General features: G+C 47.0%; 11 protein-coding genes across 16 annotated transcripts in view; 5 read left to right on the top strand and 6 right to left on the bottom strand.

Moving 5' to 3' along the window:
• The first annotated feature begins 376 nt into the window (after window positions 1-376).
• On the top strand, window positions 377-12,634 carry LSM14B (LSM family member 14B). Its single transcript, XM_080354388.1, has 10 exons — window positions 377-695; window positions 5,105-5,268; window positions 5,622-5,757; window positions 6,215-6,331; window positions 8,142-8,312; window positions 8,426-8,506; window positions 9,540-9,701; window positions 9,879-10,032; window positions 10,837-11,016; window positions 11,363-12,634. Exons 1-9 carry the CDS (start codon window positions 575-577, stop codon window positions 11,006-11,008), a joined length of 1,278 nt encoding a protein of 425 aa, XP_080210514.1. The 5' UTR covers window positions 377-574; the 3' UTR covers window positions 11,009-11,016; window positions 11,363-12,634.
• Window positions 12,635-13,912: 1,278 nt separating this feature from the next.
• On the bottom strand, window positions 13,913-19,614 carry PSMA7 (proteasome 20S subunit alpha 7). Of its 2 annotated transcripts, none has more exons than XM_080354621.1 (7): window positions 19,432-19,614; window positions 17,906-18,032; window positions 16,364-16,488; window positions 15,468-15,590; window positions 14,975-15,094; window positions 14,384-14,446; window positions 13,913-14,135 (listed from the first exon to the last, which is right to left on the bottom strand). In XM_080354621.1, the coding sequence occupies exons 1-7, from the start codon at window positions 19,525-19,527 to the stop codon at window positions 14,043-14,045; spliced, it is 747 nt and encodes a 248-aa protein (XP_080210747.1). In that variant the 5' UTR covers window positions 19,528-19,614; the 3' UTR covers window positions 13,913-14,042. The 2 variants fall into 2 exon arrangements, with proteins under 2 accessions (XP_080210747.1, XP_080210748.1); XM_080354622.1 differs by lacking the exon at window positions 19,432-19,614 and adding an exon at window positions 18,479-19,264.
• A 570-nt stretch (window positions 19,615-20,184) lies between these two features.
• Window positions 20,185-31,951, top strand: SS18L1 (SS18L1 subunit of BAF chromatin remodeling complex; the record flags this gene model as incomplete). Its single annotated transcript, XM_080354645.1, has 11 exons — window positions 20,185-20,253; window positions 23,447-23,523; window positions 24,809-24,893; window positions 25,676-25,820; window positions 27,001-27,198; window positions 28,186-28,350; window positions 29,248-29,349; window positions 29,744-29,836; window positions 30,354-30,473; window positions 31,594-31,721; window positions 31,925-31,951. 11 exons carry the CDS (start codon window positions 20,185-20,187, stop codon window positions 31,949-31,951), a joined length of 1,209 nt encoding a protein of 402 aa, XP_080210771.1.
• A 3,683-nt stretch (window positions 31,952-35,634) lies between these two features.
• MTG2 (mitochondrial ribosome associated GTPase 2) lies at window positions 35,635-42,117 on the top strand. Its single transcript, XM_080354732.1, has 6 exons — window positions 35,635-35,868; window positions 36,703-36,850; window positions 37,406-37,521; window positions 38,175-38,393; window positions 39,503-39,641; window positions 40,053-42,117. The coding sequence occupies exons 1-6, from the start codon at window positions 35,641-35,643 to the stop codon at window positions 40,445-40,447; spliced, it is 1,245 nt and encodes a 414-aa protein (XP_080210858.1). The 5' UTR covers window positions 35,635-35,640; the 3' UTR covers window positions 40,448-42,117.
• A 10,147-nt stretch (window positions 42,118-52,264) lies between these two features.
• Window positions 52,265-54,810, bottom strand: HRH3 (histamine receptor H3; the record flags this gene model as incomplete). The annotated part of the gene is made up of 3 exons (XM_080354866.1): window positions 54,530-54,810; window positions 54,065-54,231; window positions 52,265-53,143 (listed from the first exon to the last, which is right to left on the bottom strand). The coding sequence occupies exons 1-3, from the start codon at window positions 54,738-54,740 to the stop codon at window positions 52,265-52,267; spliced, it is 1,257 nt and encodes a 418-aa protein (XP_080210992.1). The 5' UTR covers window positions 54,741-54,810.
• Window positions 54,811-79,379: 24,569 nt separating this feature from the next.
• Window positions 79,380-108,345, top strand: OSBPL2 (oxysterol binding protein like 2). Of its 3 annotated transcripts, none has more exons than XM_080354646.1 (15): window positions 79,380-79,436; window positions 80,178-80,274; window positions 89,769-89,933; window positions 94,642-94,789; window positions 94,979-95,054; window positions 96,369-96,503; window positions 96,930-97,027; window positions 97,735-97,917; window positions 98,953-99,060; window positions 100,362-100,451; window positions 101,093-101,216; window positions 103,050-103,178; window positions 103,564-103,687; window positions 104,342-104,432; window positions 105,600-108,345. In XM_080354646.1, the coding sequence occupies exons 3-15, from the start codon at window positions 89,897-89,899 to the stop codon at window positions 105,700-105,702; spliced, it is 1,446 nt and encodes a 481-aa protein (XP_080210772.1). In that variant the 5' UTR covers window positions 79,380-79,436; window positions 80,178-80,274; window positions 89,769-89,896; the 3' UTR covers window positions 105,703-108,345. The 3 variants fall into 3 exon arrangements, with proteins under 3 accessions (XP_080210772.1, XP_080210774.1, XP_080210773.1); XM_080354648.1 differs by lacking the exon at window positions 105,600-108,345 and adding an exon at window positions 104,896-104,946; XM_080354647.1 differs by lacking the exon at window positions 80,178-80,274 and having other exon boundaries at window positions 79,396-79,436.
• Window positions 108,346-109,327: 982 nt separating this feature from the next.
• Window positions 109,328-116,251, top strand: ADRM1 (ADRM1 26S proteasome ubiquitin receptor). Of its 3 annotated transcripts, none has more exons than XM_080354828.1 (10): window positions 109,328-109,387; window positions 110,111-110,321; window positions 110,587-110,703; window positions 110,783-110,906; window positions 111,333-111,419; window positions 113,508-113,589; window positions 113,821-114,050; window positions 114,359-114,516; window positions 115,265-115,367; window positions 116,028-116,251. In XM_080354828.1, the coding sequence occupies exons 2-10, from the start codon at window positions 110,112-110,114 to the stop codon at window positions 116,132-116,134; spliced, it is 1,218 nt and encodes a 405-aa protein (XP_080210954.1). In that variant the 5' UTR covers window positions 109,328-109,387; window position 110,111; the 3' UTR covers window positions 116,135-116,251. The 3 variants fall into 3 exon arrangements, with proteins under 3 accessions (XP_080210954.1, XP_080210956.1, XP_080210955.1); XM_080354829.1 differs by lacking the exon at window positions 109,328-109,387 and adding an exon at window positions 109,397-109,863 and having other exon boundaries at window positions 110,107-110,321; XM_080354830.1 differs by lacking the exon at window positions 111,333-111,419.
• Window positions 116,252-117,621: 1,370 nt separating this feature from the next.
• LAMA5 (laminin subunit alpha 5) lies at window positions 117,622-205,909 on the bottom strand (the record flags this gene model as incomplete). The annotated part of the gene is made up of 80 exons (XM_080354674.1): window positions 117,622-117,776; window positions 117,917-118,036; window positions 118,908-118,998; window positions 119,092-119,222; window positions 119,326-119,485; window positions 119,601-119,753; window positions 119,955-120,141; window positions 120,237-120,394; window positions 120,506-120,638; window positions 120,734-120,901; window positions 120,975-121,105; window positions 121,294-121,434; window positions 121,661-121,793; window positions 122,175-122,326; window positions 122,507-122,638; window positions 123,109-123,271; window positions 123,387-123,520; window positions 123,641-123,794; window positions 124,468-124,604; window positions 124,864-125,049; window positions 125,281-125,423; window positions 125,813-125,992; window positions 126,106-126,219; window positions 126,304-126,406; window positions 126,675-126,816; window positions 127,025-127,179; window positions 127,257-127,373; window positions 127,846-128,042; window positions 128,678-128,848; window positions 129,370-129,481; window positions 130,306-130,416; window positions 130,494-130,645; window positions 130,729-130,872; window positions 131,131-131,311; window positions 131,786-131,886; window positions 132,875-133,089; window positions 133,527-133,607; window positions 133,822-133,949; window positions 134,216-134,329; window positions 134,873-135,103; window positions 135,419-135,502; window positions 135,587-135,688; window positions 135,869-136,030; window positions 136,435-136,575; window positions 137,067-137,211; window positions 137,424-137,628; window positions 137,846-138,057; window positions 138,309-138,424; window positions 139,243-139,382; window positions 139,569-139,695; window positions 140,093-140,294; window positions 140,622-140,719; window positions 141,208-141,316; window positions 141,884-142,044; window positions 142,387-142,540; window positions 143,228-143,334; window positions 143,423-143,565; window positions 146,375-146,513; window positions 148,202-148,358; window positions 148,558-148,657; window positions 149,372-149,477; window positions 149,890-149,942; window positions 150,435-150,534; window positions 150,725-150,777; window positions 150,958-151,095; window positions 153,010-153,144; window positions 153,693-153,827; window positions 154,062-154,199; window positions 154,569-154,709; window positions 155,566-155,628; window positions 156,081-156,215; window positions 156,945-157,035; window positions 157,851-157,969; window positions 158,842-158,957; window positions 163,609-163,706; window positions 164,180-164,350; window positions 164,602-164,720; window positions 168,355-168,472; window positions 199,570-199,722; window positions 205,628-205,909. 80 exons carry the CDS (start codon window positions 205,907-205,909, stop codon window positions 117,622-117,624), a joined length of 11,079 nt encoding a protein of 3,692 aa, XP_080210800.1.
• A 33,731-nt stretch (window positions 205,910-239,640) lies between these two features.
• RPS21 (ribosomal protein S21) lies at window positions 239,641-243,909 on the bottom strand. Its single transcript, XM_080354519.1, has 6 exons — window positions 243,879-243,909; window positions 243,556-243,640; window positions 242,236-242,299; window positions 240,578-240,649; window positions 239,878-239,933; window positions 239,641-239,703 (listed from the first exon to the last, which is right to left on the bottom strand). Exons 2-6 carry the CDS (start codon window positions 243,603-243,605, stop codon window positions 239,694-239,696), a joined length of 252 nt encoding a protein of 83 aa, XP_080210645.1. The 5' UTR covers window positions 243,606-243,640; window positions 243,879-243,909; the 3' UTR covers window positions 239,641-239,693.
• A 3,206-nt stretch (window positions 243,910-247,115) lies between these two features.
• Window positions 247,116-266,888, bottom strand: CABLES2 (Cdk5 and Abl enzyme substrate 2; the record flags this gene model as incomplete). Its single annotated transcript, XM_080354888.1, has 10 exons — window positions 247,116-247,904; window positions 248,408-248,612; window positions 249,927-250,033; window positions 250,423-250,526; window positions 251,245-251,410; window positions 252,031-252,139; window positions 253,611-253,688; window positions 254,386-254,478; window positions 254,661-254,732; window positions 266,383-266,888. The coding sequence occupies 10 exons, from the start codon at window positions 266,886-266,888 to the stop codon at window positions 247,764-247,766; spliced, it is 1,581 nt and encodes a 526-aa protein (XP_080211014.1). The 3' UTR covers window positions 247,116-247,763.
• Window positions 266,889-273,803: 6,915 nt separating this feature from the next.
• RBBP8NL (RBBP8 N-terminal like) overlaps window positions 273,804-284,155 on the bottom strand; it is a gene marked incomplete at both ends in the record, with an annotated part of 12,777 nt that continues 2,425 nt past the window's right edge. The window contains 10 exons of the mRNA XM_080354675.1: window positions 273,804-273,922; window positions 274,516-274,642; window positions 274,929-274,993; window positions 276,942-277,050; window positions 277,523-278,345; window positions 279,368-279,531; window positions 280,961-281,043; window positions 281,546-281,712; window positions 282,977-283,049; window positions 284,142-284,155. The exon at window positions 284,142-284,155 is cut by the window's right edge and continues 99 nt beyond it. Coding sequence (XP_080210801.1) covers window positions 273,804-273,922; window positions 274,516-274,642; window positions 274,929-274,993; window positions 276,942-277,050; window positions 277,523-278,345; window positions 279,368-279,531; window positions 280,961-281,043; window positions 281,546-281,712; window positions 282,977-283,049; window positions 284,142-284,155 — 1,744 coding nt within the window. The remainder of the gene's footprint in view (window positions 273,923-274,515; window positions 274,643-274,928; window positions 274,994-276,941; window positions 277,051-277,522; window positions 278,346-279,367; window positions 279,532-280,960; window positions 281,044-281,545; window positions 281,713-282,976; window positions 283,050-284,141) is intronic.

The raw sequence follows: 284,155 nt of genomic DNA on the forward strand, positions 1-284,155 counted from the left end.
ACCGGCGCGGCGGGGCTGGCGCGGGGGAGGCGATCACCCTCCATCCCCGCGTTATGTGACAAAATCTCTGCCACACGGGTGAGCGCGCACCGACGCGCAGCTGCTCTGTGCCGGTACCGAGCTCAGCGCCGCCGCTCGCCGTTTCCCGCCCCCCCCTCTCCCTTCAGCCGGCGCAGCGCGGGAAGCGCGGGAGCTCTCGCCCCGCCCCGCCTCGCCTCGCTCCGCCCCGCCCCGCCCCGCCCGCCGCGCACGTGGCACCCCCGCCTAGGCCGGTCACGTGACACGGGCTCCGGGCTTCCCCCCCCGCCCTCACCCCCTCCCTCCCCTCCGCGTCTGACCCCGTCTCCCGTCTGGTCAATCGCAGGCGGCCCGGGCGCATGCGCGGCGGGGCCGCATCACGCCCCCTCCCACCCTGCGCCCCCTCCCACCCCGTCTCCCTCCGCGCTATATAAGGCGGGCGCGGCGGGGCTCCCGGCTCCGCAGTGTGCGTGGGCGGGCGCGGCGGCTCCGCGCAGCGGTGCGGCCACCCGCACGGCCTCCTCCGTCTGCTCAGCACGGGCCCAGCGGCAGCGCCATGAGTTCGGGGACCCCCTACATCGGCAGCAAGATCAGCCTGATCTCCAAGGCGCAGATCCGCTATGAGGGCATCCTCTACACCATCGACACCGAGAACTCCACCGTAGCGCTGGCCAAGGGTGAGGCGGCGCGGCGGGGCCCTCCCGGGGCGGTCTGGGGGGGGTGTCGGGCCTACGCTCGCTTTGGCTCCGCCGCCGCGGCCCGGCGCTGGCGGAGGGGACGCGGGGTGCCAGCCCGCCTCGCCCGCCGCCTCCGTCCCTTAAACAATGAGCCCGGCCTGGAGCGCCCGCCGGAGCCCGCCTGCCCCGAGGGGCTGCGGCCGGGCCCGCGGGGAGCTGGGGGCGGCGGGTCCGGAGCCCCGAGCCCTCGGCGCCGCTGCCTTTCCATGAGTCAGCACTCGGGAGGCCGCTCCGCTCGGCGGGGCCGGGCATGGGCCGTGGCGGGGGCTCCTTGTGGCGCTGGGGCGGGAAGGGCGCGGGGTGCCGGGGAGCCCCTGGCTTCCACGGGGCGTTCTGAGTCCCTTGGAGAGCGACAGAAGAGCTTCCAGCGGGGCTGGCTCCTCGTACCATTGTCAGAGCCAGGAGGGTGATGTTCTGCATGTCCGTCCGTGGTGGGGTTCCCCGCTGCTGTCTGTACGGAGATGCCCGGCGGAATCTCTGTCTGGCTTGAGCGGGGCCCTGGGCCGGTGCTGGACAAAACGAAGTTGCTGTTGAAGTGTCTTTGTTCCTTTCATGATCGATAGCTGGGCTCTCTTCAGGTGTGTATCTGCACACAGGTCTGGCTCTTCCTACCTTGCAGGCAGCTCATCAAGGCCTTGCATTTGTTCCCCTGTAGAAATAATGATCTGCTTAAGTGGTGTCATTTGGATTCAGTTGTCACCTGCACTGGGAACTCCTGTATTGGCTCTTAAAAAAATAAACAAACCTGTCCCGTCATGTTTAATCTCTCAAACGAGGTCTTGTTTCTGTATTGCCTTTAATGTTCAGCTTGGCTACTGCAGCTAATGTGCATCAGCTTGTTCTTTCCCTGAGGTTTGTCCATCTCCCATTCTGAGAAGTTCACACCTTCTTCATTGCCTTCAGCAACCCATGGGGATTGTCAACAAACCAAATATCTATTGTGTTTTTTTAAAAGACTATCTGCTGGCACTGACTAGCCCACTTCTCAACTATCCTCAAGGCAGTCTGTGCCACAGTATTTATTCAGTATAATGATGTTTGTGATGCTGGACAGAAGTGTTTGACACCTGTAAGTGTTATTCTGAAGTTAAAAAGGTGAGTTTTCACAAATTCACCTTTTTTTCTAGCGATGTAGCTATTTATTTAAATGTACAGATGGAGCTATTTATGTTAGTGTTTCACTCAAAGTAATTGAGAGGTTGCAGGAAGGTTGCAGTTCCTTTAGTGTATGTGCAGGAAGGTCTTCACCTTCACTCAGCAGCAGGTAGAAATGGTTTCTTACATAGTTCTGGCTTCCACAAAGCGCTCGCTACTTCAGAGCTCAAGTGGTGTGTTGCAGAGTCCTATGTGATTAAAGTGCTTTATGGTATGAGAAAGTATGTGCTCTGTATAAGATTTCTGGCACTTCTTGTATTTATTGGTCTCTCAGTGTTCAGTTTTGTTGAACTGGAATGCCTAAGTAGTTGTTACAATAAATGGAGATTACATTTTTCCCCACTTAAAGTGCTGCTCTATAAACTTTACAGTGCAATCTCTGCTTTTTTTTTTTTTTTTAGCTCCGAGGGTTTTTTACATTTAGAGACTTTATATCAAAGTTAGTGTCAGAATTATGAACACAGCAACATTGTTGGAGTCAGTGACAGCAATATCAACCCTGTGTGTTGGGAGGAACAGCTATTTAAAACACTTGATCTTTGACAGGTTAGAAGAACCATGAATTACTGACATGCAGTTCAAGTTGTCCAGGTGGATGGTAAATTATTAAGTTCTAGATGCCACTGATTAAGGCTCATACAACTTCAGTATGTAATGTAAGTGCTATTCTCCTGACTTTTACCATCCAAGTGATATAAAAAAGAATTTAGGTTGAAAGAGACCTCAGGAAGGAATCTGGTTAGCAGGGCTAACTTCAATTGATTCGTATTTTGTTGCTTTTAAATCTGGACACATGCATAATATGTTAGAGATTACATGTACTTAATTAAACACTGCAAAAACTTCTCTGTCTTGTTTGATGCTAAACTTAAATTGCAAACACAGGAAGTTTAAGACCATTACTGTCCTGTCAGAAGTGAACACCAGGAACTTACTCTTCTTTCTGTAGAAGTCTGAAGAAACTAGAGTTTTTGAGCAAGAAACATCCACATAAGCTTTGCTTTCCAGACATCCAGTCACTTTTATAGTGCTTCCTGACCCTTCGGAGCTCTGGCTCAGCAGAGCCCTGCAATTGAGTGCGAACTGTATGGTAAAACATGGGCTGCAGCGCAGTGGAGCTTGTTTCCCGTTCATCTGTAAAGAATAGTCATGTAACTCTTCATGGGCAACAGCCCTTTGGATCCAGCTGTATTTTGTGATGTGCCAGAAACAGTGACAACACTTCAGGTGCAGGGTCAGGCATGCTCAGCTCCTAGAGCCCTCTCAAATGTCCTCAATGCTCTTTTGACTACAGCAAGGACACAGTTTTACACCTCTTTCTGTTATAAACCTTGGGAGCAGCCAGCAGAGTGGCTGCCTGGCCAGCTTTGGCCTTTGCAGGTCGTGTGTTTCTCCATGGGGAAGCCGATGGGCTGATGCGGTGCTTGCCAAGCTGGCCATGGGCCTCTGCAGTAGCCCTTGGGTAGCTTTGGTGTGTCTTGCCATAAGCTATGTGCTGCAATAATTGGATCTTCAGCAAGGTTCATATCTCAAAGGCCACAAGCACTGCCTTCAGTTGATAATCTGTTTCTAGTTGACTAAGTTACAGCTGTAATATGATCAAACAGCGGCTGGAGAGCTAAAATAACTTGGAGGTTATATACCCTAGTGACTGATGGGACACAGTCATTCAAAGGAAGCGGCTTAGAGCTTGTCCTCGCACCAGTTACAATTCCCTTCCAGTTAGGTGTGAGCTGAGGTGCTAAGCAGGATCAGTGCTACGGGGACAACGTTTGGCCTTGGCCTGCTGTACCCGGAGCTTACTGCTCTGTGTGAGCTGACATGGTGTTGAAACAAGGTGAAGACGGCTCGCAGCCCTCACAGCTGCGTGGTGGGGGCAGCCACTTGGACGCTGCTTTTTGTCTCCAAAAACAGGCCTCCGGATGAGTCACCCTGTCCACAACCATCAACACCCTTAGTAAGTTACTAACAGTAGAGTATACCAGTATACTGGGGTTGAGTGGATCCCCTTTGTGCTGCCCTTTTTGTGGGTAAGCTGCGGTGCCCTCTATCCCCATCATCCCTGTGACAGGGCTGTCTGTGCTTAGATCTTTCCAGCTGTGCAAGGGAGTGGCAGCTGGCTCACATGTCACCATGGAGAGTGACATGGCAGGTGCTGGGGAATGGTCTGTTATGGATGGAATTTGTGAAGTTACTGCAGGAGTTGTGGTGTCCTGGGTGCTTCTACAGTAACCTGCTAGAAGCAGTTGATGTGATTCGGATGTATTGGCAGAAAGCACACATCAAAACAGTATGTGCTGGGGCTTATCTGAACTGGAAAAGCTTCACGAAGACAGAAGAGAACTAGACTAGTAAACTCGATGAGCTGCTGTAATGTGTGACTGAAAAGAAATCTCTATACCCGTAGACCATGCCCATTCTCTAGCCCATTTCTAGCTTTCATGGAACAGTGTCTGATATAGCTATGCTACATGTTTCTTTCTTTCTTTCCAACCCAGTAAGTCCCAGTCTGACCTATTCATGTTTAATGACTCAAAGGTGGCTGCCATACACAGTCAGCTGCAGCCTTTTTTGCACTATAATGTGTAATATCACTGGTTGGTACCTTCTCGATAGCTGGAACTCAGTAAAGCTTTGGCAGGCTTGGCTGTGTGGTCGGTAGGTATTAGTCAGAATACCAGTGGTGTTGGGTAGAGATAATTTTAATAGGAGGTTCTTGTCATGGATAAAAATTTACCTCTATCTGTATAATAAATATATGAAACTGAAGGTGCAAATTTGACCTCTAAAGCCTTCCAAGATTTTTTTTTCCCTTGCTGCCTTGGGGCCTCTCTTGTTCTCCATTGCAGTGGCAATTGTCTCAGGCAGAATGCTGATGCAGGACAGGGGCTGGGGAGGGCGGGGATGTGGCAGTACAGCGCGGTGGGGGTGTCCTCGCATTTGGAGTAAGAGTCTTCGCTCCAGCTGGTCTGTGGTCTTTACCTTCACAGCTTGATGTAAATAAAACCGTTTACGCAGGCGGCTGAAAAAGTTGGCATTTGAGGGAACAGATGTGTGTGATAAGGAGATTCAGCAGTAACCTTTGTTTTGTTATCTTTGGCAAGTATTACAGGAGTAGATTTTAATTGCATAAATAACTTGCACAATGCTGCAATGGTAATACTGGACTAATAATAATCTTTCTCATGCTAAAGTGCGATCCTTTGGTACTGAAGACCGGCCTACAGACAGACCTGCTCCTCCGAGAGAAGAAATCTATGAATACATTATTTTTCGAGGGAGTGACATCAAAGACATCACTGTCTGTGAACCTCCAAAAGCTCAACATACTCTGCCACAAGATCCTGCCATTGTTCAAGTAAGTTGGCCTGAAGTGTTGCTAGAAAGTTATGATAAAACATTGGTGATGAAAGACTTGACTTTTGGTATAAGCTTAAAACAAAGGCCAGTAAGTGTCTCCAGGAATCTTCAGATTGAAGTATCCTGAATTCCATTGTAATGTTTAAAATAGCAGCCGCATTAAAGACTCCAGTCAACAAAAGCCAGAGCTAGTTACCTAGCTGAGGATGCAGAAAAACCATAAAGAGGTAAACTAACCCTCCTCAGTATTTACTTAAGCTTCAGTAACACTGTACGTGAAGTAGAGAATCACTGCCAAAACGAGCTGACTTGTGGATGCTGTAAATGGAAATGTACTTTGTCTTGTTACAGTCTTCACTGGGTTCTGCCTCTACATCATCCTTTCAGCCACATGTGCCTTACAGCCCGTTTAGAGGTATGCCACCTTACAGCCAGCTCGCTGCCAGCTCTTTACTTAGCCATCAGTACGCAGCTTCGTTAGGTTTAGGTAAGTAAAAACTTTACTTGCTAGAATAAAGGTACAGTCCTTTTATGCAGCTCCCGTGAAACCAGAGTAACTAATTCTGAATTCCTTGCCAAGCCTTAGGCTGCAACAAGCAGTGAAAATAAGTAGTTAACAATTTTATTGCAAAGAGGCCCGCATTTCTCTTACACACAGACACACATAGAAAAATGCAAAAGAAGGAAACAAACTAAGTAGCTAAAGTTTATTTCTGAAAGTAATGTGAATAACAAACAGTTGAGGCCAGTTCATTTCTAACCTGACATCCCTCACATATCCATCACATGTAAAAAGAGCTTGTATTCACAGAGAGGACTGTAAATAAGCTGCTCTAATGCTGTTCTAGAGATTCTTGTATCTCTTTCCAAGTCCTTCAGATGTTTCACTACCTTGTATCTTATCCATATATCTTTGCTTTCTCTTCTTCCCTCTATCTCTTTAGAGAAATTGGTAAGCCCTCCAGCATCAGCAGCTGCTTCCAGCCCTAGTTCTTCTCCGTCTCCACAACCTGTTTCAGAGCCTGACATGTCTTCAGAGCCCCATCAGCTTTCTTCCAAGGGTAACAGCAGTTTGAGGACTCCAAATATTTGGAAGAACTGCATGGCACTTGCAAACACTCTGTTCTTGTTAACCCCTCCTAGAATGGTAGTACTTATGTGGATAATGCAAGTAGAACTAGTTTGTTCTCAGCTGGTTTTGCCTTTCATTATGTGAAGCTATACCTCCTGTCCTAGAAGTATCAATTAGAGAGACAGGAGAAACAGAAAGTACAGGACAGCGGATCCTCTGGTGTAAGTATCAGGAGAGGGCTGAGGTTTAGCGATGCCGATGTGCTGCATCCTGTTCAGGAACATGTGTCACCTTAGAGACTGGGCGAGAAATTAATTAGTCTTTCTTGGAAAGAGAAGCTCACTGTTTACATTGTTTACATTGTGGGTGGCCTTGCTGCTAGAGACAGAGGTTAATAGAAAATTCAGGAGTATTGCTGTAATTGAGGAGATATCAGCATAGATTTCCTGCATGATGGGGCACAGTACCTTGTCAAGACTCCTGACTAGTAAAGCATGACTAACAGTAGCAATTTCTGAGTTGTGGTAAGCTGAGATAACATAGTTCTGGGTGCTTGCTATGTGTACAAACTCTTAAAGGTGGTTGAATAGAGATACTAGACTGACCATCCTCAGAGCAGAGAGACCAGGTGCAGCCTGCATTTAAACATGGTAATTAGTTTCATCTGTTTATAACTTAAGCATGTCTGCTTGTGTTGGCATGAAACTGTTTTTACTTACTCTCTGGTTTTGGCCATCTATCTGTATGGACTTTCTCCATATTCTGGCTAAGCTTTGAAACTTTGTCATGTTAAACATGCACAGCAGCTTTGTCCTACTGATTAATCCTTAGGATATGTCTGTCTTCCTTGCAAGTTTTCCAGGTGTACATTAACTGGGAACCTGCATGATGGTACCTACTGGGTATATCTCATGTGGACGTGGGTGACCCAGAAGTGTCAGTGGCTTGGTTTGTGTGTACTCTTCAGCTTTTCACTTTTCTTGCTCTTAAAGTATATTCAGTTAAAGTTTGCTTCCAAGCAGTTCTTACGCATAACTACATAAGCCTGTAGTACTCCAAAACTTCTAATTAAATCTAGAATGCAGTGTTTCTTCTGAGTACTGAAGACTGTCGCTTTTTAATATAATTGGTGTAAGGTATACCAAACCATGAAAAGTATTTACATGTTTTGTAGTGTGAATAAATAAGCCTGGATGGAAGAGCAACAGAAGTCTTGGTAACACTTTGGCCTTGACCAAGAAGGAATTTAAAAGGGTAACTTTGAGATCCTGGTCTGGTTTCAGGTTTTCTTTGTCTGAAAGCTAACAATAAGCAATAGGGTTGAAGGACTTCTAAAAGCGGCTTACGAAATGGGGTATAGTTGAGGTGGTTAAACTTTTGCTACAAAACTTTCTTGACGAAGTGGGGAAGCTTGCTTGAGCAGTTCAAAATGGTGGATTTTTGCTTCAGATGTAAAGTATGTAAAATCAAATCCCATATAGCCAAGGATAAAACTAGAAATTAGATTTTGGTATAAACTGTCTTAAGAGACTGACCTGGCTTGCTTACCCTAATGTGTGTCTAACTTGGTTTAAGAAATAAATGGGTAGATTTCCTGATTTTAAAGCTCTGGATTTGAGAGCCGTGACTTGCGTGGCAGTAGCGCCTTATCTACTCTATATGCCACTTAAACATAGCGTGTAGTGATAAACACTCAAGGCTTTGAGTAATTCTTGACAAAACGGATTCTCCATAGAAGTGGGCAGGGTTTGAACAGTGGCAGGTTTTGAGAGGCGCTTAGTCACTGGGATTTTTTCCAGGTGCTGGCTTTCCTTCTGTTCACCCAGTGCGCAAAAGCCCCATGGTGGAGCAGGCTGTGCAGACCGGCCCAGTCGACAACGTGAATTCACAAAAGCCTCCCCCAGTGAAAGTAACTCCAGGGGCTCAGCGCAATGGGCGGCAGGTTCCACAGAGCAACAGTAAGACAAATGGTTTGTATCTGCCACTTTGAAGTGGTGTTTTCAAGCACCAAAGGTGTGTAGCGAGTCTAAACTGTTTGGTTTTGTTCTCGTGCTACTTTATCAAGTTTATCCTTCTCGTTCAGTAGACGCGGTTCAGGCAGCACCTGTGCCGACCCAGGGACAGGTGAATGATGAAAACAGAAGACCTCAAAGGAGAAGATCAGGTAGGTGAACCTGACTCTAAATAGTTGTGATAGCCTGTGAAGGCTGATATTGATAATTTCAATGATGGATTATCAGACAGGAGAGTGAAATAAAGCTTGATAAGGCTTTGGGTATCCAGAGATGCTCCCTGACAGAATAGGTTCTGGAGTCATAGAAAATCAGAACACTTCGGGGACAGAATTCTGGTGTCTTTTCTAGACACTTGAAGGTATGTTATACAAATTGATGCTATGAGTTGGCAGTAGAAACTAGATTTCTCTGCAACCTGAAGTATTTTTTTACTGGAAAGCGTGGCCTGTTTGAGGATTTCCAGAGCTCTTGTAACTGAGAGCAGCTATGGAGCCCTCACTTCCATAGAGCAGGGGTCTTATCTCAAGACTGAAGTTTAGTGATTCTGTGGTTAAGCACAGGTCAGAAGAAAGTGAAATTAAATTCGAATAGATATTTCTACCCAAGCAAAATGAGAAAAGGCAGGAAACTTCACACTCTCAGGTCTTCAAATTAATTTGCCTGAGGGGCAGCACTGTAGAAGGGGTTATAGCTTTTCCAGAAAGGAGTCGATAGCTTCTCAGTTGGAAACCAGAAGCTGTGCAAAGTACAAGCCCCTTTTGTGAGCCGGTAAGTCTCGAGTGGGTTTTCTGAACCCGGTGGCCTGTTTGTCTTTGCCATCACGACAGCTTTGTAGCCTGTTTGTGCCCTGCTTGCAGATGAATAGCAGACAGAAAAGGTAGTTTTCCCTGCTTGCCTCAGCTTTTCTTGGTATAAACCTGTTCTGATTCTCTCTCTTCTCACACTGGAAGGAAAGTCATGTATACTCTGTCTTAATGGTAAGGCTGACATCCAGGGATGCTTTTCAGAGTGTTAAAGTATTGCTGTAAAATGTCTTCTGCAGTTCAGAAATTACTTGCAGAGACGTGTGGCCTTAACCACAGGACTAGAAACTCCTGAGCTCTAACCCTGGTTCTCTCTAGTCTTGTGCAAGTCATTTAACCTCATGTGCGTTACCAAGAGTTTAAACTCTCCTGCTTTCAGGAAACAGGAGAACCAGAAACCGCTCTAGAGGACAAAACAGACCAACTACTGTGAAGGAAAATACAATAAAGTTTGAAAGTGACTTTGACTTTGAAAGTGCAAATGCACAATTCAACAGAGAGGAACTTGATAAAGAATTCAAGAAGAAACTAAACTTTAAAGGTTTGTAACTTCGTTAAATATGAATTGCTGAGCTGGTAGTAAACACTGTGTAGACAAACTTGTTTTGAGAAACTGCACGATTAATGTGGCAGCATCTCAAACCTTGTTTGAGGGAGCAGGAGAACACATGGCTCTTCAATAAGTATCAAAGAATGTAATAGCTTTTGTTATCTTCAGATGACAAAGCAGAGACGGGGGAAGAAAAAGGGGACCCTGGAGTGGCAACTCAAAACAACGATGGTAACGTAGAGGAGGACCTTCTGGGACCCAACTGCTACTATGATAAATCCAAGTCTTTCTTTGACAACATTTCTTCAGAACTCAAATCGAGGTGAGTGTTTTGCAAAAGCTTGCTTTTTAAATGCCATTTTTAGGTTTAGAATTCTGGACATAATCTGTATTACGTGGTTTAATTCATTAAAAGTCTTAGAATGCAAGAAAGTTGGCAAAACAGTCCTTAGAAGGGAGTGTTGGCTCCTAAGTGATATTAACCGAGCTTTGTGCAGTGGGATCGAACAAAAAGCGCAGATTTCAGCTGAAACTGATACACTTGCCCAAACTATGATAGAGGAATTTCCAGTTCTGTTTCCCAGTGCTTTGAGCCCATTGATTTTAAACAAATTCCTTATCTCCTTTGTGGGAGGAGGCATCAGGGTCATGCTGTGCTGAAGGTGCTACAGCTTGAAGGCAGGAGCCTGGGCAGAGCACTCAGGTCTGTCTTTGGAAATGCATTAAATTAAATGTTGGGAATATTAAAATAAAGCTTGATCTTTTGCTGCTGACAGTGATGTTATCAACTACCTGGCAAAGTCAGACATCCCTTGAGTGTTGGTGTGAAATTCCCTTTAATGTTTCTCCTTCCCTCCAAGCTTTCTTCCAAGCGCTGTGTGGTGCTCAGGGCCAGGTGGGCTTGTATTTTTCAAGAGAACAAGACAAGGTCTGAAATTGTAGACCATGGTCAACCCTTTTCTAGGCCTGTCTTTAGTTTTCCATGTAAAAGTAGCTCACACAAGCCAACAGCTGGCACTGCCAAATCCCCGCTCAGTTGTGCTTTAGTTCAACACAGGGTGCTTGAAGCTTCCTGACTTGCTGGCCGTCAGATGTTCATATTGCATCTGAATGCAGTCGTGCTCAGTTCTAGGCGCACCACGTGGGCTGAAGAAAGGAAGCTCAACACGGAGACGTTTGGAGTGTCCGGACGGTTCCTTCGTGGCCGCAGCTTTCGTGGGGGATTTCGAGGTGGAAGGGGAAGCGGAGCAGCGCGGCGAACCCAAACCACTCACAGAGCTGGTACTGGCAGAGTGTAACTCCAGAGGCAAGTTTTTTAGCAAGAATAAATTCTGTCTCTGAGCCAGGTTTGTCTCTGGTTCCTTGTCTGAGCTGTATGTGCAACCTCTCATGCTCTCCAGTCTCATGGATATGTCAAGATTTGTTCATTGTTGTGTCTGATACATCCTTTGAAGTGGTAGAAGGAAATATGAGGAGTTTTAATGTGTTGGTTTCTTGGGCCAGCCTTCTGTCTGAGGAAGCAAGAGCTGCTTGTTGGGGCTGAGGCTCTTGCAAAACCTTTCACTTGATACCTGGGTGTGAACTTTGCTGCTTTTCTTGGGAGAGAATATCCCCATTATACCAAATCTAATTCTGCTTCTTTTTCTGAATAGGTTCTAACATCTGTCCTGAGAGGATGAAATTGTAAATAGAAAGAAAACAACCAACTGCTGCACTAATGTGCGAAAATCGTTCGTATTGTTTACTGTCTCAGCTCAAGTGACAGAACTTCATGTACTACTGCTTATATTCTGGACTTATTTTGGACCAGCAACTGTCAGCTGGAATATCCTTTGGAAGAGGGAATGTGTTCAGGGGTACCTTCTTCAGGGTGTCTTTTTATTTGTGTTTGGTTTGGTTTTTTTAAGTGCAGACTAACATGGTTCTTCTTTCTGGGTCTCTCAAAGGCTGCTATAGTTTAAAGTCAGATTCCTTTTCTGAACCCTGAAGAAGACAAATCATGCTATTTTAACACAGAACCAAAGCTCACCTGAAATAAACCAGCTCTAATTTGTTTGTTCTGAGTAACCAAACGGATTCTTTGGTGCTGCTGGTCTCACAGTTCTCAGCAGCAGGTGTGAAGTAGCACTTGGTATCTGGAAGAACGGATTCCTGGTGCTGAGGAGTTGTGTATATTGTCACTTGGGAATACTGGATTGTTGATCATGTAGTAGTGTAAACGACTGTACAACTGTTTGCCAGCCGGTGCTAGTGTGGTGGTACTACAGGTTTACACAGTGCTGGGCGCTCCCCGGAGGTTTGGGGGCCGGTGCTGTGTCCTCGGCAGGATGGGAGCGAATGGCTGTGCCCCTGTGCGCAGGTCACAGTTTTTGGCAGCAGTTGCTGTCTGGGAAGGGGATCAGAGCTCCCGGTTCTGCCTCCGTTCGTACCTCACCCACAGGTAGCGCTGGGCGCGAACAGTTCTCTGTACACTAGTAGGCTGTGGTGGAACACTATGGAATGTTTTCATTAAACTAGGGATGGGATCCATGTAATGAAGCTTAGCAGATGGGCATGTTTAATTTGTTTCCTCTGTACCCCCCATACTGTAAATAGTTTAGTTTTTCTTTTGTTTTTTAAAAAAATCTGTATGTGGGGAGAGGGGCTGGGAGGGGGGTTACATTTCTTTGCATGAATATGTGGGTTAAATTGCTATAGGCATGTGTCCCTTTTTTGGTTGGTAGGGAGTTTTGTTGAAAAAGCACCTTGATGACCGAACCCCTTACATAGCTAGAATTTTTTAGTTACGCGTTGACCTAGGTTACTGTAAAAGCTTGGATTTATTTTTGTAGGACTTTATTGCTGAGAATTAGAACATAGCAGTGGGGCTGCTCTTTGGAGTAATGTAAATTGTAATTATAATAAACATGTAAATGTTTAATGTTTCCCTCCTGATTTGTTCTGGATGTAGCTCAGTGACATCAGTCCGTGCAGCTTGGCAGATGTCTGTCCAAGTGGGACTCGGATCCAGGTTGGAGAAAACCACGCTGCAGTTCTGCCAGGCCTGGGAGGAGTTGAGTGTTTGGAAATGGCTTAAAAACCCCAATCCAGGCTCTGACCCTGTCTCATTTGTGTTTTGAATCAGCCCATTGAGGGTTCCTGTTGCCTGAACTGTCCTGAGTTTGACCCTGTCCCTGTGCTGCTGGGGTGTCACTGGAGTGTGTTTTGGGGGTCAGGGCTGCTGGGGCAGTAACCACAACCACCCTCAAGTCCCCAGGCTCACACCAACAGAACAGGGTGTGTGCTGGAACAGCTTCCTTGGAACCTGCTGCAGCCTCTAATTTCTCTGCTGGCAAAACAGCTGTGTCACATTGTCAACGGGCTTGTCAAAGGTGGCTGTGGCAAAATGAGGAATCATTACATGCTGCGTCATAACCCCTTTTTGTTTATTTTTAAGGCAGTGATTCCCCTTGTTTCTACAGTAAAGCCTCAGATCTAATACATACGAGTTATAACACCCAGTTGGTGATGCTGCTGCAGGTACGGTGCTGTGGGAGCAGTGTGAGGGGCTGCTGAACCCTAAGTCCTTCTCCACCAGGAATGTTTATTCTCTGGGGTGTGGGGCTGGCAGCTCAAGACAGCAAGTCCCAACATCAGCAAATGACACTGGTCCCTTGGGCCATCACAATTTCAGCCTGAGGGCTGACAGATGAAATGCCAGTTCCAGACACTCACTCTCTCTCCCTGCTGTGGTCCAACACCTGTTTGAGCAGGAGGAAGCAGCTGCAGCTCTCCTGGCCTTGATTCCTGTGGGATGCTTTGCCCACACTTGGCTTGGCAGCACTGAGCTGTAAACAGCTTCCTTGTGGTGTGGGGAGGTTCTGGGGCTGTTCCAGTTCCACCCCCTTGGTGGACAGAAATAGGGAACTTGTAATAAAGGGACAACTGTGACTAGTGCAGGTGGGTGCTGAGCCTGGTGCGTAAGAGGTCAGGAGGGGACTGAGGTGGCTCTGAAGTGCAAAAAGCCAATACAAGGCTCTACAGCACAAACTTAAACAAAAAGGGGGGGGAAACGGACAACTCAGCACAAACAAGAATCATTAAACAAACTGAAGTGTCCGGGGGGAAAAAAGTCTTTGTCCTTTAACAGGTCACAACTGCTGTTTTGTATCCAACCAAATAATCCCAGTGAACTGCATGCAAGGAACAGACAGACCTTTTTAAAATAAAAAAATCAGTAGGTTTATTGTAGGTCTCAGGAGGGCACAGTATGAGTGGAATGCCTACGTGTCTATACAGAACAACCCCCCACTTGAATTAAAAAGAAGCAGCTAAGCAGTTGAATTTCATTCATCATGATGTTTTCTTCTGCTTTTTCTTTTCATTTTCTTCCTTTTCTTTTTCAATTTCAGCAACATATTTCTCAATTTCTTCAGGGTTTAGGATCTACAACAGAAACAGAGGCGACCCTCAGGATACTAATGCAACCCAGAGGCTTTTATTTAAGCACCTCCAGTTCTGACAGGGAGAGTTCACTGGTATTTATGCAGACACAACAACATTCTTTGGCCACTACTAATAAACAAAAGTATTTGCCAAGGCAGAACGTGAGATTAAGGGCTGGAAGTTCATAAAAATCAACAACAACAGTATCAGAGAAACCGGCGGCAAAAAAGACAAAACTAAGACTTTACCTTCAGCGGCTGCTCTCGCCTCATAACCGCCAGCTCGATGTTCTTCCCACCAGACTGCACCACCTTAACAAGAGTCAGATTTAATATTAGGAGTGTGTCCATCAGTTAATTCTAACCACCCCCTTTTAGGTCTTCTTAGAAGGAGAGTGGACACGGATCAGGAGCATTTTGCTTGTGAGCTCTAAGCTCTCACTGCAGTAGCTGTGGGACTCAAAGAATCAGGGTTGTTCTGCAGGCAGCAGTGAGCTCAGCGCTGGGGAACAACCCCTCGTTTGTGCTGTTTTCTGGGTCTTCAATAAAGGAGCAAAACATCCCGCACACGGTTTAGCACACCTTTGGTGCGTTTAACACCCAGAGCTGAAGTCTGTTTTCCTCCCCAGACAGAAACTGTTACCTGAAATACAGGGTGTAGAATACACCCGCTGTTCTGACCCTGTAATTTAATCCCACATGTATGGCTCAAAACAAACAGTTTTCGCAGATCCTTTTATAGAAAATCCTCGTGCGTGTCACGGGAAAGCACACACACACATTTCAGCAGCTAATCCAGACACAGTGAAAAGCCCCAGGAGGGATTTGAAACAGACTCACCTCCAGAAGAGCCTTGATGACAAGCTTGATAGTGAGATCGTCTGTTTCAATGGCTTCATCAGTGTAGTTCTTCTCCAGAAACTCTCGCACAGATTTGGCTCCTCTGCCAATGGCATTAGCCTGGAAACATGGAGGGGAAAAAAGATGATGAGTGGAAGTTTAGAAAAGACTTCATTTACAGAATAAGCAAGAAATACAAGTTGTGCAATTATAAAATCTAAAACTGTTTAGTGATCATCATGTATTTTTCAAAAGACTGAACACGTTACTGCCCACATGTCACACAAGACAGCTGCCCAGCACAGGTGGGATTTTGGAAAACAGGGCAAGATTTCCCAAGGAAAGCTGGACCGCAGACTGCTGCTCAGTAAATTTGATCAGGAAGGATTTTTGCAGCTGCGAACCAGCACCATCTGGTCAGTTAGATCTCCTTTCTAGACCAGCCCCTCACAAATATTTCATTACTTCTCCACAAAAGACAGAATCAACTCACCTTCCAAGCGTGGTACGTGCCAGAGGGGTCGGTCTGGTACAGCCGGGGGGTCCCATCGAAGTCAAATCCCACGATAAGGGCAGAGATACCAAAAGGTCTGCGGCCATTGCTCTGCGTGTACCTCTGAGCAGAGAGGAGAGAGATTTGTTTCATCTGGGCGAGATTCACGGTTTGTAACAGTTTAAGAGAAACCAGGAATGTGCCAGAAAGAAAGACACAAAATGTGAGACCACAGTAAAGGGACAAAGTGAAACTTCCGAAAGTGGCGCTCTGCTCTGGCAGATGATTACAGGAATTACACTATTATGATCATCACTACACTAATACATGGCTGTGCATAAGTAGATTAGGCTTTTTCTAATCCCCACTAGTTGCTGAAAATCAGTTTAATACCCTGGCAAATGAATAATTTTATCACAGAATGCAGTTGGACATATTTTTACACTGCTAATTCATTTTAAATTCATGAATATCAAATGTAAGAAACATTAAGTCCTGCAGGGATTTGCTCCTCTCTTACCCTTCCCTGCAATGGCTCAGTGGGAAGAAAAACAAACAGGAGCTGTGAGGTTTTGACAACAACCCGGCACCGTTGTTATGAGAGTGAGCGAGAGCAGGAGATTAGCGGCGTGTTCCTGATGATATCACCAGCGGAGTTACGCAGTCCTCACCAGCACTAATTAATTTCTTCATCTTGGGAAAAAGCCCAAGCAGTAACCAACACTCCTTTTCTATTGCTCCATCCCTATTTCCAATAAAAACCCGCAACGTTTTGTTGTGCTGATTTTTACCCATCAGCCGAGTAGAACACAGCCCGGACAGACATTTTCCATATTTAATCTGAAGCACTGTTGGTCAGGATGTATTTTTAAGCACCTCTGTGTGGTACAACATACCTGTTTCAGACTCGCGATGTAGCGTGTGATGTACTCCACGGTGACAGGATCCTCCACAGTCAGCCTGTGGCTCTGACACTCCACACGGGCTCTGTTTATAACTATTCTGGCATCAGCCGTCAGCCCTGAAACGACAGGGTGTTCTCAGATTCACGCTTCATACCATACACGCAAATAAAACACCTGTTCTTGCCCCAAAAGGCTCGCGAGATCAGTGACAACAGCGATGAAAAAAGCAAACGAGAGACCGCGCTTCCTCAGGTTTGCTGGGCGAGAATGGGGTTTGGGAGGCAACAGAAAGAACCCAATGTACTAAAATAAGCAGAGGATTTAGTTTACAGCTTTCATGTTTAAGTTAGATAACGTAATTCTGAACCAGGTAATAGAAATATTACTGACAGACAGACAGCACTACATCTGGCAGCAAATTATCAATCTCAATTCCCACGCACATTGGGTTTATTTCCTATGCAGTCGCCCCAATTATAAACCAGCTTTATCTGCACAGCAGATCTTGTCCAATCGATAAGGCTACAGCAGCGTGATGTTAGTTGACAAAAATTAGTATGACACTTTGAAAAAAAATTAAAAATAAATTTATTTCTTATTTTAATTTTTAGCTAATGGTGCCATTTTCAATTTACACCCTTATTTCTACCAGACAACTTGTCTCCAAGCTTGTGAACTCCCATGTGTATCACAACCCTCAGCTGAGGAAACCAGGCGGCAGAAGGAGCTGAGCCTGTCACTCCTGATGCTACAAACCCCAGGGCATGTGCAGGTTAAATCAGATCTGTCCTTAAAGCATTAGTGACACCAGCACAAAGATTCTGAACTACTTGAAGAGAAAGCTCTGAAATAGATTTTAGCCCCATTTATGTTGTCTTTTTTAACTGTCATGCCTCATGTTTAAGCTTTGAGCAATGGAAATTAAGGCATTTGGAACAGGAAGAATGTGGAACTGCAATATTTGTGCTTCAAATCCAGAGCTGTTCATTCAGGAGGAGCCTTCTGAAGTAGAACAGAGGCGATTTTTCTTTGTTTTATGCAAGACTGCAAAATTTAGCTTTTTTGGCTTGATGCATGTGGGAAAAGATACCCAGAATTGACAAATGTCTCTTACAGCTCTGGTGGTATGTGTTAATAATAGGTATTGTAAATACAATATATAAAACTTTAACTATCTAATTTTTAATACATATCTAAACCAAATGCATACATATACATTTAAATATATATATTTAAATGGGATATACCTGGATCTGTACCAACAACACATCAGTTCTCAGTCTTCATCCTCACAGTAAACCTAGAGGACCTTAGCAGCTTTAACACATATTTCCTGTCATTAGATCACTGTCTCGCTCTATGTATTTACCCTTACAGCAGGCTACTCTTATTTTAAAAAGAATAAGCAACCGTGGAAATATACTCTTTCCCACAGTCCTCAGCCACTTATGCTATGTGTTGTATGTTCTCAGAATCCATTAATGTACCCAAAGGTGCTGCGGTAACTGATAAAGCCCTGAAGGGACCACATACCTGCAAAGGCCATGCAGACGTTGTCATCCAGAGCACAGATCTTCCGTACAGTTCTTTCATCCTGAAGTTTTGCCACAGACTTCTTTTCCACACCAAGAACAACAATATCCTTCCCTCTTACTCCAACCTTCAACATATTAAAAGAAGAAGAAAAATGTTAAGCTAGGCTCGAAATACTTAAGTCTTCGCAGACTTTACTGAAACGAGCAGGAAAAGACAATAAACACAAGACCCTCACATTGTAAACATTATTTCCACTTTGAGTCAATATTTTAGTTCCTATTGCCACAACCTGGATAAAGAACCGATGGAATAAAAATTGCATTCAATTCCAGGGTGCAGTTTCATAATCAGCTTATACCAATTAATATCCATGTGGCTCCCCAGGGAGATGTTCCCGCTCCTCTGATCAGCGGTGTTTTCCCCAACTCTGCCCACTCCAGACGGGTCTTTCTGCAGCCACAAAGGCAGGATGAGCAATAAAACTACAACTAGTCCAGTGCTACCGCTCAAGTCAGAACCCAAAACACCAGAGATTAGACCAAATAAAACCTACAAGCAGCCTGTCCGCACCTTGATGTCCCAATTCAGACTCTGAATACAGCTTTTCCAACACCAGGGAGAAAAAAAGAGTTGAGCTTTTACACTCATTCCCACTGCGTCTCACAGGGTGATGGGAGTAATTTTGTCTTACAAGGTGGCCCTGCTGTTACAGATGTGTTACAGATGTTTCCAAAAACATTAAACACAACCTATCAATCAACAGGAGACAAGACAGAGCATATTATATTAGATGTTAGCTCAATTTTTACAATATTTTTAATTTCTTGGAAAAAAAAAAAAGGATATTCTAAAGTAACTCTTGTTACATTTATTCCCACCCCAAAGGCAGTACATTCTCTTCCAGGAATTTTGTTGTTTGAGAATGAATATTAATACATCTTTTCCCTCTCAGATGAAATAAAAAAATATTTTTAAAAATTAAAAACAAACAAAAAACCACCACCACAACAACAACAAAAAACAACTTAATTGATCAAAAGCTTAGGACATCTGGAAACTAAGAGCCAGAAAGTTGCTCCCACATGCCTTCACTGACACGCTGCCCAACCCACCGGGAATCTGCATCTTGCAGGAGAAGAAAATCAGAAACCGCTGCCGTTCCCAGCACACGCAGGGAATGAACCAGAAGGTCCCGGTTCGGTTTTGCCGGGGGTCGAACGGCAGCGCCTGGGCCGGGCCTGACAGCCCGGGACCGCACTTGTCCCGGGCCTCACGCTCAATGCGCAAAAATCCCCAACGTTCCCCCCAAAAAGCCACAGGAATGGCCTGAAACAGAGCGGGAGCCTTACAGCCATCCCCTCTGAGGAAAACGGTGATGGTCCGGGCGGTTCCAGGCCCAGCACCCGCCCGGCCTCGGGGCAGCTCCGGCGGCCGCTCTCAGCCCGCGATGGTGACAGAACCCCTGGGCCAGGCCCCAGCCCGGGCCTCCCCTCAGCGGCCACCGCCGCCCCGGCCTCACTCACCGCCGTGGAGCCCTTCTTCACCGCCTCCTGCGCGTACTCCACTTGGAAGAGGTGCCCGTCCGGGGAGAAGACGGTAATGGCCCGGTCGTAGCTCATGGCTGCCGCCCGTGCGTCCCCGCGGGCCGGAACCAGTCGCCTCCCTCAAAACAGCACACTCATCCCCCGCCCCCCGCTTCCGGAGCCGCCCGCCATCCCGCCGCCGCGCCGACGGCGCCCCCTGCGCCAACTGCGTACGCTGCACCCCGCGGAGGGGCGGGGCCCCGCCTGCGCTCTCGGCGTACGGAGCGCCGCGTTACGCATCTAGCGTAGGCTGGCCGGCGGCTCCCTGCTTTCCCCGCGCTGGCGCGCTTGGCGTACGCGCCGGCCGCCTTACGCAGTTGGCGCAGCGCCGGCAGGGAGCCGGCGCTCGGCTGCGACAGGAAGCCCCGGCTGCAGGGACGCACCATGTGCGGCCGGCGGGGAGGAGGCGGCGGCGGGGGCGGCGGCGGCGGCCGCTTCCCGCCCCCTTTCCCGAATCCCCGCCGCCGCCTTCCCGCCCCGAGCCGGCGGTTTGGGCGGCGGGGCGAGGGCGGTGCGTGCCGGCCGGCGGTGCGGTGCCCATGTCTCATTGCTGGGCGCAGATCGTACCATCTGCGCCGGCTCCCCTCCCCATGCACTGCGGAGAATCTGTGCACGGCAATAGCAGCCAGATAATAACAATATTATTAGAGCCTGGAACCAATATATTATAGACACATAAAAAAAGCCCCCACCATGTCGGTTGCCTTTGCTTCTGCTCGCCCAAGAGGCAAAGGGGAGGTCACCCAGCAAACTATCCAGAAGGTAAAAAAGCATGCTTTTCTACAGACAATTTTAGACATTTATTCCGTCCACGCTCCTGTGGTTGAGGCAGGAGGTTTATTTCTAGGGCGATGAGGAGAACTCGTGAATTTGCGAGGGCTGCAGAGATGGACAGCTGGAGAGAGAGGTGGGGGAAGGAGGAGGAGGAGGAGGTGGAACAAAGCAAAGGTGTTCAGAGCACTGCAAAGGGAGAGCCGGAGAAGGACTTAGGGAATAAAATTGGGATGGCACGTTCTGCTGCTCGCCAAGGGGAAAAAGGCTGCCAATAATACCTTGGGAAATTGCAATAAAATTTGCAAATATATTATTAATTTATGATGGTATGTTAGCTTCTGGCCCCTGAAAAATCTAACCTCAAAAATTAATTAAAATAAAATACTGAATTTGCAAAGCTTTTCTTTTGTATTTGGGTGCAGAATTTTAACCTCGCAGAAGACAGAGGGAGCACCGATCACTGGTCTTTTTCATATACTATTATTATGGTTTGTGGTATGTTTCGTGATACTTGATGAGCAACAAAGGTTTTATAAGGTTTTCTCCAGAGAGGAGCTCTCAGAGGGGTCTCCTGAGGACGCCAGAGCAGAGGGGTCCTATTTGGGAAGTTGTTGTTTCCTATTTCACAGGGTTGGCAGCAGGACTGTGCACACATCCTGACACCCCTTCCTCCTGCAGAAGGAAACGGTCTGGAAGGAAGGGGCTGGAAATGTCAATAAAGAACATGCACGTTTTTCCTTTTCCCACTAATTCTCATTTGTACTTGTACCGTATTTGTCGCGTGCTCCGCGCTGCAGAGGTGCATCATGGTGCGGTGGCACTGAGGTGTGTGGTCCACTCAGAAATGGTGACCAGTGGAGCAATGTCACCGGTAGTACAGCAATGACCTGGTCATCAGTGGGTTTTCCAGCCAAACCATCATCTGGTGCCAATTTGTGACTTCTAGGGAAAAAAAACCCTCAGTGGAAGACTGTGATGGAACAGAGGTTAAGGCAGAACAAAGTGCCACAAGGGAGACCAAAGAGGTCACTTGGATCTCAGGAGACTTACGGGGAAACGAATCCCATTTAATGTAGCTCTTGCAGCATGTGTGGTATTGTGAACCCAGTAATTTTAAATACTAAAATATTTCAGACTCAGTGGATAAGATTTTCTTTAACCTCCAGATTGGCTGGGGTTAGGACAGAATTCCACAGTTCAGATAGTTTGTACTTAAAACCATGGGAGTATCCACAGGCAAAGGGCAGCCAATGTATCTTTGGTTGGATTTTCAACCCCTTTTTGCGTATTCATAAACTCTGTGGAAGCTTCAAAATGTTATTTCTTTACAAACAATGTGTACAAACATTTCCCATCCCATGTACATTTGCTGGTGTGTCACCTGAGGACTGTTTGTCAGCGCTGGACTGTTAGCTGAGATTTTCTGTTGGACGAGTGGTGGTGCTGAGGAAGAGACTCGCGGGTACCGTTAATGGGATGTTTCATCATCAGGGACAGAAACGGGGCCATGAGTGAAGGAGCAGGTGCTGGGAACTCAAAAATCCTCATTACAGTGAGCTTTCTCCAACATATACCGCTGTGACAGAAAAACAAGATTACTCTTAGTTCCATTCATAATATATAAGCAGCTTATTTATTAATTCAATTTTGATAGTCTTTCAAAGCTGTTACTATCCCAGTACCAACTGTTCCTGAAATGGATTTCCCATAGGAAGTTAGAGCTTTGCGGTGCTTTAAAATTGTTCACCCAATAGCATTTGTGGGGCAGTAAACTTCAGTTTTTCTGTGCAGTGGAGATCAGAAATTGGTTCTTTTTTCCCAGTAAGTTAGGAAAAGACCTGTTCCTGACGCCTTTTTCAGTAAGCAAAATGTTTTCCAGCTAAATCTTGAAGCATAGCCCTTTTCCGATGAAGGTATCTGTCATATTGCTTGGCCTCTTGCTGTTGAATACACATCTTAACTGAAAGTGAAAATACTGTCAGTGATACCTGCTGTGGAAACTGAAAAGGATGGGTTGATATTCTTTGCTAATACTATATACAGAATTTCCACTGATACAAGTGAAAATTCTGTACGATGAGGACAGAGCACAAAATAAAGAGCTGCACTGTACCGCAGGCAGGAGTATTTTCCCTTAAAATGACCCCAGGTTGCCATGAGAGCCCAGGCGGGCGTGCAGGAAAGTTAAGACCAGCTTGGAAATGATGAGCAAGAAGCCGGATGAGCTGAGCTCCCTGAGGGAGTGAATTCCATGGCCACCGAGCCCTTTGCATCCGAATGGGTCAAGAATTTGTTCTGAGCAGAACACAGACCTACACAGATTAATTCACATTTAACTCATTAAAAAATGTTATTTTTTTCCTCAAGAGTTCTTCTATCATAATGACACAATGGTTCAAAGGCCCAGTCTTTTAAGCTCTTAATAGTAGTGGTACCTACAAGCTGTATTATGTAGTAAGTTTTTGCTTGATGCAAATCTAAATTTGTAAATATTGTTGTTATTTTTCCACTCGTTCACCTGTATTCACAAGAAAGCTGAGGGAAAGAGACAAACTATTGTATTTGAAATTTTAAAACAAATCAAAGGATATTTTAAGCTTTTCGTTGTAGTATCAGTTAATTAAATAAAGGTCAGTGGCTCAGTTGTCCATCAGCCCTGATTTTCTTGGCACAAGTCAGTCACTAAAATGTACTGAATGAAGCTAAGCAAGCAGCCACTGAGACACATAAATTACTTGACATATAATGACTCTGTTTTCATTTTAAGCCCTTCCTGTGTTAGAACTGAACTACCCCAAAGAACATATTGGGACATAATTCTCTTAAATGTGCTTCCAGTAGATCCAGTAATGCAAATTTTCTACTTCATCAAGTTCAGTACATCAAGTCTGCACACATGAGTCCTATGCAGGAAAACCAGTAGGTTTAAATTGCTTGAAAGTATATTTCCTATTTGAAAGTAGGTGTGTTTGTAATGTCTGAAGTTTTGGAAAGGGCTGGATGATATTTTAGAATGAGGCAGAGGTATTCCTTAGTGAAAGTGTGTTCCTTCTTCAGCACAGAAGTCTATTTGCCATTTTGTAATATCCCAAGGCAAGGGTGAGTGTGGAGTATCACAAGAACACAGGACTTTGATAGGATTCTCATAGTAACGTGTTTTGATCATATTTCTTTTATGCAGATGCTAGATGAAAATCACCACCTAATACAATGTATTATGGATTATCAGAGCAAGGGGAAAACTGCAGAATGTACTCAGTGAGTATTATGAGGTTTGGGATGTCAGAAATTTTTGGTGCACTTAAGAACAGTATTATGAACAGTTCTGTTCACTCATCACTGAGAAAACACTTGGACTGTTTTTTTAGATTCAGTTGTATTGAGAAATGTATATGCTTCTTGGAACAGAGTTGGTTTTTTTTCTGAAGCATTTAATATTTACAATATTTTAACAGGTAATTTATTAAAATAATTATAAACAGTTATGGTTCTTGGACCACTTGCTCTATGCAGATTCATTAAATACAAGCGGAATCGGGTACAAAATAAATAACACATTTTCATCAGGAGGTAGTTAAATGTTAAGGATCAGCCCTGTGGTTATCTATGGCTAAAATGGTGTGCATGTGGACATACCAGCTTGTGTCACTGCTTACTACTCCTAATCTTGAAAGCAAAATACTTCTATAAACTTTAGGAGTTAAATCTCAGTCAAGAAGAATAGCTGGTCTGCCCCATGAAAGGTAAAGTTATGGGATCAAGCCCAGAAAGCTGTACATCCAAAAAAATTGTCTAAAAATGATACCTTTGCTAAAGAAGTCATGTCACCATTCTGGCTTCATTTTTATGCTACTTTTCCCACTTCGCGACCTTTCTCCCCCATATCAGAAGAAAACTCAGGCTAAAGAATAAATTATTATTTTCCCCTTATTTTTGCCCTGTTTCCCAAAGTGTGACTCTTCACTTTGCTCGGTGGCACAGCTGTTGGTTTTCTTTTGTTAGTTTTTCACCTCCTGTTCTTCATGAGGAGCTTTCCCAGTTCACTGAGAGCTGTTGGTTCTGATGGGGTTTGCTTGGATCAACACCCCAGGTGGAGCACTCTTGTAAAAAACCTTGTTGCTCTCAGCTTGCTGGCAGGGCAAACAGGTTTGGGGTTTGGGAGTTCTGGAATTTCGTTACTACTAGGATCCTCGTTAAACAGAGGAAGAAAAAGTGGGTAATTGTTAGAGCAGCTGAGCGGGTGTCAATACCCAAAACCAGAGGTCTCAGCTTCACAGTGGCTCCAAGTGCTTTCAGAGGACAGTGTATTTTACCTCTCCCTTCCCCCAGGTTTACCCATTGGTAAAAGGAGTGTTGAACTCACTAATCCTTGATGAAAAGTACGACAGCACAGATATAGGTCATTACTATTTATTATGACAGATGAAAAGTGGGCCAATTTAATTTAACTAATCATTTCTAAATAGCAAAAAAAAGATATAAAGTTTTGGAATTTTCTGTCTTGTTAACCCTTTCTAAATAAGCTTTACTCCTTATTCTGTAGATACCAACAAATCTTGCACAGAAACCTAGTTTATCTGGCAACAATAGCAGATTCTAACCAGAATATGCAGTCCTTGCTTCCTGCTGTAAGTACCAGTGCTACCATCAGGTATTTTTACTATGCCGGAGGGAAATGTTGTTTAATTCTGTTCCTGATCACTGTCAATAAAACATTTTTTAGTATTTTTCCAGCTGAAGTCTTGAAGTGGTCCAGTAGACCACTAAACAAACCAAAAGCTACTTTTACTGTGTTTAAAACGTATCTTTTGAGATATTTGTGTTAATCTGTGTGTCTGTACCTCAAGGTCTATATACTACAAGTGGTCCAGGGGCACAGATCTGAACAGGCTCCATTTGTTCCAGATTCATTATTCTTCACCTATTCTTCCTGTATTCTTTACTCAGGAAAAACATTCCACTGTTGTATATCAAAAATCTAATGCGGCGTTTTGGCATTGGTTTGTGTTATTCTTGCTGAATGGGTGGATTTCGGAGGCATCACACATAACACAAAACACAGCGTAGCTTTATGCCTGTCAAAGGTCAATTTGTCAACACACTTCTGTATTGTCTTTGCTAATGCAACCTCCCCCAGCAGTTATGTTCTAACCCACGCAAAATGAAATTCATACGAGTAATAAAGAATGGGCACAGATCTTCACGGTGCTGCCTGCCAGCTTTTCTGTATCGTGCTGAACGTCATTCACACACAGTCGAATTAAAGGTTTGTGCAAGCAAGCCCAAAACGTGCAGAAAGCACATACTTAGTTGAGGCAGTTTTTACTCATAGTCAGACTAATTTGGGGGTTATTATTTTTCTAATTAAAACCTAACCAAAATTTCGCTTCTCCTCCTTGTTTGTTTGCAGCCACCGACACAAAACATGAACTTGGGCCCGGGAGGAATGACTCAAAGCGCGTCCAACCAGTCTCTCCATTCCCAGAGCAATCTCAGCGATGCCATCGGGACGGGTCTTCCTCCGTCCTCCCTCATGCAGAGCCAGATCAGCAATGGTGAGCTGCCGGCCCCTTTGTGCTGCTTCGCTGTTGCTCGGCAACAAAATCATTAATGCAGAATATACTTACCGAGCTGTAAAAGACCTTTTCTAACTCACCTTTCAGGCATATGGGGATTTCAGGCACATGCGGAAATCATCACAAAATGGCTACAGTCAGTAATGATGTTGGCTTCTGCGAGGGCTCCGGGCTGCTTAGTGTTTCTATAGGGGAAATAAAACCCTTCTTTTTTAGAAATGTGTAATAAAAATCATCAAGTAAAGATGCATCCAAGTTTTTAGTAAGAAAAATTATATATTGTGTTATTTTTCTCTTGAAGGTAGTGGGGTTGGCCAGGGCAAAGTGGAATTGCTTGCATGACTAACCGCACAACCAAACCTTTAGATTGCAAACACCTTCCAGAATACGTCTTCTTAAAAATAAGCTGGTGTTGCCTCAGTCTTTGTCCTCTACAGAAGCTTGCAGGGATTGTTCTATGTAGCCAAAGAGTTTGCACAGGCATTCATATGAATAAGACAGTCTATTTGTTTCTTTTGTTTGTGCAACTAAAAAGAAACTAATTGAAAGACAATTTTTTTTAAACTCTCTGTATTTTATAGTATGAACGATCTGTTGATTTATTTTGTAGTTCATAGTTATTTAGTCAGGTCTTGCTTCTGTGGGTCTTTCCCAGAGTGACAGAAAGATAAAACAGCTTCTCCAAATAGAAATATCTGATTGTAAAATCACAGACTCTGGCAGGGGGACTCGAGTCATGACATTACTTCTGACATTTTTAAATATCTATTTGTGGTCAAGCTGATAGTACCTTTTAAACTAATGGATGAGGTACCTACTTTAAACAGTTACAGCTTGTAAAGTGAACTTATTAAATTTATCTAGGCCTTCTTTTGGAAAGATTTATTACCTAGTATAAGTCTTATAACAAGTCAGTCAAAACATTGTTTTGTGTTGCTAAGAATCTACATTTTCAGTGTCACTGTTGCTGGTTTTATTTGTTTGTGCCCCCCGCCCCACCCGAGTTTTTTAGTGTAATTCAGTGCTGGTGGAAAGAACCAGGCTGGCAGTCCTGGGGACTCGAGTCACCCGCGGAACAGAAGCAGCCATGGCTTTAATGCTCACTGCACGTTGCAAATAATAGGCCAGATTTTCTTGTTGCTCTCTTTAATTTTTCCAGGTCCTAATCACGTGTCTATGCAGCAGTCAGGCCAGAGCACAATGCCCACAACCTCCCTGAGCATGAGTGTCAGCAGCCACGGGACTGGGCCCGGCTACAGCCACACGGTGCCTGCGTCTCAGAACGTGCCAATGCAAGGCCAGGGGTCAATAGGCAATTACGTCTCTCGAACAAATATCAACATGCAGTCTAACCCAGGTAAACTCCCTCTTCCTCCTTCTGGGCCAACTTGACTTTTCAGTGACCTCGGAAGCTCACCACACATTAATTTGTTCTGTAAATATTTGCTGTAGACAGCGATAAACATCCGAGAGGAAAACACAGCTTTAAGACATCTCTGAATTTCAAGGTGTGGGGCAGCGGTGCAAGTCAGAACAGTTTCAGACTGGCTTTAACTTACACCGACTTGCTGTGGTTTGCAGTGAGCTGAGGAAAAGACTCTTAACTGAAAACGCAACAGCTCTGATAGCCCTGGGCAGCAAATCCCACAGTTATGGGCAGGATCTGAGAAGCACCTTTATCCGAGCTGAAAGAACCTGCCAAAGAGTACTACCCATTTACTGTTTGTACATTGCTACCCCAGTTTTGTTATGTTATTGATACTTCGCACTGCTTGCAGGGCATAGAGAGACTAGGAGACAACTCAGAATTAATCTCTTAATTTATAAAAATGTTTGCTGCTGAGTATTGAATGAGATGTCCAATGCATAAGAGTTCTTTCTGACAATATGAAATTTAGGGATTGAATAAATCTTAGAATGTGAATTTATTTAAACTGTGTAATCATCAGGTATAGAATCAGGTGGAAGTAGAAGAGTTGATTAGAAAAGAAATGCAGCAATGAATTAGTCAGGAGGTGGAAAGGAACAAGCATCAGTTCTTATTTCTTTAATTCTACTGTAATAATGATTACGTTCTTTTAAATAAACCACAAATAATCAAGGCTAGATGTATTTTTACATGTCTGACTGATGCAAATGGAAAGAGCTGACTGTGTAATAACATCCTTTCTGGATTACAGTGCAGCAGAGTTAAATATGTGTAGTAGGAATATATCCCCCCTGTGGAAAACTCACAGAATTATCAGGATACATGTTAGTCGAAGGTTCTAACTTGCTTCCAAAGAAACTAGGGTGAGAACTGTCACAGCCTTTTAGAAACCAGACTTTTCCCTGTACACCATAGTGTCCATGATGCACCAGCAAGCAGCAACGTCACATTACAACTCGGCGCAGGGGGGGAGCCAGCACTACCAGGGCCAGTCCTCCATCGCCATGATGAGCCAGAGCAACCAGGGCAACAGCATGATGGGCCAGCGGCCCATGGGCCCCTACAGAGCTTCACAGCAAGGTAACGGCTTGGGCTGCTTACTGATAGAGTTATCATTGCATTGATGATATTCGGTCCGTCCTGTGGGGGTAAGCAAGTTGACAGAATTTCAAAGTCACCGTAATGAACAGGGAATCCCATCCGGGAACAGAGGAAATCTTCGATGGTGGAAGGACCACGACAATCAGATTTATCTATTTAATTATTTCAGGTGTTTAGAAAAACAAGTCTATCTAAGAACAATCAGATATCTCTAAAGAAAAGATGAACAATTTGATATACAGCTCACTCAAGCCTCTGGGAATCTTTTCAGTTCTTTCAAATGGTATTGGATCCGCCATAACATGGTACAGTTACCAAGGAACACATTTCTGCAGAGAAGATATATTTTTCCAGCAATTAGTATGAAAAATTAGGCCAAGGAAAGGAAAACACCAGAGGATAGCTACCATGCTCTAAGACCTCTCTGGAAAAAGTTCTTAAGAGGTAATAAAGCTGCTAGACTGATTTTAACACAAACTGGATTTTGCTAAGAAACAGATTAATATATTAAATAAAATATATTGAATTCTGACTGTGTTTTAGAGCAGGAAATACGTTCCTGAGCTTTCTAACAACTCGGAGCAGTAGATGAAATGTAGCCATTAGTTTCAGTATTGCCACAGAAGTGAGTGGTTTTAGGACATGTTACTGACTTGCGTCATTTCGGTTTCAATCAGTTTTTCCTGAGAATAGAAATTTATTTCCTTTTTCTAGTGAGCAAAACATCTTTGAAACTTCTCTCAATGTACACAGTTTGTTTACTTATCCAGATGTAAACATCATTTTCTAAAATATACATATATATATATATGTAAGAAAAAGCCATCCCTTAGGAGTCTACAGGCTCAGTTTGCTCTCTCCTGTCGTTGCCTGCAGGTTCCTCGCAGCAGTACATGGGGCAGGAGGAGTATTACAGTGAACAGTACAGTCACGGCCAGGGCTCGTCGGAGCCCATGAATCAGCAATATTATCCCGATGGTAAATCCTCCGAGCTGTCGTCACTGGAATGCTGCTGTAGACCCGCATGACCGCCACGTCCAAGGACATGGCAAAGCCATTATGGTTCATTTCCAGTTGAAATGCTAGAAAATTCTAATCCCGGGACGTGGGAGCCCAGTACACAAACATTCACATCATTGCATCCCGCAATCCAAACTGCTTCAAAAAGAGCACAAAGCCAAGTTTGGATTAGTAAATACAAGAGATTTATCCATAGGTGTGACTCCCCTTGCCGTGTATTTGACCTTCTAAGTGGTCTGTATTTCATTTTTGCCTCATCTTTGTACAAAAGCAGCTTCATAATACATCATTCAACAATACATCTGTAGTTATATCAACAACGTATCTGATAAATCTTTGCGATTCCTTGCAGGACATGGTGATTATGCCTATCAGCAGTCATCCTACACTGAGCAGAGCTATGACAGGTCGTTTGACGACTCTACACAGCACTATTATGAAGGAGGTAGGAAAATACATTGGCAATCTTTGTAAAACAGAGCTCTAATCCCCTAAAACACTAGTGAAATGCTTATGAAAATGTAAAATATGACTTGAAATCTCTGCATCAGTAAGTGCTACTTACCTATTACTTAAGGAGCGTCCAGGAAGCAGAGTTTAGCTGTTTTATATGGAGACTCTATCAGACAGGATCCACAGCATCATGTCAGTGATATCTTTGTGACTCTTTTTCTTCAGAAACACTTGTGGGATTAAAAATTCCTTTGGGGAACAGGTTCCTTGTTTGTTTGTTTAGTGATGTGTATAAATAAACAGCTCTCTCCTGTTCAAAAAAACCCTAAAAATCACTGAAGACACAAACATCCCGATTGGCAAAATGCAATCATCTGTTATTGAACAGAGCACTTGTCTATGAGTTCCAGACCAAGGCTCTTTATGTCGTTGTTTTCCTTATGATTCACATGTACAGTGAAGTACCTGCCTCATCTATAACCAAATTGTTTCAATTCTTCCCTGGTTAGGAAATTCTCAGTACAGCCAGCAGCAGGCAGGATACCAACAGGGAGCTGCACAACAGCAAACATATTCCCAGCAGCAATACCCAAATCAACAGAGTTACCCAGGACAACAGCAAGGATATGGTAAGAAAACCATCACAGACCAGTCAAGCGTTTGCAATTCTTCATCCTGATGCCTCCGTTCCTAAGCTAAAATGTGCTGTAGACAATTTCCTCGATTAACCTTGGACATCTATGTACCAAAACTAGCTGAAGAGCATAGCGTGAAAAGGGATTGTGGGCAGTAACATACATTAGTACAGCACTGCATTCCATACTGTCATGTTAGCATCCTGAATCTCTCTCTCTGCAAGATAGAAAGTTCACTTTGCCTTTGAGGTAGCTTGTATATATCCTCAGTCTTTGGGAGAATTAGAACATTTCAGGTTATTTAGTATGAAAACAGGGTCTGGAGAGATTGGAATAAAGACCAGCTTCAAGGCAAGGGATTGCTGGTGCGGATCCCAAATGGGATGGTACTTTGAACTGGTCATGTTGACCCAACTTAATAAATTGATGTTGATATAAACAGCAAAGCCATTTTAGAAATGTAAAATCTCATTAAATTGATTGACACCTGACTGTGGTGCTAGTAGATAGTTCAGACTACTAAAACCAGACATATTCTGTTAAATTAAACCCCAGTTCAGTTTATGATGTTAAAATCTGGCCTCCTCTTTTTAAAGGTTATTCTTCATAAAAATCCAGCAAAAAAAGTGCACATAGCCATCTATATACAGAATATACAGTCTCAAATAAAAGGAAATCAATATCCCTGTGCAGTTGTGTGTCTGATTTCCATGTTTTTGCAAGAGATTTCTTAGGTTCTGCCTGGTCAGCAGGCCTTAGGGTGGATAAATAGGAAGTTAAATGTGCAATTGTTACTAAAGTAAAGGCCAGGTAGCTGCAGATAGGTAATAACTGAGCTGTGCCAATAGAAATTTCAGAGAGGCAAGTAACTTAAAAGTATATCATATTTTCTGAGCAAAGTTTGAAACTTGGACTGAAGTTTACACCGCTTCAACTAGAACATTATTAGTATTAACTCTTTGTAGCGTGAAGCTAGAGGGGAGGTCTGGGCAAATTCACTTAGAGTTCACACTTGCAGGGTGTACTTTGTTACCATCGTGCTTTACACTGTATTAACCATCAGAACTCTCCCTAGCAAATGGAGCTGTAGTAATAGATTCTGGTGTCTTCTCAGGTCCTGCGCAAGGAGCCTCCTCACAGTATTCGAGCTACCAACAGGGACAGGGGCAGCAATATGGAAGTTACAGAGCTTCTCAGACAGGCCCATCCGCTCAGCAACAGAGGCCTTACGGCTATGAGCAGGTAAATCGTCTAAATCTCTACTAGGAAAAAGCAGATTGAGCTGTTAGCTTTGCAGAGAAAGCTATCTGATCATTTGATGCAGGCATATTGGTGATACTTCAGTGGGTTTTTCAAAATTCATAGACCAAAAGCAATTGTCTAACTCACTGTTTGTAAACCTCTGGTATATTCTTCTCCAACGCTTTTATTTCTCTTTTTTATAGGGACAATATGGAAATTACCAGCAATAAAAGAATACGATCCTGTATCGGATTAATTTCAATCGTATATCCATCTTTTGAACTGGATGTACAGGCAGTTTTGATTAATTGTAATATGTTGGTTACCCCTTAGCACAAAGCAGCGTCTGTATGTGAACAGTGTTCATTTCATGCTGGATATGAAGCAGTGCACTACTGGTAACAAGACAATGCTTTAATGGTTTGATATTTGGTGCTGTGTATAGTATTGTATGTTGATACAATGCAGAAGTTTTTTTTTTCATTTAATTCCCTCCCACAACCCCATTCTTGATGTTTCTAAATAGCTTTAGGATCATTTGATCACAGTTGTGCCCCGCTCTGGAAAAGAGCCAGGTTATTCTGCAGTCTGGCTCGATACAAAGCCATTCAGTCCAGGGAGGGATCCTGCGGTAGGTTATTGATCTTTTTTAACTGAATACATGGAGGATTACCTGCCAGCCTCCGAAATCCATGGCTCTGAACTTTATTTCTTAAGAACAAAGGGATGGACGCATTCCTTATGTGAAGACAGTTCTATGCTAGATGATAAAAAGAAAATTAACTGCAACTTCTGTAATACCTACCTACCCAAGTCTAATCATTCAGTAATCTGCCTAAGTCCACATTTCTGTTTTACAAGTTACGGAAAGAGGTTCAACACCTGTATTCAAGGAAGTGTTAATCAGTAGAGGCACTTTTTATAGATCCGTATAAATCAAGGTATTTCTGTCATGGAAAGAAATACAGAAGGGAGCTCTGAGCTCTGCAGTGTCAGCCTACTAGGCGACAATATTGCTTCAAATTGTGCTTAGCTGAGAAGAACATCTGCCAAAACTCCAGGCTTAAATATGCTACTCCAAATTTTATAACTCGCATATACATTTTCATGCCACGTTTCAGAAGCAGGTGGCTGGCATCCCTTCTTTATTTCCCGTTCTTCCATTGCCCTTGCTCAGATTTTCCAGCAAGCGCTATAACCATAAATATTGTCAAATTTTTGGTTGATTGTTCGTGTAGCTCATCATCACTTTTATTTTTCTCTTGTAGCTTGACAGAAATAGTTCAGAAGTAAAATAAAAAAAAAATCCATCTTTACTGGAGATAAGCAAGTAAATTCAGCTTTAATTGTGAACCAATATCATGCATATAGAGAGGGGAACTCTTAATGGGGTCAACCAGTGAGAGAATACCTAGAGAGAGAGAATTTAGAAATAAAAACTAGTGGTATGTGAAAGCCAGTATGAACAACGTTAAAGTCACTTCTATTTAGTTTTATATGTTCTTTAAAAGTGTTTTAAAAAAGCACTTATAAAGTGCTTATATAAAGTGCTGAACAAAACACCATGTCCAGATTTCTCTGAGGCAAAAGGCTGGGCTGACGATAATCCATGAGCATTTTTTAATATGGGATTAATTTCAAATTTACAATAGAAATACACCCTCTGTAGGATTTTCTCCTTTTATTTGCCTGAGCTGGTGTATTTATGGGATTTTGAGTTCTAGTACTTCATATTTTGAAAAAGCAACACCGCAGGGAAGGAAAATAACAGATCTCTCAATTTGTTACTTTTTTTTCCTGTAGAGGAGAGTCATTAACTGGACTGCTCAAGAGTTGACTGTTAAATGTTGTCCAAGCACTGCCCTTGCTACATTACTGATTTTAATTACTGATAATAGAAGACTTTTTTCAGTCAATCCTCATTTCTCTCATCTATCCTGCTGGTGTTTTCATAGGAATAAGTACTCTCAAATAGCAAGGAATGGAAAAGAAGTAAGATTGTTTTCTTTATAATATATTAATATTACAGGTAGCCAGAAGAATGCAGTATTGCTCTTTGCCAGCTTGGAAATATGCCTTTTATGTGGTTTTTGAGAGAATAGGAACAACAATTGAAACAAAACAGCAACATTACACCAATCTGAAATGTCTTACATTAAGAACTTCTTGAATGTTGTGTATATAATGTATTTGAAAGAGCACTTTGGAAATAGTTTGTACATTTATTTCCTAATTTATACATGATTTTTGGTGTTAATATTTCTAATTGTTAATAACAAGATGTTTATTTAATGTGTTGTCCATTTTTATGTATTAATGTGGAAACAAAGTGATGCCAGCATTTTGACTTCTTCCATTAATTGTATCATTTTCTGTTTTGTAATACAGAATGCTTGAAAATTGTTTAGGTTAAATATTATCTGAAAACGAAGTTGGTGGTACTTTTCTTATGACACAGACTTTTGAATGGAAACAACAGATAAAAGGAGATTCTTGTGAGTTGCACCTTCTCCAATACACTTAATAGATAATTGTCCCAGAATCACAGAATGTCCTGAGCTGGAAGGACCCACAGGATCATTGGTTCCAACTCCCGTCCCTGCACAGGACACCCCACAGTTCACACCGTGTGTCTGCAGACGTTGTCCAGTCTCTTCTTGAACACTGTTAGGCTTGGGGCTGTGACACCTCCCTGGGGACCCTGTTCCAGTGTCCTGTACCCTCTGCATGAAGAACCTTTTCCTCATGTCCAACCTGACCCTCCCCTGGCACATCTTCCTGCCATTCCCTCAGGTCCTGTCATGTGTGGATGACAAAAGCTTGTTCCATCTTTCAAATTATGTGATAGAATTATAGAATCGTTTCAGTTGGAAGAGACCATCAAGATCATTGAGTCCAAACACTAACCTGACTTTAGCACTAACCCACATCCCTGAGAACCTCATCTACGTGTCTTTTAAACCCTTCCAGGGATGGTGACTCCAGCACTGCCCTGGGCAGCCTGTTCCAATGCCCCACAGCCCTTTCCAGGAAGAAATTGTTCCCAAGATCCAACCTCAACCTCCCCTGGTGCAACTTGAGGTCATTTCCTCTCATTGTGTCCCTTGTTCCTGGGGAGCAGAGCCCGACCCCCCTGGCTCCAAGCTCCTTTCAGGCAGTTCAGAGACCAGAAGGTCTCCCCTCAGCTCCTGTTCTCCAGCTGAACCCCCCAGGTCCCTCAGCCGCTCCCATCACACCTGAGCTTGGAGGAGACTGAGGGGGGACTCATTCATGAGGATCAATATGTAGAGGGTGAGTGTCAGGAGGATGGAGCCAGGCTCTTCTCGGTGACAACCAATGATAGGACAAGGGGCAATGGGTGCAAACTGGAACACAGGAGGTCCCACCTAAATATGAGAAGAAACTTTTTCGTAGTGAGGGTGTCAGAGCCTGGCCCAGGCTGCCCAGGGGGTTGTGGAGTCTCCTTCTGTGCAGACATTCCAACCCGCCTGGACACCTTCCTGTGTAACCTCATCTGGGGGTTCCTGCTCCATGGGGGGATTGCACTGGATGAGCTTCCCAGGGCCCTTCAACCCCTGACATTCTGTGGTTCTGTCTGTGAATCTGTTCCTGCCCTGCTCAGCCCCGGGATGCGCAGGGTCGCTCTCTCACAGGCTAATTTAACCCTTACGGGAGCGAGCTGCGTGCGGGAGGTTCTAGGCTGGGACACGAGTGCCTTTGTGCGCACCCCGGTGCCCAGAGTCTCTTGGCGGCGGCTGGTGTACGAGCGGGCTGAGGGGAGACGGGCAGAAACCGCCGGGAGCCGACGAGCGCACCTTCCCGCGCTTTCGCCGCAGGGGGCGGGGCAGGGGGCGGGGCTGGCGTGCGGGCGGCCGTTGGGCGGGGCGGGGCGGCGGGGGTGGCGCGCCGGTCGGGCGCCATGTTCGCGCTGTGCGGGGCTGGGCCGGGCGGCCGGGCGGTCCCGGCGGCTGTCAGCGGCTTGGTGCGGCGGTGCGGGGCCGGGCGGTTCCACTGGCGGTCAGCCCTCCTCCTCAACCCGGTGCCGCTGCCGGCGGGGGGCCGGCAGGCGCCTTTCTCCACAACCTGCGTGAGGTGCTCGAAGAACAGGCGGCTGAGGCAAAAAAGAGTGATTTCGGAAAGGAAACTGGTAAGTCCTGGAGTGAACCAGCTGTCGGTTTGTAATGCAGTTGCCTCTCGGATACGTCTCAGCAAACAGAGCTTATCGCCGTTCTCTACTCACAGTGATCGAATAGATGCTTTTCATGCGAGGAAATATCTTTCTAAAATCTGATAAACTTACTGAATAGTGGGGAAATAACTCTGCCGTGTGATACTGTGGGTGTTCAGAGGGGTTGTGAAGCACTAAGTGTGACTTTAGCTCCAGCACCCCTTGAGCCGACAGCGAGCATAGGTCCATAAAGCAGGAAGTCTTATGTAACTTTAAGGCTAAAATATTGTTTAATTTCTCACTGCTTTTATAGTGTTACATAGTCATCGGATGCCAGACAGACAGCATTTTATGTTAAAGAAACTGCAGGGTCCTAGAACTTCTTTTTTTTTTCTAATTATGTGCCTATGGAACATCTTATTTTCCAATGATCACTAAATCACTTCCAACTTAAAGCAATCGTTTCATATCTCGCCATGTGGTGGTGCCAAATACTTCTCTAAAAGAAGCTTTTAAAGAGATCACTGCTCATAGCATAACGTAAATTTTCAGGAGTTGAGGATTTTTTTAGTTACTTGTCTTGGTATCAGTACTAATACAACTTTTCCTCCCTCACATACTGTTGGGGCTGTTTAATTGAAGTGACCCTTATTGCTCATTCTCATCATAAAGTCCCTTAGTAATTGACAGAATTTGAATGTTACCACAATCAAGGTTGTGTGCTCTCTTTTCATCTGGATATGTGAACAATCCACATGTTGGAAGAAGACTGATAAACTGTACTTAAAGGATACAAACCCATCCTTGTTACAGACACGCTACTTCGTGGATCACCGCAAAGTGCGTGTGGTTGGAGGCCAAGGAGGAGCAGGAGGTCACTCTTTTCACAGTGAACCCCGAAAAGTATTTGGAGGTCCTGATGGTGGAAATGGGGGTGATGGGGGTCATGTCATCTTGAAAGGTAACACTCACTAGTTCTCTTTTGTTTCACGTTGTCTTATCACTTAAATGTCAAAAATGTTAAAATGGTTATTTCTGTATAAGATGTCTTTGCTTTTGAAGCTTTGCCCTGAGCTGTTGTAACAGGGACATAAATGACACTGGCAGTGTTAGAAAGCGTTTTTTGAAAATCAAGATATTTTGCAAAAATTTTAGTGGCTGGTGCCACTTATAATAAGGCTGGGATCTGATCAACTTTTACTCTTAAGATGAATAAAACTGCTTCTGCCACCACCCTGCTGCAAAATCTGCTAATTTAAAACAATGAGTAATGGTTGATTTTGGAATGTCCGCTTAATAAAGTGCGTGGTTAATAAACCTAAAAAGATATGTAAAGGCAGTTAAACTTTATCATAACTTACATTAATATTAATCTTCCCTGATGTTATTGTTGAGACAGTAAATAGGATATGCATTCATGCAGTATTCAAAAAGAGAAAGAACAATCAAGAAGTTTCTCTTCTGTGCCTGTTCTGCTAAAACAATGTGTTTAAAATATGCATATATTTTTTTACAGCTGATCAGCAAATGAAATCACTTTCTTCAGTCCTCCCCTTCTATCAAGGTTTTAATGGAGAGAGAGGAGGACGCAAAAACTGTTACGGAGCTAATGGTGCATACGTGTATGTTAAAGTAAGTAAATTAAGGTTGTATGCTACTGTGTTAGCTTTCTGTTAACACTGCTGATCCAAGAGCTGGATGACCTTATTGTGAGAGAATCTCATGTTTGTTATTTTCATGGAGCCTTGTGTTCTGTCTCTGCTGAGACAGGGCTGGCTGGCACATTGACAGATCAAGCGGCTTGAAATTGTTTATAAAAATTAAAGTTCTTTGGAAGGTACACTTGACCCAAACAAATACGGTTCTGATTTGCTTTACTTGCAGGCATCATATGCCTAGAGCAGTCACAGCACAGAACTTCTTAAATGGGAGCAGAAGCAGACTTTTCTCTTTTGTACTTTTTTTTCATCAACATGCCTGTTTTGGTGCACACATACAATATGTTTCTTAGGTCACTACTGTGCTTAGGCTTCTTTGGATAAAATGAGAGAAAGAGGCTTATAGTACTGTTAACATTTTAATGAAGTGTAAATGTCTGACGGTGCTGTTTGGGTCCAGAAAGCGAGCCTCAGGAAGTACACTTCTGTTCTTGGATTCCCCAGCTTGAGAATGTGAAGGAATAATTTTCAACCAGTCTGAACTCAGCTGGTCAAATATCTGCTGAACCCAGCTCCGCTGTAGGCTTTTAGCATCAGCGTAATGCTTGGATCTCTCTTCACTCTTAGGTCCCTGTAGGTACGTTGGTTAAGGAAGATGGGGAAGTTGTCGCTGACCTCACTAGACATGGTGAAGAGTATGTTGCAGCTTACGGAGGAGCTGGAGGGAAAGGTAATCGCTTTTTTCTTTCCAATGAAAACCGAGCTCCAACGTTATTCACTCCGGGAGAGCCAGGGCAGGAAAGGGTCCTCCATTTGGAACTCAAGACAACAGCTCATGCAGGACTGGTGAGTGTCCAGTGGTTCTTCAACTCCCTTATCGCTGTAGGATGACATTTGACTGACTGAAGAAATAATGTTTGATAACATTTTTGTTAGCCTTTTGGTTTGCTTGTTTAGAGATGCAACTTGATGCTTTCTTGTTAGTAGTTGGTAGAAGGATATCCGAAATGATTTGCAGAGCTGTCACTCTCTTGCTATTTGACGTCATCCTACTTTCACTAAAATCAACACTATATATAGAAAAGCAATGTGCAAGATTCATGGGTGATTAACAGATTTGCTGATGATGTACGGCAGGCTTGGTCTGCTGATTCTGCAGGAGACCAGTACAGTATGGAGGGTTATTGTAAATTAGTTTCTGTTTTCTTTGTTTTAAAAAAATAAAAATGTATAAAGTTCAAATCATCTTCTATTTCATCCCTATATTTCTCTTTTTACAGGTGTTAACATTTGACTTCATTAGTTCCAGGTTTAGCATCCTCTGAAATTACTATTTAGACATGAATGCTAAGTCAATTTAGGATATCCCAGAGTATCTTCATTTCTAGAATGGGTTTGTTTAAATTCTTGCCTTGCCCCAGAAGGCCAAGCTTCAATTTAATTCTTTGATATCAAGATTATGAGAGAGCTGTAAAATCCCAAGCTTGTAGGCATTCTGGTTACTTCTAGGCCAATGTATGTTACTAAATCAGGGACAAAGTTAATTGTGAATTCTTTCAGAAAATAATAAATAACATAGTTAAAAAAAACCAGATAAAATGGGAAGTGTAGGACTAAGTGTCATATCATTTCAGGGTAAAAGTGTTCTTATGTTATGTACATTTTTGGTTCTGAACAAGGGAAGTACTTAGGATGGCACTAAGAAATTTTAGGGGACCCTTCTAGATTTGATCTATTTAATGTTTATGATAAAATACACATATAAGTAAAATAGGGTTTAGGAGAAACAAAAAAGGGAAAGCAGGATGTTTTTCAAACCTAAGTACACAAAATTAATGTTGTTATATTCGTGCTTGAAGAACTTTGCCACATCTGTAAAAGCTTACTTTTTTATTATTATTATTTAAATCGAGTTTAACCTAGAACTGTGGCTTTAATAAGTGTTTGTATTCCAGGTGGGCTTTCCCAATGCTGGCAAATCATCACTTTTGAGAGCAATCTCCAATGCAAGGCCAGCTGTGGCTGCCTACCCATTCACAACCCTAAATCCCCACGTCGGCGTCGTCTGCTATCAAGACTATGAACAAGTAGCAGGTAAGAACTGTAGGATGTTTTGTGTACCTTGATGGCAAGTTGTGTCACCTGGGTTATTCTTTGAAATGCTCCAGAAATAAGTTTAGCAGTTCTGTAGAATTCTTGTGAGTTCTAAATAACTTCAAACAAAACAACACAGAAAGCCCATTTCACGTTCACTTTTATGTGCCCTTGATATCAAACTAGCAATTTGTGTTCTGTCTTCACTGGAATACTCCAAATGTAGGGGTTTTAAAAGATAATAGCAGCCAAACTTAATGTGAGGTATGCTTTAATATTGATGCATTGAGATGTAATTGTAACAGTGCTTTCACTGGCCAGTAAAAGACTGGTTTGGTTTTGTTGTGTTGTGGGGGTTTTTGGGGTTTTTTGGGATCAGTTGGATTCACTGTCAAATTTCTCCCATCACAGTTGCTGACATTCCTGGCCTAATAAAAGGTGCTCATCAAAACAGGGGCCTCGGGATGGCCTTCCTCAGGCATATTGAACGCTGCCGCTTCCTCCTGTATGTGGTGGATCTCTCTGTGTCTCAGCCTTGGATTCAGGTGCAGGACTTAAAATATGAACTAGAACAATATAAAAAAGGATTGTCTGAGAGGCCTTCTGTTGTCATCGCGAATAAGATCGACCTCACTGAGTCCAGGCTCAATCTGCCGCTCCTTAGGGAACAGATAGATGAGCGGGTCATCGCAGTGTCGGCGCTGACAGGGGACAACCTGGAGGAACTGTTCTTGCATTTGAGAGAACTGTACAACGCTTACGTGAAGACAGAACAATCACAAGGGCAAAGCCCAGTCAAGTGGTAGGAACCAGACCTGCTGTGAACTGTACTGGAAGGAGGAAAAAAAAATCATAATTTGATTAGATTACATCTGTGTGGTTTTTGGTTTATTTATGGGGGGTTTTTTGTTTGTTTTTTAAATGCAAGGGTCACAGCATTTGGACTTGTTCTGGACTGCTGCATTGGAAAGGTTCTTTTGTTTGCTCACCTTTGAGGTGTCTCAGGTGTTGTACAACAAAATCTGAAAATTGTAATCACGATGAGTGTTGAACTGGAAACCTGGATCTTGTTTGGTATTAGATAATTAATTATGGAACGAAGTGAATGCTATCTAGTAGAAATGACTGAATCCTTAAAAGTCTGGCTTTCCTGGGGTCCATGAATGATGGACTTTTTTCCCTGAGTGCCCATGACTGGATGGGGCAGTCTTGTTCAGTCTCTAAATTAAAGCTCAGCTTACACCCTCCTGCTGGACCAGTGTTGGGATCAGCTCTGTGATGGTAATTGTGAATTAGAACTAAGTTTGCTTGTATAAGGAAGAAGGTGCATACCCCTTCTTAAGATCACAGGTTTTTATTCTGAATAAATGCAATGTTGACTCAAATGCCTGGATTATTAAATAAAAATATAAGCAAACCAGGTAATTACCTGTTCTAAATTCACATTCTGAGTATTTCTATCTGTGATCAGATGTGGAAAGTAATCTCTGCATTATAAGCAGTGATATTGGTATAAATATGATTGGGGAAAAACAAAAACAAATATTAAATCCCAAAGTGGCTCTCATATTTTGTTTCACACTTGCTTCATCCCTGGGATTTACCCAACTGAATTATGTAGAAATTAATATTCAGTTCAGTCTTTTTGTTTCACTTTGTGCAGTGTCTTTAGGCTTCACTGTTGTTTTTCTTTCTGTTGCTACATGTTTTTCAGCCACATTTAATAAAACCAGGAGAAGATTGCCTGAACACAAAAGCTGGTGACGGTACTTTGCAGAGCATTTGATACCTGCAAATACTCTGCGCTCTCTGTATTGTGCGTTTGGCCGTCTTTGAGAACGAGAGAGGCTGCTTTCAAAGACTCTGTCCTCACAGGAGCTTTCACGCTTACTTCCTAGTGTTTGTGCAACCTCTGTTCTTAGAGTGGAGATTATTTTGTGTACTGACGTGCAGAAAGCACAGCAGGTCGCTGGGTAGCTTAACAGAATCTCCAATTGATCATATAATTGGTTTCTTTCTTAACATTTCAGCCACCTGTTCTGAGATGACAGTACCAAGTCCCTAACCACATGCTTGTGGGGTTCAAAGAGGCTTCGTGGTGCTTCTACTCCTTCGTCTGTCAATGAAAAGTGCCAAATTGCTCCTTTTTAGTGTTGGAACAACTGTTTTTAGGAGCTTGAACTTACTGTAGTCAGTGTACATCTGTACCAAGTGAGGTAACCCTGTGCTGGAGGTCCCTGGGGTGATGCCGGACAAGCGGCCGTGTGCTGCTCCGCGTGACACAGACGTGGTGGCTTGGGTCACATTTCTCTGTACTGTTCCTTCAGTTTTAGCGTGAAGATCTCTTGCATCCCACTCTAATTGTCAGGTACAGAACTGCAGAGTCACCTCTGGTTCTGCTGAAAATAAGGTATTTACAAAGGAAACTTGGAACAGAGAAGAAAAAGTAATCAGGTTAAGAGAGAGAATGAGGAGTTGTGCCAGGGAAGAATGATGTGCTATCAAATTTCTTCCCACTTCTTTTTTTGCTGGGGTTGGGGTGGGCAGGCTTAGGTTTTGCTTTAGATTTTGGAGGGGTTTGGGGGAATTTCTTCTGCATGCCTTTCCTTAACTAGCTTTTGCTTTCCTCTGCTGAACCTTTTGATGTTGTCCTTGCTTTTCAAGTTGACAAGAGGAAAGAGATGAGGGATTTTATTTCTCATTCTGACAATGAGCCTTATTTTAGTGGGAATGGAAGCCCAGTCTGTTTTATGTTTCCTAGAGAAGCTTGAGCCATAATTTTGTTTGGCACTTTACAGTTCTAGTACTAATCTTTTTAGTACATGATTACACATATATTTCAGTGCTAATTGTGTTGTTTATATTTATTTGCAATCCTCTCCTCCTTTGTAGATTATTGTGAAGTGTATGTGGTATCAATTGAATAGAAAAAAAGAATGTTAATAAAAAACAAGCGTTAAAAAGGACCACACTTCTTAAACATATGGATATTGAGGACTCATTGCAGTACATCAAATAAAACATTGAATCAGTGTGTTTAAGCATGGTATATTTTGCAATCTGCTTATACAGTTTTGTTAAGCACTTTTTTTTTTTTAATTACTTAATGCTTTTTGAGGTGAATCAGAATGTGTTTGCACTGAATTGAACAGACAGCAAGAAAAATGAGCCCCTCGCCGAAGTCACACCGAGCAGTTCCGCTCTGCTGCGGCGCCGCGCTGGGAGGAGAGCGAGTCCCGTCACCCCAGTGCTGGGCGGACCGAACTTCTGTGTAAATTTGTGGTGGGTTAATAGATACTCAGACTTGAACGTGTTTAAAAACTTCTAGCCTGTTGTTTTTAAATGTTTATTCCAATTACAGAATTACAGGAATGGCTATGAAGCAGAGACACTACTGCTAGTAGAACAAGACCTTATATAGTTTGCATGTTTGTCCAAATTATGGGATCCAGAACACCAGCTGAACTCCTCTGTGGTCCCATCTACCCCAGGATGTTGCAAACTGGGCTCCTGGGCCGGCACTCCTACCACAAGGTTAATGTTGGGAGCAGAGATCAGGTGTGCTGCAGGTGTGCAACTTAATGAGGTGTTAATTGAGTGACAGGTGAAACATAAGGAGGGAGTGGACAGGCTGTTGGGTTGCTAATGTGTTGTTTGAACTTCAACTCTGCAATGGAAATCAAAGGACAATATATACTTTGGCTTAATCTGTCTACAAATATCATTGTTGTGTAAAAATTGGTTTTTACTAGCAGCAAGATTACTTTGGGAGCTCTCATTTTTGGAAACACCATTATCGGGAGATTGTTGTCTTGCATAAAAGCTGTGAGAGATGGGGCTTTTTGGGAGCAGTAGCACATTGTGCCGTGTGTAGGGAAACGTTAACGTTGATGAGCTTCCGTTAACGATGAAGCTCATCACCATTGTGAAAATGGCTTTGATATAAATTAAAACTTTGTCCTGATATTGCTGAGCTTCATCCCAATATTGATGTGTGCCTGGCCTTTAAAGAACAGCTTTATTTTCTTCTGCTTATCTTCCATGCTGCGGTTTCCAGAGCTGTTCCCCATTAACAACTTTCCCCATCTTGTTAAATAGGGATTAATTGTGCCTGCACTATGGAGGTCTGGAAAGACTGAAGTTATTAATATTTGGAGAGGAGCTTATATATGTGTGCTAATAATGATAAGGGGTGATTTTGCACCTCTTGATAATAGAACAAAGCTACCTTCAGGCTGCCCTCTCAATTTTTCTCTATGCAGTTCTGCAATTTATTATGCGGTATGTGCCCATTTTTCTGAGACATGAAACATAGCTGGTAGGACAAAGGCAAAGAGATTTTTATCAACCTTGTTTTAATATTGAGATTGTGTTTGTCCTTCGTTTTCCCACTGAGAGTAATTTTTCATCTCCTCTTTCCAGATTGAAATAGAATTGTCCAAGGTGGCCTTAACAGCGGCTGATTTCTTATCCGCAGGGTTGGCTTTTTTTTCCTCTGCCGCTGTTTATATGAAATATCGCTTTGACTCTTTGGCGTGTGCACTCCTTGATTAGGCTGTATTATTTGCTTATTGCTATACCATTGTGTCACCAGAGTGGAAGTGCTTGTGTATTATATACGTATGATGAGTGAAGACGGAAGGCTGGCCATACTATTAAACCCTGTAGTTCTGCTTTAATAACTAACTCCTGTCTGCATGTTCAGTTTCAGTAAGCGGTAATGGATATGGCTGTTTAACTTTGTTATGATCCATTTTATTCTGGTAACATTCCATTAATTTTAATTGCAGTCACTCTGGCATAATGCAGTGGTGACCCAGGCCCAGGTTATGGGGGTTTTTTTGTTGTTTTGGGGTTTTTTTTCCAGCCTGAATGTAGCATTGCAGCGTACTCAGATGCTGTTATTTTATGCCATGGTTATTAGGTAAAATAAGACACAAAGCATGAAGAGCCTTTTGCTTTTTCAGATATGCTGAAAATGTTTTATATAGACAAAATCACCTTTTAAAATGCGTGCTTTAGAAATGCACTTAGATCCAGACTTATTAGCACTGATAAAAAAGCAAGACTAAAAACTAACTGCAGAACAGATCACCTTTTGTTATTAAAATCCCCAGTGGGTGCCTTGTTTTCTTTGAAACTGAAGAAATCGATAGTCAATTAATGTGTAGGTAAGAGCTAATATTTTAGAGAACATCTATGGTTTGGGATCAGCTTTAGCATATGGAAAAGCTTAGTCATAGTTTTAAAGATTTGAAGCTTGACATTTGGTTCTTTAGTGCTTAATTACCATTGAGACTGGAACGTCAGTTTCCCAAAGCCTTGTGAATCCCCCCCCAGCACATTCTTTGTACACACACTAATCAACCATTGATAGAAGTTATCTGTTCATTGTCTAAATCCAGAGAAATTCATCTTCCACTCAAAGTGGAAAATGCTTATGAAGAAAAATACTTGTATAAGGCAATGTAATTGCTAAAACACTGGTTGTCGAGAAGACATCTGTGATATTATGGATGAAATATCCATATTTTGATTATCTTATTCATGAAATCATACTAGTTTGTGGCTATTCATTTCCTGTTGTTTTCCTCTCTTACAAATCAGGAAGATGAGGTTGGGCAGCTAGTTTGTTTTGTCCAGAAAGGACACACATTTATCACATTTAAAAAATAACTTGGTAAAAGGTCACTCTATTAAATCAACATTCTTTTTTTACTGCGTTATTTTAGCAAATGTTGATTTTCTCCATTTGCCCACCCCCACACCAGACACGTAATGGAAGTTTTAAACAGTAGCTCAAATTAACAATTAAGTGGGACAGTGAGCTCTGCCTAGAAAAACAGAAACTGGTAACGTTTAATAACTTCAGTGCCAGAAGTTGTGTTGTTGAAGTGGCCCATCCGTGTGATGGGTCAAGTCCCATGTGAGCTCTGCAAGGTCCTTATGGGCCCTGTAACCATAGATGGAAAAAGATCATTTTATTTCAGTGTGCTAACTCATCTCTGCTTCTATATCAACTGAAATTTTCTAGCTTCATTAACTAATTTATCACCATTAGGAAATTGGTTTTGAGGGATGAACATTTCATGTGTTTTACATCATATCTTCTTTTATATATATGTGTGTATATATATATATTACAATACCTTATGTTTGAGAGTGATTTATTAACCTTTGACTGGTAGAAACAAAATCACAGAAGGCTTGGGATGGGTTTTTAAGGTATTTTCGATTACTGTCACAGTAAATAAATCTTGATTTGTAGATGGATAGATGGACAGCAAATTGCCAGGTGAAACATATGCAGTCTATTAACTGGTGCTACTAATTCATGTAAATTATCACTAATTAAATGTTCTAAAGATAGTGTGGGGGTTTTTTTAATGCTTGTTAAATGTATTGAAGTGACTTATGAAACTGATGAGCACAGAACAGCTCTAGAATTGTACATTAAGACTAAATTAAGTTAGTGGTACAGAAGTTAATGTCCTAATGTATTTAGTCTGGAACAAAACCGATAATTTAACTAACCAGGGCGCTTGATGAATGAGTGCATAGTTGGAAATTTGCATTTAGTGAATACTCAAGCTAAAAAATAGCTATGTTACCACTTCCATGCTAATAAAGCCTGAGTGCTTATATATTAATGGTGAAAATAATTGCAGAAGGTCACAAATGTAATTGAATAAAGGGGGGACTTGTTCAGATTTTCTCAGAAAATATCTTACGCTTGTTCTTGTCTTTGATAGTTCATATGTCTGCTTTTCTAAGGCAGTTGGGTAAATCCCGTCAGCACACAAATGCTGCTTCAGAGACTCTTGTATGAGTGGCATTTAGGGTAACTAAATGTGGTTTGTGTTGCTTTGGTGTGGAGGAGGCAATTCTCTTGTATTACCTGCTGATTTGATAGCTTGTCATGCCACAGTTCTGATTAATATTGATTAGAAATCTTTCCTACTTACAAATTGTGATTGAAAGGCACTCAAGTGGTGCACAGTGATGGTACTCGGTGAGTTAATTGCTGAGGTGAAAACATGGTTATTAAGATGAGTTGCCCATAATGACCTTAAATAGTTGGTTTCCCAGTCGTTAGTCTTCTGTTCAGTACTTTGGCTGGGCAGCCTCTCAAGAGGTAAATGAAGGAAGGTTATATTCTAGTTTTTTCACAGGAAATTAGTATAAACCCCATGTTTTCAGGAATGATTTTTGATACGGTCACTTTGTACCCAAGGTCAAGAGCATGTGAAACTCCAGAGAAAGGATTCCTAGGGGATTTCAGCTCTATCTTCCTGAAATAGGTGGACTGTTCTGCATACTTCAGCCCACATGAGTTCTTCTCCCTGACAGCTTCATCAAGGATATATTGGGCTTTTTGGTCCCCTGCTGAGGGTTTGATTTCCCTTGTTGCTGTACACTGGCAATGACCGTCATCCCTGCGTGTTTGATTTCAGTCTTCCCCTCACTCTAGAACCAGCTGTATGGCAGCATTCTGCTGTCTGTGTCATTCTGGGAAGTACTTTGCAACCTCCATTTCGATTAAAAGTACGAATGGCAGCAACAAAGGATTTTCTTACTTGTTACTTTCACGAATTTCTTGAATAACAGCTTAATTCCTGTTTCTCAGAGTGCTTGACAAAGGCTTCCTGCAGGTATTGTACATATTATTTTATCCCTGTATATTTTGCATACAAGCTGTATCAGAGATATTAAACAGTGCTTATCTATAATGGCCTGTTAAATTTTTGCTTCTTAGAGTGTGAATTATTCTCATAATGGAGGGTAATTGCTTTGCTTTCTCAATCCATCATCAATTCATGCACACTGCAGGGTGTACGTGCAATCTCATGTTCAAAGAATTACATATGCAACTCCCATTATTGTTTGTTGTTGAATAAACAGCTTCTAATGACTAAAGCTGTGTGTGAGCTGTTACTTAACAGCTAAAAAACCTGCCAGAACTGTCGTTGCCCTTCTAGCAGAGACCTTATTGTTGTGAATGCTGAGATATCTTGAGTGAGATTATTAACTACTTTGCAATCAGTTTTCCTTCAGTGTTAATTGTGCTGCTAAATCCTAGGATATTGTATTAAAAATTGTTCAAAAGCCAGTGTCGCATCGCAGATGCATTTTTTGTACTTAAAAGGACAGATGCCTGATTGTGGGGATAGTCTCTGCCTATATAAACTCTGTTTTTGTCATGAATTGTGTATTTACATGGACAGGAGGGATACTTGTGATATTTGTACACACACGCACCACAACTACCTATTTTCATACCCTTTCCTTGACATCTCTAATATATAGTAATTTTATGTTATAGCAGGGGATCCTAAGAATTATTGCCAGGTATTTGATGTATAAGAAAAGCTTTTTACAACACAACAAAACGTCCTGCTTGGTGCATCTGAGTCATTTAAAGAAATGTTTTATATTGTAGAATTTTACAAATGGAAAAATAAGTCTCCCCCACAAATGAGCATGCATAGCTCTACCTATAATGCCCGGTAATTGGATTAAATATTAATTCCCTTACGTTGCCAGACTGTGCAAGCAGCTTGCAAATTACGGAGTAAAAATGTGAGGCTTGTAAGACCCTGGTAATAAGTGATGCTCATGCATCCTGGACTCTGGCAATACAAACGGTGCTGATTTAATGAGTCATCAGCATTCCTGAGCTCCCAACAAGAGGTTTAGGGACGACATGGGTTTTCTCACCTTTTACAAGTCTCCCTCTCCCAGGCAGCAGTGGGTTTGTTGAAGTGAATGCCAGTGGTAGTTTTATATCTCAATAAAACGATGGTAGCAGGTGTAACACCTGACACCTTTCACCCTGCAGAATTCCTACGTGCTTTTCTAAACCCCAGAATTCCTTTATCCTGCAAATATATTGGCAGAAAAGGATGTTGTGCTGAGGGAAGGAGGAAAGGAGGAGATGCAAGTCAAGGTTAAGGGAACACAAGTGCTGTGAGTTCCCTGCAAGCAGAGCTGCCAAGTCTTGAATGAACAGCCAGCTCTGTGGTGGTGGAAATTGGGAGAGCTCGTTCCTTTTGTGGCACTCGTCATCCAGGGTGGCCAGCAAAGTGGTTTTATTCTTTTCTTCAATACCCACATCAGAAATAAAGGTCAGAATAATCCTTATTGTATCCCATTTATTTGCAGAATGAGTTCTGTGGAGCAGAGAATGTCTCTTTCAATACCAGGTCTATACTGCAAAGTTGTGCTGGTGTCATTGCATGGGAGGTGGGTTATGAAAAGTCAAACCTCCCTCAAAAATCACATTGTTAAATTTATTTCTAGCAAGGATACCAACCCACGGTCTTCCCATCCTCATTCTGCTATGAAAATAGATGTTCTTTTACAAACATGGAAGGAAAAACATTAGCATTCTTTAAACTCAAAATATAATCACATCTCCCAATTTCAAAGCCCATCCCTCTTGGCAAATCTCATTAATTATTCCACACAGGTGTTTTTCAACAAAAGCTCCTTCTTGTGTTTTCTCCTCTAGCCTCCTACTTGAGCTAATGAAGCTTCGCTGATGCCTTTGGAACAATGGAGCAATTTATCTAACTGCAGGTTGGAGGGAACAAGTAAGGAATGGTAATTGAGGGAGCAAAGTTCCTCTGTCTGTGGAAAGAGATTGCTCATTATTGCTGATTAGGGAGGAAGCATTACAGAACTGAAAAAAAAGAGTAGCTGTGCTGAAAAATGTTCTTTGAGAGTTTATTGACTCGGCGGAAGGACCCCAGACATCCTTATGGTGACACTTCCATTCCCCAGTTAATGGAGTGGGGTTTGTATTGGGAGAACTGGAATTACCTCCAGTCACTTAGCCTGTTTCTTTAAAAAGCTCCTGGGTAGGATTTACAGCTGCATGAACATTGTTTACTAATGCTCCATGCATGAATTGGATACTTCTCTCCGGAAAGAGCTGTTATGGTTTTCTTCTGTGTGGAAGCCTATGTGCTTCCACAAATATTTGATGCATATTCGTAATTACAGCAAGTCTTTCATGGTTTTTGAAAACAGGTCCTGCCAGCTCAGTTTATGTCCAGACAACAGGAACAGGGCATTTTTTTTAGCAGATATAGCAGCAAAAAATATATATTGGTGTTTTACTAGGCTAGTTGACAAGAAGCTGTATCTTGTCTAGTGGTAATGCATTTTCACAGCTCATATTTGATTATGCCTAGAAGCTCCCTGGTCCCTGCCTCTTCCAAATGCATATAGATGTTTATATTCTGGACACTGAAAATCAGCGGAACTCAGATACTCTTTTAAGCATCTTTGAATTAGTCATCAGCTGCTCTGAAACTTCAAACCAGCTCATAAGGTTTTCAGTATGAAAACCAGGCTCAGGTGCGACCTCACGGCCAGGCATAAGTAGTTATTTTTCTTTTTTTATTTGGCAAGGCAAGAGCTCTTATTTCAAGAAGGAGTATGAGCATCTTCCCTGCAAAATCCACCAATGAATAAATGAATAAAATTACTTTCAGCCAAGTGTAGGTAATTCCACCCCTATGGAGGTCAGAGACTATAAAAACCCTGTGCAAAAGGCTCACAGTGAAGTGTGTGTGTTTCCTCACTCTTAGGGAAAGGACTTTAAGACTAAACGCTTATTCTAATGCTCAGAGAAAAGTACCAGTAGGACTTTAAATTACACAGAAAATCTTGGTGTCCTTAGCGGGGCTCCAGGGATGCGCGGTGCTCGCACAGCTGGCACGCTCACTTCCCGCAGGCACGCCAGGCTCTTACAGGCTCTACAGCTTTCACTGTCTTCTCAGACAAACCCAGAGATATTTTGCTTTCAGTTGGGTTTTACCATTTCCAGCCACATCCTGTTTACCATAAAATGTTTGATGAGTTTCGTATAAAAATACTTTATTGGGCTTTTCGGAAGGTAGCACACACAAGGAAAGGTACAAGCAGGCTCAGCAGCACATACTGACAATTCTCAGAACAAGTCCTTTAAAGGATATATTTTAACGCATATATAATGGTCTGACCGAACATGTCACAACACTTAAATGTCCTACAGACGAAACAGACGTCATGTAAAACCTGACTTCAGATGACAATACTGATCTACTCAACAAATGGTACAGGAATAAAGTGGCACAGTAATTTCTTTTATTCCTAGCAGTGGCCAAAAAGCAGTCTGCTTGCAACAGCAAAGTGTAATTGGCAATCACAACATCATCAGCTTTTGGGTACTACTTTACAGCATTTGGGTTTCTATTTGTACATGTTTTCAGACTTATTATCTTGAGCTCCTCTGTACAATACTGTTAAATATGAGCATTTACCATGGCAACAAATTACGTATTTGTGTTCCTATATTGCTGAGCAGTGCCAGCAGAGGTGCGGAGATGAAGTCTTTTGTTTTATGGTCCTAATATATTTATTCCCAGAGAGATTACAGAAGAAACAGGCAAGTCTGATGAAGCATGACATGGGAAGCAGAGATTAAACGCCCAAGGTTTTACGTAAGACTTTCGGATCTGATGCTCTGTCTGTGGAAATATATGACTACTAATAAATAAATAAAGAGATTGATGCTTATGTTGCCTGGATCAGCTCAACCTGGGTCTCCATTCAAATGATGTATTTTCAAAGGAAGCGTGTGAGGGTTGTGGAACTTGCTAGAATGAAGAGCTCTGAAACAAACTTTAAAAAAGAACACAAGTTTCACTTCTCCCAGTGCTTGTCATTCTCTAGCGAGCTGCCAAAGGAGTGTTTTGTTACATCCTGCAGAAGAGACTTTTAAATGTGTTTTGTTCGTCAGGAGGGGGCTGTGGAGAAGCCGATTCCCTGCCGGCACCTTCACCTCGGCACCGCAGCCTTCGCCATTGGGTCTGTGGGGGCTCCACGTCCCGCAGGACCAGAGCCTGGGCTTGTACAGCTCCAGGTGAGGGAAACACTCCCTGTGCCGTGTGGATGCAAAGGAAACCGGATCAGTTTTGACACAGGGATCAGGGAATGCCGGCAGAGTCCCTTGGGATGCTTGACACCTCCGAGTCCGGCTGTAAACTCCTTAGGACAGAGATTCATCCCTTCATAGGGGATGGAAGGGACATCTGTTGCACCACATGCATCCAGGCTATGGCTGTAGCTACCGTAGCAGTAATGAAAAATTAGGTTTTTCCTTCTGGTTCGTTCTTTTCTTTCTGTATCATTACATGTGTATAATATCTTAAGCACAAGGAAAAAAAACCCTCTCATTCGTGGGGAAAAATCGTGTTTGCAAGCAGCTTAGTCCAGTGGTTTTAGGTTAGATCTTTTTGTTGTCGTTAGCTTTTATTTTTCAGTTTTTATTTTTCCCTATTTTAACAAAATGCTGGTGCTGCTCCGGCTGACTAGGTGGCAGCAGAGCTCTTCTGTGGCACCTGCAAGTGGCGGACACAGATTTCACCAACTGTGGTTAATGTCAAAAAAACCCTCACCCTTCTATTCCAAGTGATTTTGTTGTTGATGGCCTAGAATAAATGAACAGTGGTCTCACTGCTGCCTTCCTCACATGTCCCAGAGCAGCGCTCCCAGATTCTTCCAAGGATGCAACCGCTACAGTAATTTTCCATAACACAAGTGTGTTAAAGAAGGTTCTTCTCATCCTCACACTTTCAGTAGTTCTGAAGCGGATCGTGAGGCTGAATCTTTAGCTTCTTGGGACAGAGGAGTTTGACAAAAGCCCTTCTGAAGCTGTAGTGGCAGAGAGGGTAGAGGACGGGGTTAACAGCCGAGTTGATCCACAGCAGCCAGAAGGAAGTCTCGTACCAGTAGTCAGAGATGCAGTGGCCGTGGCAGCCAGCGCGGATGATCATCAGGAGGGTGTACGGTGCCCAGCAAATCCCAAAAATGCCCACGATGATTGCCAGGGATTTAGCCACTTTCTTGTCTCTAGAGAGCCTGAAGCGTTGGGTCATGCTCTGGGACACCACCTTCATGCGCTTCTCCAATGACAGAGTGCATGCAGAATTTTTACAGCTCTTTTTGTTGGAACACTTGGGTTTCACGGAGCTCTCAGAGCTTGTTGACAGCAGGTTGTTGGCACCCAGGCTGGCAGTGGAGGCTGCTGCTTGAGCTTTGCTCTTAGAGAGGTTGAGGGTTTCCACTGGCTCCTCCTGCTCCCACTTACAGCATTTCAAAGAAAGCTTCGCTTCTGGGCTCATTTCCATCTCTTCTGTGAAGGACTGGTTGTGCACTTCATGGAAAACATCCAGGCGTAGTTTGGTACGCTTCTGTATGTTCAGGTAAATGCTCAGATTGAAAAACAGCACACTGATGAAAGGGGTGAAAAACTCCAGCGTAGAGGCTGTCATGAGAAAATACCAGTTGTAGAAAAACTCAGCGTAGCATTCCCCGGTGGGTATGATACTCCGGCCTGATATATACTCCCAGCTGATAATGGCAGGTCCGTAAAGCAGGAACGCCAATACCCAAACCATCACCATCTTCAGCACCGCTTGCTTGGTGTTGCCTTGCTGGGCTCTGTAGGCGACCTGCAATGGGGAAATCTTTTCTTAAGTATGGCCACACACCCCAACTGGTTGAGGCTCTTCACAGATGAACTGTTAGTGTTCCTGGCAAAGTTGCTAGGCAATATCTCGGCACTGTAACAAATTCATATGCCATAGGCAACAGGAGCAATTGCTAGATAAATCACACTCCTGCAGGGAAGACTTAGAACCCTCATCTCGCAGATCCAAAACGAGACGTGGCTTTTGCTTACTGGAAATGTACTGACTTGGTTGGAGCCCGGCAATTGGCCGCACTCCACCACTCACTGGAGTTGTCCCCGGCTCCCCCCACACCTCCCGGGCAGAAGGATGATGCCTCAAACTCCTGGGTTTTGCAGATGCCTCGCTCTGGCTCTCTCTGAGCCTTGTAACTAATCTGTGTTGTATTTGGAGTCAGGGAAGAAGAAAACAGCAATGAATCTAATCTGCCTGCGAACCGCTCGTTACCTTCTCTGGAAGCCGGGGTGTTTTCATCTCACCCTGCACCCAGAGACCTCAGGGCAGTGCTCGCCAGAGCTGGTACTGCAATCTGCCGCCTCGGTAGCCAGGGAGAAGCTGGGAGTCCCACTGCAATCTGCTTGTTTGTCCTGGAGATAATAAGCCCCAGCAAGTCAGTAACAGGTCTGCTCACCTCGCTGACTCACTTGTACTTTGCTATCCTGTCATCTGGGAAGGGAACACCTGCACAACGGGGTCTGAACCTTAAATGATTTAATTATGCCAGAAGTACTAACCTGAAACCACAGCTGAATTATATATTTGTGGGTAATTATTGCTTTCCATCACAACCTGAAAGATTAATAATTTTTGGACGATTCACAGGGCTATTAATTATTGCAGAGAATCGGGAGAATAAAGCAGAAGGAGAGTTATTCTCCTCTCAGCTGCCATGACACGACTCACCGCTCTTGTCACCGAGAGGAATCTGTCATAGCTAATCAGCACGATGTTGAAGACCGAAGAGGTGCAGAGCAGGTAATCAACTACCAGCCAGAGTTTGCAGAGACTTCTCCCGAAGATCCATCTCCCCGTCAGCACATAGGGCACGTACAGGGGAATGCAGAAGGCACCTGTAACCAGAGGGGTCCGTTGGCCCTGGGATGGGGGGTCTGCACCCCGGTTGCCCCCCGGGATGCCGGGTCGGCTCCTTCCAGAGCCCCGCACCCGGCCGGGGGTGTCGGGAGGGGCCCCGGGGCTGCGGGAGGGTGTCGGGGCGCAGGAGCGAGGGCGCCGGAGGAGACCCCGCGGGTGTCGGTGCAGGGGGCGGCCCCGGGCGGCCCTGCCCGCTCCCCGCTGCCCGCCCCGCCGCCAAGTTGCTGCCGGGCCGGGGCTCGGCGGGCGCGGAGCTCCGCGGGGGCGGCACTTTACCTACTAGGAAATCCGAGATGGCCAGGTTGAGGAGGAAGAAGTTGTTCTGGGTGCGCAGGCTGGAGTCCGCCACGAAGGCCAGCATGACCAGCGCGTTGCCCGCCACGGTGACGGCGATCAGCAGGGCCATGAGCGCGCCCAGCGCCGCGGTGCCGGCGGCGGCGAAGCGCCCGGCGGCGGCGGAGCCGTTCAGCGCCCCGCCGCTCTCCATCGCCCGCGCCGCTCCACGCCGCAGCCGCGGGGCTGCCGCCCCTCCCCGGCCCGCCCCGCCTCCCCGCCCCTCCGGGGGCCGCAGCTCCGCTCTGCCCTGCGGCCGCTGGGACCGGCGCTCCAGCCCTGAGCATCTCTGAGTCACCCTAGAGGAGCCCCGAGCCCCTGGGGGCATCCCTGCATCCTCCCAGAGCAACCCCGAAACCCCCAGAGCAAACCCGAATGCCTCCGAGCGTCTCCGCATCCTCCAAGAGCAACTCTGAATCCCCCAGAGCAACCCGAATGCCTCCAAGCATCCGAGCATCCTCCCAGAGCAACTCTGAATGCCCCAGAGTAACCCCAAATACCTCCAAGCATCCTTGCATCCTCCCAGAGCAACCCTGAATGCCCCAGAGTAACCCCGAATACCTTCCAGCATCCCTGCATTAGCCCAGAGCATCCTTGCATCTGCCTAGAACATCCCTACATTCCTCATCCTCTGCCCTCAACCCAACAGCATCCTTGTGTCCTCCCAGAGTATCTTTGCATTCCTCCCAGGAATATCCCTGCATCTCCCCAAAGCATCCCTCCATGATAAAGGCCATGGGGAGTGCTTATGGCTCTGGCATTGAGGGCTCTGCCTCAATGCAGAGAAGTGGAGGTCAAGGCTTAACTTGTCTTTAATCAAAGGTCAGCCAGGTGGTGGAGGAGAAAGGGCGATGCTCTTGCCCCGCACTGGCAGCAGGAGGAAGAGCTGAAGCTGCCCACGAGCAGGCATCTCTTTACCAAGTGGCCACAGCATTTGGTCTGCAGAACAAGGAACCCTTGCCCACAGCCCCCAGCTCCAGGGCCATTAATGCTCCCTCCTCCCTCCACTTGTTTAGCTTTTCATAACTAAAGAGAATAACTTCTGTTTGAATACTTTCTTCAGCTGGCAACAAAGCCACCTGCAGCTGTAAAACCTCGTAAAGCACCGTGCCTGCTCCAGACTGCAGGAGTGGAAACAGCTTCACGGGTGTCACGTCACCAGGGTAGGATCAGGTCAGCACAGTCACCGGCTCTGGAGAATGGCATGAGGATGTGCAGGGCAGCAGCACTGGAAACCAAAGATACTGACCAAGTGCCTTTCTGGGGAAGTCTGATAAGTCGTATACGTCTTTGAAGAACACAGATAAAAAAAGCAAAGCAAGAAAAATGTGCAAACCCAGGAACATGCATGAAGCTAATGCTCAGGGGGTTTGCTGTCTTCTGATTACTCCAAAAGCAATTTTCACATCAGGGACTGTTACAGACTTGCAGAATTCCTCTTCAAACCCACTACCACGATCACTATCTTGATAGCAGATGCTGATCCTGCTGGGAGGAGGCAGAAAAGGCTTTTTAAAATCACGATAAATCATTTGCAGGCAGCAGAGCTGGGAAGCGAGAACAAGCAGGGAGCCTGCCAAGCACTCCCGCATGGGTGGCCTTTGGTGGCACCCACCAAAGCTCAGCCTTCAGCAAGGACCAGCTTTGTCCTGTCCCGTTACTGGCCCAGCACAGAGACAACACGCTGGCTCCACGTTGAGATCTGGGATTTCTGTTTGCAGGTGCTGTTCAGGGGCTGCAGCTGTGTGACACCGTGTGTCCCCTTCCTCAGGGAGCCAAGTGTCCCCAAGCCACTCCACGGAGCAGAAGACGCGGTCCTTGCCGCTGCTGCGTCCCAACGGAGGATGTCACTGTGGGCTCGTGGGAGCCACGGGTGGGAGAGCAGAGGATGCTGCGTGTGGGACAACCTCCCAGTCGGTGGGATAAGGGCTGGAGGGTCAATCCACCCTGGGAGGCTTCGAGGAGCTTTGCGCGTGGCTTCGGCGCTGCTTTGAGGAAGAACCACACTTGAGGAAGGTCAGATTTAACCAACTGAATTCCCAGCAGGGTGGGGAGCAGCCCGGCTGTGCAGCTGCAGCACGGCCACAGCGGAGAGGACCTGGAGTTTGTGCAGGTTGTCGCAGATGTGATGTAGAAAGGGCTTCTTTTTATATTTTCTTCTGTTTTCTTCTGAACACACAAACCGCTTTCATTCTGTGGCTGTTTGTGACCTGATGTTATTTGTAATCTCTAGCTATTCAGACAACCATTAGTATCCATTGAAATGTTTACAAATTCCAAATTATTGTATGCATGTTGCAGCATTATCACTCAGAGCTGTTTGCCGTTTGTTAGCTGACATTCATTATTCAGAGTTTTCACGATCCAGATAGAAAGCAGAAACCATACTTTGCACCTAAGGTAATTTATAAAGTGATTTACAAAATGTAACGTGGACAAATCTCAATTATTGTTATTATTCAGAGTAATTTGCCAGGAGTGTTGGATAAATAAAAGATGACAGAGCCGAGCAGACTGTAGTTTTCCTGGTCCTGATGTTTCTCTCTTGCTTCAGCAGAAGGGCAAATATATATCCAATCTATTTCTGGAAATACGCTATCTTGTAATAAAACAAAGGAAATCACCCAGCCTAGAAGGGGTAATTAAACAAGATTACATACAGACTTGCAAGCAGATGGTATGATAGTTCATGTTTTGGCCTGGCTTACACAGTATATATGCCACATGTGGATATTGCATATATTCATAAGTGCTTATCTATTTTCAGAGAGGGTGTATTGATCACCCTGCAGTCAGCCGTGAGTGTCCGCAGCCTCAGACCCTAAATTCTGCTTAATCTTTCTGTACATACCAGGACCAAAATGGGACCTTTCCGGAGGGCCAGAGCTACAGCTCAGCTACAAGATCTCCTACGCCTGGTTTCTGTTGATTCTAAGGTTGTGACAGGGGCTGGGGTTGGCAGATGCGGAGGCGTTGGGGATGGCAGATGCTCCCGGCTGCAGGGACGTCCCAGCCGCTTGCAGTGGGGTGGTGGAGGTAGCACAGCTCACAGCCTGGGCGATAGGTACTTCAGGGCTTCCTAATCACAAATTAATGGTTCAGCCACACTGCAGACAAGCCCCAGAAGCCCCCAGGAAGGGTGCAGAGCTGGGGACAGCCCTGCTGCCTCTGCCTGCAAAGCAATTCCCCTCCTGGGGGCCTCCCCAGCAAGGGGACCGGGAGCTCTCCTCCCCTCCCTGCTTCCTCTCTGCTCTATTTTTGAGAAGCATTTAGCTTGAACGTGAATTCTGCAGATGTTCTATATCTTTACAAAGAGACAAGGGTAATATGTGGCTTTTTAAGGCTGCTTTGTACTGGAATTGAAGTCTGCACTTGAAAGTTGTTTCGCATTCAATCAGAGAGTGAGTAAGAAGTGAATAACCCTCTTGTAAGACGGGGAGTTTCTCTGTGATGTGCAGCCTTCAGGCTAAGAGACAAATAGCTTCTGCAGCCTCCTGGTGTTGAGGGAACATGAGCTTTGGATGTAATTTAGCAGTTGGCCTTGTACCGCGTTTTGTGCACTGCAAAGTCTGTGTCTGGGGACCACCGACTGCCGCAGGCTTTGCTAAGCCTGGCTGGTGACCATGCCACGGGCTTTGCTAAGCCTGGCTGGTGACCATGGCCTCTCTGGCTAGTCTTGGCTAAAGTGGGCAAACAGGTCACCGGTCTGACTCATGGGGTGTTTTGTACATGCTTTGTATGCATGTGGCTTAGAACCACTTGCTTCTGTGTCTGCTGTTTATTATTTTAGTTTAAAGGTCCTAGAGGGACCAATTTGGGGTTTTCTTTGCATGGATGTATTTCTGCTGTTTTCTCCTGTGACTTGGAGAATTTAGATTTACAAGCTGGACAGAGGAGGTACGGAGAAGTTCTGCCTTCTCCAAGAATTTGTGTCCAAATAAATAAACTTTCCATGCAGACAGATTACGCTGGCCACTGAAGACACAGTTCTGGGACCCACTCTTCTCAGTGGGGCACCGTCTTCTACAGGACAGGTTTAATTCTCCTTCTTTCTAAAATTTACCATCCCGTAGTTATCTTAAATCCCCATAATTTCCACATTATGAAAATACTACAGTTTTATTAAACACTCAGTTATAGATGTTTTCACAGTGACACTCGAGGGAATCCTTGAGCTACAAGGCATATGCAATAGTCCATGTCAAATCAGAGCCTATTATACATGCATCTGTTTTACCGTAGATCATTGTCACTGTTTACCTCACGTATTTATTTGTAATTCATGCAGATCTCAAGGTGACACACACCAAAACACTGGATGTGGAGAACCATGCTACAAAACCAGCTTTCAGCTCCTTAAAAGTGCTGTAGAGGTGCTGAGATTTTGCTAGATGCTTGTTCACATTCTTAGATCTTGTTAGATGCTCCTTCTCTTTCTAATAAACCAAGAAACTGCACTGCTCCCTGTTCCGTCAGTGATGAGACAGCTTTGTTGGCTTGCTTTGTTATTTTTATCTGATCCACTTAAGTTTTATTCCATGAAAAGTCTGTTTAACCCTGAATAGTGCATTGAAGAGTTTCTTAAAGATGGCACCACCTTGCCTACAGGTAGCCCTTTTATACAGTAAACCCGGAGAGAGGAGGATATTCCTTTTCAGTTGGTTGATTAAATATTGCTACATAATTGACAGCATCTCCCACCTTCAGAGACTGTGCTCTTCTCCAAATGACAAAGTGATAATCCTGCCTGAGTCATTAAAACAAAAACAAATTAATGCACACCATCTCCTTGCAGTTTGTCTTGGAGATTTTATGACTTGAAATCACTTTCACACACATCCCATTCCAAACCAACTGAGATAGTTGCAGCCCAATTTTACGTGCAATATACCCCCGACTCCGTGAGGCAGCAGATGGCTGAAAAGGTTAAAAAATTTGCCGTCCTGCTACCCCGGGCACATCTATAATTCAGCGCTTGCTCTGATGTGCTTGGCTTCAGTTCAGGAATCATATGGTGCTTCAACATCGGTAGGAATGCCTCTGCTGTGGGGCATAGGCATGTGTGCAGAGCGTCCCACCTGTAGGTGAGCTCAGATGTGCCGGGGCACACACGTGTGATTAGTGTTGCTCTTGCTTCTTCCCAGTGAAGAAAAACAGAAGTTCCCATTTCTCCTGGAATAAATCAAATAAATCCATTTTATTAGGTGTTAACAATGAGAGGGTTATTCATAAACTGTAGGGACAGGTGTAATGTTCCCTGGATGTTGATCAGCCTCATCCCACCTTCCCACGGAGGAATTTGCACTTTGGTACCAGTTTAGATCTGCATCATTGCAATTACACAGCGAGGACAGCTGTGTCCCCAAATCAAGAGTTATGGAAATCAGAAGACACATTAGCATCAGTAACATTTAATGAGGAAATGAGAGCTTCTTGACATCTTCTCTTTGACGTATGTCTGACTTTGAGTTTCCAGGGAGGCAGAGCTTCCACAGCGAGGGGTTTGCTGGTCCAGGGGTCCGTGAGGATGCGCGGGGCTGGGGACGTGCAAGCTCCAGACCTCCAGGAGAGATGCTGTTATTGCTCTGCATGAATTGCAGTTTCTCCAGTGCTTATTTCTGTCCCATGGACCCATCTTGCCTGTGGAACAAACTTTAAAGAAAGAGATGAGTAAAAAACCTCTTTGTGTTCATGTCTTTACTGGTGAGGGTTGAAAGTGCTCTGGCATTCACACAAGTATCTGCCACTATGAAACTCGTCCCTTTGTTTTATTTCCTTCTGCCTTTCATCATGGGAAATGTTAATTCAGTTTGGAAAATTCCCTTTTTTGAGATTCCCTCGCAAGTTCCCAGCACTCGTGGGTGAGAGTAAGGGCAATGTAGCAAAATAAAGAGATCCCAGAGCAGCTGAGGATGAAATCTCTGGAGGGACCTTTGAGCTCCGGCTTTGCCAGACCATCCGGCTACTGCGCAGGCGGGGAAGCCAACCCCCAATATTAATTTTTTACATGGAGCATCAGAGAACAGGACGCAGAAAATGCCAGGGAACATTTCCCATTCTAGAGACACCTTTCCAGTGAAATGCTACTCTTTGATATATATTTCTCTTTTAAAAACAAAACCAATAACAACTTTTCTTTCAAACTGGGGGACTTGCTAGGCATGACAAATAGCTTGGCAATCTGAGCGTGGATGGGACATCATGGGGCCGGTTGTTGGGTGCGCTGCATCTTGCTGCTCAGCCAGACGTCAAAACAACTTCTGCTGGTGGAAAGTCTTTTCCTTGCCATATTCCAAGGGCTTTAAGTGTGCAAATTTAGTGTTGGATAAAGATGATGATGATGACAGCAATAGTCCTGCACCTTGTTACTTCTTTCTTCTCCTTCCTTCTTTCCTCTCTTTCTTTCCCTTTAGCTCTCTGTTCCCAGCTGTAACCTGCAAATCCAAACTCCCAAAGTGTCCAAAAATGTATCATTTAGTGCAGAGAGAGTGTTGGTGGTTGGACCTGTCCCAAACTGCCGTGATTGTTTCTGGCTTCTTGGGAACTAACTCCTTAAAATTACAAATCACCTTGTCATCAAAGAAATCACATTCCTAGTCTTGTGCAAATTTTTGTAAGCATGAAAATGCTGAGTTTAGCTACTCTGGGGGTGGAAAACACAGCAGAGCAGATGAGTAATACAATTAGTAATGAAATAACTGTCTGATCAGAATTAACACCTGGTTCTTGTCAAGGCAAATTCAATATTGCATTTTGAAATGAAAATTTCAGAGCACAAAGGGAATAAAACCAAAAGTTCTCCTGCATCTGTCAGCTTTGAACTGAGTTGGCAGCTGCTGTTGAGACCAATAGACATTTTCAAGGAGAGACAGCAGGGTCTGGATAACAAGACATGATAACCATGTGCAGCTGCTACCAACGATGCTGGAAGCATTTTGCCTCATAGAGGAGTAAATATTATGGCTCGGTTGAAAAGCTATCAGTTAAATTTGGCACTCTGTCAGGGGATGGTTTGAGAAGCAGGGCTGGGCTTCGTTCCTAATATTCTTAATGGCAGTAAGTGGTGTGGCTTAGAAGTGATGTGAGGACATTTGAGAAGGACTAAACAATTTCTAAATGAAGCCAGTGCTGTTCCCAGGCAGATGGAAAAGACAGAGCAGCTGCAGAGAAATGAGCTGGGTTTCTCTGGGCTTTGGCGCACGCTGCAGCACAGTGTGCTCCTTAACATTTCATCAAACTTTGGAAAACTTCATGACAATGAGCAATTAGAGGGCTAGAGTTGAAGCCCATGGAGTCCATGGTTTTCTTCAGAGCTACCAGCAGGTTCTCATGGGAGAAGACCCACAAATGTCAGCTCCCCCGCTTCCCGCGGGGAGCAGGGAACTCATTGGTAAGCTCATGTAATATTTAACAGCCTTCCTGGGCTAATTAAGTATATTACTTTATATAGTAACTAACATATCTCTAATATGTATCAAAATTTAATTCTGTTTCATTCAGCTGCTCAACATGGGCCTGATTCTCTTCTCCCTCACAAAGATGCAACCACATTAATTCATCATGTGCATCAGTGGGGACAAGGTAACCCTCGTCCTGCCAGATCATTTCCAAGCACAAATATAAAGGTAACTTTGCTCTTGTCTCTGCACAACATGACTGAACCAAGAGAATTCCTTCAGAGTCACACTGGCATAATGGAAAGCAGAAGCTGCCCCCAAACCATCCCGTCAGATGTTGAGTGTCTTATGAGCTGGATGGTCCTTCAGGCACAATATTTGGGGGTTTTGTCTGTAAATTAAAGCTTGGATTCCCTGTCTGGCGCTTATTCCCCAAGTGCTTGTAAAAGTAACACAGCACAGCAGGAAAGGTATTTCTCTGAAGAGCAGAAGGCAAACAAGATCTTTGTTGCTGAGATTAGGAAAACAAGCAACCTATCTAACTTGTTTGACAATTTGACTTCTGCAAAGTCCCTGACACCGAAGGCTGGTGTGTCCAGCTGCTGGACAGTGTTTAGCAGATCCCTGTCCCGAGGGATTCTGCTGGTCAAGGGCAGCAAAAGTTACTGGAGGTGCTTCTATTGTCACTCTTAGCAGGAATTTCAAGTGGCTGTGTCTATAACAGCACTTTCAAGGGCACTCTGTGAAAGCTCCAACAGCTTTGTAGTTATCAAGTGCATTTTCTCCGAAGGAATGTACCCTCCTGGGGAGATGGGACCACGTCCCTCTGTCCCTCTATCCCTTGTCAGCTCTGTCGGGTTCCCTGTCCCCCTCCCTGGGAGCCACTGTCACCCTCTTTTCCGTGTTAGAAGAGGCCAGAATCTGCTCAGCTCCCCAATTACAAGTTTGCTCACAGAGGGATGCTGCTCCCCACACTTGCCCATCACTTTCCAAAGCCTGGACCCCAGTTACCTGCAGCCTCCAGATCTGTCTAATTTAGAAATACCTTCGTCTGTACAAGGGTTTTTCCTGACTCCTGGCTTTTCTCATAAAACCCCTTGTCTCAAACCCATCTCTTCCTGCTCGTGACAATGCCAAGCTTGCCCTCAGATCTAACAAAAGCAGAAAGAAAACATATTTCATATTGAGCTTTTTAGTGCCTAATGTGTTCTGTTCTACTAGCCATTTCTCTAGGTTCTGATCTCTGATTCCTCGTCTTTTCAGGCTTCCTTTTGATGTTTGTTACAAGGCAGCAGAGACTAATAGAGAATATGTCAGGCATCTGACTACAAAAGCATGAGGAAGAGGGATTAAAAGGGACATGGTGACAGAAGGAAGACAAAGCATTTAGGAAGCATCAGCTCTCTGCAGATGAGGCTGCAATGATGCTTGGGATGTTGTTGACTGCGCTGCTGTCTACAGGGCTCCCCTTCCCATCCCAAGTTTACATTCCTGGAGCTGCTTTGGCCTCTAGACAAGCCTGTCATTGTGAGTCAGATTTGTGCAGAGAGAAACAGTGCAGAGCAAAAGGAACCTGAGCAGCCCTGGGTATGGAGAGGAGCTGAAACCCCCAGCAGTTCTGTTTATTGGGCTGGCTTGCAGAAAACAGTTATTTAACAACAAAATCCATCTTCTCACCACCCAGCCTGGTTTTAGCTGAGGTTTCTGGGCTATTACTCTGTAAACAGAGCAGTTTGCTGCTGCTGTAAGTCAGAGAATTCTCATTTTCCTGACTGCACTTATGATATACTCCTGTTCTTGTGAAACTGCTCAGCTAAGCCATCTCAGGGGACTCCAAATGCTGCAGAGCTGCCACCAAATGTAACAGTCACTGTGATCTTAGCAGAGTTCAAAACATCCTGGGGCAAATAATGGGGGGAAAAAGGAAAACTGAAAGTCCTCTCCTCTGCAATAAGTATTCATGTCCAGCAGCACTGACCTCTGACTCACCAGGGGGCAGCCCCAGGGGAGATGGGAGACACAGAGGACAAGGAACAACATCAGACGCCTCCAGTGTGAATTAAGAGACTGAATCACACAAGAGCTGCAGGAAAACAAGTTGTGCAAGAGCTGGGTCTTCCTTCTGGAGGGAGTTTGCCATCGTCCTCCTGGTCCTTCTCTGCTCAGCACGGCTGGTAATGTGCAGGGTCGCTGATGGGATCCTGCACCTTTGGGAGACAATGATCAATCAGTGATTTTCCTGCATGGTACAGTGCAAGAGTGTGTGCTACGGAAGCAAGAATTGGGGGGGATGCTGGGAGCTGGGTCTCCTTTTAGCCTGTACAATAAACCCTACCTGCTTATCCCAAAGCCAGCAGCCACAGAAGCTCCTTGTTCCCTGTCTCTTCCCACATGTCTCTGCAGTGCGGAGGCTGCGAAACCGCCTGTTAGCAGGGAAGCGGGAGCGAGAAATAATTCCTCACCTGTCTCTTTTGTTCTTCTTTCCTTCCTTTCGCAGGGCCTATGAAGCACTGAGAAGCTTTAAAATGAATGTCAACCAGACATGAAACTCTGTCGTGCAATTTTTGCGGGTGATATGAGCTGATGGAGGCTGGGTTGGTGCTAGGTGGGTGGAAGACTCCTCAATAATTTACTTGGAAAAGAGAGGAGAGCAGCACAAATAGGAATGAGATGCAGACCTGCAACTGGAGCAAGGGCACGGAGATTTTTCATGGCTATACAGCTTCTACAGGGCCTGAGGGTATCTGTGCAGAGGTGTTTTTCCTATTTCCCAACCAGATGCTGAAGGAGAGAAAAAGCAACAATTGCCCGTGGTCAGATGGGCTGGCGCTGCAGCCAGCTGGGGATACATGATCAGGGCAATCAGGAACAAGGAGGGAACCAAATTGAGACAGTTGCCTTTAACATTTCCTGGTGGCTAAAAGCTTTGGCAGAAGGTATAGCTGGGATATTGACCTTCCCCACCTCTCACCAGTCCTGCCATCCAGGGGCCACCTCCTGAGCAAGTCACTGATGCAATTTCTCTTTTAATTTCCCCCTTGTTTTGCTCCACTTTAACTCTGCAAGTTAGGTGGTTTGTGGGAAAGGTTCTACCTGTCACTTCAGGTGCTGTTTCCCCTTCTCTTTCCTTTACGCTGTCTGTCAGCTTTGGCTGATGGCACAACACAGTGTGATAAAAGGGAGGGATCACAGAGTGCAGCAATAAATTAATTGGATTTGCTCAGGTCCAAATCAAATCACAATCCGTGATTTTGCAAACAATTGTGTGTAGAGGCACTGGGGTCAGTTCTGAGTAGTTTTCTGAAGCAGAGTTAACAATTCCAGTTGTTAATAATGCATCACATGCAGCTGATGCTGTTCCCAGCACCCACAGCTGGGCTTTGCGGATCCCACTTGTTTGCAAGCGGGTTGGGAAGGATTTCACATTTCACATTTCATGTGACACTTGGCATTTAAGAATATTATGGCATTGTTTTAACACCCATTCCAAAGCAGTCCTGTCTGAGTTTGCATGTACAAAAATGTGTTTATTCATTTGCATGTATCAATGTTATATGTGTGATCTCCCCGGCCAGTTATAGCCCTTTTTTGACCATGGGCACACACTGGCAGGCTTTCACATCCAAATCAATTGTGCAAAGTGCTCAGTATTTTGAAAAACAGTTCCTAAATAGATACTTGGTATTGAGCAAGAAGGATTGGGAAAGCATGTGGGTTGCTATTTACAGCAGCTGGACTTCAAAAAGTTGTAGCAAGTTACAAGCCCTCTTGAAAACAAGCAGGAAATAATTCATAATAGTCCTTTAATTCAGTTATCACTATTAAGACTTTTATGTATTTATTTTTTTGGTAATGACACTAATTTGAGCAGCTCAGAGCAGCTGAAGTCAACCTCCCCCTCGCTGCCCGGCCACGCTGTCCTGCAGAATCACACTGCAGAGGATGGTCAGGGCTGCTGGGGCTTCAGGGGATGCGCTTCAAAAGCTTTTCTGTTGCTCTGCTCATCATCTTCATAGCTCCGGTCACTGTGTTGGGCTCATGGCAAGTGTGGAGCAGTGGCAAAAGCAGTGGACAAGCAGAGGACAAGGAGGAGCAAGGATTGTGTCGTTAATTGCTGGCCTGTAATTATCTGCCATTGTGCATTCTGTTAATTCTTCCTGCTTCTCATTAGCATAGAGCGGGGAAAATGTTTAATTGCAACACTGCTTGGTCTATGGCATTATCTGCAAGCAGAGCAGATCAAATCAGCCTGCCTTGTGGGGACAGGGAGCGATTAGCTTTTCCAGGGCAGCACGGTAGAGCTGCTGAAGAGTACAAATCGCAGGATGCTGGACATGTCTGCAGTGACACAAGTGCCACCTCCAACAGGCTTTTCTCTCCTTTCTGCCGATCACTTGGTGGAGGCAGAGTCCCACAGCCGAGGTCCCAAAGCACTTTGCAACATGAGGCTGATTTTCCGAAGCATCCACTTCGGCTTTCATGCCCTCTAGGACACGGCTGACAGCAAGGACAGGCAGCTGCAGTGCGGTGCCTGCTGAAAACCCGGGTCTGAGGTGGGCACACACTTTGCTGTGTCTCGTCACCATGTCCTGGGCATGGTCATTGCACACCGGCAGAAAAGCGCAATCCCAGGGTTGCACAACCAGGGCAGTTGGGTGCATGGGAGAGGAACAGAGGCTCTGCAAGGATAAATGAGCTTGAAGAAAGCACCAAAAAAGAGTTGCATCTTGTAAGACAGAGGGTCTGTAACAGTGAGATGCAGCTGGTCACAGACACTAATTTTCTCAATGTGCATGTGATACAGCATCAATCTGAGATGCTGTACGCGGAGCGACCAGAGGTGGAGGCAAAACTGCTCGGACTTGACCTGCAGTCTGGTTTCCAGCACCGTGAGAGACACTAGAGCTGCTCCTTTCCCCTGGGCTGGAAGCTCAGCTCAGGCCCAGCTCAGCCAGGCGCGGACCAGCAGCAGCCCCTGAGGGGTTGCCTATGGGCACGGTGTGTATGTGAGCACAGCTTCCAGCCTGCTGAACTGTCATGGTGCTGTGGGCAGACACCTTGGCACTGGGGGACTTTAGAGAGGGCTCTGGCTGTACTCCTCCCATGGCTTGTACTGTGAAGTGAGAAATTTGGTTTCAAACCAACGCTCTCTGCTCCCAGCCACCCTCTTCCCTGCAGGCAAAGGAGTTTTTCCATGCCCTGGATCTGTGCTCACCAGACGATCTGATCAGCGAGGGTGGTAAAATTGACACTATTTCTCTGGCATATTATCCCGAATGTTTAAGTCATCGCACATCTCCACAGCCGCCTGATCTCTGGTGCCGATTCCCACAGCCTCCCCGCTGCCGCCCTGAAATGATGCCACCAGCGTTAGACATAACAGCAGACTTAATTAAAGGGTGGCAGCCTGCCAGCATCCAAGAGGCAGAGCTGAGCTGGCTACGCTGCTTTCAAAGGGCTATTTAAAAAAAAACAACACCGGGAAATAGCAGGTCAAGCCCTGCTGCGCTGATAACTGTGTGGGTCAAGCATCTGCTTTGCCTCAGGTACATCCCCTGGGAAGAAGTGTTGTGCGGGCGCTTGGCTGGTCCTTGATCCCACTCTGGGGGTGCTCATGAGCACCCTTCCCGGGGTGCGTGGTATGATGTCGAGTCTCATCCTGCCCAGCTGGAGAGGGTGATGGAAAAGTGGAGTCCACAGATTTCTGCGGGCTGGTGTGGAGGTGATGGGGGCTCCGGGATTTTTCCCTGCATCACGTTGTGTGTGACAGATGTGCTTTGGCAGGGAGCAGAACACACAGACCTGCTCCCCAGCCCGCTCCCCACAGTCTTGCTAATTCCTCACTTTTTGGGGCCTTAAGTTTATTCACTTCTGTGACAAAATGAGATGAAGCGACATATTTCCACAGCTATTGGGGATCTAAACATCTCCCCAGAGAGCCCATGGGGAAGGCAGGATGGTGACCACCTGACTGCGCAGTTGTCATGGCATCTGTCCCCCGGGCCCTTCCCCAGCCCACGCGCCATCTGATAGTGTCAGTGCCATCTTGATGCTGGAGCATCCCCACGGATGGACACTCGCTGCCTCCCCTCAAAGGACCAAAACGTTTTTGCATGTGGAACTGAGTGCGAGCAGCTGCACAGAAGCAGGACAGAGATGAACCAAAGGCGGGAGGAGAAATGTAAAATCCTCGGGTACCACTGCAGAGCAGACAGAGCCCCATGGCACATGTGCTTTGCAGCTCCAGGCAGATAACAGACAATACTCTGATAATGGGAATGCATTTAGCATTGTGCACCAAATTGTGTGAATGCCCGGTTGAAGAATAGCTATTCCAACAAAAAAAGAAGACCAGAGAAAAAGAAATCAGCCTTTGGTTTCTGAGTCATCTCTTTGCTTCACACTCAGGATTTGGTCCACTGTGTGTCCAGAATAACTATTAAGCAAGTTCCGGTGGAAGATTTTATTTACCTAGCCTCAGAAAGGAAGAAAAGAAGCCTTAATAGTTGATTAGATGAAAAAAGCATGAAATCATCATCAAAGTTTGGGCAGCAAACATCCTCAAAGCCGAGAGTTGACCTGCATGAAGTTTGTATTGGGAACAAAATCATCTCCACAGTGTCTGAACTGAAGCCCAATCTGTAGGACTACATTGACGTGTTTGCAGTAAACACCAAGACTAACAGGAGTGCCGTGTAGAATGACACCTTTGCCAGAACGAAGGAGGAGGCTAAACAGAAAACAGTCGAACTGAAGGATGGCAAATCTACAGATACATTCATCAGGAGAAAGGGAGCCAAATTTCTACAGTTTGCTCCTGTTTCATCTAACCAAAAAGTCATCTTCTTTGTTTGTTCATGCCTGGATGCTGTTCAGATCCAAGTGAGAAGAGATGGAAAAGTTCTTGTGTCTCAAAACATGGAGGGTGTGAGGCAGTTCCGTCTTCGAGGAAAAGCAAAAGCTACTTATCGCGTTAGGCTGTTTGTTTGAGCTTGGAGCTGCAGGAATGCTTGCCCAGTTTGTTGTAGCCAGGATTTTCAGCATGGGAGCACCTTTTTGGCTTCCCTTCAGCCTAATGAGATAAAGTAATCCTGCGTCTCGGGCTTCAGGTCAGACACTGTGAAGATGTTCTTGTTCTCAATACAAAATGTATGCAGGTCAACTCTTGGCTTTGAGGATGTTTGCTGCCCAGACTTTGATGATGATGTTATTATCTTTTTCAATAAGTGCTTCAGATGTAAGATCAATGGCTCAAGGTTGATTGATAGGAGCTGTTTGCAAAGACCTTAGATCTAATTGCGCTCAGGCAATCACACTGATTTTTTCTTTGACTAATACAAGACACCATCCCTCTTGTACAGATGGGATGGTACCAGAAAATAGCAATACTTTGTATTGGAGAGTTGCTCAGCAACGGTCTCATATAATTTTTGAGTTGTCCCTGACTACACCCCCTTTCTCTTTGATCTTCATGTAATTTATTTTACCGCTACTTCTCAAAAAAGACTACATTTTAAAGAATTGCCTCTCCATTTGCTACATTTTTTTCCCAAGCACAATGAAAGCCCGATAACATAAGGGAAAGCAGCACATTTCTCTGCAGAGGGGAGGAAATTAAAGTCCATCTACTCTACTCGGGCCTTTCACAGGGCATTGGGGAACCTGGGCTCCTACAGAGATTTAGCATCTGTTTCTGTACATGGTCCATAGGTGGTATTTAGAGGCACAACAACGATGCTTAGCTCTTGCCACCGAGCTGCCACACAGCTGGGTTTGGGCAGATGGGCCAGCACCAGCACTCCCCTTTTGGCAGCATTTGGCTAAGAAATGGCCACGGAGTGATTTGTGCGGAGAAGAGAGTGCCAGGGCTGGGATTTCTCACCCCTCTGTGATCCCAGATGGAGCTTGGCATGGAAGGCATCACTCCACAGTCCTCGTTCGGAAGGAGCATCACATTTTGCCAAGGAGTTATTATCAGCCCTGCTCGTAAACACCTTTATGGGAAGCAAAATTGAGCTGCTTATCCCAAACTGGTGCTTCTTCCTTGCTCTGGATGACACAGACGCCTCGCAGGGCCCTGCAGAAAGGAGCTCCTGGTTATTGCAGTGTAGCTGATCCCTTTCTCCCACTTATTTTCTGCTACTGCCTCGCACAAGTGGGTAACAAGAGGCTTGTGCCATATTTTGGTTTCTTTTGGGTATCATAGATGGAAAAAGAGCAACAGATACAACAACTCCCTGCAATATGAAAAAAAAAGAAGAGCCTCAGGAAGGCTAGATAAGAGTTTAAATGGCATTTGCAAACATGAGCCAGGAGCAACCTTTCTGAAATCTCTAGACAGCAGTGTTGTACGACTGCTGCCAGCTGCGCGGATTAAACCTCAACTGATTTGTCGAGGGTTGGCACAGTCCCTGCTCGAGGGGACACGCACGGCTCCTGAACCGGGTCACAGCCCCGCAGAGGGTGTCACCAAGGGAAACAACCAATTTCATCATTTCCCTGTATCTCAGAGTAACCCCGTTAGGCAATCAGTCCCCGGGCAGAGCTGCGCAGGGGGTTCCTTCTTGTGCTCCATCCCCAGCGATGGGTGGTAGAAAGCAGCTGGTTTATTTTGCTGGTGTTTCACCAGGCACCACCCAAAAGTCTGAAAAACAAAACCCTGAAACTTTTAATGCAACTTAACGCCCGAGGCAGAAGAAGGAAGCAAATTTGTACATCTAGTAAGAATTTCAGCTAGAAAAGGTCTAAAAATAGACTTTTCTTGCCTCGGGAATTCTAACCTTGCCTTGTAACTCGTGGTGCTGCAGATTATTGCATTCATAATTTAAATGCTAGATGGGTATAAAATTACTCGCGTGGGAGTGATTCAATTTCTGGTAAGTACATTTACATTAAATAGTGGCTGCAAATACAAAAGATAGGAAAAAGCCTCTCCACTTGTCTGCCTGAAGCTGTGAGAGCATGTGCAGCCTCACAAGGCTGCTGTTGTGAGCAGATACTTCTTTTTTCCTCCTGAAAACCTGCTGAAGTTCACCATGGCTGAAAGGGCACTTGTGTCTCCTCTCTGACACTTGGCACAGGGCTGCTCTGGACTGATCCCTCTGAGCTAAAAAAGCACCCAGCCCTGATCTAACACTGCCAGCGATGCCTGTTTGTCTACTTTCCAACCATTGCATTTTAACACCTCAGTGCCTGTGAATCTGGAAAGCCCAATATCACAATGTCACCCTGCTGGGCGTGTATCTTTTCCTGTCTACAATGGGATAGAAGGCTGGGCTTGCTCAGCATCATCAGGTGGACTATGTATGGCACAACCCAAGTGACGGGTGGGTGGCTGCTCCTATGCTCCTATGGGCTCCTATGGGTTCCTATGGGCTCCTATGGGCTCCTATGGGCTCCTATGGGCTGAAATTTCTCCCCTGACTGTCCCCATCACTTGCCTGGTTTTCTGGTTGCCTCTGCATGTCTGTTTTTGCTTGTGTTCATGCAGACATGTGCAGGAGACCCTTCTCCAGTGCTGCCTGGTGAAGCAGTGGTGGGATATCCACAGGGCCACAGTCTGGGGCCGTGTACCCAAAATTCATGAGTTTGTATTGAATAGAGGGGAAGAGGAAGAGACTGGGGAAGCAACCCACATTGCAGCAAGCCCTGGATGAGTGGAGGGCTTTGACAAGGCAGAGGTGACGGTAAGTCACAACAAGTTTCACTCAAGCCTTTAATTTGGAGGCAGGAGCTGGGGATCCCTTCAGGGTTCATCCTTCCCGCTGCCTGAAATCCTCCCAGATCTCTGCTCTGTGCTTCTGGAGTGGATACTCTGTTTAGGACAACAGAGAGTTGGGGTTGTTCAGCCTGGAAAAGAGAAGGCTCTGAAAAGACCTCATTGCAGTCTTTCACTACTTGAAGGGGGCTTATAAGAAATATAGGGACAGCCTTTTTAATAGGGCCTGTAGTCATAGGACAAGGGGTAATGGTTTTAATGAAAAAAGAGTAGATTTAGACTAGATATAAGGAATATTTTTTTTATAATGAAGGTGGTGAGAGCCTGGCCCAGGTTGCCCAGAGAGGTGGTGGATGAACCATCCCTGGAGACATCCCAGGCCAGGCTGGCCGGGGCTCTGAGCAACCTGAGCTGGTGAAGATGTCCCTGCTCATGGCAGGAGTGGCACTGGGTGAGTTTTGAAGGTCCCTTCAACCCAAACCATTCTGTGATTAATTTGAGGAAATTAGAGGCTCATTGATCAATATTCCTTTCTCACTCCACTCTTTCCCGCCCTCGTCTTCATCCCTTTGTCTCCACGCTCCCAGAGAAGGGCTGTTTCTGCTCTGATGCTGCCTAAACCCAAGCGGCTGCACTTGGAGACCCAGGGAGGGAGGACGGTTCGGCTGGTCCCAGCTCGAGCGGTGCCGTTGGCAGCCCCAGCTCTGCACCCCCAGGACAGCAGCAGCTCCGGCACTGCAGCCGCCACCAGGAGCCTTGGCCATCCCCTCAGGGTTACTGGGGCATTTGCTTGCCAGACAGTCTGGGGGTTTCAGAGAGGTTTTTTTTTGCAATGCTGTTCTAATTCAGACAGTGCAAGCCTACTAATGAATCACATCTTGGTCAATTAGAAGCTTCCTGCGCGTCGTGCCTTCTTGGACATTATTCACACCAGTGTAAATGCCATGCTTGGAGCCAGAATTGAGCTCCATCAAGCCAGAGAGAAACCATCCCTATATATAAATGAGAATAGAGCACTTGAAAAATCTGCTTCTGAATGACGGGGCGTTCTTGCACACACAAGTGTGCTTTGCATCCAGAGCCACCGAGCACAGGTAAAGCAGCTTCCCCTCCTCGTACCCCAGCCAGATTCTCATCTGCAGTGACGAGGGATCAATGGAGATGTGAAAGGGGCTCCGGGCAGCGATGCAGGCAGAGTTTCTCACTGCTGGAAAGCACCAGCAGGCAGCCAGCTGGCAGGAATCCTTCCTGCTGCCCGCCCACGGGGCCGGATGGTTGGGGATGCGGGATCTGGGAAACACAGACATCGCCAACCCAGCCCCGCGACACCTGGGGGAATTTATCTTTTCACAAAGCTCAGGGGCTGTATTTGCACCCATGGTGAACACCTACCCTCAGCACAGCTCCCGGGGTTCGGGACATCATTTCTTTTGCATGGACATTGGGACAAGGAAGGATTTTATCCTCTTACCATCAGGGAGAGGGGACTGTTATTTACCTGCTGCTCTTTCAACCAATCTGCCTTCATCATTAGAGACATCTAATTTGCCTTAGTTAAGGTAAAATACCCTGCCTATTCACAGTGCCCAGACTGAGCCCACCTTGCTTTTCTGTTGCCAAATATACACACAGTTAATCAAAATGATTCACGGCACTTTAATACACAGACTAATACAGCCCCTTCCTCCACAACAGGGTCCTTTCTTCACTCCCCATGGCCATTCTTCCACCTAACCACTTGTTTTCTCCTGTTTTCTGAAAGAGTTCCCTTAGACAAAAATAATGCTGGACATGTAAGACATCATTGTGAATATCAATGAAGGGTTTTTTTAAATTTCTTTTGCGTCTGCTCCCAGTTCCTCCTCTGGGCTAAAAGCAAACAGAGTCAGCTGTCGCTGACACAGGAGCTGATGAAGGGGGCACGTTGGTTTTTCTGCCTGTCGGGTTTGCTTGTGTAGCAGACTTCAGATCCAGAGCCAAATTCCCAGAGCCAACCTTCCCAACTCCATCTAGGACAGGATCTAGGACAGGATCTGAATTTTTCTTTTTTGTTCATGCTCAAATATCCTATCTATTTTACTATTTTTTTTTTATTTTTTATTGTGTGTGTGGAATTTAATGATGAGACCCTTTTAATACTTACTTTTAAAACCGATCTGTAAATGACTGTCATTTGTTTTGGGAAAGTTTAGATGCTCATTTTCAAGCACAGAAGATACCGAGGCAACACAAAATTAATCTGGATCTTATTTTGATGGATATGTGTGAATTTGTAGTTACTAATTATTTTGTTTCAGTGGTTGCTTAGGGACCAGCGAACACAACTTTGTTACATTCACTACAGGAGACTGTCCCAGCAAGTAATATGTGCATATAAATATTTGCTGGATCAAAGGTGATAATTTTAAAAAGCTAAAGAAAATTACATGCTGAATTGATTTGGAACAGTCTATCAGTAAAAAAAAGCTTATAGTCTGCTATACCCACTGGTTCCTTTTCTTCCTTCCTTCCTTCCTTCCTTCCTTCCTTCCTTCCTTCCTTCCTTCCTTCCTTCCTTCCTTTTTCTTTCTATCAGGTGTTGCTGGCAACCACAAGCGGTAGGGCTAAAATCCAGGGATTTTTTACAGAATTTTTTAGACTTTTTGCAGGGCTGGATTGGCCTGAGCCCATTCCCAGGGTCAGTAGATGCCTGAGCTCGGTGCTGCATCATGAGGACGTGGTACCCCAACATCAGCAACACCTCCACACTACCTGGCCAGTAGGAATCTGTTCCACTTTCTGCCCTGGTATGGGGTGTAGCCAAAGGAAAACACCCCTTGTACCACGGGCTGTGAGGAGCATCCCTTTGCCCTGTCTCCCGCACATCCATCCCAGCTTCTGGGATGCTGGAGACAGAGATAAGTTACCAAGGAAGCACTCAGACAGGTTAAATTTTACTCACACGTCAATTCTGATCTTGCATCAATAAGTATAATTAGCTTCTATTGACTTCAGCTTATGAAAGAAAGCATCATACAAGCCATTGGATTAATCTCTGATGTCAGTACTGCCATCCATTGATAGAAATGTGGTCTGGAGAGCACAAGGGTTAACTTGCCGTGCTGCTGTACACGTAGCTAAACCCAGACACTGTAATTAATTCTAAATAAGATGCTCTTGTGGCCAAGCTTGACAAATAAACCTCTATTAGGATCTAAAGCATCATCGATCGTTGGCGGGTCGACTGGCGGCAGCACGATGGCGTGTGGGAAAACAGACTCCAGATCTGCTCCTGAAACAGACGGCTGAAGCTCGAGGGTCCCAGCCCTCAGCAGGAGCTGGTTTCTAAAAGCTGGGCTCCACGGTGTCCCCAGCGATGCTTCCAAGCCCCACTGGAGCTGTGAGTCAAAGCAGATCTACCCGCATCGTCCCTGCTGTGCGGATGCAAGAAAACCGTGGGCTTTCATCCCAGGGAGGGTGAGATGGGACATGTAAGTCACTTTTGCCCAATTATTTTTATCCCGAGCACAACCTCCTGCTCATATCTACTCAGCTCCAGGAGTTCCCAGTGCCAGAAGTCACAGCTGGAATCAGAAGAATTCAGGATTCAGCAGACGGAAACATCTAGACTTTGTGAGAAAGCAGTTTTTTTCAAGCAGTTTCTGCCTTACTGTGGAAAGCCCCATGTACACTCAGCATGAGGCTTTTCAGCCTTCACAGCTTCGACCACAGAGATGTTCAAAACTTTATTTTATATTGAAGAGAAGTGGCTCAGACCCTGAGCTGCCCTCAGCTGAATGGGTGCAGCTCCCAGGGAAATTACCACTGAAGCGGAGGATACAGACTGTTGTGTCTTTTCCTTTCCATGCCGTTACAAAGAACATGCTTATTCAGCCTTTTAACAGACTGGCTATTTCTACTTATTCAGCTTTTGCCATGTTCCTCATTATTTATGGATTCCTTTTTCTCTTGAATTGCTTTTCTTCAAGATTCTGGTTAAAATTCATGTGGTTTCAGCATTACTGGTTTTTTCACTAAAGCCTTATCAGTGTTGCCAATGTCTGCTTTTTAAGTGTCTTTTTTATATGAAATAGATTTATGCACCACTAGCTCTTTCACAGTATCTTCCCTTTTTTAGTGCCAGCAACTCAAAATACACCATCACTGCCAATAGAATTCAAAATGTCTGTCTTTTGAGATGAAACAGGAGGAAGTTTTTACTATTCAGATTGTAGATGATTTGGGTGTTTCCCATTTTGCAAAGCGGTATCTGGCTCACTTGTATCTGGATGCAGCCTCCTCTCCCTTGGAAAGAGGGAGAGATCCTGCTGCTGCAAGCTCTTTAGAAGAGAAAGTATCATTCTATCCCATGTTTGCACAGCCTCTGGCGTGGCGTGACAGGGGTGTGCCGTCCTATAATAATCACAATTAATATTTAACAAGAAAGCTGCCGAGAACAGGGTATGAAAAGTGCCGTGTCCACTGTGGCTGCCCAGGCTGGTCCCTGCCCTGGGGAGCTCCTGCCCCGTGGCCAGCGCCACCGGACGGATGGTGGCCACAGCTGGGCTGAGCTCCTGATCACAGCCCTGGTCACCATCTGGCGGGCTGTGCTCTTCCTCCACATCCCGCTTCCACGTCCACATCTGCCTGTGGGTCAACCCAAACCTGCTCCATCTCTGCCAGCGCCAGGATGTGCGACCTTCTCCTCCTGAGCACACTTATTTCCCTTCTCTGTGATTTTGCAATTAGCGATGGTACTTTTAATCAATTGGTTTGATACCTCGGGGGTTATTTGCCCAGATATATTTTGGGATTGCTACTCTGCTTTTAATTCACACTCTCCCTTAATCCAAATTAGCTTTCAAGCCTGGACAAGCCCCATAGTCCTCCCAGGTAGAAGCTGTTGGAGTGGGAGTGTTTCCAAGCACATTCGGCACATAAGGACAACGCTGCATCTCTGAAATTCCCTCCGGCAGCTCTTGGGGGGCTGTGGGGGCTCAGTGTGCCGGGACCCCACATAATTTTGGTTTTGAAGTTCCCTGGCGAGGAAGGAGGCCGTTGGCTTATTGGGAAGAGAAGAGGCATTTGCCTACATACAACTAGTGACACACGATCAGTGTTTCTGCTGTAATGTGCTGCATTTCCTTGCATTATCTCTGCATCACAGAATCAATTTTTGCATTTGCTCTTCCTCATTGTGCTGCAATTTAGGTTTTGCAAAGCTGCTGCAGTGACAAGGTTCGCTCGGATCAGTTTTCGGAGCGGATTGCGTTGCTTTGCAGGAGGGGAGCAGTTGGGTTTATTACAGGTGGGGCTGATGGTTACACCTATGCCTGAGACAGTTGCTCAATATTTTCCACTGTAAAACCTCATTTTAATTACTTTTAATGTTGCAAAACTATTGTCAGCAAGGCAAAATTTTCTGAGCCATCTCCCTTAGAAGGTAACGTTTCTCCCATCATTTCCAACATAGGAGAGAGACAAATGCAGAGCTCAATTCTTCTCCCTGTCCAATTTTGTGCTTCTGTGATTTTAGATTGCTAGAGAGTAGCCCCATAATATTTAATAAAAGAAGAAATTCTCAATTAGCCTTGGTTTTGCTAAGCATGGGCATTTATCTCAAATGCACATGAAATGCCTGGGAGACTGTTTTTTGTAGCAGGCTCAGGATGCACACGCCTTGAATTAAGACCTGCAAAAGCTACTCAAATCCAATATTCCTTGGTCATCTGAGCAGTGAGTTCCTGTTTCCATGATCCTTCTGGGGATGCTTCCAGATCAGCTGCTTACTTATGACAAAGGCCTGTTCAGTCAAAACATAATTGAACACTTCCTTTCTGTTTGTAGGCCTTTGCTTAAACGCTGCAATAGGAATATTGCTGTGCTTAATGTTCAGCCTATAACGCTGAGCAATCCAGCAGCGGGTTCTCGAGTCAGGGCTTATTGGGAAAAAAAAAAATAAATTAAAATATCACTTTTCTGGGCAAATTGGTAAAATATTAAAAGCAGATTTGGAATGATACAAATGATCCTGTGTCCCCCCCTCCCCAGATTTATTTTCCCTAAAGATGAGTCCAACGGTGCCTTCCTTGCAACTTCGCCTGGGTGAACGCAGGGGTGAAACAGCACGTGGGTTTAGCAAGGCTGGAACCAGAGGGACCGACAGACCTTCCGAGCCAGCTCTGCCCACCCCAAAGCCCTCCTCACTGCCACAGAGAGTGAGAGATTCTCAGTGGAGATTTCATTTAAAACCTTGTGTTTGTGTCAGAGCAAGGAGCATTGTCTCTGCTAATTCTTGACTTGAGTATTGCCAGCAATGATGTCGATGTGCTGTTTTGTCATAGCGCTATGAGATGTGCTCCACCCAGAGCGATGGGTTTCTAGCTCCTCAGGATGAATGCTCGTTATCCCTGTGGCTCATCTGCTGAAGCATCTTGCTCTGTGCATGATTTGCAATTCTTTTTTCCCTTTTAAAGTCCTGGTTGCTGGGTCCAACGAGATTTCTTTCAATTCTTAGCTTTCAGGTATGAAAAGGGAGATAGACACATTTCAGTGGAAAAGAGTTCCAAATCTCTCTGAGATTTGTCTAGAACGCAACACCTCGCAGACCCAAAAATTAGGAGGTAAATACAAAGAGCAGGACATGTGTTATCTGAGAGAAACGTTGTGGGACACACTGATTTTAAACTCCTGACTCCCAGCTTTGCCACTTGCATCAACATCTAAAAACAGTATCAATTGCTTTAGCACACCAGTAATTGCTCTGAAGTGAAGGGGACTGTTAACGAACTTGCCTCCAGCCACTTGTGGATGAACAAGTGCAAGTTCAGGGCTACAGAATCAGAGGCACCTGCCTCCTGGTTCAGCTGCCAGCCCTTGGCTTTGTTGACCATTTCTCTGGGATTTCCATGTGTCCATTAAGCTGCTCAGGGCTGGATGGGCAGAGGGGGCAACTCAGAAGACACGGGATATGGAGGATGTTTCTATTTGTTGCATATCCAAGTATTTTCTCCCCACTGCTGCGCTGTGAAGTATCTGGTCATCAAACACAAGACCAACAGGTGAAACGTTCCATATAGGTGAGGAGCTTGGGGATTTGGTTTAGAGGTGGATTTGGCAGCGTTGGGTTAGTGGTTGGACTTGATGGTCCAACTTGATGGACCTCAAAGTCGGTTGGAACATTAATAAAATAGAAAATTGCTGACATTCTTATTGGTGCACAAAAAATTAGAAGAAAAAATGCGAGATAACGTGTTTCCCACCCCTTGTTCAGGACGACACTCTCTCATACAAAGGTTATTGTGAGTTGAGCCCATGTTTCGCAGCTGGCTAATGATGAAAGCACCAAAAAAGCACAGCTAGGAGATGTCGGTAAGACAAACCCCGTGTGCATTTGTGCAAAACCTGGGTGCACTTGTGCAGTGGAAGCTGCACCGTCCCCGCCGAACGCGCCAGGCGAGGCCGCCTAATCTGCATAGCCCCGCCCCTCCCCCTCGCTATTGGCCAGCGGTCTCCCCAGCGGTGGTGCGGTCCGGAGCTGTGAGGCTCCGCACCTCATTAGCATTCGCCCCGCCTTCGGGCGCGTGGGCGGGAACACCGATTCGTCGTTTCAACCTCAGCGGGGCGAGGCCGCGCTCTGCGATTGGTGAAGAGACGCGTCACTCAGCCGCTGCGAGCGCCGCACTTCCGCCTGGGTGTCAGCCGTGCCGGGCGGGGGGGGTGTTGCGGCGGGGCCGTCGCGGGAGCGCGGTGCCAGGTAATGCCGCCGCGTCCGCCCCGTCCGCCCGCCCCGCCGCTCACCGGGGGGACTCTGCTCCCCCCACCTGCCGCAGCGCTGCCCCCGCTGAGGGACGGGCGGCAGCGCCTCCCCTAACCCCGCCCGGGCCTGGCGCGGCCCAGCCCGGCGCGGGGGTCACTCCCCGCAGGGTCGCTCTCAGCGCCGCGGGGCGGGCTGTCGGGGGGGTTGGCTCGGCCGGGCCGCTGGCGGGCAGCGGGCTGGGGGAGCGCTGTGCCCCCGGCGCTGCGCCCTCTTCCCCGGCGGGCACGGGCTCCGGGACCCGCTCGCCGGTTCTCTCCGGGCGCTGCGAACCGCAGGCCGGGGCCGCGGAGGCGATGGCGCGTTGGGTCGAACGATGTTCCCCCGCCAGGTCCGGTGCCCCAGCCACGGGCAGGGCGGCCGCTCCGCCGCGGGGCTCCGGGGACACGGGCGGCTGAAGGACGTTGCTGTGCAGAGCGCGGGTTGCGGTTCTGACAGCCCTAGCGTAGGGGTTTTAGAATCTTTTATTTTTATTTCCTGCTTGCTTTTGGGACTGAGTAGTTTAAAGGAGTCTGAGACGCTAATTTCCCAAGGTGAACGTGTTGAGCTCGGCTTAAGCACTGTACGTGAGCCTCTCGGGGCCTTCTAGGCCATGGCTGGAGCTCACAGAGCGGTTAGGGTTTACTTGAGTTTGGTTTTATTTGTCGTTCTTCAGTGACCTGCTCTGTGTTTCTCTTACAGAGCTCCTGAAAGGGAGACAAGCACGATGGGAAAGATAGCAGGAAAAAAGGCTTTTTTTTAAATAACTTGCCACCAGAACTTCTGCATGGTGACAAAGGTATAAATTATGTTGCCATTTATTTAATTTGGATATTAATCGTGTTTGTGCTATCTGTATATTTGGATTCAAGACTCCTTTTGGAAGTGGTTTCTCACTCTGCAGCATTGCAGGCCAGAATTTCAGCTGTGGGTTCGAAATCGCCTTCTGTTTTTCATGTCTAACATAACCTTGTGTTTCCCCTCAGACGTATCTGCAAAGCATGCTCAGTGCAAGCAGATATTACTTTCATTTACTGTGGGTTTTCTCAATTAAAATACATAGTTTTAATTTAAGATTTCAAAAGGGAAAAGAGGAGACACAGATCTGCAGTGTGGATTAGCATTTCTGTACCACTCTCCTGACAGTGTTTCCTTTTTTAAAGATTATGTGTGCAAGAAAAGAAAAGTTTCATTCCAGCTTAACCTTCTGAAGTTCAGTATCTCCACATTCATGTTGACATCTGGGAGCAACCACATATATATATAATCTTAACAAACTTTATACCAGTATATACTGGGACTTTCAAAAACCTCAGAGCAATTTCTGGAAGCAGTGACTTGGGTAACTTCCAAACGTAAAGTGCTGGATGGAAGTAGGAGAACTGGCTAAACTAGCATGGAAGCAAGAAATTCCGAGCAGTGTTGTTTTTTTCCCCCAAGTAACCCCCTGAGTTTTCAGTTACTGTAAACACAGCTTTTCTTAGAATAGTTGTCAAGTCATACGAACGTTTGACCATGTGACAGAAAGCTGAGGGCGATGTAGGATAAGATCAGGAGTGATTTACATGTTACTTTCCTGACCAGCAGCAGCACCTCATAATGAACTTGTAACTTCAGGGAGTGCTCAAAAGGAAACACTGAGACATCTGCTGTCCAGGAATAAATATGCCATTTTTTTCCAAAACTAGCTCTTCAGCTGTGCCACTATAATCTTATAAAGTTCAAGATGGAAAAATGCTGATTAGACAACAAACTCTGTGCCTGCAAGTAACTGAATACAATAAGTTAGAGGTTTCAGTTGATGCAATACTGGAAAACAGTGCGGTGGCTGTAGTTATTTGTTTGCTAACATCTGTGCGAATGTACTTGGTGGAGGGTAATTTTCACTGTTGGATGGTTTATTTAAATCAGTTTTAATACTGTTACTGCTTTCTATGGTACGTACTTGCTTAAGCTGACAGGTCTCATGACTGAGCCTGGTATTTCTTTCAGTCTTTCTTCTTGTGAATTGTACTGTGTGAACTTCACACATGCTGGCCTAGAACAAAGGTGGAAAGCTTTGCTTTCTGTTATTTTAGTGTTGGCTGGAAAACATACCAATCAGGTTTTTTCACTTTGATAAGGCTATACTTTTAAATCACTGTTTGTAGTGCCAGTCAGATGATTTTTTTGTTGTTTGAAAGCAAGATTCACATTGCACGTACATTGAATTTTTAGGCAGATAATTCATTAGCTTTGGTATTTGAAGTAACATGCCCTTGAACAATGTGACATTATATCATGCTACTTGATAACTAGAACTTCTGTTTGCAAGTTTATTATAGTTTCTAGTCCTTCAATCAGTATTGGTTTTGTCACGTGAGTCGTGAAGATTTCTAATAAGGAGTGTCTGTATTTGGCTCCAGTGTGATGTTTTAAAATGCTTAGTGTTCAGTCTGTGCTCTGTGAAATAATGAAAATATTTGGTTATCTAACATTTTTTTGAAGAAATACACAAAATCAGACGTGCAGAGAATACATGTTAAATATGGAGTGCTCAACATCTTGAATGTTTTTGCTGAGTTTGAATATGTAGCTGATCTCAGGGGTATTTTTGACTACCTGAATAAATGTGAAAGTGGGAGCAAGGAAAACAAGGTCAGTCTGTATCTGCTGCTTTGGAAGATAATGGGACTTTGATATGTTTCCTGTTGCAAAAAAATACAAGTTGTGTGTTTTATCCGTTTTCATTATTTTGTGCAATAGACCACTATAGATCTCTTAATTAAATAATATATTATCTCAATATTTGAATTCTGAATAATTACTATGCAGAAGAATGTATGATGGTGTAATTATTTACTTTGTATTCCTAAAGGCTTGTAATAGCAAGTTGCAGGAGAGCAGCAAGCAATTAGAATGTGTCAAATGTGGCTTAGCATTACTTTCAGTTATACTCTTCAAAAATTTATCCTTGATTCAGTGCACAATGTTAATGCCTTAATTTTCAGGATCAATAAGTTACAAGAATAGACTAAGCTTTCTTAAATGTGTGTGTGTTTGTTTTGTGTGTTTTTTTTTTTTTTTTTTAGTGCATTTACAATTGGAAATTCACTTGCTGGTCTAGACAGATCCTTTGGATTATTTCAGTATATGTTATTGTGCACATAATTTAATGAGACAGGTTTTAGTAAATAACAGCAGCCCTCCATTCAGCAAATGTAGGGGGCTGCAAAGCGTTGTCTTCCTGGGATTGTTTATAAATCTGGTGTGCATAAAAGGTGGATTGTGTCTGCAGCTGCAGAAGTACATCTGGACCTTTTAATCTTGACCCTCTTGGTTTTACAATGCAAAACTTAAACTGCATATTGCTCTGTTGGACATGTAACCTCTGTGCTTGGCGTTAGGCTGAAGGGAACCCTGGATCCGTGGCATTCCTGTTGGAGTTCAGTTCCTCGGCTATACTGTTCGATTTTAGAGGAGTGTTGTGGTTCTTGGGATGCTCTGAACCTTTGCGGTATTACAAAGAAGTTTGTGTGCTTATATTTGTCAAGAAGTGTGTTTTCATGAATGGATAACTTCGTTATATCTGTACTCTCGTTATTTTTTACGCTTCCAAGTCAGATTTTTATTAGGCCTCTCGAAGCAATCTGTTAATATATCTTGTTGGGTTTTGGCTCTAGTGATAGTTCAGAGGAAATGCAGATGTGAGGGGTCTGAGGCAGCAGCGTTGGGATTCTGGGGTGACTGTGGTTCATGTCACTCGCTCCAGACACAGCCACTTGATCGAGTGAGAATGAGAATCCTTTTAATAACTTTCAATTATGCAACTTGTACACGTTAAGACTACAGAGAAGAACGCCAGCCTGTTTATAGCAGTGCATTTAGCAGCATGTTTGTTTACTGGCTGAAATGAGAACTTTGTCAGAAGAACAGAGCATCTCCCCCGTGCACAAGCTCTTTCTATGTGTTGCACAGCATCGATGAACCTATTGAACGATTGTTTAATAGTGAAACAAAAATGCTATCTGTATTTAGAGATGGAAATAACTGTATTTACATGGCCTTATTTTGTCTTAAATGTAGTTCTAAATGCTGTGCAACCGTTGCAACCATGTGCAACCAGTCTGTGTGGATTAATGTTACCAAGAAGATAGCTAGGTGGATTCTTTATTAAAAGTGAACTCTATTTAGAGGTATTTGTTGTGTCTTGAGAAGTCCAAGTTTGTTTGTTTATTTTTAATCTATTGACAAGAGCAGACATAGTAACGCTCTTATACTGGAATCCATTAAATATCTACTATAAATGTAGCTTTAAAGGAAATGCAAACATAGCAGAAACTCTGACTTTCTAAAGCTTTTGCAAATTTGTAATATCATCTTAATCTTTGGCAAATAGTCCGCTAGCCACGTGCATGAACTTATGCTGCAGGGTTTCGGTGTGTGAGGAATTGTTGGTAGCCACAAAACCATGGTTTCTTATGCTGTAGGGCTTTGCACTGGGTTAGTCAGCTGTTGTCATCCTGCTTTATTTGCAATATGATTGCTATCATAATTAAGAATCTTCATGAAAATGATTTGTAAGATACCTTGTACAGAATAAATGTAAAACTGTAACTACCTGGAGAGAATGGGTCCGCAGAGACGAAGATTATCCAGTGCCTGTTAGGAGGGAGATCTGCTGTTCTAGGGGTTTTCTCCAGTGATGTTATCTGCTGTAGTTCTCTTCACGTTCTTAAACTTCAGTGATCAATTTGTAGGGGTGGTTACGTTGATAAGAAATATTCAAGCATATTTAATTTTACCTTCAAAGTAACTTTTGGTTTAAAGAGAAATGTTTGTAAATGAACACAAGTGTCAGTAGTTAATCAAATCCGCTGTGCTTGGAGTTATTGATTACTTCCTGCCGTGTATCTCTTACAAAGAAGCTAGAACACATCCTTTAGGAAGCTAGTAAGAAGTAACTAGTTTTACAAGACAGTATTGAATTACTGATTATTATTAATATTTTTTTAAACAGCGTGGCTAGGAATGAGCTGGTGTATCCATCATGATCAAGCCTAGCATTATGCCTCATGGGTAGGGAAGGCGTGTAAACCAGAATTTTGTGATCTTTTATAATTGTGGACAATGAAATAGTGTCCAAGGGAAGGTTACAAAGTCCAAAGGATGTTGTACCACATGCTTTCAGGTAGGAAAGTGTCTCAAATGTTGACATAGTGTTAAAAAAGGAGAATACTTACAGAATTCTGTGGGAATTTCAGTGAAGTATTTTGCATCACAAAATATTAATCTGCTGGAATCAAGTTTCCTTGGTCTTTTTTTGTTTGTTAGTTTTGGTGGAAGTTCTGTGAACCGGTATCCTTGGCCGTAGAACAGGATATTTGGGCAGAAGTGACACTGGGGATCCCCATTGGTTCCCGTAGGTAGTTGACCACTGTGCTGGTAGCGAATTGTCTGTCCAGTGTTGTCTTTACAGTTTTTATGTTCAATGAATGAAGTTTCTGATAGAAGTGCTGTCGCTTTGTGCTGGGGGCAGTACTTAGTGCATGTGACAATTACTGTGGTTTGTTCTGATGCCGAAACAAACTTTGCAGCCTGAACTCAGTTGCAAACCAGACTTGTGGTGTTTCAGTTTATTCTAATTCTTGCGAAACAGCACCAAAAATATGTGTATTTCTGAGAGAACAGAACATGGCCCTCAGTGCCATAAATCTGTTTGGCTCATGTGTTCCAAGCTAAATACAAATAACCCCCAGCTACATGAAGGCCTGTCCTAGAGGCAGCTGCAGTTTTCCAAGATCCTCATCTCTTGACTTCTGCACTTTGTTCAGCAGACTTGAGAAGGGACTTGTTCTTCTCTTGCTGTGGATTCAGAGTGAGTTTCATCTTGCCAAGACATCCTGATGGAAGATGCTGTTGCACTCGAACTCTGGAGTAAGAAACAAATCTAATTTGGTAAATAAAAATCCTCTTCTGGATTCTGCAATCTGTGTAGCTGTTCTCTGGTTGGAGAGATTTTAAGTGCGTAATAATTGCAGCAGGTATCGAAATTGTCCATTAAATTGACTTCTTGGCTAATTTTTATAGGTGCTTTAAAGCCAGTGTTGTAGGTAACCTAATTCCATGAGTCAATTAAGATTCATCCTTGCTGAAGCTTTCATTCAGAGATGAAACGCTGCAGTTTGATGCTTTCAGGAGATGTCTATGAAGCAAAAATACATTAATATTTATCTTCTAGTTCAAGCTATTTATTTCCGTCCCTTGAAGTACTACAGCTATGTTTGATTTCAGTTGGCAACTCGAGAAGGTGGGGTTGGCTCTGATTCCACCAGTCATGTTGTAGGACTGTTGGGGTTTTTGTTCTCCTTGTATTTTTATTTAATATTTTTAGTGTCAGTATGATGAGTGTGTGTGTTTGATCTTCTGCTGGCTCTTCTGGCATCTCTTTCTGGACAGAAAGTGCATCCTGAGCCCAGGATATCAAAATAATGGAAATGTTTCTCTTTATTAACATGTACCGTCAGGTGGATTAAACAGGATATGGAATTAACTTTTGTTTGTATCAAGCTGATTTTAAATTCAGTCCATGATATTTCTATTAAATTGAGCTTGTGCCCTTCTGACTCTCTATATAAAAGCAAAAACCTGAAAATTGCGTGTCTTTTCAGAATTAATGGGATTTGCCCCATCTCTTCCTCCCCCACAGCAATACTTGTGCAGTATTTTAGTATTTTTCTCATATGAGATTTGACAGAAAGTTTTCATTTTATTGTTTTTCCCTTGCTTGCAAGCATTCTACTTCCAAGTTAATAAACTCGATTTGTGTTAAAATGAGCTGTGGAAGCGCACGTCCAGCAAAACTGTACGTGTGAAAAAGCTGCTGAATGTGCCGGTTCATTAATTCTTGGGCGACACTCTAATTCCCGCCTATTGAGCTTCCAACACCCTACCTGCTCATGCTGGCAGAGGTCTGTGTTTATCTTCATGACTATTTACTCTTTCCTTACTTGCTTTTACTGAAATGCTCCTTGGTCTCACAAGTAGATCCAATGTCTGTATAATGAACATGACCCAGTGTTTTGTATATATCTCATAGACCTAGAACATGGGCTTCATGAGCAAAGAAGACAGGAGGATGGTTTCAACAAAGCAGTGACTTTCCAGAATTGCTGCGTGATTTAAAATTTCGACTTGAGGTCTGGAGCAGTCAGACAGGGCAGCTGGAGTCAGCAAACCAGACCTCAAAACTGAGCTTGCTGAACCGCATTCCACTCAGATGAGCTACTCCAGTTTTAAATGCTACCTTTCTATAGATATGTAAATGTTTCTTGAAGGAGGAGTAACTTTTGGTTAAGCACCTGGGTCTTTGTTGAGGATTAGCATAGAAGAACAAGTCAGTATGGAGTAACTAGTTAGGCTGAATTAACTAAGTCATAGTAACTGCGTGTTCAAACTCTTACAGGTTTTTTTGAACAGGTACTAGCGTTTGGGTTTTTTGATTGGTGTGCAAGTTTTGAGGACCCGGGATATCAGTGACACAGATATAAGGTGTTTGGTGTTTTTTGCTGTTGAGGAATGGAATTTGAGAAGCAGCAAGCACTCATGATGACAAACTTGAGGGCTTCCTAATCTACCCAGATAAATAGCGTAGGAAACTTCAACTTCTAGTGCTTGGGAGGGCTGTAAGCAAGTGAGATGTTATGGGCAACCATTACAGGTCATCTCCACAGCATCATGGAGAGGGCAGAGATCTCCACACCATTGGGTTTGGAGAGAAGCTCTGAAGGTGGAACCTCTCTTCACAAGGAGCGTCTGCATCTCTTCTCATATAGAAGAATGCATTGAGCAACTTAAATACTTTATAAAGTGATTTGCAGTCTTGCACTTTTGTTGTCCTGGTTTTAAAAATAAATTCAAGTGGGAGGAAAGGGTTTAAAATAGGTGGGAATTGTGCAAAGTCTGGGACTGATCTAATTGATACTGGATCTCTGGAAAGGAGTTCCCTGTACCTTCTGCTGCTGGGGACTGGGAGCTTGTACAGGACCCTCTAATCTGCGTGGATTTAAGCTTTTGAAAGCAAAGTGTGTTACTGGAACTCATGTCACCCAGTACGAGTGACACATTCAGCGCTGTGCTTGACAGAGCAATTTTGTTTGACATTATTCCCCGCCAGCTGATTGACAGGTTTGGTACAACTTTGTTCTTCCTTCATCATGGGACCTCAGCTGTCGCCACAGTGTGGGTGGTTTGAATATTTACGTTCTCTGCGTAAAGGCTGGAAAGATCATTGAGAGCAGCGTGTGTTCTCCTGAGAGCGAGCACCTCGGGATCTGAGCGCCTGTGACCATGGGTGTGCCGTGTGTGTTTAGGAACAGCATTTGTTTGTTTGTCCGTGACAGATGTGCTTCTGGAAAGCCGTATGTCAGTCTTAGTCATCCCTCCTCTCTGGAAAACCTATTTCAAGGTGTGCTGTGGAAATGGTACAGATATTTTCTTGTGTTTCTACAGTTTTTATTGTGATTGCATGCTTTGTTTTGTCCTTTGCTTTTGCAAAAGATCCTCATGTCCTTTAAGAAAATGAGACCTTTTAATATTATTTCCATCCCCTACCTGTTCAGGTGTTGGGGTTACTTGCTTGGGACCAGCATGAAATTCTTATTTCAGCATTGAGATCTGCACTTCCAATTTGGGTTATTGGACAAGCGTAAGATCTTGTTTAACCTGTTTGTGGATGGTTTTACCACATCACCAAGGTGCAAAGCTTATTTCAGGGGAACCAAAGTGGTAGTCCTTTGATTAGAAGATACCAGAAGCTCTTGGAAGTTTTTGACTTTGCGTGCTATGCTTATCTTAACTCTTGTTAGTCTGGTTTTTATATTGTAGGCATTGGCATGCAAATAAGCAAAATGACTAGAAAAACTAGGTTCTACCCAAATAACCTGTTCAAGACTTGCTTCAAGAAATTATTTTAAACTTTGTTTTCTGCTAATTGCTTGAGCACTCACCTTAAATGTAATTTCAAAGAGTGAAATTGTATTGTGGCAAGCAAAACAGGGAGTTCCAAAGGGAAAATGACAAACTGAGGTACCTGGCCTTGGCAGATGTAACACTTCAAGGCGACCGCTGCGTTCATTAACTTAGATGAGTTCCAAACTATGCCTCTTTATGAATGGAGAATTGGAAGGACTGTATGTTTGTGAGCCATTCAAATAGCTTTTGTTCTGGACAGTGAGGTAAACAGACTTGAAATACGGGAGGAATCGTACAGTTTGATTTCTTGCAGCGAGGAAGAGAGAAGGAATGGGCTTCTAACATGGCAAGCTCGTCTACTAGGAGCAAAATGCGCTTCTGGCTTTGTTTCTCTTAATTGGAATGGAATTGTGCAAGTTATAATTGCCCTGGAAAAATCTACTGTCACAAAAGCAGCAGGATCTTCAAGGATCATGGGAAAATTGACACTGACAGATTGAGGTTGTTTTGGAGGAGATATTGGTAGCATTGCCATGCTGTCGTTTGTCTTTGTGTACTTGGCTCGTTGTTGGTACCTGACGAACATCTTTACAAGTACAAACTAAATTTTCTCATTATTCTTCTTGACTAAAACTGGGTGAAGTAAAAATGTTTGTGTTGCACCATTGCCAACCATCTGGAAAAATCTAATTTAGTCTGTGCACAAGGTAGAGCTGGAATGCTTCATTGATCTATAAGTTATTTGTGGTGTGCTTGGCTTTACCGAGGAAAAGTTTGTTGTTTCTTTACATAATCCCTCTCGAGGGGAAAAGTCTCCAGTTGTTTCTTCAACAGTCCATAGCAGTAGCCTGACAAAACTTCTCTAATGGTCACTAGATGCTGATTTCATGATGTACAATGAGGGCTAACATTTTCATGCAACCATGAGATTTTGAGATAGATAGTTCTTTTTGTTCCCAGCTTTCTTGGTTAAGGATGCGATAAGGCTCACTGTCTCACTGAAGAGCAGCTAATCTTTTTTGCCAGATGTCTTTTTCTTCCTTCAGTTTTCTGTTCCTTCCAGCTGTACTTGCCTGAAATTTAACTTGCAGTGAATAAGGTCTATATTACACTAATGTATATGATATCTTTACATGGAGACAAATGTAGCATAGTACATCAGCTGTTCTTGTGGTAGGTAGTATTATCTTTGGTGTCAAAGAAAGCTGTTTGCTTATGAACACAAGAATCCATCTTTTGCCATGGGAAGAAGTAGGAAAATTAGTATTTGTCAAGTGTGCATGTTTGTACAAATCAGAAACATGGAACTTGCTAATTCTGTTGCCCTGTCTTGTCAAATAGATCGTCTGAAGCAGCTGGATACTTGCAAAAGAAGACCTGGACAGCACACAGATACTTAATCTCTAAACTGAGTTCAACGATGCATTAGAGGAAGCTGGATTGGCTGTACGGAGACCTCACACTGAAGGATGAATAGTGAAGAAGAGTTTTATGATGCCGTTACGGGTGAGTGGGCACAGTGCAAAAAAACAAGCTATGTGTGTGGTGAGGGGCTAGGAATATATTGCTGTTACGAAATAAATAAAAAGCAAACTGCTGTTGGTAAAACTTGTAGTGCTATCTTCTGAAGAGAAGAAAGGAAGAATTGTAATTCAGGTTCAGATTTGGAAATAAGTTTTTTATCAGAGCTTGACGCTGGTTATCATTTCATCGCTATAACAATCCTTTAGTGGCAGTCTTGCTTTCATTTTCTGTAAAATGCAGGTAATTTAATAGCAGCTTGAGAAGTAATGCTTTTAAGACTCTTTGCAAGGTGAACTATCTTCTCTGGGTTATTTCTTTTGTTATTGTGTTCATTTATTTATTTTAATGGAAAGCTTCTACTGAGGAATTGAGGTAGAAAATGTTGTGGGTTTTGTTTGTTGTTGTTAGTGAGAAACAAATGACTGTACAGGTATACTTTTGAGATACAGAGCCAAGAGTCTTTGCAATCCAGTGTTGTTTCTAGAAGAGCAAACATGAATCACTTAATGCTTGAGCAGTGTATCAAATAGTTCTGTTCTTTGAACTAATAAGGATGAGTGGTTATTTATAAGAGCCTTACATGGTTCTAGTGTTGGAATAAAATGCTTTAAGTGCTCTAATGAAAAAAAAAAGAAATCCTTCCAAAGATCTCAAACAATTTAGAAGTCTTCTGCTTAAATGTCTCCTCGGAAATCCTGTGATAGTGGTGAAATGGGAAATGCTGGCAATGGTGAGTGCAGAGGGCTTCATGTAGTCATGGGAATGAAAAGAATAATGGGAAGCACGAAAGCTGAAGGAATGGTGGTAGCGTGGGAAATACAAGTGGGTAAGGTGGACTTAGACATGGTTGGAAAATCACGTGAGAGTAAACAGAGGGTTTGTTCTGCTCTAAGTCCAGGATTGACACATGGCTGCCAGGAACAAGCCCATTTTCCAGCTGTGTCTTAGCTCCATGCTGAGATGAAAGCAGCGTGTACACCGTACTCTTCACCTCTTGCTCCCCAGGAGTCCCGGGCCCTGGTTCCCCAGGGGGAGCTGCAGTGTGTTCCCATAAGCTCAGTGGTGTTGGTAACTGGGGACTGTGGTTTGTGTCCTCTGGGTAGCAAACCTGGCTTAGCAGAGCACTTGCACGGTGTGTGAAGTTGTGCTTCGGAATTGTGCAGCAGTCTCAGCGGCAGCGCAGGTGGTGTGCTGCCTCCTTTAACATACTGCGAGTTCACTTCTTGAAGAAGCCACAACTTTTCTGTAGTTATTAATTGGTGACATCCACTTCTAGAATGAAAATCTATCCTAAAGAGACCCCAGGTTTTGTTGTGGTGGGTTTCCTCTCTGCCTGAGAAGTTTCCTGCTTCTGACACCATGCCTGTGACATCCGAAAGACCTGCTCACGTGATGGAATTGTGTGGTTGGGAATCATCCTCCTTGCAGATGGTTTGACCCTGACTGGGTGATGATCACACCTGCAAATGTCCAGGACAGGCCAAGTTACGCAGGTGATGAATCACAGCAGTGACAGGTACAGGGTTTCCACGGAGAGAAGTTCCTTTGCATTCAGAAGTTGTTAGCATTGCCGATGAGTTGGACGCTTCATGACTGAGTGTTCCCCTTGGGGATGATACCTGTGGTCTCAGTGAATTCTTGACAGCACAGCAGCTGCTTTTTCTCAAATATAGGAGGTAGTTTTGTCTGAGACTGCATCAGATAAAGTGGTCAATCCTTTGAATTTCAGATTCTTTGAAATTCTGTGTGAGATGGGGAGCATATAGCTTTTCTCACTTGCCTCTAGCCTATGTCACCTTGGGTTTCTTAATCTAATAGCAGATTTTAATTAAAGACCATGTGCTATCAGTTCCTGCTCTATCAGAGCTGTATCCTTCATGAATTCTGCCAGATATCTGTTTGCCAAAGTGTTTTGTGAAAGGCTTTGCCACAGAACAGGAAAATGTTTGGCAAGTTACCAGGGTAATTTCTTCTTGACAAACATGAATAGTTTAGTTTTTCATTTTTAAATATTAATCTGCATTTCCATGGAACTTTCCTATTCTGAAGTTAATCTGACCTGGTGTATTTGTGAGGTTATGGCCCTTTTGTTTCCTATTGCTTGGCTGGTGTTCACTGAAAACCGGTTTTCACTTGGAGAGGAGGAAGTGATGGATCTGCTGCCAAACTTATGAATTTTCATAATGTCTGGATCAAACTGCGTCAGTGGATTCTGCCGTAATGTTGAAGTATTGCAGGTCTTGCGACAGACCAGCCTGCCTGTGGGAGCGGCGTGAAACAGCCCTGTGTTGTGACGATGGATCGTCTTGAAAAGTGGAGAATGGCAACTTCTGACAAAGAAAAAAATCCCTCTCACTTCACGTGCTGCCTACACCTCCAGCATATTTATCCCTGTTCCTTCGGCCTGAAGGTTCTCAGTACTATGCTACTTTAATTCCCTTTCTGTCTAGAGTGACGAGGCTTAATTAGTATTAAGGAAGCTGGTGACTACGCGAGGGGCAGTCGGCACGTGTGGAGCTGTATCACTCGGGACAGGCTCTGCTCCCTCGCAGGTGGATGAGCAGCGTAGGCTGAGGGGACTTGTTCCATTTGCAGGATGTGGAAGAAGAAGGCCAAGAAAACTAGAGTTACTGGCAAGTCACTTTTCTTTAAGCTCTTGAAATAGGTTAATGTTGGCACCCAATTTAAGAATTTGACTTGGGAAATGTAAGACGTCTTAAAAGCTTTTGTTTTATTCTGGCACACATAAGTTGGGATTTCGATTAAGCTATTTTTTGACGTTTAATTTCTGTGTGTGTGGTCCCCTGTCCCCCTTTTAAATCCCCATTTTTGTCCTCACTCCCAGTGGCTCTTCACTATATAAAAACTGTCCTGTAGGTAGAACTTATCTACTCTGTTTTGAAGTTCAAGGCTTTAATGGCCGCTGGAAAGAGACTTTTTCTAACTTAGAAAAACAACCAACCAATATTTCAGTAAAACTCTTTTTGTGCTGGATTGGTACTTCTCTGGATAGTTCTTCACAGAACTGTAATACTTAGATCTTCCTTGAGAAACAGCTTTTAAAACTTTCTCAATGGGCTTATAGTCAACAAGAGAGCTGATACTTAAGGTTGAAAGAGTAGTTGAAAGCCTAGTGGTTACCTAGCTGTGTACCTAGTGGTTTGGGTTTTGTTTGGTTTGTTTTTTTAAGTAATTAGATGGAGATGTACTCTAATAAAGCAGACTTTACACTTTGCACATATTGCATCTTTCTGGAGCAGGGCTTTAATTTTTGTTGTTTGTAAGCAAGACACTTGTTTGAATTGGCATTTATTTACTTGCCAGCTCTGTATTGTTTTCCATAAATAATACATACACCTGAATCTGAATTCCCTTCGTGCTGTACAGGAACAGAGGAAAACAATTCTGAATTGTGGAGAAATGGAAAGATTAGTGTGAATAAAAACAATGGACTTTTGATAGGATTTGCATGGTTTCAGGTACAATGTAAAGACTGTAATTCCAGTAACAATTTTCATAACTATTCCCCTGAAAACCAGTTGACTATGCCTGTTATGAAGCTTTACTTTTACATTTAGATGTGGTTATTTCATTGAAATGCCTGTTAAATGTGATGCTGTTCGTAACGTTGTGTGTGCTTGATCCGCTTTCCGGGTGAGGGCACACGTACCCAAAACCTTCATCAAACTATTATAATGAGTTATTTTGTTATGCCCTACAGTACTTGTCTTTTCCCTCTCTTTGTACCGTAACAAGTTCCAAAAAAACCTAATATGTGGTTAGAAGTACCATTTTAAAATTATATAGACATATTTTTTGTGGGTTGACTAAAGATAGGCATGTGTTTGTGTTTGGTTTGTTATTTTTTTAAGACAGGTGTTCCAGGGTGGTCTTAATGACCTGAATATATATATAATATATATAATATATATTATATAATATATAAATAACTATCATACTTTCCAATTAAGTACTAAGACTGCTAAGGTGTGGTCATTGCTGTATAATTACATGCTTGTGACATCAGAATGTAGGAGACAGTTTAATACATGACGTCACCCATGACACCTGCTGTTTACCAAATAAGATCACACTGGTGGAACTTCCTTGTGTGGTTTTGAATGTCATTGCCATGGTCTTCATCCCTGAAAGAAATGCGGCTTTTTGTTTTGAATGTATGCCTGGCATGAATTGCTCTACTGAAGTAGGAGCGCCCTATTGGAGATGTTTGCTGCTGGATTGTGAAATGGCTATTTTATTTTATTTATATTTTATTTATTTATTTTTCTCCTTGCCTTTTAGCAGTGTAAATCAGCTAAGCTAAATTTTCTTAGGATCTTTTGAGAAAAACTATATAACTGACCAAAATTACTGTGATCACACTGCAGCTCTGAAGAAGAGACAATACAACCAATCTGGTTAGCAGCTACTGAAGAACTTGTAAGATTCTGAATTGGTTTTATATTCAGCTGTGTGAAAAATCAGTTGAGAATGCCTGATTCTAGTGCAATACTTGACTCTAAATACTCTTGGAAATTAGATCACTTAATAAAGGGTTTTCACTCTGATATTCTTTAAAATAAAATAATCTGCTATAAGTGTACTTATGCTGTGAGTTACTGCGTGTGAGTGGCACTCTGTGGCATAATAAGGTTCCCAACAAAACTGTTGCCTTGTGGTTTTGCTACAGGCTTTGATTCCGACAATTCTTCAGGAGACTTTTCAGAAGCAAATCATAAAGTTGCAGAAATGCTCGATCTAGATCCACACCAAAGCAATAGGACCGGAAAGCACAATGGAGAGACAGAGATTCAAGAAAATGGAATTGAGAGACACAGGTAAACACATAATACTACATAATAAATGAGCAGTGAGTACGTGCCGGCCCGTTACCTTTTGGGGCACTGCTTCCTATGTCAACTCTACGTCAATGTTTTGCTTCCTTAATAAATGCTTCAGTACCTACCGATGAAAATGTCTTGTTGTTTAAGGCACTGATAACTACAGTTGTTTTTTTCCCGTTGCAGGACATCATTACCTGCCCCGATGTTTTCCAGAAGTGATTTTAGTGTGTGGAGCATATTGAAAAAATGCATTGGACTGGTAAGTTGGCTTGGATGAAAGAAGCTGATGTCAGGTCTCCGAACTTCAGCTGGTTAATTTTATTACTTAAAATTTACAACACAGAATAAAATCTGGTGCGTTTTGCTTTTTTTTTTCTGTAGGGGACATAATCTGAAACTGCAGCTCTTTGAATCTCAACATCTATTTTCTAACAGTACTATTTCCTTACTTGCTCTAGCTGTTGGAGCATGTGGATTGGCTTTTCTAATGCTGTCCTATAAGAAATAGACTAAAGCCATTAAAAACACGGTAAACTATGGTTTGATTCACACAATGCTCCTCTGCTTTTTTATTCTTTACTTAGTAAAGTGGGATTTAGGGCTTTTTTAATATATTTAAAATTTTTATTTTGGGGTTTTGCTGCCCCCATAATTAAAGCAGTTTGTGCCCAAAAAATGCTAATGCTTTCATCTGATCAAAGGGATAGAAGAGTCTGGGATCTGTTAGAGTTTCTTAGAGAGCCCAGTGTGGGCTTGGAATATTAATTGTGTGATGTAATTGGGTCACAAGATTTATTCTTGAACTCAAGAAGTTAGGGGTAACTTTTTTTCCTCTACTGGACAATGTGAGGAAGAAGTTGCATTGCTTAATTTGGTGGCATTCTCCCCTCCACTAAGTTGTAAGCACTCAAATGATGCTTTAGTGCTCAGTCATGAGTGCAGCTTTTTAATTAAGCAGCCAGATTTGCGTGGATATTGCAGGAGTCCTGAGGAATTGGAAGTCTTTGCGTGAACTTTGTCTGTCTTGTATCCACATGCAAAATGAGAAACATTCTGACGCAAATAACAGCTTGCTTAAATAAAGCCACTAAAATTTGTTAGAGCAATTCAAATCCTATTCTTTATGTAACCGCTCCTTTTAAAAAATAATTTGTGGTTACTGCAGTAAAATAGTTACATTTTATGCAAATAGATATGTGAGGATTTCAAAAGAATGCGTGGTACCAAAATATCGGTAATGAAGTGGTTGGCACGTTCTTGCTGCTATCTGTAGAAGTTTTAATGTCTTGTGATTCATGTAGACCGAAGAATAGAAGGTCACATTTTTCTGGAATTTACTAGCTTGGCTGGTTCCATTTTTGAAGTTGTTTATTTCTTCAGATTGCTGGTTGGGTTCTGCAGCCCTTCCAGCCCCTTTCACCTGTAGCATTTGCAGGTCTGCTATAGACTTGCCAAATGTTTTTGAAGAATGCTACAAGTAAACTAACACACAGCTTATTTTCCAAAATCATCTTCCTGTCAGTTGTTACCTTGGTGGTGTGTCTGAGAAATGTCTTATCCTTTTGTTACCCAGGAGCTGTCCAAGATTACGATGCCTATTGTCTTCAATGAGCCATTGAGTTTCCTTCAACGGATAACAGAATATATGGAACATATATACCTCATTAATAAGGCTTGTAGTCATGCGGACCCCCTGGAAAGAATGCAAGTAAGTAACCATTCCCACCTTCTGCTTGGTTCAGAAGTCTTTCCTCTCCCAAAATCTTTCATTTTAAGACAGTTTCTCACTTGAGCGTGTGTATTTCTCTGGGACTATTAGATCGCCCATATTTGTCTGTCAAAATAGGGGAAAAGTAGAAAAAAAAGCCTGTCCTTCTAGAGGAAGGGGGAGAAGCATGGGGCAGAGTCTAACCTGACAGAATTGACTGTGGAAGAGGATTCCTTTTGGAAACTAAACTCCTAAGTGCTTACATTTCCTCACTTATATATCACTTATCATATGGCTTACGAATGGTTTGGGCTTAAGCAATGTATACTGCTTTCATTTTGGAATACTGTAATGTGCAACAAATATATTAAACTTAGAGTTTTAATGTACTGTTCTCATAACAATCTGTTCTTAATCTGCTTATAGGCTGTAGCTGCTTTTGCAGTTTCTGCTGTAGCTTCTCAGTGGGAGAGAACTGGCAAGCCATTTAACCCGCTGTTAGGAGAAACCTATGAATTAACCAGGTAATAATTACTTTAAATTGGGAGCTGGGGCTATTTGTGTTCTTGAGTTAGCAGGCTCTCATGCTGGTTTGGTTATTTTTTTCAGTGAAATAAATCAAAATCTACCAAAATATATTTCTGAGTATAGCTAAAATTATTTTCCCCAAAATATCTCAATCTTTGAGCAGTTGTTATAAGCTCTATTAATTTTATTTCTGGGTTTAGGCAGAGTATTCTTTGAATTATGCAGAGAAAACAAAATGGTCTGTGTTCTCCCAACAAAGACATTTCCTGACCAGAGACTATTAATTTAAAGAGTGTTTTGCTGGTCCTCTCAGATGGAGGAGTTAGTCAGAAGGACTTCCAGCTTGCTCAAGTAAATGGGTGATACATATGCAATGGAGAAGAGAGTTTTCAGTCAGACCTTTGCTGCCCAAAGAGTTTCAGTATTTTAAAGAGTTATTTCAGAGACAAATGCCTTTCTGGGTGGAAGGTCATGGAGGTGTTGGAAGGTGCGTTGGTTTTGGGTATGAAGGGAAGGGGTTCAGAGTAAAATTTATTTCATTCCATTAATTGAAAACGTGTCATGGGACTAAAAAGGAAAAGTCTTATCTTCAGTTTAATCTAAAGATCCTTCAAACTTTTTTAAAGTATCAAGTAACTCTTTTCTCTTGTAATATTTTAAAACCAGTATTCACTGTTTAATGCTCTTTTTTTGTTGTTGCTAGGGAGGATTTAGGATTTAGGTTTATATCTGAACAAGTCAGCCACCACCCACCTATTAGTGCATTTTATTCTGAAGGCCTCAATAAGGACTTTATTTTTCACGGATCAATCTATCCCAAACTAAAATTCTGGGGAAAGAGTATAGAAGCGGAGCCTCGGGGAACAATTACTTTGGAGCTTCTGAAGTGAGTATGAGAAGTAAATATGTTTTTTATGTTGATCTCCTTAACATTTACTTGGATAAAAAGATGATTATCACCCTATCGGCTCTTCATAGGCGATTATCTAAAAACCTCTTGCTGAAGAAGTTGTAAGAGTTTGTGTACAAGTTAATTTTCACTGCTTAATTGCAGGGCTGTTTTCTCAGCAAATCTTTGGGAAAAGGATGGAATTGAGTAATAAATTGGATTTTTAAATGTCATGTTTATGAAGATTGAATACAGTGCTATCATGTCCCATTGGTCTTCATCGACCAACCAACCGAAAAAACCTCAAAACCACGTGCACACCCCAAATTGCCCTCAGTGACACTGCAACAAGCCCCATAGAGCAATGTGGAAACTTGTGGTGTATTTGTAGAAACCACTGAAGCAGTTTGACTTGTCACACGCTCCTCAGGTTCAAAAGCTTTTACCTCCTGGTGTTTGTAAAATGAAAAATTGTTTTAGTGGTTTAACCTGACCAAGCTTTGAGGAGGAGCGACTTCAGATCAAACCTTTGTCAGCACTGGTAGTGACTAACCTCAAATACTGAGGTTCAGTGCTTTTTTTATCACCAAAAAATACTCTCTAGACTATCTAGAGGTTTACCACAAAGAGCTTTGGGAAGAAGGTTGCAGTGAGGCTGCAGGAGTTGAAGACACTATGAGGTGTTTGTCTGGTGCTTTTGTGTTATGTTTTATTACATACAACTTCAGATGAAAAAAAGAATTCCTGGGACTGCTGTTTATATTGGGCTGGAATTTGTAATCAAAAGCACAGCATCTGTATAACTTAATATCTCAGCTCTGTGAGAAGCAAGAAGAATAAAGCGGTATCACTTTATTAACTTGCACCAATGTGTAGATACAACACATTGTTGGCTGCTAAAGGAAAGTCTGTTTCTTTTCTGTTTTGAAGTTCACTGCTAAATATTTTGCCCTGCCATGGTCAGAACTGAAAACAGGCTTGCATTCCATCCCAAACTCAAGAAAATGATTTATTTCTCTGTTTCCTTTACAGACATAACGAAGCCTACACATGGACAAATCCAACCTGCTGTGTACATAATGTAATTATTGGTAAACTGTGGTTAGAACAATACGGAACGGTAGAAATTGTAAATCACAGGTAATGCTCGTGATGGAACTGAGAGCTGACTTGGAGGGGCTGGTACATGGGCACTGTGATCCAAAGCAGATAGTTGGATTTTTGTCAGACATACAGAGAGCTCGTGTTTCTAAGTCCAAAGTATTGTATTTTTTTTCTTCTTCTTTCCTGACAAATGCAAATGACCGGGCTTCATGTAATAATAATATTAATGAAAAGGCACAGGCCAGATGGCATATGGGATACAAAGATTTTACATTTGTGAGCGACCTATTCAAATTCAACACTATTAATAGAGAACAGAACCATTAAACAGAATAACTGTTGGAGGCTTGCAGGGAACCTCCTTGGTGTTGGTAGTGATTTGGCACTCTTTTGAGTTTCGATAATAGAGCACATCTTAAGTTAAGGGTACAGCACAGAAACATGATTGCAGAGGAGGATAATGTGAACATGTCAACAGCTCTGCCAACTGCCTATATAAAAGCTTTTTACCTCATATAAAATAAATTGTCTCCTGTAATGATGAGGGAGAGAATTTTGTGAAAACTCTATTACTTCTGTATGTATTTTTCTGCCAATAAATAGGAGTTTTAATCCAGCAGGGCTGCTGTTTTCATACTTCTCATACTTCTCAAAATTAGAAGTTTTGATACTTCTTGTAGCATAAAATCTACAGTCCCGCCTCCTGTATTTGCACAAAAGACCCAGGATGGTCTCTATGTGCTTGATGAAGAAACTTGGCCTCATACCTCACCGGGAGAGATTATTTATATGTGTGTACGTCTCAATGCAAGGAAGGTGATGAAATATAACGCTGCTTTATGTCTGTAAAATGTTTAGGTCGGGATTTTTACTAGCAATTCAGGTGTAACTTTTGAATGCACTTAACTAGGTTTTCCTGTGTAGGTCATTTGTAAAAGTTATTTTTCATCACAATTAGCTGTAAATAGATACTAATCTGAAATGCAGTGTGTTAATAGTGTGGGTTAAATCATATGCGGTTCCTAGTTCTCTTGATAAATTTTAGGTTTACGTGAAACTTGGAAGTATTGGTCATATTTCCAGTTGGCTTTCACAGGCTCACGTCTTCATGCACACATTGATTTCTTTTTTGTCCTCTTTGTGGAACTTTGAAATTTGTATGTCTTTTTTAATGCCTTGGTCAGATAATAAACCATAGTTAAATAATGATATAACTAACTACCCCCCAGCTAGCTGTAACTCTATGCAAAAAGCTAAATAAGGTTTAAAAAAAAAAGTCAAATTACTAATGTATTTAGGGTCTTACTTCTTTACGGATGTATTTATTTCCTTTACAGTACTGGAGATAAATGTGTCCTTAATTTTAAACCGTGTGGCCTGTTTGGGAAGGAGCTTCACCGAGTAGAGGGCTACATTCAGGACAAGAAGTAAGTGATAAAAGCCTCTTGGCATCTCTGTTTCCGAGCACTGTGACTCTTCTTTTGCTGGTGTAGTGACCACAACTGATGTGACTGTGAAGTTGCTAGAAATGCAGATTGCAACCCATCTCTGTTCTCTGTGTCAATATTAAACCCCGTGATTCTAGGATGATCATTTTGAGCGCTATTAAAAAAACTCTCCAGTCTTTGGAAATAAAGATATCCGGGGAAAATGCAGAGTGTTGGCAACTGATTTCACTGTTGTACGATCACCATTGTGGTCTTCAGTTTAAAATAATGAAAATATGGTAATTAGAAATTTTTAATCAAACCCAAATCTGTTTCGTGATTCTGAGTCTCTGTATTGAAAACTATTGGCTTTATTGTACCCACATTCATTCTAACAGTGGCAAAAGCACATGGCTAAGTCATGAGGATGTGTTGTGCAGGACCAAATGTCAGAAAGAATGGAATAAGCTGAAGCCTTTTATTTGCATTATCAAGTATCTGGCTTCTAAGAAATCTGCAAAGAAAAATAAAATATTAAACAATGAAGTAGGAAGACAGGTGTTTAATATAGATCAGAATCTGCATGACTTGACTTAACTTTTGCTTCTTAGCCTTCTAATTCTCCTTTGCTTTCTCCGCAGCAGAAAGAAGCTGTGCGTGATCTATGGCAAGTGGACGGAATGTTTGTGGTGCACCGATCCCACTACGTACGAGACTTACAAAAAGAATGAAAAGAGAGGTGGTGAGCAGAAGAAATTGAAGCCGGTAAGGTTAAGGATTCTGTAGGGAGAAAAAGATACTGAAATACAAGAAATAAAAGGAAAAGATCTTCTTTGCGTAAATGGTCAGGTGGTGGTGAATGGAGGGTTAAAACAGTGTATCTTTTGGTGAGGGTCAGATGCTGCTGGTATTGGAGAGAGCTCATAGGAACGGTGTTTGCTACAGGCTTGTCAAAGAGAAGTCATAAAATATCAACCCCCAAGCTGATGTTGTCCAGTCTTTGAATGAGAAAAGTGGCTTTGCTGCCAACTCCAGCTGTAAAAATACTAGAATTTGGACATTAAAACAAAACAAAACATATTTTTTTTTTAAGTCAGTTTTGCTTTTTGCTGATGCAGCCTTCAGAATTTGATGTAGACGGCCTAAACAAAGGGGTTTGAAATCATGCAGGGTTTTTTTCATCCCATGCAAAGTGTTGTCAGGTACGTTACCACCAAAGCCTCAGTCTCACATGGAAAATGCAGAATGTTGCATGATGCAGCAGAGGGCTCCTGAGTTTCCTGAGGTCAACAGGGTCTTGCAGACCCTGATTGCTCTTTGAAAATGAAAATAAGTTAAACAGAAGCTAATCACTCTTAAGAAGTTCAAACTTTTAAATAAAAAGTATTAACATCAGAAGAATCCAGAGCAAGAACAAGCTCTACTTTTGGCTCTGGATTCTGTCACGGTGCAGGCTTATATTTTGACTTTTTTTTTAAATAATAAGGTTCTGTTCAACTTATGAAAATCAACTCTTTCTTTCCTTCCTTCCTGTTGAATCTATATTTAGATGGGGAACTAACAGTAAACCAGATGTTGACATGGAAAGTAGCCTAAAAGAGTCTTTTTAAATAATGAATACTCAAACCAAGTGATTGAAATTAGACTCTCAACCATATGGAGCTGTTTTCTAGTGTATAAAACAGGCCCTGTTTTAACTTAATAGAGTATTTCTGAATAAAGTCAATGGGCCGTGTCAGAGGGGGCGGAAAGAAAATAGGAAGGGGGTGGGAGTGAAGATACTGTCACTCTAGGATGTTATTGCCTCAAACTTCCCTTCTGGTTGTTGTGGTTTTAAATGGTTTCTCATGGTGAAATCCTCTGAAATTCCACAGTGTGTCTGTGTGCCACAACAGCCGGATTCGCTCAGATTCTGAGAGTGGCCTCTAGGAGAATACTGCATTTCATTTTATATATTCATTATAACAGCGCATCTGGTAACAAAGAAACTTGGAAGGAAAACCACTGTATTTATACACTTAAGTCCACAGTCTTCACAGTGAGAAGACTGGCAGTGATAATAGTTATTGGAATATGGAGCATAGGAAATCAAACTGAAACAAGGGCAGATCTGTTCTTTAATCGCACATCCAGATACTTTGCAAATGATGACACGATATCCAAAAGCAGGAATGACCTATTTATCTTTCTCAGGCCGTTATGAGAACTGGTTTAAATCACTGTCTTGGCTCATTTTAACCTGAAGAAGTAATAGTTGTGTTAGGTGAATTTAAACTATGGCATGGGATAGCAGGGAAGCTGGGGAAAAGACTTCTGAAAGACATTAATTTACTATTATTAATCATTTTTAAACAGACATTGAAGTTGTACCCAGGTGGTGGGGAACTATTCAGATTTATCAGGAGCAAGGCATTACAATAAAAAAGGAGAGGAACAGTGTACAGAGTAAGGAAAAGCAAATGTCAGAGGTGAGGCAAAAGTACAGGAGAGTGTTTAATATCTCAAATTTGAACAGATTCTTCAAGAGTCACTGTGGATCTCTAGATGAAACTGCCCAGTTTGCCTTTGTTCCCCTGCCAAACGTTATCTCTGTTTCAGAGTGAAGATGTTATTAAATCTGAAAATGATGAGGCCGATGATATGCCAGAGGTTCAAGACACGGTGCAGTTCATACCAGGCAGTAAATTGCTTTGGAGAATAAACTGTCGGCCACCAAACTCATCACAGGTAGCTGTTTCCATCAGTCTGTGCATCGCTAGTGATTTATCCACAGGAATGTGAGTCACGTTCAGGGGAGACCTTGTGTCTGTCCTTAGTGTGCTGGTTGTCAGGCTCTGGCAGTTCTTCTCCATATAAGTATAGAGGAAAATCTGTCTTGATCCTCTGAAGTGGAGACTGATTGAAAAAGCTGTAATTTCCATCCCCTTCTGCCTTTCCTCATCCCTCCCCTCCAACAAAACCTGTAGTTTTGCATGACCCCAACCAGCCTTACAGGGCAGCCAGAGGGAGGTTTGTCTCAGTAACTTCTCTTGGAAGTTCTGTTACATCTATTCGGTGTGGGTAACTTGGTTCCAAAATAACCCATGTGTGTTCTCTTTAACTTGCTTTGAAGATGTACAATTTCACCAGTTTTGCTGTGAGTCTCAATGAGTTGGAAAAGGGCATGGAAGCAATATTGGCTCCCACTGACTGCCGGCTGCGGCCGGATATCAGAAACATGGAGAACGGCAACATGGGTGAGTGTTTGGAGGAAATATTTTCACGTTAGTAAGCTTTGAGAGGGATGATTGAGGGGAGATTGGTTGATACAGGAACATTGTCTTCAGTTTCTCATTCCCAGAGCAACCTTAAATCTTTTAATCCCGTGTTAATGAACACGCTTTAGAACAATGTACGGTGGTCTGTTTTCTCCCAGAAAAGGCTGGGAGAGCAAACGTGTCCAAGGCGGATCCCAGGTTCCTGTGTTATGGTGTATTTGCGTGTTTGTGAACCTGGGGGGAGCTGGCAGACACATTCTCTTGCTCTGGAGTTTGTCTGGAAAGGCATGTGGGCAGCAGACGTGCTCTGCGCCTCTGGCGTTTGGCAGAAAAAACATACGGCCCAATAGTGAAAAAAAAATCACTCTATTATGCCTAATCTAAATTCTTTCCTGCTGTCTTGGTGCAGTGTTTCTGATAGATAAGCCACCAAAATGTCAGTTTCGACTCTGTTTGTAGTAGCAAATTTTCTGAAATGACAATTCTATGTGGCCTGAGATTTTCATTGTTCTGCAAGGTGGTGCACAGCAAATGCTTTCTTTTGCTTAAATGAGCTATAATTTATTTCTCTGCAGTGTGTGTTCTGCATTTTTTATTTTGCAAGTAACCAGCTTCTCTTCAAATGTTTTTTAGATGTGGCTAGTAAAGAAAAAGAGAGACTAGAAGAGAAACAACGAGCCGCTCGCAAGGAGCGTGCAAAGGATGAAGTGGAGTGGCACACACGGTAAGGGGGAAGCAAGCTGGATGTTTGTTTAATGTTTGGAATGGTTCCATACGCTGCTTGAAATGGTTTTATTCAGGACAGCGTGTGTTTGATTTCCTGCATGACAGCACAATTTGTTGTGACACTTAAAGCATTTGCTGGGTCAACAATTAAATAATGTAGCTGGAAGCCAAAATTGCTGATAACTTTGTCCCGGAGAAATGATGTAATAATAAGTGCTGGAACCTGCCATAATTAACTACTGGGGTTATAGTGGTTTTTTGGTTTTGTTTTTTAAAACCTAGAGAGGCCATATTTTTTTAGAATGAATAAAACATTGTCTCATCTCTCCTATAACCAGTTCCTGTCTGGTTTTCAGCAGTTGAACGAGGCGTTGTGGCCCTCTAGGGCCTTTTATTTTTCACACTCTTAGGACTTCTTGGCTTAGATACTTCAGAAATTGCTTTTTTGATTGCATATTCAGGTGACTTCTCACTCACAAAATGCATCACGGGGCAATGTGTGATTTGGCTCCCGCTCCCGCCGGTGCTTTTCTCAGCTGCGCAGCGGAGCATGTGCTCAGGCTGGTTCTGCAGGTGCCTCCTCGCAGGCGGGAACTCGGGGATGCTCCCGTGATCTCATGAAATTCAGAAGAGAAAACCATCTCTTCCCAAAGCCTGGAGGAACAGCTACAGGTTAATTCCAGTTAGTGCTTTTGAAAATCTCTTCCAGAGATTTGTTTTCAGTCAACGTGGCTAAAGAGCGAGCGTCTGAGCTGTGCAAAGTACAGCTCCGCGGAATGAAACTGCTCTCTTTTTGGACAGGTTTACAGAAGGGATTGTGCAACCGATTTGGCATTCTTTTAAAGTAAAAATTAATATGTATAATCTAGAGTATCAATGTTGGTTTTATTTGGAATGGGGCAGCAATTTAAAAATCCATTTCATACTCCTTGACGTCATGCAATTTTTCTTTTAAAGATCTTTTCAGGTGGTGATAATTATGTAGGAAGCTTAACGCCTTATTTTTCATGTTCAGAATATTTCCTAAGAATTTTTTTTCTGGTAAGAAATACCAGTGTGGTTTTTATTATACAATGTTTTGTGAAAGAAGCAAAGTTGGGTTTTTTCCCCTATTAATAACTATTCACTCTGTTTGCTTTTTTCTTTTGTTTCTTTCCATTTCCAGGTGGTTTCATCAAGGCACTAACCCGTACACTGGGACTTCAGATTGGCTGTACTCAGGTGGCTATTTCGATAGAAATTTCTCAGACTGTCCTGACATTTACTGAAGTTACAGAACCAATCGCTCATCTCATCTGGACATCTAGTTCCTAGATTTCATTCCAAGCCAGTTACTCTGGTTTTGTTGATAGCAAAAACCAGCTTTTCTAAGTAAATTTTAACAAAAATTCCACCAGTCAACAATCAAGGATTTAATTATCACTAATGTTGGATTGCCAAATATTTAAATACTGTTGCATTCTTTCCATAAAGCTGCACCTGAAATCATCATGTTTTCACTAATTTTCAAAGGGACCTTTAGTTCTTCATTTTTTTTTTTAAATTGTTTTTCCCCCTAGTTTCTTTGTCAGGAAGATACGCAGTATCTGGTAGAGCACATAATATCCTTGAAAACTACCTGACTTAAAATAAATAGAGATAATATCCTTGTTACTTAGTACAATAGCGAAGAATCTGAAGTTTTTTTGGAACTCGGAGCAGGGATGAAAAGCTGATGCGGTACCTACGGGATCCGGTACTGTGGATACTCCCCGTGAAGCGCCGAACTTCCACGGAATGTAGCACTACGTGGGGACCGGAGCTGCCGGCCCCGCTCTCAGTAATTCAATAATTCAGAGACTTGGGGAACCCAAACCCAACCTGAGCTTCTCAAACCGTCGTTGTCTGTTACAGAGTCTTCACAACATTTGGACACTGTGAGCATCAAACTGTAAACCTGTGGTAAAATTACGTAGAGCATACGTTAGCAGGAGGGAAGGGTGCATTAAAAATGTGCTTTTTCTGAAGTCAAATGCTGTTCTTAAAATATGAGAAGCTTCTGGAAGCAATTGTAGGAATGTAGAGGTGGTTACAATGTAAAATATCTTGCTTGCTACCACTTGGAGGCTTAAATCTTCTGCACTACCTTTGGCAGCTTTGGCACTGTGTACGCTCCTAGACTAAACTTTTATTTGGAAGCACTTTGGTATATAAATCCTCACAGGTTCAGATTTTGGGGAAGTTTTGGTTTGCATGTTTTTCATTCTTAGGTCATGTCTGTTTTGTATGTTGTGAAAAAGCTGAATCAATTTAAAGCTTTGGCAGCGTTATACCTATTCCAAGTTTTCTGTGAGCACGTGTTGTCAAAAAGTGGGATTTATATTTTTTTTGTTCCATATTGAACCATCTAAACCACATAATAGTGGAAATAATCAGTTACTGAATTGATGCATAAATTTTCCTTCAAGTGATATACTTGATGGGAGTAGGGGGGAAGAGAGGCTTGAAAAATTAGGTCCAGTAATTAAAACTAATCCTAATGTTGCTTCTTCTTTTATGAAAGTTTTTATTGACTAACCAGGCAAAAATGGAGAGTGGCTACACTGCTGTTTAGAGTAATTCAGAAATTGCTGGTGTTAAGCACCAGCGATTTGAGGAATTCATGGAAGAACTGGTCTGACTGTTGTCCAAACACAGCGGTGGTTTCATCCAAAGAGTAGATTCCTGAAGCACTTCTCTCCCACTGACGGGATTAAAAAGCAAAAGAAAATTATGTACTCACAGAGGAACATTTTTGTATCAAATCACACACCCAATGATTGGATTAACTTTACGTTTTTAGGAGATTTTGTTGTCCTCCTCATTTGGAAAAACAAAGAGAAGCTGTAAAAAATGAAGGCGACAAGTAAGGGCCCGATGTGAAACGTGCTGGTGGCAACTTGACCGTGTTGCCAGGAGCGGCACGTTGTGCGGGGTGACCGCGAAGTCTTGGGGACCCGCGGGCTGGGCTGGACGGGGAAATGTGGGGCAGAGAAGGGGTTGGATTTGTTCTGAGTGCACAGACACTTGGCTTTTAAACAGATGTTGCTGGTCCATGTGGGACAGCGAAAAATACATTTTATAAGGCTCCCCTGAACTTAAGTGACTGTCCCGGGCACTGGAATCCCCTTCCCAAAGCTGCTGCAAGCAGTGCAGGGAACCCTTTGGGTGAGGGTTGAAAGGATTTATGTATTAAGCCAATCTAACATCTCATGGGAGTTTAAAACTTGCTTAAACTAAATGGTATCGTTTTAAAACAATAGATGTAAGCAGAAATTGCCTGAGTGGAAAACCTGTAAATTGCTAAAGAAATATTCTGTTTATAAGAAGTATACAGCTTAGCATCCCTCTCGTCTAAGTTATGGTTTAAATTCAAAGACCTAAACCCTTTTCATTAAGTGGAGGCATGAAAAAAATGATAACAATGCATTTAATCTGAACTTTAGCATAGACCCTTCTTGGGATTTAAAAAGGAACTGGGAAGATTTCTGGCAGAACGCTTCATTAGTTATGTCTTTACCCCCTTCTCCGCTTCCTTTAGTGTAAAGTTTTTAGTAAAATTTCATATTTGATCCATTTTTATTTTTGAATTTATTGTTCTTCGTTGCCAACACGTACAAAACACTTTTCCCTCAGCGCCGACACGTCTGTGCTTGACCAGCCAGGGACTCCTAATGCCGCCTTTCGATGGCTCTGAAAGTGAAACGGTTCTATTTTCGATGCAGATCTCACCTCGGTAGTTTACGTGTCAAAACATTAATAACTTTGCACCTTTTAAAAGAATGTCACTTTTATAACTTGATTAAACACTGTATATAAGAGAACTGTGTTAGTATATGTTAATACAGCTATGTAGAGAAACCATCTAGAAAGAAATTATAATAAATACTTAAAACCCTCTGGGCCTCTAGACGGTGACAAGGAGATTTTTGTCAGTGAGACTTTGCGGGGCTGGGGTCAGTGGGGCAGAGGGCGGCTGGGTTTATATGGTTTATTTTCATTCTGACGCTTTTTAGACAAATAATGATTTAAATCAGAGCTTTGCACACCCCAGCCCCCCATTGTGGCTTCTTCCCCACCATGGGTGCCTTGGTTCCGTGGCAGCCGCTTCCTTGCGGTGTGTGGGGCCTGGGATGTGTTGGGGTGATGGTGGGGGACACCAAGAGTGGGGACAGGTGGCGGGGGGTGAGGGGACAGGGCAGGGACGCGGCTGCGGGGGCTCCTGTGTGTGTGGGGTGGCAGCTGGAGCGGGGTTGCGAAAAATGCGAGTGAAACATTAACTTTGTCTGCGTGTGCCTTTGTCTTTGAGGTGATGTCGCGGTGTCAGGTGGGAGCAGCTTGTTCCGACATCAGGCGCTTATATAATTATTCTGCTGATTGAGAAGCGTGTACCCTACATTAGCCAGAAAAAAACCCATCAGGACTAATTAGCAGTGTTTATTCCTGTTTAGTAACTGAAATAATTTTTCTTTTTTTCTTTTTTTTGGAAAACAGACGCAAGATCTTGCCCCTGCCCTTCAGGGGAGGCAGCTGCTCTGGTTTGTTGGGGACAAATGGGTGTTCGGTGTCCTGAGGGTGACGCGGCACCTCTGGCCAGACACCTCAGATTTGGGTCCCCCGTGTCCCGGGTGCTGGTGCCACAGAAGCCCTTAGCGCCAGGGAAACGGGTTTATTTTTGTAATGTTTAATAACTCCCCTCGCTCAGCAAACGGGGATGGACGCGCTCCTGAGGGCAGCGGGCTCTGCGGGGGGCGGGGCCGCCGCCATCTTCCGCCGCCGTGACACAGCACGGCGCCTCGCGCCACCACCCCTGACTGACAGCCGCGCCGGCCAACCGCGGGGCCGCCCGTGCGGCCATGCCCCGCCCCGCGGCGGGCTGGCTTCCGGCGCGCGGAGCAGGAAGCGCGGAGCGGCGCAGGGCCTGTGCGGCGGCAGGTACAGCGGTCGGGCCCGTCCGCCCTCACGGGCTCCCCGCTCCTCCCTCACGCCGGGATCCGCTGCGCCCGAGTGGGGGAGCGGGGCTCTCAAGCCGGGGGGGGCCCGGCTGGGAATCGCGGCCTCCGGGCGGGCGGCCTGCGCGGTGGCTCCGCTCGCGGTTTGCGTGAGGGGCCAGGCCGGGCTCCCCCCAGCGGGGCCGGGGCTGAGCGGCCGCTGTGCTCCGATCGGCCGACGCGGGGGGTGTGAGCGGCGGGACGGGCTGAGGAACAACCGCCCTGTAACGCCTCGACCCCGGGGCTGTGGGGGAGCTCCCCGGGGACACACGGAGCCGCTGGGGGGGCTGCGGGCTCTGCCGGGGTGCTGGAGCAGGAGGCCGAAGATCAGTGGTGCAGCAGCGCTTGTAGCGATTAAAACGTCCCCGATTAAAACGTCCCCGATGCTGTGAACCGGGATACGAACCAGAGAAGGAGGCACCAGGGGAGCGGGGGGGTTATTTTTCAAGTACCTCAGCAGACAAGCTCCCTGTTGTTGGAGATGTGTGCAGTGCTCTGGCTTCACGCTGGGTTCTACTGTAGCTCTTGTGGATTGCCCTGAAATTCTGCAGGCAGCAAGACACATTCTTCTTGTGGCACTTGCTTGATAAAGATTAAAATGTGATATTGACAAGAGAGAATATGAGAGGGTTTCTGGTCCCATCTGCTGCTCTTTCTCTCTCTCCAGGATGTCTTCAGGCGCGTTATTCCCAAGCCTGGTGCCAGGCTCCCGCGGCTCTTCCAGCAAATATCTGGTGGAATTTCGGGCAGGGAAGATGTCCCTGAAGGGCAGCACTGTAACCCCGGACAAGAGAAAAGGTCTCGTGTACATCCAGCAGACAGATGACTCCCTCATCCACTTCTGCTGGAAGGACAGGACTTCAGGCAACGTTGAAGATGTGAGTATGGGTTTGTGTTTCAGTGTTGAGGCGTTAAGTCACTGTCTGTCTTGTTCTTGTTCTGCTGGCGCTGGTGATAGAGCTTCTCCAAGAGAAATTAGGATGAAAGTGCTACTGTGGCTGGACAGATCTGCACTTCCAAGTCCTCTCTGCTCCTCAGAGCAGATGGAAGAAAGTTGGGGGAGGAGGGCAGAGGTCTTTGGGAAGCTAAAAGGAATACTCATGCATTTCCTCAAACATTTGTTTCTACTGCTGCATTTTCCAGGATTTGATTATTTTTCCCGATGACTGTGAATTCAAGAGGGTTCCTCAGTGCACGACTGGCCGTGTGTATGTATTGAAGTTCAAGGCAGGATCAAAACGGCTCTTCTTCTGGATGCAGGTTTGTGGGAAGCCAGTAGTAAAGGTCTTGGAACAAAATACTGCCGGTTTGCCTCGTACCAAGAGCAAATTTCTTGCAGGAGCCGAAGACGGACAAGGATGAAGAACATTGCCGTAAAGTGAACGAGTATCTCAACAATCCCCCAATGCCCGGTGCTTTGGGTGGAAACGCAAGCGGAGGCCACGAGCTGTCGGCGTTGGGAGGTACAGTCCATTCTCTGCTCCTTCACTTGAGAGGCTTTTTTAAAACTTATTTTTAGAATGAGCACTTAGAGTTCCCTGGGAAGAAATTCCTGATGACTGTAGAGGGTGAGTTGGGGGCAGCGTTAATACCAGAAGCGTAAATGTGCTTTTAGTAAAACAAACTGCGCTGTTACAATAGGTGCAGGCTGAAAGTTAAGACTGCCAGCAGAAATCTCTCTTTGTTTCTAGTAGATTCTCTGGAGTCTTACCTCTTTATGAAGACAAGTTGCATTTATCTTTTATGAGCATCATGAATCAGTAAAGACATGAAACTGTTTTTTCCATACAGAATGTGATGCCAATTAATCTCCTGCTGTTTGAGCTGGAGTGCTGTGAAAAAAAAAAAATATGTGAATATGTTGTGTTTCAGAATGTTTTTGTTTTTAGGTGAGGGTGGCTTGCAAAGCCTTCTTGGAAACATGAGCCATAACCAGCTCATGCAGCTGATCGGACCAACGGGCTTAGGAGGACTTGGTAAAATGCTTTAATATCTTTATGGCAAAATGGTGTTTTCTCCTGCCAGGTTAAATCTTACCTGATGATATTTTCAAGTAGTGCTATTGATTTGAGTAGCGCTGCTTTCACGTGAGAAAGCAAGGCCCTGCCTCAGAGATGAGCTAAGGGGCAAAAAAAAGATGCAGGGTACGGAGGGTACCAGGTTCCTCACAGCACTCGTCTTAGGGCTTGATCTGCAAGGAGTGTCAGTTCTGCTCCTTGCTCTGCTGAATCTTCTGCCTTTTTTTTTTTTCCTCCTTTTTTTCCACCCCTCCTTTTCCTCCTAAATGTTCACTGGAGCAGGGATTGCAAACCAGGGGCCATCCCTGGCGAGTGTCCCTGTTACCAGGCTGTGGAATTGCTCATGTTGTCTCTGATCCAGTGAATAGTTGTGTGCAGAGCAGAAGGAGTTTAAGAGGAGGGTTGGAGGATGCTTTAGTTAGAGGAGTGATGCTCAGGTTAGGGGTTTCTTTCCTGGGCAACACCAGAGAGAGCTGGAGTCCCTGTGCTGTCTTTCTGAAGGGGTGAGAGGTGTGTTTGCATCCCTGCATCTGTTCTTAACGCTCTCTGCGCTCCGAGACCAACAGAGAAGTGAGACCCTCGAGTGGAAGGAGACAAAGTAAAGCTTAGCAGGTCACAGGGACTAAGGCTCTGTGCTTAAGCTCCAAAGTCCATTTTTGTGGATCTAGCTCATGTCTTTTAGCTCCAGATACAAATCTCATGTTGGTAGGATGCTCAGATGCAAATCTAATGTTAGTGTTGGAAGATTCTGGCTTTTTAGGATGTGTTTGGAAAAGATCTTCCTTCTTGAAGCTTCACATGGCTCCTGAGACTGTCTTCCTCTTCGTCTCAACACTTTTTCTCATCAGCTCTTCTTTCTTGGCCTTTACATCTAGCCATGAGACAGCTTGGTGTGAAGCTCACTACAGTAACGCAAAGAAAACTGTCTGCTTGCCTTGGAAAACGATGGTTGTGGAGAATCTGTGTGGATTCTTCTCCTGGTAGCATCTTGTTCTTCTGCATCTGGTTTGCATCTCTGCTTTTACTGCTTTTACTCCTGCAACAAAGGAGCTTCCTTGCTCCTGGGTAAACTTTCCCAGCGAGGACAATGTGAGTGGAGGAGCATGTGGTGCAGCCTGGTGAGCTTCACCCTGCGGCTCCGCTGCTGTGGGAGCTCCCTGAGTAAAGACTATGAGGAGTACAGGCTCGGTTCATAGCAGTGGGTGCTGTACAGAGCAGGAGCTGGTGCTGGCTCTGGTCTCCAGTGGTTTGAAACCTCAGTTAATTGTGTTTGCTAACAAAGCGTTGTTGTTCTGTCCTCTGCGTGCAGACGGTTCCTGGAAGGTGTGTGCTGAGCGCAGGTGCTTGTATAGAGACGTGTATCTAGTTAGATGTGGTGGAAGAACCCACTGGATGGGAAGCGTGTGGTAAATGGAGCATTTGGCTGAGGTGGCTCAAAGGACTTGTAGGGGACAATCAGTCACTGACAGCTCCAGGGGACTGAGAAATGGCCATAAGTCGTCGGGAGTCGGGATGTGTGGATGAAGGAGGCTGGTTCTCATTTCTTTTGCTCAAAGGCTGAGTGTTGGTTCCCTGCTGTGTCCTCTGCTCTGCTGGGAGCACTTTGCTCCTGCACGGGGTTGTCCTTACTTTGCCTGTGAAGTGGTTCAGGGCTTCTGAGGGCACTTGCCTTAAAGTTTAGAGAAAAGTTGGATTTTTGGGAACGAGTAGGTAAGAGGAGAGGGCTGTGTTACAATGATCATGTGTGTACAGCACCAACCCAAGTCATTTCACCCTTATGTACCTCTAGAAATTGAGTCATTTCTAAAACGTGCGATTCTCTCTTAAGGCAGTTTTCTAGTAGGGATGCAAGATCAGAAAACAAGAGCTGTTAATTTACCGAAGGGGCGGGGCGGGGGGGGTTGGTTTGGGGTCTTTCACCCCTTCCTCCTTTATTTTAGCAACTAAAACCTTTCAGGTACAAGAGTGACCTCTCTAGAGCAGAGAGGTACAGAAAACCCAAAGAAACACATTTCTAAACCCGTTCTTCTTTTATGTTTATGGAAGGTGGGCTGGGTGCGCTGACGGGTCCTGGGCTGGCCAGTCTGCTCGGCAGTGGGGGACCCCCGACCAGCAGTTCGTCATCCAGGTATGAATTGTGGCTGGGTTGGTTTGTAGCGGTTTTGTAACATAAAGCTGTCACATCTATGGGAGGAATTGTGGCTTGAACAGGAAACATGATGGGAATTCAGACTTACTACCCCTCTAAAATGAGGGTATGAGCTCTTTGTATCATAGGGCTTGACAAGAAGCTTTTTTGAAATATAAGAGGTGAAGCTGTTTTTTGCGGGGCATTAATGATACTAATTATCTTCTCCAGCTCTCGCAGCCAGTCAGCTGCTGTGACACCATCTTCCACGACTTCTTCTACTCGTGTCACGCCTGCTCCGTCTGTTCCTGCGGCTGCGTCTGTGACCAGTCCCAGCCCTGTGCCCAGCTCGGGGAACGGCACCAGCTCCGCCACGAGCCCGACCCAGCCCATCCAGCTGAGCGACCTGCAGAACATTTTAGCAACTATGAACGTGCCGTCCGGAGCAGGAGGACAGCAAGGTAACGGTGTTCTGAGCAGACAGCTGCTGGATCCAGGAGTCCTTTGGAGCTCTTTGACTGTCCTATCCTGTTCCAAATTGGTTTGAAAGGTCTCTTTTTATTATTTTTTTTTTTTTTTTTTAATTTGCAAGTCATTCTCAGCTGCTTCAAGAGTCTTATTCTCACTCTAGAACTGCAAGAGAGAGAAAGGATGCTGGCAGTGCGCTGCCTGTGTTTCAGCTCTTCTCTGACTAGATCGTTCAGTTCACGTGACAAAAACATGGGGTTTTGCACATAGCCCAACAGCCAACCATGTATTTTCTTCCCAGTTGACCTGGCAACTGTTCTGACTCCCGAGATAATGGCTCCCATCTTGGCCAATGCTGAAGTTCAGGAGCGGCTGATGCCTTACCTTCCCTCAGGGGAGTCTCTGCCGCAGACCGCAGAGGAGATTCAGAACACGCTGACGTCTCCGCAGTTTCAGCAGGTTGGTGCCCATCATGGGAACTGCAGTTTCTCCTTCCCTCGTGATTCACTTTTCTGGGTTTTCGAGGGCCCTGACGCTGTGCAGAATAGGAAGCTGCTCTGTGGAAGTGGGAAGGAGCAGGGACGTGATTTAATGGAGCCCTAGTTTTTCCTTCCTGCGGTCACCCAAGGGTAGATCAGAATGCGTTTTATTTTTCTTTGGGAATTGGGCTTTACCTTTATTATAAATACTCTCTGGCAAATGACAGGAGTAGTAGCAAATTTGTTATTCCCTGTCAGAGGGTGTCTTGGCAGCAGACTCCCTAAGGGACATTTTGGGTGACTGAAGGGGAGAGATGCTCGTGTTTGCAGCACTATGACTCTTGTTTCTCTTGAAACATGTACTTAATTCCAGGACTCTCTGTGTGTGATGAAAGCTGATGTATTACAGGCCAATTTGACCTAGTTACACTGATTAAAAATTGTCAATTTGCAAAATTTCAGTGGCTAAGAAGACCATTTTTTAGTTTAAACTATGGCAACTCTTGTGCAGAGGAGACTTGGAAATGAGGAATGTTTTTAATTGACGATTTGATAGTGCAGCTGCATCTAGCTGAAGGTTTAAGGTTGGTGCAGGAGGTGATGAGGCAGAGTGGCTGCTCCCAGCCTGGCTGCGCCCTCACCGGCCCCACCGTCACCATGCAGCAACTGCTGGGCGTTGAACAAACATGACGCAAACTCTTTTTGATGCTGTTTACTCCAATTTACAGGCCCTGAGCATGTTCAGTGCCGCCTTAGCGTCAGGACAGCTTGGCCCGCTCATGAGCCAGTTCGGCTTGCCCACGGAGGCAGTAGATGCGGCAAATAAAGGAGGTAAATGCTGGGGCTGTTGGGGACATGGTGAAGTGGTTTGCTGGGGTTTTGTTTTTGTCTTTTGCACTGCACACAGCTATTGAAGGTGGAATGTCATAACTGGCAGAAGCCGACTCTTGTGCTGTTCTTTTCACGAGGAACAGGTGCATGGCTCAGGTGTTCCCCAGCAGACACAGGGTGACGTCAGATGCGCATTTAGAGAACTCAGGGTTCTGCAAAGAGATGTGCTGATGGGCCTCGGTGTTATTTTCTTGACAAAGATGCAAAAGACTCTGGAGATGTTGTAGTCACCTTGTTCAGTGCCTTTCTGTGGGGGAGCCTTTTAATGGTTCAGCTGAAATAAGTGAATACAGCAGGGGGCTGTAGCACCAGGGGGAGAGGGGATCAGTTTTCCCAATAAGCTTTTAGCATCCATTCCATTACTGAATAATTCTGGTCCTGGGCTGCCCGTGCACAGTGAAAGTGCATAAAATGCTGCCTATGGCAGAGAGATCCAACTGTGTGTGATATTGAACCAAGTGTTAACACTTTTTTCCCCTGCTAACAGATTCTTTCTAAAACAACTGTTTACTTTCCAAGTAATGAAGCCTCACCTCTTGTGGACAATGAACTCCATCCCAGAAGGTGCAGAGTTCAATAAATAATGTGTTTAACTTCCAGATGTAGAAGCGTTTGCCAAAGCGATGCAGAACAGCGTGAAGTCAGACCAAAAGGAAGGAGACATGAAGGACAAGAAAGATGAAGATGAAGATATGAGTTTAGATTAAGTTATTTGCTCTTCCTTACAGATATTCCTAGATACTAACTTAAGTAACTGCAGTAGAATTACTAACTTCATATTATGCTTATATAAATCTACAAATAAAGGAATTTTCTTTATCTGCCATACTGCTCTTTCTCAGTCTGTTTAACTGCACAGATAAAGCAACTACAAACTGTAACATCCCCGCTGTGCTGCTCTCCAAGGTGATTATTCCGCTTCAGTTCTACATCAGCCTCGTACTTGCTCTTCAGCGGTAAAGTGAGAGTAACACAAAACTTTATTTGACTCCAAAGTATGTACCAGTGATTTACAAAGACCATCTTTAATACTACAACTTAAAAACAAGTCATAATTACATTTGTTTAAGATGAACATGTTAAAAACCCATTTTACAATATTTACCCCTCATAAAAAAAAAGCCCACAATATGTATAACGATATAAGTTATAAGTCCGTTTCAGAAGCAAGATTTTGTCCCCACGTGGCTAGATACATATATATATATACACACAAATATATATATGATGTGTAAGTGCACAAGTGAACTAGGTGTCTTGGGAGAAAAAGGACTATTTCAAGTGAAGGCTGCACTAAACCGGGCCTGACTGAGGCTGAGTAGGAGAAGGTGAGGGCTGGTGGGGGTGAAGGGGGCACCTCACACCCCACCAGGCTCAGAGGTAACGACCTTTATTCCCTTTCAAGCAACTTGCTTCACGGAACAGGACTTTAGTCAGTGTATCTACCAGCGCTGAACACAACCGCCGGGAGCCAGAGCGGGATCTGCGGCTCTGCTTTGCCTCAGCAGGTCTCCAAGCCTATTCTGTTCCTTTTTGATTCTTATAAATTAATCTGGTAAGAAGATGCTAATTCTGTGAACAGAATTTTGTCCAAGTTCCCCCTTCAGAGCACTTTGTGGAGCAGTGGCGGGTGAACTGAGACTGCCCTTGGGGGGAGGTTAAATGCGCTCTTGCTTATAAAAACACAGAAGTGACGGAATTAATCCAGTTTGTCCTAATTGCATTTATTATAAACCAGAAACTGCCTACAGCCTTTAGCAGGAGACAGTCTGTGACTGTTATTAATAGCCTCAAGTGTTCTGTGAACTAAATCTATGTGCGTTGTTACGTGTGGGGTGAAGGGAAGAGGATTCGGGACGTGACGCCGTGTGCTCTGGCCCCCGCTCTGCAAAGTCACCACGAGCTGGGTGGCAGCACCAGCCCTGTTGCAGATGCTGAGCACCAGGGACGGACTCAGACCTGTCTCCACATTCTGCTCCAACTTTTTGGTTACGTTTGTGAAAGATGTCCCCAAAGTGCCCCCTTCCTCTCGGATTTGTGGCCCCCACTCTGGTTTTGGCCCCAGACTTGCACCTGTAGTCACTGGAGATCAAGTATGTTTGACCACGGTCAATGCTACGGACGAGGTGCTGCCTGGGGCGCGGGGAGCAGCGCCGCGTTCCGTCGGTCGGGCCGTACACGGAGGTGCGCTTACTTACTGCACGGGGCAACCCTTGAGGCCAACGGAACCCCGGACAGTCCCGGTTCGCAGCAGGTCCACGCGGCTCCGGTTGATCACCAGGTTCCTCATACAGCCCACGTAATGAGGGAGGGGAGGTAACGGTGACGCCGTGCTGGCCTTGTCTGCCTCTGCAGGAGGAACAAGAAAAAAACAAGCGCTAGCACAGCTAACGACAGGGCAGGGGATTAAGTGCCTCAGTCTTGCACGTGGAGTTGCATCTCTCCTGGCTTTGGGGTATTTTGTTTCAGAGGGCATCTTCCCACCTCACCTGGCAGCCCCCCCATGTAGAAAGTCGCCCTCGTGCTGGGTGCAGGAAGCTGGCTGGGTCCCACCGTGGAGTTGCCTTCCGTGTCCACGTCAACCCGGATGATGTTCTTCCGTTTGGTAACTTGGAAAGAAAACAACAGTCAGTGCTGCTTCCTCACCTGGAGAGCAAGTTCACCTGCGCCCTCCAGCCCAGCCCAGTGCTGGAGCAGAGCAGAACTACTGGCAGGATCAGAAGACCTCGCTTGGCTCTTGGGAAATGCCCAGAGTCTGTGAAGCTGCCCCAAAAATCTGTCCTTTGGCCACAGCTGCCACCCATAGAGCACCGTGTCTTGCTCCAGTGGAGAGGGGGGGGACAGCACACACCTAAGGGGATGAGCTCAGACCGAGTCCAGCCACAGACAGGGACAGATCCTGAAGCTGAAAACGCACCGAGAGCACACGATGGCTCCCACCCAGTGCTGGGTCGAGCAACGCAAGGGCTTCAAACAGAGCTGCTCTGAGATGGCGCTGTAGCTGTGACCCCCAGGAAAGGGCTTAATGCAAAACCTTAGTGCCTGCTCAATGGCAACTACATTAAAGGCTGAGCTGTGCCTGTACAGGTGTGAATCCTGCACACCTCTGGTCCCAGGTGGGGGCTCGAGCCCTCTGGACACACTATGCGCCAGAGCAAGTCGGGGTTTCACTTTCAGCTGGACACGACAGTGCTGGATGGAACTGGTACCCTGGGACACCCCTGGCCTCACTGGCTGCTCTGCGCCCTGGGGAAACATCCCGTCCCCCCAATCCACCACATCTGACAGCACTAACAACATCAGGTAAGGACTTGTTAATTAGGAAATGACTTAGCGGCAGCTACAATCTCCCAATTAAGTGCATACAGGTGGGAGAGGTGGGGTTTAAATACCCAAGAAGGGGCCTAGGCTCCCCCAGATGTGGGATAAGCAACAGGAGTGCGGCAGCGTCCCAGAGCCACATGCTGGCTGTCCCCTCACCTGTGATGGTGTGCCACTGCCCGTCACAGAGAGATGGACTTGTCACCGATGCGGAGAACTCGTCAGCCCCAGTGTTTGCTCTCACAGTGACCTGGTGCGTGAGACAAACCCGTCAGAGCACAGTGAGCTGACCGGGACGGGCCACTGCCTCTGAAAACCTGTGGGGAAGCCACCCTCCCCCTACCTTCGTCTCCTCCATGTACAGTAGCAGATGGTGGCTTCTCCTCGTGCTGATGTGGAAGATGAGGCCAGAAGCACTGCGGGGACGGACTTCCAATGTCACCTCCAAGTCCTGCTCAGTTGCCACTGAATCAGCTGGAAGAGAAATGCTGGTGATGAGGGGGACAAGGGAACTCCCATGAGACGCGTCCCTCCCAGTCCCAGGGCTGTGTGACCCAGCCCAGGCTGCTGTGGGTACCTAGGACGATGGACCCGCCGTCCGCAGCAAAAAGGACTCCGCTCTCCAGTGCGCCCTCATAGCACGGCGTCACCCCAAATGTGCGTGAGGGGGTACCCAGGGGCCTCCCGTCCAGCTGTGGGTTCCTCAGGCAGCCGTCGAAACTGGAGGTCGATGCGACCTGCAGAAAAAGGCCACGGGAGTGAGCACAGAGGGGCCACAAACCAGCAGGAAAGGGGTAATGTCAGGGGACTGGGAACTGGCAGAGACAGGGAGATGCCACAGAACCATCTTACCGGGATGTGAGACTTGGCTCTTCCAGCTGGGACCCCTCCCACGTACAAGGGGGTCCGGGCCACAAACTGCCCTGTGGCGACCATTGCAGCATCCTGGGCTCGCAGCCCATCGATGACCAGCTTGGCTCGGCCCTGGTCCCTGCTGAAGAAGACCTGCAAGGAGCACAGGTCAGTCCCAGGGCTGGGAAGGTCGGGAGGAGCCCCAGGGCTGTGCCCAGGGAAGGGACACTTCAGCCGGGAGGTTCCGCCAGCCCTGGATGGGGTTTGTGTTTCAGAAAGGGACGTCCAGAGCTAAGGGCTGTGGGGGCAGCGATGTGGCTCAGGGAGGCCCCCGAGCCCCGATCCCCCACTCACCGTGTGCCACCGCTGGTCACGGTACTTGTCTTTGCTGCGGATGTGCAGGCGGCGCCTGCCCATGTGCAACAGGAAGACAAAGCGCCCGTTGGAGATGAAGAGAGCCATGGAGGTGCCCCGCTCGCCCGCCACGTAGAAGAGCAGCCCGCTGGAGGAGTTCAGCTTCACCTCCAGGGAGAAGTGGGACCTGCAGGGACAGGGGGGTGATGGGAACACCTTGCTCACCCACAGCTGCAAGGGACACCTGGTCTCCAAGCGATGGTGGGCACAGGGGGAGCTCACCTCTGCCCAAAGGAGGCTGGGATCTCCTGAAACTCCCAGCGACTGCTCGGGGCACCCCCAAAGCGGAAGGCGCCCCTGGCTGTGCGGGGCTGTGGGTGCAGCCGGCAGAGCCCGTTCTGATCGTGGCGGCGATCCTTCGAGGCAGGCTTGCCTGGCACCTACACAAGGAACAGAGTGAGGGGAGCATCCCTGTGGGTGTCACAGACGTGCTCAGAAAGGGGACAACAGTGGAATCTGAGGATTGAGAGAGTTTTGGCAGCAGCTGGTACCTTGGGTTTCCGCCTGTCCTTCTTGTGAGTGAGTCTGAGCTGCTGTGGCTGCTCGCTCCAGGGACAGCTCATGGTGACGTTGATGGTCTCCACGTTCTGCTGCAGGTCCACCACCATCTGCGGCTCTGATATCCTACATGGAAGGAGAAGAAGTCCCTGTCACCAGGCCAGCTGGGAGATGGGAAGGGGCTGATCCCTACTCTCTGCAAGTGCCACGGAGATGCTCACCGCTTGACAAAGACATTCCCGATGCAGCCAGTGAGGTTGCTGAGGGCACCCAGCTCCGGGGAACCCCCGAGCTGGAAGAGCGGCCGCCCATCCTGCCGTCGCTGCCGCCGGCTGGGCCCCGTGCGGCCCGCAGTGTCCTGCAGCTCATCGTCCACGTACAGCCGGACCCTGCGGGAAGGAGCAGCGGGGGCTCAGCAGGTCCCGCGGCCACTGACACCCCGTCCCCCGTCAGGACACGTACCCACGGGCATCGCTGTAGAAGGCCACATAGTGCGTCCTGTCATCTGCGTAGGCATTTTCAGTGGTGACTTTGGTTTCCAGCACGTCCAGGGCCAGCTGGCCCCTCTGGAGGGACACCTGGCACGTCCCCTCCTGCAGAAAGCATCACCCCACTGCTGCTCAGCAGCTGAACACAAGGAAGTGCCTGTTTCCCCACGACCCTCCATTAGATCAGGGTGCAGATTCCACTGTGGATTCATCCCCTGGCCCCACCAAAATCCCCCCTTTCCCAAGGGGAAGCTTTCCTGGAGCTGGTGTTCCTGCCCGGCCGCAGTGCCCACCTGGGTGCTGTGGCGGTAGAGCAGCCCCTCATGCTGGCTGGTCCGGAAGCTGAAGCCGCTGTAGAAGTCCCGCAGCCCCGGCACGTCCTTCAGGGCCAGGGTGAGGTAGCCGTGGCCATGGACACTGACTGAGCGAGCCACCTGTGAGGGACACCGCGCAGGAGAGCTGAGAGCCTGGTCTGCTGTTGCAGGGGCACTGGGAGGATGTCCAAGGTGCTCAGGTCCTCGCTATGGCCAGCCATGCAGAGGACCTCACCATGACCCCTTTGCACCGAGAACCTGGGGGGTTTAGGTTTGTTTCTGTTCGTTTTACCCAACAGACCCTCTCCCCAGCATGCTGGCCAGGCGGCCAGGGCCCTGCGCTTACCAGGAGGTCCGAGGTGCACCCGTAGCTCACGCCGACGGTGCTCATACGCTTCAGGTCGACGTATTTGCCAAGAGCCTTCAAGCCCTTCATGCAGCCCCGGATGGGACCGCCCGTGGGGAAGAGCGCTTTCAAACTGCAGGAGAAGCAAATGGTGTTACCAGGGCAGACCTGAGCAGATCCAGCCCTGAGCAGGATCTGGCCCTGCAGCCCCTCAAACAGCATCTGGGAAGGACCCACGATGGCCATGGGGATCTCCAGTGCCTCAGGCACATGGCTGCACCCAGCATGGCAAAGGAAGACTCAGTGACACCCGCCAGCACCTCATCCCTCATCTGAGATGGAGATGTCCCATCCTCAAAAGCTCACAGCGATGGGTAGGAAGAGAAAATCTTCCCCCCAGCTCCACCTGGGCCCAAACATCCCTGGGATGTGGCTGGGAAGGGACCAGGCCTGGCCCCAGGGCCACCAGAAAGGAAGATTTGGACTGTCCCACCCCACTGCAGGCTGGACCCACCTTGGGGGCAGCACAGCTGGGGGCACGCCACCCAGGTAGTAGGAGACGGCGTTCTCCAGGGAGTTCTCCTGTTCCACCATGAAGATGGTGAGGCGCTCCAGACGCACCAGGATGCGCTTCTTGTTATTCATTTTGAGGAGGAAAATCTGGATCTGGAGACAGAAGAAAAATGATCCAGCAGACCAATTAGGTCCATCACAGAGGGCAGCACAAGGTGTTTGTTTCATGGCTCTGTAGTCAAAGAACATCTTGCAGGTCCTGCTCACTCCCCCCAAAACAAGGGTCTGGGTGTCCCACCTCCCCTCTGGCTGAGGAGCCCCCCAAGCCCTTACCGCTTTGTTGGTGGTGCTGCTGATGGTGAGGGAGGAGGAGTTGCTGCTGGGTTTTGCCATCTCCAGGCCGGTGTTGAAGTCATAGTAAAGCACCAGCTTCCCATCCCGGATGGCCAGACACAGGAACTGTCCCTGGGGGAGGCAGGATGGACACTCAGCCCCACGTCCCTGTGTCCAGGCTGCAGCCATGGCGCTGAGCCCGACCTGTCCTTCAGCAGCAGCGGGAGCATGTCCTGCTGCCAGTGCCTTGACACATCACCACGACAATTATTGGGGATTTATCTGGGAATGGCAGCCCTGTGCTGGGGCAAAAGGGTGGCACCACAGGCTGGAAATGCTCCTGCTTGGCCGGCTCAGAGGGTCTGTGTGTGGGTGCTCTTGGAGCCCAGAGGACTCCCTGCAGTGCCAGACAAGCCATTGCCTGTGCTGTGAGGTCTGAGTCCAGCCCTCTTGTGGCTTTCAACAATAGTGCAGAAACACTGCTGCAAGTAGCACTGCCATCTCCACTGTCCTTCCCAGGGCCATGAGCTGGGAATGTGGGGTTGGGATTGTCCTGCAAATTGGCTGAGGCATGAAGGCTCCCCAGGGGAGCAAGCACCTGCCTCGTTCTCCAGGAAGAAGATGATGCCGTTGTAAGAAACCAGCCGGATCTCCTGCTCAAAGCGCTTGGTTGTGCCGAACTGGCTCTCAAACTTGATCTCCGCATAACCAGTGCCATCGAAGTAGGAGCCGTCAGTCAACCAGGGGTCCCCTGTGGACTTGGACCTGAGCCACAAAAGAAGCCCCAGGCATCACTCCAAAGCCAAGTGCTCTGGGGCAGCCAAGAGTCACGGTAAGTGCCACAGACCAGAGCTGTCCCAGTCTGGGCACAGCATCCTACCTTGCACAGGGCTTGTCGGCAGTCGTATCCACCTGGAACGTGTGTTGGAAGTTGTACAGGCTCACCACCTCCTCGTTCAGCGTGTCCAGCTCCAGGCACCCGCGGTAATTGGGATAACGCAAAGCGGGAGGAGGCTGGGAATGAAACGGGACAGTCATGGCCAGTCTGATCCTGGTTTTCTCTCCCAAGAAGCTCGAAAGGTATCACAGATACCTCCTAGAAAACTGAACCTCCCTCCCCGCTGCCCATCTCACCGTGAAGCTGGAAGGGTAGCCACCCACGTAGAAGACCACGTTGCGTGGGTCGAGGTTGAGCAGCCCCTGCTCCCCCTTGGCCACGCTGTCCCCCTTGGTCTCATGCACCGTCTGCCTCTCCACAATCACCGACATGTGCCCATACTGCAGGATCCTGCAGCAGGGAGGGGTGGTCAAGACAAGGGAAGACCCCCAAAGTGAAGCAAACCCTGCCCTCCCTGAGCAAAGGGCCTCCCCACATCACCCTACCAAAAGGGGTGCATCTCCCACTGGGGAGCCCCCCAGCAGCAGTGCAAGGACTCAGTGCTCGTTCTTGGCACTGCCCCAGGGCTGAATGGGCCCTCTGTGATGAGCTTCATCTCTCCCCTCCTGCAGGAACCCCCACACCTTCCATGACCGGGCAAGACACCATCTCCCTGCTAGTTTTTTTGAGGTATCTCAGTGTTGATCATAGGACAAGGAAAAATAGCCTCAAGTTGCACCAGAGAGCATTTAGATTGGATATTGGGAACAAATTCTTCATGGAAAGGGTTGTCAGGCATTGGAACAGGCTGCTCAGGGCAGTGGTGGAGTCACCATCCCTGGAGGTGTTTAAAAGACGTGTAGAAGAGGTTCCAAGGTTTAGTGGCAGTGTTGGGTTAACAGTTGGACTCAATGGTCTCTTCCAACCACAACAATTCTATGATTTAGAGGTAACTGGATGATGGGACCCCACAGCATCTCTGCAAGCTCAGGGTCTGTCTAGGCTTGGGGACAGCATTACCCACACCAGCTGCAGAGACATTCTCCCACTGAACTTCTCGGCATGTGTCCCACCAGTCTCCTACCTGTTGATGCTGATGGTGGCAAACTGCTCCCCAATATCTTCATCAACAGTCAGGGAGGCTGGCTCCTCATTGCCCAGTCTGTAGATCCACTGCACTTTGTGGTCCTTGAGCACGATGCCCAGGTAGTCTCCGGTGGCCTGAATTCAGAGAGCGACAGGGCCACGTGTTGGCATTTGGGACAGGCAGGAGCACCAAGTGATGCTCCCCGATGCTCCCAGGGTTGCACTGGCCAAGCCCCATCATTCGCACAGCTCTCCCCATCCTCCACCCAGAGCCTGCTTGTGCTCCCCACACAGATGTGAAGGGACAAGGGCTGATGTCCACGTGTGATCCCCCATGGATGCCACCAGCACGGGCTCCCGCTGCCCTCCTCGTGCCCGCACCATCCTGTCTCACCTCCCGGCTGCCCAGGTACAACACGAACCGCCCCTCCTCTGTCTCGTCCTGCCGTCGCTGCCGGCTCCTGGGCTCGGGGTTTTGGATGTAGAATTTGAGGGATGTATAGGCTGCCAAATCCTGCAGGTTGCTGGGCATCCGGACCTGCACACCTGAGCTGCCGTTGAACTTCATGGGGACTTTCACCTGGAGAGAGAGAAATCTAAACTCACAGCACTGGATCCACAGCTGCTGCCCTCTCTTGTCATCGCCAGCTCTACCAAGTCAACACATTTTCTGGAGTCTTCCCATGAGAAAGGGACACACACTGGCGACCCCAGAGCTTTTCTAGATACCCCTCCCATGTGCGTAACACCTCAGGGAAGCCCCCATTCACTCCAAGACTTCAGCACAGCCCTCACTCTCCCACAAGCCCACCTTGCTGGCAGCGCTCCTCGCCTGCGTGATGAGCTGCCGGATCCGCACGATGTTCTCTGACACGGTGGCGTTCTTGTTCCTGCGGTTCTCCAGGCTGCTCAGCTTCTCCAGCAGCAGCGGGATGGTGCTCTCCAGGCTGGACACTGGGGGCGGAGAGGAGCCAGGGGTTTGGAAGGTTAGTGAGGAAGGGAAATGTGAAGCTCAGATAGACCTGAGACATGGAAGTCAAAGCAGTGGCAGCTGGGAGCAAAGCCACAGAATGATTCCCTAAATCCAGCAGCCTCGATCGAAGGGGTGTGAAAATGTGCTAGTGCATGCATTCTCTTGCAGTAAAGGTGTAGGTGGCATAAACATTGCAGGGAGAGAAAAAAAATAAAGGACCAGGGCTTAAAGCACCCAGTATTGGCTGCTGCCTCCCTCTGCTCCTGACCTGGAGCCACAAAGTACAGTTTCCAAAAGCAGAGAGCCCTCTGGGGACACCTGTCCATGCACCAGCTCATGCCAGACTCAGCCCTGGCAGCTCAGCACTCACCAGATCTCCTGGCATCCTGCACTGCCTGGTTCAGGTCTTCATTTCGAAGGCCTCCGTACTGGTCTTTCCACTCATCCAGGTTCTTCTTCATGGTGCTCAGGGTATCCTCCACTCTCGCAGCTGTTTCATTGGCCTCGGCAGCTGCTGCTTTGGCATTCTGGATCATCTCTTTTGTGTCCTCTGGAAAGGAGAGAAACCTCTGAGAGGGCCAGGAGGGAGGAAGGACCCTTGGGTCACAGCCTGGGTGTGATGAAGGGAGCAGAGAGAACCAGTACAGCTACCCCAGGACAAACCTTGATCCCTGCCCAGCATGTCCTGCACAGACTGGAGCTGGTTCAGGAGCTGCTCCTTCCTCACACGGAGGTCAGCCAGCTTGTCCTTTGCTGTCTGCAGAGTGCCTTTAATAGCTGCAACGAAAGGTAGGTGTATGTTGTATGTTGGATCTCAGTCCACCCCAAAGGATCCTACACCCCGCAAGGAGCCTCTCTCACCCTCATTGAGTTTTCTTTGCTGTCTCCTCACGGCCTCCTCCAGGTTGCTGCTGTTCCTCTTCAGCTCTTTAGAGATGGACCCAAGATTTTCTGATATGACATTCTGTAAAACAAATGTGCTGCCTGGGAGTCTGAAGAGAAATTCCAGCCTCCAGCTCTGACTGCACACAAAAATGCTTGTGTACTGCTGGGGCGTGATAGGGAGACCCAAACCCCCAGAGTTTGTCCCCAGATGTGGCAGAGGCTTTGCTCTCCGGCACAGAACCAACTGCTCAGGCATCAGAGGGAAGGGGCAGCAGAGCCCTATGTGTGTGTATGAGAAGCTAGGGGAGTGTTGAGGGAGTTCCCATGGTGCTCCCTACAGCACATACCATCAAAGCCTCGCTGGCTGCCTCATCAGCATCGTGGGCTGCCCGCTCAGCTTTTTTCACAGCTTCAATGATGCTGGCGTAGGCATTGGAGGCATCAATCGCCCGCTGGATAAAGCCATCCTGGTTTGTGCCCTGGATAATGCTGTGTTGGAAGATAAAGCCATCAAGTCCATGGAGACCGCTCAGGCTGGCTTTTGCCTTGTTCCCACAGACAAATCCCTTTGTGTTCCTCATCACATCATGTTCTCCAGGATAAAGCTTTGGAGATGACACCCCGCGGCTCCCCTGCCGTTTCACATCCTCAACTCTGGTAGGAGATGACCTGACTACTGTCAGGACCGGTGACTCACCTGGACAAGTTCCTTGCCAGCTCATCCAGGAGCCGGGCGTGCTCCTCCGCCTGCTCCACGATGGGGATCTTGCTGCTGGCTGGGGAGAACTTCTTGACCCGCTCAGTAAGGGGCAGCTTTGCCCCATCTAGCAGGGCTGCCAGCTTCTCGTATGCCTGCAAAGACACAGGTCATTCCTGAGGGCTGCCACCCCCTGCACTCTGCCCATGTTGAAGTTATCTCCATCACTCACCTCTCTTGCACTCTCCATCTTCTGTAGGAAGTCGGAGACTTGGGCCAGGGAGTCTTTGGCCATCCTCAGGGTCTCCTGCACCAGCACATGCTGCTTTTGGAGTTCACGGCTCTTTTGCTAGACACGCAGAGAATCATAGAATCATTCTGGTTGGAAGAGACCTTTAAGATCATCGAGTCCAACCATAACCTAACTCTAGCACTAACTCATGTCCCTAAGAGCCTTATCTGTACCTCTTTTAAATGCCTCCAGGGATGGTGACTCAACCATTTCCCTGGGCAGCCTGTTTCAGTGCTTCACAACCCTTTCCATGAAGACATATTTCTTAATATCCAATCTGAATCTTCCCTGGTGCAACTTGAGGCCATTTCCTCTCATCCTATCACTTGCTACTTGGAAGAAGAGACCAACCCCCTCCATGCTACAACCTCCTTTCAGGTAGCTGTAGACGGCGATAAGGTCTCCCCTCAGCCTCCTCTTCTCCAGGCTGAACCCCACCCAGGTCCCCACAGCTGCTGGATTAGACACTGGCAGGGCTGGGGCAGGTCCCTCCTCACCTCAGTACAGGACCACTCCGTGAAGGTCCTACCTGACTCTCCTCCAGGTTGTTGCGGTTCAGGCTGTTCAAGTCCTCCGTCTGCCTGGTTTTGTTCACGGCCTCGTTGAGGGCGTCGCGGAGATCCATCAGCTGGGAGCTGTGCTGCGCCAGCCGGTCCCGGATGCTGCTCACCAGGTCCTGGTTGGACTCCCAGCGAGCGTGCAGCTCGCTCTTCACCCGGTGCAGCACTGAGGATGGAGGAGATGAGAACTGTTGCTGCTTCATCCTCCTGTGTTAAAAGGCTCTCTCTGCGCTTGGCTGTGGAACAGCCTGGTTCTGGTCTCGCTTGGCACGTATCAGGGCCAGAAGTGACCATCTTCCCTCCCTCTTTCAGCCTGGAATCTCACCCAAAATTGTCTCCAAACCCCCAGAGCTGCTGAGAGGGATGGGCTCTCATTCAGAAGGACACCCAGCCACACCTGAAAGGCTCCAGATGATGGAGAAACCCCCACAAGACCTGCTCCAGGGCTTGATTACTCCCACTGTGAAAAATCACTTATTTCTAGAGAGGGCCAGTTTATAATTCCAGCTATCAGCTGCAGAACTATGTTTTGCCACTGCCTGTTAATCACAAGCGCTTGCTCCCAGCCAGTACAATCCGCTCTAAAATTCTCATTAAGGGAAAAGGAACTATAAATGGGGTATCACAGGGGACTCCAAAACTATTGCAAAACTTGTTGGGGGTGCCTGTTTTATTAACCGCACTCTCCAAACAATGACCATGACGTGTAGCGTTCGCATGGGCTCCAAGCCATGCCTTGAGGAATGGCTAAACCCAGTGGGATCTGTGCAGCTCCGTCCCATGCCACTCAGCCGGACTCACACTTCTGAGCCTCCTCGTGCTCGCGTCTCGCCAGCTCCTCCTGGCTGCCCAGATTCCGCTCCTTCATCTCCCTCAGCATTCTTTCCACCTCAGCCATCTTCTGCCGAAACTCCTCGGTGGAGGCGGCGCTGGCATTTGCTGCCCCAAACCTGGCCATCTGCTGCACCAAGTCTGCGGGGAAATGCAGATCCTCGTTAGCATTGACCAGCCTGGGTCTTTCATCATCCCTCACGACCCTTCCTCTCTTACAGCACCCACAACAAGCTGCAGCCAGCTTGTACCCAGGCACCCAGATCACCCAGAGGCATCGCCCCACATTTCTGTGTCCTTGGCTGTTACATGCTACATCCCAAGCATCTTTTTGTGGCTTTACCTCCTCTCCTAGATTGAGTCACTCTGTGTTTCGCTAAATCTCTCTTGAAGCAGTAGGACAGACTGCCCCAGTTTTATGCATTTAAATAACACCTGTGCAAGTGTAATGTGTTTTTTCCAAAGACTGTGTTTAGCCAAACAGCTGGGACTCACAATGAGCCCAGTCTACCTGAACAGCCAGCATTCTGCAGGGATCTCCATTTCATTTGTATTTCCCTTTGTTTTCTCCATGGCTCTAAGTGATGCAGTACTCAGTGTTGTTTCAAAGCAAGGGCATGCCATTCCCAGCAGGAAAAAGCCAGAGATCCTTCTTTACTCACCTGCAATGCCCCTCTGGATGCTTTGGATATTTAGCAGCAGCTGCTCCCCTCTCTGGTAAGTGTCTCTTGTGTGCTGCTCAATCCGGTTTGCTTCTCTGTGAGTCATTGTCATCTGCAACAAAAAACATCAGCTTAGCTGAAGTGTGAGATTGTTTTATGTGATCTGTCTGTCAGCAGGAAACATGTTCCCAAAAGGCACAAAAGGCTTGGAAACATGCAGCTTTGGAGTTCTTTGAACCATGTCTCCTCCAACAGCATGCCCTGTGCTGCTCACCTACGATGCATTTAGTATTATTTATCACCTTCAGAGAAGCACAAGCAATAAATTCAGCTCCAATGCAACAGGCTGTGCAGCCTGAAACAGTCCTAAGACCACAGAGGACAGCACTGTCCTGTGCTCTGAACAGAGGGAAAGCCCTAGAGCCCGGAGCCAGGCCCACCTGGGTGCTGACCAGGACACGAGAAGAGACAGATGGTTGCATCTTGCAAAAGGTGTTGCTGTCCTAAGGTCTCCAAGGACTATTACAATTAAAAGGGTCAACTCATTTGCTGACAGGGCCCAGGCTTTCCCCACCACAGCATGGATACATCCAGAATAGACCTGGACATTTATGTTCCTTCCTCATGGTGCTTCTTCTACAAATGATATTTTATTGAATTTATTTTTACTGGTTAAATTTGGAGCCATCTCAAGAGCAAGTAATAAATCAAGAAACAACAATCAATAGCACAAGATGCTTAACAGCCCCTCCAAGGGAGGAATGCAGATAATCTAGCTTGAGCATCCAAGTAAGAGACCCCAACTCCCAAGCCTCATGCTGGCTGGGCAGGAGACCCATCCTGCCTGAACTGGGCTCCTCACAGCCTCCAAACCCCTCATTTTAGGTAAAAGGATGGATTTCTGCCCTGGCGAAGCAAGACATAAAAATACCCTACTTTGTGCTGCAGCGCGTTCAGGTCCTGTGTGAGGTCCACATTCTCATCCTCCAGCTCATCAGCCCTTTGCCTGGCCTTGTTCATGGCTTTCCGGTACTCACGCAGCTGGTTCTGGAAAAAAAAGAGTCAAAATCAGGCCAGCTGGCCTGGAAACATCAGCAGAAAGTGACGTTAAATGTTCTGCATACAGCGACAGTGGCCATGGTGCTGTTGAGACCATGCAGGCGAGCCCAGGCGATGGAGCTGGCATTGAGGTTGACCAGCTGGCTGCGAATGGAGGGGAAGGACATCTCGATGTTCTGCAGATCCTCCAGCAGAAGCAGGACACAGCTGTCACACACTGTCAAGGGAATGGAGATGTCAGCACGGGACCCCATCCCAGGGCTTTGCTCCCCTCTTTCCCCGGCACTGCAGGGTACAGACCTTCACACTTCATGCTGTCTGGACCGTTCGCCACGGGGATCTCGTACTCGTGCATGCACACATCGCACTGCTTCCCCGTCAGCCCGTTGGAGCAGGTACACTCCCCCGTGCGCGGGTCGCAGGAGCCGCCTCTGCACTCGCACCCTGTCAAGTTTAATAACAGAGAAACACCCACGGCGTCATTTTATGCTGTTGCCACCTCGGAGGGAGGGGAAAGGCTGATTTTATTCCAGCTGTACCACTGCATCCCCACTTATCTACTGGGGGTTTCCCTGTGCAACCTAGCAACATGCACACAAACTCAACAGTCTGTCGTTTTCCACCTTTATCAATCCCATTAGCACCAACGCCCTGTCCCACTTCCCCACATGTGGGATGCAGCACCCGGGGCACAGGACTCACTCGTGCAGCCGCTCTCGCTGAAGCCCCAGTAGCCCGGGGCGCAGTGCTGGCAGCGGGGGCCGCTGACGCCGGGCAGGCAGCTGCACTGGCCACTCTGCATGTGGCAGCTGCTACCCACGGCGCCGACGTCGCAGTCACACCTCCGGCAGCCGGAGCATCCCTCGAAGCCGTAGTACCCCTCCTAGGGAAAAGCAGAACAGCAGGCACCCTGTTCAGCAAGAGGACACACGTGCCTCCCTCCTGGGGCAGGCTGAGGTGATACAAGACCCACGTCTTGCTTTCTAGGAGTGTTTTGACCACCACGGAACTCATATCAACATACTGAAGATGTGGAGCTGCAATAAGAGCCCAGACACACCACAGCGCTGCTTTGCAGAGCTGCCCTTGCCCTGCAGTGCCCACACTGTATGCCTGCAGGGAAATGGGGTTTATTGCAATTTCGCAAAGGATACCAAACTACTGCCCAGGCTGCAGGTGAACCCTGCCTCCATTGCTTGCCGCCAGAGCTTTAATAAGCTTTTGCAATGTACAGCCAGATCATACAAATCCCATCTTAACCATGTGGCTGCTCACAGGCCTGGGGATGACACATTGGGGCTGCCCCTCGTCCCTGTGCCAAGGACAGGTGACAACCCAGCATGCAGGTGGCCCTCACCTCGCAGCGGTCACAGTGCTGGCCTGTCACTCCAGCCTTGCAGAAGCACTGGCCGGTTTGTGGATGGCACGATTCTGTCCCACATGGTGAACAGTTGCACTCTGCCGGGGGAAAAAAAAAAATACACCCAGTTATATGCCAACAAAGTCGCTCAGCTGCTCACAAACTTTATTTCCAAAGGGGAATGCTATTTCTCCCTTATCTATCACAACCAGAGCAAAGACAGAGCCCTTCTCCTCTTGGATTTGTTCCTGTCAACAACTTATTCCCAAGACGCTGTGCAGGGCAGAGCCCTGTTGGCGAGCTGCAGTCTGGCTGCTGCTCCTCACAGTGAGACGAGCGGTGCTGGGAGCGGCTGTGCAAACCCACACCCGAGGCAGCACCAGCAATGCTGCTGCACGAGCTGCTCAGGGCAAAACCATCCCAGCCTGGGTGTGCTCTGGAGGCTCACATTCACAGAATCATAGAATCATTTTGGTTGGAAAAGACCTTTAAGAGCATCGAGTCCAACCGTTAACCTAGCACTGCCAAGTCCACCTCTAAGCCATGTCCCTAAGAAGCTCAGCCATGCTTCTTGTAAACACCTCCAGGGATGGTGACTCCACCACTTTCCTGGGCAGCCTTTTCCAACCCTTTCCATTAACAAATTTTTCCTAATATTCAATCTAAACCTCCCCTGGCACAACTCATAGCCAATTCCTCTTGTCCTATCACTTGTTACTTGGGAGCAGAGCCCAACACCCCTGGCTCCAAGCTCCTTTCAGGCAGTTCAGAGATCAGAAGTTCTCTCCTCAGCTCCTGTTCTCCAGGCTGAACCCCTCGAGGTCCCTCAGCCGCTCCCATCACACTTGTGCTCCAGATCCATTCAGGGGCAGACTGGAGTTTATGGAGTTGTGATGCTGGAGGGCAGGTTTTTGGAGGTTTGGTTTGTTTTTCCTCATTATCCCCTTTGGATGACGCCTGCAGTGTGTGCAGTACAACCAAGCTCATAACTCATCATAGCAACACACAGCCTCGCTAAGGTGCTAAACACATCTGTGGCCAGTCTGTCCATCTTCCCTCCCCAGTGCTCACTGCTGCCCCACTCACGTGTGCAGTTCTTGGCTACCACCGCATCCCCGTAGTAGCCAGGGCTGCAGAGCTCACACCGCGTGCCGGCTGTATGGTGCATGCACCCCGTGCAGGCGCCTGTCAGGGGGTCACAGCTGCTGAACAGCATGTTGGGATCCGTGTTCCCACTGCAGTCGCAGGGCTGGCACGAGCTGCCGATCACCAAGGGATTGCCGTAGTACCCTGGGGCACACCTGGAGAAATAGGGCAAGTTAAAGCACAGCCAGGTGTTGCGGGGGCATCTCCACAGCTCGTGCCGGAGTCTTGTGCAATTACAGCAGTGCGAGCATCCAAACTTGTAACTGCTGCAACCCTCAGGGATCACAAAGCACTTAGTGTTTTGCCTCACGGTACCCCAGAAAGGTGCCTTTATCACAGACTGCAAGTCAAGGCAAAGTACAGCTAAATAATACACCCACGAAAACACAATATATCAGCAGTGCAGATGGCAACAGGGCATGTGAAGGCTTAAAAGAACTGAAAGAAATCGTGCCGGCGCAAAGCACACTGGGGACAGAGCCAACTGTTTCCTTTGCAGTCTCTACTAGGACAACTTTACTCCTGCCACAGCAGTGGCTGCACAGGACTTGGCTGTGCATGGTTTCAGACAGACGGGTGCCATCATCCTTACCGCTCACAGTTGGGTCCAGCGTAGCCTGGCTTGCAGAGGCACTGCATGTTGGAGCCCTTGTGGACACAACCCACGGCAAAACTGAAACGACAAGGGGTGAACAGGAAGGTGTAGTTACCCCTGAGTCCATCCCAGAGGAACTGATTGCTCAGTGTGGGCTGTTGGGGCCTTGGGGAAAGTGGCTATGGACATGGTTTGGGGACACCGGCCAGCGCCAAGCCCTGATGTGGCACAACCTGGTTCCCAGTGGTGAAGCAGTGAGGCCAAACAGATAATCCCGTCCAAGGGTGCTTACTTGTTGGAGGCAACTGAAAGAGGGCATGGACATCCCACACATTGTAGGGGTTCTTTGGCAGAGCTGCTGCCCACGTAGCCATCCTTGCATCGCTCACAGTGGTCTCCCTCCGTGTTGTGCTGGCAGTTCTGCAAGGAAAAGGCCGGCTGCAGGCTCAGAGCTGACAGCAAGGAATAGTGGGTTGCACAAAGGATGCTTCAGTCCTTCCCCTTACCCAGAACTGTCTTTCATCTCAAGCTGACCCTGAGCGGGACCAGCCCTGAAACAGCACATGCAGCTAATGCTCTAATCCCGGCACAGTCTTGCCAGCTCAGTTTGTATGTGATGAGCTTTTTAATCACATGCTACAGACCTTATAACTCAAAAATATTCTGCTGTTTCACTGTTTACTTACAAGGCATATCCCAGAGCCTGGCAGGCACTGATCTGAGTGGCCATTGCAATGACATGGGATGCATTTTCCCAGAAAGAGCCCCTTGGTGTCCCTGTAGTAACCTGGAGCACATTCCTGAGGACAGAGAAAAAGTCAGAGATCTGAAAAACAGTCCAATGCATTCAGGCAAAACGAAGAGACTAATTTAGTTTCCATGACACAATTCCCACAGGGTTGTACTGATGGAGAAGAGATTGAAAGTAACACCAAAGATTTTTCAGTGCAGCTCCTTCCCAATAAGAGATAGTTGGACAGACAAAATAACCTATTCCAGGCTGCTGCATGCATTTGATTTTGGTCTGCACCACCTGAACTATTTCTCCATCATGCCTCTTCTGAAAAGGCAGAGGCAGCTTCCACACCTCTCCCAGGTGCACAGTGTTGTGGTGGGAGGGGAGCTGGGAGATGATGTTCTTTCCTCTGGCACAACCTGAGCTGTAATTTCCACTGAAGCCCTCAGGGGTCAGCTTGGAAGCTGGTACTCTGGCCCCACTGCTTTGCACAAACATCCAAACCCTACGGCTGCCACCCACGCCAAGCACGAGGGGTGGCTGAGACCCAAAATGTGACTGTTTGCCTCCCCTCTGCCTGGAGCAACACATCCCCTTTCACCCTCACCTGGCAGGAATCCCCCTGGTAGTTGGCCGGGCACAAGCACAGCTCCACGTTGCTGGCGCGGATGCCCGTAGCTGTATCTGTTGCCATCTCCAGGACCACGCTGCGCAGGGACACGGATGAAGAGAGCTGGGAGAAGAGCGCCCGGATCTGCAGCTGTTCCAGGTTTGCCAGCACGATCATGAGCTCCTCCCTAGACACGGGGTTGTGCGTTTCTGTGTGCCTGAAGTTCCCCTGATGGGAGAAGACTCGACGTTACTGGCAGGAAGCACAAGACACCTGAAAATCCAGCCCAGCCTTCACTTCCCTGCTGCTGGGACGTCTCGCCTTTGAACAGGTAAAACAGCCATGGATCTTCACAGCCAGTTCTACTGTGACTGGCAGCACCTAAAATACCGAGCTTGAAGCAACTGCCTCTTCTAAAAGTTGGACGAGAAGATCCTTGTGGTCCCTTCCAACCTGGTATTCCATGATTCTGTCTACAGGCTAGTCTTGTCCTTTCAATAGCATCTGAGAGCACTTGATACATGCTTGTGTGTGCAAACTCACCTCCACTAGCTGCAGCTGGCCTTTGTGTACATCCCCCGGGGATGGGTACGTGCCTTCCAGAAACATGATGCTCATCTGATTTCCCTGGGAGAAACAAGAAGGTGTCAGTCAGCACCTCATCCTGCTCATGCGGTAGCAGGGGGCACCAGGGAATTTCTGGGGCTGCACCTTTAGGATCACATCAGGGCGGGACTCCACTGGAATGAAGACGTCACCCCTCCGCGGGTTGGAGTGCAGCTCGTAGCGCAGGTGCCCACCATAGGAGGAAACCTAAAGGAGAGGCAAATTGCATTTGTTGCTGCAAGTCCACAGCGCATGGTCAGAGCTGTCCACATTCACCCAGACCGTGGGCAACGCCTGTGTGTCAGCGGGCACGCTGCTGGCACACGTGTTGGTGGGGTCAGGGATGCACGTGGCTGCTGGTCCAGCTGCTGCTGTGCTCTTACTTACCTGGTCCCCAAGGTAGGAGCTGGGTGCAACCCAGTAGAGCTCCTGGTAGGCATCCAGAAGGTTCTTGAGATCAGCATGGACAAGCTGCTCACGCAGGCTCAGGGTCGTTGGCACTTCCTGGCGGTCGCTGCTCAACAAGAGCCACCCGTTCATGTCAACAAACTGCGGGGAAAGAGCAATCATAGATCTTCTAGTGGAGCTACAGAAGGTAGTTGGATGCTGGTGCTCCAGAAGAGCAAGTCCCAGAGCAGCAGAAAGGATAACACCAGGTTTACAACCTCACATGCATTCTGATGAAGCCACTGGAAAGCTCATCATCACCCCTGCCTCTCATCTGGCACAGCCCCCCCCACACCATGACTTTCCACCCTATTAGACCCCAGAGATCAGGAAAAGGGGCTGGAAAGTGGGAGATGGGCACAGGGAGACAAAGAAAACCCTCTCCTCATGGTGTATCTTCCAGAGGGGTGGGATTAATGCAGGACAGAGACCTGAGGGCAGCGGGGAGCCAGGGGGACAAGGAACACAACTGCACCGCAGGCTCTGGTGGCCCTGGCCCCTCTCACCTCAGCTCGGTGCTTCTCAGCACTGCGGCAGCGATCGGTGGCACCGAAGCAGAAACACTTGGTGCAGCCCTTGGGGTTGCTGGCATCCAAAGAAAATGTCCCCAGGCGGCACTGGTCGCACCTCGGGCCCTCCACGTTTTCCTGGAAGACAAGCAAAGCCCAACAGCGTCAGCAGCTTCTCACAGGGCCTTCAAGGAGGACAGAGATGGCTGTACGAGTGATCAAAGCACAATTATCAGTGCCCGCACAGGTTTGCTTGCACAGCACCCATGAAACATTAAATTAACCTGGAGGAAGCACTTGTGAGCCCTGCAAAGGGGCTGGAGCAGGCAGTTCAGCAGCAGTTGCAGCTACTCTGCTGTCATGCCGGGCTCTGACATGGGGCTGGACCCAAACTGCCCGTCTCCCATGACAGCCAAAAGAATAAGCCTTCATGGCCAGGAAAAATGGGGAGAAGGAGTCTTTCTGAACCCACCAGCACGTGAGGCAGGCTGGCTGCAGCTCAGGCACTCTCCTTCTCCAGCCCTCTCCTTCTCCTTCCTGGCACATCAGACACACACAGTCCCCCACAGCCAGAGCAGGAGAGTCGAGCTGACGAGAAAGGCACCGTGTGAAGGCATCTAAGGACTGACCTTGCAGTGACACTGCCCCGTGACTGGGTCGCACACGCTGGCTTCGGTGCCAGCCAGGTGGCAGTCGCAGCGCCGGCAGTTGGGGTAGTGGTAGTAGCCAGGGGCACAGAGGTCACACTGTCGCCCGATGATATTGGGCTTGCACCTGAATGGGATGGAAGAGCCACAGCATGAGAAACCTCTGCCTTGCGTGGCTGTGCTGGGAGCAGCCAGGCTCTCAGAGCTTCACCCATGCTGGCACAGACACAATGCTGATGAGGATGTCCCCATTTTTCAGCATGCCGAAGTGTCCCATTGCTCCAGCAGCCACCAGAGACGCCGGCAGACATGCCCAATGCCAGAACAGGCCTCCCTCACCTGCACTGCCCGCTGTCCACATCGCAGCCGGGCTCCGTCAGCTCCTGCACACCAGGTTGAGAGCAATTACAGTCCTCGCAGCCGACGAGGGGGTGGCAGCCGAAGGTCTGGGGCTCGCAGACAACGCATTCCGGCTTCAGGGTGTGCGGAGGGCAGATGCACTGCCCCGTCACTTCGTCGCAGAGACGTGTCCCGCAGTCGCAGGCTGGAAGGGGCAGAAACGGGGCTGTGTTTGGGGGAGCCCAAGGAGAGTGCAAGGTGACGGATGCAAAGCTCAACTGCTCTGTGGGCAGCTGGGCTGTTTTCATGCAAGTGAAGCCATTACAGGGCTGGAAAATACAGCCATTTTCCAAATCAGCCTCAGCCCTAAGAAGCAAAATGGCCAGTGCTGGGAAGGCAGAGCAGGAGATGGGACAACTCACGCCTGCAGTTGGGGAAGCCCCAGTAGCCGGTGGCGCAGCGGGAGCACTCTCGCCCGATGACGTTGGGCTTGCAGGGACACTGCCCGCCGAAGGGCTCGCACTGGCTGCCCCGCGCCCCGGCCTCGTGGCACCCGCAGGGCTGCGCCCCGTTGTTGTAGAAGAGGGAGAGTGAGATGGCGGAGTCGCGGCAGAACCTTGACGACGTGCTGGGGCTGCAGGGGAAGGCAGGAGGAGTCACTGTGCTGCACACCCCCACAGCCTCCCGCCACCCCGAAATCCAGCAGGATCTCCTGCAGCAATAGGTACTGAGGGAAGGAGAGACCCACAATCACCGAGATCCCCCAAATACCCACAGGTCTGGTCATAAGATAAGGAATGTCTTAACCAGATCTCTTCCCTGCCACACAGGAAGGGGTTTTTGCTCCCTGAGGAGTGCGCAGCCACCCAAGGCCAAGCGTCTCACTTGATGTAGAAGCTGTTGATGCCACAGCTGCTGATGAAATCGTAGGACTTGTCCAGGGGTTCCTCCTGCAGGTACTGAGAGCTGTAGCTGTCCTCAGGCACCACAAGGATGTAATCCTGTAAGGCAATGATGTGATGGGTGAGCCAGGCTCCTTAGCTGAGCCAGACAGACACAGTCCAAAATCAGATTACTCAAAAAGTGCAAACGCACCCTCAACTTCTCATCAGCTCATCCCTTGGTGGTACAGAACAAAACACACGGAGTGCCCGAGTATGAGAAAGACCAGGGACCACTGCTCCACTGGGGTCTGTCAATCAAGGTCCATCTAATCTAGTGTTCCATGTGAGGAGTGGCTCAAACTCACTGGAGTGAAAAGAGACAGAATGCCCCCAAAGGGCAGCACTGACTGTACTTCAGCAGAGACAGGCAGCCACTGTCATCTTAAGCTCCTAGACATGAAGGCACTTGGGTTCCAGTTCTGCCTTTCAGCCATTTATCCAAATATTGGTCAACTTTCCAGTCCTGTTGCCTGAGGATAACAAAGGCTACCTGCTCCCACAATGAAGCGTGCCAGAACAAACAATGCTATGCAGGTTCAAAATACTACTGGAGCAGGAAAATTATTGTGATCATCACAAGCTATGTTTGCAGAGCAACAGCTTCCATTTCTGCGTTTTCTTGCTATCAAAATCAGACAGTGAGGGATAACTGTCATATACAGATCCTGTCTCTGTGAATCCTTCCCTCAATTCTACACCACTACAGTTGGAAGATTGCAACTTTTTAGGGTAGTTCAGAAGCCGAGTGATGATGGGAAATATTCCTGCAGTCACACAGTGACAAAAACCCCCAAGGACAAACTCTGGCCCTGCTGGAGTCATGAGGCTGGAGCCTGGTCCAGCACACCCCAGGAGCTTCCCCAAGAGCCGCTCACCAGCCACAGCTGTTTGCCCTCTGGCACTCGAACAACCACCGTCAGATCATTATCCGTAACATCCAAGATAATCTGGTCCTCAGAAACTACCAGGCTCCGGCACCCGTAGCCATGTGGGCAGAAAGCAGCATTGGTCTGACCTGAAAAGACAACAAACTTGTTAGTCTGATATTTCCCTACAGTCCCCATCACACCCTCCTGGTTTGGAAGAGATGAGTTGGGCTTGCTTCAGATCTTTGCATTCCCCCGAGAACCCCCAGTTATCCTCTGGCACAAAAAACCTTCCGGGCTTCTGTGTACCAGCAGCTTCCCCCAGGTGCTCTCACCTTGCCAGATGCGCCCACCATTGATGAACACTTCCACGGGGAAGGTGGGGTGGTTGGGCTGGTAGTAGTGCAGGATGAACGCATAGCGTCCCAGGGTCTGGATGCGGCTGTTAAACACAATGGCAGCCTGGCCCAAAACAGGAGAACAAAGAGACAAAACCTCACATCTGATGGCTGTACTCACAGCCTGGATATTTTTCATTCTTGCATAAATTTGGGCTTTTATTGCACAACTGCCAGGTCTAGAGATTTTTGGGAAACTGACCCCCCCATATCTCCACATTCCCCTCTGTAATGGTGCCACTTACAAAGCTTTTTTTGGGAGCTCAGAGAACCAAGTAGGGTTGAATGGAGGTAAGACACAACAGTCCACAAGAATTACAGGTTCAGGGACAAGTTTAAAGTCCAGATTACATTCTGAAAATGCTAATTGCTAAATTGCTAAAGCTACTCAATAGAGAAGGAAAACCCCATGCCCCAGGTGTCCAGTGTCACAGCACCATCAAACCAGCCCATGCCGCTACCTGTGGTGGCTGCAGGAGGATGAGCTCTGCGGTGGGATCCACTGCCGTGGGCGGCCGAGGTGCAGGATCCACCGGGACCCCAGTGGGGGCCACATGAACAGCCTGAGCCAGGGGGACATCAGGGGCGATGGGCAGAGCCTGGCCCCCCTCCAAAATAATCGACTGAGAGAGCTTCAGGAACCTCGAGGGAACACAAGAGCTGCTGCAAAACAAGGAGAAAACGGGATGTAAAGATCTCAGACAAGGAAAGAGAGAGGCTCCAGGTCCCGGCAGGAGAAGCACGCCCTGTAACATGCGGCAGATTACAAAGCGTGCCTGCCAAGGGAGACATTTCTACCAAGACTTCTGGGACACGAAGTCAGTGGGAAGAACAGGAAACTTCCACAGGCTAATTCATGTGCAAATATATACCCAACACAGTGTCAAAAATCTGGACACAGTGTGTGTCTCTTGCTGCATGTAAGTGAATAAACTGCTTTTGGAAACAGCCATCTTCATGCTAAAACCCTGAGGGACCCAAGACTCCTACCTGTTGGACGAGAATGTGCCATGGACACTGATGCAATGCACCTTTGGCTCGATGAACTCCATGGTGAACTGCGCAGCGGGTACGAGGTACACTTTGTGCTGCCGTACAGGAAAGACAGAATCACCCAGTTACACGACAGCCTCTGCCACTGGGAGCCTATGGCAGCTCTGGGTCCTCCAGCGATCCGGCTGACCACACTAAGCATCTCCTTATCACACTTCAGCTCATGCACGGCAGGTCACATCTCTGTTCACTGCCCCTTCTTTCTTGGCACAAACCCTAAGGCATTTATGAGCTGCACATATTTATGAGATTCTTCTATCCTTGCCTAAGCAACTGCTTATGCCTTCAAGGGGAAATCGGAAGAAGCCACACTGCTGCAGAGCTCCCTCTTCACAGAGCAGCCACTTCTCTCCATCTTCTCCCAAATCCCAGTCCCATGATTTACTTCAAAACACACTGCTGTGACCACCTTGGACTGCTCAGGCCATAGACCAAGATCTAGTACCCAGTCCAAAGAGGACTAGAAAAACTTTCTCCAGGCTAGGCACCACTCCTGTTTCTCCTCCTTGCAACCTGCCCTTACCAGGAAGAAGTCAGCCAGATCAGAGGTGAAGCGAACAGTGGCCTCTGAGGTAAGTTCAAAAGTTGCCATGCGGCTCTGGGAATCTACAGCAATCCCTCGGCAAAGGAAACTGCAAGAGAAACACAGATTTTGAAGCCAGCCTTGAGCAGGGTCCTGACCCACATCTTGTCTTGCCAGCTATATGTCCTGAAGGTATTTATACAAACTCCCTGGAAATCTTTTGGTGTCTCTTCTGGCAAGTCATAAGAGTGAAGTCTCTCAAGGACACCCCAGACATTTGTTTCCTACTGCAAAGGTTGCAGTCTGAAGTCAGACACTTTGACAGTAAGGGACAGGGTTTGACCTGGAACAAGAGCTTCAATAAACCTGCCTGTAGGCCATTCTCTAAGTCAGGGTTGCACCAATGTACCCAGCTGTAAATGGGAGCAGCAGGTTATCTCCTGGCAGAGGCACTAGAGGACTATGTTGGCTCAGGAATGTTTTCCGAGGGATGGCCAGTCACTAAAATCCACGTCCAGCTAGAATTAGTTTTTTCATACACAGCTGAGATGTACAACGCTGAGGCATCGCTGTGTTCACGTGATAAAGCAGGAAAAGCTCAGCTGGGCGGGCTGTGTCTGCCCTTGCCACGTCAGAGGAGGACCGAACCCTTTCTCCTTCTCAGAGATGGCCATACCTGTAGACACACGGGTAGAAGATGAACGTGCCCTGCTGCATGGCTAAGTGCGGCGAGCTCACAGCAACACCCACTGTCTGCAGAGCATTGGTGTTGGCGTACTCCACCACCAGCAAGTACTTCCCGGGCTGGGCAACAGGCAGGGACAGCTGGACTTCCACCTGGAGGACAGATGGACAGCTGAGCAGGAGTGTCCCATCCCGCTCCGCACAGCGAGTACGTGCAGGACGCTACAAACCAGCCTCCTCTGCAGCTGAGGGGCCAACAGGCCAACTCTTACCATACACCACACGTGTCCTTGCAAGCCCTTTGCATGTGAGACACTGCTTTTGGGTGCCCCGAACAAAGGGGTGTGCAAGACTGATGGACTAACAAGTGGGGTATACAGAAGCGCAAAACCCTTCTGATAACCTGCCTGGGCATATGTAAAGCACCAGAGCGGGGGAGCAGAGGGGTGAGCACCGCGGGGGCCACGTGAGCGGTGAAACAGAAGTGCCACTCACATCACTGCCGCTGCACATCGCCATCCGGGGATGGGAGGGGGTGAGCTGCTCCGTGGGACACACTCTGGGTAAGCGGTTGTCCAGCCTGCACACCGCATCCACGCCTGACGCTGCAGGGAAGCCATCCAGAGACAGGTACTTGTACAAGAGGCAGCTAAAAACATCAGGAAAAAAATTGTAAAGTGCAATTGTTAGATCGGGATTGAAGTGCACCCGCACATCTTGATCCCATCAAGATTTGCAAAAGGCTTTGCTCTAACATGAGCACTCCACTGCCCAAGGGAGCATCTCAGGTCACTGTGGAGCAAGAGATCGTGTATTATAGGGCCAGTGAGGGCAGTAACAACAACAAACTTCTCTCCTTGCAACGTGCTTTATCCTGGGGACCATTGCTATAGTGGAGGAGACAACTGGACACCATGGACAGAGGGATCCTGGGCAGAGCAAGCAGACACACCGAGATGCTCTCAGCACTACCAAACTCTACTCATTCATTTTAAATAGTCCAGCAAGACCCAATTCATTGTAGCCATTTTCCAGGTCTGCTGACTGATATCCAACCTGTCACTGGGAACCCAACCTAGCAGAGGACTGGTCCATGGTCTTACTGGGTGAGGTGGCCCTCCAGGGTCCATAAGAACACACAGGTTGCCTGTGCCATGGATGAGGAGATCTAAGCATTGGCTTTCTGGGCAGGTTCAGCAAGTTAAATCAACCCCAGCAAAGTGCTCCACTAAGCAGTTCTACTGCATCCAGACCCTCCCACAGTATATATTTCTTAACCCCAGGCCAAGAGGAGCTGAGTAAGTCCCACATAGTATTAAGACATGATGATTCTTACTTTTGGGTGGCTTGTTCAGGTGCTGGCTGGTAGGTACATGGCTCTGTGACCTTTAGCTGCAGTATTGGTGCTTCATAGTATGAGCTGGGTAGCAAAACCAGATAGTCCTAGGAGAAGAGACAGAGAGTTGGTTACGTTTGGGACACTTGTCCCCAGGGAGCGGCTGAAGCCCCCCTTGTGGTGGATGGTCCTTACCAGCAGCACACCCTCTGCTTCAACAACCAGAGACCAGGTGTTGGGGTTGAGTACGAAGGGCTCCCCAAAGCTGTTCTGGGGGACGGTGACAAAGGCGGGCTCCGTGCTGGGAGTAAAGACAATCTGCTTGGTCTGCTCTGTACCTGGAGCGGGAGGGATGAAAGACTGTGAAGGGACTGCGATGGAAAACCCGGGTCTGCAAATCGGAGGCTGCGCTCAGGGAAGCAGCTCTGTAGTGCAGCGGGGAGTCCCGGGCTCCTGCTCTCCCAGTGCTGCCATAGCAGAGGCACCACAATCCCACACTGTCCTGTAACAGACATCTACTCTCAGTCTGCTCAGTTGCTTAATTGGAGGAAAAAAAAAAAACAACACACACAATAAATCACTACAATCCTTAATGCTAATCCACAGCTCTTTCAGTGTGCTCTGCATCCCTGGACTGCAAAGCATGGAGTACTGCACACCAAGGAGCGTTTTGCCAGCTAGAGAAGGAAGGAACTCATCTGTGAAGAATTTATTCTGAGACAGAATTGCCCAGATATGTTCTTCCTTAGGGATATTCTCACTCCAGCCCCACAGGCAAGACATCTGTCTTCTGGAAAACTCTCAAACCTCTGGGCTGTGCTCCTGTCTTTCTTGTCAGCCACAGACTTTGTGCCTGAGATTTAGACATTAATTTTAAGGGACAGGACAGCATGCATTTAACGCTCGATCCTGCTGTTGTTGGACAGCTCCTTGGCCCAGCTGACACATTCCTGTAACCTTTGAATTCATTAATTTTGGATGCAATAACAGTGCAGCACCTAGCAGCAGACTGTCTGCCTGTCTAGGAGTCTCAGGAGGGTTTTGAAGAGCACAGGTGAGAGGGATTCACTGAACAGGGCTACATGGTGAGGAGACCAGATGAAGATGGAAGTGGGGAATGTGGCACACTGGCTATCCTTGTGTGGTACGTGGACATCGAGGCATAATGCAGAGGGCCAGAAGCCAAAGCAAGGGGTTTGTGCTGCTGCTAGGATGGGTGACAGCCCTGCCCATGTGTGCTGGTGTCAGCGGAGGCTGAGCCCTTGCTTTGTCAGATGGGAAGCAGGGGTGAGGATGCAAGGAACAAAGAGATGTCCCTGAACAGGCAATGGGGTAGGTTTCTTGAAGAGCTGAAGTTTCTCATTCTTTTCAGATGACAACTCAAACAGAGGTGGCTCCTGGAGGTGGGGTGGGAGAAACTGGTCTGCAAATAGAATACTTGGAAAAGGGTTCCCTTTTTGCAAGCCACATCTTCCAACTTATCTTCTTGTCAGGCTGCTTGTCTACCATGTGAAGCCCATTTCACCTTGGCAGAAGGTGGTTCAGCGTTTCTGGAGCTGATCTGGCCTATTGAGGAATCTGCCCTCTGGACCCCACTGCTGGTGTGTCAGTCTGGCAGCTTGCTTTCAGCACTAGAAAAATCAAATATTGCTTCTGAGCAAGGAGGGAAGCACATTATAAAGGAAACGAGCTCTGCTGCTGGATAGGACAGATTAAATACTTCCTTATCTTCAGTGGGATCCTAAAGCATGAGCATGGCTCATGCTTCTCCTGTCTTTCTGCTGTGTAATATGACTGCTCATAAAAATAATCAGCTATTTTTCCTCTCAAAAAAAGTAGAAAAATAATATCTTGGCGCTTCGGACCTTGCGTTATCACATCAAAGGCAAAACACCTCCTATGTCAATTCAAGACAGGGGAGAGAACTTCACCCACGGATAAATTCGGTAGCTGGTGTTGACAGCCTTGTGCTGTGCATGTGTGGTCTGGAAGAGCTTCAGCAGGACGATGTGGGAGTGGCATTAGAAGAGGTAAAATCAGTCAGCCAGCCACTCACTGGGGCACTTGCACGGCCTCAGGTCTGTCCCCACGCAGTCTTGCTCATAGATATATTAGTTGTCCAGGTCTCTAGGCTTGTTCAACCATCTTTTGGTATCTCTTGTCCTTCTCCAGCAGCTCATGGCTTGATGAGAAGACATCGCACCCGAGTGCAATGCCTGTATAACACACGCATTCCCATTCCACTTCCAAACCTCACGCCATGTGTGAAGCCAGCAGCCTATTTTGGAAGAAGCGCAAGGCAAGGGCAGGTCTGCCACATGAGGGCACCTGCGAAATAAAACCACGTCCAGCTGCCAAAGTTTGGATCCAGTTCCCAGCACTTGGCCCATTCCGGTTTTATGGAAACTCAGTTCAGTTCTGCCTGGGGCACTGGGGTGATCTTGTCCTGTATCAAATTGTACAGCAGCCAGATCTCACAGCAGCCTGGCTGCTAACAGTCCTCATCACGCAGCGCCAGGACTGGGGGCCAACTTGCTGCCTCTTTGTTAAATAAGGGGGGGCTGCAAACTTAAATCAGCCTTTTCAATTGGAAGGGCAGGACTAACAGGATAAAGCCATATGGAAGTGTCTTCTGGAAAGGATGATGCAGAAGGTTGCCTGGGATGGGGAGGAGGTGGCGATGGTGCAGGGGAGCAGAGCAGTCTGGGATCCTTACCTCTCCTTCGTGGCTGATAAGCTGTAATTTTGCCATACACAGTGGCCCCTCCTGAATTAATATACCTCAGGATGACATGGAACAGATAGAGCTCTGCCTCCTTCACGTCTACAGTGACTCTGATTTTATTCTGCAAAAAGCAAAAAAGCACACGGGGCCACACGTCACCGGCGGGGGCAGCTCCTGGCTGCTCACCCACCCTGCGGGAGAGCCTGACCCGTCTGCCTACCTGCCTGCCTGCCTCTCTTCCCCCTCCCTCGCCATCCCACGGCACGGCGCTGGCCAGCCACCTGGGACGGGCACACCTGGGACGGGCACACCTGGGATGGGCACACCTGGGACCGGCACACCTGGGATGGGCAAAGGGGCAGAGGAGTAGTGTCGCAGTGTGGGATGCTCTGAGTTAGTCTAGAAGTGAAAAGTGCACTTACAGTTGCCACAAACATTAAACTTTCCTTCCTCAACGACCGACACCCTCCCTTCCACACTGGCGGGCCCCCGGCTGACGTAGCGGAAGACGAGGCGGAAGAGGTCGGGGGATGTCACATTGAGAGTCACCACTACCTTGGGCTGGTGGGAGAGAGAAAGGGGAGAGAAGCAGAGCACACCTTCAGTTACCTCCACCGCCCACAGCTGCCAGCCCAAGCGCAGCCGTTCGGCTTCACTGCTCCCAAAGCAACATGCCACAGCGCAAGGAAGGGACAAGCACATCGGCCCTGCGGCACAGTCATGGCATGGCCGTCCCTTTTGGGGACAGCCACCAAGGGAACAACCTGCCTGCGGGGCTCTGAGCACATCTGGAAGACGCTGTGGCACAACTGGGTGGTTCGGCTACCCCAGGGCTCACACTATTCCAGAGGAAAGGTTTTAAGAAGTTCTTGCTTTTGTTATCGGCATGTTGCTTTTGGGCTTCATGTGCCGTAACCAGACAGCAAGTGCCAAAGGCTGAAGCTCCCGCCCTTGCGTTTAGGGGGCTCTGCCCAGATGCCTACAGAGGAGGCTGCAAACTGAGCTGCTGTCTCGTTCTTGGGAACCTGCAATGCTAAGGACCAGTGCTGCTAAGGGAGTGTGTCACCTGTCACCAACAGGCTTGTCAGCCCTCCGCCTGCCTGGACACTGTTTGGCAAGATCCCAATTAAGGAGATGCTAAAGTCCGACCTATTTCAAAAAGATCTAAGCATCTCCTTAAATACCCTCCGATCTATATGGCAAATCTGGACTCTGCCCTGGGACTCCTAATGAGGGCTCTGTGTTCTTCAAAGCTCCAGTTACACACCAGCTTCCCACTGGAAACTAAACTGGATGGATCTTGCAAAGTGAACTACAGGTGAGACTTGCCAGCAGAAAGCCATATGCTAGTCCATCTGTCAAGGCCTACTTCTATCTCAGATGCCAACACTGGATGCAAAACAAAAGCTGTGAGCTTGAGCATGAGCTCCATCCTTATGCTTTAAGGCTAGGGTTTTCTCAAGGGAACCTACAGGAGTTTGTTGCTTACCTCCTACCTACAAATTCAACAAAAAATGGCTAATGCATTTGGCCTCTCTGTTATTTTGCCTTAGCATGAAAAAGGGAAGCAAACTCAAAGTACATGCACCAGAATAAGGACTATCTTAGATGGGAAAAGACTGTCAGAGAATTGCTGCCCTGCACCCCCATCCCCAAACACACACACAGGCAACACTTCCACAGGGGCCATGCAGAAGAAGGATCCACCGAGGAGAAAAAAGGGTCAACAGATGAAACAGCTTCACTTCTAGGCCTTAGACAACTCCAGATTAGTGTAAACCAGCAAACCAGCTAAGAGAAAGAGCAGAGGCAGAATGGTAACAGGAGGTCCAAGCTGGCCATGGAAGCTAAGGAAGACCTAACTTATTTTTGGACAAGGGAGGGAAGGTTATACAGAGAGTTGCAGGAAAGAGCAGAGTCAGATGAAAGAACCACAAGGAAACCCAGAGACAGTGTTTATAGACATCCCTGTAAGTAATCACTAAGCTACCACCCTTGTCTAAATGGATTAGGATGTCAGGTGATTCCCAAATTAGGATCTTTCCCCTCATCAGTCTATGCCACCCCCAGCACTACAGGAAATATCTGTGCAAACAGACTATATATACACCGTGCTGTTTATGTTGGCCATCGTGTGACTGGAGGGGGGTTGAGGAGCATTTGGAGTGAAAGATGTGTGCCAAATCAGTCCTGCACCAGCTGAATCCTTCCCAGGGGGAGCTGGGCCGGGCTGGAGACACTGGCCGTACCTGGATGGAGGACATCTGCGCGTATCCTCGCCAGCTGAAGCCCTCAAACTCCAGCGGGTTGTAGCCGAAGCGCACAGCCCGGCCAGCCGGCGTGGTGCCTTCCTCCAGCTCAAATTTCAAGTGATGAAGGTCAGGGAAATAATGGTCCCTCGCGGGTCTGGGGAAGAGAAGGAGCATTGTTACCTGCTGGGCTACCTGGAGGCAGAGGCAAGAGGACACCTCCACCAGGCACGCAGCTGATGGAGCAGCAGCCCAGATGTTGGTGTCCCCATCCCCGTGCTGGCAGAGGCCACTGTCCCCAAGGGACCGAACGGCAGGCAGAGCACTCCAAGGTGCATCTCCTGTCAGCAGCTTACTGGGTGCAGGTGGGGCCGCGTGTGCTCTGCCGGCAGCGACAGGCTCCGCTCCGCTCCTCGCACGATGGCCCCAGGGACCCGCCGACGTCGCACCGGCAGCCTGCGGGCAGGAAACGCCTGTTTACATTCCCGCCGTGCTAACAAGCTCCTGGTCACTAATCAAAGGCGCATCCCGGCGGGCAGGGAGGCTAGGGCCGCTATTTTTATTCCATTGTATCCGTTTTCATATTGGCCCCAGCCCCACTTGGATCGGCTCCTCTTCCACCTCAGCACGGAGCTATTTCCAGGCGGCTGTAGGGGAACAAGGTCTGCAAACCCTGCGGGCCGGGTGCCGCGGCCCTGCTGCCAGCAGCCTTGCTCCCTCTTCCCTGCCCTGCCAGGATCGCGTGGGCCAGCTGAGAGTGGCTGGATCTCTTCCTTTACCTCTTCCCATGGGCATGATGAAGAGCAGCCAACCCCTCACACCCATGCCCACCTGCTCCCAATGGGAGAAAGGGGTACAGCCGTAAGGACACGGCCAGTCATTAAAACACACCACTTTCTGGCACCTAAGGTGCACCTTTCCTGGCCTTTTATCCCCCAGCCTGATAGATGTGTGTCCAACAGTGGCAAAAGTGTGAAGACAGGTCTCCAGATCCACAGCAAGACCCAGCTCCTGCTCTTAACCATGGTATGATCAAAACCAAGAGGTAGGACACCTCCTGCCCCTTCTTTCCAAGGCAAACAGTCAGCTAGTATATGCAGAGCTGTTTGCTCCAGGGCCAGCTCTTGGGGCCCCCCTCAGTTCACCCAAAACACCACAGACGGGGCTCACCTTGGCACCCAAAGTAATTTGCATTCTCCATATTGAAGTAGCCGTCTTTGCACGTCGAGCAGAACTGGCCACAGATGTTTGGTTTGCAGAAGCACTGCCCGTCGGCCTAGGAGAGAAGCAGGAACAGAAGCTCATTCTCTCCCATTGCTCATCATGGTTAAGTTGTTACTCAGTTATTTGGGTCTTAGTCTGAGACACTGGAGGAACATTTTGAGTTTCATGCTCTACATGGCTTCCTGCGTGTGGGTGGGCCAGATAAGGGCCAGATAAGTTAAATCACCCAACAATGCAAGAAAACAAAAATCCAGGCATCCCGAGCCAGACCCAGAAATATGTAGGTGCCTAATTTATGACAGGTCTTAATCCTGCGTTCTCATGAAGCCCAGATTGTGGTGCAACCTCTGAGAGCTCAGCGTCAGGACAGGCGTCTCCAGCAGCTGCTGGGAGAAACGGAGCTGAAACAATCCCAACACAGCCCATGCTCGGAGGCGCCTGGAAGCAGAGAGGAGCAAACCCACCTGCTGGCACTCTGCGATTCTGCTGATGGTGCCCTTGGTATCACACTTGCAGCCTGGAGAGAGGGAGATGAACAAGAAAGCCAGTCAGCCCCTGAGAAGAAGCCTGATGAGGGACAGTACCTGCCACACCAGAGGACATCGGGTGGGATAAGAGGAGCCGGGAACTGGTCAAGTAGAGGGTAGTGCTGCACAAGGGCTCACATTTCATTCTGGTCAGTTGCTGCTGAGGACATGACTACCAAAGACATTTGCCTTTTGTGCACTTCTGTCCATGAAAAATTAAGTGTGCAAAGTCTTCAGGAAGGGCTGAGAATGGCACAGCTCATTGCATGAGCCCCTTGTGTTTCATCCCAAGCAAAAAGACCCAGGCTTCAACCTTTCCCCTCTCCAAGTGGGGGTAACCCAGACCACTCCAGTTCTGACATGTCATCCCGGGGCGAAGAGGAAGGAAGGGCCTCCCTTCCATCCAGTAATGATGGTCTGGGTCTTGCACCATTACAGCACATGGGGGACTTTTTGGGGATGTGCCAATGCCATTTCCTTACTCAGGCAGCCGTAGGGGTTCTCTGGAGTCAGGTTCCAGTATAAGGGCTTGCATCTGTCGCAAGCTGGGCCTTCAACGTATGTCCGACATGCACAAGAGCCCTGAGGAAAGGGAGAGGGAGAAAAGAAGAGGTGAGAATTTGCAGCACAGTGGATGAACATGGTATCTGATACTCTGGCATGGGTAATGGCTGTTTTCAGGCTGCACTTAAGGAAGGACTTGGGCCAAAGTGAGAAAAAGGGGATCATGCAAAAATGACCTGCAGGGCTGGTGGGTTTATTCGATACTCACCGGGGACAGCGAGGGATCTGCAGTCACCAGCCCTGCTGGGTTACAGGAGCCCACTAGAAAAGAGACGCACAAGGAGGGATTTATAAAGAGACAGCTCACACCCTCACTGTTCCTAAACAGGGTTATTTCTTCCCTTGTGAAGCTTTTGGAGGATGATAAGCCCATTTGCCACCACCACATCACTATGGCCCAAGATACTGGATCCCAACCCCCATCAGGGAGAAGGGAGCTACCTTCGCAGTGTGGAAATCCGTAGGCGCCCGGCACGCAGCTGTCGCAGCGCAGCCCTGTCACTTTGGGCCGGCAGCTGCACTGCCCCGTGTCCTGGTCGCAGGTGCTGTGCAGAGAGCCCTCCCGGGAGCACTGGCAAGCTGAGAAAGAGAAGAGAGCAACCGCTGGAGCTGCAGGGCACGGAGACTCCTGCATTCAAGGGTTCCCACCAGCAACGTCTTTTGGCTGCCTGACCTTCACTACCATCAAAGCAGGCAGAAATACAGGTAACAGATAACATACAGACTCATTCTTTGCTTTTGGTTAAAAAAAACCCCATCTTTTAAGAGAAGTAATAAAAGCTGCAATGTTTATCAGACTTATTCCCATAGGTTTATGTGTGTTTCCAGAGGCAGGGAGAAATTTTGGTCAAGGAAAAGGGGAATGTGTGATCTCATCCCCAAAAGGTCAGCAACCAGTGACATATCAGACCCTACAAAAGCCCATTTGCACCCAAACACTCAAGAGCAGCATTCAGCCATCAAGGTCTGCCTTGTGAACATTGTATTGTGGGGAGCAGACCTGCAGCACCGGGCCAGCAACGCAGCCTTGGCAGCGCCCATGGCCAAGGGCAAGGGCTCTGTGGCTCCTGGCGTGATCTGCATCCTGCGACACACATAGAGATCCTGCTCCCCTATCACATGAAAGGTCAGCAAGCTGCCCGGGAGCTGCCCATGCCCTCCTTGCCCAGCCAGCACTCCTCAAATCCCTGCCAAAGGGGATGTTTTAGGCTGACACCCCCAGAATGGCTAACAGCAAAACATTGTTAGTAAAACAATGGATTAAAAGAGAAAAAAACCCAGGTTCTCTCTTTCTTTCCTTACTGTGACTCCTCTACAGCTCTGCAATATGGACACTGCTTTATGAGACAGAAAAGAAAGAAAAAAAAGCAACTACTGAACTCCTGCGAGACCATTTCATCTCTGCCTCCAGCTCTTCAAAGGCATTTTGCCGGCAGCGTTCTGCCAGCTGGCTGCAGCTCAGGCGTCTACATTTTGTATGGTGCAAGAGGGTGATGATGCTCTTTTGTTGCTTCAGGGAAATTGTATCACAGATTATTTTTTAATGAGCAGTAAATTCTTGCTGGGAGACATAAGAGTACATCTGGCTCCCAGTCGGACTGCTGACAGGGAGGGAGATGGGGACACTCTGCCCAGAGCTGAGGACGGCTGTTCAGAGGATTTGGGACCGCAAGCACCTGCCGCAGGGATTGCTCAGCCCTGGCACCAGCAGCTCTGCTCCCAGAGCAATGTGGGACATGGGGAGGTGGATGAAAACCACCCTGCCAGCAGACACCCTGACTTTGGGGCTGCCATGGAATCCCAAATCCTGACCCTCATTGTTCACCCTACTGTACAACCCTACACCCACTGGTTTTAGCATAGTGGCTCCTCCTGTGTGTTGGTGTGAACTGGGGTGGAGTAAAGCCCTGAAGAGCCTAGATGTGTCATTTGAGCCACATCTGAGCATCACAGGGCACCAGGGTATAATCTGAATACAGGATTTGAGACTTTGCTTACCCCACTCAGAGCCTTGCTCTCTCAGGCTGCAGGCACTCCAGACTGAGGACAGGCAGATACAATTCAACACATTTTATGTGCATCTGCACACAAAGCTTTTGTAGAGAGAATCTGAACCACAGGTGCTCCCAAGTCATATTCTGTAGGTCTATTTCTTAACAGGTCGCTGGATTAGAAGCCATATATCCAGAGTGGGTTTTATTTCCCAATGGAGCAGGCAGACCCAAGCTCCAGCAGTTAGTGACAGTGAACGAACTGGGGCAGACAAACTGCACTGCCTTTGGGGAAGCATTTCTTCGAGCCGTTTACTCACGACAGAGCATGCCTGTCAGATGAGACAGGTGAACTGTGCCCAGGAAAACTGCCTCGTGCTGCAAGAGCCAACTATATCTGCGTACAACCCTTGGAGATGGATTATGGAAACGAAAACCATTACAAAGCCAATAGCAGCAGCTATTCCCTTTTCTCCCCTGAGATGCGACAGTGGTTACTCACGTGTGCAGCTGGGGTACCCGTAGAAGCCCAGGGCACACTGGTTGCAGGTGTGTCCTGCAAAATTCGCGTGGCATCGGCACTGGCCAGCTGGGCTGCAGTTGTTGTCCAGCGCACCCCGGGAGTCGCAGGAACAAGCTGTAAGAGCAGGACTCTCAATAGTCTGGGGAAAAGTGTGATCCAGCCACTGATGGTCTGAATCGTCACTCAGCCCCATAGGAATTAGCTGTTTCCATCAAAACTAAATTAATTTCTTAATGCTCTAGAGAGACAAGGAATATTTTCAGCTAGAGTCATGGCCATACCAGGAAAATGCCACTGAGGGTTTTTTACAGCCCACTCAATGTTCCTCAGCAGTTTAGTAGGTTAATGCACTAAAAAGACAAAAAAAGCATAAGCTGAGACGCCAGGTCACAGCAGGATTGTGAGGAGGAAATGTGACTGATAAAAACGGCTTTGTCTTCCAGGCTTGGGCATGATCGACGACCTCCAGAACAAGCCTGCCAAGTTCACAGTGCAAACCGCATGGGTTTTGATTTCGAGAAACACCAAAGCCTTGCAAAAATAGGCATGTTTTTTCACAGAATCATAGAAACATTTGGTTGGAAAAGACCTTTAAGATCACCGAGTCAAAGCGCTAACCTAACACTGCAGGTTCAGAAGGAACTGGCCGTGACTGTCCTTACCGTAGCAGTGGGGGTAGGAGTGGTGCCCGGGGCTGCACTGCTCACACCGCGGCCCAGCAAACTCGGCTCTGCAGAAACACCTCCCGACGGAGTCGCAGCCGCCCGGCAGCGTCCCGACCGCGCTGCAGCCGCACACTGCAACACAGAGGAACCATCTGCCCTGTGCTGGGAGCGTGGGGCAAAGCGCACCGCAACACGTTGGGTTTTTTCTGAGCTTCTCAGGTGGGCATTTAGGTGCTGCCCTAAGCATTCAAACTGTTGCGTGTATCTTCCAAAACACCCCATACCCCTCTTCCCAGCCCTCCCCCAAAGCCCTGCCAGAAGACTCTGGCTTTTCACATGCCCACCCGCGGCAGGACAGATACGCACACTGGCACAGAGGGTAGTTGAAGTAGCCGGGAGCGCACTGGTTACACGAGTGCCCTTCAAATCCCGTTCGACACAGACACTGCCCTGTCTCGCTGTCACAGGTGCCATCATATTGACCAGGGCCAGAGCACTGACAGGCTGGAAAGCAACAAGGGCACTAGTAAATAAACAGCTTATTAGTCTTTCCCATTTCCTAGGAAAAGGAACCAGAGATGCCTGTTCCTCTGGGGTAGAAATGCAATTTCTGGAGGGACCATGGGGGACACAGCAAACATGCCTGGCCCACAGCTAACATCCACAGGGAATTTCTCAAGAGCCACCCCCGGGCTGGGAGGATGCTGGAGGGTCAGAGCGGGGTGGAAAATATCAGCAAAAGCCATGGGAATTTGTCACTTAGAAGTGAGGCTGGAGAATTTCTCCTCCCCAGCACGAGTGGAGGACACAGAGAGGCACGTTCCTCCCCAGCAAGAAGAGCGAGCTTGGGGCCATCGACCCCGAGTGACTCACGCTGGCAGCTGGGTCCATAGTGGCCCGGGGCACACTGGTCACACTGTGTTCCCTGGAAGTTGGGTTTGCACACACACATCCCCACTCGGGGGTCTTTGCGACAGGCGTTGCCTTCTGTCCCACCGGCGTAGCAATCGCAGTCTGGAGTGGGGACACACAACAAGGGACATCAGTGGTGTGGGGTGTCGGGTTGGGGGAGTGAAGGGGGCACAAATTATCTGAGAACCACAAGGAAGAGGAGGAGGGGAAATGAGAAGGGAAGTGAGAAACTCCAGCTCAGGAAAGAAAAACCTGCCTGGAACACAGAGAGTTTAAAACATCAGAGGGAAGGAAAAGGTTATCTGGAGTGCACTGGGGAGCATGAGACAAGGGAGGATGTGGTGGGAAAAGAGACAAAAAAAAGCAGAAGGGATGAGATGAACAAGAGGAATGAGCATCAGAGAAGAGGGAGGCGGAGGGGAGCAGGGATGGGGGCATGGGTGAGCTTCTAAAACAACACAGAAAAACAGAGCAAGCGGCTGCCTGTGCATGCTACCGCAGCTTTGTGCAGAGGGGACCACGGGCACAGACCCCTGTGCTGGCCACCGCATGGGAATGGCAGGACACGCAGGTGTGGCAGAACGACAAGTTTGTATCTAAACCCAAAGGCTGAGATCTGGGAGGACCCAGCTCAGGATCCAGCTCAGCCACAGACCCTCTGTGACCCTGGCGAGGGCTCCTTACAGAAGGAATGTCTCCACGTGGCCTGGACCCCAGGAAAAAGCACACAATCACACAGACACTCTGGGCTACAGCTTCCTTGTCTATAAAAAGGGGACCATAAAACTTCCCTTTCCCCCACCCCTCAGCTGCCTCCTCTCTCAGAATCACTCTGTGTCGGGGTTGTCTCTTGCAACATATGTCCAGTAAGGCAAAAACCTGATCTTGCATTGGGTGATGAGATACAACAGTAAAGCATGGTGACTGCCAAAGCAGCAAGGAAAATTACACTACTTACTTATTATCTGTCCCGCAGGGAGCACTTGTTCTCCAGTATCGTTGTAAGCGAAAGCTGGAACAGCTACGCAGAGAAAGAGACATTGCACAGGTCATCACAAATGCTCAAAGAAATCCTGTCGGTACATCAACGGGTTGGCAGTCTCACAGCTCAACAGGCTGAATGAAAATGTGGAACACAGTGCAGACATTCCACTAGACAAAGATCCATTACAACCATTTTTAACCTGGGCTCTGGTAAGATGACATTCACAGTGAGGTGATACTCCAGCCAAATGGGAAGCTCCTGGTGACTCCAGAGAGCCACGTTCAGCCCAGCTCAGCTCTGGTCCAGCTCCCACCAAAGCCAAACATGGGCTTGTCCCCACCTGCAGGAACTCCTCCTGGGACAGGTATGTCACGCTGCACAGGGAGAAGGCACCTGGAGAGCAGCCTCAACTGGAGCTGCTGGCCCTTCACCCACGGGGTCTGTGGGGACCCAGACCTGATCCCCACGGCCCCGCACCCCCCGCTTACGGTAGCAGTGGGGGAAGTTGATGTATCCCTCTGCGCAGGCATCGCAGTGCTCCCCTGTGTAATTGGGCTTGCAGTAACAGCGGCCGGTGAGGTCCTCGCAGGTGCCGTCGGTGAAGTCGGACTCACAGTTACAGCCTGCGGAGAGGGACAAGCCGGCCGCAGTTGTCACTAACTGAGACCCTTGGCCAGCCACGAGCGCCACAGAGGCATCCCTGCGATACAGAGCCTCTAACCCTGCCACCAGCTGTAAATTCTCGCCAAAACAAAGAGTGTGATTTTTGCCTCTTCGAAAGGGGTCTGGCTTAGAGGAACTGCTCCCACTGTGCGTGTCCCACAAGTACAGAAGCACAGACGCATCTCGCTTCTCCAGGAGACCCCGGTTTCCCAGGGGAGGTGGTGGTGGCACACTGCAGCAAGGACACGTGCATGACAGCCGATGTGCCACAGACACCAGACCGAGCTGGGCTCCCCAGCAACACAGATAGAACCTCCTGCTGCCTAGAAATCCCTGTCCTACATTGTGCATGGAGAGCAATGGTCTGCAAGTGCCAGCTGAAAGGGCACAGAGATGACAGCTAACACTGGACTGCCCTGCAGGCAACAGCAGGGCTAACAACACATTTTTAGCTCGTTCCAGCCCTAGAACGTGCCACCACTTCTGATTTCACGGATGCTGCAGACACACATACATTCCCATGGGCCATGCCAGCTGCAGCAAGAATTGCTCACACAGCCACATCTCTTAAGGTGCTGCACTCCCTGTGCCAGAAAAAAGCACCTCTCAGCTCAATTCTTCAGATCACCCTCCCCAGCGTCAGCGAGTCCCCACAGGCATCCACAGCCCACAGAGGAAATCACACTCACGGTAGCAAATGTACGGAGAGTCGATCGGGTGGTCGGGGGACCGGTAATATCCTGGGATGCACCTCTCGCAGTTAACGCCGGTGGTGTGATGCTGAAACACAGTGGGTTAGAGGGGTATGAGTTCCTCTGCCTGTAGGATTCACGTTCACTAACAGCTTCAGGGTCCAGAGGGAGCAACTCAGAAGTGCCAGCACACAGAAGACCTAAATCTGCTCAAAATTCCACTTACGCTGATTTGAAAACAAAGCATTCCCTGCAAACCGTGTATCCTCACATGAGCCTAGTTTGAGTTTCAGGTTCATATCTGACCTCAAGCCCATTTCAGTTGCTTCCGATGGTAATATGTCCTGACCACTTTGTGCTAGGAGGATGGAGCAATTTGTTTCCTCCCAGTAAGAAAGCACAGCTATAAGTTTCATGCCACTGCACAAATTAACCAGCTCATAGTCAAACTGGGAGTGGAAAAGCGACTTTCCCACTTTTGTTTGGAACTTTGGAGTCTGAGGAGATTGACATCGGTGGTCAGAGAGCGATTCAGAGAGGTGGCAGCACCTGAGCACTGCAAACTAGGCAGGGATGTCCTAATGTGCTCAGCACCAACCTGTCCCTACCAGGGCACATAACCCCAATGCACCAACTTGGCCCTCCTCAGCAGACCTAACCCTAAAGCATCAGAGGTAATGGCACCGCCCAGGGGACAGTGAGGAACCCACGTGCTATTTTCATTACTGCTGTACACTCTAATCTATGGCAAAGAGACAATTTCCAGGCAGAGACCTAATTAAGACAACAGAAGGTGCATGAGGGGGTTGGCAGAGCTGCCAGCAAGGCTGAACTCCATGCTGACAGTGGAAACAAACACAAAAATCTGCAACAGCCTTTTCTGTAAGAGCCTTTCAGGCCTACCTGACAGTCAATGCAAACACCTCCCCCTTCAAACTTGTCTTCGTGACTTTTGCTGGCTTTGTGGCGATCCACCTCTGGGTCATAGTAGCAGTCATAGGCATGGCCATTGCAATTGCAAGCTGAAAATACAAAGAGACATTAGGTAAGCTGCAAGCCCACGAAGGTCCTTCAGTCACCAGCTGGATCTCGAGATATGAACTCTTCCTCCCGGGTTACATTTCTATGAGAAAGATGCTAGAATGCATCTGGGTCGTTCCATAATCACCCAAGCTCGCGAAAGTCTTCCAGCTCAAAAGCCTAATCTGCAACCAAAAAAATGCAGCATGCATAAAATCAGAAATAAAATATGTGCAGGTGTGTATGGACAAGAAAGAGAAATTACTCAACTTTGGGGCCTCAAGTAGTCTGGTTTAAAGGGCAATGTTCTCGACTCTTTTATCCCATCCAGGATGGAGGTGAGCCACAAAGTTCAGCACACGGTGAGGCTGCTCTTTACAAACCCACAAGATTAAGATCCATCTGTCCTTTGCCGCCCCATGTTTATAAGCGATCGTGTGATGTAGCTGTGCTCCACACTCTGCATTCCCAGTGCAGCATAAATTCCCCCTGTCGGCATTTACCAAAAGTTTCTCTAGACAAGTAAATATGTCCTGTATGTAAACACATCCAAATGTAATTCATCTTGGAGACAGAATTGAGCAACAAGACTTGCCTGCACGAACCCTCGGACACGGAGAAGGAACTGGAACATAAGCAGCATCAAAGTCCCGCACAGAACTAATGGGCCTCCCTGTGCGAGCCCTGACTGAGCACAATTAACCACTGCGCAATGTCTTGTCTTCGCAGCATCGCTGATCTCCACCCAGTGCCACCCACCATAAAACCATCCGTTTCGGCGAACAGTTTCTCTGCACTGCGACATCAAGGGGCTGGTGAAACGTGGCTTTGCAAAACAGCTGGAAAAGGAAGGAAAAACCCAAGCCCGACTTACGCTGGCACTCGTTGGCGCTGTCGGCCGTGGCGGGTTTCCAGGGGAACTGGTTGAAGCCAGGGCAGCAGCGGTCGCAGGACCCGCCGCAGGTGTTGTGCTGGCAGTCACATTGCAGCCTGCAAGGGAGAGAATGAGGTACAGCCGGGATGTCACCCTGACAGGGACACATGGGATGGGGAGCTGCTATGTAACACTGCTGTGCACATCACTAGTCATACACACAAATGAGTGATATTTGTTAAACCAAGTATTCTGGAAAATATGCTTTTTTAAATTTTTTTTTTTTAACTTTTGAATTGCTGATTATTTTTTTTCTGAGCCAAACACCAAACTTTGCACTTCCAGTGCCATTCTGTCCCTTTCTTCCTCACCACCATCACTCTTGTCTTCACAGGGAGAGAAGGATTAGAGAAAAACAGTGTGCCACTACCTAGACAGCTCTACAGACAATAAAATGTGAAACGGTCAGAGGGGGCAGCGGTAGAAACCTGAGCTGAAGTAGATCACTTGAGAGGGAGCAGCATGGTGCAGGGACGCGAAGACGTCCCACCGCAGCATGAAAGGAGCAAACAGCAGCCCAGGGCTGGAAAGGGATGGGGCCACACGGGTCCATCTGCTCCTCGGGGTATACCTGTGCTTGCAGAGATGAAGGCCATGAAATGTGAATTAAGCCTTTTAGCAGACGCTGGCCCCATGCTCCCTGTGAAACGCTGCTCCTGCTTTTCTCGGCCGGCACAGGCAGGGCTGTGCTGGGTAAACAGGCGGCTCCGGAGGCGCCAGGCAAGAAATCTCGATGGTCGACTGACAGATCTCGTCCCTGCTCGACCGCAACGGTGATTCATTAACATCAGTGACATCATCTCCAAAACTTCCACTTAGCAGAAGGCGATTCCCATCCAACACAAACGCTTTGTTGTATTAGACTTATGGATAATACAGAGTGTTCCAGCTTTTATCTGTGCAATTACTCATTTCCCCTCAGGGCCGGTCTGCCACTCCCACCTCTCCCTCCTCCAATGCTTTTCCATTCAAAAGCAGTGTTCGATAATACATGTAATTTTTTAAAACATCAGAAATAAATGGAGCAGTCACTCCGGGTGAAATGTAGAGGTGCAGACACACTCTTCCACAGCTGTAGTGAGCTGTCATGGTTTGCACCCACATGTATTTTTAAGATGCGAGACCAGCAAGTGTTACATATGGGGAATGGCCAGGCAGAGGAAATAGTGTGGGACAAGTGAACTCATTTTAATGAAACACTGGAGGATGTGCAAATTTAGGGTAGTGCAGGCAGGAGCCACACTCAGTATGTTTGCTTCAGCCCTGCTCCTGGTCCTCCCCTTGCAGACACCATGAGATGCTTGGCCACAGGCAGCTCCAAGGAAACCACATTTTATGGTTTTTTCTTTTTCTTTTCTTTGTTTTTTTTTCTCCCATGGCAGCAGCTGGAAGTTGATATTAACATCTATATACACATGTGTAGAGCAAGACAGTCACTGAGTCAGGGAACTCATAAACCTGCAGAGCAGCGTTAATCTCCCTGGCTGGAGGATGTGGCTCCAGCCACACAGGCTGGCTCTTTGATGCTTGAGATGTTTGAAAAGCACTGGTTGAGTTCCCAAAATGCAAAAAGGTGGCACTCCATGAGTAAAGATGCACATTTCAGATGGAGAAGGAGCTATTTATTTAGCCTCTGCTGTCCAGAGTTAGCAATGACCTCTCAGAGAGCTCATCTATCAAAGTAGCTTTACCACACCTTGTGCTGAGTTCATGTCGCTAATGAATTATAGACAAATGTGCATAAGCTACAATATTTACATGTTTCATTGATTGAATATATACAAGGGAGAAGAGGGAGCGGCTGTGTTCACATAGCACATACTTGCTGGTTGTCCTGCCGTAAAAAATCAAACCGCAATCTTCCCACTGGAACTGACGCTCAATAGCAGAATATAAACAGTTTTTAGCGAGCAGCTGTGTCAGAGCTAAGAGCAGCACACAAGCTCTACAGCATCTGGATTTGTCCAGGACATCTGAGGAGCAGGAGCAAGACAAAAAGCCCCTTCCTCTAACTGCTTCTGACCACACTGAGGGAAAAACACCTGCAAAAGGGACTCACAGACAGCACAAATCTACCAGCACACATGGTGCTTTTCCTTCTAAAGTGGGAAAGGGCAAGCTAGCATTCAGGATGCAGCAGCGGGAAAGCACCCTTGATCTCCTGCAGATCTATCTGCTTCTAGCCTGCCAGACTGCTGTTATCTTCAGCATCAGGCACAGAAGCAGCAGATGGATGCTCTGCTTGTCTCCTCTCTTGCTCGTGGCATTCTGTGATGGGGGAGTGAGCCCACGGAAACAGCTGCTCTTATCAGACAGACGCAGAGCACTTGCAGGGTCCTCCTGAGCTCACGTCAACAGCACCCACATGTTAACACACGATTCCTGTCTGGGCTCCCTGTCTGCAACGTGCCAGGTCCCTGCTGATGCTTATCTCACTGCTCCAGGGGTTTGCCAGGAGAAAGGGTTGTGCCTGATCCTGTTGGTGTTCACCTTTAACCGGGAGAACTTTCCTTCCCTCTGTTTAATTCAGCTCATGCAATCCCGGGGCAAAGACAATTGTGGAAAGTGCAAAGGAGCCGTGAGGAGGCTGATCCTGCGCACACACCGCAGGTCCTTGCACACACACACGGGAACCAGACGTGCTGCCAACCTAACACAGCTGGATGTGCAGCCTCTGTAACTTGGCACTTCAGAGAAACTTTCCAAAGCTGGATAAACATTATCATTTATGGCCAGGAAGTCAGCTCATGAACATGCTCCATCACGTCCTAAGGTCTCTGCCAAGATTTCTAGCTCAGCTCACCTCACCTCTATCAAAGTGCTCATCCTGCCTTTCTGGGTAACAGGCACAAGAAACACAGGCATGTGCAGAAGAGAGAAGTTAAAATGAGAAGCAGAGACCTCCCAGACAGGCTGAGACATAACTGTGACTTTTAACGGGGCTGGGCCAATTCACATTCCTTGCCTCCCTCTATTTGCATTTCCTTGCCCTGTTGCTGTCACATATCAGGACATGTTCAGAGGGACACACCACACCTCCTACTCCGGTCACACAGATTTCTGAGGGAATGATATGTTTCTGACCACTGGGGCTCACGACACGACAGGACAGCATGTCCGAGCCCTGGCTGCCCCAGTGATGCTCTTGCCACACAGTGCTGTGGCTGTATCACCCATGGGGCAGGAGCGGAGGGACGTCTGACCGCCCAGCAACGCCCGTTCCGCGGGAAGGCTGGACACAGCTGCTGCTGGAGCCCTGGAGAACGGCAGCGTTGCACCAATTAGTAATTTTCTCAACTGCAAGCATCATATTTCTGGTGAGTTCTCTGTGCTCCTGGGCTTGTTAACAGCGCACAGCAATGCCATGAGAAGTTCTGTATACCTAGCATCTTTGTCCTGATGCATCCCAAAGCGCTGTACAGATGTTATGTGCTCACTGTACAAAGCACCCAAGTAGGAAATATTTTCTCCTCCCGGCAAGCGCGATCTGCTTGCGGTGAAATACAACAGCTGCTTAAGAACATGTGCTGCAACATTAGAGCACAGTTTGGGGCCAAGAGTGAAGATGCCAAATGCATCCAAATGAGAGCGGAGGAGGTGAATTCTGGGAGGCAGAGACAGTTGTCAGCAGAAGTGGCACTGAACAAGGATCCCAACGTATCTCTCCTCCCTCATCTTCTCTCTCTTCCCGGAAAGACCCAAGTCATTGCTACAGCCAAGCAATATCATGGCGTTTCTATGTTAAAGAATCACTTTGCATCACAAAGCCCTTTTGCCCTGGTACGCAGGTGTACTGTACATCCAGCAATATCCAAGTATAAAACAAACCTAAGGAACTGTACATCCAAGTGTTTATGAACTTCCTTCCTTTTGTCAGAGAGTTTGGCAGACTAAGACAGACTTGCTTACCAACACATCTTTGTTTTAATACTTAGCGGCTTTAACCTTGGCTGGGACTCACTGGAATTTTCTTTTAGAAGATCCAAAAGCTCTACATGATCCTGATGAGAAAGAAATACAAGCTTCCCTTGTCCAGCTGAATCTACCCATCCCTTTCATAAAGGCAACATTCAGGCTGCAAACAGATGGCTAAGAAGCAACAGTTTCATGGTTTGAAGCAGGTCTTTGGCATTTCAAGTTGCCAAGGCGGATGGGAAGTCCCATGAGCCAAGTGTAGCTGCTTTGCATGCTCTTGTTGCTTCGCAAGCAATATATGTTTAGCTACATACATAATCTATCATTCTTTTGAGCAGAACTGGACAGAGCAGAGTCTCTGGTTTCTTGGGAGACCATCTGTTTCTGAGAGCACTACCCCAATTCTTAAGAAGCCACATGAGAAGCAAGAGACTTCTCCAAACAAGCTCAGAAACCAGGGCTCAGTTTTGAGGCAAAACCTCCACGTTCAACAGCAGCATCAGCGTCGCACACCCACCCTCCCATTCCAGCACTCTGCTCCCACGGGCATGACAAAGTTTCGGGCAGGGAAAATAGCTCAGGGAGCTGATCTGACTGAAAAACAGCCTGACAAAACCATATCATTTTTGCTACTTTGGCTAAGCAGGTTCCCAGTTTGTTCTCAGGGCAGAGTCATGGACAACAGTGCTGACGTGGTTACCAGCTCAGGACAAGGCACAACTCACGCTGGTACCTTTCATTCTTAGCACAACAATTCAAACACTTTTATACAGAAAACTTTGAAAAACGTACCTGTAAGGGTCATTAGGATCTTTGGCATCACAGGCATCTGCGTGGCCATGGCAGACACAGCGCCCTCCAATGCTGATATCTTTGATGCTGTAGTAGTACTGGAGAGAACAAGAAAAGTTGGCCATTAATATATGTATAAGCTTCACAACTGCCCTACTCAGGATTCAGTAGGACTTTATCCAGTAAAACAACGCATTGGGCTATTTCCCTCTCAGTGACAAGCTAGACCTTGTCGGCTGCAGCATCTCTCCATGGTAAGACCCGCCACCACTAACAGAGCCCATTAGCTACAAGTCAGGTCTCCCAGCACAGCCAACAAAGCCAAGTGACACTAAGAGGTGTTTCCCAGTTTCACGCTGTTGGTGCTAAGCACAGTTCTTCCCAAAAAGCCCCCAACTCCAGTCACGGCAGCAGTGGTATCTGCTGCAAACATCTTCAGCTGGAGGAACGCAAGCACAAAGAGAGGAAATCCCCACAGGCAACATCCAGAGATGTCTTCTCCCCAGAGGTGGCCCGCACAGCCCTCAAACATCTCCACGTCATTGGCAAGAGGTCTCAAGGCTTGCCTTACCCTCCTTGTCACCGTAGGGTCCCTTAAGGCTTTGCCCATCAGGTGTCCGAGCAGGGTGTTTGTCTGCAGGAACCGCAGTCTGATGTTGGTGGCTTTCGTGAAATTCCGCAGAAGAGGAGAGTAGGAGAAGTTCATGGCTCCCGGGCGCCCGTTTACCAGAGAGACAACAATCTGTCCATGCAAGGAAGGAAAACAAATCTGTGTCACTCCCTGGGATGGGAGGAAATTAATCCCTCCCTCAGTCAAACCCAGTCTTTACCTCCCTTTAAGACAACTGAATCAGCTCCCTGCCAATCTTATTTGGTTTAACTGAGTAGTTTTAAATGGCATCCAAAACTCAAGAGGGAACCAATTAATAAGAGTACATACAGACACTGAAAAACCTTGGAAACGCCACGGGATGAAAATGTGCAACTACTCACCTCCCCATTTTCCAAAGGCACGATACGGGAGTATTCAGTGGTGCAGATGGCGTGGTCGTCCTTGGTGATGCGATCCACGGTTTGCAGTCCAAACTTCTCGATGCAGTCCCTCTTGGAAGCTGTTCATCAACCAGAGGTGAGAGCACAATTCAGAGCTCTGTATTGATGTTCCCACACTGACCAACATGAGGGAAGGGTGTATACTCTTCGTTAAGCGTTTACTATGTACAGGCTGCTTCGTATCGTTAACTCTGTCATTGCTAACATAAATGTACTCCACCAAGGGAGGGAGTCACTACGAGAGTAATGGGCATGATCAGAATATCCCTCGAATCACCTAATTATAGTGAATTAATGCAGAGATGGAAGGTGAGAATGGCCATTGTAGCTCCTGAGACCACCTGAAGAGAAACCTACCTCTTAATTTTGGCATTAAACTCTCAGCTTAACCACCCTGAGCCCTAATCCTGGTCTGAATTTGTTGCTTTGCCAGCACTGGGTTTGCTACACCACTTCTGCTGAACTGGGGAAGGGCTGTTTGCTGCTAGAGCTCCCTCCCGATGCAGGAGCTTGTACCATCACGTTCATGTGGCTCTTTCACCTTTCGGGTAAGTCCTGAAAAGCGAGCCAGCACAGAGCCACACAATGGGAGCCACCACAAGCCACAGCCACCACTGCAGCACCTCCCAGCAGGCAGGGTGGGCACACAGGTGTGGGGAGGGGGCTGGTGGTGTTCGTGAGAAGCAGAGCCTGTGGGACACCTTGCCCTGAACTCTGCAATCGCTCTTAAACACACACTACAAAGCAGAAATGCTGCAGCTGCCCAGAACCGCTCCTTGGGGACAGTGATCAAGGGCTCCTGCCACTAAGTGGCAATGCAAGGCTGGCTAAAGCCAGGGGACAGGCACAGCCAGGCACACTGCTGGCCCTGCAACCTGCTTTGGGGACACTGCATGCCAAGGAGTCTCCAAAGCAGCCGTAGGAGCATCCTGGCTTCCCTGCACAGCCGCTCCTGCAAGTCCAGCACCCTTGTCCCCAGGATGCCCAACAGCCCCGTGCTGGCAGAGCCAACCAAACCACCGTGAACATTCTGGGGTAGTACAAGACGTGATTGTGTAGGGTGGCGAGCACTCACATCTACCCCTGCAAAAAACCTACACAGTGCTGCTCTCTGGCCACTCTCTGGGGCTGTTGCCCCAGGGAAGAGCCTGGGACACAGTCTACTGTTCCCTCCCACTCCAATTTCACCTGCACCAGGAGCTGTCAGCAGTGTGTGCCAAAGCACACGGTGTTTCCATGGGGAGAAGTGGGAGTAAAAGGCAGCAAACACAACCCACTGCCCCTGCCAGCGCTGCTCAGCTCACACAAGGAGCTGATGGGGACACGTTAGCCTAATTTATGGGAATAATCCTCCAAAATCTGTTGCAATGTGCCTCCAGAAGGCATGTCCTCCACTCCACATGCTGCCCTGGTCGGCTAAGCCAGGCAAGAGGACCAGGACAGGGGGCGCACAGAGAGATTCTGCCTCTGCTGCCTTCACCTTTGGCTTGCACCACCCACACCTCATCTCCAGCAATGTGGCCTCGCTCCATGAAACACTGTTTTGGCAACAGCAGGAGCTTGGCTGCATCCACAGGAAGACGATGTGGAAACATTTAACATCGTGTCTCTGGCCACATAGCTTTTCTTCACCCGGTGCTTTTTTAAAGACCATTTATTCTGAAGCCCCAGGCGAGCAGCCGGTCACCACATTGATTTCCAGAGCACTGCCATGGCGGGGCATGGAGACAGCATGCTCGGCAAGAGCAGATACTCCGGAAAACCAAAAAACTCCTCTGGTTCTTGCAGATCTACACAACCATGTGAGACAGCAGCTGAGCACTCTGAGCTAAAACAGAGCAACACATCAGCCATAAACCACAGCAATGCTTTAAGGAAACAACAGGCTGGGGAAACCTGCTTATGCTCTGTAAAGAACGGAGCCTTGTTCTGTGCTATGACTGCGTTCCCCTCTGCAGTGACACTGCGCAGCACAGCGAGACAAAACGGGATAATCCTGCACAACACGCTGAGCTGGGCAGGCAAGGATCCACGGGGCCGGATGGACAGCTGGGACCACGCATCTTTCATGTCCAGTCCCCATTTGAAACGCTGCGTGGGGAACCCTTCACGCGGATAAAAGCCACCGTAAATCTCTCCCCAGCACTCATACTTCTCCTTTGGTGGCCGAGGAACGCGTGGTGCCTCCCAGCCGCGATGCCCGGAGGATTTCCAGCGCCACGGTCCCTCAGCCCCTCGCCCCACGGAGCACATTAGCTGCACCGAAAGATGCTTTCCACAACACTCATTTCTTCCCTCCTCCCACAAAGCCAAAAACACTTCAGCAGCCTTGCTGGGGGACACAGGGCAGCGTGGGGACCCGAACACATCCCACGATGAGTGGGGATACAGGGGCAGTGCTGAGCCGGTGGGGACGGTGTCACCCACAGCAAGGCTTGCTGGAGTCTCTGTGGAACACTCACATTTCTGCCAGGCGCCTTTAACCCTCTTGCTGAACTGACCAGTGTTTTTATTAGACCACCTACAGAATTCCCCATGCTAAAAATAAATCTCCGCAAAGGACTTCTTGTGCTAGCGAATCTGGCAGGTTTTGGAGCAGCCACCTCTTTATTTCCATGGGAATTTTCCACCGGGTTGTGTCACTGCACGCCCCTTCTCAAGGGGGTTGGTAACAAGGTCTGATGTTGCGGGAGGGAAGAGGACTCCAGACATTGCCACTACATGCAAATAACAAGCAGAAGGGGCAAGAGCTCCCTGCTCAGCCCCAGACCATGCAACAACGTGACCGTAACGGGCCCCAAGAGAGGCTTCAGAGCTGGAAGGGTAATTCTCAGAGAAGATTTAAAAAAAGCAAAGCAGGCAATCTGACAGCAGTAATTTCTCACTAGTACACAGCAGAGGGGAAACTATCTGCACTGGAGAGGAGCTACCATGCTAAGCAACGCAGTGGGTAAAATATCTGCAGCTCTTTCTTGCAAAAAGGCCAACAAAGCTAAAGCACGGGCTGACAGGTAAGCCAGAAATATGAGCCTTCAGGGGCAGCCCAGGGTGAGGCCTCAGGTGCTCCAAGGTCTTCCCTTGCCAGGTTTAAGCTCTGGCTGTAGATCTCAACTCACATCTTCTCCCAATTAATGCTGTTGCTTCTGGGAGGGGATGGTGGTTAACAAGTTCCTTGGCATTGGGCTACCCCATAGACACTTTGGGAGAGGCTGTATCCCATCTCCAGTGCCGGTAAGTGCAAGAGGACTGTTCTGCCACAAGATTTTTCCGTTACAGCAGCCACTTGGAAGCGAGCTGCTGGTTTGCTTCTGGAGGAGCTGAAATACGTCAGCCTGGATATGGTACAGGGCAGATTGACAAAGGAAAGCAGGGAGGAGATGACAAGTAATCTCATGTTGCCAGACCTAGATCAGCAATGCCCAACTGTCGACACTGGTGCCAGCTTCAGCATCCACATAGATTCTTGTGGACACCAATACTTTAAAAAACACAGCCCCAGAAAGCAAAAAAGTCCTCCTGTCCTGAGGAGCACCACAACTTCACCTAGCTGCTCTGCTCTAAGCTTCAACTCTTGCAGCCTTATGGGGCAGAAGAAATCGAGAACACATACCAAATATCAGCAATGACACAGAAACAACTCCAAACCCAGTCTCATACTTGCCTCCAGCTCTCTTGTCACACTGGAATACTTACAGGCAAAATACTGCCAGGGCTCGTAGGTAAGGCCAAAGTCAGTAGATCGCTCCAGCACCCAGAGGTCAGGACGAGGGGAATTCGCAAATTTGATCAGGACATATGCCACATGGAAGAGCTGAAAGAAAGGAATACAGAGTTAGTTGGCTGCTCGAGGCATCGTGAAAGCCAGGGAGAGCTTAGTGGGATCCAAACCGAATAAATGAGCTGGCACTTTGCAGATCCTCCTGCTCACAAGCAGCCCGTGGAGCAAAATCCTCCGTATCTAAAAGGATGGTGATATGACACGGCTGCTGGAGAGAGCCAGATAGGGAGCTCAGCTGCCACCGGTCTGAACGCAAACAAAACACAGACTTTGTGGCTACAGGCACTACTCGGAGGTTGTGCTGGGCAACACCTTAGACTGAGCCTTGACCCAAGCAGGTGGCACTATAAACCAGCGCCCCTGCCCTACCGAAGCCCTACCGAGGGAATCTCATCCTGGCTTGGCAAGGCAAAGGCTTGGTCCCCACCGCAACGTCTGCAAGGTGATCAGGAAAAGCTGCTATATGAAGCTTTTCTGGGGTACTTGGCTTTGGGGCTGTTCTTGGGGTAACAGGTAACAAACACCCTGGACTGCCAGCTTGGGTACATCCAACTGCATCTTGCATCTATCCCAAAATTATCACTATTTTTTTTAAAGCTCTCTGCACGCAGCCCTGCTTCACCCACACAACCTGTGTTTTTAAGCTGGTTGCAGAGAAGCCCCAGCGCAGCTGCTCTTCCCCAGGTGCCACAGGGAGGGGAGAGCAGGAGACCCGCTTGGCTTCGGCACAGCTCCCATTTGTCTGGACACTGACGTGTACACACACACACCCTTGCCAAGAATACAATAAACCTACTCTTTTAAAGAGCTAAAATATCAGTGCTAGAGAGAAACAAAAGCCCCAGCAGAATTTCCCTTCCCCGGCTGGCACGGGCTCGCTCCAAGAATCCCCACTCCATCATCCTGTCACAAAGTGATATTTAAAGGCAAATAAAAGTTCTCTTATCGGAGAAAATTCCTAATGTCAAAAACAACCCAAAAGGGAGTTTAGTAGTTGAAAAGCAGAGATTTATAGCTCAGGAGTCTCTCCTATATGAACATACACCCCCCAAAGACTAACAGGTAGCCAGAGGGATGCCTCCGCAAGAGGAAGAAAAGGACGGCTCGGTGCCCATCGCAGCCGTGACCAGCTGCAGGAGGGTCAGAACAGCAGCCTGCACCTCACCCTGCCCCAGCCACACACAGCATCAAGCCACAGGGCGAGTATTAATAACAACATACCTCCAAAATAGCCCTGACAGTCAATAGGAGACTTTTGAAGGGAAAACAGAGGCGAGGAAAAAGCGCTTGAATCTACCAAGTCACCCATAAAGTACATGTCCTGCCGCGGTCATTCAGACAAGGGGCCCAGCGCTGTCGTGTGGGTACGGAGCAAGAGGACGGGGCAGCCCTGCGATTGGCACCGGACAGTCTCCTCCTCGGGACACACAGACAAAAATGTCCTCAAGCTATATCACAACTAAATCCAGCTAGGAAACCTGCCTGATCCTGAAGTACAACATTCCCCCCATCAAGGGGGAAACAGACATCTTTTTCAAGTTTCTAAAAACTGGGAAAAAAACAGACCTAAATGCTGCCCTAATTTCCCTCTGCAACCTACGTATTGTCAAGGCTTACGAGCGCAAGTTTTTTGGGAGAGCAGCATTTTCTGCCCCCTTATCCTCCCAGTAGAGTTGTTATTTTTTAGTGAAGTCCAAGAGGCTTCAGCTCAGGCAGCTGCTTTCTCTGTAGGACCAGTTCTCACAGCTTCACATCTGCCTCTTGGTATGGGAACAGGGCTGAGTACCAGCCAGTGAACTTACACCTTCTCTCCACTGTAAATCCTCCTCCGGCTTTATTCTACAGGGAATAAATTAACGCTTCTACTGGAATCTGGCATAGGCTGTAGCTGGACAAAATTCACCGCAGCTCCAGCGTACCTGCCCGTGTTCTGGTCTCTGGTACTGGGTCAGCCTCTGCTCCAGAGGAACAACCACAAACAGACAATTAGAAACGTGAGGCACATCTGCCTTCTGCATTTATCTTTTTGCAAAGCCAGCTATGAGTTTATAGTCAGAAAATCCCATGGAGTTTCTGGGGGTTCCTCCTTACTGTCCAGTCTCATGCTGGAAAGAAATGTTCCTAATTAAATGTCCTCGAGTCCAAACTCCTCGCACACTTGTAGCTCTCAGAAGTCCCCCGCAGAGGTTATGATCCAGTCACAAATCAGTGCATGGTGAGAGTTGTTTTTTGCACAAACACTGAAATGATGCAAACACAAACCTGGGGCTCAGTGCTTTCTCAAGTCAAAACAACGGCTGAAAAAAGAGCTGGTGCTGCTGGTCGCAAGCCCTGGAATAAGTGCTCCTGGGACAAGGGGCAGCAGGGTCAGGCAGTGCACAGGCTCATAAGCCATACAAGCTCTCTCTAGCTGAAAGAAGCAGCAGTAGCTGTTTTCGGTACATTTTCAGTCCTGGGAGATGTGGGTTTGTGCTTGTACACACACAAGGCACCGGGGAGAACTGTGTCCTTGTCCCTGGGAGCTCTCTGAAAGGCCAGTCCCACCCGCAGCAGCAGGATTAAATATCCAAGACAAGGCTGGCATGCTAACTTTTTATCTTTTATTGCTGCTTTCCCCAGAAAAAATCCTCTGGGTTCTTGCTGGACCAGTTGCAGTAACTCAGCTGAAGCCCAGTTCGGATATTCCTATCCCGCTCCTGCCCTCAAAGCCAAACATGGCTCCCAACATGACTTCCAAACCCATCGTGAGCCATGCTGTGTGCTTTCAGACTGCTGCTGAGTTTCATCCCAGCCATGACCGCAATTTTGAGACACAAAGAAGCCAGCCAAAACTGCACACCCACTCCTCTCCAGCCTGTAAGGGTTCGGATCCTTCCTACACGGAGCACAGAAAATATTCTGGAGTCCGTGACCACAGTGAACCCGACCCTGGAACAGGACCTGCATCCTGGTATTTAGAGGGATTTTTGTCAAACTGCCTGCCCCTCCATCCAGCATCCTTATCGTGTAGAATATCACAGCCTGCCGGAAAAAATAAAGGCAGATTGCCTGCTTCAAGTGCATACGCTAAGAAAACTCAGAGATACAAAGATGGAGTAGTAGCTCTAAAAACAGAGCTGGCAGAGAAGCCAGACTTTTCATTCCATGTTTAGTTCTAGTACAGTTCTGCCCAACTAATATCACAAGAAAAATGGTGGGGTTTTTTTTCCAAAGCCTTTATTTAGCTCCTATTAGCAATGAGATGAATAAAAACCTCTATGCTCCCAGCCTCTTAGGCAATTTTTTTCCCTTCTCCATGGAGGACGGAGGTGGAGCAGCAGATTTGATGCACACCCTTGTCTCCATTGCTCTCAGCACCTCTGAAAGCACACCAGGTACAAACCAACCTTCAACCAGCGCCTGGGATTTCATGAAATGAGTTTTGAGCCAGGAAATTCTGACAGGAGTCTTTTAATTAGCAACCAGCTTTCTTTGAAAATAGTAACATCCCTATCTCCAGATGATGTTGCTGTTAGTGGTTTTGAAGCCTGTTTCCTTAGTAACAATCACTTGTGGCTGCCCCAGTGCCTGGAAGGATGGAGCAAGTCCCAGAGCCAGGAAAGGAAGATGGAGATGAGGGCATTTCCTCCATCTCCCACCCACTCCATCCTTCGGCATGTTTGGACGACGGGCAGCTCCATCCAGCACCAAAATCACGTGAAAATATAATTCTGATTACTGCCCAGTGTGACAGTGCAAAGATTTGAAGAGTAAAACCAGGATCTGGAGAGGCAAGAGAAACTCAGCTGCTTTTGGAGCAGTACATTCTGTCTGCCTGTCCATGTATCCTCCTGCGTGAGCAGCACACGACGGCAAACTTGCACATTCCTGCTCTATTCCCTCCCTCAAGACACTGATTTCAGTTTTCCAGCTCTGGGAAGCACATGTGGAAACAAGACAGCAAGCTGGACCCAGCCACATCCCATGTTTCTCTGGTGAGGGATTTTTGGTGAAGTCTCCCTGATGTTCCTCCAAGGTGCCATAAAGCCATAGAGCAACATTGAATAAGCAAAATCAATCTTGAAATTGTTCTAATATTGGCAAATTGGTCCTCTGACAAAAAGGTACAAGCAGGCTACGTTTGCTGGGAGCTACATGCAGCTCTGCTCCCAGCCCCGCAGTGCGCAGGGGTAGTTTATATAGCAAACCACTCTCTAATTTTCTGCAGGACAGATTTATTACCTTTGGCGTTGACTTATTAAAATAGCACCATGTAAAAACAAAGCAGTTCATCGCTTCCTAACCGCTGCTAAATATCCCCGTGGAGCACGCATGTGGATAGCATTACCGGTGCTGCTGTATTCCTGCTTGGGATTTCCTGGAAGGATCGGATGGACCAGGCGAGCAGGTGTGTGGCTCAACGGTGCAGGGCACGGGCAATAAATCCCACTCTTCAGGGGCACACGAGGCCTCCTGGGTGCGCACAGCATGGCCAGGAGCAGTGGCCAGCCCAAAGGACTTCAGCACACGCACAGCAGGCACCTGTGGCATTTCGGGGCACTCCGCACCCCAGTCTGGGTCACTGCACAGCAGGGAAAGCATGAAAAATCCAGATGAAGCATTTCAGAACCACCGTGGAAGGTGTGTTGTGGTGAGAGGTTTCTTTGTGCGTTTTTTCGTGTTTCCCCGGAGCTTTCAAAAGTGACCGATGCTTTTCTTCCCTCCCAAGCCCACTGATTCCCCAGGCACCGCCTTGGTCTGGTGCTGCAGCCACGAGCCCACCTGGGAGACACGGCGGATGCCACAGCCTGGATAGGGGTATCTGTCACAAACCCAAAACCACAGGTCACCTCTGTCCCCAGCCCGAGCACCAGCTACCATGGGCACAGTGAACACTCGTCAGGCTTCAAACACTCAGCAGCGCTGGCACCACGTCTGCTCTTCCCAGCAGTTGCAGAAGGTAAAACTAATAAGCAATCAAGCCTCTCCGAGCACCTTTTATCCCCACAAACAAGTGTGCGGAAGGTGAAGAAGCCCTAGAAAGCCAAAGAGCTTCTGACTTGCTTTGAACTTTTCCGGGTCAGTGATCTGCCCCTTTCGCATCTTTTGCCTGTAATCATTTATTCTCATTGAAGCAATGGATTTACTCATTAACAGTCTGACTGTCCCCCTGCTGAGCTCCTGCTGTCCCTACAGCACATTTATTTCTTCCTAGCCCAGAATCCTTTATTAAAGCCTCTCACATTTAGCTGGTGGTATGTGCCTACCTTTTATTTCCAAGCACACAAGAACTTTTTCAACCCTTCTAGGCAGTAAACGAAAGGTGCTTCCCCTCCAAGCAGGCAAGGCTTTTGTGCAGTCATTTTTAATAAAATACTCAAATACCTGAGACCAAACAAATCCACACAATAAAAGCACAAAAGATAGTGTTTGAAAGACGGGTGGGTCCCAAAACACACACTTTGCCCGTTTCTCTCTTTTGCTCACAGCACCTCCTGCCCCATTCTCTCCTGGAAACCACAAATTCAGAACTACCAGCCACCGTGAAACCTGCTCAGTGCCATCACTAACAGCAACTCAGTGTTTTACAACATTATTTTCTAATTAGTGCCCGCTCCCATTCTAAGTGGCCCGGCTTAAGTAAACAGCCGATAGAGCATTTTCCACAAAGGATTTTTTCTGTTTTTTAAACAGCACTGAGGAGGATTTGGCTCGTTGACTTGTTTCACACACAGCACTGCTTTATCTCCACAGCATCCTCCTGCGCCAGCGGTCCCTCTGCAGCCAGGGCCATACACCGCTCCTGCCAAAAACCCTTTGGGGACCAAATCTGCGGCCCCTGGCACACGGCAGGACAGAGCAGTGCCATCGCCTGTGGCTCGGCGAGCCTGCACAAGTGAAGATTTGGAAAGCCAGGCTTTAGAAATGACCGCCAAGAGGGCAGCAGCAAGAGTCCAACATGCAGAAGGTTCAGCTGGCTGGCGCTAAGGATGGGAGAGACACGGAGGAGTCTGGGCAGGACAGGTTTGGGGAACACCCTGTTAAATCCATGCCTGCCTGGAGCTGCAAACAGCAAATGCCACCTGGCTACAAGTGCAGCGTTCAGGGGATGCTGACACAACAACCTGCGCACACACTTGTGCTTCAAACCCAGCGAGTGGGTTCCCTCCTGAATTCAGAATCAGCCCTACCCCAAGTGTCACTTACTGGAGGTGTCACAGCAGAGCAAAACGCAGCCAGGGCAGAAGGGGATGGCTAGAATTCCTCGGGATGAGGCTTCAGTCACTTATAGATAAGGACTCACCCACACTAGGCTTTCACTGTGCATTAGGAGATAACCTGCACTTGGCTGCGATGGCCTTTGCACCTTCTATGTTGCTGGGAAAAGTGTAAAGTAACCCCTCAGAGACAAGAGTTAAATATTTGTCTTTCAGCCCAAACTTGAACGAGCATGCCCCTAGGGAAGGGCGAAGTGGGCCCTATACTCAGAATTTCACATTCTCAGATATTTACCTTTGAGGTGTCAATTATCTTCGGCTGTTAAATGCTCCTAGGAGGCTTCTCGGAACTTTTTTGGGAGTGGGGTGTTCCGGGAAAATATCTGCATTTTAATTAGTCACTGGCAGGATTAGCAGCAGTTCATACCAGCATCTTCCTCACAGTGAAATATGGTATTACTTAAAGAGAGGGGTAAGAAAAAAAAGTGGCTTGAAGAAGAAAAATGGAAAATTACTATTAATCTCAGGGCTCACGGAGGCACAAGGAGCACAAGAGGTCGGCATCGATGGCCCTACCGTGAAGTAACACGTGCTTGTGCCGTGTTATCTGACGGGCAGAAGAAGCCAAACTGCCCGCAAGTATCATGTAGATAGGTGAGCAATGAGCAGATGCCCCAGAAAGACTTGGTGTTCTAGAGGAATTTAACTGGAAGTCACTCTAATCCAGACTGATAAAATCCAGCCACAAATAAATCCAGCCACATAAATAAATCCAGCCACATAAATAAATCCAGCCACCTACACAATGATGGCTTTGAGCAGAAAAAAATTCCACATTGTTCTTGGGGCTGATTTTCAAAGTCTCTTGGTGCATTGCCTTAATTCTCCTCCCTTGAACTATCGTGAGTTCGTGACTAATTTTAGTAAAATGACAACAACACGAGCAAAAACTCTAGTGATCCCAAAACATACAGAAAAATGTGCTTTTCTATAAATAGCAAGCAGGAACTCCCTGTTTTTTCTAATACTAACTGGTGTGCTTGCATTCTAAATCTGAAATTGCTGAGAAAAAGCATGACTTGAGGGATGCAATCTGACAGCAGTTATTTGAGACAGCAAGAAGCAGCAGCCTCTTCAGGGAGCTATCACTTGTCACACAAGTGGGGGGTTTTTCTGGTAACTAATGGGAAAGAACTGACTCAGTTTTTAATGCCAGCTACACTTTGAGAGGCTAATGGAAGAAAAAAATCTCCCTGGAGTGCCTCACCCCACCATGGCAAATTTTATTAATAGACAATTAATATGCATTAATAGACAATGAGGACATCTCTGATCTGGAAGGACGTGACTGGGTGTCTCCCAGTGAGCTCCAGCATGGCACTGGTTCTGCAAATCAGCCTTTTAAGTCCACATCACTCTGCATTCGCCTGGGTTGACATGGACAACGTTCCTCAAGAGCAACTCACCCCAACGCCACCTTTGCTCAGGGAACAATCTTACACCGATACTTCAAGAACATCAATAGGTTGCTTTGTGAAGGAAGACTCAAACAATGTACAATACACATGTATGAAGGAGAGGATGCCCCTACCTGGTACCTCCTTTTATCAACATGCAGCCTAACCAGGCAGAAATTACGACCTTGAGCGCAAGGAAAAGAAAGGATCCCATTAAAAGACCATGTTCATCCCTCTACCAGCCAAGGACAACACAGCCACAAAAGGATTTCACCAAGAGATTACCAGGGCTTAGCGATGTTCCCGATCTTTCTCGTTCCCTCTGAGTATAATTTAACAACTCTTGGTTAACCCAGTTAACTTGGTTAACTGTTCACCCAGCTGCATGCGCGCCGAGATGCAGCGAATAAAACCATCCACAGTCACGGACTGTTTGCTTTTAAAACATATAGAAGGAATCCGTGACGTTGGCAGCAATCGTGACAAAAACAAGTCATTAAGACACGGCACATTCCGGCCCCAGATGTATGGGCACAGCTGTGAGAAAGCGCAGATCTACGGGACAGCTCCGCGGAGCTCAAATCTCCGGGGTACTCAGGTCCTCCGGGCTCTGCCCACGCTGCAGCCAGTGACCCTTGCTGGGAAGAGATGGGGACAGCAGAGGGACACTTCTGATCCCCTCTCTCACAAACCACCACCAGTTTGGGCAGGCACAGAGTCTGCAGGATGCAAAGTGTTCATATCCTAACAAATAAAAGTTGAGGCGAGGCTTCGATGGATTTGTGAGCAGAGCTGCCTCCCCCGACCCAAGGGCTCCCACACAAGCAGGCAGGAATTTCAGCACACGCCGGGCCAAAATTCCGCAACTTCCTCCAAACAGCAAACAGCTCCTCACTAAGAAAGCTGGTCTGACCTTTCATATCGCTGCGTTCCTCCTGCTCCACAATTAAAAAGCAGCAGCAGCACAGTGCGCCCATCAATTGTTGCACAATTTCTGTACAGAAACAGCACAGGGCACTTGGGATCAGCTCAAAGCATTGAAGTAAACCAGCGTGGCACAGTATGTGGCACCGACATCACACTGCTGATGTCTAAGCTCAGCAAACACCATGTGAGGTTAAACAACACCCCAATAAAGACAGGGTCCCTACCAGTGCAGTACCTCGATGGCATTTCAAGCCAAGCAAAGCTGGCACAGTCAGAACGGAGAGCCTGCCTGGTTCTCAGTTTGGGTCCAAACTGCAAAAGAAGGTACACAGCCCAAGCTCACTCTCAAGCTCCTATGAGATGTAACACTTGGCAATTTTCAAAACCATCCTTCAAGAAAGGATTTTGGTATGAAAGTGTCTGAAATCCCCTGGAGCCAGCGTGACCCTGCAGCCAGCTCCTGTAGCTAGCTCACTGTATCTTCCCATCATCACTCTGCCTTCAACACCTCCCAAACCCAGGCAGAGAAAGGAACTCGTGATGCAGATGGGCAGGAGACCTCTGTCCGTTGTGTTAACAAATCCCTCACGATGTAACACCGACTTCCCAATGAGCTGGGCTGGGAGTGTGGAAAATCAGGGCAAAATGCACAGGGATGAATTTCTCCTCTTTGTAGAAGTGTCAGACATCACAAGATGGATTTGTGGAACAAGAATGCAGGGGAGGAAGAGCTGAGAAGGGTACGTGAGAGGTCTTGTGGTTTAGACCAGGTGTAACAGCAAAATCCTTCAAATGGACTAAGATTAAAAAATATAAATTCAGTGGAGTAATATGCGTGATGTCATTCATACAGGTCTGAACACAATGAACTTGTATCTAACAAGTGGTCCAAGTTAAACTAGAAGCTGTTTCAGGTACATCACAAGCGAAGCTGGTTGTGCAGAACAGCTGGTGAGAAAAGCGACGGTCCCGACTGGCAAGAAATTTAGATATCCTTGAACTTCCTAGTCTGTCAGTTCACCCGTACTCTCTGAAGTGCGTTATCTCTGCTTGCAGGGTTTACTCCAGCCTTTTATTGTCATCTTATCTCCAGCCTCTTCCTGCCACAGTTTCAAACATTTAACATCACAGAACAATATGAATGAGCGAAAAAAAAAATTAAAATAATATATATATACCAGCCAACCTCCTTGGCAACCTGGCTATCCAGCTCTCTGCAGAGGCAGGATGGGCTCTGCACGCAGAGACGAGGAGAAGCAATCTCCCCCGGCTGATAAGGACAGGATAACTACAAAATTCTCTGTGCCTTGAGCACAGCTTGGTAAAGCGCTGGTCAAACCAGACAGACCTATCTGAGCCCATTGCTAATGTCAATTTCAACAGCATCCACTGGGTCAACGGGAAGAGAAAGGGCAAACACATCCCAGCGACATTTGTACCAGGACCATAAAACATGGTACACTCTTGGGTATGATGGACTAATTAAGCAGCCTATCTGCAATTCAGGATGCAACCCTTTTAGGGCAACAACCCTGTAGCCGTTGATTTCTGCAGTTGTATTTGTGAGGGTGAACTGAAAAGTGTTCCTGGGGAGCTGAAGAAAACAACCTTCTCTGGCTGAGGACACCACGCCCCAAAAAAGACTTTTGCTATGGACAACATGCATTCATGACTACTGGGAGAAATCCCCACGCCTGTCAGAACAGCAAGAGGGATCCCAGGCAGCCCTCTCCCTCGATGGCACAGCAGGACGCACACGGCTGCAGGCAGCACTGAAGAGATGCCTTGAAAGGCACCTGAGCTGCCCCGCTCACCAATGTGCAGGACAAGCTCCGCAGCTCTTCTTCTGACAGTTTAAACACAAACCAACAAACAAACAGAGAAAAAGCCCCAAACTCCCTGGTCCCCACACATCCCACGGCTCATGAGTCACGGCCATAAACGGAGCCCAGCTGGCTGCTATGGGATTTTTGTGCAGCCTCTATCTGCCCAGGAAGAACGTAGTTATGACACCAGAGGCTCCAATGGAGACAAACGTAATCTCCCCAAGATAAGGCTTGTCTGCGGTGAAAGGAAATTGGCTGCTTTGTTTCAAACCAGACCTCCGTTTCAAGTACCTTTTTGCATACGCTTGCATCTCCTCCGCTGAGCTGCTCAGCCTGTGGGTCAGTGCTGGGGCTGGTGCAACAGCACAGCCCGAAAATAAATCACTGCAGGGGCTTCTCGCCAGCACAGCCGGCGGCGGGAGGGCCGCGCTCTTCTGTGAACCAGCCCTCCCTGGGACCAGCTTAATTGGACCTTTTAGACTTGCTTCACATTTCCAAAAGAGGCCACTGTCCCCCATCGCTGTTTGCTCATTGTGGACGCAAACTCAGGAGTTGTATCCATCAAAGCCTGATGGTAATGAAGACCAATTAGCAACTCCTCAACTGTCTCATCTGGGGTTTCTGAAACCTGGATGTGCTGCAGGGTGTTCACCTACCCTGGCTACACTGCAAGTCTCTCACAAAGCAGCTTCGAGGTCATCCAGGCTATTCAAGTTTTGTGTTATTTTTAGGTCTCCAAATTATGTGGGGATATCCGGGAAGACTTCACAGATCCAGTCCAGTTCCCACAGAGTTCAAGACCAAATTGCTCACAAACTCATTTTATCCTCAAGGGTTTTTTCTTAATGTTTGGCTTATGCCCTCTTGCTTCTATTGGTATTTTAATTCTTTAAAATACACAAACAAACACCACACACCCCACAACAACAAAAACTTGAGAATTTTTTAAACATTATTTTAAAGGGAAAAATATTCTGAACTCTTTCTGGGTGAAACAGATATTTTGAAGCCTTTCCCACATTGGAAATGAAGGTATCTGAAAAGACAATTCACATCCTGCCTCTCCAATTCTCTTTGGGCTGTTACCACAGAAAACAAGGGAGAGACAAAAAGGATGAAGACTTCCTTCTCTCAGTCACCTCATCTCCCAGTTGGGGCTTACGCTGGCTCATACTCTTTGAATTTCAATCAGCCCATAGCAAAATTTTAAGTCTTTTTTTCCTCTCACACCACAAGTTTTCATCTACAGCATCAGCCACTGCTGTTGTGCTCGAAGGGCTTATTCATGGATACACCCTGATTACAACACCACCTTCATGGCTGATAGCTCTCTCTCCATCTTCCCAAGAAGATCCCCTCAGATCTAGACACTGCCTTTGCGATCCCCGGTGTCATCACCTCTGTGGAGCCCCAGCTGGATGCAGCAACTACAGACAGCAGCTCTTACAGATGCCCTAATTTATCTCCTCTAACTCCACACACCTCCTTGATCAAAGAGGGAAACTATGGGCCAAACTTCAGCAACTTAATTATCTAAGATCAGCTGGAATATGCACAAGGTGGTGCCTTGCAACCCTCCTATTTGTGGACATGCCCTGGCTGAGATCACTAAAAGCACGCAAGCTGGAGCATCCTTGCTATGAGCAAAGCCAACACTGGCAGAGGAGAGAATACTCCAGTAAGCTGGAATTCACCCCTCCTCTTAATCCAAAATAGCCCCATTGCCGGGTCATCAGGCTCCTCCAGGACTCAACAGCTCTGGGGTCAGATGAGGAGAACGGAGCTGTAGGCTGGAGATGTGCTATGAAGGCAGCAGTGTGTTTGCTGAAAGTAGCAGCGCTGGAAGGATTGATAACAATTTCTGCCTTTTTAAAAAAATAATTTATTATTATTTTTTGTTTAATTAATGTAAAGCTGCCTGAAGGCAGAACCAGACACCTGGTTACTAAATCTATACCCAAATAAAGTGACTGTGCACAGCTTGGGGACAGCTGGTGTATGAAGGCAAGACCACAGCAACTCCCCATCGGTTCATCACACTGGCGCTGGCTCCCCACCGCAGCCGGCTCGGTTTGCTGCACGCTGCTGGGTGGAAAACAAATGATACTGACTCACTTGTCTACAGCATAGCCTGTTTTGAAATATTTATCGCTACCCCAATCGGAAGAAAGAAACACTTATCTCTTAGACATAATGAAGAACACATTTCCAGTACTGAACAGCTGGGAGCTGGAAAGGTGGCCAAAGAAAATCCCTAACTATTTTTTTCTTTTTCCTTTAAAGTAGGCATCTGGAAAACTCACATTTCTGGGGAAGAGGAACCCTCCCAAACCAATCCAGGGGAAGAGTCAATTAAACTCTCAATTAAACTTGGTCACAATTCACAGGCAGGAGGTGATAAGATCCTATCATGAGTGTAACAACGTGTTTTCTGTTCTCTACTCCAGTCAGAGAAACGAGGCTGATTTTATTTAATGAAATGCAGCAACTCCTCCAGGCAGAGATTTTTCAGTATGGTTTTGATCAGCCATTGAAATATCAGGGAATTCTTGAATCCCCAGCCCAGATCTCTTCAGCTGGTACACTCTGGGCAATGCTAACAAGTTCCTGCTCCCCAGGATGGCAAATGAGCCCCCTCAGCTTCAGCTGTCCCTGGGAACAGCTCCTCCAGCTCAGGTTCACACGAATGCAGCAGAGAATGACAACCAGCACACATGCTTGCCAGCAAAACACTGTTTTTTCCAGGTCAGATCCCCACAGTAACCCATCCAAATGACCAGGGAACCTCTGCATTCCTCTCCTTCTGCTGTTGCACCATCACTCTCTGCATCTCTAGTGCACCCCAAGGTCTGGAACCAGTCATTGATTAAACATCAGAGTAGTGAGAGGTATCAGGGCTACACATTCTTTGCTGAAACAGGTCCATTCCCTTCATCACATCTAAATAACAACAACTTCAAGCTGCTCCCAGGCTGCCCAAACCTTCCTCCACTCAAGGCACAACCCTCAGGCAGGCTACGGCAGATCCTGCTGGATGGTGCGCCCTGGGATGGTGCATCTCGCCCCCGTATCCCAGGAAAGCCCCACCAGACACAGCAATTGCTGTTCCCAGAAGCATGAGCAGCTGACAAGAACAGAAATGCTCGGCTTCGGATGGGCCGTCTGGGAAAATGTTTCTCCTCTGAATTTCATGATAGGTTCAAATTCTTTCGGAGGGAGGACTAACTTAGGGTTGTTTTTAAGTACGTGCTGTGTTATTGTAACTAATAACAGGAAATTAATGGCTTGCTCTGTGGTGGGACAGAAGGCAGTCCCTCTGCGGGGGCTGCCGACCATCCCCACCATGGCCGTGTCCTGGCTGCTGGCTGGGTAGTGGGGTCTGCTGAAATCACCAGACACCCCTCAAAGGACCAGAAGCACATAGATATGAAGAGGGAAGGCACAATCCAGAGCCAAAGCCTCTCCGTGCGCCCCATCTGACACGCTGTCTCCCGCAGCTGTGGGGCAACCAAACCTAAACCCTTTGTCTGGTTCTGCTTATGTACCCAGGACACTAAAGACATATCCAAAATGAAGTGTGCCACCTCCCCTGCCTTGGGGACAGGCAAAGAGACTCCCCCCTCCCTTACCCCGGCTGCCACTCACCAGCCACTGGGAGAAAAGCTGCTTCTGGCAAGCGCAAGACATTTCTGCTTGAGAAACGAAATTAGCTCACGCTGTTCTCCAGCATTCAGTTATCTATCTCAGCAGGCAATCAGGCTTTGCCAGAACAAACAGGACATCAAATAAACAACGCATTAAGATGAAGCACGCTGCGGACACGTGCGGTCACTCTGGTCTCGAGCCCCAGCGGCTCCTGCAGCTCAGACATCTGCAGCTGCTTTGCTCTGCGCTCCCCCGACCTGCCACGGGGCTGCCTTGGGGGCACTTTGCTGCAGAAAGCGGTTCTTGCTGCGGACAGACAAGCCCAGTTCAAAAGCAACAGCTTCACTGAGGACTGATGCTTTCAACACACCTCCAGCTATACTGGTCAGAAAGGTATCAGCACACAGAGGCCAACTGCAAGTCACATCACTCCTGTAAGTGCTTCTGCTCAGGCAGCACCAAGCCAGAGGCAGCATTAACCCACCTGCTCACAGTTTTAATATCGAATTTCTGGTCAATGAGACACGCACGGTCCCCGGCAGCCAAGGACGGGAGGAAGAGGTGCAGCTCAAAACTTCTCAAGGTGTGTTTCAGGTCGTGCTTCTGACCTAGTTTCAAATCCGGGTGGTTTCTATTTGGGGGAGCTGTGCTGCGGCACCTGCCACCCCTCTCCCTTTCAGCAACCCGAGCCAGGGCCGCTACGCCACCAATGCGCTCGCATCCCATCCGGGCCCTGGGGACACCGAGACACGTGGGCAGAGACACTGAACCGCTCCAGGCCTCACTGCTGATGTCAGACACATTCATTGGGACATGGGGAAAATAAATCCCAAAGCCTTTCCAACACCAACACGAAGGCAGCGTCCCAGTCTGCACCGCAGGCATCTCATGTTTCCTCCTTCCTGGTGCTGTAGGTACCTGATAACTGATCACTCCCTCCACTGCAGAAATCCCAGCGCTTATCCCCACTCTCTGCCCAGAAAATAGCATCACCAGGGCGATTTTACTACCCCTCAATGCCAGAAAAACAGAGCATAATTCCAGTACTAGTTGCAGATACAGTGTAAGCATGGGATTACAAACTCAGCACACCCTGAGCACCCGAGTGTCCTCACTGGAGAAGGTGGTACCACCAGCACTGGGCACAGGCAGCTCCTCTGCCAGGCTCCAGGGTTTGCCCTGCTGTTGGGGCAGGGACACAGAAAGGGCCAGTGAAAGGGGCACTGGGGCCAGTGAAAGGGGCAGCCGCACACGGGGAGGCGCACGCTGCCTGCACTGCTGCCCATTGCTGCCTGCATCTCCACTGCTCCCACAAGCCACGGAGCATGAACGAAGGACACAAGGCTGCTACCTTGTAAGTGACAGTGGTGTTGCCATAGCGCATCACCCTGCTGTGAGGTTAACAAGAAGCTTCTAAGGATCTAATGTGGATATCCCAAAACACCTTTAGAGCAGCTGCTGAGAGCAGCCATTTAACTTCTGTCCTTTGCTGAACCCTCACAATTTTTCTAGAGGCAGGGACCTTGTGAGTGCAGTTCAGCATTGAACACAGCGCTGTGTATAACACTGATACAAACACAACGGGGTCAGTAACAAGTGGCTGTAGGGATGAAGCTGTATCCCTCAGCAGGATGCACGCTAACCTGAGTAGGTTTGGCTCATGAGCTGTTAGATAGCTGTACTTGACAGACCAAGGCTCTGTTCCCAAGGGGAGATTTATAAATATTTTCCAGGATAAACATTTGTAAATAGTGTCTTTCAATTTGTCTGTGAGCAGATTCTTGACCTCCTGCTTTCAAAGACAATCATCATCTTCAAAGGAGGGGAAGCAAAGCCATTCATGCAAACATGGTAGCTACAGGCAATCCACACTGTCTGGTCCTCATGTCCAAAGCTGCCGTGGGGTGTCTGTGCTAGATGGTGTGTCACCAGGCGCAGCCACAGCCTCCCCTGCGATGCCTCCCAGCGCTGTTCCCAGGCGCAGGGTACATCACCTAGAAATCGGATCTGCCTAGGGAAACGTGATCGCCCCGATGACTCTGCTGCTGAGGGACAGGGGTCACATTCTGCTAAGATCACAGCAAAGCAAACTGGCATCTGACTCTGAGCCTCACGGTTCATGAAATCAATATACGGGCCACAGGAGTCATTTCACCTCCTCTGCTCTTTGAAGAGCTCCCTCCCTTCCCCCTCTGCTGGCCATGAAACCAGACTGTGGGTGGTCCCTTCCAAGACTGTAAATTGGCTTGTTGAAAGCCTCAGCAAAAGAGAGGTCAGATGCCTCCATACACCAAGCAAAACCAATAGTGCTGTGCAACTATTTGCACATTATTCAAAGGATACGCGCATCTACGCGGCTGCTTGCACCACAGGAGGCATAATACCGCATGCAGATGCGCCCATGTTGCACAGCTTTCCCCTGAAACAGTACGTGAAGATGTAACTCTTGGTCATGCTTCAAACCTTCAGCTCTGGCTACAGAATGGGGTAAAGGTGGTGTGAGCAGTGGAGTCGCTGCCCTTCACTGTGGATGGCAAACCCCCTTATGAAAACAAACCTGTTGGGAAGCAGGTGCTCTCCAGCTCAAAGGGTCAACAAGCAAGATACCCTTGCAAAGAGGAGCCATAAAACCCCTAGTCTTTTCTGCAGTTTCAACCATGAGAAGGCAAGAGCATAAGCACTTTCCAGGACTTCACAGTACCCTTATTCCAATGGTTCAAAAGAAGGATGAGGCAGGGACAAGGGCACAGAGAGCAGAGACAAGACCACACAGACACTTGACTGCAACCTTCAAGTCAGTTTTCAGCCTCTTTCCATAAGCCAACATCCATTTGAGAAACTGCGACTTCATGCTACGCGAACATGCTGCAAATCCTACTGCCTCAGACCCTAAAAAAAACCCAATTGTCCTGCAGAAACCCCAACTGCCCAGCAATTTGGAAAAACCCAACTGTCCTACAGGTGCTTCCTGCTGCTCTCAGCCTTGCCCATTGCTGTAGGCCACACAGCATCACTGCAGGGCAAACAGGCATTTACAGCTTACTCAGGCCCTCCTGCTTCCCTGCTCCCACTGCCCAGCCCCGGGAAGGAACAGAGATAAGGGGAGTGCTACAGAAAACACCAGGGCTTAAGAAAGCCATGATTTAGTGCAGATAAAAGGTCTGGGCGTGTAAGCACACACCACTGAAAGAAAGACCACTGCTGAAGGAAGAAAGGGCATGTGCGATGGCATGCGTCCAGGGTGGGGGCACAGCACAGGTATGTCATTTACTGGGGAGGTTATAAACAAGTCTTTAAGCAATAGCTGTATTGTCATTCTCACAGCACCACAGCATGATGAAATATGTCCAACTGGATGTATTTAATGGAAGTGTTACCCTGCAGATGGCTCATGGATGTCAGAGCAGCCCAGCAAGTGCAGAGAGGGGCCCCACAGCTCAAGTGAGCACCCAGCTCCTCTGCCCCACAGCCCGGGGTAACCACTTGAGCATTTCAGGCAAAAAGCAGCAAAGAGGGAAGCAAACCCATGTGGGTCTTGCCTGCAGGACCCATCCACCCTCCCTGGAAGCAGACCTGCTCTGCTGGGCAGGCTGCAGCCCTGCCTGCACCCCGGTTTGGGTGAGCAGCACATGCTGGAGAAGGCTGGATTTCCAGCTGCATTTCTCAGTGCCCGAGGCCCATATCTGCCCTTTGTTCACATTAAAGGTAACACACAACTGACTTGTGATTTCTTTGCATAGCCCCATCACCTCCAGGGAACAGTTTTCAGTCCTTGTGCTGGTGGTGTGAATTTAAGCCACACTCCAGATCATGAGCATGGTATTAGAACTTGGGTGCTGGGCTGGAGGAAAAATAGCACTGGTGTAAAACAAGAGGGTGTAGAGCAGCATCCTCCTCTGCCTTGGGCTGATGGTGTTAGGAAAACAGCCTCACCATAAGCTCCCAGCACGCTGTTCCAACAACTGCACAGACCTGGTACCAAAGTTGTTTGAGGTAACCTGGCTCACTGGCTGAAGAAGGTTGACAGCAAAGTGGTGGGGGAAGAAAATAAGAAATTAACTAGATAGAAAAATCACATCTCGAAACAACACAGGATGTGCTGTCTCAAGCAGCAATTCCATCTCTGCACCAAGTTCAGAGCTCCTGCTAGAAACGAACCTGCAACAACTGGGGCTCCAGTCTCCTACCCAGTAAATCTGAACTAAGCATTTCAGCTGCCAGCCCCAGGGATAACATAAGCCAGGAATAATATTTCAGTGTAGCCCTTACTCCAAGCACACAATTCCCCATGCTCCTTAATAAGGCATATTAATTTTTCACATTGTTAAGGGGAAAGCAAACAACTTAGACATTTCTGTTCCTACATTAGGCTCTCAAGCACATTTGCTGCATATCTTATCAGCACAGCTCTAGCAGCCTTTCTAAGCTGTTTCAAGACTTTGGCCTTCAGAAACCTGGAGAGGGGGATGGAAAAACCCACTATTCATACTTACCAAAGCATAGCACATTTTCAAGAGGGCATTCCTACCATCCAGAGCAAACAAACGTTCCCAACTGTACATTCCATGAGTTACATTACAGCAAGTAATATCAATCCAGGTTCACTGTACAAGACAATTTAAACATTCTTAAGAGTTTCCGGGCCAGTCTGCAATTGAAATGGAGAAGCCAGACAAAAGAATACTTGTCTCTGCTTTAGGCAGCCTGCAGGATGGTTTACACCCAGCGTTTTACAAGCACCACTACGTCAGCTAGGACCCCAAGCTTGTTGGGACGGGCTCTCCAAGGCATGCTAAGGGCTGTACAAATCCAGGACCTGCTCCGTGACCAGACATTCTCAGCCCTGCAGGACTAAAAATAAGAAAAATTACTATAAAAGAGCTATAGTAGGACCCTTTTCAGTACTGACAAAGCCATGCTGATTTGCTAAGTTAATTCAGGAAGCCCTTGGCCAAAGCATGGGCTAAAAAAAGAAACACTCAAGTCCCTTTCCATAGGACACAAATGGGATTTTGTGCTTTAGGCACTGGATGAGACTTGAAACAGCTCTGGCTCTTTCTGTGGCCAACAGTGAATTAGACAACTGTGAAGTTCCCAGAACTTTTCAGGGGTCCTGGGGTGGCAATGTAACAATCCCAGCACAACACAGTATGCACACAGGTAAATACTACCTGATCTCTTATGACAAACAGAAGTCAGATCCTTTGCCTTACAGGGCACAGTGGGCACAGCAAGGCATTTGAGCATCAACACATGCACAACCCAGGGAAACCACCTCACTGAGTAAAAACTCTCTTGCCCTCTCTATACTGCCTACAAACCTATCAGCCCAGAGCCCTGGACATCTTTGGTTTGGCCATACCAATGATTTAAGACCTGGACACTGCAATTCATGACTTTCCTTGCCACTGTCATTACTGCCTGATTTTTACTTTTTTTTTTTTAACAAAAATGCCTTCTGTAGTAACAACAGGGCTTGGGTGTCACCGAGAAGAGTCTCCAGCTACAACATGCTGAATGGAGCAGGGGAAATGGAGCATCTTCTTAAGCACACAACTGAATTCTCCTATAAAACCCAGGCCTGTCACAAGCTCAGATCTTAGTTCACCTAAAAAAAACTCCAAGACCTGTTTCAACCTTGATCAAGCACAACTTGTATGGCTGTGACACAGCAATTTCCCATCAAAGGGAGGATCTCAGACCCAGCCTGTCCATAGCCCACCCAGCTCTTCTCTTCCCTTGGATTTATGGGATCCAAAAAGAAAAATCCCAATGTCATGCATTTCATTTCCAGAGCAGCAGGAAATCCATCCCAGTCTCATGCCAGCTTCTGCTCTGAGTTTCCTTGGGCCGTCCTTTCAGCAACAAGGAGAACAAAGCAACCTTGGCAACTGGCCACGCTACAGCAAATATTCCCCCCATTCCCTTTAAAGGAGTGGATATCCTGTCGCAAACCTGTGTGCATGGGAAGGGTAAGGAGAGGAAGGAAACAGAAGAGGATGAATTAGCTAAAAATTGGCATAAAGCAAGAGATCTCAGCTTGCCACCAAACGCACTGAAAGGCTTTTCATTTTAAATGACCAGATGCCAAAGACTAATGACTCACACAAACCTCAAGAGAGTCCCAAGCTCTCTGGCACCCAAGAGCAGTAAATACCCAAATCCTGCCTTTGTTGGATTTGGAAGAGGATACGGATGCTCCATTTCTGATACCTTATTCCTGCCTGCTTCTGACCGCAGCTCTAGGAGACAGCAAATGTCATTTCCTTTCTGCTCTCCATTCCCTTTCTTACTTCCATCTTGTCCATCCCCAGGGCCAAGTTGTGGTTTTGGAAGGTCCCTTCTGGACCACCAGCAGGCAGCAGCTCCAGGTCCCACACACAGAAAGTCTGGCTCCAACATGAAAAGAGTCTCCCCTTGCACCATCGTATTAGGTTGCCGTGCCAAACCTGACTGAACCAAGCTTCCAGACATTTCAGCAACATCGCTTTTCTGTAATTCTCCTGCATAGTTCCTGCAAGCCTCGACAACACTGGGTTTAAAGCTCTAGTTGTTAGCAGATTTCAACAAAGCCAAGCCCAACGTGTGCAAGCAGGTTTATTCTTCTAAAAATCTGCGTTATAGCCACGCGCTATGTTAGCGTTTGTCAGCAAGTTTCCTCACCATGACACTGCCATTCAGAGCCGGGTTAGCCGACCCAACAGCAGCGCATACCAGGGCTGCAGCGGGATTAACATTCCCAATGCCACTAACAGCAGCAGAGATCTGCAGCTACGTTTGTGTGGAAGTTCTCGCTGCTGTTCGGACATACAAGGCTCACAAGAACATGACTTTTGTACTCGTGATCCCCCAAGAGCCCCCTTGTATTTACAGTCCCATTTATAGAGACTTGAAGTAAGCTTATTCCAAGACAAAAAGCAATGACTAGTAAAGAAAGGAAAAAACAAGACAAACAAACCAACAACCTGCAACAACAAAAACAACACACACACCATCCTGGAGTCCATCCAAAATCTTCGTGCCCACTAAGTTTGGGTGGATGTGGACTCTGCAAAAGCCTGGACAAGGATTAAGCAACAGCTTCAGCAAACAGCCAGGACAACAGTGAAGTCATGATGAAGCCATCAATACAGATCACTGTTTGCAGTCATGAGTTTGTGTTTACAGTCTGCAACCATGTGCAAATACCAGAAAGCCATTCTTTTCCCCTTCCCATCAGGGCTTGGCATCATGTGCATTTAACTAGATCCAAGAGATGCCTACAGCAGCATGGCAACTGTTTTTTAGTCACAGGACATGCTCCAATCCACAGCAACAGAAACTTGTAGGAACCCATAAATAGAGCTCAGCTGAGCACGTGTGTGAGGGAGAGCTCTGTAACAAAGCAGGCAAAGAAAGAAATGGGAAAGAGCAACTAAATGCACACGTGAAAAATTGTGGCATTTCTCAGAGTTTGGCTGTTTGCTTGTCACTGCATGGCTTAAGCAAACAATCACTGAAAGACTCAGGATGTTAAACAGAAGATGCAAAAATTATTCTCAGGCAGAGCACAGCAAGTAGAGCCGAGTCACACACAAGCTTTGTCAGTAAAACTGCTCCATCAGAGATGCGGTTTTCAGCACACACAGGTACAATGGCAAAATCCATCAAAAACATGCAGATCTTCTAGGATAAGGGCAACTTATTCTAAGGGAAACTGTTCTGACTTCCAGATAACCATGTGCACCATGCAACATAGCCAAACGTATCTCTGCAACAGGAGCTCAGCTCATGTAACCCTGCTGGCAGTCACAGCTCCCTGAGGTAGATGTGGCTTGGAACAACAGGTATGAAGCATCCCATCACATCCCGGAGACTTGTGTGTCCCAAGAACATTGTGTTATTAAAAGGAGGGAAGCACAAGACAAACTACCATGCTAACACCATCCTCCAGGAGCTCTGAACAACAAGCCCTGGCAAATCTTGCTGCAGCAGCAATTGCTGGCCCCCATTACCTGCACATCCTCTCTGCCAGAGGCTGCCACCCCCAGCAGAGCTGTCAGGAAGGAGCATGTCCCCACAGGGCCTTTCCAATGCAGTGTGCACAGGGCCAGGCTGCGGTGCTTGGAGGAAACAGGCACCATCACATCCTGTGCTGCACAAACAGGAGCTGGCACCATCCAGACCCACCTTCCGTTAGCAGTGACCTCGTATTAACAAAGGCCTTTTTTGTAGTCATGCTTGGCAAGTCCTTCTACTGAGCACAAAATAACGTCATTCCCCTCATTCCTGTCAGTCTCTGGTGACCCAGGTAGCCCCAAACCACCGTGCCACCCTCGCCTTGTGCAGAGTCATCCATGTGCCACTCTCAAGACCTTGTCCTCCTCCCTGCACCTCCCAGAATGACAAATCCTTGTTCCAGTTCCTCCTCTCTAATCATCCCCTCAATACACCTCTGGAAACAAAAACTTGGTTATCAGGTCTATGTGAACAGGTCACATTTCCCTAATTAGCTGCCACCAATCTTGAGTCTACTCATAAGCCATTTAGAAAGACTCTTCCATGAGCCTCTCACCTTGTGTCTTCTTACTGGTCTCCCTTTTATTTTCTATCCAACGGGAAGCAGTGCACTATTTATTGTGCTGCTTGGCATCACACATGGGAGGGGAGGTCTGGAATTTGAAGAGCATTGAATCCAGAAAACAGGAAATGGCTGAGGATCAAGGCTGGGCACAGCCCGGAGGGCCGCATTTATGACTATAATAAAAGTATAAGGCAGAGATGAAAGCAGAGCTGAGCCAGGCTTGGTAAAGCATCAAAAGAAAGGTGCAGGGGGCTAGAACAGGCTTGAAAGAACAGAGAAGCTGACTAGGCAGATGATCAGAAGTGTATTTAGCATCCTCCCTGCCAGCCCAGTGGATCTGAGCCAGGACATAGCTGTGCCAGAGCCGCGAGGGCAAGGACGGCTCCCAGAAACCCGCCCCGGGAAGCAGGAACAGCCCACTTGAGGGGCTTCTCGTGGTGATCAGGACAAGCGTGAAGAACTGAACTGACTCTGCAATGCCACAGGATGAGCGTGTCTCCCTGCCCACAAGGAGCAGGACTGGCAGCACCTCCAGGCTCAGTCTTTGGGTAGGTGCTCAGGCAGGAGCTCATGGACAGCCAAGCAAGCCCGCAGCAGAGGGGGATGCTGTCACTTGCCGGAGGATGATGATGGACAGAAGAGAAGGGCTGCACAGGGCCAAGCCAAGAGCTGTCATGGGCACTTGATTCAAGAAATAATTTGATTTTGTACTCATTGGTTTGGTGCTGCGCAGGCTCCAGCACACAGGCTGTGCGCACAAAATGATGGAGGTAGGTGCAGTTATTCCCCTTTTGGAGATGGGACAAGTCAAAGTCCAGAAGACACAAACCCACCTGCTCAGATGCCAGAACTGTGAACCCTCCAGTCCCACTGGGTACACTGACCTTCGCAAAACACTCCCTGTAACATCTGTCTGAAGTAGGAAAACTCAACTCTCCAGCAAAAAGAGGCCTGACCTAGAGGGTTCTGGTCTGCTTTAACTTGCCTGGTACAACTACAAACAGGCTGGACAAAGCTGACCCCTGGCGCACATGTATCTGAACGCATTCACACCTGATTCAAGGCTCTTGTTTCCCAGCCCAGCCAGGCAGACACTTTCCAGGAGAACAGTAAGAAATTACAAGGCTTGCCTTCCAGCTATTCATTACAAATTAAAGCCTCCCATACAGCTCGCCTGACCTCTCTCCAGCTCGTGCTCGCCCCAAGGCCTTCTCCTAATCTTTGAAGGATCCCAGGGAGCGGAGCAGGAACAGGCAGCCTGGAGGGAAGGGGGAGTTCCATGGCAGGAGACTTCACACCATCAGCCTCCTCGCTTCTCATCATGCCAAAAACCAAAAGTAGGCAACAATATCTATGGAGAAATTACAGTGGAAATCTTACATGCACTTTTTAGAAACAGAGTAATTATCCTTTCATCAGTTGTTACCTGGAGCTGTTCTGGGGGGTGGCTGGGGCTTTTTTAACACCTGAATTCTCCCGAGCTGGTTCAGGTCCAGGCAGAGCAAGCACAGCCTCTGGGAAGATTAAGCCATGGGAGCGCAAGGGTCACTTGTACAAGATGCGATGGATGGGCAGAAACACCCTCCTTGGAGACCACAAAAGGTTCCACAACGCCGAATGATCTGCCCGGAGCCTCCTGTTCCCACAGGAGCTTTCTCAGTGCTCACAGCCCACAGACGTGAGGCACCGCAGGTCTGTGGGGAGTCAAACGCTACCAGTGAAATACCAGCTACTCGTTGCAGCCCTGGCAAACTGACTTGAAGCGGTACTGGTTCATGACATAAGTAAACATAACATGCAATTAAAATTCACATGTCATCCACGATTTACCTAAAGTGATATTCTGCACATCTCCTCCTTTACAGCAAACACCAGCAGTAACAAAGAGGAAAGAAACCTCAGCCTTGGCTTCTCTGGATCCTGGAGAAGTGGACTTGGCATCTGACTTGGCAAGGCTGTTTGAAAAGGAAAGGATGGGTCTGCTCTTGCTGTCGGAGGAGACAGATCCCCACTTGATTAACAACTTGATTAACTCCCTTCTGCTCACCTGAGCGGCTCCCGCACAGCTGCTGGAGCCAGGAATCTGCTGGGAGACGGCACAGAACACAGGAAGGTTGAGAAGGGCCAAGTGAAGGAAAAAATCTCCCCTTATCAGCATTGGAAAAAAAAAAAAAGCAGCTGCTGGTCTGGGTCAGGGGAACTGCAGCTTTGAAGGAAACAGAACAACCTTCACAAGCTAAGTTATTTCAAACAATAAAGGAGAAAATGTATTGGGAGAGAAGATCTGTACACCTGGGCTCCGCGCCAGCTCCCGGCGCCGCGCGCTCTCACAGTCACACCTTTGCTGCTTCTCCCCGGGAAGCACGACAAATATGCGCTCGCTTCCCAAAATACAGCAGCACCCAACAGGGTCCATAGTTAAGGGGCTATTTCAGATCAGGGAGCTGATATTCTAAAGCTTATAAATGGACAAATAGAGATCTTGAACTACTTTTGGAGGATTTTATGGAAATTGCAGAGGATTCCACGCAGGAGAAGAGACCACAGCCTTAGCTGTTGAAGGCAAAAAAGGATTTCTGCTCAGCCTGCTAAACATGCTTTATTTTTAATACTGCTTTTGCTCCAAAAGCCAGAGAACAATTTGGAGAAAGAATGTCTTTGTCAGAGATTTTACGCCCCAGCCCTTTACTTAAGGTGCAAAAGCTCCCAGTAAATGTCACTAAGCCCTCCTACCCCTTTCCCACAGTGGTGCCTCAGCACAGGGAACACCAAGGAGTCCTTACAGTAAGAGAAATTTAAAATAATAGTAATAATAATAAAAAAAATAAATAAATCTTCACCTATTCTTGAAATGCTCCATAAGAATCACATGCCAGGCAGATAGTGCAGCGTGTGGTCCCAAGAAAAGTGGAATTTGTGCATTTGCCACCCATATGTGCAGGAGAAATGGATGGAGAAGACACCCCACCAAGGAGAAGGAAAGGAAGAGACTGGTCTCAGGACTCCCCCTGCGTAGAGCAAGAACAAACAGGACACCTCAGGGGGAAATGTAAGCAGTAGCTACATCACCCAGAGGCAGGTAAGAGCTCTCAGCAACTGAAACGAAGGTGCTAAAGGAAGAGGTTTCAGCTGAAAATTCTTCTCAGATGACCATCATCACATCCCATCGCAATGCCAGGGAAAGCAGCCACTAGGAGAACAGCTCCATTCAAGAATAACCATGAGCTTTCCTTCGGGACTTCATGAGTTTTCTCATCCAGAAGGCTTTTTAAAAATTAATTAAGCCAGGGAATAAACCACATTCATCTGTGCACTGAAGGCTTTTGCTGGGGACGGGGGGTAAGCCTCAGCACATCGGTTTGCCAGGTTTTCCTTCCAGCTGCCATTCAGAGCACTCCTGAAGATCTCCACCAGCAGCCTGCACTACTATCCCAACTAAATTAAAATAAATGAGACACTAAAAATTATGGTGGAAGAAGATTTCTGAGCACTGTGACATGCAAGGGACTATGCTCTGGTTCAATGGCATTCCTTCAGCACTAGGCCAGGTAGCATTTTCACCCACAGAACCCAGCCCAGATCTACCGAGGATGGGCAGGAATTTAATATTCATTAACAAGAAATCGGTTTGCACAGAAAGGATTGACTTGTTCACGCAAGTCAGGCATTCAGCCACATACCCAGAACCTGCAAGCGCCCTGCACGTCCAACCGTTGTGCAAAGCCGGTCCCGAGGGGCCACGTTTGCAGTGCAAGAGGGACACGAAGTAGGTTTGTGCCCTGCAAATCCACCACAGGAAAACCTCCACCTCCTTCTGAGAGAAGTTTCCCACTGAAAGAACAGCAGCCCATTGACTAAGGGCCCAAGTGTGCAGTGCGTGTTGTGCCAATGAACACCTTCAGAGCCAGATTAATTTACGGCATGCATAAGTTCATCAGCTCAACAGAGACCAGAAAAAATGGTAACAGTGGCAGATCCCACTGTAATTACCAGAAAATTCAAGAGGTATTTGAGGTTCCTGGTAAGTTATCAATCTACTCCTTTGCCTAGACACATCTTACAGTGACCGCAAAACACACCTTCAGCCTGGTCCAGGAGCTCAGCTCACAATCCTTTTCATTTCCTTTCTATCTTCATAAGTTACCAACAAATGCAGGGGTTTTTTTAAAAAAAAAAAAACACCAAACCCTAAAGGGGGCTGCACTTTAAGCAGTAACAGCCTGGAGCCCTCCAAAGGAGGTTTCCTTTTCTCCCTGGTGGCACAGGTCAGTGGATGTGGGTATTTCTGGCCAGTGACCGGCGTGCAGGGGAGGCTGCGTGCACTTGGTGCAGCACTGCCGAATTAAATACCTTTAGGGTATAAATCAAAACTCTCTGCAAAGCTCCAGTCTGAAATTCTGCTGTTGTTTAGTGTCAGCAGGACGAGCAGACTCTGGAGATGGGGGATGCTATCCAGCCACCTTCTCACCGCAGTCATTAACCTCGAGCAAGCACTGGCACGAAGCTCCTGCTCTTGCCTGACTGTGAGCATTCCTCTGCACAGAGTTTATCCTGAAGCACCAACTCTCCATAAACATCTCTGGGAAGGGCTGGCCTGGGTTCACCTTCATGCAAGGAAGATGTCAGGCACTGGCAGGAAGCCAGCCATTCATGTTTCTTTAAACGTCCTGATTTTTGTCAGCTCTGACTCAAATGACCTTCTTGGGAAAAAAAATAATAATAAATAAAAAAAAATAAAGGAATCTTCCATCACACCCTTTCCTCCCCTCCACCCACTGTGGCACTTAATCACAGCAGGACCACAGGGGACAATTCCCATGGTGGCCGTGACTCATGGCCTCCTGTCCCTCTGCTCCCTGAGCAGCCCCTTTGCAGCAGAAGCGCTTTCCCATTTGCAGCTGGTCTGAAAGAGCCTGGAGCTCAGCAGCAGCAGGGCAGGCTCAGGAGCCTCCGTCACAACACGGCCCTTTGGCCTCCGAGCCAGGTAGAACAAGACGGCCAGTTGTGGGGACAAGTCCAGATTGTCCAGCAATGCCACAGCCTGCAAGTGTACAGCACCTTCCAATCTGCCACCCTGCAAAGCTGAATCGTGCTTCACCATGCCACCGCGATGTGGTATTGTGCAGCAAACCCATGCGGTGGCCCAGCCATTCATCCTAAAGTGAAGCTTCAAGCACAAGGTCATGATAAAAAGCAAGCAAGAAAAAAACCGTTCTTTCTTCACACTCTCCACCCCAGCAGCTCCTAAAATTCATTCAAATTCCCTCCTTGAAGCTATTTGCCATATTTCTGGCTCCCAGACCTGTGTCTGACATGGGAACCCTCAGCAACTCTTCCTCCCCTCCCAGCTTTTTCCCCCACCAATTCTGGAAAGAAAAGCTCTCTCTTCCCAAGGAGGCAGGAACAGACACGGCACCAGGAGAAGCAATTCAGATCTGCCCCCGCCCCAGCAGATAATCAGACACAATCTCTTCCCATGCTGTGGTGGGAGCTCTGATCTGCCTTGCCGATGAAGCTGTTAAGATTAGGCCACTGCTGGCACTAAGATGACATGATGTGAGTGGTTAATACACTCACACCAGCTGGGTGGCCAGCCTGAGCCATTTTTTAACTTATTTGCTGGCTGCGGATGATATTTCTCCTCTTCTTCCCAAAGGATTTTAACATCCCCATGAGAAGAGCAATCTCCCAGCCAGCAAAAGCAAAACCCAACAGGCTGCTTAATTAACTGCCCCTCTCCCACTTGCCACAGCCTTGCCAAATGCTGGAGAAACCCAATTCCAGCTGGTAATTAAGCACTTATGGCTGGAGAGGGACTAAGACAGCAGGGAAGCACAGCGGTGAAGGGAGGGCTGACACCACCACTCCCTGTGCCAGCCCTGGCCAAAGCACCATGTCACCAGTGCTCCAGGCACTCGCCATCCCTCAAAGGCACAGAAGCTTTTGGTCGCCGCCAGTCACTTAAATTAAATCTTAATTGGCCCAAGAGCTCCCTAGGGGGTTACACAGAGCAAGGAGAGCCCTTGTGTGCAAGCCAAAAAAAGCCCTGCTCCCAGACAAGCCTTTGAGGGTGTTACCTGCACTGTTTCACAAGCATCCAAGGAATTTGCAAAGCCTGGCTGCCAGGTACGCGGACTGATCCTGCGCTCATCCTGCAGACCCCGCTGGGTCCTACCAGCTCCACTTTTTATCTTCCATCCTTTCACCCAACCTCAACTTCAAAAGGAGGAAATTAGTGATCCCGTAACATTGCACGTTGTTTCTATTGCCTGACCTACCAAAACAAAGGAGGGAAAAGCAAAGAACTGACTCTCACCAGGAGCATAAACAGGTTATTACAGCAATTATATACAATAAGGGCACGTATAAAGAGGAAGCCATTAAAAAATGGGCTGAAGCTTCAGGTCTGTGCTTCTGCTGAGACCAGCTGGGCAGCCACTTACTTCACAAAGGCAGGAGGGAGGCAGAGGGCTCGGCAATTCCAGACAAACTCCCCACCACGTGAGGCAACTGCAAAACCAGCACCACGCACGCAAGTCCTGCTACCAACTGTGCAGAAGCGATGGTGTGATCCCACCCCCAGGGTACCCAGAGCAAACATAGAGCCTGAGCAGGGCAGGAGAGAGAAGGTAAACTTACACCACTCAGTTTTAGCACTATTGCAGGTCCCCCCAATTATTCCAGGCTCAAGCTCCCAGCTCTAGAGGCCGCAAATCCCCAGGTGAGCCAAACACAGCAGCTTGCAAACACAGCATGGCTGGGTCAGCCCTGGCCTGAAGCCAGGAAGTTGCCACAGAGAATGACAAAGAGGAGGACAAGCTCCCAAGGAAAGCTGGTCTTTGAAAATCCCTTTCCAGAGAGGCAGTGAGCGATCAGAAAGCTGCACTGCAGGCTGGCCCTTGGCTGGAGGAGGGAGTGCAAGCCATCCACCCACCCAGCCAGTGCACCCCCGCCAGCTGGGAAGTTTCTAAGAGACGCGGCAGATGCCACCTACGCCGGCTAAAGGGATCAGCACACTGTGTGCGGCAGCGGGAGGCTTTGCCCACACAGCTATTGTGCGATGCACGCTGTGCCCCGGGCGTCAGGAGGCATTTTGCTGGTGCTGTGTATAGCACAGCTTTAGATAGCCGACTCTCATGGGAGAGAACAAATCTGTGGAGGGTGTCTGAGACGCTCCAAGCTGAGTGCTGCAGCAGGGCAAGGAGCGGATCAGAGACAATCCCAGGGACTGAAGTCGTGTTTGAGGCATCTAATAGAAGGGTATTCTCATTTACACATCCCACATATCTACAGCTGTAAATTTGGAGTTGAATGCCTTACAAATAACAGTAACAAACAAGCCTTTACTCCGCCAGAGAGGGTGAAAAAGCCACTTGCAAGGTCAGTGCAAAGCTGCAGGGCTTGACAAGGCTCGAAATCACTGCAATCAGTGCAAACTCCCAACTAAAGGGGCAGCGCACTCAGCCTCTGAAAGGCTGGCTGAGCAATCGCAAATCACCGCAACCGTCTCCTCTGCGAGAGCTGACCTGTCCACAGCTGCACAACTGCCCCGTCCCACAGACCTTCCAGCCAAGGAGGACCCAAACTTGGCCTCCAGTGCCACAGAGCGGGCAGTAGAGCTCGGGGAAGTGCAGCAGATGAGGTGAAAGCTCATCCCTGCCTGTTTATGGGGGCACTTCAGTAGTTAACTGCTCAACTGTCAGAGCACTGAGCAAGTACCATGAATCCTGAATCACAGCTGGGGCTGCTCAGCATAGCAGAGCACCTTGTCCATCCCCTGCCACGGTCCGAGGACTGAGGAGTTCCCCCATCCAATAGCCCCACACCAGAAAGCAGACCCACATCCCACAGCCCTTCAAGTCTCTAGCTTGTAACACCTTCCTGTTGCTGCAGCTTCAGCCAGGACATCTTTTCTGCTGCTTTCGCCCAAGCTGAAGAAAGTCTGAGAGAATAACCCACTTCCAGAGGGATGGTTGTGCGGATGAATAGCAGCAGCAGAGGAGGCGGTGGGGGCTGACAGCCAGCACTATTACAATGTTAATTCCCTTTGACTTGCCAGCATTAGAGACCAAACAGCCATTGTCATTCTTTGTCTTTTATAGGAAGATCTTCAGCATGGAGTTACTGTGTTTAAAGGCACCAGCTGAAGTTTTACAGCACAACCTTAAATTCCTCAGGGCTGTATTTTTGTGTTTTGGGGTGAAGCCTCACTAACCATCCCCCTTCAGGAGGCAGGTACCCCTTTAGGGGACAGGCACCTGTACAGCGTGGCAGGTCTCTGTGAGTGACTCAGCCTTTGGGGAGAGCCTAAATACTTAACAGCAAATAACCCAGACTGCCATTAATACTACAAACAGACAAGATGTTTTCCCTTCCACATTTTAACCAGAGCCTTCTGCCCTGCCATTAAACAAGTGGGTTTTGTCCCACCCTTCCAGCAAGGACCACTGAGGATGCTAAAAGCAGAGTCCTTGCCAGCATGGTCTGCAACACAACCAACAAGGTCTTGGGTTACCTGTCCAAGGTCCAAAGTGACGTTGACCTGGTTGAACTCCAGCCCCCGGGACAGAGGGGGGCTCTGCCACCAGCGCTCCGTCCCATCGATGGCATTAGTTATGGGGTGGGCCTTGTTGCTGTTTGCAGAGGAGCAGATGTCGCAGTACTGGCCCTGTTGGAAAGTACAAAAACAACATTTAACTGTAGCCTGAAGAACATGGCACATCACAGGCAAGTATCACAGCAATTCAGAGCATACAGGGTGTAAGCCTGCTAATGCAAATCAATATGTAAAATTTTTGTTTGCACCAATTCAGAGCATGGATGGAAAGAGAAAAGGCTCAAAACCCCCACAACAACAACTGTGTAAAATTTGGGGTGCTCTAAGAAGCATCCCTTCTGCATTTCAGATACGCAATGAATGCTGGCAAAGGGACACAGACACAAAGAGCTGGTTGCCACATGCAGAAGAGTGGGCAGAGGGAGAAGCCGCACTGCAATGGAGAGCGGCAGCTCCTGCTCTGAGCCACCAGCTCCTCTGCTGGGGCTGCCACTCACCCCGCTGCCCTCAGAGACCCTGACCCCACCATTCAGTCATTCCTATGGACCCAGACTGGCAGCTCTTCCACCCAGCTCCCTGCAAGCTGTTTCTTGTCAACCTATTCATGTCACAAGTACAGTCCTTTCAGCTACATTTCCAAGCTTAAAAATCTAGCAGCCAAGTTCCATTTGCTGGTGATGCTGCAATGCAAGGCCAGAAAGGAACAGTCTCTGGCCAGGGACGTAGCTGCAATCACTTTTCTGCCTTGCTTTTGTGGTGCGGGTGGCTTTGTCAGCTCCATGGACACGCTGCCAGAGAAAACAGCTCTGCAACCTTAACAGCACCTCCTGAGAAGGATCAGACAAAGACCTGAGCTGTTAGGGACCGTTCCTTTTTTCTTTCTCATTTAATGCACAAATTAATCTGGCCCACTCTTAAGGAAACCTGAAAATTGGCAAGTTATTTGTTTTGTGGAGCCACTGTTCTGCCACCTAAATTGCTGCTACAAGCAGCCTAGAAGGGAACTCTGTTACAGGCAGTTTTCCTTTTAAAGGTGCAGTTATCCCCAGGCAAGCAAGATGCCCTTGCCTGTCCCAGCTGCCACCAGCTTCACTATTGCACCAGGTACATGATCTCAGGACAGACAGTCTCCTTCCTGCTTATTCCATCTGCAGCCCTACAAGAGCTGCGGCAAGACAGAGCCACTGCAGAGCGTGTGATTTTCCAGATGTCACCAACTCTGGAGGACTCTCAGTGCAAAGGAAATGGAGATTTCACAGCATTCTTCCCCACAGCCATGTGCTGTGTTATTTGCAAGTAATTACGTAATGCAAATTGTCCGGAACAAACACACCTTTTAATTACCTCCTCCAGAAATATGAAAATAGCAGATGGGCAAGCACAAGGCCAAAGAGAAGGGAAACCATCCAGGTAACCCTGATGCCCGTGCAGGGAGCTCAGGCTGCATGCAGAGGTCAGGACAAGGCTCGTTGGAACATGGGGAGGGAGAGCAGACCAGATAAAACTGACCCAGCTCTTCAGCTCAAACCTTTAATGGGAGGGAACCGGTGCAACAGGTTGTGTGGAAACCTCCGCTGCACAATACACAACACTGAGGGGAGGGAGAAGTGAGGCAAGCTTTACAAAATGTGGATATGTAACCAAAAAAAATGAAGTGTTTTCATATTTTAAATTCTTGCCACAGATGTGAAAAACCATTTTGAACCCAAAGCTCACACTGATGGGCAACAGTCAAGTCAAGTTTAGTAAGAGGAGACTAAAAATCAGGATCAGCTGCTCCACATTCATAATGCTGCTGTTATCCCCCCACTGCTGTGCAGCCAGCGTGTGTTAGCTGCCAATGGGCCAGTAACACATCAACTAAATTCGCTGTTAAAAGTGTGATTAGCTCCTCTGATACACCAGTTACTTGTTAGTTGTTTCATCAGAGCTGGACCTAAACCTGATGAGAATAATTTCCAGCTTTTCCTATTTTAGAGAAACTCAGGCTCCTGCTCAGTGTGTCAGGTCTCTACAGGCAAAAGAATAGTTCTGACACCAGCAGAGGATTTTAATTAAAACGCAATTGTGAGCTTAGCAGAGACAGCAGGCTGCCAGAGCAAGAGAGGCGTGGACATCACCAAGGTTTGCTAAAGAAAGAACTTCAGCAACGCAAGAAGTTTCGAGGCAGCTTAGAGCACATAAAACTGCCACTATCAGAGCAAACTGCAGAGAGATAAGGAAGGGGTTTGAATGGCGGGCAGCTTCCAGAGACCTGCAAGGCCTGATCCTGTTCCCACTCACATCAATGGGAACTTAGGAGTTTCCCCTGAGCATAAAACCCAGCCTGGCACCCTGCTGGCAAGGCCTGCCTGGGGGAAAGCTTTGTCTTTGTCCCGGCTTAACTGGCCCTGCAGTGACCCAACCTCAGCTACCCTCACCTAATTTATCAGAAAACCACAGGGAGTGTGACCCAGCCTGGACCACTGGGGATGAGGTAAAAAGAGCAGGAAATGGGGGGCAAAAAGTAATATTTCAGCCAAGGGGAGTGCATGCTTGCAGGCTGTTACTTAGGTTCTCCTCACAGGTCGAGTCACTGTTCACACTGTCTCACCAGGTGTCTTTTTTGCAACTTGTTCTAAAAACTATAGGTCTTCAATTGCAGTTAAACCACTGAAGTCCAATGCTATCGTATATGTAAACACAGAAGAGAGATATGTAACACCAAACGTCACCCAAACGGCAGAGAGCCCCAGGCTGAACCAGGTGCCCTTCGCCAGGCAGCACCACAGACAAGAGACACGGGATGGAGAAACACCAGGGCAGGCGGTCACTGCCCACTGCAGGACACCAAAAGAGAACGTCCCTTAATTCAGAGACAGCCAGGTATCAAACAGCTTCAGACTCAGCTGTTACCAACACCTGGAAGAGCGAGAGGACAAGACCTACAATAAGCACCAACACTGCTCAAGCGGAGCTCAGCGCTGCAGTTCAATGCGCAAACAAAGCAAAAGCAGCGCTGATTTAAAATCAGTGACGTTTGCTGCACATTTTTAAATTCTAAGCTCTATAATTGCTTTGATTAATGCTAGTAACTTCCCTTATTGTTGTACTACTAACCTACCAAAATAATCATCTACAACCCTGCCTGGCTCTGGGGGGCCATGTACAGCCCCTCCTGCTTTGCCATGTCTCTGGAACTGCCTCCATGCAGCTGGTGGGATGGGGAACATAAGCACAGGGCTGTGCCTTCGCAAAGCTGGCAGGCTTGGAAGACAGATAGCTAAGAGCATCTTCAGTAAACCTTGATCAGAAAAATAAACCTATCTCTCTTTTGCCTCATCTTCAAGACACTATCATTAAGGTAAGATTGCCCGTGCTGATTAGAGAGTGGGAGAAGAGAAGCAAACCTCCCATGGCGGGTCCCTTTCAGCACACCTCAGCATCACATCCTCACAGATTGAAAAGCGCCCCCCCCCCCCCCCCCAGTTAGAAATGCTATGTTCTGCCAAAGAACCCTGAATAAAGCAAAGGAAAGTCCTTGAAAAGGTTTAGAGTCTTCCCAAAGACACTGCAAGTGTCTTTAGGGCAGCGTTATTTCAGAAATTTTAACGATTATCAACATTTTAGGACTAGCATGTTTCAAACTCAATGAACTCCCTTTCCTGAGCATCTTCTACAATGCCAAATACAAACAAGAAGGAAACTGACTGAACTCATTGACTACATTATTGTATTAATGTTTACGCTAGGTCTTTAGTCCAGCAAACGTCCCTTTCACCACCACAGCATGTGGAAATCCCTTGGAGGGTCCCAAGGTGCATTCTGCCCGAATTCCTGACCAAAACCCCTTCGCGAGCAGCACCGAGCAGGTGACAAAGGAAGGGACTCTGTCTGGTGGGACACGCGGGCAGCAAGGACACGCATGTGGAGTTCATTATTGTCACTTCGGTCTGCTCAAATTGAACACTTCCCTCCCACCTCCCTCATTGCTTTAGTCACCGGGTGGTGCCAAAACCCCTAAAGGGGATGAATTGGGAACTCTGACCTCTGCTCTGATGCCTCCTGTTTCCTCTCCTCTCTTTTAGGTGCTGCCTGTGGCCATGGAAAGGAGCCACGACAAAAGGATTTTTCTAAGGCTTTCAGACTGATCGAAGACCACTGGCCTGGGAAGAGGTGCTCAGATCAAAGGGACCGCGCGCCAGAGCTGTGGAGGGGATGGGAGGGGGTTGCGGCAGGAATCAGCACTTGAGGAGCCCTGTTCGGCTCACCCCGAGGTGCCAACACGGGGCTGCGCTTGAAGGATGAGTTACAACTGTCCCCAAAGCCAATACAGCCCAAAGGGTTTATTTTAGTCACCAGCATCCCCAGTGCAGCGTGCCATGCTGGACTAGCAGCGTGGCCAGAGCACGAGTGGACAGATGGAGAGCGATACATGCATACGCACATCTGCCAGCTTTTCCAGTCTTATCCTCCCGCTTCTGCTTGGCAGATCATTCTCATTGGTTTGCAAGTGCACAGAGGAGCAGTTCTTCACCCTTCCTCACTACCTTTGCCTTGCTGTAGGCACCATTACTACATCTAGTTCCCTATAAGTTTCCCACTACTAGTATTTACTTAAAGCAAAGCTTCTTCAAGTTATATTATTTTACAATGCAGCAAAAAGACACAGATCACTTCAAAGGTGGCAAAACTCAGAGGATGAATCATCAGCTTTTAGCCATCCACTAACATCTTCAACAATTTGTACAACAAACAGAGCAAAATTCCATGTCATAACCACACAATAGACAGAAAATTCCTGGTACAGCACTAACTCGGGAGAATGCAGCCAGAATGACAAAAATGTTTCAGAGATCATCTCATAACAAAGCCATCCCTACCAAAAGGCCACAAGGAAGGCTCGATCCGAGAAACTGCCAGTTTTCCCTTGCTCTTCCTACTGTTACCTACAAGGAGGGCAACCCATTACAACAGGTGAATGCACTGTGAAGCTCAGAAGCAACAAGCAGAAAATGCTGGGGAGCAGCAGCTGGTGGCTCTGAAGCTGCAAAGCATTTCAAATCAGAGCTGAGGGGGGCAGCAGGTCTGGAGCTCCTGCAACTAAAACTAGTGTTTTACAAGCCTGTTTACAACTGTTCTTTCCTCTTTTCAAGAGGACAGTATCTATTAAACTGCACGGCAGTTCTTACCATCTGCATTCCTGGCTACAGGCTCTTTCTGGTCCACTTAAAATGGGAACCCTGAGGTAAGTCACCTGACATTCGCTTGTAAAATTCACTCTCTTAACCTTCTCTGTTCATCCTAATGCGCCACTAAACACGGAGGGAACGGCGGAGTTAAGACCCATAAAGGTAAATATTATCATATATATGATACATTGAGTCTCTGGCAGAGGAATTTAAGAGCTGGCTTGCCCAGGATTTTATCAACATAAAGAACCAAAGACTTTAAAAATAATGCCACGGGAACTCAGCGAGGAGCGTTTCATACGTGCAACTTCTGGCAAAGCTGGGAGAGAAAGAACACGTGCATCTCACAACCCCGCTGCTCCGGGGGTTCGGAGGGGCTTCCAGCTCTGGTGCACAGGCCTGGGCAGGGGAGGGTGCCCAGGGGACCACCCCAGTGCCCTTCGCCCCCTCCCACAGCACCCACCATGAACCCACCAGCCAGTTGATGGACACCAGCTCTGAACAAGGTCTGGCTGCAGTGGCCGGGCAAGGGGAGATGCGTGGGAAAACACCAGTGGTGGTGGAGGCCGTGGGGCCCCGCATGCCGCTTCCTCACCCATCCCCAAGCTGTCCCCCTCTTTGCTGCAGCATCCACCCTTCCCAGCCCCCGGTGAGACCGAGCTCTGCCCCTTTTCGCATCGACGGCTGAAAAACAGGGTTGCGACAAGGGAGCGGTGGCCGGGGAAGTACAAAGCGGGGCTCGGACCTCTGCGCACACCCTCGGTCGGAAGCCGCCTTTGCCACCCCAGCGAGACTCCGCAAACTGCGCGGGTGCGTGTATGTTCCCCCCCCGGCACCGGCCGTACCTGGATGGTCTGGTTGGGGTCCCCCCCCGCCACCGGCCCCCCGACCAGCTTGCAGTAGAGATCCTCCACGGCGCGGCGGCTGCCGGCGCCCGCCGCCTCCTCGCCGCAGGTGGCGGTGGCGGAGATGCGGGTGCCCTCGGCCAGGTTGAAGTAGGGCGGGTGGAGGCTGTGCCCGTTCACATCGCTGGGGAAGGAGGCGGGCGGGCGGGCGGCAGCGGCGGGCAGAGCCAGCAGCAGCAGCCCCAGCAGCCGCGCACCGCCCCGCTCCGCCGCCCTCGCCATGTTCACCGAGGCTGCCCGAGCGGCGGGGCCGGGCAGCGGCACCGGGATCACCGGGTCCCCTCGACACTGCGCCCCGCGCCGCCGCGCCCGCGCTACTTCAGCCCCGGCGGCGGGGAGGGGCCGCCCGCCCCATGCGCGGCCCCGCCGCCCTTAACCCTTTCGCTCAGTGCCGGAGCCCTCTGCCCCCCCTTCAGCCCCAGCCTTGCGGGAGGAGAGGCCAAGTGGGGTGAAGTGATTGCCTCCCCCCCCCCCCCAAATAAAAAGGGGGACAGGCTCCTCAGGGAAACAATGTGCCTATTGTATCGGCGGGGCTGCGTTGCCTCCGTCGCGCTCACTGGTATTTTAGTACGTTAAACTCCATTAACCGATAGATCAGTTTATCTCCTGGAAAAGTTCTATTACTCATTAACAAAACACTCCGCAAAATCCAGTTTGCGTTCCTCGGGGTATGGTGTTGGCTCTCATTAAATTTGGACATTGAAAATTTGCTTCCACTTTCCCCAGCAAAGCTGGCTTTCTGGTTAGGCTCTGCTCTCTCTGCTAAGATGGGAAGAAGCAGCTGAGTGATAACCCAACCTTCTCCCATCCCTCCTCTACCTACAGACAGCCCTGCCATGGTGTGACTTGCAAGGACACACACACTGTCAGCTCTTTACATACTACTGGGGGGAAGACAATCTACAGACAAGAAACTGAACGTATTACAAGAAATTATATGTAACAATACATAAATGAAGTCATCAAAATACTGCTTTTATTTTCCAGCACAGACCTTTTTAAAATCCAAGGACTGAACAATATACACATAATGTTGTGCCAGATCTGGCCAATACTGTTTCTTTAAACTAAGAAGATACAGAGCAGACCAACAGAGATCAGATCTGGACTCCATACAGCTGGATCACTACGGTATTTGAACCCCACAGGAAGCAAAACAAGCTCACAAGCGTGTCCAGGTCTTTACAGGCTGCTGCTGGGCATTTGCTTATTGCCTCACATCATCATCTTTGTTTCTCTTTCGTGGACAGCCTAGCAGGAACCAGCCTTGTCTTAAACAAGAAAAAGAACAAGAAAAAAAAAAGCAACCACCAAACAAACCACTGTAATGTGTGTAGTTCAAATACAAAGCTTCACAGACTGCATTCAAATATGGCACGTACCTAGCAGGCTATGCAATTACACTCATTTCAGCACTTTCAAGGGCCTTCGAAAGATCCTTTTTACTGTATCTAAAGCACTGTATGTGGCCTGTCCCATCGTGATGTATTGTAAGATTCCTGTACAGGAACAACGTGCCCAGTGCGGCAGCCGGTCGGACACTCGCAGCACCGCGGCCGGGTGCTGCTTGGTGGGTCCCAACATCAGGAGGTGACGTGAACCGCAGCCCCACGTGCCATCAGGAACCAGGGAGCCACCCAGTGCCAGCTGCTCCTCCCCGGGCACCGCGCCGTGCCAGGTGGCATTAGGGTGACATCAGGACTGGTGAAGGCAGGGTGTTGAGAGGTGCCTGGTTCCACATGGCCAAGAGGCACTGGAGCAGGGCCGGCAAGCCCATTCAGTCAGAAAAACTTCCTAAAGGCCTTTCAGAAATCTTTTAACCCCTTCCTGCTCATCCGCCTCTTTGGAGAATCCCTCCCTCCCCCCCCACCTCGATTTCCACACTCAGTGCAAGATCTTATCACCCAGCGGATGAATGTACCCTTTAAAGGCTAAATAGAACCTTTTAAAACAAATTCTATTAAAGAGAACAGGCAGTCTTTGCCCTTCAGCTGTGCTTGGAAATGCTTGCTCTGGGGAAGGCAGAACAGCCACCTTTAAAAATACTTGTGCTCTGCAGTGATCGTTAACTAACATGTTTATGTATGGGAGACCAATACTCCGCAGGACAGGAATTAAAACTTCCTTCAACTTTATCAAATGCTACATTTAATTAGCTACTTATACCCCATGGCACCTGTGAATATGTAAAAAGAGTTAACAAGGAAAGCAGGGCACAGATTAGGAAAATAACTTTCTCCTACCCCCACAAGTGAATTACAAGGCAGAAACACTTTGGTCAGTCTAATATCCGTAATCCCTCTAGTGGTAACGGTGTGGCACGTAATTAACCACCCCGCCAAAATGCAATTAAGGGAAGTGAACAATCCACCCGAAGTGAAATCACAGCGAGCATGAGGGTTTTGCGGCAGGGACTTGGGAGCATAATGCAGAAAAAATGACCCTTCTGCAGCTCGACTGGCCTGTGGTCAAACCCTAAGCTGCTTTGCAAAGACGGTTTGAACGCTAAAAACATACTTAGGCTGCCTGTACTAAGAGGACCTGAAGTTTTCCAAGCAGCAAGGGAAATGGCTTAAAGAAAGAGGATTCTGAGGGTTTTTTCCCAGCACGGAAAGAAAGGGGAAGAGGGTTTATAACATGGCTAAACAGCCAATTTAGAGGTCAACCAAAAAGTTGAGGTTAACAGGTTCGATTCCTATCCTGATGCCATCTCTGGTCAGCCACACTCAGGAAAACAAAACGCATTTGCTGGTCTGGAGCAGACACAAGTCCCATGCAGTCCAACATCTCATCTGAGAATCACCAGCAGCAAATACTTCAGGTGAAAACCCCTGTGGGTGGACAAGGAATACTCTGCTCCCAAAAGCTATGTCCCCTGATCCCTAACAGCTAGAACTTTGTTTGAATACTGGAGCCTTTCTTCCATTTAAGAAGCTTTTTTAAGCATTAACTTCAACAACCCTGGACATTTACCATTCATGTTATTATCTGCTCTGATCCCTCTTTGAATTTTACTTGTTTCTTGAGCCCAGCACTGGTACTTCTTGGCTCAGATTCACAAAGCTACCGGCCATAGTGCCGCACTCTCAAACAAGAGGTGTTGAAGCAGAAGCAACTTTTCCATTTAAAAACAATCCACTACCAGTGAATGCAGAAAGAACTGAAAAAAAAATCTAGCTTGTGGCAATTCTACTCCAGTCTTCTCTGAACCTACATGTAGCAACATGACTTCAGCCATGCTGCCATCCGTCTGTAGCTGTTAAAGGCATCTGAGTTCCACTAAGTTTTTACATTTTCCTCCCCAAAAACTGCAGGAGCTCAACAGAAACTGCCATCAGAAACCACGAGCTCTTTCTGCATGCAAACTGTAGAATGACAGCAGGGTTTGAGGAGGGTGGAGGGATGGGAAGAGCTTAAAAGAGATCAGAGAATAAATTCAATGTTTGGGCTCTCAATAGCTTACCTTGATAAGGGAACCCAGTTCCTAAATCTGAACAAAGATTCAGCAAATGACAAGCAAGAGTTTTCCTATCTACACATACCTTTGTAACCCGCTGCAGAAGCGCAGGGAAGTGCCCCACAGACAAAAGTGAGGCCTGTCGAGTAATTCAGTGGCAATGCCAACACATTCTGCTTGCTGCGAATAAATTCTCTGGATTTGTATTGTCTATTACATAGAGAAATGAAAGAAGAAACTCTTCACTCTGGGAAAACCAACATATGGCCGATGGAAAATCCACTGTTGCTCTCACGTGCAGGATTTCCTAGCAAGGCACCCCCCCAGTCAGAGCCGTCAGCAAAGGCAGCGCCTGAGCCAAGAGAAAGAACTGAGCATATGGTTCTTGTACCGTGTACTGTATGGGATCAAGAACATGTTATCTTACAAAGATGTAATTACTTTTCTACTACTCTGCTGCAAGCAGTGTGAAGGAGCATGTTTCCTGAGCTTTGCTCTGTGGTGGCCTAAGAATATTATACCAAGATCACTGTTTTCACAGGCACGCTGAGTCTTGACACAAGTGTGTCAAGAACAGCCATGGGAAGCTAAGAACTAATTCCACGTGAGCTGGAATTGAACCAACACGAGTCAGAAGAGCAATCAATATCTTTCAAGCACGTCTCCAGTTTTATTTTTTTAGAAGCCTTATAGGCTGTACCTGAGAAGACTGTAAAACAAAATAAAAAAGACAAGCAGGTTCCAAGTGAGGCTTGCACTGAGTTTGCTGAGTTCACGAGGCGCAGAAAGGAGTTCCCATCCTGTTCATACAGACCCTGCACACACAGACAGTTCTGCAAACAGCCCACACAGACCCAAAGTACATTTCTCCTGTTTGTTCTCCAAACTGACAGCTGCATTACAGCTTTTTAAGCCCTTGTGCATATGGGGGGGAGCCAGGGCACAGTTTGAATCTACGGTGGGAAATGACTGAAGAGTTTTGTTGAAGGCATGAGGAATTTGACCAGGATCTGCCTTTCTCAGTCTGGTCCTTATGAACACATAAAGGCCAGAAGGGACAATGGAACGCATCACGGTACCTCATCTGCTGTTTACTACAGGCCATAAACTGCTACCCTGCAGTGTCACAACCAGCACAGCTCTGCTTTTATTCAGATATTCCTGATGCTGGTTTGCAATGTTAACAGAAATAGTTAAAAACTGGACAAACCAGACCAGATTGATAAGGTGATGCAACTCTAGAAAAGACAGTGTCCTTTATATCTTTTCACAACTGAATTACATGATGTGAAAATGCAAAACCTCTAAAACTGACAAGCACCAAATGAGCATCTGCAAGAGCTCCCCCCACTCTGTAAAATTCACATCTTATCTTTGTTACTTTATAGTGTTCCCCCTCTAACATTCATTCAAATTTGAAGAAGACTATTTTGACACACAGCTGGTCAGTTTGCGATGCCCGGACAGGACTTTTTAGTTAAAAACGAAAGGAACCACGCATCTGTGTTTTGTCTGCTGCAGACATTTTAGCAGAGAGATCAAGAAGTTTCATAATGTAGCAGGACGTGTTACTCTACACCAGGGAATTCAATTCACTTTAAGGTCAGCCTGTACCTTCCCTGTAATCAAATGGTTCCAAAACCCTCCCAAAGCCAGAACAGGTGTTTCATTCATACTGTCTGTCTACCTGGCAAGGACCCAAATACTTTCTTTTAAAGCCTAAAGTCTGTATTATTCTGGGGCTGTCTCCTAGGCATGCTCCAGGCTGGGGCATCATTAGCTACATGTTTTTCTTTGCACGAAGCAAACAGGAACACAGCTGCTTTTATGTTAATAACTAAATCATGCTTTAAATGTATGCCACACAGCCGTCCCTTCAGCCAGAAGGGCCCTGCAGATTTAACGAGCTGACATGTCAACAGAGATCAGTGCACCCACCAGAAAAGTGCAGCTCCTTCTAGGGTGAGACATGGGAGCTGTTTAGCGCTGCAGAAAGAAGACGACCGCATGGAGTTGAAGCCACAGAGGAAGGAACGGGATGAGTGAATGTGCTCAGGATGAAAACCAGTGCAATTATGGGAATTAACGCACTCACTCAAGTGTGAAAGAGCCGCGGGGGCAAACTAGACACACAGAACATGCTTTTACCTCTTCTCAGAAAGGTGGGACATATCCAGCACTGCAAATGGGAGACTGACTCAAGCCTGACTCAGAGAATAGAATTTTTCCTACTATGTCATTGTAACTCCTTTGAATACCAGGAAGTTCATTCTCCCACAGATTGCTTCACCAGGGTTGTTTCTGTACCCTGTGGCTACGCGCACAAATGTTCTTCGGGCACGGGGTCACGACAGAGCCTTGCTGGCTTCCACAAACATCAGATCACAACCAATTGTTCAAGATCTAGGTGGAAATTATTACTGTCAAGGAACCTCAGGGATTTCAGAAAAAAAAAATAGCACTTCTAATGCAAATACACACATTTATTTGCAGGAGGGGAAGGAATGATTCGTGCCAACAAGGATTGCTTGGGTTAAATCATCCGCTGTGTTTCCACTGAAGGGGTTTCTTTTCCCCTTGCCATTCTTGAGAGCTGGTGTAAAGTCACAAATAACTCCTAAAACAATAGGTCCTGGAGCAAGTTAGTAGCTGACATGGCAAAAGGAAGATCTCCTCTAGATCAGGAAGGCAAGACACCAGCGGACCGTTGCCTGGTTTGCCTCTGCCTGCCCTGGTGACTGCGTTCCCATTAACTGCACATCTGTTCAGCTGGAAAGGTCCGGGTTTGCTTAGATCAGGGAAATGCTCTGATTTCATTAGTGCTACTAAACCAGCACCAAAAGGAGGCTGAGTGCTGTGTTTGGTAGGCAACAGGCTGTCTGCAGGAAACACAGCATTGGTACAGATATACTGGCCCGGGCAAGGGCAGAGCTCCCACTATGAAAACAACTTCTACCTTCAGACTGATCTTTTGTCAGTAACTTTTGTAATTTACATTCAGGGACTTTAAGGTCAGACTTCTCCTTTCCTATAATCAGATTGATCCAAATCTACTCTTCTGGTTTTGCATGGAAAACCTTTGTACTTGCAATCTAGATTTAACTGGAGTCACAAGATGGCCCATGCACACACTCAAACACCCAGTACGAACGTAAATGGTTCCTGTTAGGGCTAATTACACTATCATATCATACAGAGCTAATTTCCCCAGGACTGATGAGACCCAAATCATGCCTTAAAGCCCCTCCACTATCAATTTCTAGTACACAGACTTCATGGGGAGACTGTCTTCTCTGCCATACAGGATAGCAATATTGGCATTTTCCTATTAAGTCCTTTTTCTTTAAAGAGAAATAATACATAGTAAATGAAAAGTGTAATTAGGAAAAAAAATGACAGACCCCAGCAACGTTACAAATGCCAAGCTGGCCCCACAGGAAGGACCATCTCAACAAATATCCCACACCAGCAGATGTCCTTTGATTTTCACGTGTATTTTGCCAGCTGAAGGGGATGCCCAGTACAACATACAGTGGCTGTGGCTCCCCAGAGGAATCAGCAACACTTAGAGGAAGGTGCAATAAACCCAGCAGCCCAATGGACTTGTTGGACTAAGCAGAACAAACCATTAAATCTGGAATTTCCCTGTTACCTCCAATCTGCAGTTTAGCTTGGTGTTTAAAAATGCACAAGGCTGAATGAAGCAGTGAAGATACATTCCAGCCATAAAGCTCCAGTTTTTGCTGTTCCACAGCAGCTTTTCTAATTGTGCTGCACATGTTTTCCCAGATGAAATAAGAACTGTGGCTCTTACAAACAGTGCCAGCTGCTAAAGTGGTTAGATGAAAAGTTGGAGAAAAAAATGTTAAAAGTGAAGGGTTTCTTCCCTCATCCCTTTCAAAGCAGTTTTTGAACGTGGGAAATAACCTCATTCCCCATGTCCAGCAAGCTGAATGGCCAACCCCAGCAGCACTGGTATAGTGAGTATGTGGGGGCTCTGCCGGGAGGTCTCTGGCACACGGGCAGCTGTGCTGGGGTCACCGAGCAGCCACGGGGCTTCGGTTGCAAGATGGGAAGCAAAGACCAACCACTTGTCACGCTGCCTTGTGCATTACTTGTCAGAATTATAGACTAGGACCATCACCAGAACCTTCTGCATACAAGCTGTCAAGGCAAAAACAAGTCTCAATGCACAGGTTTTGTGTTTCCTTCTCACTTTGGACTGGGCAAAGGCAACAAAAGGTGAGGGAGAGGATAACTCCTCTGGAGTAACAGATCAGTGTGGACAAACAGAAGGAGCTGGCATCCCACGTGTGCGCCATTGACACTAAACACCCTCACGTTTGCATTATTTCATTTAAGCACATAGGAGACACAAATATGATACTGCTAACTCTGCCCAGTGGTCCCCGTCCCTTCCCAGGGCAGAGGCTGCAATGCAAAGAAAAAAAGCCATCAGACATTTGTGTGCAATGCCTCAGCCCCCACGGCCAGGGACGGTCAAACAGCCTCTCCTTGCTGTTCCCCCAGTGCTGGTGTTGGGGACACTATTCCAGCAAAAGCAGAGATCGCAGCCGCAGTGTTTGGTATGTGGCGGGTCCATCTGGAGCACCCCCACCCCACCATTTGAGGGCACCAGTTTGTACTGGTGTGAGCTGTGCTGCAGCCACTGTGAATGGAACCTGGCCCAGCACCGCTGCAGGATGTTTTAGCATCATCTCAACACAGATGTGGATGAGTTCATACCTGCATTTTCCACTTATTTCAGAGCTGGAAAGAGGGAGGTTAGTTACTACCCAAGGCTTTCCACAGGGCACAAGGCAGTGCTAGATGACAGATAAAATTTAGCTCCAGCTAAACTGGAGGCTCTGCCTATGGGGAATGCTTTATTTTTTAAATTTTTTTTTTCCTCAGGGATACACTCAATCCAAGCACAATATTGACAATAAACTCTTCTTTCTGAGATTCCCAGTCCTAATCCGTGGGACTTGCAGAGGGTGAAAGCATTGTAATGAAATATTAGCAAGAGTTGCCTTGGTAACTGCGCAGATGAAGCCCTCTTATATTCACTGAAGTTCTCCCAGCGTGACTAATACCTCCTGGGCTGTAGTTACACCACTCTGAGAGTCCTGAATGCATGACCAAGTCAGCAGAGCAAACACACTCAAGCCCCATTTATACAGTTATGGCTTAATCTGATTATTTTGCAGTTTCACTAAGTGCAAGAGAAATTTGCGGTGAGTCCATCTGCAATCATTAGCTCCTCACTTTCATCTTGTTCCTCTCGCTAAATCAAGCTAGGATTTCCCGTTCTGCAATTCATAAGAAAAAACAGCAGCCTAACAGCTGAGTGCAAATTGCAGTCATCTGTTAAAATGCATTTGGTAACATTTTCTTTATCCTGTTAACCTTATCAGTGAGCGTAACAGGTGGAGAATGTAGAAGCCTTTCATGCAATGCAAAGCAAGATGCACTCCATGTAAAGGCCTTGCCAGCCCCTCTGCTGCAAAATCCAGATCACAATTTCCAGCAACTTAAAACCATCGGTGTGAGAGAAAACCAGCAGAACCGTGGGACACAGAGGAAAGCGCTGGCAGAGATTTCAGCTGACCTGAACAAGCCTTTTTCCCCCATCATGTCCCTCTCCACACACTCCCTGGCACTACATGCACACCCTTCCCCTTCTGCTGGGTGGAATCTGAACTGCTCAGGTATGTGTCCTTGACCATGTGTGGCTTCAGGATTGCACAGAATACAGGTTTTCTTCTGCTTCAGTGGGAGCCTGCAAAGAAAGCCCTAGACTGCCGTCCTGCTGTCCCCAGGAAGGCGGGAACCATCCCACCCATGGCACTGGGACAGGGAGAAACTTAAATGGTTCCTTTGTGAGTCGCAGCTGACAGCAGCAGGACATTATCATCACTCCAAACTTGGGCTCGCTCCTTGTGCTGGCTCCTTCCATCCCAGCTGTCACCCCAACCCTTAATTCTCCTTTTGCAAAGCTCCTTTCACTGCCAAGACTAAGGATTTATAGGTCCCAGAGAGAACAAATCAGTGCCCTGATCCTCCCTTGCTCTTATTTCTAGGACTATGATTCATTTCCCTGAGTGGGATTGGAGGCAGAACAACTGCAAGAGAGGAAGACTCGCAAAGTCAAGAGTTCTCATCTGTTTAATACTTTTTGGAAATATCTTCCTTTGACAAGATAATCTCAGAATTCAGACCCCCCCTATTTCTGTCCAGCACACGAAGCTCCCAAGACTCCTGCTTCAGATGCGAGAGAGGGCAATATCACAGAGAGAACGTGAAGGTGACAACGTGCACTGTGATGTTAAGTGAGGGGGGATGCTAGTAGCTGTTCCAGCAATTGAGCTGAAAGGCTGAGGACAGCCCAGTGAGCACTGTGTAGCTCCTACAAGGAGCTAGATTTTATTGTAGCTACAAGCTCCCTTGGTTCTCCACACCTGCCTGTGGGCTTTCATCTCCAAGTGGGACATCAGCCATAACCATATCCTCTGCATGGGCCTTGCTTTCCTGGTGAAAGCAAAAGGTGACAGAAGTTTCGGATCTCCTTCCTACAACACAGGGCTGCTGTGAGTCTGCAGCTGCGGCTCCTGCAGATGTATCTGGCTCAGCTCAGGAACAAGCAGCACCAGATTCATTCTCACAACAGCTGCTGCAGGGCAGAGCTTCTTCCAGGCTGCAATATTTGCCTGACCGGCTGGTAAAAACTAGGACAGCTGCCCTGCACGGAGTACTCGAACCTCCTGGTGCCTGCCCTGGGCTCAGATCAGCATAGCCTATTGCTGAAAATAAAGGCTCCTTCAACAACAAAGAAAAAACAAATATAGCAGCAAATCTCTCCTGGCACTAGGGACCTGTGGTTTGGTTTTGTGCTGCACTAAGCTGCATACAAACCAGCTTTTAAGAGTCAATTTATAGGGGGTACAAGAAAATGTATTATTGCCCACTCTTAAGCTGTTCACCTGTACTAGCTGACTCACCCTCTAAATGCACACTGCAGTAACAGGGATATTTATGCCTTTCATTAGCATTTGTCCCTTGCATGCAGCACAAGTGAGTTTTCACACCTGTGTCTGCCATAGATAAGAACCAGCCACAGTTTGGGCTCCACATCAGGAAAAGATTTTACATATTTCCATTGTCACAGCCATTAATCTGAAATCTAAATTACTTCCTATTTGGAAAAGCATCGGACTTTTTTCCATGCAGATTATTCCTACAGTAGCTTAATAGGATCAGCTAGCTATTTTGCACTTAAAAAAAAATTCCCCCCAGTAGGAAGAGATAGCAAATAGGAAAATAGATGCTTTCTCCAAAATAGAAAAGCTATAAGCCTGTTTCTAACATCGCAGAGAATGATGGTGCCACAGCCAAGAGGCTGTGGCAGTGCTACAGCTGAGGCTCGAATCCCTTCTCTACTAGTTTCCTGCATGACTTTGGACACATCACTTACTTTCTCTTTGCCTCTTTTCATCAACTCAAAAAGTAGCAGCAGTCACAGGATATGATGAGAATAAAAGCTGTGAGATGCTCAGCTGTCAAATGTAAAAAAAAGAAAATTAACAGAGAAGCACTTTGGGATCCCTCAGTGCAAAACTGAGTGTGGTTTTCCAGCCGTAACGCTTCAAATGAGGTAGCTGGAAACATAATAGAGAGTAGCCCTGGGTTTCTTCTCTGACTACCGGTTTTCAGCAGGAGATTTTCCTTCCTTGCAGTAACCTCCAATTTCCTCAGCGCTTTAAGAAAGGTTTGTGTTCTGTGTAACCTTTATGCAGTCGTCCAGGTAACCAAAGAAATATTCTCAAATTCAGAATGACTGGTTTGCTGGGATAGATCCTGCTACTGCTTTTACATACTATGCATTAATATCAAGGATAATATTTTAAATAAAGAAAAAAGAAACCTCATAACCACAGCTGGACTACTTGTGGGAGATTTCTACTCTGTTTTCAAAGATCCTTGAAAAACTGGCAGGGAAACCAAAAGCTATTTTACTTTCTTTAAGAGCACTAAAGGGAAAAAGGTACTTTGTGGATAAGGAGATTAAAATTACAAATACACTATATGGAAATTTTATAGTAATTAAAGTCATTAACTTGATTGCATACTGTCATTTCAGCTGGTTTCAGGTTTTAGAATTTTATTTAAAGGAGCCACATTATTAAAGAGCTTCAGATGTGGAATTACTGCTGAAACGTATCCACTCTGGATTGATCCATAGCTCTGAACTTTTAAGGTCTCTCAAGATGAAAGCCATTTGGAAACTCCTTATGTGATTTATACATATAGGGCCTGACATCCTCATCTTCATGCGAGGGGATTTATTCCTTCTCTAATGAGGTGAAGGTCAGGCATGCCACGCTCGTTCTGGAAACGGAGAGGGTACGGGCGTGTGCCCATTGGCATTCCTGCCTTGAGCGCTGCACTTCAAGCATGAGGTATGAATAAAGGAATTTAATTAGTTCTTGCCTGCTTCTATTAAACCACTCTGGAGGGAGGGATGCAGAGACAGTGTAATAAAGAGGGTATGTGATTTGCATGCTAATAAAGGCACATACACTTTCTCTGGACAAGCTTTGACTTGATACCAAGATTAGAACTTGCACTAAACCCAACCTTGTTCTAAAGTGAGCCTGCCACACACAGCAGCGCGAGTTTCACGGGGTTTTAAAGTTAATTACAACCTATTCTGCTTTTGCTGTTTAACGTCTCTCTGGCTGTTCCCTGCCCTGCAGCTCACTGAAAAAGCAGATTAAGTGCTTTGGGGTGTTTATCAAATCCTTATTATTACAGGCACTCACTGGGTTTGGGAGAGGAAGCTCCAGATTCCCTTTTGCTGTTTGTTGATCATGTTTAGGGCTGGAGAGAACGGAGGAGACCTGCTCCCCACACGAGGGACCGAGGCTGCGGTTCCACAACATGTTGTCTTTGGCAGCAGCATCGACCTAATCTGTTTCTGCCCTTTTTCCCCTTCTGGTTGTGCCAACAGAACCATTTGTGGAACCAGCCTGTGAACCAGAATATGGAACTGACCCAGCTATAAAAAGGGGTGTAAACAATTTTTTTTACAGTTTATTTTTTTTTAAGCTATCTTAAGCCATTTAAGAAATACCTTTCCTGTGAGACTGCACAAGTCGTACATCTGGAAACGCAACTATTACTGTTAACACAGGTAAACACTAGAAGTTGTTGAAAGGGACATCCAGCTCTTGCTGATTTAAGACAGCAGTTCCTAATATTAAGAGCAATGTTGTAAAGCAAAGTGGAGTGTCACTATGACAGAACTGAAAGTGATCTGTCCATTTCAGGGGAGAGAAAGACAGGTCCGTGCAATTACAGCAGAGGTTTTAATTCTTGGAGCACGCATAAGTTGTGCTGTTTCAGCTAGCCTTACAGATCTTGATAGGGGAAAATCCCACATGTATTGCTGGAGTAGACTCCAGCCAAATCCAGATTTGCAATAGGGATAGGAGGGTTAATCAGAAAAGATGAATCAGCTGCAGTGATCAGCAGCAAAAGAGAAAAAAAAAATTAAATGCTTATCTGGGTGCTGGATTGAGTCCTTGATTTCCATGAGTTTCCTACATAGTCTTGGAAGATTTCTTGCCTGCACCCCAGTTTCCCAGCTGTAAGATGGGTTCAACAGCACTGCGGACACAGCAGTTGAGGTGCTAGATACTGAGGTAAAACACTCTCCTAAGGTAACTGAAGAAAAAGACTCATGTAACAGCACACGGTGTCAGCAGGGGACAGGGAGCTTGTACCCACTGCAGAGACAAGGTGGCCATGGGACCTCCTGACAGGAGTTTCGAAGCACAGCCATGTTCTCAGGGAGAGACCTGGGTGGTCTCTGGTGCAGCTCACACTGGTAATTTGCAATAAAACACTATCTTGGCAACATACCACAAACACCTTCCTACTAAATGAAAGCCCAACTTTGTCCCTGGAGCGTAGTGTTCAACCTGACACAGCTGCTCTGAACACGCTCCAAAGGCCCTGCAGAGGGTGGGAGGCACCTGGGAAAACCCAGCAAAAGTGTAGGTGAAACAACCTCCTCGTTTCTCCCAAATCCCTCGGCTTACAGCACAGCTGTGGCTTCTGCATTGGGGGTTTAACCACACCACGCTTGCTCCATGGGTTCTTCATTGCCAGATCTTCCCTGCCCCACTGAGCCACCTGCACCACCTGGACCTGGGACCCTCACCCCCTACCCATCCCATCCCAAAGGATGGGAACATCTCTCTTGTTGAGCTGCATCCAAAGCCTCCCCAAAGCTGAGCTCTGTGAGATCACAAGCTTGGTGAAGCAGGAGCCAGCCAGACGTTTAGTTCTTCTTTACCACCTGCTGTGCATTAGCAACTAATCATTGACCTCCTCCAATCTATCATGAACCTCCAGATACACTCTTACAGTTGCATCTCAATATAAAATATATCCAACTCACAGGTGTGGGTAAAGACTCATTTGAATGCACTTTACCCTCCTCCAAATTACATTGCTATCACCGGTCAGTAGCTTATTTCAAATACAGCAAATCCCTCGTATGTGCAACGGGCTGGACTTTTCAAAGGCTGCAGCCATCATAACTCAGTTCCTAAATATTCCGTTTTTTGGAAGATCAACCTTCACACTTTTTAACCCCAGAGTAATTCACAAAATGTACTAAAAGATCAAGATTTTTTTTTGAGAGATACATGATTTGCAATCCAAGTCTGTACACTGTAAAATGGTTACATTTTAAGGTAAGCCATAAACTTCTGATAATCGGACATGCTACACCAGACACTCAAGATCAATAGCTCGTCAGAACTGCTGCCCTGCATGCAAAAGATTAGAATAGGACCCTGCATGAATATACGGAAATGTATAGAATGACAGAGGGTTGCTGTTCTGTCATATAACACTGAAGCTGCACTGTCAAACTCCTTCCCTGAGAACATCACAGCACCATCAAGCCAGTAGTAAATCCCCAAATTATTTGACAAGGACATACATCCTGTTACTTTGCTTTACAACTGCAGAAATTAAGGCAAACAACAATCATGCCATTTATACAAGGTCACAGTGAGTCCATGCCAGATTTCCTTAAAAACAGTTGAAAATCCCCCATGAACATCCCCACTGTCTCCGGACAACAAGTTTGAAAGGAGATGAGTTGGGGAATAGCACGAACTCCACCAAAGAAAACGAATCCCTACAGAATTCCTCAAGAATGCAGAAAAACCCTGCAATCCTTCCCAATATTTTTTCTACTCTCTTGGTGATTACTAATCTTTATGGAGTTTACATTCCATCTATCATTTTTATAACCAGAGATCAAAAAGAGATTACGACTGGGGGCTGCAAGCTATTCACACAGGGACCCTGTTTATCTAAGCAAAGAGAGCAGCGCTCCCACTTTAACCATTTATATGGTGGCAGAAACATTACAACCCGGGACATGTGAAGAGGTAATTTGCTGTCCTGCACCAGCAATTTATGTGGTGCCATTTATATCAGCAGAAAGATCTCTGAATATATAGCAGTCGCAAACAACAAGAGCATGCCCTGAGCAGATTGCAATTTTTAAACCCGTTTTACATCCAACTTCTTTCTGAAATTAATATCAATAATTACCTCCCTTCTCCGGCACAGCCGGGAGCGCGCTGGGAGCTGGGAGCGCTCTGACGATGGAGCGCTGTGACCCGGAGACCCCTGGCAGGCATAATTTAGAAAAGTCAAAGCACTGATCTAAATTCATATTAAAGGTTAAATCATCCCCTTGGGGCTCACTGGAGCCAAAGCTCAGCTACAAGAACTCAGCTGCCCAGATTGACCAGAAAGTAACTGAAGTCCAGCCCACGCTGCTGGGTTGAGTGGGTCTCAATCACCAATGCCTACTCCCCTGGATGAAAAGGATGGTTATTTAAGATGTGGCTGAGACCTCTTAACCATAACAAACAATGATGTTGGAAAGGGTTCCTTTGATCCTCAGCAAAAATTACAGCCCTGATATCAGAAATACTTTAGTTTTTGTTTTGAAGCAGTAAGTGGTGTTACCTGGTTTCCCCTTCCTTTTGAGCTGGAAGGCTAAAAGAGACAAAAAATAACCACCACAACAATAAGGAGCAAGATCTTAAAAAAAAGGCAGTAAAATACCTGTAAATATTCAGTAGCTAAAAATGAAATTGATTCCTTGATGCATGGCAGCATCTTCTTAAATACCATGAGGAATAGAGCCTGCTCTAGCCTAGAAAGTGATATATAACAAGAATAAAGCAACTGATGAAGGGAAGGAAAAGGGACCTCAGGAGACTTTCTGGAGCAGGAAGGGGTTTCCAGGTTACGGCAAAAACAGAGAGTCAGGGATTTAATGCTTGTAAGGCCATTTTGCAGACTTTCTGAGGAGTGGATCCTGCCCTGGTATTTGCTTGCAGAGTGCCCTGATACCACTGAAGTACTATATAAATTACACAGTAACCGAGAGGAGTGGGACTGGCAGGCTTGATAGGCCTTTACCCTGGTTAAAAACCACTCCCTTTACACAAATCCTTGCATATTACTTCAAAAAAAGCTGGCATCCACTCATTTTTTCCTGCCAGGTGTGTTTTTCATCTCCTGCTCCCATCCTCAGCAAACACTGGCACTGAGAGGGGCTGGGTACCAGCTGTCCTGCCTGTGCGCAGCCAGGGAACGGGCACGGGATTCTTTTGTGCTTTGCTGCAAGATAAGCCACGCACACTGAGCTGCTATAACAACTGGAAACTAACATTAAAAACACATATGAACATGCACATCCAGGTTTTCCATTGACGGGGAGAGGAAGAGTTAACTTCGAAACGAAATCTGGCAGCCCCAACCTTTAGACAAGAGCTGTCTGCTTGCAGTAAGTCATGTCTGGGAGGTGCTGTGCATCCCAGAAAGATGACCAGCGATCTGCTGAAGCAGCTCTCACCCATCCTCAGCATGAGCAAACCCAGCACGGGGGATCCGTCCCCAAAAATTAATCTTTTGTGGGCTTGGCTTCAGCTAACGCCGGGACCCCCAGCGCAGGGATGGGCTGTGCTGCTCTGTGTACCAGGTGAAAGTCCCTTTGGCTACAGCACACCCCGCAACAGAGGAGCCGAGGCTTTCCAGGATGCTCTCGGCAGCTCCCCGCTCCCGCCCCTGCAGCTCTGAGCGCCCCCCCAAAATCCACAGCCCCTCCCCGCCTCCCCCACAGCCCACTGCTGCCTTTGCAGTCAAAAGCAAGCCTGGGGGATAACCGCAGACAGCTCTGGGAGGCAAAGGTTACAGGTGTGCCCTGCGCTCCCTCCTGAGTGAACCCACATCGGCGGCAGAACGATGTCCAGGCCCCCGGGGTGACAGCTTGACGAATGACATGCCACATCAAGGCTGGCAGCTTCTTTGCCTGGGAGGAGCAGAGAGGTTCATGAGCATTCTTCTCCGCTGAAATCATTCCCCTGCCTGACTGCCATTTCTAGCCCCTGTAGCTCACTTTTCTTTCCCCTAGTAAACTGTTGTAAGATAAAAGGTACCAGGAGGAGGTCCCCTCCTTGAGGTGAGGACAGTCGTCACTCCAGGGATCTCCCTGCTTCATGGCTGGGGGTTTTCTCACTCACCTCCTAGCACCATGAGGTGGCTGTGGCAAAGGGGACAACTGCCACAAGGGACCTGGCACTGTCTTGTCACCCCTTTCACAGCTGTGCAACACGGAGAGGCAGGACAGATCCTCATCCCACAGGTCACTCCTGGTTCTTCAGAGTGCTGTAGTTAGTGGGTATGTGCTTTGTCTTCTTCCCAGCTTGGACACTCTTTTAGCTCTGAAAAGAAGACGCAGGAGCTGTTCTGGAGGCTGGTAACTACCTTTCATCTCCAGAACTGGTGGGAGCAGAAATCACCAAAGCACAAGCCATTAACTCCCATCATTCTCTTACTCCAGGCAAAGCAGAGATGCTGCCGTATTAAAATATAGCCCTTCAGAGTCCCTTTCTGCTACTTTCTCCCCTTCTCTAAGGTCGGCAGGAGACTCTCCAGCCACACCAGCATCTATGGATCAAACCTAAGGATTTGTTCTTTGTCGGATCCTGCCGTGTGTGTAGTGCAGAGCCATCACCAGCACCACACAGCACAGCCGTGCAGCCTCACAGGTGCTCAGCTCCCTGCTCCCTAAAAAATCTGCAAAAAGAGCAAAGTCTGTGAAGAAAAATGTCTATTTAAAAAAAAAAAAAACAAACCCTGAAGATGTAAAACATGTGAGACTGCAGAACTCTTTTTACTAAAAGAAAGCAGGCAAGGCAAGAAATACCAAGGAAGAGCCCCGAGTCCTGAAGCTACAGGCATCGCTGTGTTGTAGCATGGACACCAAATGGATGGGAAAGTACAGCCTGCAGCTCTCCACCACATCCAGGAAGGACCAAGGCCCTTCCCCCTCTGTTTTGGCAGTTTCAAGTGACATATCCGACCATGGCTCATAAATCTCAGCTAACCAGGGCATTTCCTTAGGCCCCCGTATCTTTGTTTAATCACTTTCTCTAGACCTTGCTGACTTTCCAGATCTTGCATGCAACAGCTCAGCAGTTCCAGCAAGTGACATAAATGAATTCAGCGGCCCAAAATACCACCCCCACGGGCTTCGGTAGAGCTATTTCACAGCAGTGCCCCACACCAAGAGCTGGCCTGGACAAAGGTTTACTGTTAGATATGTCCGCTTGTGAGGTTTAACATGCATCATCTACCATGCTGACAAAGATTAAATGAGTCATCCTTTAGCAAGTGTTCAGCTGGCCAAACTCAATCTCGTGGGGATCTTTGACTGTAACTCAAGCTACTTAAATCTGTTCTACATTAGACTCCTGTCAGCCAAAATGGCTTAATTTAAAACGTATGTTGGGGTGTAATCAAGGTTTTCAAAGCAGGCTTGATAAAACCCAAAGGTGCTTGAAAACCCAAAGCGGTACAAATGACTTTTCACAAAAACCTCCTAAATATGTAAGCCAAACAGTCTGCTCTTCTGAGAGAGCAGGAATCTGACTCAAAATGCACTTGGGTTACATCATGTCTCCATCTGATCCATGGGAAAAAGCTGGTATTAGTACAAGACACAGTAGCAAGGAGTTTAAATTGTCCATGTCTGGGGACTGTTCTTTAAGTTTCAGTAAATGCCTGCTATTAAAAATCCCTGTGCTGTAAACAGTCCAAAATCAACTATAATTTTAGCCTGTGACTCAAGCAGATTTCAAAAACAAAAGATGCTTCACTTTCATTTCTGAGCTACAAAACAGCTGAGTTTGGATTGGGGGAGGGGACACTAATTCTCCTACAGAAATAATGAGATAGTGGGTTATATTTCACAGAGTTTTAAATATAATATATTGGCCACGAAACTCCAGAGAATACAATGTCCCACACATCCTGGCATTTTCTATCGTTGGAAGACTCTAGCCTAACATTTGAATACTAGAGGTTGGTATTTGTATGGGATAATAGTTTAACCTTTGTAAGAGTGGAAAGGCCTGGCTGGCAGTGGGGTGAGGATCAGGTATTAAGATGCATTGTTATAAATGGGAACAATCAGCGAGAGCTGTCAGGATGGCTTTTGTTAGGATTACCAAAGTAATATCCAGAAGTGAAGATGCTCATAGGAAACCAGATGCCAAATGCAGCAGTGTTTTGCATTGCAGCAATTAGAAAAACTGGTGATGACTTGTTATGAAAGAGACTCACCATGTGCATACAGAGACACGCACTTTTTCATAAACAGAAAAAAAAAGTCACAAAATATACTGTCTTAATGACACTTTGAGAAAACATCTAGTATAGAAATTACACTTCTCCCAATCCCACCTACCTTGACATTAGTTGCATATTTATACCAAGGTAAAACCCATTAAAAATTACGCCCTTTATGTTACTAAACCACACTATGATGTGATGAGCTATTTCTACATGCAAAGGACTTATATTTGAGCAATCAGCTGCACAGGCAGTTGTACCACATTTGCTTTTTCACTTGCTCCCCTCTCGAGTGAATGTGCTTGGAAGGGGCTGTGCCACAGGCAGCAATCTCAGCCAGGACACAGCCACACCAGGATGAGGTGGAGAAGCTTTTGGACTCTAATGATGTCTCCTAGACCAGTTCCCGAAGCTGGCGTGAATTCCTGTGGGCATTTCTCCATTCAGTTCAAAGACATCACACTTGTCTGAGTGCAAGTTAGTTTTCTGAACACTTGGAAAAAAACCCCACCACAGATGGTGCAAAAAGGATACGCTCGCTTGCCTCCATACCAAACACTGAAGCAAAACCATAAAAACACACGAATGGGGTGAAGTCAGCGTACACAGGCAGTCGCTGTCTGTCATCAGCAGAGCAAGTGGCCCCTACAATTAAGAGCGCAGGCTCTGTCTGGTTTTGGCATCATTCATTTCTAATAGCTGCTGCCATATAACATACAGATGCTGTAGGTGAAATTAAACCTGGAACGCCACCACAATATATCATTTTTATCCCAATATCTGAAGTGAAAGGTATGCTCATGCTGGAATGCAACAATTTAAGTGTTGTTCCTGTCAATCTTGAAAAGCATTTGCAGTCAAATTGAGCTGCCCAAACTGCTTTATTCCATTTGAAAAAATATGAGTAATAAAAGTAGTGTTAGATGATGAGCACAGGAGACAGGTGATGCTGAAATGAATTAGCGTGTAAAGTCCCAGGGACTTATCTGTATCTCTTCATCCTGCAGGAACCTGATCCTTGTACTATTTTGATATATGTGGTCCTGCTTCAGGAGCACAGAGGCAAGTGGAAACAGTAGGAAAAAAAGCAGCGTCTGAGTAAGTCTGTGTCTAAATAGTGTGAAACACTGGGGTGGAGGCAGAGAACAGCTTTTGTACAGTAGAATCTGATCCCTGCAGATCCTCTCCTCCACAGTAGCCAAACAATTCCTGTTACAAAGGCAAGAGACTTTTTCTTCCTCACCATTGCCTCGATTAACCTGGGCGATGCAGGCAGCAGAGAGCACCCCATGTTCACAGCCGTGCACACTCCCATCCCACACACCCTTGTCCACATGGGGAGCCTGAGGGAGGCCAAACAAAGGGATTTTTCAGATTTCAAGTATGTACTGTTAGTACCACAGCTACAAACAGGATAAAAACAGGACCCAGCCCCTCTCTCCTCTCAAAAGCCACTGCCTGTGCCAGTACAGTTGCAAGTCCTTTATCTGTGCAAACAGTGTCCTCGGCTCCCCATTCAGCCTGTTACATCTAACGCAGGATTTAGTTAATCATATACAGCAAGAACACAGCCCTCTTTGTCAGAGCCCTGCAAGCGTAAAAGACTATTCAGGCAATGGGTGAGCATCACTTGAAATTATGATACTAACGAGGGTCAAACATTCCTTGTTTCCCTTCTGTTAGTCACATCGAGCCTGTGTAACGCAGTGGAAAATCTGCATCTGCCCACCTCTAGGTGCTGAACAGGCCAGTGCCCCTTGAGGGGTCTCCTAATGACCCCCCCACCACACTGGGGCTGCCCTGCAGACCTGGGCAGGCTGGAAGCACGTGGTGGCTACAGCTCCCATCCCCAGAAATGCACATGGCACCAGGAATCATAGAACCATAGAACACCAGGTTGGAAAGGACCACAAGGATCATCTGGTCAAACCTTTCTGGGAGAGGGCTACAGTCACGCCCAGGGCATTTGTCTTGGCAAGTAACTTTACGCACCTGTCACCAACTCTACGAGACTGGCTGCCACTGAAGCTGGTGCCTCAGAGGTACAAAGATCTGTGTACGCCTGCACCCGGTAGTGCCCCTCCAGCACACAGGAGATGGAACAATTTGGATTCCTACTACAAGCAAACTGCAGTGTTATTTCATCCCTCACTTCCCTACCATACGTGTGGCCGCCCTGCTTTTGGGATGGGGCTTGAATGCATCAGTAACATACAGTGGGGCTTGATGTAAACTCCACCAACCTCTTCTCAACCAACTACATCATGACATCTCAGCTACTTAACTCAATCTCTGCTTGGGAACTTAGAGGATTTGGTGTGCTAGAGTGGCAGCAACTCAAGCAGCAGTTTCCAGAAGCGCTTCTGTTGGGACTGAACCTCAAAACTGACAAAACCATTCCACAGATGCACCTCACACCCAAAATTAGGAATGAGCTTATGTTGTCTTGGGCTGGCAAATGGCCACAGGCTGCCCTATGTGGGCCGACCTACTGTCATCCCAAGACCTACAACAGCCAGGAGAAATGTGCGTGGGCAGAATTCCTGAGTCCACAACCGGCCTCAAAAACCAGATAATATCATGGGAAAACACAGGGATGACCCCTGGGGGAAGCAATCCTGTATCCCCAACAGCCCTCTTGAGAGCAACTCTAAAGCTGTCTTCACTATACATAATGCCATTAGTTTCTGTAACTGCAGTAAGTGATTAATGGTTTGAGAGCTGACTACCAAACACACTGCCTGGATCTGAGCAATTATTAAAAAAAAAAGTATATTCTATCAGCCAACCGTTTAATTATCAAGGTAATTAAGCACAGTGTGAAACTAATAGAAATGCTTCAGATTTTCAGAACGAGCTATTCGTTCTGCTCTGTTTATTGGAAAGAATCGGAGTACATAACAGGACATGAGTGTGGTTTATTCCTGTCCGTACCACCCATACCGTGGGCTGCGATGGAATTGCCGCAGGTCCAGGTACATGCTCTTCCATACACTCCCAAGGGAGAAAGTGGGCTGAACTTCCAAGAATCGGACAAGATTCCCATCATGGAGAGAATTCCCTTGGTAGGTTTGTACTGCCCCATTATCATAGTGGGCTTTATGTCACCCCTCTGATCTGCAGAGGGGAGTTTTTGGTGGTCTGGAGGAGCGCAGCGCTGAGCTCTGTGGTTTTGGGGGGATCTCACCCTCCTCTGGCGCTGGAAGCTCTCCAGGGAGATAATGCTGTCACTGAGAGATGAGCCCACTAGGACTGCTGGCACAGCATTTCTTTTCAAATGTAAACAGTTGTTCATGGTCCAAGAAAGCATTTCACACTGCCCAGCCCAAACGTTTAGAAAAACCCCTCCTCTCCCTGAGTCTTGCTTAAGAATCTCAATTTGATTTTCATTAAGTTAATGAGCTCTGGTGCTTTTCATCTGCCTTTTGGTTTCTGGACCATCTTTGTGGTGTACTTCAAGTTTTTCCTTACAGACTTCAGGAGCATAAATGCAGCTTTAAACAAAACGAAAGCTAAAAATTAAGCTGCAAGCAAAACATCCAATATTGCAAGACATGATAAAATCACAGGAGCTGGCAGGACTGGCAGGCTGCCCTCTCCTCCTCCATTCCTGGCCTATGTCCCTTTGTGAATTGGCCTTTGTTTGCTACAGATCCACTCTAGCGGTTTCTCACACCAGAAATTAAGCCCTATTTCATACAAACCTGGCCCAGAGGGCTTTTGGCTTCTAGCCAGAACATACATAGCATTTCTTTTTATTTGCTCTTCCTTTCTCAATCTCTCTCCCTTCAGGGTCCTGGTTTTCTTTTTTTTTTCCTTAAAAAAATCCTGATTTTACTGATTAAAGTGCTTACTTTCATGTCGATACATTTGTTTTGTACTGCCTTTAGGGTCATAAGGAAGTATAAATCATTTTGCATTTAAAGGGAGCTGGGAGAAAGCTGAGGAGAAAAAGGGATATTATCAAGCATTCCTTTGGTACTGACACACAGACACTGATATTAGCCTGGTGATGATTCAGGACTGGCAAGGAGGGCAATGGTATTTTCATACAATGAGACGGCCTGTGATGTGCCCGCAGCGGGCTGAGGGAACACGCTGTTATCAGCAGGGCTGTGCCAAAGGACGTGCTGCGAGTGTGGTGGGACACGGGGTCCTGTCACAGCTGCTGCACGCCTGGGAACAGGCATCCGAGACAGGGTACATCGCCACACACGCCCACTGCAATACACACTGCCGGTTCCCTAAGTGCTGTAGCTTCAAAATTACAGGGAGAATAGCACCCAACGAGCTGGTCTCTCAGCACAAACCCTGCGGTGCAGAAGGGGGCCAGATGGCTGACACCAGAGACAGTCACTCCAGACCATGCCTCTGCCAGATGTAATCGCCTGCATCTGGCACACACGTGCAGCCAGTCAGGGCCAGATTTCTTGTCTTACCAGACATGTCCGTGCTGCCAGCTCCTTCCCACAGGGCTGCTCCTCTCCTGCTGCAGAACACTGTTGGTTTCTTGGCTTTGCTCCCAGTGAACTTCTAGGCTGCTGCTGGACACCATCACCTCCCCAGAGGCAGGCACAGAGTCCTTCGCTGTTCTGCTGAGAATTAAGAAAACATCAGGTGAGGAATCTCTAAATGGAGACTGAGCAAAGCTAAACCTGCCCTCTCAGCTGGGTATAAATGTAGGTGGCTTCACAGTGAGATGGAAATCTGCATCTGAGGGCAAATGGATTCTGTCCCTCTTCCAAATGTGGGGGTCTGAGGTCAGAGAACTTTCTGGTGTGCAGCTCACAGATGCTGCCACCTTCCTAATTCCCAGGGTTTGTGGGACACAGGACCAGTGGTGACATCCCAGAATTCATGTGCTGTCCCCTGCTCACTTGCTCTGTGCAAGCACCTGTGCTCCTCAGGGCTGCCAGCACTTTGCTCTGAGACTGGCCTGCCTTTCTGGCTCTGGCTGCTCTCAGAGATCCCAAGACATAGCGTGAAATCTCTGATGAAGGAGAATAACCAGAATCAAGTTGGGAAATATTAGAGGACTGTAGGACAAGAAATGTTTACTTGAAGGTTTACACGTCTTCCCTCCCATTCTCTTCTTTTGTGCTCAGTTTGGACCTAATTACCATTTCCACCTTCAAGTTCTCTTCCCTGATCCTAGAGATCTGTGTGCAGGCCACTTCCAACAGATAACTAGTCCCTACCGAACCTCCACCAGCCCATTTCCTTCTCTCCCTCCTGCCTGTGAGATGAAACTTGTGCAATTCCCTGGTTGCTCCTCCCTAAGGGCTGGTTCTACCACCTTGTCAGCTGAGAAGACCTGGATCCCAAAAGCATTTGCTGAAAAACATGGGAAAAACAGTTACATCTACAAAGACCTCAAGTAGACTAGAGAATGGCACCTTTATCCAAATCTGTCTTTTTAAATCAATTTAAACTGAAATAAGATTCATTCTTCCCTTGTTCCCTCTCCAAAAATCAGCCGTGATCACGGGGAACTCTCAGTTTCACAAAGGCTGGAGACCAGAATGGGCCTCTGGCACAAGTATTGGGCAATTTATCACAGGAGATTACACTCGGCGAGGGTGCTCATGTGGTTAGGATTTAACAGTCAATTAAATAACACCGACATTCCTAACAAAGAAGCTGGGATTAAGGAAGGACTCCAAAACGACTCCTTTTCCTTCCCGACTCTGATGCCAACCTTGGGAATCTCGCTGTTATTAGCCCAGGTGTTCAATTAAAGCCAACCGGAACAAATAAAATTGCTTCTGTAATTTCACTACAATGGTGATCAGACGGTCAGGGCTGCCCTGGGGCAGCCAGGCCCTTTGGAAACGTGCAGAGGAAGCTGTGCTGTGTCTTGGACTTCACCAAAAGGATTCCAGCCGTGTGTTCAGTGCAAGTGACTACGCTGTTTCTGCTCAGGTCATTTCAAATGAGGAGATAGGGAGGAACTACTTCTTTTCAAAATTAATCACTACCAGACAGTGCAGATGAATGTGGTGCTGCTGGTTAGAAAATGCACATCCAGCTGTGATCACCCATGATTTACAAAGAACACGTGCAGTGCTTGTGCAGTGATCCGGACATCTGGGTCCTACATAGTGTATAGATACACAAAACCTCTCCCTTGCCAATCCCTTCCAGCAGGCAGCAGTACCTCCCTCCAGATCTCAATACTGCTCACATCTACATCATTCTTTAACCATAAATCCACAGTTTTCCATAAGAAAGCTGTGTGTTTTGCTTGCTTTTTTTTTTTTCCAAGCACTAAATACGAATTTTATCCCAAACATCTGTCTCATTTTTATTGAGCCATGATACCTCAATACAAATGCTTGAGGCAAACACAGAATTAAGACACATAGATTGCCATGGTGTGGACTCATGTCCTTCTCCTCAAGTAATCTTCATCTGCCAAGGAGCAGGGCAGCTCTGCATCTGCACTGATAACACCGAAAGGGTGACAATGACACAGGAAGGTGATGCTGTCCATGTGTTCATGCTTCAAGGAGCATGGGGCTGTTAGGTGTCTGATTACAAATCCCAGGAGAGACACTGGTACTGTGTCTTAATGAAGACTTTTCTTATTCCAACAGACATTTATGATTAGAAAATCAGATCCCAAAGTCAACATTTAAACAACCCCCATATTTCTGATATGTCATTTTTGCCAATATATGTTGTCTTACTCATTAGTGCATTTCCCATCCACCCAAGTGACAGCCAAACAGTAGTTTGAGCTTGTTTATTGGAACAGAAACACATTCTGCTCCTTCTCCCTAAGGCCACACAGAACTAGCACCCCCCCAAACATTTTCCAGGAAGTAATGACTTTTGGGAACCCAAAAGATAGAATGGAAGTGGTTGCTCAGAACAAGCAGCTGTAGATCCCTTGGGGCAACACACAATGCAGAACGGGATGCTGCCTGACACTCTGTTTAAATTGGGTGGATTTATGAGCTTCTCTGATAACAACTGTTATCTGGAGGTAGAATCAGTTACTGCCGCCCCCTTTTGTTGGAATTTCTCTTGGTTTGTTCTGTTCCCAGGTCTGAGCACTTCTGGAGAGCTTTGCTGGAGCTTTGTCATTTGCAAATTCATGAAGATGGGAATTGAAGTCTAATGGTATTCTGTGAATTTGCATTAAAGGCTCTATTGACCTCAGAGATCCAAGAAGTCTTTAGATTGGGACAGAATAGTAGGACCAAAGGTGGCAGCCACAACCATGTGCCTTGGAGTAGCAGCGGGTTATACAATGATCCGTCCTTCGTGCCATTTGTGACTCCTGAATCCCAACTACTGATACAAGAAATGGGTGACTGAGAACAGACTCCCCACGAGCGTTGCTTTTTGCCATTTGGAGTCCCCAAATACCAGAGGCACTATCTCAAGCTGCAGAGTGTTGTAAATCAGAGTCACTATTTCCAGCAGTCAACTTTGATAAGACCCTCCTCTCAATACTCACCTCCTTAAGGAAGAAAAAATGCTCAAACAGCCCTATAAATGGTACTGGATTCAAAAAGAGAAAAAAGATACCTGGATTATTTTATTTGCATGTCCAGGATGGTGTAAAAATTCCCTGAAGAAATCATAAAAACAGTGGTTAAAATAGTAAATTAGGACACCCGCCTCTCTCTCAACTCTACCAAGCAGATCTTCTTTAAAGAATATATTCCTTGTGTAGCAGTTATTCAAATAACCATGCTGCCTCATATTGTATTCTATGAACACTCTTCAAATTGATTCAAAGCTTCCTAATTTGTTCATAACATTCATTTTAGAGATGGGTAAATTCTAGTATAGGATGTAGCAGTCGACTGGTCTTGCTCAAAACAAACCTGACTGTCAGAAGTAGAAACGAGGTCTTTTTTGTTAAAGGCACTGAAATCAATGAGGGGTTGAGTATCAGACCAGGGACAAGACACAAGATTTCTGGTAAAGTGACAGAATTTTATATTTTTACATAAACACATGGCAAGTTGTTACACATATATGTGTATGAGACTTTCCTGGATATTTAAAGCTTTCATGGAATTAAGACTTAGGGCAGTGAGTCAGCACTGGTTCAAGCTGAGGCAAGGATTGACTTTGCTGTCAGGATAGTCTCAAACCAGCTTGAACACTAAAGCCGACAGAGATACCTGACAAACAATGCATTCTTGAATATAAAAAACTCTGCATCTAGGGCCTTAAGAACAAGCCGGGTTTGATACCAACCATTCAGCAGCCAAGATCAGAAGCAAACGTTGGCCACAGTGTCATTATGGGTACACTGGCACCTGTCCCACACCCCCAAAGCCCTGGTTCCCGAAACCAGTGCAGCGTTTGGGAGAACATTAAAAAAAAATCATAAAAAATAAATAAAAATGAAAGGGTTTGTGCCTAATGTGGTGACACATATCACTTGGCAAGGAGGTGACTGCTGAGACATCATTTTCCTCTGCAATCAAAAGATCCAAGGCTTGGCAGCGTGGCCTTCTGCAGGGTCTCCAAAGAGATGTTTCCAGGAACGGGAACTCCATGCTACAATGATCAAGTTCCCTCTCAGGTAACACACTTTGCAGCCTGGAAGCTGCTTCCTTAATCTGCCTGTTGTACTTTGCGTTTTAATCAGCACCATCTGTGATCAGCTTCCTTTTGTTTACTTATTTTTGTGTACAGGCAGTCTTAGTTCCTCAGAATTTGGTCAGCTTGCCTGGAAACTCTTCCAAATTGGAGATGACCAGCTGATGTACAGAACCGATGGTTCCAGGCACTTGAGAGCAGACACAAGGCAGCAGCAAGAGTGACCCATGGGCAGTCAGCGAACTGCAGCATCGACTTTTTAAGGTTGTTATTTCCTCAGCACAGCTGGCCCGGGGGCTGCAGAGTCACAGATCTGGCTCCTGCGCCTGGCTGAGCCATCCAGCACAAATGACCCCATTTTCCCAGGAATGCGGAGGGAGTTTGCTGCGAGCACGGCTCCATTGGCCAGAACAGAAATCAGGCTTGTAAATCCCTTTCTTTTAGCACCAAACTAGTCAAAGGCAGAATTAAATCCTCAGCCTTTCTAGTCCTTGTAGAGGAAAGAACTGAATGAAGCAGGGACAAGCTGCAAGTAATGACCTCTGCCACCGCCCCAGCGCACTAGCCAATTTGTTTTGAAGTGCTATTTTTATTCAGCCTCAGACATTTGAAACACTTTGCCTAGAGCATGAACTATCACATTTCCCAGCTCAAAGAGCATTCCATGCAGAGTTGTGCTAAATGCTTTGTTTTCTGAAATAAAACATGCAGTACCTTAGCATTTTTGCTTGGCTTTACTTACCTGACAGGCACTGCAACTCGTGAGAGAGAGCAATGCTCTGATTCACTTTGATCCCCATGAGGATGCCAGCACATTCCCTTCTGGTACACAGCAACAGATGGATCAAGGTGCTTCTCAGGACTCCGGTGCCCTGTGAAAGCAGCAAAAATATTATTGCATTTAGAGCCAGACAAGAGACCTGGGTATGAAACAGCTCGATTTTGATGCACATGGTGTGTCCTAGCACACAGTTTACAATCAGCTCAAAATGCATCAAAATGCAAAGCGTGACTTTTAGCTCCATCCCTGCAATAATCCCCGATCGATGTCCAGCAAGCCCGGTCTTGCTGCGCCAGGATCTTTGTTCATCTTCTCAGAAGAACATCTGTGCTGGGTTAACAGATAATAAACACACAGGTCTGGGGCTCCAATGATCTGCATTTCAATCCTGGTGCTATCAGATGGCTTTGGATGGCCATAACTCACTTTCCTGGGTGCGAAACAAGGATAAATACACAGATGTCTCTACAAAGCTGGTGGGGATCAGCCATGGGAGAAGCACAACACAAAAGCAAGGCGCAATACATACAAAACCTCAACACTGACCTTATTACCCTGTTTCCCCTAAAATAAGACCTACCCCAAAAATAAGTCCTAGCATGATTTTTTCAAGATCTTTGAGGATGCTCAAAATAGAAGCTCCACTCAAAAAATAAGCCATAGTCACAGTTAATTTAAAAGTCAATTTAAATAGTGTCCAGGCAGCTATACATGTAAAAAAGTAATAGGTTTTGGAGCAAAAATTAGTATAAAACCCTGTCTTATTTTTGGGGAAACAGGGTAATTGCTCTTAATTATTAAAATCTCAGTATCTGCTGTTCCTATTGAGAATTTAGCCAAGAACTCCTGCACAATATTAAACAATAATGTATTTCCCATCAGGAAAAAAATGCCTAATTAGTTTCCTATGTTTTTTTCCACAGCTGATTAGTCCAACATACATATGGGGAAGCTGCCTCCCCTGGGATGCGTCAACGCAAACAGTCAGCAATGAATTAACTAAAATCAAACCCTCGCTTAACCCGTTCACAGTAATATTTGCAGCAGAGGTGTTTTTATCGCTGTGTGGCACTAAGAGTGGCAGCAACTGAACAAAACAGGAGGTGGGAACAGGCAGCTCTCCCTGATATCCAACTGAAAAAACAAAATCACTGGCAAATCCAATGTAACAGCTCAGCTCAGAGCTCTAGGTAGGCTTTCGGCAGCCTCAGCATCACTGCATGCCTTAGGAAAATAAACCATATTCCTCCTCACATGCCATCCCGGCTTGTTCTCTGCAGGGAGCACTAGTGGGACAGGCTCTGCTCCACACTCCTGGGGTAATGGATACACATGAAGGCAAACCCACCCACCCTCCCATTTTTGGCCCTTTTTATTCCTCTTCTCCTTTATTCCCAGAGCTCCTTTGTGCAGCAGGGAAACACGCTGCCCCTTGTCTTCTCCCAGCCTTGGCAGCGTTTTCCCTGTTCGGCACCTTGCAAGCAGAGCTGATGTTATCAACGCTGCCAATTCTGTGCCTCTGACAACAGAAGATGCAGTGGCCTGCTAACCCCAGACCTCTGATCCCAACACACAGCTGAGATTGGCTAAAGCAGCTTTTCAACACCACACAGTTCATTAAAAGTACCTCAAGGCTTAAAAGAAACAAAATGGGTATTGAGACATCAACAAGCTCCCACCAACGAACAAGGTGCTTTAAGTAGACAGGCTCTGCCCAAGCAGCAAAATTTTGGCCAAAGACACTAAAATAGCCCCAGTGAAATCAGATGTCTTCAGGATGCCCCTGCCAAGTCCTCGTAAGTAACAGGAAAGAATTTCATGACTTGGTGCAATGTAACCATGTAAGGACAACTCTGTCCATCTTGTACAGTATGAGTACAGTTCATTCCCTTTCATGGCTCTGGAAGATCTGAACTATTCCTGTCTCAGGGAAACAAAGAACATTTTACATCACAATACTAGAAAATGCAACTCAACATGGATTTTTAAAGGGACACGTGTTCTGCCTTGCGAGGATTCTGCAGGAACTTTTATAAGACCTCACGTGCTGCACAGTCTTGCTGGCAAAGGCTGTGAATTCAGGAGCCCTTTAGCACAGCACTGACCCATTTCCCATTGAATGAGGTTTCACGACATGGCACCATAACATTTCATAAGCTTATTTTGACATGAAGCTAATGAAAAAGTAATTTATTTCATTTTTTTTTTTTTAAATTCTGAAAAACAGCAAGCAGAATTACAAAGCAGAGTTTTAGATTACAAAGTAATTCTTAAATACTCAATCAAAACGGAATTGTTAATTTGGTTTTGCTGTACACCAATGGAGTTTTACTGCTTAAAAAGCCATCTGAGAGACCGTGAGTTCATCTTGAACTTTAAGCCGTCAGTTCCCTTTGCCTGATGGAGGAATTCCACTGAAATCCACAGGGATGAACTGAGTCCCAGGGGATTAGAAGCAAGTCAACAATATTTAAACTCTTTGGTAAACCACTCATTTATCAGCAGTAAACAGTTACTGGTTTTATTTAAAGTTCTACCCTAATGCCAAGGCAGAAGCAGCTAATTTAAGATATGTCAGAAAGAAACATCAAGTCCAATTAAAACTTATCTCCCTTTACTGTGTATAAAGGAAAGTAATGAGGATTGGACATAAGCCAAGCTGAAATCACTCCAGTTTGGAGACTGTATTTGTCTTTCCAAAACATAACTCAAAACTGAAGTGTGGGTTCATATTTTTTTTCCTGAATGTGGTATTTACAAGGTATCTCCCCTGTATTTCTGTGTTATGTTCAACATTGAATTCAACATGAAGCCTTTTTTTGGTCTTTTTAGCTGAGTTCCTCCTTACTTGAAACATCCAGGAGTTTATCTTTAAAAGTTCTATCAGTTTGGAGGACAACTAGTAAATTCAAGTGGTATCAGTGGGAAGACAGAACGTGCAACCAAAGATCTCTTAGTTTATATCCAGACAGTGGCTTACGCTTGAAATCCTAATTCACTTAATGACTTGAAAGAAACATGATTCGAATTAGAAAACCACAGCACACTGCAGTGACACATTAAGATGGCCTGATTTGCTATGCCTTGGTTCAATAGATGTTCATGGTATCAAGACAGGACCTTCTAAAGAAATACGCTGCATTTTGACATGTCTGAGAAGTCAGAAAAACGCAGATAAGGAGAAAGATCCTACACTTGGGTAGTTCAGTCATCGTCCTCCTTGGTTCAGAGGCGAGAGCATCCCTGTTCCAGGCTCTCCTGAGAGAAGCCCAAGGCTTTTCCCACACCCACATGTACCCACAGCAACTTGCTAACAAGTCAGAAATAGGCCACATGGAAACCAGCTCTACACAGAGACAGCTTATGGTATAAACAGGAAAGCATCACCAGAACAGTTTCTATCACCGGAGAAAACTTTGAGAGAGGGACTATGCAGAGATCTGGGTACAGACAAGCAAAAAGGTCATCCCAGGGACGATCACACAGGAGTGAACACAGTGTAATCTGCGTATAACCTTTCTCGGCAATTCTTCAGAATGCATGATCTGAAGGACGGCCTGTGTATGGTTGTAGATATTACATAATTGGTAAAATGCAGCTGTCAATGGAAGTTTTCAATACATGTCATATAATGCTGGCATATTTTAAAATTACCAACATCATATATACATTCTGCTGAAGTGACAAACCCCAGCTGACAACATGCTGTGCACAAACAAAATCTACCAAGGCAGAAGCGGCACCTAGCAGAAGGATCCAGCCTTTTCCAGAATCCCTCTTGCAACACGAAAAATCAGAGACATGACACCACTATGCATTGAAGTCCTTGCGGAATTATAGCCAAAGTAAATCAGAAATCTCTTTTCCCAACAGAGGTACTAACGATTTTAACTAGACGCTTTAAGACACAAAAGTATCTTTGAATATTCTTTCCCCTTCCTCGCACCTGTATCTCAGTGCAGCAGTTGCTTCTTGCTTAACACCTACTGCAATTCGGTTTCTCAGTTTCTGCAGACAATATAGGAAACAGAGAATTCTGGAGAGATTTTGCTATAGAGCTTAATGTTGTTAAGACAACAAATTCTTAATACTGCTGAAAGCACTTGGGCCCACTGGAATGATGCATGAGATCCCAAAGGTTCATTAGCACAGCTAGTGCACCTTAAGCATTGCACTGTCCAAACATGGTGATACCGAAGGTGAATGTGAAGAGCTCATGGAAGAAAAAACAAAACAAAGCACAATGAACAAAACCCAACAGCAAAAAAAACCCCATAAAGGCCATGAAACAACTTGTTTCTGGTGTTTCTGGCACACAAAGCAGGAGCAAGTTCGAGGTGTCAGGATCCAGCACTGCCAGGTCAGGATGTTTGTACATCTTTTAAACGCTTGTGTTTGACAGCCCATCTGTGCTCTCAGCCCTGCAGGATCACCAGCTTCTTTCTAACCCGATATCTGAAGTTAACTCCTGGCAGTAACTCAGCAAAGCTTGTGGTTTGAGTAGCCTGAGCCAAGAAATCACATTTTTCTCTCACAATCACTGCCTCAGAAGCTTTCCATTATCAGAAAAACAACCAGTTCCAATTAACACTAAAGACCTGACATACAACAGTAAAACTCTGAAGCAGCTCTTTCCACCTACATTATAAAAACTTGTGTGTCGGGCCAGAAGTGTGAAGTGATAGAAATCAGCCCAAGACATGGAACCAACAGAGGCAACGTCAGCAGGTGTAGTCAGTTGAACTGCTTGCATCCTCTCTCAATCCCACTAGCACAATAGCTGAAAAAAATAACATATCAGGCAGTAGAAAGACTACCTACCCCTCAAAGGACTACGAAGTAATTTACTAAAATATTGCCAAATGTAGTTATTTATCCTGAAATTATTTCCCTGCTATTTTAACATCAAGGTCTTTTATATAAGAGTAAAAATGTAAAACTTTAAAGAGTCTCATATGGCAATCAGTCTGAAGTATTTCTGGTCTTTTCCATGAATTCCAGTTTTAATAATTTGCTTAGAGAATGTGTGTCAATGGCAGTGAGCCTCTACCAGCAGAAAAAGCACTACACTTTGATATAATAACCAAAAGAATCCCCTTAGTTTTTCCAGTGAAAAAGCAGCAAGCCAAATTAGATTGCTACATTGCAAAATGTTCCATTACAGACCCATAAAGAAGCTGAGCTGCACTTGCAAAACCTTTTAAATCCAGAAGGAAAGATATTAGTGAACTAAAGAGTAAAGCTGAAATTCTTGATTTTCAACTCTGGTACTGCTTTACAAGCCAATTTGTCTTAAGAATTCACAATCAGAATCTGTATTTCTTTTGAAGACACACATTTCTAACTCCTTTCAGACTAGCTACATTAAATCAAACAATGTTTACAACTTGAACAAAAGACACAACACAATGTAGGTTGGTTTGAACTCTTTATTTTACATCAGATGCTCCATATTCGAGTTGCTTCGGTTAGAAGTTCCTAGAAGAAAATGAAACAAACATTGTTATTAGTTTGCTTCAACAGCTCAAGTAAATATTTTTGACCAACTGTGTAATCATCCTATAAACAGTCTATATATTTTAATCCTAAAAGTTGGATTTGGCTATGGAAGTTACCCCTGCAAGAGTGAGAGGATAAGATAAACATACATACTTGGAAACAATTCCATCATTTTTTGCCAGACGCAGAATGGAGTCATCTGATTCACCCTTTAAAAAAAATAAAAGATGATTCTGAAGTGACCAAATAATTGCTGATACACATAAGAAAGAAAGACAGCTGCAGTGTTTAATGCTGGTAGGGAAATGCACAATGCTTTCCACAGATCACTATGTTTTGTACGCACAGATCAGCGTTTTCCAAACAAGCTGTTAAAATTCTTTGTTGTCATTTAGGATAAGAAATAGTCTTAACTTGATAGAATATGCACTTGCATTAACAAGATAATACTGCTGGGTAAGCAGACTACTGATGAACTCTAGGAAGATTCACACCGTGTTGAACAAAATTAATTCATGGTAGCATCATCTCTAATAATTATAAAAAAATAGGTATTAGTACCTTGGTACATTCTTATAAGAAAAAAAATCACATACGCCCTTCAGTGATTAAAAAAATAAACATAGGTAATTCTACAAACCAAAGGATTGAGGAAAAAAAACAGAAGAAACAGATTCTTGCAAATGAATTTGTTCCCATCTTCACTCTGCCTTCATTATTCCCACAAAACGCGCTTCCTCCAGAATGTGCTGAAGGCAGAATGTGTTTCAGGACCAAACAGAAATCTAAAAAAGTACTTACTAATCAATATAAAAGGAAGCACAATAATATTGTATGTCAAGAAAATACTTACCATTCTACGAATTGCTCCACAGATGGCGTATGTTTTGAACTGGCCATTTACTCTGCCTGTTACCTTGTCAACCTGTAATGACAACTAAGTTACTCCACACAGATTCTCACAAGATTTTATATTTACATCACATTTGTCAAGCACTCAAAGATGCAAATGGCTTGTTAAATTCTGCAAACTACAAACCTCAAGGAAAATACTGAAGTTAAAGACGATTATAGAATATATTTTCACAGTGAATTTATCGTTTATTAGATAGTGCAGCTATAAAACTGAATAACAAGAACATCGTAGAACACGGTAGCCAAAAGAAGAAAATATCTGAGTTCTCAAAAACTAGAGAAGTATAAAGTCTACCTGGGGATCCTACTGCCTTTGTTATTTTTTTTAATGTTTCTTTTAAGGTCAGAGTTATGGAAAACTGAAGTGAAGGAGGGAAAACTATGGTCTTGTTGGGCAGAAAAACAACCAACTTGAGAGACACAAATTATCTCACTTTCTCCAGTTGCTCAGAAATTTAACAGAAAAAAAGACTGAGCAATATAAATAGTGAAATTAAACAGTGTAGTAAAGCCAGTAATACCATGTGGGTTTGTTTTCAAGATCTGCTAATCTCTGATCCTTTGAAGGTAAGAAATAGGCATCACTGAAGGAACGAAGCAGTGAATAAGAAAAGTATTTGCCTTATCACTTACAGGAAATTGCAAACAGTATCTTCAAAAACTATTTTTTAAGTCAGACAGATAACACAAGACATCCAGTTTAAAAATACGGGAATGTAGTCTTGTGGTCTCCTATTCAAGAAGAAATAAATCAAGCTATATAGCTCACATAGGATAAGAACATTGTGTGCACAGAATTCCTGCAAGATTAATACCAATAAACAAATGAAGGGAAAAAAAGCATGCTAAAAGGAGTTTAAATTAACTGGAGCCCATGTGCATTTGCTGGGATCCTGCAGGAGTCAAGGCTTTCTCAGCACATCTGTTAAGCTCGGAGGGATCTGCAATAATTCTACCATGAGAAGATGAAATTAAACTCAGACAAGAACAAATTCCTTATGTTACAGAAAGAAAACCAGATACATGAATACCAAGTCGATGCAAATAGCCAGCCTGCCTCAGGGAAGATTCTAAGCATATAACACCCCAAGCACTGAATTAATCAAACGATAACGCTGCACACAAAACACACAAGCAATTTCATTTGTCACCTCTCAAGAGCAGCAGTGTCAAGTATTAACAGGAATGATTAAAGCAGAACACGGAAGATGGCATTTTAGTTAAGCAAAGAGGAAAAGAAGTAGAGTTCTGCGCTGGAAACTGTATCTTAAAGTTTGGACAAACTAGAAAAAAGCACGAAGAATATCAACAAAAATACAAAATTAAAAAGGAGGGTGCACAGGGACAGACTGAAGAGCGGTTCTTTTTTAGACAGGTGAAGGTACAAGGAATAAGAATCAGCCAGAAGCAAACATTTCTTCTTTCCTTCTGGACAAGGAACTCTCTAATTCATAACTAAATGTCTAGTGTTCGGAAGTTGTGTTTAATCAAACAGTGAAGCAGAGCTTTGTGCAGTTCCCTCTGTTTCTTAACCTCTATCAAAAGTTTAAAAGTGTGGCTGGCTCTCTCATCACACAGTTCTGTTACAGAACTTACCTCAGAAATGTTTATCTGGATAGAAGCATGATCCTTAGCACCAATTATTCGGTTGCTAGCAGAGCTAAAGAATAAAATCACAAGATATATTTAAACAAAGTCAAATCTACAGCAGCTAATTAAAGCTGTGCAAGAAGTTTAGAGAACAGTTTAAGCTTTCAGAGCTCAACAAATTTAAATGCAGTTTTAAGTAGATTTAAATGAGACTGTCACTTGGTAGTATCAGGCTAAGCTGCCAAATATCCCTTCACTTTGGTTTCCATGTGCCCAGTTCACCCCTATACAGTGCACACAGCAGCACAGTCCTTTAACACACAAAATATCAAGTTTTTCTTCTATAAAGTGCAAGGAAATACAGCAACTAAGGTCATTAATGAGAATGCAGTTTCTGTGCTTTTCATTGGGAGCAGCAGTTGGAAAATCTTAGAAATCACAGGTTGCAAAAAATATTTGACTTGAATCTAATAAAATACATCCAAATGATTTATTTTCCAGTGACTTTTTAACACACACATTTACAAAAAGTTCCTCGCTCTCCATTTGCTGTAATCTCAAAATTGTACTTAAGATGTGCTACCACAGCAATAAGTCATCGCTCAAGAGGGTCACTATGAGCTTGTAGCACAGAAGTGTTCGTTTGCTTCTGAAACAAACCCTAGAGGAGCTGCCACTGAATCATTTTGGTTGGAAGAGACCTTCAGGATTACCAAGTACAAGCATAGCCCAACTCTAGCACTAAACCATGTCCCTAAGAACACCTGAGCACCTTTTAAACCCCTCCAGGGATGGTGACTCCAGTACTGCTCTGGGCAGCCTGTTCCAATGCCCGACAGCCCTTTTGGTAAAGAATTTTTTCCCAATATCCAACCTCAACCTCCCCTGGTGCAACTTGAGGCCGTTTCCTCTCATCCTGTCCCTTGTTCCTGGGGAGCAGAGCCCGACCCCCCTGGCTCCAAGCTCCTTTCAGGCAGTTCAGAGATCAGAAGGTCTCCCCTCAGCTCCTGTTCTCCAGCTGAACCCCCCAAGTCCCTCAGCCGCTCCCATCACACTTGTGCTCCAGCCCCTCACCAGCTTTGTCACCTCCTCTGCACTCTCTTAGTATTTCAATGTCCTTCTTATGGTGAGGGACCCAAAACTGAACAAAGGATTCAACTTAACCAAGGTATACTTATACTTTTTATACGTATATGTAATACTTATATTTATTTGGCAGCTTCTCTTCACTACTACAGAAAAAAGAGGCTCTGGCACAGATCGTCAGGGCCTTGTGTCCCGGGTACAGATGCTGCAAACTCGCCGCCCGCTCAGGAAGCCGCTCACCATTTCCGCGGCACGTAGAGGTCCACGAACTCCCCGGCGTCGTTCTGCATCTCGCTGCTGAGGCACCGGCGCCGAGCGGTAACTCCTGCAAGTGACAAGGCCGAGCTCAAGGGCCGGCCCCTACGGGAACCCGCCCCGCGGCGAGCGGGCCCAGCCCGGGACACGCCGCCCCATTCCCCGGCCTCAGGGCAGCCTGGGAACCGAGGAGGGAACCGAGGAGGGAACCGAGGAGGGAACCGAGGAGGGCGCCTCCCCCGCCCCGCGGCACCGCTGGGGCCGCCCCAGTCGCTCCCCCCACAGCAGCGACACGACCGCGCTCCTACCTCGCGTGTGCGGCGGCGGAAAAGGATGAGCGGCGGCGGAAGCGGAAATACGTCACGAGGGAGGGGAGCGCTTCCGGCGTGCCGCGGCGATGTCACAGGGCGGCAGCGCGGCCGTTAAGTGTCCGTTAAACGGTCTCCATGGCTCCTCCAGCCCCCGCCCCTCCGGGAGCGGCATCGGCGCCGCCGCTCGGCCTCGTCCCGCCGGCCGGGGAGTTCGGAAGGGGGGCCCAAGCCCATCCGCCCCGGGGTCGCCGTTAGTGACGGGGCGGCCGTGGCTCCATGAACGTGAGGGGACTCACAATGTCAGGGGTTGAAGGGCCCTGGAAAGCTCACCCAGTGCAATCCCCCCATGGAGCAGGAACACCCAGATGAGGTTACACAGGAAGGTGTCCAGGCGGGTTGGAATGTCTGCACAGAAGGAGACTCCACAGCCCCCCTGGGCAGCCTGGGCCAGGCTCTGACACCCTCACCGGGAAGGAGTTTCATCTCAAATTTAAGCGGAACCTCCCGTGTTGCAGTTTGAACCCGTTGCCCCTTGTCCTATTATTGGCTGTCACCGAGAAGAGCCTGGCTCCATCCTCCTGACACTCACACTTTATGTATTTGTAAACATGAATGAGTCCCCCCTCAGTGTCCTCTTGTCCAGCTCCAGAGCCCCAGCTCCCTCAGCCTTTCCTCACACGGGAGATGCTCCACTCCCTTCAGCATCTTTGTTGCCCTGCGCTGGACTCTCTCCAGCAGTTCCCTGTCCTGCTGGAACTGAGGGGCCACAGCTGGACACAATATTCTAGATGCGATCTCACCAGGGCAGAGCAGTAATACAGAGTAATACACCCCAAGGTGCCATTGGCCTTTCTGGCCGCCAGGCCCCCCAGGTCCCTTTCCCCTACACTGCTCTCAAATGGGTCATTCCCAACCCACCCCAGTGCACATAAAAAACACTCCAAAAGAACACGTTTGGTTACAAAACATGTATCAAAACAGTGTTTATTTCACAGCGTCTTAACCTCACAAGTTCATGGGGAAAATACGGAATGGGCTACAACAAAGACCTTTAAATAATGGAGTAAGACAAACCCGGTATTGTTGACATGACAAGGTACAACAGCCTCTTCTCCAGAGAGTTCTCCAGCATCTGTACACAGCGCCAGAAACACCCTTGGCACAAACCAGCGCTTCTCTGCAAAGCAAGAGGAGTTGGGCTGGGAAAATGTCAGGCCAGCATATTATTAATATTTTGGGTCCCAGTTTATTAATGGACAAGGTAATAATAGTCCTTTGCCACACGGTGGCAGCTTTTCGGTGAAAATAGATTCCAACACAAGACTGCAAGCTATGCTCCAGAAACGGAAAAATCAACACATAGACAGACACAAGTTACCAGATCCCTGCAGAAGGGCTGTTTCTGCACAGACTCCGATGTACGAGGCACAGACCAATGCCACGGGACGGCATCGGCCCCAAACCCACGCTCTGCCAGAGACACCGGCCCGGTGTTTGCTACACCAGGTTGGTTTTGGCCTGTGCTCCAAGCAGCTTTTTATGCTCAGGAACACTGCACGTGCCCAAGCTGATGTTTAGAGTAACCTTTAGAGAACATAAAGCATCTTGTAATTTAGTGCTCCTTATCCTAACTTTCTTCTGAAAAAGAAAACCAAAGCTTGCCGGTTTATAATGAGAAACTGTAACTTCAGGGAGTGTAACTCCAGCCTGATACCCACTGCAGCTAGACAAGCTTCCACTGAATAGAGACCGCAAGGTGTTGCAAACCAAAGTGTATTTTTTTTCCTTAGATGGTGAGAAAGGAAAGTTAATTTCGTTACAGAAAACTCTTCATACACTAAACAAAGAGGTTCCCAGAGAAAGACAGTTTCTTATTCATACTAACCTAAGCGTTTTACTAGTTCTCGAGATACCATGTAAGAAATTTCTTTGCTCAGTTCTACTTCTTTAGGAAGTGGTGGGCCACTTCTCTCTACTAATTTGAAGGTCATTATACACTAGATGTTTAGTATGTCACTATTTCTTGCATGCAAAGACAGTTATATTCAGTAGAAAGTTTAACTAGTAGGCAATTTTTTAAACCTTTTGGAAGATAACTGGCAAGCTTGTCTAACTTACGAGCTACTATCTCACTTACGGAGACTGGAAAGCCCTTCTGTGTTAGAGAGAAGTCACAAGCATATTGAATTTTACACAAATAACTTGAAGCTACATACAGCTGAACACAGTTACAAAGGATTTCATAGTGACTCTAATTACGATATACAAAAAAATACATTTTGAGCCCTAAAGAGGAAGGGGCTCCTGTAAAGTTTGCTGCAATTCTAATGAAGCCAAATTAGCTTCAGATAAAACACAGCTGAAGCACAAAGATTCAGCTTTGGTTTTGGCTACAACCAACACTTAATACAAGAAACAAGAATTTACATTACTTTACATATTGGATAGCAGGTCCCTCACCTCAGTCCAAGGTCTAGTATTTCACTTAGGAGTCAAACTCAAATTACAAATTTCTCAGTCGTAATAGCCAAGCATCAGTTTTGTTCCTTGCAAATGGACACAGTTACTTGTACCCCAATATTGCTTCAGAAAATAAACCCTAGAGCCAATATCACAGGAGGTTCCGCATAAAATCAAGAGTTCATTCCCAACCCGGACATTTTAAAAATAAATAAAGGAACAGCCAATGGTCAGAGAAGTTATTTAACCTCTGCGTAAGCATCAGAGCACTGCTGGGCACCAGCCATTTAAAGTGGCTGTTCAGATGTGCAACAAATGCCAGTTTTATGAGGACCACCACAGTGATGCAATGCTTGGAAGAACAGAGTGAAAACAAATAAAATAAAGCATTTTAAATATTGAGCATGCTTTGTTTCATTGGCTTAGTTTGGCAGCAGCAGCTCTACTGACTTAGGTATTTGCTCAGAGCATGTAAGACCATATATAATACAGTCGTACTAAAAAGGTGCTTATTTCAGACTACGAACACTGAAACGGATAAAAATCATTATACATTTGACAGAAAATTGCTCTTAGTCCAGGGCTAATCTCCCACTGAAGAGTGAATTTGGATGGCAATCGCTTTGCTGTAACTACCTTGTTCAACGCGTGGTACTTCATAACACATTTTCAAACAATCCTTCCTTTTAAAATAAATGTTCTTAAAGTATTAATAGTTAATTGGAACAGAGTAGTTTCAATTTTGCTACTTATAGACCTACAATATAGTAGAGAATAGATGCCCTGTGTATCATTAGTGCAGATATACTGGAATTGTTTTCCTTATACGCAAGGCCAATGCAGGTAAAGAATAAATGGCTATACAAATTCATGATTCCTCACTAAATAACATAACTAACTTAAAAAGCACTGGTACCAGACCAGCCAGTTTTAGGCACATCTTTAAAAAAATAAAGTATGCATTTTATTAATGTAAAAATGCGAGAGGATTCTTGGAAACATCTGAACTTCATGGTGCACTGGAATGGAAGTGATGCTTCCTTTAGTTTCAAGGAATACAATAAAAGCTTAAAAAAAAAAAAGGAAATAATACCATAGTATTCTTCATAGGGAAGAACAGTTTTAGTAAAACCAAAAAGATAAATAAGGAATAATAAGCAGCCATGACAGCTGACAGGTGAATATTTGTGCTTTAAATGTCCAAAGAAAATAAAGTTCAATGACTGTTCTCGTACCATCCCCCAGGCTTGGCACACGTGTCCGTAACACACACCTCGACAGGTTAATCACAGCCCACAGGCTCCAAACTGCGCCGCAGCTGTGGCAGGATGCGCACAACAGCGTAGAAAGGCCAGCGGCGACGTCCCTAGCGCTCAGTGACGTCCCCAGCACCGCTGGCTGTCAGCTGCAACGCGGCTTTGGTTACGACTGTTGTGTGAGCCGTCTGTAATGAGGTAAAACTTGGTTTTCAGGAAGATAGAGAGCCAGTTCCAAAGCTACAAGGACGGTGAATTCAAAACCAATGAGATCTCTTCTGTTGAATCTGAATCGCTCTTCTAGTTTCTATGATAGTTATTAAAAAAGAGAGGGGGAGAAAGAACCAGTTAATCCACAAGATACCAATGCACTGTTAAATTACGTCAGTAGAAAACAGGAGTCAGTGATATGCACTGTTAAATTAAGTCAGCATAAAATAGGAGTCAGTGATGCACAGTCAGGGCTGCACCTACAGAATCAAAGGTGTTGCCAAGGATCAGACAAGTAAACCAGCTTATCAGCTCAGCTGTGACACCCACACAACAGCTACGTATGTTTGCCTGAGATGCAGTCAATGTAAAAATAACCTCGCTGTAGGATCAGTAGGACATTAAAATTACCTGACTGGTGCAGTGTAATGAATTAAAATAAAGAAAAATCATGGAAGAGCCCTAATGAGACATAAAACTGACTGAAAGGGCTGGTCTTAAATGCAAACATACACTGCTGCAAATCTTGGCTTTAATCCTTGTCTTGTTCTATGGAATAGAGGGTTTTGACAACACCTGAAACAAGTCTCCTGTACTTACATCTATAAGGTGTTTAACTTCATGTTTCCTGAGATCACTGCTGATCTTGGCTGCAAGCAGAACACAAGCACCAGCGCACAGTTTGCGGTTCTGTTTGTTGAGTTTGCCTTGGAGGACGAGCTTCTCAAAGTAAACATAAGCCATGGAGACGGTAACCGGCTCCAGATTGCACTCTTCACTCAGGTTCCGCATCTCTCTCTTTAAACTGGGAACAGGAAAGAGGACAACTTCTCAAACACGACGGCTTTTATGAAATGCTGTAGAAATACTGCAGCCTGGGAACTCAGAAGAGCATCTGGGCAAGGCTCCTCTTTGGAAAACTGTGATGTGGATTATCCCAGAGTGGGAAGGCCCAGCTGGCAGCAAGCTGGAGCTGATGCACAGATTTAACCCCGCTGACAACACCTGCTGTGGGAGAACAGCTCTCCACCTGCCCATAAACCCCAGGGGCTTGGCTACCTCACTGACACACAGGCTACTCCTGGGTGGTTGCCTATGGGCTCCCAAACTCATTTGTCATTCATAAGACGGAACACCCCTGACCTACAGAACACCACATCAAAGCCGTATGTGTCACAGCAGTTGCTGCACTGAGGCCTGTCTGCTCCCCACCTGATGGAGGAACCAGGTCTGCGGGGGAAGGCAGACTGGTTTACACCCTTCCCAAAACAGCTGGTGTTTCGCTTCGGCACTAAAACAGACTTTACGGTGTGTGCTGCTCCTCAGGGCTGCCATCCGTGCTGCATCTGCAAGAAGCTCTCTGTGCAAGGACACTACTCCAAGCAGCTACAAAGAGGAGTATGCAGGATGCCGGCAGCACACAGACTCTGCCTGAGTGTCTGCTCAGCACTGAGAGCTACACAGAGCTCTGGTGATTCAGCAGAGTCATGGTTAAGCTGGTTATTTCAGAAGGCCCCGACTGCATTAACTGCGATATTGGCAGGACTACAGCTCTTGGGAAGTGCAATACTGCATCTCGCTGATGAGCAGCCAGATACATTTCCAGGAAAATTAGGAATTCAGTGTGGCATAGTCCTGCCTTCATGAAATGCTTTTCTTTCTTATAACTCCCCAGACCTAATGTTCTTCTTTATCCTATAATCTTATTAGAATTCATGGTCATCAGTGAGCCTGGTAATTGAAAGGAGAGAATAGCCCAGGGGTCCAGAAAGACAACTCAGAGCAGGACTGCACTACAGCCAGCCAAGCAGGTTACAATATTTGTTTCAAGGCTAATGCTGCTCCACTGTTAATTGGCTATGAATGTTAGTCCACCACAGTTGGTGAAACAAAACCCTTTTAGACTGAACTATGAAAACCAACTGTTACCCTTTCTCATCATCCTAAAGATTCCTGTACGGGGTTGTCATCCTACACTCAGCTCAACTGGCAACAGAAAGATTAGTGTTTAATCATATATACTATTAATAGATCTAGTATTTGCTCCACACAAGTGGAAGATAAAAGCAGCCTTGTACAGCGCAGAAGATGTTCTTGTTATTTGATGCTTGTCTCTTACCTTCTAATTTTGCTCAGTGTCAACTTGATATGAGGAAACTTCTCTCTAAAGGTTTCATTCATATCCTTTTTAAGGTCCGAGGGTTTCACATATTCTATGACTGTGGTCTGAAACACAAGAGGCAAAATTTACCATTTCTCTTGTGAACAGTACTAACAGCCACGTCTTCCAAAGACACTAATGCAAAGGCAAACCCGAGTTTAACATTTCTATAATGTCCTAAGTTACAGAACATGTTGAATCTCAACCACAGACAATCTTAAAAAGATAGTAAGTGAATGGTTACAAGAAGCAAATGACAACATGGAGATACATGTGAGGTTGGTCCTCAACAAGCTGAGTGTACAAACTCAAATATTTGTATTTTTCTTAATCAATTCACAAAAAGCCACAACCGTTTCTTCCTACTGGAAGTTTTCTTCCTTGAGGAAGTTACTTATAGGAGGACCTTCCAGGCACACTCTCCCTCCCCTGTTCAGGTATGCCAGTCACTCACCATGTAAGAGGCAAAGATGAGCACACGTTTATGTTTTCCACAGGGCCACTGAGGATCATCCAGAAGATTTGGATCATACTCTGCGGCGTCCCCAGCTTCACTTCCTGAGTGGATGAGGAAAGCAAAACAGACAGAGCTTTAAACTCCATTTCCTCTTAAAAAACCATTTTCAAACAGCAAACATTAAGTGTGTTGGCAGACCCCGTGGCACAGGCAAACTGCAGCTACAGTCACCTATTTGCATTCCATGAATGGACCAGTCAGGTATTAGAATTATTAAAAACCCCCACAAGCTCTTTCTCCAGCATGTGCCTGACCAACCATTTTAGACTTAGTGCAAACCAACAGTCTGTCATCCACAAATATGCACAGAGAACAACTGCACGAGACTGAATTCTTTCACCTGTTATCTAGCAGACAGCAGGTTTGCTCTTTTACACAAGGGATTGTTGTCACAAGCTCTTTCGACTCATACATTGTTACAGTGCTAGAAGACTGGGAGAATCACCTGTACCAACCTACACCAGATGTTGCTTGTTGAGTAATATGAAACTCTGCATTTCCAAGGAAATGGCATTGTGCTCCTTGAATTGTGTAAACAGAACCAGGCCAGATATATGGAGGATATAAGGAGTGTGTTCAAGTCTTAGTCCTCAACCTCATGCTTCATTAACAAGGCTGCTTTACTAGGCTGCACTAAAACCAGTCTCCTTCCAGCTGCAGCACGTCCTTCCTAAATCACACACTTTATCACTTGCAATTGTTTCAGAAAACACTTTCTGCTGTGTGCGCAGCAATGACAAGGCTGGCGGCTGTCCTTACCAATGTCTGTTCCTGCTGGTATCGTTTTTCCTGTCACAGGTTTATATCTTGATCCAGGAAGACTCCGTGAAGCACTAGCTCGACATGAGGGAACAACACAATGGCTGTCGGCTTTGCGAACAACTAGGGCATTGGTGGGATACAAGAATTTTGCATAGGAGACAACCTTAAAGAAGAGAAAGTTGTAGTAGTTTCAAAAGAAAATGTATTGAAAACCTTATTTCCAGACATTTATGATTTCCCAGCTCAGAGACCCCTGGAATTTGTATTTGGGAGTGGGGGCCTTGAAAATGTGGGACAGGAAGAAAGGAAAAAGTTGAATGAGGAATGCCTTGCTTCCATGATGCGGTGTGCAAGTGTTGTAACAGATTTTGTGGGATGGCAAAGAGAAGGGGAAAAAAAAAAATCACATCAGTAAAATTCTGGTAGTGCATAAATTTAACTAAAGAGGTATAAATTTCACCCATGTTTCTCTCAAAACATCACTCACATGTTGCCTGAGGTACCAGAATTAAATCAGTTCCCCAAAACCAGAAGCAGAAGCGATCACGGCCTCCAACAGCCTCCTCGGAAGCAGTTTTATCACAGGCCAAACGTTTCAAAGTTTAAAGATCAAAACAAACTTCAACTGCTCCAAAAAGTTACAGCTTTCGCTTTACAGATGGCAAAGTACTGCATAAATGAAGTGATCTGCCCCAGCATGAAGTGGTTCTGCTGCCTGCAGCTCCAGTCAGCTGTTTGGTCATTGGCATTACAGATCAAGAGACCAAAAAAGAAACTCCTTACCTTGCCATCAGCACCCAGCTCTACACCTTCCAGTCCAAGCACCATCTCAGTGGAGACTGAAACTCCCCCAGAAGGATGTCGTTGCTTCTGTCCTTCCATTTTTAGATCGCTAAATGCGGATGAGAAAAGGCAGTATTGGAAAATGCAGCATAAGCCCAGGCTCCTCTATGGCAAACACCAGAGTCCACCCACTACCTACAGCCAACGCTGCCAGGTCAGAGTTCTGTGTGAAAACACTGCATCCCTCAACCCCATCTCCAAGAAAGCGTTAATTAAAGTATTCCTTTCAAAATTTAGATATGTCAATTAACTGAAGAATCAGATTTAGCCTCATTTTAACTCAAATCTGTACCAATATACCTATTAAAAGCAAACTTTTAATACAGCCTTTATGCACAAGACCACACCATTTATAACACTCTAATGCTCAAACACTTAACAGCCAATATGACTTATATTAACTAGTTTTCCAGGATTAGAAACTTGCCTTTTCAACTGCAATTTTCCAACCCTTGTGCACACAAGCTCGAATTCAGAATCAGGGCTGCGAGCAGAACTCTGCACGCAGCTTTGTCACCTATATTCCAATGCGAAAAAGCAGCTTTCAGTTGAAGAACTGCATTGCCAGCTTACATGCAGAACAACAGCCCTCAGAACTGCTCTAAAATAGCTCCAGTGACCTCGCTGCTTTTCTATGAACTGAGAGAATATTTTCCCATCAACTATTTTTGCAGCAAGTGTATTTACATACAATACAATTCCCACCACTAAACATCCGTTTCCTTCCTCCATAAGTTACATACAGGACAGAAGTGACAACACAATTGTTTTGCCAAAAGTGGATTAGAACAAAACTCAGTATTTTCTATGGTACACTTGTAGGTCATAGACTTTCACAGAATCAACTTTGACTCCACAAAGCAAAGCTGCAGAGAAATCCAGTGAGTGGTTTCATTTCCCGTAAGCGATCATACTGACAGTTCTATACAAAAATGTAGAACACAGACTAAAAGCAGTATCAGTCTAAACTGCTGCTGTTTTTCTCAGACTGCAAACAGTGACATTCATGGCTTAGGAGAGCTGAAAAAAAAAACCCCAAAAGCATCCTAAATTTCCTGAGATGGAATTTCACTATAAAACCTTGAAGAGTTTCCAGTGAAGGTGGCAGCATCCTTCCCTGATGCTCTGTAGGCTTTTATGCTGAAAAAAATGGTTTGTTGCATAAAAGACAGTTGATTTCTGATCATTTTAGGAGCATAGGAAGTCCTACAAACCACATCATCTGTTCAGAGTTGGTTTCAGGGATTTCACAGGACTGGAGAGCTTTAATTGTGAATAAATATCTGAAGAAAAGTCTACTTCTCCACTGTTTTTCTCTTGGAGTATGAACACTTTGACACCGTGGCAATGTCTGATTTTCCTGCTCTGTTTACAAGCTCTTGTCCTTACACATAAGCCATAAGCTAAGTAAGCTCACCTGCTTCAAAACAGGAGACCTACACCAACCATACACATTTGAAAATAACATCTTTTGCAAACAACAGACCAGGCATTTCACAAAACCATTAAAGACGACTCACCTGATCCGTAAACTCTCCCCGTAAGGTAGAACAGAAAAAGCCACACACAGTGTTCGTTTAGCACAGATTAACACTATCCTGTAAGCAGACGGGAAAAGATCAGGATCAAAAAATTAAGATGCAGAAGTTACAACACAGCTTTTTGTGGAGCACAAACACAGAACTCTTAAATTGTTCTGTAAATTACACAGATACTGCTATGGATTTTATGGTTCCAGAAAGCAGAGGTTTCATTCTGACCCTGCAGATCCTTAAAGTTGAGCTCTACATCAAACCTCAGCATTCAGGAACCGCCATCACCTTGAGAGCTTCTCAGAGGAGATCCCAGTCTTTAAATATATACCTATATTTATGTCATTTTTACATAAATCTCATGAAAAGATATAGATAGTGTTTTCAATTTAGATGAAGTTTCACACCTCAATAATAAATATGAATGCAGCTCCCCCTTCTGCCCAGCAAATACGAGCTAAGAATTTGGCTAAATCAAGCCATCCTCCTCCTTACACCCCCCTCAGCTCTAATATTTCTGTGTGCCAGAGATAAGGAGGAGAATGATTTAACCTCCTTGGAGCAGGATGGCAGAACCATCACAATATTGCTGCAGATGTAGCAGATATGAGCACCTACGGCCTTCGATAGATGTCGGTATGAAACTACCAAGAGCCCAAGGACATCCCCAAATTAAATGGCTAATTGTGTTGAACTAGAATCTACTTCTGAGCACATTCTATTGCACCTGAGCCCAGGGGGCACCTGGATCTCCACAACTTACCTGCTGTTCTTGGTGTCGTACTGCCTCATGTTCTTGATGAAGTGCATCTTCTTCAAACTTTTGTGTCTTGGAGACCCAGATATATGCTTGGTTCTGCAATTATAGAAAAAACCCAACAAAAACTGTTAAGAGCTCTAAAAAACAGTCGTGCCAGTTGTATGATCAGATGGCAGCACTAGCATGCAGGACCTCATATTGGCGTGGAAGAGGGTGGAGGGAGGAGAGGACTGCATGCAACGAGTTGAGATTAATGCTGCTTTTGAAAATACAAGTACCTTCGTACACTGGCATATTCCACTACGTCTTCTAAAAAGTCTAGAGAGCAGCGCTGGGAGATAAAACGCCTTCTGTAAAATGTACAACACCACGAAGAGTGAACAGTATTAGTTCATGGCCTCTGAGTTTATGAACTGCAACAGATCTATGAGCTCTTAGGACAAATGGCAGGTTTTTTGGATTTTTTTGTTGCTGTTGGAAGAGTGTTTAACCAAGAGTTTCGAGTTCCTAAAAAGGCCAAGAACTTGTCTCCCCCTCCAGGACCCTTACAGTACATACAGCAACTGCATTAACGAGCATTCACTATCTTCAACATATAACACCTACCTATAACTTCAACACCTAAAAAGCTTTCAAATACTCATTTAAAATCCTACAAGAAATATCACAAAAAGCCCAACCCCCTCATCAAGGCAGGGGAATAAGTAATTTCCTATCAGTCTGTGGACAGATACAGATATATCTGGATGATGAGTGAACATCTGTGTATGTTCTCTATTCAGAATACAGCTGTGTCCAGCTGCAGGAGGCGACAGACCGAGATAGCTCAATAAAATTGACAGATCTCTCTGGAAAACAACAGAGAGGGCTATTAGGGAAAGCAAAGAGTACTCGGTACCCATCTGAAATCCCAGAAGGGAAGATGCAAGGAGAATAATAGTAGGAATCAGGCGAGTTAGTGTAACAATAATAGGATATTACATTTAAGAAAAAAAAAAAAAGTAGACTTTGACAAAGTAGGATACATGACAATTGTCAAAGTCAAGTCATTCTTTGTCGGTAGAGATTTCCAAATGAATTGTGAATTTCTTAAAAGAAAAAAAAGATCACAGCTCAAACAGGTAGGAGGATGAAAAATTAGTGTTCCTTTCTGTAAACACAAGAGAGGTAAATCCTCCCACAGGACTAACAGCTCCAGAATTGCCAGAGACTGCCTCCTACAAATCAACAGCACTAAGGGTGCTACTGAAAAACATTCCTGGCACAGCTTCAACGCCCTTCACCTGCACTTCAGTTTTAAAATTATTATATATATATTTTGCTTTTCAGCAAAAACTGCACAGGAAATTTTAATGCTTTCACATATACACAGTTCTCCAGTGTACTTTGGCATCTAACCTGGGATAAAAACCAAAAAACCTTCATGAAATATGAAGGCAAATCTCAAACCTCCTGGCACGAATGCAGTTGGTAACACCCAGAGTCCTCCTGCCCTCCTGGCGAGACGCAGATGAAGATGCCACATGTAGAGAGCAAAGGGAAAACACAGCTCAGGCCAATGATAATCAGCATTGGTATGAAAAAAAAGCACATAGTTCTGTAAAAGGATGCTGGTGTGAGTAACTGGGTGGGCTGGGAGAGACATGGCAAGACCTTCACCATTAACTCCAGCTGCCCATGGGACCCGTCCGGAGCATTACACCTGCTGAACATCACCTCGTTTTCTCAGTAACGGGGACAAGGGCAACAATCACCCCAACCTGCTGCTCTAAGAGCACATCTAGAAGTCAAAACCTGCTGCAGGGAAGGGAAGATCCTGCCCCTCCTCTCCAAACCATGATGACTCATCCCCACTCTGCCAACAGGAAACTTCATTTTTAGCTACGCCTGTAAAGAATATTTTCTGTTCTCAAGTGAAGCTGTCACCTTGGAGGAATCCCAGATGCCAAGCAAGACACTTTCCCTCAAATCTCAAAACAAGGCGTACAGAAAGATCTCTCACTAATCCAGTTAGAGCACCTGGAACAGTTTTTGTGCACACACTGATGTTTTATAGAAACAGATCCCCACTGCAGCCCAGGAGGGACTTGCTGGATTCCTTATTACCACTCAGGTACAGAACTTCTTTATTAGGTAGCACAGTACTTGGAGTGCATTGCAACATTTCACACTTTTTGAGTAGTCTGCACTTATCTATATATTAATAAATACACTCATTTTTTTAGTTGGAATGCTCTCCTCATGCAGCTAATCCATATTCCAACAACAAGCAGCACAGTATCATTCCAGCAGCTCCTGGTTTTGATGACAAAAAGATGTCGAGTCACTTATCCTGTGCTAAGCAGCTTCACCTGGGATAACACTTCTTGCTTGTGCTCTGATCCACTGGAATTCAAAGGATTTTAAGTAGTTTACACAAAGCATTTGTTGCCAAGTGCAACCTAAATACTAAACCAGAATACTAAAAGTTATACACATGCTGTATGTTACCTCACACAATATCCTTAGCGACACGCTACCTGATAACTAGAAATCAAAGTATCCAATGTTAAAGCGTTAATGAGTTCTGTGTAATTTCAACAGCATCCTAAAGAAAGTCCAAACACTTGTTAGCCAATACCCGCTATTTCCTTGACAATTTCTAGGGGGTTTTCTTGCTCCTATGTCCTTGGCCAAGAGCTCACTTGTGGGTGCTTTCCTCCACTAATTTAGGAGCCAGTAAAGCAAGACCCTCCCAGGACTTGAACCTTAAAACCAGCAACTGTGTTTACACAGCCAGAATCTCCGAGGGACCCACAGAGAGAACACAAGTGCGGCACATGCTCTGAGATAAGGGGCTATCACACACAGGAATTCTGGATTACGCCTCAGCTTATCTCCACGTGCACGCATGGACATATGCAATCCAAACCTGCTGCCGAATCCCTAAGGAGCTAAACATGCACTTTTAGAAGCCCACAAAACCCCTTGTGTTCAGGTAGAACCCCATAAAACTAAGTTCAGAGCTGCATTTTGACTCCCATCCTGGGAAGCAGCAGCCAGCCCACATGTTTATCCTTTCTGATGGATTTCCCACTGGGGAAACCTCAACTTCTGAGAGCTTCCAGCTTTGGAGCTGTCCTCTTCTGCTCTAGCCAGGGGGCAAACAATAGACAAGAAACACTCAGGATCCCTGTCTCTGGGGCTGACACAGCTCTCAAGTGTTCCCAGCAGAACAGGACACAGCTAAGAACAACCTATGTATAGCACCGGTAATCCCTGCGTGTCCTGTCTTATTAATTGAATGGAAAAAGCTGGTTAGGTCGCAGCTCCAGATGAAAGAGCAGTGACCTTTCCGACAGCTTGCCAAGAGTAATTTTCCCCTTCCCGCCCTCAGGCTAGGCTACCTGCAGGCACCCACGAGGACCAAGGTGAAGTCTGAAGGTAGTTGGAAACGTCAAAGATGGCCATTCTTTGGCAGATAATAAGTAGAATGCAAAAGAGATATTAACCCTGTGCTATCAGATGTGGCTTCAGGCACACGCCAGCCTTGTCCACACCTGCTCCTGGGCCTCCGTGTGCTCCAAGGGACAGCCCTTTGTGTCCCTGCTCAGCACTCCCACGCTTTGCAATAGCCCTTGTCAACATCATTTTAGCTTCTAATATCAGCCTCTAAACTGCAGCGGTCACTGATGTTAAGCCACTGCGTGCAGCTGCCGTTTGGCTGTTTTGAAGCTTTTGTCTGTTTTGCCCTTCTGGTTCCTACATTTCTGCTAATTTCTTCTTTATTTTTCTTCTTTCTAAAACCTTACTGGGATTCTCCCCAGCAACCCAGTGAACCCCCACCTGTTGCACGGACAGGTTTGCACTCTGAGCCCAGCACACACCCAGAGTTCAATCAGCATCTGGCTGTTCTCACCAACACAGCAGCTCGACTTCATCTTCTGCCCTGACTTCTCATCCTCATCACCCCCAGGATCACCGAGCAACATGAGCCTCCCAAGATTCTGCCAAAGCCAGACAGTGACACGACCTGAGGCCTCTGGGCAGGGGACTGATTTCTGTCACACAGAGCCACATCCATACAATCCTAGAAGAGAATCCATCGCCGTTCTGCAGGACACAGCACACAGCCCCAGCACCGCGCTCACAGCAGCAGCCAGGCTCATGACCTCTGCTGCTCTTCAGCCATATGCACTGTTAATATTATAGATGGGCAGAATGCGGGAGGCCAAGGATTTCTAATTACCATGTAAAATTAGGGGCTGATAGATTTTGGTTTCTTATTTCTCCCTGGAAAGAGTTTTATTTTAAGACAGATGCCCCTTTGTAAGGTCCTTTACATGCCTTGGTATAATCACAGCTGTCAAGGGGCTGAGTTATTAATATAACAAAGACAAAAATAATTTATTGTTTTTGGGAAGCACTAGCTTAGTAACAACTGTCAAAGATAATTTGCACAAGAAATCCAGATCCCAGATCCTGTTTACAATAGAAAGACATACCTGTCAGATTTGTTTTGCCAAGACATATTTTAAAGATTAAGCTGTATAGCTTTCCTTTCTCACGGGCAAGCCAGCAATCCAATATGAACTGCACTTCAGTTCGACTACGTGAAATACTAGCGTCAAGGGATTAAGAAAAACAGTTCCAGTTTTTAAGCTTAATTTTCCACAACAGCCATTACTCACGCAGCCCAGGAGACATTTATTGTTTCCAGGCTTGCATCTCGGAGTGTGAGCATCCCTGAGCTTGTCCCTGTGCCCCACATCTTCCCACCCCAGCGCTCATGTTAATGAGTTCCAGCTCACCTGTAGCAGCAAGCTCTCAGTAATTAACACCAAAACGAGTCAGAGACCACGTTTATACTAAATCACCATAAAAACCACATATTCGGTGAAACAAATGACTTCAACAAAGAACCTACATCATGAAGTGCCCAGCACTGAGCAAGCTGTTTTCATGGACAGATGGTTTCAGTTCTGATGTTCAACGAGAGGCAGAGAAGACACCCTGCATAAATGATAGTAAGCGTATAGCCAAGTGCTCCTTCTTTAAAAATCAACTACTCACTGTTTTATGGCGCTGCAAATGTGCCGTTTGGATCGCAGGCCATCATCCTGAGAGTTTAAGTATCAGACTGCCAGAAAGTAAATACAAGTCCCACAGCAGGGTTAGTTTAAGTTATTCCTCCAGTAATCTTCATTTTAAAGAGTAAACCCAAATTAGCCACATGAGCATGGGAAGAACTTAATGCTACAGAGCAGGTCCCTCTGTGAGACCTCAGGATGAGGGAGGAGGCCCAATTCCTCCACCTTTGTGCTCTTAGTCAAGGTTTGTTTGCAAAACTGAAGGGGTCCCAAGGGTTTTCCTGCAGGTCCCCAGCAGCCAGGAGAAAATCCTGCACTCGGCCACCAGGAAAGCCACGTGTAAGGAAAATAATGTGGCACACACCGTATAGCACAGGAGAGAAGGAACAGAAACGAAGTACAATTTGAGTGAAGGTGGAGGCAGAGTAAGTGGGAAGCTCACTAAGCCTGGAGAGTTTTAAACACTAACAAGGAAAGAAATTATATGCTCTTCACAACAGCTGCTGCTTCACTGCTGATTCACAACCACACATGATTAAGACGTAATTCTACTAAGAGACGAGCTTTGTATTCATTGCCCTTCATAAATCACATTGTCTAAACACTCTTAGCACCAAAACAATCTAAGGATAAAACAATGCCTTCCAGTAAGGATTATGAAAGCCATCTGTTACAACAGAGCCACCAAACCAGATGTAAGGTTTGCTCTGCCCTGAGCCCACTGCTAAAGTCCCTGCTGCTTCTCACAAGGCAAACTAGATGCGCTGGCCAGGACACAACCACTAACCATATTTCTCCAGATTCTTACCAGTTTGTGGAGATGTTCTGAGCTCACCAACCTGCTTCCCTCTGCACTTCGTGCTCTGCTCACCAAGCACTGAACCGCTGACCAAATAAGGTGAGTGAATGTGAAGTGTGTCCTTGATAACCCTGTGGGCATTACGCTAGAAATATTCATGCACTTTCCCGAAAGATGATTCTGATGCTGTCGTTTCATCATGTACCTTATTAAAATAAAAGCCATCAGCTTTAAAAAAAAAAAATAAAGGAAGAAAAGAAAGAGAGAAGTTTCTAACTGAGAAGAAGAATAAAAAACAGGTGACTGGAGGAAACCCTGTCAAAGACAGTTTAGAGTGTTTTTATGGGCACTTGTTTCTTCCCACCACCACATCACTCATCTCCTCCAGCCCACAATCAAAAGGCTGTAGCCTCAGCGGCGCAAAATTTTATGCTTAAATTGCAGCAACCACAACAGAGTAAGTGCAAATCTGTCCATACTGGTGAGGGAACCGCTCTGACCAGCAGCAGTTCAGCCTGTGCTGTGGGTGGCAAACATCTGCCCAGCTCAGAGGCAGCTCTGGATGCTGGGCTGAGCTGGGTAGCAGCACATGGAGCCCGAGCTGGCCCAGGAGGGACGCTCCCAGCAGAAGCTGGCTGCATATTCAGGGTGTTCAGACCCCCGGGATCTCAGCCTCAGGCAGCGGGGTCAGCTGGCAGCAAACTTTGTGTGTTAAAGACTCGATACATCTCAGGAATCAGAGGGATATCTCATGAAATGCTTCACTTGCACTTACGAGAACAGTCAAAGGTTCTCATTTAACATCTTTTTTCAGAGGTCATACTATAATAATTTACAGTTAATTATACACACAACAGCTATAAACCAAAGGTTAGGAACTTAAAGCTTTGCATTTGAATAGCAAGTGCGAGTGGCTTTAGCTGAGCACCCTCCATCTGCAGTCACCTGCTTAACAACAATACCTCGTCCTCATTAAATAATCCAAATTTCATTATGCTTGTGTGCATGTCAGATTTTGCATTTTTAAACTCCAACTACAGAGCCAGAAGACTTCAGAACAGCTTTCAAAAGAAGGCTCACAAGCATCTGCAAGCTCGCTCAGTCTGACAGCCCCACAGCTTTAACTGGGTGACAGATGGGAAAAGGAGAAACACGGGACAACTGAGGTTAGGTCTTCGAGATTTAATAACTCAAACAAATACTGCAGGAAATTAAAAAATAAAAAGAGAATTATGCAAGAGTGTCTTTCTCTCCCTCCACCTTCCCGCCGCCTGCTTCTAAAGCAAACCAACCATACCCAAACCCAGAGAAGAATCCATCTGTAGCTCAGAACTACTCTTGAAAACGGAAAGCAAAGATCTTTCCCTCGTTGCCTCATCCCACAGTTCACAGAAGCTTGTAGAAACAGCTCACCACCGCTGGGAACTCTTCTGAACTGGTTCAGTCGCACTGCCAAGAGCACACAACAGCCCTGAAGAAGCTTCACCCACAGCCAAGTGAAGCAGCTGTCTGGTTGGCAAAGCACATGTAAGTCTGGGCAGCCCACGTCTCTGCAATTGTCAAGGAGTTTGAGGCTCAGCAAAGTCACGGTAAGGATCCCCAAGAACCTAAACATGTCGTTCTCACTGATCATAAGACTCCTATGGGACTTGCTTACTGGAGGTCTCAAATTGGGACCCCACCAATTCCTCTCTGAAATTAAGCTATTTGGCTTTTTACCTGCATTTGGTAGCATTTTCCCTTCTGCTGATGACTTGTTGACTTGAAGAAGCAAGACAGTATCATTCCAACCACCCTCATCACCTCCTGCTCAGAGGAACTGGGAGCTGGAGCAAAGGAAAAGGTGGAAATGGCACTTCCAGAGCATCCCCAAACCCCCGGCATCCCCAAACCCACTGCTGTGAAAAGCTGGTGAAATAACTGCAATTACAGTTAATTCTGTACAGTCTCCTCCTGCCTGGAGATCCACGTTACTTTAAAAGCCTCTGGACTCCTCTAAATGAAGATGTCAACCTCGGTGTTAGCAATGTTTAGCAGAGGTGTGCGGGATACCAAGACCAAGTCTCCTGCTAGGTATACAATTGACTTCTGATTAATGTACCTGGCTGGGAATGCCAGATAACAAATACTACAGGCAGCTATAAATTACAAACAATTAATACCAGACCCACGCAATTCACCTGCAGTTGCAAATACAAGAGAAAACTGCCGAAGCAAACTGTGTGTGCCAAGGAGGAAACTGCAGCCTTAACTTTTCAGCTGACCTTTAAGCAAAGTTCAGGTTTCGAATATGTTCGTTTTCAGCCCTGAGCAGCACATCCCAGTCTGCTCTTCTGCGACCTGAAGGATCAAAGCTCGCAGGCTCTGACAGATCTTGCTGCTTCCTAAAAAGCACCATGTGTGCTCAAGTTATTCCAAATAAGGCTTAGAAATTAAAAGTAAGGCAATTTTTTTGGTAAATATTTATAGTTCTCAAAGTGAAAGCAGCAGCTAAGCTGACAGGAGAACAAAACAACACATTAACCATCATAAGCATAAAAGTCTGACCAAGCATTCCTGCCATTCCACCCAAGAAACTAATTTGCTCACACCTATGTCAGCAATCTGGCATCCAATTAACACTTAAAAGCAGAGTTGGTCCAAAGTGTTGCTGTTATCAACTGCTATTTAAACTCCCACCCTTAAAATGATCTAAATTAGCTCAGTCATTTCTGATTTATCAGCAACCACAAACCTGAGTGTTTGGCTCCCTGACCACTGAACACCAAGGACATTACAGCATCAGATGCATATAATTCAGTCTCTGTATTTATTCTTAGGCCCAGCAAAATGCATCAAATATATGGCAAAACCAGCAACTTTACATTGCACTGTAGGGAAACCTCAGAAGCACAAGCAGCATTGACATTCTGGTCTGTTGTTCCCATTCTTCCTGCTCTCATAACCTGGCTATTTTCAGGGCTCTGTTATCTGTGTTTCTTCAGAAAGCTCTACCAGTTTCAGATCCAGCTGCAGAAATCCATTAAAAATCTGTGAATGCCGGTTTGTTCGCTGTTTGCTGCCACCCTCCACTGCTTTTTGTGAGGCTTATTCTTTGAAAGAACAAAAGAATGGGGCAAGATGGAAAAGGAGAAGGCATGGCAGGCAGATTAAGCAAGCTAGTATAATAACACAGTTGTAATTTCAGATCCTGTAAACAGAACATTCCTTAGGAAAACAAAAGTAAAAGGTTAAAGTCATTAAGCTCATAACACTCAGCCAGCAGCATAATGAAACAGATTGAACGGTGCCTCCGTGGGAGCGCAAACTGCCAAAGTTTCCATCCTAAAGGACCTGACAGCTCCAGAGCAACTGAGAAACTCCACCTTATGTCAACTGAGCAGATCACCCATTCCTTGGGCTCTACCAAAGATCCCACCTGTTGCTAATAAATAAGCAGGAGCTGTAGCAGAGGTGCCATCACATCTGTGCTGCCGCTCTCATCACCTTCTTGCAACTTCGCAAGCAAGTTGAACAAGATCAAGTTTTGCAATAAAACTCTGCCCAGTGAAACCATCAGTTGTAGATAAAACCATCTCCATGGATCAGGGCAAGCCCCAGCGTGATGAAATCACCAGGCACAGCACTGCTCACCAAACACAGATGGAGCAAATCTAGAGACCCCTCAGCCCGTGTTCCTGCTGCATTTACAGGAGGCTCCACCAAGGGCGATTCAAAGCAGCTTGTGACAGTGACTAAAAAAGGACTCCGAGGAAACAGCTGCCTTAAGTGGGCACCACAGATTAGATGTCCAGAGTCACAGCGCGGATTTCGCCTCCCACTTCCCTCTGATGACTTCATATGCCTGTATGTTTGCATGATGCACAGTTACCCTATCTGGAGTGTAGCAACAGCACTGTATGGCAAAGGGATGCCCAGATTCCTGAGTCCAAATGAAAGAAAACCCATTTTGCAACTGTTCGTTGATTTCTGAACCTTATTTTTCAAACAGCACATCATACACAGAAATGGAAGCAGCATAAGCACCACTGTCCCACAGGAAAGTCCCTGAACCGTTCCTCATGTATTTGCAACAAGAGGAGACACCGCCATCCTGCAAGGATGAAGGGATGCTCAATGCAGAGCAAGCCACAGAACCATCCAGAGAAAATAATAAAGTGCTCCAAGTCGCATGTGAAACAGCAATTACAGAGGGATGGTCCATCTTACCCACTCCTGTGCCCAGTGTGGCTGGGAGTAGATGTAGGGTCTAGCACATCCTCACAGGCAGTATAAAACTGTCCTTGCGTCAGAAAATGTGGATCTTTTGCCCGATAGCTTTGGCAGATGTTCTCCACTCTTTTCTTCTTTAAAGACAAAAAATAGATGAACTCTCACTCCAAATCACCCTCATAAGTGGTATACAAAATGATTAATGCCATACAATATACCCTTTCAGCCACCTCTTCCAAGCTGAAAATTCATGGTCTGTTCTGTCATTACTCAGACAGAAGCCCTTTCATTCCCTCACTCCTCACACTTATCTCTACCTTTTATTTCTGATTTATCATTCTTTTCAGGTGGATTGATTAGAATTACTATAATGGAACATAACAACTAAAGTGAGATGCCAAGGAAAGAAGCAAAAAGGACATCATATGAGATGATACTAGGAATATTTTCTTAGTATCCTACTGACTTAGACATGGGAAGGGAGAAGGATTGATCCATTTACACAAACTCCATCAGCCCAGAACTCAGCATGTACAGGCACACCGAATGTCACCCACTTGATTCAAAACTTGCCTTCAAGAACTTTACCTACAATATCAAAGCAATTAAACTAATTGGACAGCAGCTACTGGTCTGGCTTTTGTGGACCAGGGGTGCTAGGAAGGAGCTGTGCCACAGCAACTCCCTTGCTTCAGGCTTTCCTGCTCAACAAGCAGTACACTACAGTGCAACCTGTGCACACGGGGCATCCATCGAGCATCCCCAGCTTCAGTTTCTGGAAGAAGTACAGAAAGACCTCTTCCATTACAAGAAGAAAAGCAATGGGTGGCAAATGACAAGTTCAAGAAGGAAAATACCCAGTAGGGATGACACACAAGAGGACTGACTAACAGCTACTTCTCTTTAAATTCACTTGACCCTCCAAGGAGACATTTCCTTAGGATACTCAGAACATCTCCACTGTGAGATGTATCCTGAAAGGTAACACCCATTAGGGCATTAGCAAAGCTCCCCAGCTTTAAAGCACAGACAACATCTCTATTTCAGCTCACTAACAAAGCTCTGGAAGACACTACAAAGACCACAGAGACTTTGATACTGCTCTGCCTATCTGCAAGCTTAGAGGGCCAGCTCACTTTACAAAGCTGTTTATGCAAGGAATGGCTTGAAAAGAGTTCCTTCAGAGCTCAAATCCCCAAGACCTGAGCGGGGGCCCACCTTCCAGTCAATTAGAAAACCTACACTGTCAGGCTGACAGAAGTCCCTTGGAAATGCGATGGTAATCCTGCACTGAAGGCCAGAACATCCTCCCTGAGGCTGACTCAAAGTTCCCAGCGTACAAGCGTTTATTAATATCTAGAGTTACTGCACAGACAAGCAGCAGAGATTAGAAGGCTCTACATCAGCACTGTGGCCATTGCACCGAGGAAGAGTCCTACCGAGCAATGACTCCATCGGCTTCATCTGTAAATGGAAAGATGCAAAAACCGAGCTCGGGAAAAGCAGGAGGCAGGGTTCAGGATACGGCAGAACTGCAGCCAGAGACTCAGCAAGTGAAATACTCTGCAAATCCCCCTCACCAGGCGCTCCCGCCAGCTGGGGAATCCTCCGCGCAGGCAGCCGCACATCCAGGGGCAGCGCTCCCCGGCTCCTGCAAGGCCGAATCTCCCCGGGACAGGTGCTCCCTCCCGAGGCTGGCGCCGCCTGCCAGGGCCGCTCTCCCCTGGGGGCAGCCGTTTCCCAAGCTCCGCTCCCCACGCCCCGGAGCCGCCGGCCGGCCGAGGGCCCTGGGAAAGTCCGTCTCTTCCCAGGGCCCCGGGGGGTCCCGCCGCTTCCCACGCCCCGCGGGGTCAGGACGGCCCCGCCGGCGGGGGCGGAGGGTGTGCGGGCTGGCCCAGCGTACCCCGTCCCCTCACTCACCTCTGCCGCTGCGCCTCCAGCGTGAAGCCGCCGCCCGCCGCGCTCTGCGTGGGGCTCAGCAGCCCCGGGGCGCCCGGCTTGGCGGGCACCAGCATCCCCGGCAGGGCGGGCGGCGCCGGCGGGCACAGCGGGCCGCCCAGCAGCTGCGGCAGGAAGATGCCCCCGCGGGGAGGGTCCGCCTCCCCTTTAGCTCCGGGGGCGGCGAGAGGGGGGACGCCGGGCAGCAGCAGGGCGGGTGGCGACTGGCAGGCGGGTGGCAGGGACAGCAGGCGCGGGGGGGCTCCGGCCGGCTCCGCCGCCGCTTCTTCTCCCTCGCCCGGGCCGGCGGGCGACGGCTGTTTGTCGGCAGGCGGGCAGGGCGGTCGGCCGTCCAGAGAGATGTTGTTGAGGAAGAAGAGGGCGGCCTGTCGCCGCCGGGAGTCGCCTCGCTTCCGCGGCGGCGGCGGCTGCTGCTGCTCGCGGGGCGGGCGGGGAGGCGGGGAGCCGCACGCCGTGGCCGCGGCCATTCTCCGAATGAGCCGCGACCGCCTCGGCCGCCCGGGCGGGGAGGCGGCGAGCGCAGCGCGGCCGGCAGCTCGCACGCTCATTGGATGCGTCGCGCCGGGATGTAAATGAGTCCGGCAGCGGCCCAGCGCTTATTGGCTCGGATTGTCATCACGGGTAGCCCCTCCCTCTCCTCGCGGACCGGTGAGGCTCGGCTGGGTCCTAGCGCCGGAGCACAACGGCTCCGTGGGCCCGGGCAGCTCGGTGGTGCCCCCGCCAGGCCGGGAGGGGCTGCCCCGCTAGCCGGGCTGGCCACGGCCCGGGACACCCCTCCCTGACCTTCTCTCCGAGGCTATCACGCAAACAGTCCCTTCCTCCCTCAGGTACTCCCCTACCACAGCCACAATCCCACCGAGTCCCCACCCAACCACCCACCATGTCCCCACACAAACACCCACCATGTGTCTTCATATGACTTTTCAAAAACTCCCCCCGTCTCCCCACCCAAACCCCCAATGACTCTGATGGTCGCCTGTTCCCAAGGTCTCCTGGCCTTCCTGCACGCAGGGAGGACACATCTGCTAAAATCATCAGCAGGCGGCTGTGTGCATCCTACAAAAGCAGATGAAGATGGTTGTTCCTCATGCTCCAACCCAGCAACCTGGGACCCAGCCATCCAGTTTGCGGGGCTGGCACGGACCTGAGGGTGCAGATCCCCGTGTGTGGCATGGATACCCATGCGCAGCCCTGTGACTCACTGGCAGTCCCCAAAACCCCCGCAGGAGGGATGAATCCCCATGTCTCCTGGCCCCTGAAGCAAAGCCAAGGCAGCACTGATCATGGACCGTATATGGGCAAAGCAGACCCGGATTTGGGAGAGCATAAACTTAGTATTTATATCCACAAAGTGACTCAAGGCATTTCTGCACAGCATGCCGCTTCCCGGACTGGTGTGTTTATAGTGCACGGAATAAACATATCCCTTAGGCAGTTGAACCAATGTCTACCGCATCCAGGGATGATGCTCTGACCGCTTGCCAAGTCAGAAAGCTCTGCCCTTTCCACCATCCTCAGAGGACGCTGATGTGCAGTGACGGTGTCTGTGCCACAGGGCCCGGCAGAGGAGGTTTGGGAGCTTTGCTGGGTGTGACAGAGCCTCTGGTGACGAAGCAGGATGTGGGTGCTGGTGGCCTCAGTGTTCCTCTGAAACTGAAATGGCCCTTGCAGACTCCTACGCCTCCCACCTCGTGTGAAGCAAAATCCGAGCAGGATTTTGCCCATAGATTCGGACAGATCAGACCCAATTTACCATTAATGAAGGACTACTAAGATGTTTATAATTAAAAGTATTAATGTATTTGCAACACAGGACCCTTAGAATGGTCAATTCTTCTGACAAATATGTTTTAAAAAGCTACGTGACAACCCTTAATATTGCTTGCAGTTTATAACAGCAAACTAATGTCTGATGATACAATTTGAAATATGGGCACTGAATAAAAGAGAGATTTTGAAACTGTCCTGTAAAACACACTCAGGTTCTATGCCTTTCATATGGCTGTTTCATAAGATCCTTTATTTTTTTTTTTGGAAACTGTTGCAAGCAGGACATCAACACTTGTCTAATATTATTAATAATATTTAATAATAATAATAATAGGATTAGGATAGGAAACATAGACAATGTTTTCTTGTGAGCTTCCATTTAAAAGCCTACAGTGAAATATAAACTCTCCTCTTAAAATCCCAAGAATATCCTGAGTATCTTATGCTATTCAATATAGGTCAGATTTTGAGCCTAAATTGTTTGGCAGAATCATCACATATCACAGCTGTGGAACAAATATTTTGGGATAAAAGGGAATTAAAATCCTTCCTACTGGCAAGCTCATCAAATAAGCCAAGGGCATGGAAACCTCGCTAGGCTTGCTGCAAACAATTCTCTAGAACGCGAGATTGGTTTTTAAAAACATATTTCTTTTTTTTTCATTCTTTCCTTGTAAAAGCAGCTGTGGGATGTAAATCGTCCCACTGAGTCAGCGCAGGATGAAGCAGCCTCCACAGCTTACTGGGTTGCTAACTTCAAAGCTGAATTTAGCGGTTTGAACGTCCCTGCTGTTAGTGCTGGGGAGCTTTCATCTTCATCTGACAAGAGAACTAGCTCGCAGCATATGAGTACAGTTGGGCATGTTGCTGTGTTTCAAGGAATCTGACGCTAAAACAGATGGGTGGCACATCAGCATCGTTTCCACAAAAAGTAGGGCCTGGGTATAACCCAGAGCAACCTTTGCTCCCCCTTCCCTGCACCAAGGGAATCCCTGCAGAGGGGGCACAGAAGGAGCCTGAGCTCTGTTTTGACTGGAGATGCTCCTAGTTCAGACACAGGGATGCTGTTTTGGAGAAAGGCTGGACTCATCACAGTCTTGCTTTAAGTTCTGGGCCAAAGCACGCTCTGGTCTTCTGCAACCCCCGGACAAATGGGAAGACAGGCAGTTTTGCATTTACAACAGCATTATTGCATGAATGTCAAGTGTTACTCCGACTCTCCAATGCTCAACTCATGCTCTTTTTGCTCCCGGAGCTCCTGCTCTACCTTTAAAAAGTCCTGGGCTGTGTGGTTACATGTCTGAGCAGTCAGGGGTTGCTGGAATAAGGAGCTGGTCTGCAGTGGACCAAGCCTGTGAGTCCTTATTCCAATATTATGATGGGAATAGAGCCACCAAAGTCATCGAGATTTTTCTACAAGCAAGAACTGCAGGATTTGGTCTAAGCATCTGATGTGAGACAGCACTTTAAAGTACATATGTGGGCTGGGTGTTATATTTTGTGCAAAATCATGGCCCAAAATCAAGCAAAGATAAACAGGTCATGAATATATTTAGGCTGGGAACCAGAAGAACAGCCTTTCAGTTGGAGGAACTGCTAGTATTAAGATAAGGCACCAGAAAGTTCTGAACACATTTTTCCAGCCTAAGCAGGGTGTGAATGGGAATCCAAGAGACAGGGGATCAGGGGGGTCTCTGGAGGACTGGGAGGATGATGAGTAAATCCAGAGCTTACTGTCCCCTCTCTCCTGAACAGGCTCTAACCCAAGGACCTTGTCCAAAGGATCCTACCACAGTTCACCCCTGGTAAATCCTCTCCTAAATCAGCACAGCCAGGGGGACCAGGGCTCTTTGGAGTTCATCATCACACTCACCACATCCCCCTAAAGACCAGCTGCTGCATTTTTGGGACTATGTGTTCTCCTGAGCTCATCTTCCCCCTCCTATTTAGTATGTCTTAGAAAATCCTTGGAGGTACCATTCCCTACATGTGTTATACATGTAAGAAAAAAATATATATGAAAAATTCTACTTGCATTCATACTTTGGACCACTGCTGCTCTCCACTGGCACATCCATCTCCATTGCTCTCCTCCTGCATCCAAAACCCATGAGCCAGGTTTGACTCAAACTGTTGGCCCCACCAATATATTAGTGACCTTCAATGGTTTTAATCTGCTTCCAGTCGGTTCCATTTGGGAGTCCTGGTTTCTCATGGCTGTTGATGGAACGGAGTGACCATGTCCCCTGGGTGCTGACCCGCAGTGGGTGACACAATCCTCTGCTCTGACTGCAGATTTCCAGTTACAGCAAAATAACTTGTTGAGCCCCAGGAGGCCGACATTGCCAGCAGACCTCTACGCTAATAACAGTGTGCCTGGAAAATGACTCAGACTCTCCTGCGCGATACGAAGTATTTAAAAAAACATGGATCTGATTGGTTTAATTGTATAGCTCTGTGCCTCTGCACTCAGGAGGGATGTATGCTCGAGTTGTGAAAAATGAATGTGAGGAATTGTGAATGAATGAATCAAACCCTCTTCCCTGAACCACGTGGCACCTCACTACATGCTGTTATTAATAGATGGATAATTTTCACGAGGGAATTCTGCAAAATGTGTTTTCTGGAGAGGTCCCTGGAGATCAGCACCTCTAGCAGATGATTCGGTAAGAGCAATGTGTGCAGCAGAGCGGAGCCGCAGCTGGGGAACACTCAAAGGGTTGACGACAGTGTTCAAGGCAGAACAATAAGTCCTGATGCCCAAGGGCTGCAGGAGGAACATGCGCTTTGGCTCAAAAATTCCTACAATAAACTTTCCCTGAGATAAAAGAGAAAAAACTCCCCAAATCTCTCCCTTCCAAGAACCACCACTGCATGTTGGACAGGCTAAATCTGTCCACGACTTCACAGCCTCCTGTCAGCAACATACAGTATTGCTGTCAACAATCCAATTGTCCCTGTGTCTTCCAAGCCCCCGGCCACACACCGCAGAGCCGCACATGAGGCTGTCTGGGCATGTGCTGCTTCTTTCACATGTGCAGGGTACATCTGAACTTGGGAAGGACCTGTGCAAAACACCCAGCTCACTTAAATCCCAACAACGGGACTTAAGCAAGACTTCAGTAATGCCTGGAATGAGTTTTCCTACGGTGAACTGAGGAATGAAGCTGCATTTCCAAAGCCAGCACTATAAATGGGCGTTGCTTACTGCTCAGATCTCGCTTTAAAGGAATTCACTGCAGAGAAAGCGGTGCTCAGTCTCATTAAAAGGCCATGAATTAAGCCAGCTTTGAAATATCAATTGCCATAGAGGCGATACCACCACAGAAAACTGTAAGCGGGAAGAATCTGATGTGAATTTCTCTATTTTTGTCGCTTTTGGTTCCTGCATGGCAGCCAGCTGCGTCCCCGGCACAGTTCCCTTTTGCTTTGAGCTTGTTGCACTTCCCACTTTGCTGCTCAGCACCATCTCTGTTACACACGTAACAGAGGAACCTTTGTGTGGTGGCATTTTTTTTTTGAGTTGGAGGTGTGTGCTCACAGCTAGACTTGCACAAACTTATTTCTTATGCAATTTCACAAATAAAGTCCAGAGAGTAGCTGAAAATGTTTAGGGGGAGGCTGATGTGCAGGGAGGAGCAGGGGGGTCTGTGTTGTGGGAGTGATCCAGTAAGCACAGTAATTTAACGATCAACAAGCAAAAGAGTTGTGATGGTCTGTTACCGGAATTGTTTTGCATGATGGGCGATAAGGGAGCCAGTTGTTGCTCTTTTGGATGGTCTAAAAGCAAACAAATGCTGAGACACTTGCTCTTTCAGATTTGTTTGGGATTTCAAATCCAGCCCCTGGCCTGGGCAAACCCAAGTGTGCTCTGAGCCTGGTTCTCTGGGAAACCAGTTCATCGGTCCAGGCATCCTACCTATATCACGTCACTGATGACATCAGAGCTGCCAGCCTGCCAGCAGGATTCGTCTGTTCACAGGACAACTTCTCGTTGGCTGGGTTGTGACTCTAAGGGTAATTTGAGGGGATCTTTTGGAAACCATTATGTAAAATAGTTCTTGTGCTGAACAGAAGTGCGGCAACAAAAGCGGTTTATCTCTGCAAAAAGCACAGATTGCTGGGTCTGGGCCACAGATGCCCCTTGAGATCATCAGCCAAACACCAGTGAAATCACGTTCCTGCTCTCAGGGACAGCAGGATCAGCCCAGGGGATGAGCCCACCCAGTGTGCTCCTGCAAACACGGCACCTCCAGCAGAACTGAACCTGCACATCGAAAACCTCCTGGGCTCCTTGCAGGTCTCAGATTTCTTCCTTAGAGCAGAGGAGTTCCTGTCTGAGGCTGGCTGCATATCACCAAATCAATAGGTGTGTTTATCTGTCAAGAATGACTTGAACAAGAGACTGACAAGCATAATTATGAGAATTAATGACTTCAGCAATTACCTGCGATTCTGCAACATGGTGTGGAGGGGTAAGAGCAAGCCAGGGACTAGGTAGGAGCAGAGTTTCCAGGGCTGGATCAAATGCAGTGTATAAAGTTTATTTTACTTCAGCCACTTGCTCAGAGGAGCCCTTTACACAGAGCTGACAAAACCATTATGCATTTTACAGTTATGGGATTGCCCTAACTATGAAATATGTGTCCCTGCCAGCCCCTCACACACGTCCTGCACAGAGATATGGAGCGTCAGCTGAAAACGGCAAGAAAAAATATAAAATAAAATAGAAGTCCCATAAACAAAAGTCAAATCTGTGGTGGTCTTGTGCAAGTGGAGGAAAAAAAAAAAATCTCCTTAAAAAAACCCAGAAATTGAAGAGTTCATTATTTTTGGCATGATGTCTGCACAGTTTGCTTATCAAGGGATTGTCACAGGGAGGAGATTATTTTATAGTCGCATAAAAGTTCCCTCCCTCCCCCAGTTCTCCCGATCCCAGGCTGCCTCCCTGCAGTCTGAGGGGCTGGGGCTCCCACACCCGCCTCTTCCAGCAGGACGCCTTGGGACCACCAAGCCCTCCCATCCCATGCTCTTCTCCCTGCCATCTCCAGGGCCATGTCCCACCTCCCTGCCCATGTCCTTGCTCCTCACTTAACTAGAAAACCATGAGTTTTCTCTCTAGACCAAATAAGATCCACATGTGTATGAGCCCTGGGTAGGGATTTAATCAATGCAGGTTTGTGCGTGGGGCCCTGCTGTGTCCAGCTTGGTCATCACCCTTCGACCAGCCACCTGGATGATGTCCATGGAAGGTGGGGTCTGGATAGTCCATTCTCCTTGCATGAAATCCTAGGGAGGAACATGGTGCTGATGCAGGGTGAGTGCTGTAAAGGTGTCTCCTGTTCCTAGCACCAGTCTGAAGGTCACGGCACTGCTCCATCAGCAGTGACCTGTCAGCTCCAGGTACCACCTACACCTTGCCCAGCCTCTCCCAGGGCACCGACTGAGGATTTTCAGGGTGTTTTACTCCTTGATGAGTCCTTACGAAATCCCCAGCGCCTGGCCCGGCTCAGCAGGAGGAGCCACTCTCCCAGCCTGGGTGGGATGCTGAGGTCTCCAAGTCCTCTCCTTTTGTCGGCAGCGTCGGTGCCGCTGCTCATCCCGCCCCGCTGCTAGCTCTCCTCAGAGGTGTCGTTGTGGGAAGCAGAGCAATTCTCTGGTTCCTTTGTGATCCCCACTGAGCACTGCTCCACTTTGACTTTCTTTCTTCCTCTCATTGACTTCTTAGCTCCTGCAAACAGCAAGGTGACCGCAGGAGTTAACCACTTATCTCAGCAAAATGAAAGATTCCACTGTATCACCTTGGGCAAGCATTTTTTTGCAGTGTGAAATGTTGTTCAGCCTGAAGAACAGAAGGCTGAGGGGAGACCTTCTTGCTCTCTACAACTACCTGAAAGGAGGTTGTAGCATGGAGGGTGTTGGTCTCTTCTCCCAAGTAACAAGCAATAGGACCAGAGGAAATGGCCTCAAGTTGTGCCAGGGAGGTTTAGATTAGATATTGTGAAAAATTTCTTCCTGGAAGGGGCTGTCAAACATTGAAACAGACTGTCCAGGGCAGTGGTGGAGTCACCATCCCTGGAGGGATTGAACAGACGTATAGATGAGGTTCTTAGGGATGTGGTTTAGTGCCAGTGTTACGTTAATGGTTGGACTCGATAATATTGAGGGTCTTTTCCAACCAAAATGATTCTATGTGCTCAGTGGAAGAGCACCCTCCTCTCTGTGACAGGGAAGGTGGCCGGTGCCCTCGGGCGTTTCTCACAGGAGCCCCTTGGGAAGCAGCAGAAGTTGTAGCCCTGAGCATAATGAACTCCTCTTCCCTACCTTTTGTCCAGGGATCCTGTCCTCTTTTTCTCTTCTTCTGCAGTGCATGAGCTCTGTCTTTGGTGCAAAAATATTTCCCATCAGCCTGGGCTTCTTGTAGGATGTCATCTTCATACGGGGCAGCCACCTACATCAACAAGAAGAGCAGTTCATCTACAAATTAACCCACTTTCCCTGGGAGCTGATGACCTGGTGGCATGGCTGGGGACCTTTGTGACCATTGCTACAGAGTGGTGACAAATATTCAGAAACCTTTATCCTTCAGCAGCAAGTTGGGTAACCGAGGAAATGGGGTTTGGCACCTTGTGTAGGAAGGGCTGTCACCTCCCAGAGTGAGCTTGGGTCAGGACAACCTGTCTTACACCTCTTGGAGCTGATGGCTTAAGCTAATGGGCTGGGGAGAGCAAACGCACCTCGCTGTCCGTTGTGTCTGGCTCATCAGATTCCTGCTTCCCAGACTCAGCATCATCATCATCATCTAAGGAAACACAAAAAGAAGGGTTTTCTTTTGGCTGTCAGGGAACCTGACAAGCTCACAAGCAGATGCAGAGCTGGTGGTACAGCCTCTGAGAGCCATCAGGGCAGAAAACAGATTCAGTAATAAACTGTGTTGCAAAGCAAAGGCACTTTGAGCTACATGGCTTGAGATGAAAGTTTGTGGGAGGTCCAACAGGGCTCTGTTGGGGAACCAGCTCCCAGTGAATCAGTATCTGTAGGACTTTACCATCCCAAGGTTGCAAGCGCTGCCCTGAAATCCATGGCCACATGCAGATTGGGAACCTGAGGTGTATTTAAAACCCCCAACTGTGCCATGTCATTTGAGACCCAGATGAGGAGGAGCGTGTCTGGGTAAAGAGGCCAAAATGGACAATCCTCAAGTTTGCTGCCCATGCTGGTTGATGGCTCTTGGCAGGGCACATGTGCCAATGAGCAGAGGAAGGAAAGGTGGGGAAGCTGCTTCCCTGCACAGCAAAAGGATGTTTCTGCATGCAGGCCCTGGGGCTACACAACCCCAGACATGCACCTGCATGCACCAGACACGCACCCAACCTTTGCACAGAGCCGAGCTGCCCTGGTCAGTGGCCGAGCCTTGCTGGCGGCGGCATCACCCTGTCTGCACACACAGCAGCAACCCGTGCTGGCTGTGGAGGGCAGAAAGGGCTGAGGATGGAGCTGTGCCCTCCTCCGAGGGGCCGGAATATTCTAGGACCTCCACATTTCTTGCTCTTGACACCCACATCTATGCAGGGTGGGACTGTCGGCAGAGCTGCTCCTGCCCAGCTGGGAGAGCAGATGCTGCTGCTTTCAGGCACTCCCAGAGCCCCTGTATTCTGATTCCATCCTCACTTTATCCTTCCACAAGTTAAGGTTCACTAGAAAGTGCAGAAGTATTTGTGTATTTTTTCCTCGGCTTTCTGTCAAGCTTCAGGTGAGAACTGAAGAAAGTCCTGTATTCCCACACCTAGAATGTAATCAGCTGAAATTCTTCTGCTATGATGGTATCTCCTTAGCATGTAAATCATGGAGGACTCTTTTTTTTTTCCTACCGTGCAAAATCCTGCTCTGGAGAGTGTTCCCAAACTGCTCCGACACGCCCAGACCAACTAATCCAGGTGAGCTCAACTTTCTGGCCGAGCTGGTAAGGCTGGTTCTGAGCAGCTCTCAGCAGACGTGCGTCCTGCTCTGCTCCCTATGGCTGCTGCCTCCCACCCACCCGGCAAACCTGCTGCCCACATCCCACGGCAATCGGACAAGGAGAAAGCACCCTGTGTCCCCAGATTGCAGACACTGCTAGTTTTGGGAAAGGAAAGGGCTTCTACATGGGATGGAGCAGGGAAAGGGAGGAGAGCAACCTCTCCAACCTGCTGCAGGTACCAGCATTCCTCCCTCTGTGCTCAACACTCTGTGCTGTGCCAGCACAGGGCATTCTTTGGAGCAAGGGGGCACAGACAGGGATGTTTTTTCAGGGTTTTGCCAATAGGTCAATGCTAAACCAATCTCTTTAGCTGCTGGAAAACTCCATGCCACCCAGAAGCTGGGTGCAGGGTGCTCTGTAGGGTGTGCAAGGGCACCCCATGGGTGGTTCCTGCTCTGTGCGGGGCAGAGATGTTGGGCTTTACTCCAGAACAGCCAGGGTTTTCTCCCTACAGGTACTGCACCTAAATTTTGAGCATCCCTAGGTTTGAAAACTGAGCCCTCAAGGACAAAAGTGTCAAACTTAAGAGTTTCCTCAATGTCCCAAAAGAGCTGGGAGCACCTGCATCCCTGGAAGGGTGTCCCATGTGGGGTGACTATTGCTTCAGTCAGCAGGGATTGCAGGTGGTGCAGAGCTCAGCACAGAGAGCTCCCGGCTGTGAGGTACCTTCACCAAAATGCACCTTTTGCTCTTGCTGTCTCCAGTGTCACATTTTCTTGAAGCTTTTTACCTGGTTCTGCTTTCTGTGCGCTGACAGCCAGTCTCACCCCGGTCTCTGGAAGAGCCTCTGGTTTGCTCAGCATGGACTTGTTTGTTGGATGTGCCCGTGAGAAAGCGAGCTGTAAGACAGAGGGAGGGCAGCAGTCCCATCAACACCAGATATTATCTCAGCTATCGAAACCCTGCCTTTGCCAGGCAGGACAAAAGGGCAGTTCCCAGCCCCTGCATCATGACTGTGACACCCGTGGGGATGAGCATCGCCGAGGCGTTTCTATGCGCTCGTGACGTGTTACAGGGGAGCCCAGCGCCCTCCTGCACTGACTGGCAGGGACGGGTGCAGGTGCTGCTGCATACTGGTCCTTGGACCTGGATGGAAACCCATGGATGGGCACCAGAGGGGAAGGTGGGTAGGGAACAACAACCAGGGCTGGACAGCCATGGCTTTACCATGTGCAATACATTCCTGTTGGCTTCACATGCAGCAAAGCCGTCTTCCCACAGGGATATTCACAGTGGTCAAAACAGCACCAGCACCAGGGCTGGAATCCCCGGGAAGGGACCACAGTTGATGTCAATAGGAACTGCACTCACCACAGCTGCTGCCTCCTCCTCCTCCTCTTCTTCCTCCTCCTTGACAGCATCAGGCAGTGCCCGGGTGGCATTGGGCCAGTGGCAGGGTAAACACAAGTTGTCCCTCTCTGCCCCGTGTCTCCCGCAGGGGCCACAGGCTGCTGGCAAGGCAGGGCCCTCCCTGGGGCTCAGCCGTGGGCTACCAGCCCCTTGGGGCTCCCGCCGGTTGTGCCAGCCCATTTCCCTGCCACGGCCAGAGTCTGACAGATCCAAAGGTGCGTCTGCACCATCGTCTCTTGTTGCCTCCACCTTTCCTCGGAGCTTGATGCTGTCTCGGCTCAGCAAAAGATCCTTCTCTGCTTTCCCATCCATGGCATCCTCCAGGAAGGACCTTTCCTCCTTGCATGCCGGTCTGATGCTCAGCCATGGGGAGAGTGGCCGCTCCTCTTGGACGGGCTTTGGGTCTCCATCAGCCCGCTGGTCGGGCTGGCACTGCTGCATGAGGAAATGCTGGAGCCGCTCCCTGTGCTTGAGGAGCTGCAGCTTCTCCTCCAGGTGCTGATCCCTCACGTACACCATGGTGGCAGGAAGCTTCAGCAAGGCTGCGTGATCTTCCCAGCCGTCATGCGACCTCGTCCTCCCATCGGCATCTTTAGACCTGAGCAAATGGCTGGAGAAGCTGCTGCCATCCCGGTCAGCCGAGGTGCAGCTGCTCACCAGCCCCAGCTGGTGCAGGGAAAGGTGCTTGTGCAGGAGACAGAGCTGCTCTCTCCGTGCAGTCATTTTTAGGTTTTCATATGAGGGAGCAACCTTGGGGGAGTCTGGCTTGCTTGCTGTTAAATAACTAAAAGAAGGAGGAAAAAAATAATCAGGTTAATTAGAGCATTTTCACGTGATTTCTCAGCTCCAGCAGGTGACATGTGGTTTCTCCTGCTCTTTCTGTGCCCTGTGGCAGCCCTTGGCCTGTGCATCACTCCTGCCTTTGGGTGCTGTGCTGGGGAGAAGGGTCCTGGTGGCCGTGGGGGTCAGGCAGCTGGCAGTAGGTCTCCATATCACCATCCAGCAGTGCTCTCCTGCCCCTGGGTCACAGCAGCTTCAGGAAGGGGGTTGAGGGAGTGGGGGATGTAGTGATGGCTCATGGCAGTGCTGCTGCTGAGGAGTCACTTGTCAAACCTTGCCTTACAGCCAGAAGCATCCTAACTACCCCCACTTTGGGCTTTCCTAGTCCCTTGGTGGGCCTGAACACCTCCAGGGCAGAGGAACAGCCCACCCTTCCCTAATCTCACTCAATGGGAGATTTGTACGGCCATGGTAAGAAGGTTGATATGGTGTAAGAACCTGTCCCGCAAACCCAGTTCCTGCTGTCGCTGGTTATTTGGCAGCTTCCATGTGTGTGAGCTTTCCCTAGGAACTCTCAGCAGATCTACTCCCAGCTCTGAGAAACTGGCTGGCTCTACAGGTGAACTCAATAGCTTTGTTCATCCCTCTGCACTCCTTGGGCAGGATAAGCCCGGGGAGATGCTGAGCCCTGCAGAAAAGCCCATTAGAATAGATAAGGAGGAGCTGGGATTACTGCCTCCTGGGGGGGCAAGTCCTTCTCCTCCCCGAGGTGGGGGCACCCCATTTACGGGTCTGTCTGACAAAACCGGAGCAACAAGAGGCTGATTTCGTCAGACTGGATTCCAGTCATTTTTTGCTGGTGTAAACTGGGAGATCCCTCCTGCCCCCACACGGCTGTGGGAGAAGTCTGGAGAAGCTGGGCAGATACGGAAAATACTGACCACCGCATTGCCATCTGCCTGGTGGGACATCTGCAACGGGCCATGGGTCAACCCCACACCACCAACCCCAGGGCAGGGAACTCACCTCTCGAGGCTGGGGCTGTGCTCGCGCTCCAGTGGGAGAGGAGGCTTCCTCATCGGAGGGGACACTGCTGCCCCTGAAGGACTTTTCTCCAGGAGGCAGGGTCTGGAGCCAGGTCTCACCAGGGCGATGGTTCCGTGCAGCTGGTTGGCGATCCTCTGGGATGCCTGGAGCACGGGGGAGAAAGGCCACGTGAACTGCTCTGCTGCGCACCCTGGGCTGGAGGGAGCCTCGCCGAGCAGAGACGCAGCTCTCCACCAGTGTGAAGTGCTCTGACATAATTCTGGCCAACAGCTCAACTGTATTTGTATTGGTTTTCCCAGGAAATTTCCCCCTTCATATTTTCTAGCAGGATTTGCAGTAGTCTTTATTTTCTGATTGCACTGATTTGTAGTTCAGGATGTCTTGCGCTTCTTCTCAAGTCAAGCCATGATTCAGTGGCTTAACCAAGATAAGATCCTGAAAATTCCCCGACCCCTAGTCAGGCCACTAGACTTTATTTATGCGATCTTCTGGGCACACACTGGTTTGATGGGTCTATTTCCAGTGGAGTACCCAGCTGTGAGGCCAGGACATTATCATCTCCATCTGCTGTCATCAAAGGCTCACCACATGTTCTGACTTGATTTTTCCCTGCCCACCTGGAGATGTCACCAGCCCTTCCTGCAAACCCTATTAATTATCCTCACAGCCTGCCTGCAGCCTTACCAAAACCCCTTTTCACCTGCTCTTTCAAGTTTTCTCTGGAGTTCAGGTAAGTGAATCCTGTGCCAAAACAGAAGTGTCTTTGTGGGTGTGTGCGTGGGCTCGAGTTCCCACGATGGGGAACAGGGCTCCAGGTCCTGCAGTCTCATTTCCCACTGCCCAATATCACTCAGCATCCCTGAGCTGACACATAGTCTTTCTGATTTAAAGGCATAGCAGGCTTGCATCAATGCACTAAACAGCAACCACTGAATTCCAGGCCCTCTGAAAATACCAATATTCATTATACTGCAGATGAAGAGACATCTGCAATGGTCTTGGGCAGGGCTGCTGTTTTGTATTTGTTCTCAGTAGCCACAGCTCCCACGGTTTACATGTTCTCCAGGCTTTTTCCATTCATAGTGCTCCAGCTTCTTGTCTGCCCAGATAATGGAGAGCTGACTCTGTAACTCAGAATAAGCTACACTAAGAGGTGGCTCAGCCCAATCTCCCTTGGTCCTTCACTCCTCAGAGCTTTCTCCAGCAAGATACCCAAGAGAGGAACCAACGTGGTGGGCAGAGGATATAAGGATGCTAGATGTGTTGTGATGGAGGATAAACAAGGGAGCAAACAGAGATGTATATGCTCACAGTGGGGACAGAAGCCTTTGCCGAACTCCAAATACTTTGCTTGCAGTGAGTGGCAATTTCTACGGAGAGGATGCATCTGGCATTTAGTAGATGCCCTCCTTGGCTCTGGCAATGGCAAACCGCCCAAGTCTGGCTAATAGTTTTACCCCCTAAGTGCCTCCTACTAATTCTCTATCCTAGTCCACCTGCCTTGATCCAGACCAGATGACCACAGTGTTGGGGAGAAGGCCTGAGGACACCAGGCTGCTTCCAGCAACTCACCATTTCTGCGAGGCTGACTTCTTGGAGGACAGTGCTCGGGGAAGTCCTACTGCTTGGAGACCTTCTCTGTCCCGCAGGCTTTTCTGCAAAAAAAGACACAACCAGCCACCGTGACGGTTCTGCAGAGCTGTTGTGGGCTGCCCTGCAGCGTGCTAGAGTCTCACAGCCTCCTGAGGATGCTGCTGGCTGGCACCAACCACCTCCTCTTGAGGATTTCCAGCCAAAATTTCTGTCTGGCTCAAGCCAGCACCTGAAATAACGTTCCCTCCATTTCATGTGTGGGCAGCAGCAAGGCAACGACATGGTCTCTACATGAAATGAGTGGCAGGTCCACACCTGCAGAGCACTCGTCTTACAGTGAGGGCACCAAAGCACCCTTTTGCTCTAACACAGAGCAATGTGTTTGTCCCTTGACATACAGTTTCCCCCCTAAAAGCTATACTGGCCATGGCAATGTCCATCTGAGCTGCCAACAGCTTGGTCTTTGCTCTCCAGACTCTTTCCCAGAGCAGCTTTGCCCTGTGGCTCATGTCACTCTTCCCATCCCCAGGTCCCTTGAGGGTGGTGGGAGGCAGCAGCACCCACCTTCTCCCAGCTCGGGGCTCGGCACATCACGATGGGCTTCTTCTGCTCCCCTGTGAGCTGCTTTCTCTGTGCCAGCATTCCTGCTTGTGGGGGACAGTAACGCCAAGGGGGAGTTGGAGGTGGAGCTGCTTTCTCTGGATGTGACTCCTGGGTGTTTTGTCCCATCCCTATTGAAAAGAGAAGAACATGAGTGAAAGAGAAGGGGCAGGAGTAGGAAATCATTGCTTTGAGAGCCACCATACTGGGAGTTCTGAGTTACAGAGCCCAATATATAAATATACGCATTTATATATATATGTATGTGGATATACTGTATCTTCAGACTCACCTTCTTGCGTAGCAGCTTATTGCTGGCTCAGCTGCAGTCTGGAGCATGGGGCAGAGCCAGCGCGACAGCTCAGGCTCTCATTTCCCCACCTGGCTGTGGGTAACATCACAGGAAGCCACCACATTGGGCAAGCCAAAACCCAGCTGCAGCTATTGCAAAAGCTCTGTGAGAACCTGTACATCCCTGACTGAGCTTTCAGCCTGTGTAGGGGTGGATTCAGCATGGGGAAATGGGGACGGTCACCCTGTACCTTACTGAGCTAGTGGGGCTGATGCTGTCGGTCACTATGAGGGGAGTCACTGAGTCTCAGAGCCCCACGCTTAGGGCATGGACAAAGTCCTGTCTGGACCCTGATGCTGAGACATGGGTGTTTGGCTGGAAATCTTCCTATCCAGCAGACCAGAGAAGAGCAGAGCAGAAACTCTCAGTGCTTAGCAAACCCAGCCCAATCTAGAGCTCCAGAACTCCTTGGGCATTGGGGAGCACCAGGGAGCAAAAGCAGGAGTTTCTCTTTAAGTGTGCGCTCCAAAGAAAACACATTTCTAAACTAATCTCTTGGTGCTAATTCCTCTGGACTTTAAACCCTTGAGGAATGAGCTGATTTGTATATATTGGCCAGCCTGTCATGTTCCTTAGCTTTCAGCACAACACGCTGCTGGGATATGAACCTGTTGGTACAGATCTCTCCTCCCTCCTAACCCGGGCTCAGTCCCCGCTCTCTCCTTCCCCAAAAACACAACCTGCTCCCTGCAGACCCTCCCTGGCTGCTGCGGGAGGGAGCTGGTGCCATGGAAAAGACATAGAAGCCCCTGGCCATGTCCATGGCCAAGGTGAGCAGCCCCCTACAGGGGGATGTTAAATACCCTTGTTCCCCAAAAATTGAATTATTGCCTGCAGGTGAAGAGAGAATAAGCAAAGGTCAACAAGGACTTAGAGACCATTACAGGTATTTCAGTGTCTAGCATCTACAGGAATCTGTGGGAATTAGATGCTGAAATATCCCTGATAATGGCACAGTCTGGACACAGCTCTGCTCAGCTGCAGGGATGCTTCTGTCCTTACCAACACTCCTCATAATGAATAAAACCCAGGTGAGTGCTTACTCAAGACTCCGGAGCCTCTTCAGTTCTTCCTTGAGAGTTTTGTTCTCTTCCCTCAGGCGGTTCGTCTCATTAGCTGCAGAGACACAAGTTGTGCTGTGGATTCAGGCACTGCAAGGAGAGAGCTGATGCCCCTCACATCTCACTGGGGTGGGCGGAGGAGGAGAGAATGGCACTGGGCTTTGGAGGGATAGTGACCTTCCTCCCTTCTCTGAAAACACGCTGGGTGCTATGGGATAAAAAGGAGCAACTTTCCAACTCGAGTTTGCTCAGGACTAGGGGTCTGCTTGGTGAGGAGAGTGTGACCCAGATGGGAAGGTGGCTGTAGCACGGTGGGACGGGCACAGCTGGCATCCTTACAGTGGGTACCATGGCCGCATCCCATGAGAGGGTGCTGTGTTCAGGGGAGAGCTGGGGGCCTCAGGGGTGATGGGATGAAGAGCAGAGGGAGCTGTGAGTACACAGCAGCCAGGCTGCAGTGAGCGAGAGCAGACATGCTCCCAGGCAGGGTGGGCGGCTGCTGCAGAGTGCTCCTGCTCCAAAGCAGCACTTGGGGAGTGATGGCATAATAGGGGAGATAAACCACGGGCTGCTGGCACTTCTCCATCCCTCCTAAATGCCTTATCTCCTTTACCCCCATGAGCCTCCCTGGGCCAACCAGATCCCCAGGGAAACACACCCTGAGCCGGAGTGGTGCTGGGAGCTCTGCCAAAGGCTTGGGAGAGGATCCATCGCACGTGCTGCCTGATTTCCATTTAACCATCCTGAGCTGCTGCTGGGACTTCCCTGTTTTTGCCAGTGTTGCTTCTGCGATGCCGAATGCATCTTTTATCCAAGCAGCTGACATGACCTGGTCAGCCCAGGGCTGCTCTCAGCATGAGCATCTCTCATTTTTCTGGAGGTGCAGAGGGCTGTGACCCCCCCAGCTCTGCCACTTCGTGCGAGCAGTTACCTCTGCTCGGAGAGGACATGGGCTGCCATCTGCAGTCCTGACCAGCTCTGATTTTTCAAGGTCCACACACTCAAACTGGCTCCCTCCCTTCTCCCCATCCCCAAGCCCCTCCTGGTTGCCCAGTCACTGGCTTATGTGCAAATGTTTGGGAGAGGCATTAACTGAGGAAAGTCCCAGCCAGCCAAAGCCGAGCTTACAGCAGGCAGTGGTGCTTACTGAGGATGAAGATG

This window comes from Nesoenas mayeri (genome assembly GCF_963082525.1).
Source record: "Nesoenas mayeri genome assembly, chromosome: 16".
Classification (NCBI taxonomy): Eukaryota; Metazoa; Chordata; class Aves; order Columbiformes; family Columbidae; genus Nesoenas; species Nesoenas mayeri.

Coding starts and splice junctions, on each gene's coding strand:
- PSMA7 (XM_080354621.1), bottom strand. CDS start 19,527: ATGAGCTACGACCGGGCCATTACCGTCTTCTCCCCGGACGGGCACCTC. Junction 16,489..17,905: donor CGTCTGCATGGCCTTTGCAG/GTATGTGGTCCC, acceptor CTGTCGTTTCAG/GGCTGACGGCTGATGCCAGA. Junction 15,095..15,467: donor GCACGTACCACGCTTGGAAG/GTGAGTTGATTC, acceptor CCATGTTTCCAG/GCTAATGCCATTGGCAGAGG.
- MTG2 (XM_080354732.1), top strand. CDS start 35,641: ATGTTCGCGCTGTGCGGGGCTGGGCCGGGCGGCCGGGCGGTCCCGGCG. Junction 36,851..37,405: donor GGGTCATGTCATCTTGAAAG/GTAACACTCACT, acceptor ATTTTTTTACAG/CTGATCAGCAAATGAAATCA. Junction 38,394..39,502: donor CAACAGCTCATGCAGGACTG/GTGAGTGTCCAG, acceptor TTTGTATTCCAG/GTGGGCTTTCCCAATGCTGG.
- OSBPL2 (XM_080354646.1), top strand. CDS start 89,897: ATGAATAGTGAAGAAGAGTTTTATGATGCCGTTACGG. Junction 94,790..94,978: donor AATGGAATTGAGAGACACAG/GTAAACACATAA, acceptor TTCCCGTTGCAG/GACATCATTACCTGCCCCGA. Junction 103,688..104,341: donor CATGGAGAACGGCAACATGG/GTGAGTGTTTGG, acceptor AATGTTTTTTAG/ATGTGGCTAGTAAAGAAAAA.
- ADRM1 (XM_080354828.1), top strand. CDS start 110,112: ATGTCTTCAGGCGCGTTATTCCCAAGCCTGGTGCCAGGCTCCCGCGGC. Junction 114,051..114,358: donor CGGAGCAGGAGGACAGCAAG/GTAACGGTGTTC, acceptor TTTTCTTCCCAG/TTGACCTGGCAACTGTTCTG. Junction 114,517..115,264: donor CGTCTCCGCAGTTTCAGCAG/GTTGGTGCCCAT, acceptor TCCAATTTACAG/GCCCTGAGCATGTTCAGTGC.
- RPS21 (XM_080354519.1), bottom strand. CDS start 243,605: ATGCAGAACGACGCCGGGGAGTTCGTGGACCTCTACGTGCCGCGGAAA. Junction 242,300..243,555: donor CTCTACGTGCCGCGGAAATG/GTGAGCGGCTTC, acceptor TTTATTCTTTAG/CTCTGCTAGCAACCGAATAA. Junction 240,650..242,235: donor TCCAGATAAACATTTCTGAG/GTAAGTTCTGTA, acceptor TTGTCATTACAG/GTTGACAAGGTAACAGGCAG.
- LSM14B (XM_080354388.1), top strand. CDS start 575: ATGAGTTCGGGGACCCCCTACATCGGCAGCAAGATCAGCCTGATCTCC. Junction 696..5,104: donor CACCGTAGCGCTGGCCAAGG/GTGAGGCGGCGC, acceptor CTCATGCTAAAG/TGCGATCCTTTGGTACTGAA. Junction 8,313..8,425: donor GAGCAACAGTAAGACAAATG/GTTTGTATCTGC, acceptor CTTCTCGTTCAG/TAGACGCGGTTCAGGCAGCA.